Consider the following 288358-nt stretch of genomic DNA (forward strand, 5'->3'; position numbering starts at 1 on the left):
CAACATATTTCCCTGCGAAGCTCTGAAACTTCATTTCTACTATCTCTTGCCCATGCGCTACCCTGGAGCCATATTACCTTGCATTCTTCAGATATAACTGCAGCCTGGATGCTTTTTCCACTGCGTAAATGCCAGTGCAGCCAACAGAAGGCAGCTGATTTTGGCCATGGCCATTTCAGCTTTTCCAGACATGTATTCTTAACCCCCTCAAATACCTGATATTTCTGTTCTGCTCAACTTTTCTCTAACTTTAATCTTTGTCCCTCCCACAGAAAGTTACCATCGTGGACACAAAAGTATTTCCAATTCATATGCTTTCTGTGTGCATCCTTCTTTTCATAGTGATTCTAGCTGTGTGTTAACAAGAAAACCCCAAACCCAAATCAATCCAAACAAAACCCCTCAAGCCTAGCTGAAACTCAAAAGCTCCCATGCCTCTTGGAGAAAAAGACACCTCTTAAAGATGCAACTAGTCTTCTATTAATCTGTGTGGACCATAAAGTGTGTACAAATGTCCTCCCTGGAAAAAGCTTGTAAAGCGATCCGAATGGCTAGCAAGAGAGCTGCACTGGCATTTGCATAACTGTCCTCTGCTCAGCTGGAATTTGGAGGAATATCTGCAGCTACCTCTCATTGCTCTGCCTGCACTAGGGATTCACGACTGCACAAAGGCTGCCTTTGCTATTGCACTGGGATGCTTGTAAATCCATAAGGTTTTTTAATCTTTCTTCCCACTGTTATCACATTTAGTCTGGCTGATGCTAATATACTGAGGAGCTTGGGTGGACCTCACATGTATGTTTTATTAATAAAACAGTGCTGAGAGACAAAAACGGTTGTGATTAGTGTGACAAAGAAGGAGCATCTGCTTAATACTCTTGAGAATCAGTTTTTCTTTGGGTCAGAAAGAGACACATTTGTCAGAAGTAAACCTGCTGGGCTAAGGGGGAATTTTTACGAATAACAGTGGGTTATGATGTGCTGCTGGTCCGTACTTTTAATGTTTGGGAAATTATCTTTCAGAGGGAAAATGCTCAAGTAAAATATAACTACTGTCGACTAGAACAGAAATGTTTCCTGTTCGAGAATTAAGTGTACTCGGCACCGCTGGCAAAAGTACAAATTGAAGGATGCACGATGGGCCAGACGGAGAATTTGGTCTGGTTTTGCGGTTGCTGTTCTGTAAACTGATTTTAGCACTGCAGTCCCTTCTGCTCCCAGCAGATAAATGGACCTTCCACCGCCAGGCAGAACCGAAGCCAAATGCAGTTGTTCGCAAATTGTATCCAGCTCTCCCCTAAAGCCTGCGCCCCGCACCACTGCTCGGCAAGGAGATGCACAAATAGCAGAGGCGGTAACAAAGCGCAACCCGGTTAATTAGGTCAGAGCCGAGCGCTGTGCGGATGAGACCACTGCAGCCCTCCTCCTCCTGCGGAACGTGGAGCCCCGCTCCGTTCTCGGCCGGGCACGGCAGGTTTCCCGGCGCTGAAGCGGCCCCCGGGCCGAGGGGCGCCTCTCGCTGCCCGCCGCAGAAAGGCTCCCCCTGCCCGCGGGGGTTGCCCTGCCGCCGGGCCCGGGCCGGGGCTCACACCGCGGGCTCCGAGCGGGGCCAAGCGCCGCCCCTCGCCCCTCTCTCCCTCCTTCTCTGTCTCCCTCCTTATTCCCTCCCTCCGCCAGCCCTGCCCCGCCGCCTGGCACCGCCGCGCCGGCCCCGAGCGCTCCCCGCGCCGCCGCTCCGCCCGCCGGCCCGCCGCTGCTGCTGCTCGGCCCTGGCCGGGCGGGGACTTGGCAGGAACTCCCGGGGAGAGAGCGAGAGTGCCTGCCCCCGCTCTGCTGTGGCTTTTGGGTGGAGGAGGAGGAGGAAGGTCTGGGCTCGGCCGAGGAGCAGCAGCCGCCGCTGGAGAGGAAGAGACAGGAGGGAGAGAGAGACGGAGAGGCGGCCGGAGCCCCCCAAAGTGCCCCCCCATCCCTGCACTGCAGGCTACATTTCCAGCTTCATGGGCAAAGTGTGGAAACAGCAGATGTACCCCCAGTACACCACCTACTACTACCCCCAGTATCTGCAGGCGAAGGTAGGGTACAGCACGCCGGGCGGCGCGGCGGGTGCGGGGCTGGCCCCGCTCCAGGGCGGCTAGCCGGGGCCGAGCCCGGACGGGGGCTCCGCGGTGCGGGGCACGGGCCAGAGGAGGCCGTCAGGTTGCACCGGGGGACGGAGACAGGAAAGAGCCGGCAGCCCCTTCCTGCCGCCCGCCGCCGCCCCGGGAGCGCCGCCGAGCGCCCCCGGGCCGCCCGCGACCGCCTTGCTCTCCGCCGGGCTCCCACCCCTTCGCTTGCTCCCGACTGCGCCCTCTTCGACCCGTCTCCTTCCCTCTCGCCTCCCCCCTCCCGCTGGCGGGCCCTCCTCCTCCTCCCCAAGGGCTCTCGGCGTGTCTCCTCCTTCCCCACCACGTCCCCGGCCACCCCACTGCAAAGCGGAGCTCGGCCAGCCCGCGGCCCCGCTCCTGCCGCCCTCCCCGGGCGCAGCGCAGCGGCCCGAACCAGGGGCGGCGGGTCCAGGCCGAGAGCCGTGGCGGGGTAGCGCTGACATCCCGGGGTGGCAGGGCGGGCTGACTGCTGGGGGGCGGGCGGTCCTGATTCCGCTTAAATACGGACTCTGAGGAGGCTCCTGGGCTCGGATGGACACTCATTGTCTGTGGAGTTGGAGCTTTGTGAGCTGCTACCTCGCAGTTTGCAAACTGGATTAAGGGTCCAGCGCCTGGTGGCTGATGTTGTACAAGGGTAGCTGGCGTTTGCAGGCAAATTGATGTTAGTAGTTCTTGTGGTGGGGGATCGCCACCTTTTTTTCACTCCTTTCTCCTTCATGTCTGTGAGGGCAGCCAGCCCCACTGCTGTAGCAGCATCATGCTGCAAACTGGCAGATGCAGAGGTGGTTGCATCAGCTGTCTGGAACATTTAGCATAAGCCTCTCCAACCACCAGTGTCACTCCTCACAAATCAAAACAGACCCATATGAGGCTTCAATGTGTGAACTTTTTTTAGAGGTTGCAACTCTGGTGTGTGTGTGGGTTTGGTGGCTTGCCTTTTTTTTTTTTTTTTTTTCCTTTTTTTGCTATTGAAGTGTCCTGCCTGTGTGACAATGACAGGACAAGAATTCCCTTCTCTTTATCTGCACCCTCATTAGGCTCTTCTTCTATTGTGTTCTGTGCTGCTATATTGTGAAATGTCATTTATACTGCTTGGCTGAAAAATAAATTCAGTTTGACAGTCATGAGACGTTTTACAAGTCAGCAATGAGGAGGCTTTGAAATGTGCTTTCCTATACACAGAAATGGATAGAAATATGATGAAGGTCTTTAGGTGATTTGAAATGACTAATCTCTTAAATGTGTAATTGACATCAGGCTAAATAGCATAGTCTGTAGCCATCTAAAGATTATGCGGCAATCACTTCACTACTGTTTACATGTATATTTTTAATGCATTATTTTAAAGAAAGGTAGAGTGCCTGAAGGACAGCCTTTTGCATCACTTAGCTGTATGACTATATCAATATTCTCAAATGAAAAAATGTCTTTGTTTAAAAGCTTGTACCTACATGATTTTGTGTGGCATTAGTAAGTTACGAACCAACTACATAACATTGAATATATATAAAGCAATGTCACTTGGCTTTTTTGACCTGTAAATAATTGAAGAGGGATATGAACTGTAATAGCTTACTGTAGTTATTAGAGTATGATCCTAGAAATCCATGATCCTATGAGAAAGCTTGATGGACCATCCTTTGAAAATGTTTCCTGTACAGATAATTTAATGTTGATTTGTATTACAGTCAATGACATCTTCAAAACATCTTGCAGTCTTTGCTATAAAATTATACAGCCAGAAATTACATTACTGTGTTTCAGCAGAGAGCACACACAGCCATTTGACCTACACACATGAAATCAAATATCTGGGATCCAGTGAAAGTTTCCTGGTTTTAGAGAGCTTGATTTTATAAGAGAAATAAAAGAAAAAAAGGTGGCTCCTTGGTGTAGATAAAAGGAATAGTAACTGTGAGTTTCAGTATTGAAATATGCAGAATTCAATAATATAAGCAATCTTCTCACTATTGATCCTCTCAGAACATACAGAAAAATTAATTCACAGTTTTCAGCTGTTTTATTTTTTGGGCCCTAAAACAACCCGTTCTGCAGTACATGAGCTATTTCAGTAATTCTGTAGAAATCTTTGGTTTTTATTAAAGACGAATAATAGAATTGAGTAGCTGACTGTATGGTGGGTAATGGTTACACTGGGAGACGTTTTTGAAACTAGATTTTGAAACTGGAAATTTTGCTTCCCATCTTATTTAAGTAATGATGGAAAATCTGCTGACTAATAAACTGCAAATTGATAATTAGGAGATGACAGGAATTGCCTGAAGATGGATTTTTCTGTAGAGAGCCCAAAAATCCTCATTAGAAATTGCATGCATTCCTAATGGCTCTTTGGGTTAAAATGTTGATGTGGTCAACTATTTTAATTGCTACAAAATATGGTATAGACTTTAAAAACAGATTTTGCATTTTTCTATTATGATCTTCACAATCTTATTCGTGAAGTATTCAAGCTGGTTCAGTCATATATTCTGGGAGGAAATATAAACATTTGCTGTGATTCAGCACCTCCCTCCCCCTAATCTTAGGGAGCTCAGCATCAAAAGAGATTAGTGAAACCATGGACTGAAATGAAACGAACAAAATAAACATTGGAAGAAGGTGTAAGGCTTTTAATATGAAAGATCATTATAGCAATGAAAATAATAGTTTCAAATTAAAGCTTGTAAAACCTGCATTTTTGGGACTGCCACAATTTTCACTCCAGCAAATTATATGTTTGACATATCTGTTAAATGTTTGTGTCTTCTAATGAATGTATATTTTAGGACAGTTCCTGTATCGCAGCATTGTATGGTGTGTCAGAGAGCATCAAAAATATTTTCCAAGTTCAATGGATGTTTCAAAAGGTTTAGGTAATTTCTTTAATAATATTTCCATAACATTTCAACCCAGTTGTATTTAATTTCCTTCCTTAATAGTTTATTTGTAATGAAGTGATTTTGTATTTCAACATTTTAGAAGACAATGCTAGTTAAAATTGTATGTGTTTTAGTAATGCATTAAGGCATCTCTGACCAGGAGTAAAACCTGACTGTGCTAGGCAAAGTATTGTAACATTTGACAAGACAGGGTACTCATAAGCAAATACAAATGTGTATATACATCTCTAGGCCACAGTCTGTTTGCTTTGGTCAAGGAAGAAATAGAAGTGAATTTATGTTTTGGTCTCCTTTACCTAAATATCAAATGGAGTTCAGTGACATAATGCACACAGTGATTTACAAATAAATTGTGATAACTAGCTGTGTTGCTGTTTTTTCCTTTGGACAACAAGGAAATATGACTAATTTTACTGATAGGCTTTTGTATTGTAAAGGGAAGTTCTTTGTATAAGAGAGAGATAGTGGAAAATTACAACATTCCCTATAGATAACATGGTTTATTTAAAGTGCAAGCATTTAATAGTTATAGGTCATATTTATGTGATACTTGAATTCTTTTCTGTTTCTTTTGTATAATATTGGGTAACAACTCAGAAGAAATGAGATAATGTGAATCTTGCTGAATTGTCTTAGAGTGGTTTTCTAACCATATAATTTGATAACTGCAAAATTAGTGCCCTGGCAGCTATGAAAAGCACTAATATTTGTAGAAGTTTGTGTAGGTTTGTAGGCAGGACTGTAGATTGATGTAAACTTGCAGTGAGCAGGCAGGTTCTGCATGTCAAAAACTTATTTTCAGGCTGTTGACAGCAAACTTTAAATTGTGAACATTTAATTTTTATCCATACCTATTGATGGCAGTGTAAGTAGGAAATCAGTTAACAGGAAACTTACTGTAGGGTGAAACAAAGCAGATACGAAACTTTCATATTAAGAGACACAGTTCAGTGTCAGTGTATGAAGTTCACAGACTGAATGTAGAACCTTCTGGTTTAGATGCTTCTAAAGCAGAAGTAATAAGACCCTCTAATGGTTTCCTGCTAATGAAAACCTTTACTCACTGAATTCTGTGCCAAGCACAGGTCTACTACCCTTTAAAAAGTGATACTAGCTTATGACTTGATTTTAATCAGCATAAATGATTATACATTCTGATCGGTTTAGTTAGATTTATTCTGCATGCACTGTGACTGCAAAATCTGTACATAGTAAAAGACAAGTTTACAGTAACACGAAGTGTGGTGTTTATGAGATTGGATAGAAATGTCTTATTGTGGGAAGTTATATTAATTGTCCATAACTGTGATCCCTCTGGTTCTTGATTGGGATTAGAAATCCATTAAAAAAAAAAAAACCCAAACAACTCTCCCAAACAACTCTCTGCAAAATCACCACAGGTTAGCTGCAGGCAACCTTATCTCTGCACAGTTACCTGATCCTGTGATCCTGTTACCCTCCTTAGCCTCTTGAATGTATTTTCTTCCATTCTGGCCAGGTTGGGATTTTATTATGCAACTTCCAAAGAATTCCTTCAAAAAGTGTACCACACTGTGGAATTGTAAAAGAAAGCAGTGTAAAAGACCAATTTCAAGAAAAGACTGAGTGCTGGTGATGAGGTGATCCCTCTGGCTCCAGAAAACAATCTCAGGGGATGTAAAATATGGAGAAGTGAAAAGTGTTCCCTAGAAAGAGCACTTTCTCTTCTTCCAAACATCCCAATCCAAAACTGGGAGTGCCTGTTTGCATCCATCCGTCAGAGAGGCCAGTGACATACTGTCACTGGTCACAATGATTGTTCTATGTAATGTTTCCAGCTAGCTGGTTTTGTGGGGGTCATCTCTATCCTTATTCCAGTTACAGCTCCTTTAAATTTTGAAGCTTAGTTGAGGTGGCTTGCTATGAACTAGAAATATATCCTTCAGAAAGTATTTCTAGAAACTGTTGCTAGAATCATTCTTGTATATGCAAAAGTTGAAGCCTTTCTAGAAATGGATCAAGCAAAGTTCATGCAAAGTTCTGCAAATGTTCATCATCCTTGTCTTGAATTACTCCAGTTTAGAATTATTCTGGATCAGGGCCTCTCTTCAGAAGTAACGTCATATTAGCCTCATGGGCAAATATGCATTAGAAGCAGGATGTAACCAGATATGTTCTTAATAGTAATGACTTCAGGAAGGTTTAATCCTAGATATTCCACACGGGGACCACTGCATTGTTAGGTAGAGGCAGGAAGGATGTATATTAATGTGTCATGTATGTTAACGTACATCATTGTAACTATCTAAATAACTCTCATAAAGATACATGAAATGCAGAAACACTTCACAACATCATCTTTAAGACTGGCTTCATTCAAGACAACATGAGTTTTGCCTTTGATTTCAGATGAGCAACATTTTATTTACTACAAAGTCGATTCATGCTTGGGTTATGATGACCATGCTTAATTTGGGGGTGATCTGCAATGACATAATATTCATAATCTTCACTTTGGAAGAGCAAAGGTTAGGCAGTGCAACATGCAGATTGTGTGATGGGGGCTGGAATCAAGGAGAAGTAGCAATGGCATCCATAAGATTTGCCGATTTTGTTTTTTTTTTTTCCTAGGGAATGTTTTAAAAAGAGTTTTTAAGAAGCTACAACTTTCCTCCCTTAACCCACTTCCTTAGAGAACAGAATGATATATATGCACTAGAGACTAGATTTGCAAATGGCAAAGTGAAAAATATTTCTCCCACCACATTAATGGTAGAAATGGCAGGTTCTTATTAGCTTTGTAATTTCTAGAAGTTCGAGACTAAGCTCATCCCTAGAGAGCACTGTGCTTGGGGCTTAATTTGATACTGCGTGATTGGCCTCATTTAACAAATGTCAACAAAATCTTGGTCCCTCTCCTTGATTCAGTAGTAACTTTACTGCTGATGTATGAGTCAGATCCTGACTCTGATAGTCTTACGGGACTGACTTTTTCCGAAAAGTTATAAACCAATATATGACTTGAAAAAGGCTTGAAAAACTTATTTAGTGCTGTTTTCCTTTTGTGTTTGATGGTTAAGCCCCCTCTGGGCACCTGGCATGTTCTAAAACCATGTCTATGAAGTTTATATACAGTAGGTAGGCAACAGCTGTAAGAGACCAGAATGTGTGATGTGTACTGGTGTATTTTCTAGCTTTGCCTTCAACGCAGGCTCCCAAAGCAGTCATGAAAAGTGTGCAATAAGTTTGTGGGGGGAGAAGTTAATTTTCTTTGAGTAAAATAGTTCTTTAAAGTATGTTTTCTTTCTCAGCTCACCTGTTAGTCTTGGTAATGACTGTAGTTTCTTCTTATTACTTTCAAACCAGAGCTGAGCATGCTGTTTAGAATCTAACCTTATTTGTAACATGAACCCTATACTTCAAAATACTTTGCTTGTAGTTAGCATCTAAAACTTCAGGTCTCAAGGATGAAATTTCCTGAGAGTAAATTTCTGAGCTTCTGCTTAGTGTTGAAGGATCAAAGAAGAGATAGGCAAAAATATTGAAATTTTCCAACTGAGAATAACACGGGTAATAAAGCATTGTTTTCTAAGTCTACTTTTCTATAAAACAGTACCTTTCAGAAACATATCTATTTGGGATATACATCAAAACCCTGCCTGGGATACATTTTTTAAGTTGCTTGAAAGTTCAAGCAGCAGTTTGAGCTGTCAATGTTGATAGAAGATGCATCTCTCTTTACTCAGAAAGGTAATTGATGCTACTAATGCAGTGCTCCTTATGAAGGACACTTGATCATGACAGCAATAAAGAAGTTTGAACAAAGGTGTAGTAATAACCTGGAAAATACAACTTGGTACAGTTACATATTTAAGTTTCAGTCTTCCAAGTAGTCATAATCAAGAGCGAATAACAGTGGTTTAAAAAAGAAATTGTTTTTAATGAAATTATGCTTTTGGTTTAAAAAATAGTCCTTTGAAGACACGTACTCAGATTTAGCCAAAAATATGCTACAAATTATATACTCATTTTTGTTGTATTGTATAGACTTTGCTTATTGATGCAAAATGCATCTCGGAATGTTCCGTGTGACTCTTGTGCACTGAGAGGAAAGTATTGATCTTTTGTAGAGAGGTAGAGTGAACGGGCTTCACTTTGTGGATTTTACTACAGGTTAAGAACTGAATTCCCTTGCTTGTCTCTTGGCAACACAGACTGACACAATTTCTATAGCAGCTTATAGGCTGTGGTAGTATCTGTGACCTCTTCTATCCCTGAGGCCATAGCTACATAATCACTTTAATTTTACATAACTATGCACAGCAGCCAAAAAGGGCTGTCTTGTCTTTCCCCATTGCCCCCAGCAACTCATTCCTGTCCCTTGCCCTGTGCTGGCACTAGCATTCATATGATCAGTCAGTGAGCTGAATCGAGAAACCAGTCTGGCTGAAAATGAACCCCAAAACCCCAACTGTAATACATTTTTATAGTGGAACTGAGCTGCTTAAGGAGTTTGAGATGTGCAGAGCTATGGGTAAAGTTGTCTCTGAGAAAAGTACACCCTCTTGGGTCTCACTTTTGTAAGACAAAATGGTGGTGCTTAACTTTTCTAAATAAAAGGCTTTCCATGTCCTTGGCCAAGTGGGCCAAAGATCCAAGCCAAAGGAAGATACAACAGAGTTCTTAGGTTACCAAAATCTGTTGATTGCATATATACGCAGATAATTGCTAGCATAATTTTTCTGTGACTTTATTTTCTCTTTCCCTGTTTTAAGTTGTTTTAAGTGTTGGTGCACCAAGTGTTAAAAACCCAATTGAGTCTGTCTTTCAGTCTTACAACCAATGAGCATGGAAGAGAGTGTGAAGTACGTTGCTGAGAGGGCTTAAGTTAGGTATAGGCCTGGGAGGAAAGAAAGAATCTAATGTAAATGGGACTTGTAGAGGCCTTGTAGCATAGTGTTACATCTAACTTTCCATTTTCAGCACAGTGCAACATTGATATTTTATTTCATTCTGGGGAGAGAGGGGAGAAGGCTGGCACTTCAAATTAGCAGCAGCTGCAGAATTAAGACAAGGGTGTTAGTGACTCATTTGGAAAAGTACTAGCTAAAACATTCTGTCTCCTAGAAAAAACATTTAAGAAGGGGTTATGATACAAACTTTGAATTTCACGTAAAGTGCCTGTGACCTTCTGGTTTCCTCTGGGTAGCTTTTTTGATTAGTGACCACTTGTTTTTGACAATTGCTTATTAAGGTAAGAAGAATACATGGGGACATTTTGGAGGGGGAAGCATCTCTGTTAACAGGGTCAAAGACTCCAGAATGCTTCTTACTTCTTTTGACCCAGTCAGTTAGCAAAAAATTCAGATTCTTATTGTTCTAGGTAGAAGGAAAAAATGGTGATCCTTAGTTGTTTCCTTGCTATAACTGAATTATTGACAAAGAGCAGTCAAACTTAAGTTTCCCTGAACACAGGGATTTTGAATAATAGAAGCAGTTTCTTTGTTCTCAGCCCCAAATTCCTTTTCCCAATTCACTATTTTCTCTGCTTAGGCCTTTTACAGGGCTGTATCCTCAGGTTGTTCTCTACTCTTTACATATCTGTATTTTGGGTGAGTTTTTTCCCCTCCTCTGATGAATATGTATATTTCCCTGTTTTATCCTCAGGTCCTACAAATGGCTTTATTTAACTTTAAGAATAGAAGGCTAAGGGGAGATCTAATTGACATGTAAATCTATTGAATGAGAATGTGTAGACAAGGTGGAGCCAGACACTTCTTGGAGGTGCACCAACATAGGATCACAGGATAATTCCGGTTGGAAGGGACTTCAGGAGCATTCTAATCCAACTTTCTTCTCAAAGCAAGGTCATCTAGAAGATCAGACCAGGTTGCTCAGGGCCTTATCCACTCTGGTCTTGAAAGTCTCCAAGGGTGGAGACGCAGTCTCTCTGCACAACCTGTTCCAGTGCTGGCTGTCCTCATGGTGATTTTTTTCCCCTCCTTATTTCCAGTCTGAACCTCTCTTGTTTCAATTAATACTTATTGACTCATTGTCACACCATGCACCACTGTAAGAAACTGGCTCCTTCTCCCTGATACCCTCCGTAAAGGTTTTCATTCTACAAATGGAAAGCTCCTATTAAGTCCCACCAAAGCCTTCTCTTCTCCAAACTGAACAAGCCCAGTTCCTTCAGCTTTCACAGAGCATGTGATCTAGTCCCCAGCCATCTTGATGGTCCTCCACTGACCTTGCTTCAGCTTATCAATGTTTTTCTTTTCCTGGGGGCCCAAAGCCGCATGTAGTATTCTAGATGGGGTCTATCAAACAAGGGGATAGTCACTTCCCTCACCCAAATGCAGCCCAGGAGGCACACCTTACTGCCAGAGCATGCTGATGGCTTATGCTTGGCTTGCTGTCTGCCACAGCCGTCCAGGTCTGTTCCAGCAGAGCTGTTCCCAGCCAGTCAGTCCCCAGCCTGTGTCATTGCAAGAGACTCTTCCTTTCCAGGTGCTGAACTTTGTACTTCTCTGATATAAATACGTTAAACATGCCAGTCCCAAGATAGACCTTTTTAGTGCTCCACTTGGTGCTGGCTTCCAGGTAGAGTATAACCCATTACTGTGATTCTCTTGAGTGTGGCCATCCTGTTAGTTTCATTCCAATCTAGTTGTCCACTTATCTAGACTATAATAGTCGTTACCTTGGGTCCAAGAATATAGTGGGACACAATGTCAAAGTCCTTGCTAAGAGAGAAGTGAATGACATCACTGCACCCCCCTTGTCTGCAGATGTACTAGTTTTATCACAGGAAGGAATAGGCAATAGGATGCAACACAGTGGACACGAATTGTGACATGAGAAGGTTGAAATTAGGTATGCAGATTTATTAATTTTTTTTCCCATAAGGGTGGCCAAGCACCTGAACAGGTACCAAGAGAGGGCTGGAATCTCTTGGAGACAGTAAAAACTCAACTGGACAAGATCCTGAGCAACCTGATCTAGTTGAACCTGCTCTAGGAGGGAAGTTGGACTAGACCTCCAGACATCCTTTCCAAATTAGTGTGTGATTCTGTAAGGTAGGGCCTGATAACTATCATCAGCATAAGAGGCTCTGAAGTAACTGTTACTATTCCTTCTATGTTTCATCATTGTAAGCTGTGATGAGGTATTTGGAAAGGAAATGTATAGATGGAATTCCCTTTTTCTATTTAATAGACCATGCATTCTGCAAACATGCAAATGACATTTCAGTAATCTCTTCATCATGCAAATTCCCTTATTCCATTTTAGCAAATATCTTGTTTAAGCTGCTTAAAATGTAAGGCTTTAGGTTTGTCTGTTTGTTTCTCCTGGCAGAACATCATAGTGCTACAAGACTATGCTGTAAATCACGACAGACATGTATACGTTCTCATACCAAACCACTCTTTAGGCTGACATTTCTTGCTCCTGCATCAAATCTGAATTTGTTGATAAGTGTTTGTCTTGGACATGGATTAGAAATTAAATAAAACAATAATCAACCCCAAATTAAATCTTTTTTCTTTCCAAGCAGACATTTTTCAGAGGAACAGCAGAGTACTGAGGAAGACTGTTCTGACTTTTTAGTAGTAAAAATGGGAAAAATTAGCATGTTCCTGTTGCTTTTTGCTGACAGTTCTGCTTCAAGTGACTTTTATTCCAAATTACTGTGAGTTCATCAGCTGCAGAAGCTACGGATATATGAAGGGCTTCCAAACCTACCCACCCAGCTTCTTTAGCCTGCTCTGCTTTTATTAGCACTTCTTTCCAGTGTCTTTTATATACTCACTCCCACATCTTTTCTAAGGATTTTCAGTAGCAGGTATAATAATAGGAAGCTCTCATGTTCCCAAACCCTCAAGTTAATCTTAAGGATGCTGTTTCTATTAGATCTTAAAAACCCCAAAACAATAAAAAAGTGACAGCTATAGTTGTCAGCTAGATTGATGATGAAGGAAAATGTAAACCCCACCAAATGGTCAGTTCATTTTTACACTGTTAACTGCATCATGTAACCATGGCTGTTCATCAATTCTGAAAATCATGATTTTTGTTAGGTGCCAGAATATATATTTAGGGACCTAAGATAGGATTAAGTTGGCCTTACGATGGCCAGAAGGTTGCAGAGACAGCAGCATTATCACTCCAAGTCATTATGACAGAGCAGAAATTACCTAATTGAAGACTTCTTTATTTCCTTCTTTTTCTTAGAGTGTTTACCTTGATGGTGACAGCTATTTAAACATAAAGAAAAGTGAAGATTTTTACAAAAATACAGGATTTGGAAGAAATGAAGAGGTATTCGTGCACTGGGGATGTTTCTGCTCTTACCAGTTTTAAATGCTATTCTTGGAGTTTTACTTAGTTGAGGGCCTGGGACTAGGGAGGAGTGTTACCCAGCATCTGCGCTACTAGGTAGCCATGCATCTTTCTGGGAGAAATAGAAAAAAACCCCACTCCATGGTGAAAATGACAGAAGAATTACAGAAGTTTAGTTTGCCATATTGCCCCCAAAAGAGGCAGAAAAACAACTATGCATATTTTATATCTGCTACCACTTTCCATCTTCTAAAACTCCAAGTGGAATTTCATGTCAGATGAATAATTGAATAATGAACAAATGAATAATAAATACTTTTTTTTTTTTTTTTTACTCATATGATGGATCGTTTTCAATGCTCACACTCTATGCAGCTCTGTCAAGGTTAGTATAGCTGGCTCCTCTTTTACTGATGTTCATATGAAGTTTAGAAATGCCTATATGTTGGACAGCAGAACTCCTGGCATTTCCATAGCACACCTTTGTAGGAATAGGGATTTAACTGAGTGTTGTCTTCCAAAATGTGTTCCATCTTTCTCACTGATGGAAAGCGTGCTGCATCTCACCCAATTGCTTTTGTCATCCAGAGAGGATGCTGCAGATCCCTGTGCTCTGGTGGTTGTTGCTAATACTTGTATATATATACACATTTTTTAAATGTTTTGGACTTACAGTTTAGTTTAGATTGACTTGCCAATTATTACCAAATATTCACTGTTGGTTCAGTTTCCAGTTCCTTGTTATTGTTATCTTTTGATTCTTGACAGTGTGGTGTGTACTCTGCAGGAAAGCCTGTGCTTCAAGTAACCTGGATATTAGGCAATCGGGTGAAGGATGTATGTATGTGTATTATTTATAAAGTATCCTGGGTTGCTGTCTGTACAATGAAGGCATTCATGTGTAAAGTGGGCACTAGCTGTGATTTTTTTCATAAATTAAGACCTTAGTCCTTCTCTTGACACTGATATTGAGCTCCATGTGTTCTCCAATTTATATGGCCATAGAATCTAGTCTTTGCAGAAAAATCATGCACCACAATCTTACTTTTATTTTATCCCAAGAAATAATAAACATTGTAACATCAATTTTCATATTTGTTACATTACAGCTCTCAATTTTTCAGTTTCAATGAGCTGCAAAATATCCAGGCCATACCATGCTATTGTTCATGCCAGGCTATAGCTTTAAAGCAGAATTCAGGAGCCATTTGCTCTGGATCCCTTGAGGACAGCAGAAAGAAGGCTCACTGGCATCAAGGGTTCTGTACAAGTCTGAGCAAGTCTGGCTTGCCTAATGACTGGAGGATGTCAGGAGACTGAGCTGGGATTTCTGGGAGCAGAAAGCTGAGAGCCATGCCTGGGAATGACAAATATTTCACAGTTTTAGTGAGAATCTTTTGATAATTGATACTTGTAGGAATAGCATCTGGAAAAGAGGAAAGGAAAGCATGGCTCAGGATACCAATGGGATAACAACACAGAAGTAGTCTGGTCTCTGTAATTTTATATGATCTTGGCTTCACTGAAGTGATAGACACCTCTGGAAGAACTACCTGTCATTAGTCCTTACTCCCACACTGAGACCCAGAGCAGCTGTCTTGGGAGCGGTGGGTTTGCAGAGAAGGGAGGTGGTTCCACAGGGGGCATTGTCTTTGCTTTCTCTGCCCTTCCCGGCATTGAGCTTATCTGTGAAAGTGGGTTAAATAGGCTCTTAGAAGCTGGCTGTAGACTTGCCTCTTGAGCCTTGTGTTGTCATTTGAGATAGGAAGAGAGAAAAGATAAGTGAAAAATACAAAGCTGGACAGAGGGAAAATACAAGGAAAACTAATTTTGAAAATTGAAAATTGCTGTAAAAAACAGATAAGGGAGAAGAATAAGAGAGAAAAGAGCAGGGAGAGAAAAAGCATAGTTGAGTGGAGAGGCTCTGGCATGTGTGCCAGAGCATGGCACAAGGACACACCTCCAGCTGCCAGGCCATCCATGGGGAGTTGCATCTCCAACAAAAGGAGATTGAAGGCATTATTCTGCAAGAACTCAGTTCGGGGACTGCTAAAGTTCACCAAGAATTAAAGGTTATTTTTACAAAAACAAAGGAGGATTTTGGGGAACAGACAGGCAAGACCTTTGGGTAAGGCCTTGTTTTACATACATTGTGAGAGGACAAAAGGTACTTGTGGGGCAAATTTGGCAGTTGTCTTTGCCTTGTAACTGGTGCAGCCATATTGTGATCCTGGAGATGAAGTTACAGAGGTAAACTGCTCAGAATTGAAGACTTTGCAGTTTCTTTTTATTTCTGGTAGATTATATATTTGTTTTCTCATTACACTGAAAATAGAGTAAGTGCAAGGGCTTCCTGAATGCCCTCTGAAGTAACGTGGTGATGTTACTACTCTTTTTGATATTTTATATGTTCAGAAATTCTTTTATCCCAATAGATCTGGTATGAATCTGATCCAAGAAAATATACAGTATAGCAAAGACTAAATGGAGTTAGCATCCACTTGGCAGCCAGAATATCATTATTGGCAAAAGTGGCTAAACAGGTTAAAAAAACCCCAAACCAGAAGGCATCCATCTCAATAAAAAAAATTAGAAGAGTATGCATGGAAAATAGACTTCAGTTGAAATTATAGAGTGTATCAGCCAGAGTGAAACTTTGAATTCATAGCAACATGTTTTCATGTTTTTAAATTTTACACATCCAGAGGCACGCCTTCTTATATGAAAGTCTTCATCATTCATTTGTGCTGTTTGTACGATGCCAGAACACTTACGTATCCCAGCACGCTATTCTGGTCATGTGTCAGTCAACTCAGAGACTAGGGTCAATCCTAGCAGCCTGAGCAGATCCGGTGTTTGGGCTAGAAATAACATTCCAGCCTCCTTTGGTGAGCAGGGAGGTGGGCTTTCTATTTAGATTAACATCACTTGGAGAGAAAAGCAGTACCAAGAGAAGGTTTGAAGTCCTGAAGTTGCCACCAGAAAACAGCATTTTCAGTTCCTATAACTGAGATGGAATGATTTGTATATTTTAATTCATATTTTTTTGTGAAGTGGTCAGAATCACTCTCAGCTGTGCTGCAGCGTTTAGAGGTGGTGGAGATCATGATATTACAAAGGGGTAACACAGAGCTTGTATTTTTCTGTCAACAGCCTACCCCTGTGGAGCAACACAGCCCCAAAAAGGGCTTTAGTTTTGTGGAGAAAGGATCACGAATGATTAATAGTGATTTCGCACTTCAAGTCTGCTATCCTGAAGCCACATCTGACCAAAAGAAGATTTTTTTATTTTGATTAGGTTTAATGTCTCTTTGGTAGATTCTGGTTTTGTTTCCTTTTGTTGGTTTTTAATCATTGGTTCTATTGGTGATGTTACGCCTCAAAAAGTGATAAAATGCCAGAGTTTTACGGCATATAGTTTCATTCTGCATCGCTCTCATGTGCAGCAATCCTCTAAGAATGGTATTTAGCATCTAGTTCCTTTATTCTGACAGCAGGGATCTTTGAGAGGTAACTGCTGTGCAAGCACTGCAAACAGTGCTAGCACAGGGAGTGCTGGTGGAAGGCCAGGTATAAGGATTTATTGGGTATTCTGGAATAATTATCCCCAAATAATTTTACGTGAGGAGAGCTTTCTTCTTGAATAAGAGTACCATTGTCCAAAACAGCTTAATCCACTTTCAAAGCCAGCTAAACAAGGAAAATTATTATTATTCTGAAATGTGATTGCCTTCATTTATAGCATTACTTATAAATGTTGTTATATTTTAAACTGTTAATCTGATACAATTTTAATGCATACATGAGGCTTCTCTTCCTACTTCTTTCCAGGGCAAAGCCTTAAAGGTCTGATGATACTGAAGTAAACACACTGGAATGTTAGACAGTAAAAGCTATCAAAGGTGGAGAATATCGATGCTAACAAGATTTAGAGCTTTTCTACATTTAAAAATATAACGGGATTTATAATGAAATACTCTTCTGGAATTACTGAATGTTATAAATTCCCATATATATGTTCACATATCTGCACATCCAAATCTAGGGTTATTTCAGGGTAGTTCTGGTAAACTTCTAAATGTAGACAAGACTGACTTGATGTGCTAAATTCATGTTAACTCAAACTCTATTAACTGTATTGTCTGCTAATTAATAATTTTAATAGTTTTAATTATATGACTAAATCCAGTAATATCAGAAGTAAATAAATGCACAATGAATATTTATTCACTTTGCTAAGTGAGCATTTTGCCTGCATGCGGTATTCACAACTGGGCTCCAGTGCACTTGGCAGAACACAGATGATATCTCTCTGCATTCGTTTAGGTGTCTTTGTTCTTGAAAATTCTAAGTAAGTACTGAAGTTACACAGGTATCTTGAATTTAACTGTAAATGGAAAGGTTTTTAGGATATGCAGCAATGCAAAACACAAGTAATAACATGAATATGTGTATCAATTATATTAACACTTTCGTATTAAATAGTATACTACTAGTAGTAGTTTTATAAATAAAAAGTTATGTTGCACAGAAGAATGGATATGAAGTTGCTTAGCTTTATGAAAACCATGTTTACAATGATGTATAGATATACATATATTTAATTTAATTGCACTAAGTGTTGGCATGAGAGACCAACTCTGCTCAGTTCTAGCCCTCCAATTAAAATTGAAGGGGAACGGAATTAAATAAGTAACACTGAGTAGAATTTGACTCTAGATACAGAAAAAACTCAGATGCAGTCTGTAGCATATTCTACTTTTGTACAGTATGAGCCTTACAGACTTCAAAGAGAATTGTACATTTGCATCCCAGGGCAGAAATTGGCCATGTGCTTGGAAGCATGAAATCTCTCAAGGTAATACTTCATAACTATGGAATGTATCCCATGACTGATGTGTAGCTAAGAACTGAGAATCAAATTACACATTAGAAATACTTGAAATTAAATATTTTTCTAGTAAAAGAGGGCATTATGCTGGGCAAACAATATATGTTTTCTTTTTTTATGCCTTGGAATATAAATACATGAAGCATTTAAAAGTGTATGGTTTTATTTCCTTTTTTTTTTTTTTTAATTTTAGTAATATTTCTGAAAGAAATAAGATTTTTTTTCCTTGAGTTCATTTATTAGAGTTTTATGCTTGACTTTTGTAGGTATTTTTAATTTCTTTTTACATTCTTTTCTGCACTCCAATTAAGTTTGGAATTTCTGATCTTAAGCAACTAATTTCCAAACATACAGACTTGTTTCAGCAAGGAAGGAACAAACATAACATCCCTAAATTCTTATTGGCATCTGCACAGAAGCATCCACTAAGGCGTCTTTTATTAAAAAAAGAAATAAAATTAATGAAAGCAAAAAACAAATTGGTGAACTTTCTTGCCCATATTAGTGCATTTAAGAGCGACAAGAATTACCTGACTGTTCATTTTCACACTGACCCAGACCCTTGCCAGTATAGACAAGCTGTTTTGTCCTCATGTGGACATACACTGTGGCGTCAACTCCACTCACTTTTCGTGAATCCATTTGCAGTAAAACCATATACTGGTGAGGTTTAATGGGGGGCATTGAACTCCATCCATCTCGTCTTCTTCCCATGATACTCCTGCCTGCTTAGAGTGGTGTTGTGCTAGGTAGGGAAGGTGATGATCACAGTTTTGGCTAAACAGCTCTCATAGTTGGGGAGACCCTTCTCTCTTGCCTTTGATCAACATAAGGAATTGCTGAGGATCCAGCCAAACCTGCAGAGAGCAAATTCTTGTAGGAGATAGATAGAAAACAATGCTTATTTGACATAAAATACATAATAAAAGAAATGCAAATTTTCTTATGTTTGTTATTTTACCTGAGGTTTTGTTCACATGAGCCCAGGTGGTCAGGAGGATTGTCTCTGGAAGTTGGGTTTGTCACTGCACATGATAAACCTCAAGGAACTTAGTGACTGATTTAGTTTATCAGCTGTTACTCTTCATATTATTAAAACACCCTGGAAGCCCTCCACACAGGTCAGGAATCCTTTGCATGAGATGTGTGACTGCCACAGAGGCCTTTCATGTCTCAATGAAACACAGGAGGCAAAATGGATTTAGGAGCATATAAATAAACTGGGTAGTAGTAGTGTTTTGTTTGATCATCTTTGGGTTTAAGATAGACTTTTTTGTAAACTCTGTTGCATAATGTGCATTCAATACCCTGTAACTAATGGGTACCATTAGGGAAATCTCTATAGTTTATTAGGGAAATCTAGGGAGATAATATCAGACGCCTTGAACTCCTGATAAAGAACAAAGCAAAACATTAATCTCATTGTCAAAAGAACTATATATACACCTCAGTTGCAACAAAAAGTGAGACATTTTTTGCTAATATTTGCTTTATAGTAACTTTTACAACCTTCAGCCTTGTGGCAGTTCTTAAAATGCTTAATCTTGGGAACAGCATTTGGAACTATTCATGTAGTTAAGAATACTCACATGATTAAAAATTTGAAGTGCTATCTGACCTTTGCAGATCAAGTCTGAAGTATTTTGCCTGTTTTTACCATAGCTGAGAATTGTCCAGATTCAAACAAACACATTGATAAAAATGTAGGTGTGTTGAACTTTGTGTAAGATTTTAGACATATGTAGTTGGGGTTGGAGAAACCCTACACTGGCTATTCTGTTATGTTGCAAAATAAAAGCCAATTACAAAAAGCACATCTTTCCCTGAAAAGGGATTTCACATGAAGACTGTGCATTTGTATGAAATCTAATGCCCATTTGTTCAGTGAAATTTCACTGGCCTGCTAAGCACAAAATACAGACGCACTTATAAAATAGAAACTCGGAACGCTCTAAGTTATGTCCTTTGAACAATAAATGAACTCTCTCCTTATACTGAAGTTTAGGAATTTAGTCATCTTTGTCTCATAATTTTCTGCCTACACACACCCAGTCTGCACTTCTAAGAACAACTCACCACTGAAGGAGCACACGTCCTGTATTTTTGGCGACAACTGTATATTTTTGTAGTGGAAGATGTCTTTACATTAACAAAAATAACTTCATAATCATTATACATTAGAGTTAGTGGTGCTAGTTTTGCATTATGTGCATGTATACTTGTTAGAACATGAATGATATTTTCAGAGTAACCATACAGTTTGTGGAACTATTAGGTGGTTTTGGCTCCATTAAAGTATTCAACAACATGTTCGTTGAATATGCACTTTTTTTGTTCTTATTAATCTAATATTGCGATTTGTTAGGCTATGATGAATATGTTCTCCAGACAAGCTAACAAAAGATAACAGATCAGTTCTCTGTCCAGGAAAATAACAAGATGTAAACAGAATATTAGACCAGGGCTTTAGAGGACAACCCATCATTCTGTAAAAGAAAAAGGTCAGCCCAGTGTGATGCCTTTAACTGTGCTTCAGTACAGGTAAATATAAAACCATAAGAAAAGCAATTGTCATTTAAAGCCAAGTGTGAAAAGCATAAGCTTCATTATCACGGTGATCTGGATGAACCTTAAACAATGTTTACAGTAAGGTTTGGATAGTTGCCTAGCACTGGAGTATACACAATTAAACAACATAGCTGAACTTTTCTTTCATGTCGGTGTACTGCTAAAATGATCTCCATTGTACTCATATGATAGTCATTCTTGGAACTTACAACATAAACAGGAGTAGAGAACATTCACTTGTAATTCTATCCCATGGTAGCTGAGGGCATGAAGGGCCAGAACTGCATTTTCATCTGTACAGCTTAATAAGTAAATGAGCGATACAAAACAGTGGTAAGGGCATAGTAAAACATGAACTCAATTCTGACATGTGAGTGTGTACCTGAATTTGGGAGTTGCAAGTATGGACTGATAGTTACTTAACACTGCAAAACTTATTTTAGTTGGGTCTGTGCACTTCTATTTCTGTGACTAATGAGCATCTGTATACTCATCTTTGCCTTGGTGTAGTAACCCAAGAAAAGCAAACACAAATTACTGAAGGACTAAAGGAAAGCTGAAGCAACAAGCCAGTTGGTACACTTTGAAAGTGGATCATCTGAATTGGAACTGCAGTTTGGCATGTCATTAGTCTCAGAAATACTTGCGTTTCACATCGTAACAGTAGGAATTTCCAGAATCACCTACATGATTTCATATTCTAATTATTTTTAAATTTTGTTTTAAAAGAAATTATTTTGGATACCACTTTGGCATACACATACATCATTATAGTTCTTGTAGTCCTTGTAAAAAATGTTATCTCATTAACTTGCTGCACTCAGTTTCTATTAAGCTGCTTATTTTTATGTACAGACTATATCTGAATGAACATTTTTAATGAAAAACTATTAATGGCTGTATGTAAAAATGGAAGTTAATATAGGATATGAATTTAAATGTGCTGTATATGAGTTGTTTAAATCTACAGTTAACTAGGTTGGTGACACTGCAGAAAGCTGAACGCTAATTATACGCTATATATATGAGTATGAAAAATGCTCTGAACTTTTACCAGCATCCAGAAGAGAACGGTTCAAAGCTTATGAACAAATTATAAACATATATGCTTCAAATAGACAGTGTTTTCTTTCAAATACTCTTGTCCTTTCAATTGAGACCTCTTCACCTTTGCTTTTTGTAGGAATAACACTAATCCTGTGCAATTACAGATAGTCACAACACTCACTCATCAGAGATTAAACTAGGTTTTTGTAGTATTTGTAGACTTGAAATTAAAATGTTTAAACTAGACATGCTCTTCACTTTCACTGAGCAGTTTTTACTTCTCATTGACCAAAATTTATTCACACTGTTGTCTGAAATTGCAGTTTATTGCAGTTATGATAGAATAATTATATTCTACTTTGTCTGGACGGATATTCAGCTGGAGAGTGTATTATGTATGCCAGTATTATTGCTGTAAAAGTACAGAACTAGGGTATAGTGCATGGGTTCTTGTGTGAGTAGTAGATAAACAATTTTATTAGCAGTCCTGCAGCATGCTTCCTAACAGTGTTAGAAAGCGCTTTTCCAGGCAACCACAATCACAAGGTTTTTTTGTCTGTGAATGTACATCAACTTTATTAACTTTGAAATACATTTTCTCCTTTGAATTAGGCCTTTGTGCCAGAGGCAATTGACATAACATTGCCAGCTATTGCCAGTACCTTTCCGTCATATTTTTAATACAAAAAAAAGGTTCTTCCAATATCTAATGAATTCTTGCTTTTTAAATTAGATGGGGTTTTGTGTGTCCTGGGAATCCAAAGAAAGTCCCTGGATTGCAAAGTCAAATTAGTATGTTGGTGCTCTAAGTACATAAATCAATGGAAAGTAACTGTGTAGAGTGTGAGAGGAGTTCATCGTTTGCTACATGCTTGGTACACAGCTTTGTGCTTGTAGGCTGGAAACAAGCACCCTATGAGGACACTGTGGGTTTAGGTGGTGACTGGTATTTAAGTGTGCAAGAATTGTAGGCTGAGGGCAGTAAAAGAAAATACCAAACCTAAAGGCACATGGCTGGTGCGAATCAGTAAAGTCATAGCTGTGTCCACGGTAGAGGCTTGCCTGCTGGCTTAGGTGGGGAATGATTTCTGTTGATATTTAACAGGTAACTTCACCAGTATTTCCACCAATTTGAATGGGCCTAATGAATAGAGAGAGAAACTCTGAAAGCCATTACAGTTAATTTGCTTTCAATTGCAGTTATCACATTTACTGTAAGAATATTGTGCTACACTGCACCTCTGTGTAAATAGTTCTGTATTAAGATAATTTTAATGTCTGCTAATATAAATCTACCTTCTCACTGGCAGCACAGTTTTCTTCTAATAATATCTAATGGCATGCATTTGTAGCTAGTCCCTCTGTGTACTGGTGCCAGCCATCCCATGTGTAGATAAAGGATTGTCACTGCTTCTATGATAAATTTATATTAGCTAGGTTTAGAGCTAGCCTGTATTTTATTTGTTATCTTTACTCATAAACTGGAACTTCTCTCAAAATGAGTTTATAGAAAATAGTTTGTACGAAATACGTTTGATTTTTTTTTTTAATTGTAAAAGGAAGATAGCATCTTGTTTGAGCGATATTTGCTTTCAACGTTGATATAAATTGCCATTTTAAAGTGAGAGACTGTTACCTGATATTTCATAACGTCCAAATGTCTTTATGTTTTATTGATAATATGGCTGGTTGAATTTTTTAAGGCTGTCACTCAAACAGTAGTAAAATATGTGTTAAAACAATTATCAAAAGATAAAACAAACTCTATCTTCTAGTAGGTATTTTCTGGTGTATGTTTGGATTCAAATCATGTAAGGTGTAAGGTGCTACACAAAGATGAGGTCTTATTTATGTCCCAAAATAGGCCTAAAATGATACATGAGTAATGCCCAAGCATTGCGTTGGTCCCCTGTCCAGATCCATGAATGAGTTTCATGGCTGTTGTGACTGTCTCAGTAGAGTTGAAACACCCAGTTGATATACATCCATGTCAAGCTCACTTCAGCTACGCAAATCATGATTTCGCTGGAATTAACAGTCGTGTGTTTTACCTCAGAAAGTCAATGATATGTTCACTCAGGCTCATTCACTGTTCCAGTGAAAACTAAAATGCATGTGTAGACCTTTCTGTCCAACAGACCCAGATGCACAGGTTTAATTTTGTGCAAGTATTCTTTATTTGCACAGTCCACAACCACTGATGTGACTGGAATTAGATAAATGAGGAATCCAGATACAAATCATACAGTAGGTTTCCCTCCTAGTCATTGTCCCCATAAAATCTTGATGCTTAGCCTATAAATTGTTTGAATAGTTTTGTGGGGTTTTTTTTTAATAGATAAATTCTAAATATGAATTGCTAGAATGTTGCTGTCGTAAAGTCTCACTATTTAGTGAATTTACATGTCTTCATCAATTCTTCCAGAATTTGTTGTTGTTTATTTTTTCATGTCACAAAAAGCATTACAAAAAAGGCACGAGCCAGTTCAGCTTGTAGACATAAAAAAAAAATACAAACCACTGTAACCCATTAAACTAATTATGGTATTAAAAATTAACATCTCCAGAGTCCATGCTTCCTTTTTTTTTAAACTTCTGAATCAGGACAAAAATGGATTTGGCATGCATGTGAAGCAACATGAATTCCCAGCCAGAAAAAAGGACTATTAACAATAAACCTCCACAGATGCAGTCCTGAAGGACTTTCGTTCCAAATGTGTCCTGTTGTATAGCACTGGGATTACTCATAGTAGTAAGGATCTGTTCTGGGACTTTACAGGGTTGCCACCCAACCATTTTGTTGCTTACAAGATATGCAGACCTTTTATAAAACACAGGAGCTGAAGAGCAAATGGAAAGTACTTTTTTATACGTAGCCTTGCCACTTTGGAGATGCTAGGATGTTTGGGCCTTACAGTGCCATCACGTTTTAAACAGAACTCTCTGGTGCTTTCACTAGCAAGTTCTACTTGAGAATTGATGGCAAAAATATGACCCTGGTGTGGTGTGTGCTTGCAGGCTGAGCGGTGGTGGGAGGCCAGCTGTGGAATGTGGGAAAGCGGCTGAACTGCTCAAGTCATGCAGGGAATGTTAAATGTGTCTCCAGCTGGCAGGGAGCTGTGGCTTAAACACAAGCTTCAGGTCCTGGGTATTGCTGAGTGTTCCCGGCACCCTCAGCTCCTGCTGCCCTGAGCACGGCGCCAAAACATGTTGCAAATGGATCGAGCAGAAAATGAAATGCCTGTCGCCTTTTAGGGGACTTTAATAGCAAATGATGCGAGGCAGCGAAGGCTTGAACTTTATTATTATAAACTAAACTATTACAGTAGCCCTACCCAGGCAGTGAGAAGTTCGGTCCAGGAAAGTTAACTGTGCAACTCTCAGTAGAGAGAAAAAGGTCTTACATTTTTCTTTTATATTTCCTTGGGGTATGTTCCTCTTAAGAGAAAATGCAATTAATCCTTCTTTAACAACCCTCTAGTTTAGTGGGGGTGTTCTCCATCAATTTAGCTGACAAGTTCCAATTTCACAGTAAAACCAAGGAGGGAAGTGGTTGCTGCCTACCTGGCATGAAAAGGGCAGAGGGAGAATAAGTGGGAAATGTGTTGCAACCCTTCTTCTGGGTGGACAATCAGAATTTCCTCAGGCCCTCTGGCGTTCCTCGATTGGCAGAGCAGCTGCTGTGAATACCCCCTAAGGGATACCTGCAGGTATTTTTATATGATTTTTTATCATGCTGACATAAGCTCACTTTGTCTCAACCCTGAGCTAAAAGGAAACCATGTGGGGCAGTGCCTAACTTCAGCTAAAACGTCCTGCTGAGGTGTCAGCAAGGTGACTGCTGGTCCAAGGGCTCAGGCTCTGTAATCCCAGGTTTACGGGAAGAAGGCTGTGTAGACATACTCTATGTTGCCTAAAGGTATGCTGAGGAAAGAACTGGAGAGCATGACAGTAAAACTCAGAGGTGGCAACTGTGTTAGGAATAACATAAGAGTATAGAGTCCTATCTATTAAATATGATATAATCAACAGTTGCACATGATTATTACAAACTGCAGCATATAACTGCCAAACCATGTAAGGCCCTAGCAACAGTCTCCATCTGGAAATTCCTTGATGCCTTCCTAAGGTCAATTTTCATAATAAGATTACAACTTTAAATCATCAAGAGAAAGCATCGATCAACTGTTTTTCAGCTTTTGTGTAGCTAGAGGCTCCACCCAAGTAACTCTGGTCATAAGACATTTTCTTCTGTTGGAGTCATAACTCAGGATGTGTCACAAATGCCATTAACATTGAAACAGCAGTGGGCTGTTCCTCCTTATTTCTAATCCTGACCACAAACGTCTTGCCTCTGGATCAGTAATAGAATGGAGAAACACAAGAAAAATGCATTTTTAAACTTTTCCTATGCAAGCAATAATTTAAGGGGGTTTAGAGATTCTTGCTTCACAGATTTCAGATGTTACTTTCCCCAGCTGACTGCACTCAATCCCCAGCTTAGCCTCACCCTACTCACATACCTTCCCAGTGGAGGCAGCAAGGGGACATCTGCCCATGCCTCTGCTCTTGCCTTGCAGAGTTTGACACTACCAGTCAAGTTTATTTTCCTTGATCCATCATAAACAATGATTTTTGAAGCAAGGTGTCCCCCACCTTGGTAACTACAGAAGGCTACCTGGGAGCAGAGAAGAAAGTTTGCTATAGGCAGTAGGTGAAAAAGAAATACATCTGGGACTGAAATAGAGCTGCATTGAAAAAAATCTAGTTGGGAAAGGGGATGGGGATGCAGCAGCCAGGGGAATACAGAAAAGCAGAGGCAGAAAGAGTACTTTGCAAGCTCATGAAAGCTCACCTTCCAGCCTCCTCCTCAGTTTCTCCTATGGGAATAAAATGCTTCTCACAGTCAGGAGGCAGAGTGCCTGGAAAGTAACACTAATGGTGCAGGAGAGTGAGGAGATGGAGGGAAAAAGGGAGCTAAGGTACCACACGTCGTACTTGGAGCAGCTGAGGCTCAAGCATTCCCTTCTGCTTACTGCTAGTCAGGCATTTTTGGCAGAAGAGCAAAAAGGACACCTGGAGGCAGCAATACCTCAAACTACTAGAGGAAGGCTTGCAAATGCTCATCTGCCAAAGCCTAACTTGTAGTAAGAACATTCACTGCTCTCCAGTAGTCAACAAAGTCGTTGCTGTATGGTATCAATAGAAGCAGCTGGTGCAAGTGGCGGGTCTGAAGGAGATGAACGGGAGACAAACGTTAAGTGCTCGTAATTTGTGCTCCAAAGTCCGCAGCTTAATTCAGATCGGTATCCTATAATACAGAAGATGCATTGTAAAACTAAAGCTGTGTTTTCAGATGTATTCTTTCATAGCAGTACCAACTTTAAGCATCCCTCTTTGTCTCCAGCCATTCTTTCTCCCCACATTACCCCATCAACAATGCCAGCAGAGCTGTTAGTGGGGCCATACAATGAAATGGATCTGGGAACTGGTCCAGGTTAAAAATAAACAGCAAAAAAGAATACCAGGAACAAGCAGGATAAGGGGGGGAAATGTTTATGCTAGCACTGTTGCTGAAAGAAATGTAAGAAACTTTGCAGTAGTGAATTCTCCTTTACTGTTGGAGAAGATGACAACTGATGATGTGCAAAATAAAATATCAGGTCTCTGTCCTGACAGTATGAGAAGAGCACCTGTGATTATTATTTACCTTCATATCTTATAAAAATTATTATATTAATGTAAGCTAGTGTTCATTTATTACATAAATGTTACCGCCATGGAGAATGTGGCCTAGTCAGGCCGCCCTGTAATCTGTAAGTAAAAAAGGGGTTACAGAAGTTAACTATTAAAAATTGCTTCTGTGGTACAGTGGAGGACAAAGTAATTGTGAAACTCAGACTAGAATTAGGGAGCTTCTAGATAAAATCCTGTGCTATAGTATCAGAATATTTCAGTGCTAGATTTTGTAGGTTTTGGTATAAAGTAGACTAACAGTCATGATAAAAGGCTAATTGATACATATAAAGACTGGATATTTATTTTCATTGCTACAAATGAAATGAGGAACTTAATTTAATCTCAAAGTATAGAAACAGGGGGAAAATGAGCTACCTTTTCCAAGTAGAGATTAATGACTGCTGCTGTACGGCATAAAAAATAATCCAGTCAGTCAGTCTGTTTTTTCTGGTGAAATCATACCACGGGTCATGAAATAAGCTCATGAAGTGAAAATGGAATGAGAAAAGCATGCTATATTTGGGGAGAAATCAGATTTACAAAGGCTAGGGCACCCAGTCTGGTGTATTTGTAAATAGGTCTTTTGATTCATGTAAATAGGGCATGCCACATTATATTTCATATCTGCAGTTAGTTAAAAACAAACAAGAGAAACACAGCAGGGAACGACTGACTGGGTGTGTTGAGATGCCAGCGTTTCTGGGTACGCGGTGAAGCAGGGTGCCAAAGGCAGAGGTCTTTCCAGACCCAAAGAACTTTGCCAACCTCTTCTAACATACCAACACCTTGAAGAAACCTATTTTGCCTTAAAGCAGGGATTCTCTTAAATAGTTTCAAACACAGTCTTATCTGTCTGGGTTTTATGCCTTATAAAGCAGATTAGAAGACTGGATAGTTAAGGGGCATTAACATTTATCTGATAAGAACTATCTGAAGATTTTTTTTTTTGAGTTGAAGACAATACATTTATCGTCCACCTGAACTGTAACATTTGTAGAGAGTTCAGTGAAACAAGAAGTTGAGAGCGTTCTGCTTCAGGCTAAATGTTTCTTTGCCCCAATTAATTTTTAATATCTTTAAAGTTAATTTAAAATTAAGCAAAGATAATTTTGAAATTTTATATTTAATGATTTAATAAGAAAAAGGTTAGAATGATGTAAACAGGTGTACTGAAAATAACTTTTGTGAGGTTTATTGTTGTTGCTGTCATTCCTCATGCCAATGTCAAAATTAGCTCAGATTTGTTGGTGTATTGTCTCTGGACCCTCCTTGTGCATCCGTCTTCCAGATCAAACGCCTCCTTGTATATTTAGAGCTCTTGGCCTTATTTCCATGCCCTGATTTCTGGAAGATAGGGGTATATCCTTTATCTTCTTCCTGGCTAATAAAAGGGTTGATTGAACGACATTGCTATAAGATAAATAACTTTTAATCAACTTCTACCTCTGTGGCCTGCTCTTCTTTCCTTTTGCTTTGCTTTTTGCTGCTTTTGCTTTTCACAGATTTTGCAAGTAACTTCAGCAAAAATTACATGGTTTATCAGAGTTCATTTTTTACTTATTTTATATCTGGTAAATTGTCTCTTAGTTTACAATGTTTAAGATTTTAGAATGAGACTATAGTTTATAAAGTTGTGAATGATGTTGACATGGTTTTATTCCGACCACAGCTGATTCAAAAAAAGTCCTTATTTCCCCAAAACATGAAAGATTTCCAATCTGATATTATTGTCTAAAGTCACATTAGCTAGTAGGAAGTGAGCAAAGTTGTCAGCATTCAATGGCTGTTTGTTGGTAATGTGAAATGAGATGCTGGTGTCAGTCTGTGTTTGTGGTAGTTGCAGAGGCCACTGTCTCAGTTGTCATCCTTCTTCGTATACTCAGCAGAGAGTTAAAAAAGCAGCACTGCATCCTCATTTCTTTTCCAAGGCAAACCTCAAAAGCAGGACGGAAGCAAACCCATGGGGCAGGTTGGGGAATCTTGCTCTCCCGCTGCCCACGTTGTACATCCTTTTGTGGAAAATGGGATCTTGTAATTTCCAGAACTACTGAACTAGCTTTGAGTAAGATAAGGAAGGGCTTTCATGTTTAGCTTCAAGATGAATTGAAGTTTTAACTTTGAGATTAATGTCTTAATTCAAATTTAAGCAAGTCCTTAACTGAAAAAAACCCCAAAACCCCAAAACTAAACCTTTAGAGATTTAATGTGAAAATCATGCAATGCTGGCTGTGGGGCAAAAAGCGAGGGCCCAGGCCAAATGCAGAACACCTTTTCTGTGAATGTCTTGTCACCAGTCCCCAAGATTTCAAAGGCAATAAGTAGGATCATGTTCCGTGAACAGAAAATAAAAACACAGGTCATCAGGTAAGTTTTAAGGCTGTAAAGAGGCTGACAATAAGAGACTACTTCATAGAATCATAGAATACCACTGGTGCCCTGGAATGATCCACTACAGCTAACCTGGAAGCTGTTAGTTATTCCCTATTTAGTGAGGAAAGTTTAACATTTATCTGCTGGCCCTTGTCAGTGAGGTTGAACATGCCATAGATGAGCAAAAGATTTGATTGTGAAGGTGTTAAGATGCTCAGTATTCAACTTGATGCTGAGTTACTGAACAGGCTGTTAAAAACTGATGCACAAATGGGGAAAAGTCTTTAGAATCATAAAATCATAGCATGGTTTGGGTTAGAAGGGAGCTTGAGATCATCTAGTTCCAACCCCCTTGCCAGAGGCAGGGACACCCCACACTAGACCAGGTTGCTCAAGGCGCTGTCCAACCTGACCTTGAACACTGCCAGGAGCATTCACAGCTTCCTTGGGCAGCCTGTTCCAGTGCCTCACCACCCTCACAGTAAAGAACTTCTTCCTTATATCCAACCTAAATCTCCCATGTCAGTTTGAACCCATTACCCCTTGTCCTATCACTACAGTCCCTGATGAAGAGTCCCTCTCTAGCATCCTTGCAGGCCCCCTTCAGATACTGGAAGGCTGCTATGAGGTCTCCACGCAGCCCTCTCTTCTCCAGGCTGAACAGACCCAACATTCCTAGCCTGACAAAAAAAAGCTTGCTGTCTTCTGCTTACTTTTGAGGATAGTTCCCTAAGATGGTTAGAGATGTTCCAGCATCTGTTAATGAAGAGTTTAGTAACAGTAAACAACAATAACAAATATTAATAGTAATAATAGTGTTGAGAAGATTCATTATTTGTTCAGTGCTTCAAGAATGTAAAGTGTTAAGTAAATCCAATTAGTAATTAAAGTTTGTCTGAGTAATAGAAAAATATGCTCAATTAATTGGATTGGAAAATCATTAGCCAAAATTGAAATTGCCATTCCCTTTTTGGTCCATCTTTTGTGGAAAGATGAAACCCAGGATTGTTATTTTTATACACTGTGAAAACTGAGTAAAAATTAATGGGTCTCTTATAATTAAATGACAACACATCATATTCATTACAATGGAGTTACGGAACTAAAATATTCCCATATGTGACTGTAATATATTTTAATTTTTCTAAAACATTTATGTGCTGAGTGCTGCACTTCTGCGGAGCACAACTTCCGGTTGCATGGTGAGATCTGACATTTCAAATACTGAGGAAACAAATTGCCGTCAACAGGCTTGCAGAACTTTGTACTTGAAAATAATGAATTCAGGAAATACCTTGTGCCTGACTCCAGCAACAATCTCTTCCTCCCTAAGAGTGATCCCTGCTCTGTGCTCCACAGTGATGGCAAACATGCAGGCTGGGGCAGGGGGAAGTGGAAAAAGAATCTATAGCTAATTCAAATGTCTTCTTTCCGTATGGATCCATGTCACTGGTTTTGCTTACATGAGGCAACGTTCTTCTGTTTCTCTCAGGAAAGCTCTGCATTCTGCAACTGCAGGCAACATTTTCTTTTCAAAGAACAGGCAAATGCATCCTAAGCTGTCTAGGATAGCAGCCACGGTGGGATAACATTTTAAATCCAATCCGTCTCTGCTATTCAGCCACCATTTCCAATTCAGTATTGAATTATTTCCATAATTCTCCTTCTCTCTGACCCGACTTCTGCTCTTTATGACTAAGGGAGCAGGGAATCTATACATAGATCAAGAGAGTCAGCATTATTTTATGCTGTGAACTTGTCTTTGAATTGGGAAGAAAGTGGTACTGTGGAGTTGTTCATTTTATCTCTAGAATTGGTTATATCCATTTGAATACCTCTGAAAGAAAAAAAAGATACAAACGTGTTAAAAAAGCAGTATTTTGTGTTGATGAACACCCCCTCCTCCTCTCTAAGAACCAAGTATACAAGAAAACAAGGAATGTCCTTATTATTATATGATCATCATGTTTTTCCTTTGTGTTCCTAACCAGGATGGACAGGGGCTGTGATTCTTCATTGCCTCGCCTCTTATGAAAGTATTTATAGCAAAACAAAGTGGGCATAAGGTGTCTGTTATTCACAGCCTTCAAATTAATCTAAATCTAAATCAAATCTTCAGTAGTCTTCTAACATTATAATAAATGACTACTGAGAGCATGAGGAATTCATGAGTCAGATCCCAGGTCTCCCCGTTCCCAGACTACCTGTTTGTCATCAGCTTGCCAGTAATGGACAGCTTCGATAGTCTGTAAATAGCACAAAAGGTTGGTCCAAGAGTACAAGACAGTAGGAAGTCTAGCAGCAGGGACACCTCCCAGAACACTGCAATTCCTAAATCATCCCTTTATAAAACCCTTTTGTACCTTCAAAGAAATAAATCCTGACTTCTGCGTTTGTGTAGTCCTAATTTCCTTTCAAACAGGGGCCAGATTTCCTATTGCGAACTGGCCTGTCAACACAAGGTCTAGTTCTCTTGTCTAAACTAAAAATCTGTATTGGTCCACCAATATATGTATATATATTTTGTCAATCACATGCTTAAGTCAGATCTAATACTCATTATGAATGTTTGCAGGCTGCAGATGCACAACTTCCTGTCTGATGACTGCCTTCATATTTCCATTTTCTGTATTTCATATAGCCATTATCTATTTCATAGTATTTGTCGTAGCCTGCCAGATCACTTCAGCAAGGTAGATAGATAGAAAAATGCACTTTTCCTTACATGACTCTCATAGTTTCTGTTGTCTCCATTTATTTCTCCCAGTTAAAACCAGCAGCAATAAAACATGAATGAAATGACAGATCACCACCATTTTCATTTGCTCATGTATTAGCTCTATAATCTTTTAGGTTCTTCTGTTGAATCTTAGGTCATAAAATAAATTATCCCAATCCATCAGCATATAAAAGTTTGAACAGTAATCTGTGCGAAGGAAACAATAGTCTCTCCAGTTCTCAACTCCGCTCTGCAGCGCAAGGAAATTTTCACTATCCCACTTGAATGTATCTTACATAAGTCTCCCATGTTGACTACACAGGTTTTAAGACACTGCAGTAAGGAGTAGGTGACGGTATTCACTAGGAATGCTGTGCATTCTGTCACGATCACCAAAAGACTATTGTTCACCTACTTTATATTCTGTTTATACCCGGTTTATGCAGTTTTGATGTTCTTAAATGATTAAGATATCAAGACCCGATGTTGAAAAAAGAATTGAAACATCATTCTACCTAGTGGCTATCTTGACCGTGCCTAAACCAGTGGTTGTCGAACAACTATTGATTGCACATTTCAGTAGCATTTCATTTAGATGACATTTTCTTTGATAGTAAGTGATGTTTTTGAAATACTGCAAGTATTCTGCTCTCTCTTCTATGTTATGAAGAGATCAAAAGCAGTACCAGGTTGAGGAAAAGATTGAATTGGGTCTACCAAATATTGTGTAAGTCAACTACTTTAGGAAAAACATCAAGATTCCAAACAGGTAACATGAAACTTGGACAAAACTATCAGCTATTATACCGTTTGGGTCATGCTGCAAGTGTACAAGCAGAACTGCTTTAAAGTCAATATTAATAACCAATATTGGATTGAATAAAAGGTCAAAGTACATAAAATCCTATTTAAATTCCAAAAGTAAAAAAAAAATTGCTAGAAGTATATGCAATAACAGTTTTTTTTTAAATCTTCAAGTATGAATGGAAAAGTAACAGCAGATAAAGAGCAACCATAGCTGTAATATAGTAATATTAATGCCTCCTTTTTCATTGCTAGGTTCAAAATAGATTTAAATTACAATCTCAGGATTATCAGTGTCTTTTACTGCAGAGGAATGAGTTCACAGTGGAAGAATTGTGCAGTGGCAGAAGTAGAATAGAATCTACATAGCTCTCTTGTATCCTAGTGTGGTATGTTAATTGCTAGATCTCTTTACCATGAGTGTACTTTTTTGCTGACAGGCTCAAAAAGACAACCTTTAAACTATGTGTGTTGTCATCTCCCTTTTGTATTGGCTTTGGGTACTTCGATTTTTGTACTGTAGTCCTTTTGTTGAAAGTAAGTTCAACGAAAATTAGCATACAAGTTAGAATCTGAGGAGTAGTAACCTGTAATGGTGGGGTAACAGATACTTGATTAAAATGATATTCTGAGCATATCAACAATCTGTTACTAAAGTTTTAAGCAAATCTGTAATAATACAGATTTCAGTGGATGCTGAAACAAAAGCATGTATTGTCAAACTTGATGTGAATAGACTCCCATCTGTTGTCACAGAGTGCCTTTTTAATGCTCAAATGTATGTCTCAAGCTTTTGCGCAAAGTGGTTTTCTCTTTTTTTCCCTTCTTGTAGCTCCTTCCCAAGGAGCAATGTTGAACGGTAAAAGCAGAAACTTCTAGGTACTGTTAGTTCATTTGATAAAGGCGAAACACATCTCTTCTGCACAAAACCCACTTTGCGAAGGTGCTGAACAGCTGGCAATCAGATGATAAATACATCCCAGGACGGTACCCATCTCTAACAGCTTTTCTAGCTGATGGCCTGGCCCAAGAGCTGCCTCATTCCTGCAAATGATGTGAAACCCTAGAGCCTGTGGTTTGGAGAAGCGCGTAGGGACCCCTCCAGTTCACTGCATCTAGAGCTAAATCTGCTCCCACAGGATTCAGAGGTAGAATGTCCAATGATTTTAACAAAACTAGAATGTACTCCCTGTTCCACCACATCTGCCAGTGGAGCCTTGCTAGGGTTGAAGAAAACGGGTGTCTGTAATGTGCATTCCGCATGGTTGTGTGCACATGTATCTGCCTTTCAGACTAAGCATACGCACATAGGAAATATTTTAGGGAGAGTTTTGACTTCCATGCTATTTTTAAAGTGCATTATGAACTGGTGAGTTTATATAAATACTGCGTAACAGTGATAGCCTCAAAACTTCAAGGTTGCTTAATATATTGCGATGAGTCAGTGAGGCTTTTGGCAATGTAGAAGAGGCAGTTCTCTGCAGAACTGGAGGCTGCGGGTGGGTGGTGAAGTGTTCTAAATACATCATACACAAACTTTCCGAATAAGTAAAAATGCGATTTCCCTAATTGAATATACTTCTATTCTTCCTATCGCGGGGATTTATGGGCTCCCTCTAGTGGGTAATTGCAGCAGATGAGCTTTTCTGACGGGCTTGTTCTCCTCGGAGAGTTTGCAGCCGACAGACAAGATGGCTGACAGGCTGCAAGAGCTTCGGCACTTAAAACCCTCCCGTGCTTCTCGTCAGCCCGTGCCTGCCGCCGCCCTCACCGAAGTTACGGGGAAAGTTACACAGGGCGTGCGATGCGCCCGTTACCACCCGGCTTGGCGAGAGCGGAGGCCTTGGCAAGACTCATGCACAGGAGCCTGCGCTGCCTCCCCCGCGGTGGCCGTGTCTGAGGGCGGCCCGTACCGCCCTGCTGGCGGCCCTGTCCGAGCAGGGCGCGCCGCGGCGCTGCCGGCAGTTTCCCGCCGAGGCGCTGGAGGAGCCGCCCCGCTCACTCACGGCCCGGGCGCCGGGGACGTCTGCCCGCCCCGGGCCCCCGCCGTTACCCCGGCTCCCCCGGCCGCGGGGTATCCCCACGCCGCGGTAGGAAGCGCGAGGCACGACGACAAGTGAGTCGGCTTGGCCCTAGCGTAGCCGGGTGCGTGTCGTGGGCCGGGCTCTTCGCCCCGCGGTCGCCTGCCCTTTAGCGGGTGGGTTAGGCCGTCCTCTGAAACCAAATCTTAACAGTCTTAAGCCGCATTATGATGAATACCATTTATTATTAAAACTGGGAGCGTTTTAGGGAGCTCGCTTACTCTCGGTTGCTTTTAGAGAAAACATTTCATGGTAGAAAGTAATTGGTTTAGCTTTTTTTAGTCTGTTGTACTTCCTGGTTCTTGTGACAGAAAGATGGGAGTGGCTGGGGTGCAGACGCTGATGGGGAGTTCGGTTGTTGCTGTGTATTTCTTGTCTTACGTTTTTGTATGCTTGGTAGTATTTTTTTCGAGATTCAGAGGTTTGGGGATTTTTGTTGGGGGGGGAGGGAGGATACGTGTGTTTGGTTTTGTTTTGTTTTTTTAGGGGATTTTAATAGGGTTTTAATTAGGGTTTTTATTTATGCGTTTGCGGCTAATTTGACCAGATAGTGTCCTGCTAAGCTTGCATTGCACGAAGAATGTGTGCATGTCATCTGAGATACGAGTAAAACAAACTGAGTTACTTCAAGAAGTGAACGGCTGGACTCTTGAATGCTGAATCCTGTGGTTATCTTAGCTGCAAAAGTAATTAAATTTGATTATTTTTCTTCTCATTATACTGGCACAAAATAAGAGTGGGAAAATGTCACTGAAACAATTAAAACTGGCAGTGGAAAATAAGAGTTGTTTTGGGTTGGGTTTTTTTTTTCTTTCTCATACCTCCAGCATAGTTACATTTATAACTGAGTATGTGTCTCTTGTGGTCTCGATTACATCCTGTGTTTTTAGCTGGCAGCGTTTCCTCTGCAGAGGCCCTGTTCTGTATGCCACCATACATTTCTGTGTATATTAAAAGAACAGAATCAAGATGAAATAGTAAATGAAACTACACCCCCCCAGTAAGTGAGTTTTTAATATTAATGTTTAGAACAAAACAAGAAGCAGTGTATCTATCATTGTGTTTCTTTTTGTTGAACCAGCGAGTGCTAGCTATGCGTTGTCAGCGAAGACTGAACAATTCATGTAAGTCATCAAATGTGTTACACAGACCTCTCTCCCATTCTTTAAATATTTGAAGACTATTTTTTCGGTAACATTTTCTGGTAGTGGAGCTTGGCTTCTCCAAAGTGTTCAGTGTTTCAGAATCAGGATGTGAATCTTCACCTCCAGAAATGTCTCTTTATTTCAGTTTGCATGGAAGCATTTCGGGAACAGTAAACTCCTCTAACAGCTGTATCCAATCTTGAGTAAAATCACTTCCTGAAAAAAGTGAAATTAAACTTAATATACAAGCTTGCTTGGAATATAATACCATGGAATTAGGGAACTTTGTGATTATGAAACCAAATCCATTCACCCTGCTGAGGTAATTTCTTGTAAATTGTACACTATGGAAATCTTTAATCAATGTCAGTGTTTTTAAAGCTAAAATTCATACTTTTCAAATGTGCTTTTTATTTCCCCTCACCCAGAGAGTGCATTAGTTTGCTGGGGTTGGTTTTGTGTTTTGTTTTTTTTTTTTCCCAAAGAATTTTGAGCGGTGATTGTGCAAGGTGGGAGAGGAGAGGAGTTAGAGCACAAAGAATGGTGCTCTTGCCTGCTCTAAGTGTTTGGCATCATAAATCCAGTCATGAAAATCATGAGACTGATTAATAAAAGACAAGTATTTAAAAGCTGCATCTGATTTTGTAAAAAATAATAATTTAAAAATCAAGCTGTTCTTCAGTTTAGTATTGCTTATTACACAGAAGGGGTGCGAGGTATTCTGTATTTTTTTTTTATATATATATATTGAAGATGAAATGTGAGATTCTGGATGTATTTGTACTGCAGTCCAAAGGTAGAAACCAAGCTAGCCTGCATATTGGTAAGCATCGCTCTTGTGGTATAGACTAAAACCACAGAATAATGCTCAGCTCACAGCCAGACTTACGCTAGTGAAGCTAAAACCCACCTTGCGGTGACTACACTGCTCAGGGTACATGGGCTTCAAAATGCAAAACGTAACCAAAAGCATCCACGCACTGAAGCTGCGTGTTAGAATTGTTGGCGTAGGTCTGTCATTCATCTGACTTCATGATCCAGGACTTCAGAACACAACCAAAAAGACCAACACACCAACCCGAAATTGCTCAGTTGTATTTAGATTTTAAATAGAGGAATAAGATGTTTAAATCCTTGCAGGGGCTGAGGAGTTGAGTCAGTCATTGGGGTCCTGCCTTAGCTGGCACCTCATTCTGTTTCCATCTAAGGATTTAAATATATTTTGTATGTATTTCTTCATTCAGTAGGTTGGAATCAGAAAATAAGGGCAAAGATTTGAGTGTGGTTTTCTTGTATTTGGGACGATGCCATAGCCACAGGTTAGAGTCTATTCGCCTTCTTCCTTATTAGCATTTCATTATTTTACATAAAATCGTGACCACATTGGTAGCAGAAATCGAGAGAGATCCACTCCTGAACACTCAAGGCAGCAGACGCTAGGATGTGGTTAGAATGCCGACTCCAGGTTGAATGTGGGGCTCTCGTTTCCACTGTGATGTTCCAAATATGTTTTTTCTGCAGCTCCTCGCATGTATGGTTTTCTTCTGAAGCATGTGTGGTTTCTCTTCCTTTTCCCTTTGCTCATGGCATGAGGAACCTAAGGGCCTACCTTGGAGCAGGAAATTCCAGGAGGGGGAAGGCCACCTACTATGTGCTACAATAGCTAGCCAAGTGACTGACAAACTGCCATTTAACTTCCTATGCCGTCAGCTTTACAGAGAAACATTCCTTTCAGCAGGAGTTTTGCTTTAAAATCAAGTTTCGCTTCCTGATTTACCGGGAGAGAACAGAAAAAAAGTAACCTGAAATCTGTAGAATACTCTAAATTCTAAGAAAAGTTGAATTTTTTGTAAGCACTGACCTTTTGTCTGTATTTAGCTAACAAAACATATGCAGAATTTCTCTCGTGTGTCGTATTATGGATTCTGGACAGTAAAAAAGGTAAATGTTCATATGCTTATATGCCCAACATTGTCCATTTGATAAGGACAGTCTTTAGTAATGTTTGCTGTTTTTATGATTCATCAGCCTAGAGAACTTCGAGGGTAAGTTAATTACCTAGTGTGAAGTGGTGGGGTTCTCATACTGCTTTATATATCATTTTACTTTATTTTTGGATTATCTGTATTTTTCTGTGAAAAATGTAAGTGTAAATTGCAGTAATGCAACAGGCTACTCATTGCGGTGCAAATACTTCTGCACAAAAAAAGTACACATTGGTAGTTTTAATGCAAATAACAGTCATTGCTTTCACCCCACTTGAGCTGGGTTATGGCTGTTAAGAAGCAGAGTACACCTTAGGGCTTTGGCTGCTTTATGGTTGGAACACCCTGTTTTGGTTGGCTTTTTTGTAAAATGCGGATTATGTACTCATCTGTTGTATGATAAAGCCCTCTTGGGAATGAAATTAGATTCCTTCTTAGCATGATTTCATTTATTTTATCCAAATTCATATAACTAAATTTAAATTCTGCCCACCCCATCCAGTTTCTTCCTTTTTACCACCGACAAAGTAACTGAGCATTTTTTCCATTCCTTGTCCAGGTTGTTAAGATGCCCCTGAGGACCTTTGTTTACAGTGTCTTCTTATTCTTTTTTTTCCTTGACATTCTCCCCTCCCTCCAGCAGTGAGATACTAATTAAAGAGAGGACACAGTGACCCTGGGTTGTTTAGGAGTCGCAGGGGAGGGGTGGTGGCACAATGACAAAACCATCCCTGCAGGAAGTAATCAGGCTGGAGACCCAGCACAATGCTCACTTCCATCACCTGAAAAACCCTTTCAATTTGGAGAATCCAGCCCAGAAGCAGATTTATTTTCCCTTTAATAAAGTATCTTCATTACAAACAAAGCCTCAGTATCTCCTTGTGTCAGTCTGTTTGTTTAACAGGGTCATTATACAAGTTTTTTCCTTTTTGTTTTTTTCTTGAACAATTACTGAAAAATATTTCTTTTCGTAGTTTGTAAAGTAAAAGCAGTATTAATAGTAGCATGTTACCAAGTATCATCTACATTTGCCTTTACTTTCAAGGGAATGTAAATTGGTTAGCATATCATCCAGCAGGATTACGGTCTTATCTAGTATATATGAATTTCGCAATTTCATTAAGGCTATTATTACTTAATTACTAGCTCATCGGTGCTCGTAGTGCTTTACAAGCACCTAGCGACAGAGAGATTCAGGATTCATTCCAAATCAGTTTTTGTAAAGTGGCCCAAAAGTCATCACTTCAGATTTACACCTTTGAAAATAAGATTTGTCTACCCAGAAACCTCACTGCAGGGCATTTCCAGCACAAGGTAAAGGCAGGGTCCTGCAGTGTGCGCAGGGGCACCCACCTCCTGCTCCTGTGCAGCATTCCGCTGGCAAAGCCAGGGAGGCTCTGTTGATATGATAGTGCAACCAATGAGATAAGTCAGCAGGCTCTAGCCCTAGCACTCAATCTTCAGTGTTATCTGTGCAGTTTTATCTTGTACCCATCAAAGAATCCATCTGAATTCAGTAGCCATCCACTTGGGCTGGTCTGCAGAAATCAGATTGCAGTGTTCAAGTCAGCAATTTGATACCTACCATTCCTGACCAGTGTCCTCCAATCGGAAAAAAAAAATCCCACTGTCTGGAAGCTGGATCAAACTGCAGACAACATGTGCTTTAAAATGCATAATTAAGGGATTTTTTTTTTATTTTTATCTTTATGGAGTTTTTTTTAACAAGAATAAAATCAGCTAGGAGAAACGCTTAGAAGAGCCCTGTTTGAGGCAGAGGAGAGAATATCATCATGTCTGTCTTCATAGCCTGAACAAATTGTTGTCTTCTTGAAAGTAATCTCTTAACTCTGAGGTTTTGTCTGGTTTTGTTTTTCTTTAAAAAAACATAAGAATTCTTGGAGGTATGGTGCTAACTGGAAAAGTTGTAAGTTTTATTATGCCCATTTTACTGCGTGATTGATTGTTGCACAATATGTGCAACAAGGTTTACACTTAACAATAAAACATTGTCTCTTCAGCCCAATTTAAAGTCTAAGTGTAACGCAAATATGGTAGACATGGATCCATTGGATCAGACAGTTCCAGATGTCTAATATGCCTTTCAGTGTTACAGGGTGTAAAATACATAACAAACAAAGTCAGTGTATATGTATTTTCAATTATTTTGCGAAAATATTTGATTATACCACCAAAAACATCCTGATTAAATGTAAGGATTTCTGTAAGAGTAGCTATATTGTAGATAGCAGGCACTAGAATTTTGATAACATTTGTTCTGTAAACTCTTTTTCTAACTCTTTATTTTTTATTGACCTACTCCCTCAAAAGCTAAGGTGCTGTCAGTTCTGATAAGCTAAGTGACCTTGCGTCTTCAGGAAGACACTATGCCCCAGCACCCTAAACCAGCCTGAAAAACAGATGATGCTCTTCCCTGCAGTGACTTTGTGACCCTTTGCGCCTACCTAGAGCATGAGCTGGCTGTGTAACTAGAGACCTGCAAAGTTACTGCTGTCTGGGCAACAGAAAAGAGCTAATAGTGTCAAAACCTAATACTGTGGTCCCATGATCATTAATAGCAGATCTGTGCCCTGTGGGACTGCATGGCTGTGCAAATGTGGTCCAGATCAGGTGTGAGCACACACTGCTGCTGCCTAGGCGGTGTGCACAGTGCAGGGCTTATGGTTGTAGGGGTGAGCAGTACCTGCAGCCTGCCTGGAGCTCATGGCAGCCTTCCTGCACTGGTGCTGTCTTTCTCCGCTAAATGCAGCTTCTAAGCCAGGCAGGGTTTCCAGCACTGCTAAGGGAACAGCCTCGCAGTCATTGATGCAGCAGGCACTGCCCTGGGTTAAGCGGTGGTGATCAGCATCCTCCAAGGTGTTGGTTTTTGGGGAGTTTGGGTCATTTGTGGGAGGCAAAGACAGGCATGAATGCGCTGACAGTCCAAGGGAAGGAGGCTGCTTAAAATGAGAACACTGACATTTCGGGCATCAATGAGACTGTGATGTTGCAGAAAAAGGGACTAAAAAATGCCTCTGTTTGGGTAATCTTCATTTGCAGAGCAGTACAGTTGTTTGAGACTATGTTGAGGCATACATATCGCTGGACTAAAATTACCACCTTTCAAAAATTTGGGAAAAAAGTGACATACAGCTTGGTTTTAAAATAACTTTTACCCAGGGGAGCCCATTTGTGCTGAGTACTCACTGCATCGCATCACATGGCTAGTGCAGTGTCAATCCAGTACAGAGTTTCCTAGAACTTCATTTTGTATCTCAGGGAATCACAGCATAATCAATTCAGATGAAAAAGTATCAGCCAGTGTTCTTGACATCACTGTTGGTTATTGCGCTGCCCATTTGACTGGATTGTTATTGTTCAGATTCCTTTCTGGTTTTGTAATGGCTGTATTTCACATTAAAGTTCAATGCTTTAATTAAGGAAATGACTGAATAGGAAGTTACTGTAACCATGATTTCAGCTTTTAAAGAAAGAATTGCTGTACACGTGAGGAAATTTGTGAACTTAAGCTTTTTGTTAAATGTGCAACGTCTCCACTTTGTTTTTTAAACCACTGATATTCACATGGATAAATCCTCCATTTTCCTTCTTTTTGTGGAGCTTTATTAATTTGTTTCCAAGCATATAGTGTCTTCCAGTTTTCCCTAAAATATATTTTTAAACAAGGATGATTTCATTTGCAAATTTAATTGAGATCTGAAGATAAACCCAAGGACATTCTGTGTTTGCAAATGTCTCTTGAAATGAAAATATTTTATGTGCTGCTACGTAAAACCCTGAGTAGCTGCTTGCTTTCAGTTTGGAGTCTGGTCAGGGCTCTGCAGGCAGACTGCATCTCCACATTGCTGTTCCCTCAGCAGTTGGGTGGGATTTAGAAATTCCTGCCTCTGTGCCTGGATTTGGCCAAGACTGTTACATGTTAAGCTGCTCTCAATATCAGAATTGGGAAATTAACCCGTTAGGAAAAGTATATATATATATATATGTGTATCTGTAGATTTAAACTATCAGTTTGCTTTTTTACTTCATAGCACATGCACATGAACAGTTGATTCAATCCAGCTAAGGAGTGTGGTAATGTTTGCTCTGAAGGGTGCAATAAATGGCTTGAATGGATGTGGAGAGGGAGTGCTGTGGCGGGGAGAGACATCTCTTAGATCTGATACGAAAGAAGTAGCAAAGTCTCAGTGAAAAAAAAAATGACGGAGCTCACATCTACTCACTACAACAAGTACCCACTCTGCCAAATAGTATGTTTATTATTTGATCAGCTACCAAATAATTACAGTGGTACAGTAAATAGCACTAAGTACTATGTGTCATCTGAAGCCTGGAGCTTCTCAGCATGAAAAGCATGGCTTCTTTTTCTCTTTCTGTCTTTTCAGTATCTTTACTTTATAGTTTACAGTTCTTGAAAGGAGCAAGGAGCAGTTTAGTAGCCCAGCACAAAGAAAGATCCATAGGTAGGTATCGTAAAGTAATTTCCATTGCAGGGTGAGCTGCCTAGCACTGACAATCAAAAAGTAGCTAGTAGTTAATGAAAGGCAAATTGCCTGGTTGTTTCAACATTTTAACAAAGGAGTTTTAGCACAGTTTTGATTCAGTTCTTGAATTTTATCAGTGAAACATAATAGAAAATCAGTAATTAGACAATTTTAAGCATTTAAACCAACTGTAGCTGAGGAATCTAAAATACAGATTAGAAAAGGATGTATTATTTTAAATGGAAATGTTATGGTAATACATTCTAGAATTAACCTTTTAGTTAATTTAAAACTGCCTTTTGTTTTGTTAAAAAATTAAAGGTTGTCTACATTGGTGACATTTCAAAGACTTAACCTGATTTTTTTTTAATGGAAAATAAACAGATTTTTTTTCTCTATTCCACAATGACACTAGTAAAAACTACAGTAAGGAAGCTCACTCAACATGAATTACTTGTTTTGATTCTGCTCGCATGTATTTGTGATCAGATTTTATGTGTTTTGATACAAAATATGTAATTTACTGTTAAAATTTTTTTAATGAAGATTCAGATTGGACTTTATTTTGTGGTTGAAGTCATATCTCAAAGTTTTAGCTTCTATTTTTCTTTTCCGTTCTGTGACTAAGAGCAGTTTGGTCAAATCCAGTGTAGCCAATGTATAGCCCACTGAATATAGTCACCAAGGGATTAATACAGCTCTCTGACTTTTTTTCACTCTAGCCTAGTTCCTGCAAAATCATGTGCCTACATGTTTTACTCATGTGAACTGTCATATTGTATGTCATCGCTAGGAGAAAGGGTTTATTCTTTCTCAAGTTACCGAATACTGAAGTAGATAAAAAAACCCTAAAGACCTAGTAATGTCAAAGAAGTTAGTAGTTTTCACAGTTTTTTAGTGACTGGTGCCGGGAGTTGACATTAGCATTACAACATAAGGATTTTTCTTTGCTTATACCTCTTGTCAGTATGTTTGTAGTTGATTTAAGAACACTCCTTTTTCTCTAGGTAATGACACTAGATTGCACACATGCGAGCGCAGAAGCTAATGCATATTCTGAAATGGTCTGAGGCAGTGTTGGGAACAACCCTTCTGTGGAATCAAGTAGCAACTTTAGTGGAAATATAATGAACAAGGCGATTAAAATGGAAGCATTTAGGCATATTTAGGTTTTCAACTTTCTTTTTATGTCTTTTAAGTGGTGTCTGTAATTCTGATAAAAATTCTTGAGTTGTGAAGCAGTGGGCTCTGCTGAGAAAACAATCTGAAATTTTTTGGATGCAAAATGTATTTTTTAATTTTGTGCAGAATGTGATTTATGTAACATCTCAGCTGACATGATCTGACATGTTTTTATGAATTCCTTTGCAAGGCAAAAATGCCTCTAGTTGCAATTTATAGTAATGAGACTGTCTGCTGTAAAGTAACTGATTACAGTGAAGGTATAAGAAGCAAGCATGTTTGCCTTTCCAAGCCATTACCCTCTCCTAACTTCTGGAGTACATAAACCTGTGTTCTGCAGCACTATCTGTCTCCAAAATCCATCTGGTTTTCCAAACGTAATTTTGTGTGTGCTTCACTGAATATAGTTGGATGATATTTTGGACTGCAGGTCAGCCAGTTGGGTTAAATAATGTATCCAGCAGATAACTGTGGAAAATACAACAAATGCATAATTGCGTAAGTGAATGTTCATGTGAAAACTTTTCAATGATCTGTAGAATAGTGAAGGGTAAATTGTGTCTTAGGGTCAGAAGCAATATTACGATACTACCCAGTTGTCTTTCTTATGTACTTCTGGGTCATCTGTTTTCTCCTAGTAAGTAGTTCTAGAAGGTTCCCATAGCCGTTCGCTGAAGTCCTTTTGATTTTAGAGCCCCGTTCAGCAAACACTGCTTGAGAGTTTTGCTCTGCTCAGAAATCAGTGCAGCAAGTTGTGCTGCAAGCACTGAAACATTGTGAAGATCTGGTCCCTGGGGAGCTTAGTGCAAAATTCTTTTTGAAGATCCCAGAATGGAGAAAATGCTGGCTATGCAGAACCTCTGACAGAGTGTGCAATAGTGGAAGATAGGGGAAGGAGTTGCCAAGGCAGTGAAGAACTTCAAAGAATGCTGGAACTAGGGGCGAAAGTTCAACCTAATTCTTGTGTTATCCAAACTCACTCACCCAGCTCTGTTGCAGCACATTTGCACAAAATGGCTGGGGTCTGGTGCTTGCAATAACCTCACTTCTAACGTATGATTAAAAAAGTGGTTGCCAGTTAAAAATGTTATATGTAAAATTCTATGAGGAAGCCCTAGAGTGAGAGAAGCCACACAGCCAAAATGTCACCTAGATACACAGCCAGCAGCGCCTCCAGTGGAAGCCACACCTTCCCCACCTTGCCTTCTCCTAGCTTCGTGCTCCTGCCACTTAACTTGTGATGGTCTTTTTAGGCACCTCAGTGACCTAACTCAACTCCCTGTCATGGCAGAAAGAAAAACAGAAAGATTTCTGCTGGATTAGTGAGTTGAATCAGCAAGCAAAAGAAACAGAGGATCAAGCAGAGGGCTCAAAACTATGAAGCTCAGAGCAGGAAGGGGAAAAAGAGCAAAGATTTCTTCCTTTTCAGCATCCCTGAGTGGTTAAATGCACTCAGTAGATCACAAAAGCACAGTGTAAGTGCTTTCATTCTGAGTGAAATCAGGGACCCGCTGTTAAAGCTCCTATTGACCAAGCCAGGATTTCATTCCAGGTTTTATCTTTCTGTGCATTAATACTGGAGAACAGACTTGTGAAATATGGTGGTTCAGTATCTGATAGATACTTTGAATCCAAGTTGAGAGAATGCGTTGAAAACAACTTTTAAGAATCTATTTACCTAAATAAATATAAAACTTAATTATGATGCAATGAAATATTTTCCCACAATGATTTGTGCTGCTGCCAGCCCATGACACTTAGTATAGAACAATTAGTAAATAACTCCATGAATTACTCCCTGAAATAAATTGTCCTAGCCATCTTGATTAATTTACTGATTACTGAGCATAAATATTCAGATCATCTCTAAATTTAAAATTACAGGAACTGAAATGATGAACGTGAAGACACAGACTTGGGATAGCAATGAAGTTTGTGGCTGGTTTAGCTCAGAGTTGAGGTAGCAAAACCCCCATTTGCAGCCAATGGCTGTACAGTGTGTCAGAAGATGGCTTTGGTGTTCTTGTCCTGCTTTTCACCTGTCTGTGGTGTGTCAGTCCTATCTTATACCTTCAGGTATAGGATCCTATCGCCCTTCAGGGAAGGGCTGCATCAGCAGGAGCAGTGTCCTTCTTTCATCTCTGAGAGTGGACTCTGCAAATTATAGACAATCACAAGGCATGGGGATATGCACTGCAGATGCTGAGTGCTGTACTGGTGGAGGTCGTCCATTGCCACAACCACTGGCAAGATGACATTTTTGAGTGGTGAATTTAAACAGGAAGAAGAATTTTCTTATTCTGAAGTTGGATCTGTTGATCATTTTATTCTGTGTTACACTGGTGTTGTATAGGTGCTACAAATGTAACAAGTACACAATTTCAAAACTCAGAGGGGTAAAGCATGAATTTTTAGGGAAAAAACCCCAGCTTATAGCTTCTTTGGCAGACTGAAACCCATAATGCCTGTCAGAGAAGTAAGCTACACCAGGTACTTCAGGAACAATTCTATCAAGGTTTATGGGGGTACTTTTATTTTAAAGATACCAAAAATGAGATAAGATTCAGACTCATTATAGAATATTTGCTTACCTTCTGCCACATCATCCTATTTCTTCCCTTTGTACTCTAAATTAGGTCAATATAATCACATTGTGTATTATAAACAAATCTCTGTTTATATGTGATTGTAAAACAAACTTGGAGCGTAAAGGCTATAATTTTGAAACAGATAAAATTTATGTGCCCCTTTGAAATCATATGGAAATTAGTTTCTCACACTCCAGCTGAGATGATGTAAATGGACACCAGAGAGCGAGTACAGTGTACTCAGGGGAGTTTGAGCACTGTAAAGACATTTGCAGGTCAGAAGTGAGGTTAATTGACAGGGATGTGTGTGAGGACAGGAAAAATTTGCACAGTGCTTGTCAGCAGGTAGAGCTGTCACTTCTTCACTTGACCACTAGTATTTGTTGAACAAACACAACTGGACTTGGTTCCAGGGAAGGATAAAAAAAAAAAAAGGGGTAAAAAGAGTCATCTTAGGACAATAACATTGTTTGGAAAGAGTGGTGTTTTGTGGTTTTGATCCAAGATACCCACACGTGTACACCTACTGTACACAATCGCCAGCCTGGCTTTTCGCTCCTGCCAGTGTGACTGCTGTCTGCAGCAGAGGTTAGCAGAGTGGCATCTGGTCTGGTTTCTCCTCAGGTGTACTTCAAGCCCATAGCTTGAGTGGGCAAGCCTGGTTTTGCCCTAGGTGCAATAACTCCCATCTTTTTTGGCATATCATGTTTGAAGTGCCTTTTTCTGTCTTTTTCCTCTTTTTCCATAATGACCCACTTTGGATATAGCATGTGTTGCGATTCCAGCCTGCTCCTCATAGCTCTAGTACAAAATTTGTTTATAATGCAAATACTGCATAGTTCATTCAAGGCTTCAAAGTATAGGTCCTGTTTTACAGATGTGGGAGGACCAGGTAAGGGTTTGATTTTCTTAATTTATTTTCCATAACCAAGAGCACTGACATATATGAAGCTATTTCATGGATTTAGACACCAAGAAAACAACACACAAAGGAATAAAATAAGGAATAAAATTTATGTCTGGCTGATCAGACCTTCCACTCTAACCACTGCGCAGTCATTTATCTTTTCAGTGTCATTAACTGTTCTCAATCTTTAAACGTATTTTAATTGTAGGAGTCTTTTAATTTCTTTCCTTTCTTTTTTCTGTGATTCTAGTAAAATATTAACCATTCAAGCCTGCCCCACATAATGAAAAATTTCATCCAAGAAAATCCAGCACACCAAAATTGAACTGCATTAAAATGTAAATATATAAAATATATAAAAAATAAAATAGCTGCACAGAATGACTGTTTCCTAGGAAATATTTAGCAAATATTTTCACTTTCTTCTTCTACTGTTCCATAAATTTATTCTGCACAAAATGTAAAAAATACACAGTCAAGAAGCGTGTTGAAACAGTGATCTCTTCTTAGCAGTCTTTGCTTAAAACATAAATATGTTTTAATATAATGATGAGCAACTTCCTACATAGTTAATAACAAAGCAAAAAAACAATATACTTTGTCATTTCAGACAGACTTTATTATTTTGTTCTACAGTAAATCTGGCAACTGTTTACAGACTTTGACTGCTTTATAGTTTCAAACAAGTGTTTGGCAACATTATCAAGCTAATGGCAGAATTCAGATCTTTTAGAGTCATTTTAGTTAATTCCACAAATCAAAATTGGATTTTGTCCTGTGTTTTAATTACTGATTATGAACACCCTCCTTAAATTCCTGTTACATAGTAATCCTTTACAGTAATTCTATTTCATATTTGGGCTTCTCAGAATATACAGAGTATATTTAGGAAGGGGGTGTGTGTTTGGCAGTGGAAATACTTCTGTAAGAGAGTATCTTGTCGGGTTTTTCAAAGAATAAATAATGCATTCCATAATATAAAATTCTGGCATGGCATTAACAAGAGATTGTGTTGCTCTCTATGTTCATATTCTTAACACCAGTCATCAGTGAAGGAATGGCAACAATTACTTACAATTGTGCAATTTATAAAGCATCTTTCCAAGAACATTTAAGGAAGCATGGAAGAAATGAACTGCAAGCTAAAATGAATAGGAGGAGTCAAAACATACCATGGGAGGCACAAACCCAGTGGCCACAGCAGAGGCATTCTGTGTGTGCTGAAAGGAGCAGATCACTGCTCTTTGTCACAGAGATCTGTTGGATTTAAGGGAAAAAAAAATCCACAATAGAGGTGATGGGAAAATCAGAGACAGGTTGGAGGATTCCCAGAGAGAATGAGCTGATGGGTTTGACTCAAAAGAAATCTGTTTTAGTGACTGTGCATAGGTATTTTATAATGAATGATAAAATGGCATTTATTTTTTGTATTCTAATCTAGAATATAAGTAATTTGGTATCTTGGTACCAATATTTGAAAAGATGCTGCTGGAACAGATTATTTTTCTTCCCCTTTTGGGGAAGATCATCATGGACATTCCTTCTTATCGCTGAATATGTTCTTGTAATTATTTTGAAGATGGCATTCTTAAACAACAGCTTCTCCTTGTGTGTGTAATACCTCACTCTTAGTAGATCATATACTTCTGCAGAAGTCATTGTTTCTTAATAATATTCTTTTTCTAAAAAAAAAAAAAGAAATTACAGAAGTTTTTATACAGAAAGTGTTCTGCATGTTCATGGCATTACTGTGTCCCATTTCTACCTTTCCTTCTCATCCTCACTTAACAAGATACAGATTTTTTATTTTTTTTATTTCATTACCTGTGTACTGGGAATATTTAAATAATAATAAAACCAGTTAATTATGAGATTATTTATCTCTAAAGGAGCTTCCCATGTAATGAAGTTTACTTGATTCCTTTGGCTGTAATAAATACTTCTCTTGCTTTCAGTTCTGAATAGATGTACTTAAGCCTAAAATGAAAAATCTGCTTCTGTACAATACTTAGCTTCCCATACCTCATTATTACCACGTTGCAGGAAATGCTTAATATCTCTCAAAGGTAAGCCCTGCATACTGTTTCCTTGGCTTGCATAGGGTATTTCAAAGTATTTTTGCATTCTTGTGGCTCAGCCTGCTCTGGTTTGTATCTTTCCACATATGACTGGGTGTGATGGGAGGATGGATCCTTAGGGAACTGAGCATAGTGGTGGAAAGTGCTTACGTCTTTTAGGTCCCATCGAGGCACGGAAATGAAGTGCCCACAATCGCTCCTCCACTAGCGGGTCTTCAGGAGGCCCTGAAATGTCCAGGAGAGCAGGGTTGTTGAGGAAATTCAGGAGGTCCAGTCTGGACTCAGGGTTTTACAGTGGACTGAAAGCTTCCCTTTTAAAGCAGATCCTGAGACCATCTGTCCTACAGAGGCACTGAATGCCCTGAGGGGAAATAGCTACTTTGGTTGAATTTTGAGATAAATAAGGGAAGCCATGGATTTGATTTAGAACAGAAATGGTGAAGTAGCAGCCTAAAAGGGTAGAACTGTTTTTAAAATAATGGCTTAGTTTTGCCAATCTACTGCTTGTTAAGATTGATAAACATTACTGGAAAGATTCTTGAGGGCTTCTGGTTGTCTCCAGGTTTTCAAGAGAAATCTTTCTTTCTGTATTTGTGCAGTCTCTCTGCAAACCTAGATTTCTGAACTGTACTCAAAAAACTCCAAACAAAACAGAACATGTAATTACAGCATTGTAGCTCCAAAATGCACCAGATCTGCTCAGCAAGTTTTCCTTGTTCTGAATAAGCAACTCTGGGTATTTTAAAGCTCTGAATATAATTTATACAGACACTTAGATTTTCTTGGACCCTATGGTTACATTTTCCCTCAGGATCAAAATGAATTGCTCATTTATAACTGTAAGCAGCAAGATACTTGGCTATCTGCAAGTCTGTTCGCACGTGTTGTACATAGTTAATAATAAAGTTACTGAAAAGATGATTTAAATTATCACATCCGTATACATTTTATAGATTAGGTGTCTCAGGTTTGGAATTGCTACATGAGAAAGACTGAGATTGATCTTTGCAAACAAGGCATGCTTCTTGCATCCCAGAAAATATGTAGAGTAACTGTTATTGGTATCTCGAACTGATGTATCACTGTACATGTACTGAAAAGTCCAGGGAATTATCTCAAGCCTTATCAACTTAATCTGAAATACAGGGTTTTACACAGAAATCATTTTGTCTCTGTTCCGGAGTAAGAAGAAAGCAGCTTTTTCATATGAGCATAGGTTCATGTTGGAAGGGACCTCAGGGAATCTCTAGTCCAACCTCTAGCCCAAAGCGGCATCAGCAAAGAGATCAGGTCAGGTTGCTTAGGGCTGTATGCAGTCTTGAAAATGTTTGAGGATGCAGACTGCACAGCTTCTCTGGGCAATGGCTGGCTGTCCTTATGTCCAGTCAGAAACTCTCATTTCAGTTTAGGTCTGCTGTCCCTGTCCCTCCAGCCATACGCTGTTAGGAGTCTGGCTCTGTATTATCTATAACTTTGTCATAGCTGTTGGAAGGCAGCTATTTCCCCATTTGAGATAAAAATGGAGACAGATTACTCAAGCCTTTTTAAAAGAACAGAAAATATTGGTAAGTAGGTTAACACTTAGAATAAGACATCAAGGTTTTCTTCCCAGAAAATTCTGTAATGTGTTTTTCCTTAACAACAGTAAATAAGCAGCTACCATTTGATTGTGGTCTAGTAGATGTTTACAGGTTTATATTTGTTGCTGTGTATTTTCCTAATATGTTAGGAGAGAGAGTAATGGTAACTGAGGGAAATGTGTCACATACTGAATCCAAGAGAGGGAAATCCGTGTCCGAATCATGGGAAGCTGTGGGACATGTGGCAGCAGAGAGGGTGAAACAGCAGCGTTTCAGATACTGCTTTGGAATATTCTTGAGTGCCTTCCCTGGTATGACAGTGACTGAGAATAGGTCCAATCGAGCATATAGTGTTTACATCCCTCCAGCCTCTTCCCTGGGGGATGGGGCAGGAAGAGGAGAGGGAAGGAAGAGAGGGATGATTGATGGGTTTTGAAAAGCTTTTCCCCGCGAGGGGAAGGTGTGGTCGCTCTATGCATCTCTAGCTAACAAAGCCCTCCTGTAGGTGTAGCAGACCTAAGCTTTGTCACCCCTTTGGTGACTGGAACGCTGCGCAGAAAAAGATTGTTGCTAATTTCCGCTTGGGAATGCAGATTTGAGCAGAAGTAGCCTGTCACCGTTACAGTTTATACTGCTTTAAGACAGTGTTTCAGCACTGAATCCGATTGTGTCGTCTGTGACCATGGGGCTGTAATAAGTAAGACCAGAGCACAGATCACCTACTGTATGTAGTACATCTTGGGAAGGCATGAGCACACAGCTACATTTCTGTCAAATTAAGCCACAGGTATGTGAACATATTAAGCCACTATAATCTGATACTGCTGCCAAAACAAGCAGTCATATCCACCCTCTCACCCCTGCCTATTTTTGCTCCCATGCTACCTCCTCCATTACGCCGGCACAAGCAGTAGCACAGGCACACAAAGGAAATGATCTGGAAGAAAACTAACCTGATCAGAGAGAGAAAATAATAAAAAATGCTTCACCCACAATCAGCTACGGAACAGTTGCTTTTTTTTCTGATGTTGTAAAGCAAGCACAAGGCTATACCTTAACTAGGCTAGGGAATGTGAATTTATCCTAGCTGTAAGCCTCTGTGCTAACTTTATGCCAGCAGTGGGAATAAAAATGATCCGTGATTCAGCACGAAGTTAGCGTAGTACAGATCTGGCATAAAGTCGACTGGTACAAACTTACTCCATCAAACATTTTTCAGTGGCAGTGATCACCATGTGGCTGCAGTGCTTTTCATCCAGTACTAGCAGCATTTAAACTTCTGTTATCAAGTGAAGGCCAAACTGAACGACATCCATTTTAGGACCTGAAAGAGGAAAAAGGAAAAAAAAAAAAGGAAAGTTATGCAGAATGTAGTTCTGCCAATTGATGGTGCTTTCTTACTGTCAGTTCTACTCAGATGGGCTCTGACCTGTGGTGGCAATATATTAGGATGCCAAAATACTTGGTGATTATTTCTAGGGAACTAAGTGAGGATTATGGCTTTCGTAGATGCCAGTGTTGTGAGATGGCACTGTGTTACTCGGACTTTCAGTAATGAACTACCTGGCAATTTTTTGTTTCTCCCCAGCTGTTTCCCATTGTGTTTGCGTGCGTGAAATTAGGGCTGCCATATTAGCAGAAAGAGGAAGAGAAACCAAAAGGTGCCTGATGATGCATGTCCATACCACAAGGTCTTCTGCAGTGTCACCAATCAGAAACTCAGAGGCTTGACAGAGCTGTAACTCTGGACTTTGTAAAAACTAGATTACCAGCATCACTAGGTAATGTAAATATAGTAATATAAACAATGCAGAGCAGTAGTGAGTGAACCTCCTTTTCTCCCTGTGCCCCAGTCTCGTTGCCTCTGAACCACAACATTTCCTAGGCCCAAATTTTGCGAGGAAAATTAGATTTCCCCTGGCTTCCCATAGAGTGCCTCGAGGCACTGAAGAGGGCTTTGACCGGGCGTTCCTGTCCCTCTCCCCATCTCCCATCAAGACAAACTGGAGAGTGGAGCCCTGCGCTATGTGCTGCGCTCGGAGCAGTCCGCCTGCGCTTTGCGGACTCTGAAGGGGGTGTTACACTGCAGCCGGACACTTGCGAGGTGCCCGAACCCTCCCCGGGGGCCGGCACCACGCCGGGCGCACCCCGCGGGGCTATGCGCGGCACGCGCATTCCGCCGCGGGGCCGTCGTCCCCCCCCCGCCCAACCCCCGATTAGGCGCAACCATTGCGCGCTGCAGGGGTGCCCGCCCCGCTCCGCGCCTCCCCTGGCGCCGCGCCGGGCTCCGCACCGCCTCGCGCACCACGGGGGCGGGGGGCGGGCGCTGTGCCCGGTCCGCGCTTCCCCGCTGCGGCTCGGCAGGCGTTCGTTCCGTCCCTCCCTCTCTCTTTCCTTCCCTCCCTGTTTCTGGGCGGTGGTTGCGGCCGGCGGGAGGTGGGGTCGGCTGGGCTGGGCTGGGCTGGGCTGGGCCGGGCTGGGCCGGGCCGGGGAAGCCGGCGGCGGTCAATGAGAGCCCGTTGATGGCAGCCGGGGCGGCCGCGGCGGGATAGGGTCGGAGCGGAGTGGGGCGGGACGGGGCGGGGGGCCGGAGGGCGGCGGAGAGGCGCAGCCGGCGGAGAAGGCACGGAGGCGGGGAGCGCCCTGCAGCCCCGCCGCGCCGCAGTCCGGCGGCCGCCAAAGTTGCTCCCCATCCCGAGGGGGAGCCGGGGATCAGGCGGGGCGATGATCTTCCCTAGCAGCAACAGCAGCGCGGCGGGCAGCAGCCGGACCCCGTTTCGGAAGCAGGTAAGAGACAGGGGAGAAGAGGGGGTTGTGGCTCCCCCACCGTAGCTTATATCCCTCGCCCCCGGGAGGTGCTGGGGGAGGAGTGGGGAGAGGGCTGGCCACTTGCCTTGAGTTGCAGCCTGTGTGCTGCTGGAGAGCCGGCGTGTACAAAAAGAAACTATTTTTCCTTCGCCTCTCCCCCCGCACCCTCCCCCCCCCGCCCCAAAAAGCTGCGCCGTGACCTTGCCGAGTGCCCGGGCGGCCTCTGCCGGGTGACCTTACCGGGCGGCGCGGTGCGGTGCGGCCACCGAGGCCCGGGCGGCTGCCGGCCCTGCCGAGCTTGGCAACAAGTTAAAAAGGATCCGATGTTGCAGCACGGGCCGCGAAGCGAAACTTGGGGCTGGATGTTTTTTGCTCGGCGTGAGATGAGCGGCAGGACCGCGGCGCACGCTTTCTTTCTAGCAACCCTCCACAAATCCGCGGCCGCGCCTCGGACTTACCCCTTTCCCTCCCTAACTCTCCCCCTTTTCCCCCCGAAGTGCACAAGGGAAATCCTGTGTGACATTTTATGGGTAGACAGATCGCTCCGATAAGCTCGGAGCACTCGCATCTGTGAAGCTGTGCTGAAAGAGGTATTTCTTTGTTTGTTTGTTTGTTTAGTCGCTGGAAATAAACTAGTTGAAATAGCTGGGGCACAGCCTTGCCGGGCCGTTGTCTCCTCGGCTGTGCTTTTTACTTTTTCCGCCCCTCGAAACGTTGGCATTAAGGTTACATTATTTACTATAAAGCGTGTTGTTATTGGGTCTTCGACTAAAAAAAAATATACTGTGACTTTTTAAGCTCCTCGGGAAGCGGGCTCTGTGTTTGTGTGCCAGAGGCTAAATGGAGTAGAGGTCACTGACAAGCTCCTGGCTCGACAAAGTGGGCCAAAAATCCTGTGGCAGGCTTCTTCCCAGGTGAGGAAGAATCCTCGCATCTGCTGCTCTTCCTAGCTGGAAGAAGGAATTGGACGGGTTTGGTTCACAGTGCTGGAGGAGCTTTGTCCAGTTTTGCTCGGGGTCAGAATTCATGAAGGGCAGAAGTGGCAGATGGGCTGCCAAACTGTGAAGGGTTTCATAGAAATAATGGGAAAATTTGAAATGTTAAAAACCTCTCGGTGCATTGCTGGGCCGGTGTGTGATCTGCGGGGCCGACCTGCGCCACGCTGCGAGTGATACTCGTTTTCTTGAAGCTTAAACAAAAAAATTGCCATTTCCTTTCTCGCCCCCCCCGTATTTTACAGCAGTATCTTCCCGATAGGAATCGCTGGTGCGTTATCTCCGCAGCACCCTGCAGATGCTGCCCGGCAGCGCGCAGAGTTATCTCTGCATCTTGTCTTCGCCGTGTTCAAGTCCGTGCGTAATAAAACACGCTCATTGTGTGCGCGGGCTCGGGTTTAATAACTGCCCCCGGTCCGCCCACGGTGATGATCTTGTCTGGGGCTCCTGCATACTTTGTAAATGAAGCCAGTGTAGGAGATGCTGTTTTCTCACCCTACCTGAAGGGACCATGAATTAAGGAAGGCCCCGTGGGGCTGCTGTGCCCGCGGGTGGGCTGGGGAGGGGCGGGGGGGCAGCGGTTGTGCCTGCGGGAGGCAGGCAAGGAGTTCCTTCGCCGGCTGGTCTGGAGCAGGCTGATAAGATGCTCTCCTTTTCACAGTGCACTTCTTAGATTCAAAGAGCTAAAAGGGCCGACTGAATCAGAAAAACAAACAGACCCTTTTTTCACCAGTAGGCAGAGAAAGAAATGAAAGCGGGGGTATTATGTGGGCTTAAGACCCTGGGTACCAAAGGTTCCTTTTGTTAGTGTGTAGCTATTCTTCACTCAAACACTTCCTACATAAGGAGCCAGGGCCTGCCCTTTCTCCATTTAAGTCCATGGAAAACTCCTATTAACTTCATTCATGTAGACTTAGGTCGTTTAAAGATTGACTTTCTGATCTCCCTTTCACTCGGGCTTCACCTGCAGGGGTGTGCTGGTGTCAAACAGTGCTGAAGAGTGTTAGGAGCCTAATTTTTCAGCTCTTGATAATTAAGAATAGTCCAGATTAAATCTCTCCATGCTCTGTGTAACCCATATTCAGACAATTTAATTATAATTGTGCTTTAGTCCGAGACACTAGGTACTGTTAGTGTAGGAAAAGTTGTCTACCATCATCTCTAAAAGGAGAAACTAGATTTCCAGTGCTAACAGCATGTAGTATATGAAGCTGGGAAAAAAAAACCCAAACCCACCCCCTTAAAAATTAAAATCATTTGAGTAGCTTGTGTGTGTCTATTATTATTGTAACATATATGGTATCAGAGTAGTATAAGAGCATTTCAGTTTTAGTATTCTCGTGTTTAATTTTTAAGAGTCTAGGACAGATTCAGATGAAAAGATAAGTGATTTATTGGTAAAAGGCAAGGTAATACTCTCGACTTATTTTTAAGGCACTGTAAAGTGAAATTATACTTTAATTTTAAACATTGTCAAAATACGAGTTAGCTGCAGTAGGTCCAGAGCTTTACCCATACTTTCTTTTTGTTTTCCCAAAGAATTAAGTTTTTTAAAAACAAATCTGTGCTTATAGTATTAGGCTTGTTACCTGCTTTATCTTATTTCAGTGTGTAACTCAGGCATGTAGGAGCCAGTCAACATCCTCGGTTTCAGGTCAGATTCGATTGGGTGGTGCCTAATCTTTCTTTTAGAGTACTTGTAAGAACACTGAAATACGGTCTCTGAAGTTGTATTATCAAAATAATTTACTGTGTGATGGGCAGAGTGGCATATTAAAAATACTCCTACCAGGCTAAAAAGTCAGATTTTGCTTAAATGAGTGGCAGCTCATCTGAGAATTGGCTTGAAATGCAGATTCAGGTCTAGTTAAAGAAAGCTGTACAGTATCCGCAGTAATAACCTATCGCAACACTTGTGGCCATGCATCCTATCTGAAAAAGATGGTGTAAGCTAATATTCTTACTAACAAGGTTACTTTAGGTATGCAAAGAATGCAGATGTGTGCATCTGTAATGCAAAGGAAACAAAATGACATACAATATCCTGCTTAATACAAGCTTTCTTAGCTCTCGGTTTGTGTGTGCTGAGAACATGATGATTCTCGGTCCCTCCTCCCACTTTTGGTATTCTCATGCAAATCGGGAGGCGCTCCTCTGAAGTAAATATTTCTACACTCTGTAAAATTATCGTAAATGGAAAATTAGGCTTTCTCCTGCCATCTGCTCCTTGAATCTACAGAGCTAGTGCAGCTATTTGATTAGGGATTTTAAATGGCTGTGTGCAGGGATGTTTCTCTGCTCTCGGGTTTCTTGAGAGGAAGCCAGAAGCAGCTCTGGAGGCTGGGGATGGAGGCGAGCATGGGGTCCCACCTACCTCAGCCTGGGTGCTCAGGAAGCCCAGTGTTCCTGTGCCTTTTAACAGCTCTACCCAGTAACAGTGGTTCTTGTTAAGTTTTGATGAGTGTGACGTTTATCTCACCAGTGTAAGGAGATTTACATAGTTTGCTGCTTTTGAGCAGATTAACTGGGTGTAGCTGCATGTGAGGAATTTAACACTGATTTGGTGTTTGGCCTGTGTAAAAAGGCTGTACAAAGCTTTTAATTAATCTGTTAATGCAGCTCTGTTAACATTGAGTGCTATGTTGCAGGTTGGGTTTTGTTAAAAGTTGAAGATCAGGGTAGGTTTCTAATGATGGTTAAGAAAGCTTTTTGCCAATCTTAAACTAAAAATGTAGATTAGCTTTTCACTCCGTCTATAGGTTTAACATATCAAGAAGCTACACCTGTAATCCTACTTTATTATTTTCCAGTTGGTGCTGTGTGTGGTGTCTGTATGCGCGTGAGAAGGAACGTCGTTAAACTTGCAAGACCTGGGCATGGTCATAACTCAAACCGTGCAGCTCCACAGAGCAGTCTGCGACCAGACTGATATGACATTATACCACTTCTATGTATAGATGGTGCTGCGGCAGGAGGCTTAGGAGCCTAAGATTGAACATATAGGTATCTTTGGTTACCTAAATAAATGGGCTTAGTTTATTTTTGTTACTTTCTTTCCGAACTATAAGAATGATGTCATTTTGTATCATCGGCTTGCGCTGACAGAGTATGTTTCCCTTTACACTGTATACTAAGTTAAAAGGTCTTCCTGGGTTTAACAAAACTCATCTCTTACGTGAAGTACTATTTTAATTTTTTTAAGTGCATCTATCAGATTGTGATGTTCTGCTTTATTCTCAAGGGAGCAAAACTGCTCAGTCAGTGTGTTTCTATACTTGTAACACAAAGGTGAATGAAAGAAATAAAAGGAAGCATCTTATCTTGTCAGGCATGATGTTACAGATTATGAAAAGTGATAGGATTGTCTTATCTGTGTTTAGCAATGTGAACTTTTTGTTTAGTATTTCTAACAGGGTGAGCAATATATTTTTATCTCTTTGGAAGTGTTATTGTTTAAAGTATGTATCTTTGCCATGAAGCTTCACATGGAAGGGAGAATAGAAGTCTGTGTCTTGAACATCTGCTGTTTTGTTTTGGGTTCATCTTTTTTTCCTGAAACCTCCAACTGTTAAAAAAAAAAAAATAAATTGCTTGAGTTAGCACATTTCAGAAGGGTTAGATCCTTTAAACTAGGATTATTGGCAGGGAGGGGAGAGGAAGGAAGGAAGGGAGGGGAAAATCTTTTCCTGAGAGCTTGAGATGGCTCCTAAAACATCTGCACAGTGCTGCAACCAAGTAAATAAAAATAATGTTTGTTTGACATGATAGCTGTTTTAGTCTATCCTCCCCCCCACCCCCCTTTCTAAAGTCTTCATTAAAATTGATCTTTGCTTATTGCATGAGATTGTGTATAACAAAGGAAGTCAGTGGAGAATAGAAACTTTTTTTACTTGGCTTTCCCTCATGGCTCTGTTTCCAACTCCTTATGAATGTTTTTCTCTGTTTCCAGCTTCTTATCAATGTTTTTCTCTGTTTCTACCTCAGATTATTTTTAAAATAGCTTACTTAGGGGACACTGTGAAGACTTGTGAAGCTGTAGTCCTAATGAAAAGCTGCATGGAGGTGTTTCGATCTTGAATGAGGTGTGTTGGTCAGAAGTTTTCTAGAAAGCCAACAGAACCTCTGCTCTCAGAAACCTTGTTGAAGTAATTGTTAGTTATTTTGCATACGTTTCAGAGTTGCAGTGTACTGGGGTAATTATAACAGCCCTGCAGAAGCCACTATATTTGCAGCTTCCTGATGCAACAGGAAGGGGAAGGGATAAGTTACAAATAGAGGAGAATGGGGGGGGGGAGCCATGGGTTAGATAAGCATGAGCCTTCTAACTTAGGAAACATACGCACAACAGGAAAATCATGTGCTTTAGGGGCTGGTTACTGTGATTAACATAGGGTTAGCCCTGTTTTACTCAAGAGACTGCAGTTAAAGCAGTGTAGCTGCAGCTGTGTATTTACACACGAAGTAGTTTTAAATGGCAGTTGAAGGGGTAGAATGCTGGTGAGGGATCACTTTAGACAGATTCAGGATGAACTAGGTTCATGACAGTTTGAGTTAGTTTATTTGTAGTAGCTTAAACTTAGTAACATTTATTACAGTTTATGTAGATTGATTTTTAACAATAACTTTATACCAGTTTTAATGCCTAACCCTGTGCGCTTAAGATGCACTGCCTTAAAAATATCTAGCAAATGTTTTGAAATGTTGTAAGCTCTTCAAAACAGAAATATAGTTACAACACTTCAAAAATGTCTTTTTCTGAATTTATGGTGTAGTATGAAGATAGATCATCTCTATGGTATGTTGCAAAATAAAAGCTAATAATTACAGATATGTATAAATATGAGTATAAAACATAATAATACCTTTTTGTTCATTTCTTCTCATAAAAGCAGTGTTGTTCACTTAACCATAATAGTTTAAGAAATCACTGGTGTGTGTCTTATTCGTTTAAAGTATTCTGCTTTAGAAAAATGGTGTGTCAAATGGTGTGTCAAATAAAGTAGGTGTTTTGATTTTACTTACTTGGTTGGTAGAACTGTAGAACTTTGAGGTTGCAGTGGAAACAAATAACACATTGTTCTGGGGAGCCTCATTTGGGCTTCATTTTCCTTGGTTGAAGAACAGCAGAAACATTAGGGCAAGGTGAGCATCAGGCTTAGTCTAACCTGACATTTACCTGTTTGTGAAATGAAATTAATTGCTGCTTTAGAGCAATTAAATATATATAACTTCTAATTTCATCATTGATTCTGTTTCTTATTGGCAGTGGCACTTTCACATCGTGTTCTAACCTTTTTTTCTGTTTCTCCATTTAGACAAGAAGGGGATTTCTTTCTTTCCTTACCTTCCGTTGTTTTCTGTTCTTTTATATCTGAATCTCCTACACCATATGGTGCTTTGCTTCAAGAGAGTGGAAACATGACTCCTTAGGTTAACTACAGCTCATATATTCTGTCATCTGGGTACTACAGCATAACAACGTTAGAATTCAGTACTTTAGGATATCCGAGGTATGTGTGTTTGTCACTTCCATTTTTAGTGTGCTTGGGGAGTGAAAACTAGGATTCAGGTGTGAGTTTGGGTGAGTGTTACAGGGAGCTTTTCTCAGGATTGTTAGTCACTGCAGGGCACTTCTTTCATGCCTGAGGTGTTAGCAGCTCCCACGAAGGCTGCTGCAGCTCAGTGGAGGAGTATCCAGTTACCTTTGACAATCTGAAGCAACGTTTGTAGATGTTTGAATTCTCTGAGGTGATTTAGAATCCTGGTTTAGGGTATGTCTGACTCAGAGGAACATTATCGGGTTGTGCTTGTACCTGACAATCTGCAACAGTTGGAAATCACTCATAACACCAAGCAGTCAAGGGCAGAATCAAATCCAGATCCTTGTTTACAAATCCACAAACAAAAGTAGAAATCTTTTAAAACTGAGGAATGAGGGGAGAGGGGAGAATCAAAACCCACCCAAACAAAAAACCAAAAAAAAAAAAAAATAGTGGTACAGAAGCTGAAAGTTTCCTTTAATTTGTGTGTAGCCCTGTGGCAGATGACCTCCAGTCTTCCCAGGGAGACTGGTTATTGTGCAACCATGTTGCCTCAGGTTTTTTTCAGAGAAGAGTCTCTGATTGAAGGCTCTGTATTTCGTTTTATACTTAACCCATTTGGAGGGTAAGGGGTAGAGGTTTCCTTTTGTATATTTGAAGTCACTGATGCCTTTTTCACTCAGCCTTCTTTCACCAGATCATAGTTTGTTTTTTCCTGTTTTGGATGTAGTAATGTCTCTTGGGCATCACCAGGTGCGATGCTGCCTGCCCAGGCTTTGGAGTGCTCTTCAGTTAAGCACTAAAGAGGTGGTTGGTGAGTTGCAAAGAGGTTTGCATGCTGTGACGGATGAATTTCAAGTCTTGTGGTGGTTTTTCTTTCTCTTCTACCCATATGTGTAATTTGTTAATAATGCTTTAAAGAGTTGTGCAACAGATTTTTCTCTGAGCTGTTGTTGGAATGGGGAAGACCCTGTTATTCTAACCTGCTGTAGGTGACTGACTGTATAGCCTGTGTGCCCATCTTGCTGGATGGCAATGGTGACCCATTTTGAGCCATTTGTATTGCTACTTCCATGTGTTTGTTTTTCTGGTTTAGCATAGCTGTTCGCTTGGCTAAGGTTTTAAATAACCTATTATGACATGTTGCCCCGTAAGCAAAAGCAAACGAGAGGCACAAAGAGCCGTCCCGTAACTAAGGTATAATACAAAACCACTACTGCTACCACCAGTGATAATAATGATTAGTGAAATAACAAGGGGAGAGGATACAATTGCTCACCCGCCGACCGATACCCAGCCCAACCCGAGCAGTGATCTGGGCCTTCCAGGTAACTCCCCCTGGTTTATATACTCTGCACTACTCCTTAAAGTCTGTAGTGCAGAAGTAATATACAGTACAAACTGGCGTTAAGTTGGCCAGCTGCGGTGTGGGAGAGGAGGGATGGAGCGTGTGTGCCATGCATCTGTGAACACATCGCATGACCAGGATCATGCCTCCTGCAAGCCCAGGGAGGCAGCACCCGTGCCAGATAAACCTAGGCTTTGTGAGAGCTGGGCACACAGTTCCACAGATTTCTGTCCAGTATGAAAGCAAGCACCAGCAGGATGAGATCCTTTGAAGCGTTTAGTGGTCTGTCTTCTAGATGAGTTCAAGTAGAGTTCTGAAAATGTGGGTCTGAATTTTGAGACTCTTGCATATACCAGTGCATATTTACATATCCAGCGGTGCCACTGCCTGTGGTGAGACTACTGACATGAATAGGTGCTTATTGAGACAAGAGAACCAGAAGACTTGAACTTCCCCAATGACAAACCTGAGATGATTACTTGGTATGTCCTAGGGCTGGAATTAGACTGACATTCAGCAGAATCAAATGGTATTTAAATTGCTTTAATATTTCATCTAATCTACTTGGCTTAAGATCCTCATTATGACAGTACTTGTGCTTATTTAAAAATACTTTGCATAATTTGGGAAAAAACATTAGAGTTAGTAGCTAAGCAGTTGTATTTAATACCTAACCTTTGTAACATGGGCAGTTTTGGGCTTTTCTTCAGCATTCCAGGAGATGTAGCTCTGGATGCTGCTTAATGAGAAATGCTTACCAAAATTGGATTTCTAAAAAAGCATCTCTGCAGTGTTTAACAAAAAGATAAATAAATGTTCCTTTATTGTCTCAGAGCAACAGTGCTTCCACTGCACACATATACATGTAAATATTCCAGAATTAGAGACAGCTTTTGAAAGGAGAAAACCAGAAGTATTCTGCAGTACTGAGGAGCTATAGGATATGTTTGAAAGCTGGAGTAATTTTTATGACAAATAATACCACGATGTGATTCACCGTGTAGAATTTCAGTTGGTTAAAGGTGCTAGTGAAATTTAGGGCAGACCATGGCACCAGCAGAAGAATGCAGTGGCTTTTTGGTTGTCTGAAATGTCCTAGGAGCTGCCTCCATTTGCAGTTACAATATTCCATGATCCTATGGATGTTAATGCAAGATGGAAATGATTGAGGAAGTCATCAATTGTTCCAGCATTATGTTGATATTATAATTGCTATAGTGACAAAATCAGGTTAACTTTTGAACTAGATCTTGTCAGATTGCCAACAAACATACTGTTCTTAGATCTGTCAGGTGTGGAGTGTCGTGGTCTCGGGGAAGTCACTAAGGGCTGAAGACTGACTTAGTCATTAGGAAAGGCGCTTAGGCTTTTGATGTAACCACTCTTCACATATTCCAGTGACTTGCTAGGAATTCCCTTCTCTGAAGCTCCTGACCATTTTGTGCTTTCTGTTTTAATGTTTCACTTGCAACTTTGTTGTTTTAATATTGTTAATATATGGGTTTGTATTCCAATATATATGATGGTAGAATGAAACATCTAGTCTGGCTGTGTGTTTTATCCTTCTGTCAAAGGACCATTTTTTTTTGGTGTGACACTTCTCTGGTGACCCTCTTTCAAAATTACTGAATCCTCAGAGCTGGTTTCCATCTCCACCTTCTTCCTCCCCTGAAATAAGTGCTGTGTTGAGTCATTGTCTCGAGTGATAATAAAGGTCCCTGGTCAGCCACACCTATGAAGTTCATTTAAGGACAGTGTAGGAATTAAGAGGGTGACATGAAGTTCAAATTGTGCTGTCAACAATATTTTGGATAATTTTAGGTAAATTGTTTAGGTTTAGCTCTTCAAAAGGTATTTGTTAATAGTTTCCTATATCCCATAGATTCTTGTACAGGAATGTACTAACATCTGGAAGTGGGTCAGATATTACAGCATTAGGACTAAATATCTTAAATATATATACACACATGCACACATAGATATATGGGTGTATATGTTTAAGTCTGTCCTCTAAAGCTCAGGATAAAGCAGATTATTCAGAATGATAAAACTTAATGTTCAAATTCTGACTGTCATTTAATGTGTGAGTAGTTTCTTTACAGTCTGTGAGAATGTTCATGTGAATACTATTACTGATATTTCCAGATTAATAACAGTGGCAGAGTTTGTTTTGGCAAGAAGCTGGACTGGTAAAACTATCTAGAACTCTAGTTTTATAAAGGAATAGATTTTGGTTTTCTGTTAGCAATAGTTGTCTTTATTTCTAAGCAGAAGTTTAGTGTGCAGAAAGGCAGGCTTCAACCATGAAAATATTACTCAGAATAGGAGTAACTGTGAAGTTCCATGGCCTAGCTAGGTTTTGCAGAATTTTTATCTAAGATGGTTTTAGTGGTTTCATGGCCTTATCTTTCCTACTAAATTACCTCCTCTTTATTTTTTTTTTTCACCTGTCCTCTGGGAAGTCCTTATTCCAATATTTTTTGCCTTATTTCAAATCCAATTAACTTGCATAAATTCAAATATTTAGTTTATTCTTTTAGGAAATGCAATGTAGTGTTTCAAGTTCAATTTACTATGATTGTTGTAGCAAACTAATGGTGACTTGCAATATTAGTGTTAAATATTCAGTGGTTGCAGATTGATAAGCTGCAAGGGTAGGATTGCAGCTAAGAAAAGTGGAGCTGAATGTTCTTATTAAAAAATATAACTCCTTGAAAATGGCCGCAGTGTAGGACAAATCTGAAAGCAGTTGCTAGGGACTGCAGTTGTGCAGTAAGTAGAGGCAAGTGGTTAATCTATGTCAAAATGCTAGCTGCTAGCTGGGCAGATTCTCTTTTACTGCAGTGTTTTAAAGTTAATTATCAATTCCAAGTGTACTTATCATAAGTATTTTCCTTTATCTATAACTTCCTGATGTGTTCAGAGGTGTGATTCCTCAGTTGAATTCTTGTACCAGGGACAAGAACATGACTAATAAAACTGTGGATGAGTTGGGCTCTGTGCCCAGCTGAACTGGTTTATTCCTGACTAGTGTTTGACATGGTGTTCTTCATCTCTAGGCATAAATAGGATTAGACATGGTTCAAGTGGAATGTCCTGTCCCCCTCCAGAGATGAAGGCTCTCTCACGCAGGTGCTGCAGTTGTATGTGCCAGCTGTGCACACACGTGGCCTGCTGGCTGCATGGGCTTTGGAATTCATTGGTGACTGCTGTAAGCACAGCTGGTATCACTTCTGCGATTTTAGCTATAACCGTTTATATGTCTGAGTCTGTGATCTGTGCTGCCAGGACCAGTTCATCTTGGCAGTTGAATTACTCGTATATTTAAAATGTTGTATTAGTGGTATATCTGGAAGCTTTCCGAGGTGTTACCTAGTTCTTGTATTTTTTCATTTCAGAATTAACAGTGACCTGTAGCGTCTATGAAAATGATTCATTGTGCAGTCAGACACTCACCCCAGCAGCTATTTGGAGCGTTGCTTTCTTTAACTTTTAATATGCACCAAGGAATGGCATCCTGCATTTGCTGAGCATACTGTTGCTAAACATCTGTAACTTAACTTTAGAACTATGTTTCTGGATGAAGAAGGAATCATTAATTATTATGCACTGTGATTTTTAATTTTGGAATAAGTTATTGCTTTTATTGTGCTGCTTGAGTTTGACATCTGAATGATATTCTTCACCACTTAAGCCCACTTCTACCTCAGAATTAAAAATCTCTTGCAGTTAAAAGCTAGGTGCATGAGAGAAAACTGTAGTTTGCCAAAAAAAAAAAAAAAAGTTTATCTCTTGGTTCAAACCAAATAGTGAAGTTTCAAATCAGAATGCAAAATGCGAGGGGAAATTGATGAGTACTGTGGAAGTGAGTTAGAATAGCTCTTCTGGTTGCATTATTCAAATATAAATTACAGATTTCAAGAAGAACAAGGAATGATAAATAAGACATAAGCACACGTGTTTTCTTGGATGTGCGTGCACAAGGATTTTGGGAAGGCTGTCATTTGTAAAGAGAAAATAGAATGTTTTCAGCAGTCAGAAAGTATTGGATCTAATAAGTGATAAGCATCTACCAAAACACGATCCTTTAAAGAATGAGAAAAGACTGACTGACTGGGTTTGTTTCAGATGAGAAAAATCTGACCCTAAGGCCAGAGCAGCATTGCTGCATGTGGCATGTACCCAGGATTTCACCAAAGTTTAGCAGGCAGGTTTGTGCATGCTGCTTGTTGCCTTACTCGTAAGGCTTAGTTACAGATATAGGTACCATATGTATTTGCTGCAGTAGTCTTAGGTTGTGTATGAAAAACCAAAGTTGTTCTAATTCCTGATTGATTGACAGCCTAATGCTGTTTTGTTACCACTTTAAGGAGTCAGCACCGATGGTAAAGAGAAGCATTTTAAACCATCAGTCATGTCTCTACCTTGTTCCTGTCCCTTCTGCCTTCTTTCACACTTGTGGCTCCGGGGCAATCCAGATGACAGAGCTGATTGAGCTGAGACACATAGCGCAGCAATTGCCTCCATTGCACTTTGGTCTTCTCAGCCAAATCGGGGGAAGGGTTGGCTTGAAAGCTGAGCTGCCAACAGGGCCAGCAAAGTCATCTTTGTTCTTTACCAAAGCCAGTTTATCAGACCAGCAGATCTAACCACCAGTGTTAGAGCTTTTTGACTTCCTTATACCACACTTTTCCTTTTCCCTATCTGCACGTCCTAGGTCTCTCAAAGTGCAGTTTCTACTTCACAACTTTATCATGAATTGGCTTTCCATGTTAAAACACCCTGTCAGTAACAGTTGAAAGATTTCAGCTTTGAGTGCTGTTCTTACTTGACCCGATGCCATGTTCAGATCATCAAAGGTCAGCACAGGCAGATAATCCCTAACATGCAACTGATCATCTACTGGGGAGCTCCAGCAGAAGTTACCTACCCTTGGAAATCTTGCCGTGGTTCTTATGTATGAATCTTCAGTTTTAATCTTGCCTACCTTTACAACTTCAAGAATTTCATCCTACTGAAGGAATACTGGTTTCCTTATTTATAAAGAGAATCAAACTACTATTTGTAAAAGCAGGCTCATGTGCTGGATTTTGCTATGCTGATCTTAGCAAACTCCTTGCCATGTTTCATCAAGTCCCCGGATTTGATGGAACAGTTGTGTTCACAGTGTTGCAGTGAATTTAAGGCAATTCACCATATAGAAGGACTACGCCTCATCTGTACACTCTCGATCACTTGCATTTAGGAAAATATTTACATTTTAAATAACTTCACATAAAGAGGATTTGATTTACTAATTGGTTAAGTTCCCTCACTACTACTTTTAATTTAAAACGCGTTATGTTCCTATTTGTTATGGCTTAAAATTCAAGACTTCACCCACAGATTGTCTTAAATCAGTGCTCAGCAACTTTGTGCTTTAAACAGCCTTCTAAAGGCAACTTCTCTGGGCAGTGAGGGTAGACATGCTGCTCAAACTGGATTTAGTCAAACAACAACAGAACAGTTTTGCTAGAAACAGCCTGGATCTGTTGAGACTGATGCCGAGCAAATGCTAACAAGCCCTGCTGGATCCAAGTTGAATGGAATTAAATAGTATTTGTACTATACTAAACATTGTGTTCTGGAGTATCCTAGTCCTCAAATTGTGCTGGAAGAGATCTCTCTATTAAGCATGCTGGTAGTGAAACAAGTTATATGTGTATTACTGTAACATCTGAAACTATCCTTAGAGAAACAAAGTAAATGGTCTTTTTCCAATCTTGTGCATATAATTGTTTAGCTGGAGAGAGGAAAAAGGTGTTGGAGAGCATAATCACAGAGTACTGTGAGATGTAAAAGGCGTGCTGATTGGAAATGGGAGAAGAAAATGCTTCCCTCCAAGTTCTAGGAAACTAAACCAAGCTACAGTCGCAGGTTAGGAATTTGGAGACATCTAGAGATGAAAATTATTACTTCCTTGTCATCTTTTCCAGGAGAAAGTAGTCCAAATGTCAACATTTTCCTCGTACTCTTCATAGTGCATAATTTTAAGAAAGCAGGTCATAAAAGTTTGTGGAAGGAAAAAGTAGAAAGTGCGTGATAGTGACTTAGTCGTCAGTGTTCAAACAACCTGTAGTTTGATTCGAGTAGATGGGACACACAAATCTAAAAGAATGTAGAAGCTCTATGTGTGTATACTCTCACACGGAGACTTTTTAAGGGCAAAGGGGCAGGGTGGTGATAACTCAGAGAAACATTCATAGTTTCTTGGTGCATGTCAAGCTACATTTTCTGCTACTATTTCCTGATTAGTCGAGGCCATCCTAAGTTGCCTGTAGCATCTTAGCAGCATTTTCTGTAGTAATAGCAGCCACAGGATAAGTACTGCTTGGTATTTGTTTGAACAGTTCATCGACTGGATGAGCTGTTCTTGTTTCTATCTTTCCCAGGAGTTAAACATAGCTGCTTTTGTCATGCTAAACTGATTGTAATTTGTTCTGTGGTGCCTGCACATGGGTAAGTCCCCATGTGTTACATAGGGGAAAGCTGTGGAAATCGTTCTGGGCATGACAGACCAGTCCTTTTTTCCTGAAGAGCAGAAGGTATCCTGTGTGTGACTGCGTATTATGTCATACGTCTGTAGAAAATGGACCTTTTATGTATTTGTGCTGAATATGCCACAGTGAACACCTGGCCAAAAAGGCTGGATGTAGTGGGCTTTAGTGTAGCTGTGTAATAGTGCAAGATCATCTCTGAGAAATGTCAGAAGTTGACTGGTATCCATTGGCCCCAAAAACTTAGAAACAATTGTCCTTGATGCTAACTTCAGGTCTTCCTGCACACAGCTCTTTCTCAGCTCTGGCTTTAAATCATTTTTGCTGGGTATAAGGCATGCTTAAATCATTATGGTATTCATTGCCTTCCATGAGAATACAGCTAACAGCTTGTCCATTCTGGAGTCGTTAGCATGCACATAACTGCACTAATATAGTTGCATTAATGAAAATCTTTAAGTACTACTGCCATGTCTCACCCATGCTGCGAGCAGCTTGCATGGGGTTTGCAACACTCCCCTCCTGAGTGGGAAACGATGCAAGAGGCAAATGTTTTTTAAAAGCAATGAAGTTCAACTCCAGTTCTTTTCTAATGAGATTAGAGCTTCTATGTTTTATTTTAGGAAGCCATGGAGAGTCTGGAGAGTCATTTAGAAGACTTCAGGAATTTAATTTGCAGTCTCATATGCGCAACACACATTCTCATTAAAATCTGAAGAAAAATTGGTATGCGTGTTGCAGCGTGCAAACCAAGCAGAGTTTGTTCCCTGGTCTCTGTGGAAAAGCCCTATGTTTAAAAGCTTTGCCAACATTATACACTTGTGTCTTCTGGTCTGTCAGCTTTATACAATGTTGAAATGTATAAAACTCCTGGACAGATTTTCAGCTTATGTGAATGAATGCAGAACCATTGGGTGAGAGTGGAACCAGGCCGATGTGTGCAAGTGCAGAAAACTGACAACTCCTCGCATAATGAGTCTGACTTAAAGAGCTGCTACCAATCTCGTTTTTGTTTTAAAAATGGCTAGATTGCTAATTTAATAATACTTGTCTGCTTCTGTTCAGTTTGGTGGTTTTGCCATGGGGGAGAATCACATTTATGGTGGTGTGGTCACCCTGCCCTAAAGGATTGCAAGTTCAGTGTCAGACTCTGTATCTTTCTATGTATGTATAAATATATATGTATGTATATGTGTGTGTATATACATACACCACTTGCAGCAGTATAGTCTCAACCATGGGCTCCTTGAATGTCAAAGTACCATGGCAAGTTTAGCACAAGCTCTTACTTACACTCGCGCTGAAATAATTGTATAAAGTATCTTAGACTTCCCTTTTATGTGACTGCAGTGTATAGGAGGCAGTGGGGTATGAAATCCTGAAGTTGTATTTAATCTGCACTGTTAGTGTTTCTTGAATTAGGTATGTGCTTTCCTAGTTATACCTGAGACTTGTCATAATACTTTACCAGCAATGTTGTTTATGTCCTCTTCCTCTGTGTTGATTATAATTAATTGTATATCTGCTGCATTTTATCATATTGCAGAATATAAGAACCATAAGGACACTTTTTGAAATTGCAGAAGTAGCAAAAAAAAGAAAGAAACTTTCAGCCTAGCACAGATCGTGCTGACCTTACTTCTGTGGCAAATACTATAAGGGACCGTGGAAATACTTGCAATGGAGTAACTAGGAAGAGCAGTGATGCTTTGAGTATGTTTTCCCTGTTGTCCAGCTACTGGAGGAGTCATTCATTCCCATGGAAAATGATGGAAGATGCTGCCATTCTCACTGAAGTCAGTTTAACTGTAACCTGGCATAGGCACATAGCAAACTGGTGAGCAACAGAGTTGGACCTTTTTGGTATCAGTCTTGCAAGAACCTTTGTGTTGTGCAGCATATCTACACTGGTTTGTTCTTTACTGATACTTCTACGGTAGTTAGGCCTGGAGACACAGAAACGCATTATATAATTAGAAAAGGAAAAACATTTGCAAACTGAGTAGGAAGGATAAAATATCTGAACTGATCTCTACTTTAAAGCATAAATTGTGCAGCTCTAAAGAGCCTGTTCATTGGGTTATCCGGATTCAGTCTTTATGATGAAGTCTTAAAAAACTGGCTTCTTTTTCTACATTTTTTTTTCTTCTTTGTTTTCTCCTGACTTACTACCTTTCCTCCAGCTGGAGATGCTGGCTGCAGTGAAGTGGGTGTAGTCTGTCAGAGTAACATTAAGATTTAGGAATGTAGAAGAAAGGGCCAGAGCCAGCTGCCTGCACTGTCCCATCTGCATTGACAAAGAGTGCAGCAGGAGAAGCAGGAATAGGCTGGGATGTACTGTGCTAGGCTACTTATTTATTAAATACTGGTGTAATAGAAAGGTCACTTTGCCAAAAAGAATGTACATTTTGCTCTTTAAAATAGAGGGATGCACAGTAACAGTGCTGCTAGTGTGATGGGTGTAATATGATGCCCATAAGGAACCAGCAATGTAGACAAAGGGATTTTGATAGGAATTGACTCCCTCCTACATGGTCAGGCTCAAGTTCTTCAATTTATTTTTTTTAACTTGAATAAACAGAAAATGACATAGCAGATCCCGTGTCAGCCAAAAGAGCCATCTGTGGTCTAACCCTGTCAAAAACAGTATAGCAGTAATTCCAATGCCACCGACAGTGTGGAGTTTGCCAAAAAAGCAGATGCTTCTTCTGACATGCATCTTCAATGCAGTGCCGTTTCTATCCTATAATTGCTGTCTGTGGAGGGAGGGTAGATAAGATAGCCAGATGAGCAGAATGATGAAATTGTAGGTTTTTTTTGAAAAACAGGAGTTTAGAAAATAAGAAAAATTAAAAAGGAAACACTTTAAAAATATTTTTTTAAAAAGCTGAAATAAAAATCTGCAGAATTATCGTACGTTTCATGAAACCTGTGACACTTTGTAAGTAAAACAATACTTGCAAGAGCTTATCAGAAATCTTAAGTCTAATACAGGATGGAAACTTCTCTGTGGCGTTTTTAACTTTTCAAAAGAAAACATTTCCTTCTCTGTTATTTTAAAGAACTTGAGATTGACCAAACGTACTTTCTCTGAATAAGCTGAGGTGAGTATCTATGTGTCTGTACTGTGCTATTTTTAACATGATACTCAGACTCATCAGTAGCAGCTTCAAGAGCTGTATAGACCTAGCTGGACTAACCACCAAAATACAATAATGGGTGACATCCTTAACTGGTAAGAAAAGAGGATGGCCTCATGAACGTTGCATGTTTACAACTTTATGAAATTAAAACCATAATTACCTATACCATAAATATGCATTTTAACATATCACAAGTAGAAGTACTTGAAAACAGTAAGTTTTTGATCACATTGAATATTGTCTGTGGCGCCATTTGTTGGCACTGTAGGCAAAAGTTCAAAACACCTCATGACAAAACAGGTGAGCAAAATACAGTTGAGCTGGAGATGGGCATTCTTCTAATAGGAGGGTCTGTCCTCTGAGCAGAAGTGACTGCTTTGTGTGATGCAGGAAAGTCTCACTGCCAGAGCTTAGTTTTGCAGGATTCACTTAGAGAAATGGTTACCTGCTGTCTCTTATTTTCCTACAAGGGAGCCAAAAAATACCCAGATAAATCCAGGTCTCTTACTTTCCATACATTTAAGTCCCACCTGGTGGTGCTACTTTTGGTATGGTACTTCTTCCCATTACACTCTAAGTGCAGTAAGAGGATAATACATATTATTGGGATCTTGGTACACTTGCTTCCAGTTTCCATGAATGAGAAAAAAATAATTGCCATTTTTCCTTTGCATTTTTTTTATTATGGGAGATGTCTGTTTTTAATTTTTATTAAGAAAAAACCAGAGGAACTTTTCTGCTTTGAGGTATTAGTGCATCTTCTGATCTTTCAGTCCTATTTAGGATAACTTATTAAGCAGTGTTTAAAAACAAAGTGTTTCAGAAGCACTATGAATTTGAGGACTGGAGAGGAGGGGGAAACGATAGGATCAGTGATGCCTTTCAGTGTGCCTTTTGCTCTGCTTCCTCCCCTGCCATGACAGTGCATGCAGAGAAGCTAATGAGTTTATTAGCTTAAGCTCCACTGCAGTTCACACCTCACTTTTTGCTAGAGAGTGCTGTACAAAGGGAACTGCTGATCTAGGCAGTATTTCCTTATTTTGCTGATGAAAATGTCACATGGGACAGTGTCAGAAGACTCGGTCAAGATCTTTAGGTGTTTACTGCTTCTGCCTTATCCACTAAGCTGGTTGCACTGACAGTGAAGAAAATTAGATTTGTTTTGATGTGATCTGCTTTTGACACATTCTGTCTGCCGTTTGTTTGTTTGTTTGTTTGTTTTTGGTTTTGTTTTTGTTGGTTTTTTTTTGTTGTTTTGTGGGGTGGTTTTTTTTCCAATCTTCTGGATTCTCGTAATATGATTGTTCGATAATTTGTCCCAGAGTATTTCTGGGAATTGGAGTTGGGCTGACTGCTGTGAAATTCCCTGGGTCTTCCTCTTCCCCTAAAAAAAAAAAAAAAGTTGCAGGACATTGGCTGACAGAGAAGTGAAACTATTTATGGTAGTTCTGTATGTGCCAGCTGCAGTTTGGCTGGATGTCTTTTTTTCATGTTCTGGGAATTTCACGACTTTTATGAAGTAGAACAATGGCCTGAATACTTATTTTCTTTGGTTTGTCATCTGTTTTGGGATGACACCTGAAGAGTTTTTGAATGGTGGTAGTGAGTAGGAATTTTCCTGTTTAATGAATGTTTAAGCAGAATCCTAAAGGGACCACTTTGACCTTCATTTTAGGGATCTCTGAACCTCTTAATGCTGTGAGCACTGTGATAGTCATCTGTCCGAGAGGCATATGCAAATGCTTAATTTCTGCACGTTTCCCCTTAAACCTTGAAACTGCTGCCTTCTGTGCTTTAAGACATCTTTCATGTGCTTATTGCTAGCATTTCATGAACTCCACTGTAAATATGGCCCATGCCATAGGAGGCCGTCCTCCTGGCACATGACCCAGTGTTCCCCCTCGCCCATCACACAACCTGAGACATAAAAAGCTTATTGAGTCATTTTCACTTAGAGTCTGTAGGTACTGTCTTCTGGGCTGTGTGTGATTTGCCAGCTCTAATGTGATCGTTCCTGGTGTAGTCTTACCTACTACATGGCACAGGAGTTTCTAAGTTAATTGCTCTTTCAGTGGAAGCATTTCTCCTACCAATGATATCTTGGATGTTTCCTGTTGTAGAGGACATTGTAAGATTTTATACCCTGCTATTAATGTGTACCAGCAGATGTGTAATGCAAGAGAGAATTATTATTTGTATTCAGTGTCATGTGTACCTTTCAAAGGCTTGCATAAACCCATTAGTATGTGCGTTAAGCCTCTCTGAAAATGGATGTGTTTTCTTCTAATTGTAATTTGAATCCTCAGGCTGGAACAAAAAAATTTAACATAGTGTAGGGATTCAGTACCATTTTCTCTCTGGATCCTGATCAAAAGCCTTGGCTGATTTCACTGGAGGAAATAGGTCTGCGTATTTACTAGAGTCAAGAAGGAAGTTGGCAGTGAATTCTTTTGTGTCTATTGCTCAATGAAGCTAACCACAAAAACATGTACATGCCTTTTTTTTCTGGTTTTTTTTTTTTTTGGTTTTTTGGGGTTTTTGGTTTTTTGGGGTTTTTGGTTTTTTGTTTGGCCCCCCCCCCTTTTTTTTTTTGTTTGTTTGTTTGTTTGTTTGTTTTATTCCATAGATCTTAGTACCAAGCTCTCTTTCTTCAGCTACTTCAGCATCCTGACTTTCTTTTTACATTCTTTTAATGTAGACTAGCTGTTAGGTTGCTGCAGCCTGTTCAAATTTCAGAACCTAAACCTCAGATATTTTGCTTCAGGTGTCTATAATTGTGTCGTGGCTAGGGCATGGTACCAGTGTGGTTTTTTTCAGAGGATTGTCCAGGGGAGCCAGGTATAAAAGTGAAAGGGAAGAGGGATGCTGTGATTCATGATGAGCAAGTAGAAGGGAGAAGGGTTGATAGTATCTGCAGAGGAACAGAACATAGCCCGGTTCAGCACTCCTGTCTCTCCCCTTTGTGGCTAGTTTCATGTATCCTGCATAGGGAATTAAGTCAATGGAGTAGGTGAGGTCCTGGGAACTTTGAAGCTTTTTCATTATCACTGAGAGCTACCTGAAAGCATCCTCTACTGCTGTCTCCAAGTTAGAGATTTTTGTGTGTGATAATAATGAAAAAAAACCCCAACTTATCCTTGAAGAAAAAAACCTGTTCCATAGCGTCAGCATTGATTTTGTCAGATACTTGCAATGCAGCCAGGATTGTGCTCCCACTTTTTCAAGCATTTTCATAAAAAGGAAATACATAGATTTAGAGCTTTATTTCATTGCTAGCAGAAGATTGCTGTTATATTATGCTTTAATATATGTAATTTAAATAATATTGGTTCAATTTCCTGTAAAAAAAAAAAGTGGGAATGTGACATTTTGTCAACAAGCTGGAATGCATTGCTTCTGTACTTTCTGTTCTTAATCGTTGCTTTCTAGTGAGAACAAGTTTAGTCCTGCTATGTTGCTGTGAAGGGTGGCTTATCCTCTCACCATCCTGAGGAAAAGGAAGCAAAATAGCTGCCAGTGGGGAGAGAATAATCAAAATCATCTTGGGGTGAAATTCTTAGAAGCATCAGCTTGTGGCTGAGGGTTTGTTTATGCTAAACTTTGTCTTATATCACTGCTGATAGAGCCACTCTTCATGAAGATCTTTTAAAAAGGAAGCTGATAAAAGCACCTAATCACTTTTACTTTCATAGGTGAAGATGTGAAGATATCCATCTATGGTTTTGTTTCATTTACTTTTAGTATGGAGAAGACTATCATCTGTATTTAGCAAAATAGTTTTCATAGACTTGGCTATAACATCCAGGCAAGAAAAAGAGCACAGCCCTCTATTTTTAAGAAGAGTTTTGCATGATAGAACTTATGTGTTAACAAACAAAATTAAAGCTGAGGGGCTGTTTCCCCCCTCCCCCCAGTTCAGTGTGATTTCCTCCCTCCTCCCTCGCCCCCCCCCCCCCCCAGGTCTTGATTTTCAACCTGGTTATTGCAGTGCATCATTATCATAATGCCAGCTGTAGTATTTTGGGCATAGTTCTTTCATGCCAAGAAGTAGAAGGTTTAGAGAGCTTTTGGGGAGAAACCCAGTGCTGGATCTCCAGATGCTCCTGGCCTGTCTGCCATATTTCATAACAGGGAGAGTCTCTGCTTGATGCCAGCTTCCACCCACTGGGTCCTGCCTCTTCCCAACACCTAGTTGTTTCTGCTCCATGTGGCTGGAGCCAGAAAGATGGAATAGGCTTGGATCCTGGGGGTGCAAATAGCTCTGTATGATCGCAAGACACGATATCTGTGGTCTCAGCTCTGTGCAGTAAACTAGCCATTGCTGGAATACTCTTGTTGACTCTTGCAGCGTCACTGTGGTAAGATCATGTTTTTTACCCATGCGAAGAGAAGTTAAGGTTGGTGGTTTAAAGGATGAAAAGGGGGCAAGTCTCAGGGGTTTTCTCTCCTGAGGAGATTTTCAGGAGTCTGGAGGACGTAACTTCTGAGATGCTCTCTACATTTCATACTGGTATCCTGAAAGTGTTTAGAAAGCAGCTGACTTGCTTTATCTTGCTGTGGCAAGTGCTGACTGACTGAAGAACAGCAGTCGGAGAGGCTACCCTAAGGAAGGAGATGTGAATACAGCAGTGGCACATCTTTCTATTTCTACTGGTTGACTCATGTCCACTGAGAATTGGACTTGGAGAGGCCTCCAGAAATTGCTTTGCTTGCCATAACATTTCAGACATGATGATGGAAACCGTGAAATAGAATAGTGCAGGACACTCAAAATGGCATCTCCGCTAGAGTCGTTGGTTTGCAGACTTAGACTGTTCAATGTTTCCTTATTTATAGGAAAGTGATAAAGCAACTGTTTTCATCAGTGAACACTCATTTCTGTTAGACATTTGGAGTTCTTTCTGTTCAGGACATGATTTTATTCCAAACCACCTCCTGTTTCCTGAGTTGTGCACTAAGTGTGGCAGTGTCTTGCTTCACTATATGTGGCATCTTCTATTTTCCAGAGCCCTTGCTTTCATTGTACATGTAAAGGTCTGTGTTAAGTAGATTAATAAGTAAATAAAAAATCACCCGCTAATTTAATAAAGGTTTTTTTTTATTTTCAGATTAATGTAATTTAATAGTTTTTAACACTGTTGCACGCATCTACAAGAATGTATGGTTATTTTTATATCTCCCAGTTACTGAAGGTGCTGTTTCAAAATGCTGTTTAGTGAAATCAGGGAGGTTAGGCAAAGGCAGGGTAAGTAGGTATTTGAAGCTTAATCACCCGAACCAAAGCTAGGCAAACACCAATGTCAGGATTTTGAAACTGTGAGATGATCCAAGTAGCAGTTCAGGATAAATCAGATAGTTAATGTATGCTGTAATTTATGGTTTGAATTTAGAGTAGATGTGTGAGAACTAACTCTGTTGTTAAGTCACGGTACTTTTCCCATCAGGAATTTTGGCTGAGTGAAGGAACTTGTAATTAAATGCTAGTGTGTTGTATAACTTCATAGACATGCTTTTAATAATACAAAGTTAGAGACTTAAATGGAATGCTACTGTAATAATCATGCTTTGTTTTTGGGACAGTCGTTATCCAAGTTATCTTCTGCTTGTTGGAGTTTCCTTGGACTTTTGTAGTCTGAAGGCAGCAAGGATTAGTATCTCTCAGCTCCCAGGTCAAAGGAATTTGTCAGGGTTGTTCCGTTTTGGTTGGGTGTTTTTCCATGTGGCTTTTTCCTGTTGACAGCAGAGAGATTCTTCTCCTTGGCAGGCAGAATCCTGCTCTGACTCCTTTCCAGTCCTTAACTATAGAGTGGTTTATAGGAAAGACAGGAATGGTTCATGCAAAGACGGATATCTTCTCCAGTTGTTTTTCAGTACTTGTGATCTATTTGGATTTTATATTGAGAAGAAAACAGAGGCAGACAGCATTCCTTGTTTTAAGGCACTCTTCTGTCACTGAGCTTTTCCTTTTTCTAATGAGTGCCTGTGATTTTCCCACTGCTGCAGTTGGGCTGTGGAGGAGTGGAGGGCTGGAGGGAAGGTCCCTTGGAGACCAGGCAGAGGGTGTTGGGAGCTCCTCACAGCTGGCTCCAGAATGGGGTGAGGTGGTCATACGGTATATGGGATGATTATTCTGTCACTGGCCTTTTTTGCTTAGCTGTTGAAGATGACAGGAAGGAAACTGCTGAGGAGAAAGAATGATAGCTAATTACTCTTGGGAATGAAGACTAAGGAGGAAATGGCAAACCAGTGTGACAATGGTATTTCTTGTGTACAGCAATATTGTTACAAGAAATAATGGTCTGTTACTTAGATTTATTCCTCCTCTACTTGTGTTCAGTGTTTTAATTTAAGATGCAGTTGTTAAAAAGGAAAATTATTGAATGTGGTTTTATGTACATTACATTATTGCTAACTGTTGTGAAGTCCATATGATTAGACTTTAAGAACAGATTTTGATATGGATTTGCAGCAGAGACGACACTTTGCAAAACAGAACTCTTCAAAATTGATTTCAGATTTTATAAAAAGCTTTCAGTTCATGTTTGTGAAAGCTGCTTCTAAACAAACAACCCCAAACTTTGGCCAGGTCTCCGCTGCAGAATGTCTTGCCAGCGAGCACTGTATCAGCCAGGGGTGTGGAAAAAAGTCATACATCCTTGCTGACATCGATACATTGGCAAAACCCTAGGTGTGGATGCAGCTGTGCCGGCAGAAGAGAACTTTTTATCAGCTTAGTTTATGTCGTTTGGGGATGTGATGCAACTACGCCAGCAGAAAAACTCTTCTCTTGGCATGGGCTGTCAGTGTAGGAGGCTGTGCCAGCACAGCTCCAGCGGCAAGGCTCTGCACGGCCGATGAGCCTTTTGCAGCAACGGGGAAAGAAAAGCCCCTTTAAACAAAAGAGGGACCCCTCTAATTTAGTTCTTACAAGTAGTCGTCAATGAGGAACAGAGTGGAAAGAGTGATTCAGATTCTAAAATTACGTTTTAATGTGAAAAATGTGTTTAAGTTTTATGGCTTTAAGATGTCACTGGCCCTGTAATGGTTGTCTGTGTGTCGTTGGGTTGCAGGGTTTGAGAGTTGCAGTACCCAGCATCTGTGTTTTGTAAAGCCATTAAGTCTGGTAAAGGTATGAGTTTCTGTGGAAGCAGTGAAAACCTCCCATCTGTAAACTTAGGAAGACAATTGTAATCACATCTACATTCCCATCATATTTGAATGTGACCACTAGCATTAGAGCATCTTCATGTTTAAATAAAAGTTTAAATTTCTCAGAATGGAGTGTTTATGTTTTACAGGAAGGCAGAGTTAAGACTCCTGCTTTCTCGACACACACACGCACTTTTTTTTTTTATTTCCTCTCCTGCCTTTGGCCAGCTGGGGACAAGATTTTACAAAACCTCAGTTCTTCATAATGTGGAAAAAAGAAGTTTTTAAGGGAAAAACACTGTAAGAAGTAAAAGCAAAACCAAAGACACTGAAATACAGACTAGAGGCTCTTAGTCTCCAGTAGTAATTACTGTTTAAGATGAAGACTGGTACATGTACATTGACTTTTACAGCAGCTGTATGTGCACAAGGGAAGTGCGTGTCTCAAAAGCTTGAGCAGAGCGGTTGTGTATTTGATCACTGCACACATTTTGAGAACTCCATTGAAGGCTTCTTGAAGAGAATAGCAGCACCATGCCAGACTAAGTTTGTTCAGTTTGTTATGAAAATGTTTTGAAAGTAGTTGCTCTGTCATTCTGCATTGCTTGTAACCCTAAAAATAATTGCCTGGCGTTACTGGAAGCAGAACAGCCTGACAGCCTGACTTGCACTGCTATAGTTAAAGTCCGTCAATGTTTCCATTACAAATTTGGAGGGAGGGTTTAATCTTCTTCCCGTTTTAAATCACTCCTGCAAGAAATTCTAGATCAGCGCTTCAACTCCAAGTATAAATCTTTTGGAAGAGATTTTGATGTTTCTAAAAATCTTTATTAAAAACCAACCAAAGAAACCCCCCCAAAAAATAAACACCAAACCCCTCTATAGCAATGAAATACCAGTATTCATTTTTGAAATGTTAAATGATCAGGAATATATTTCGTTCTTTTTGGTAATTTTCAGTTCTATTAAATTAGGCAACAACAATGTTTCTACGTATCAGTGTCGATTTTTACAGTGAGTTTTCCAGGCTATTACTGCTGCATAATAAACTTTGCAATATGCCAAATGGGAAGATTTTGAAACCTTTTTAGGGAAACACAAAAAAGAAAGGCATAGTTATCGTGAAGTTTCTGATATAAGGCATGCCTTTGTACTTCTCTCCCACTCAAAATTTCATTTCAATTTCCCGAGATTATCTCTAAAATAGTTTCACTTTTCTTGTGTATCAAGGCTGTAGTTTCATGGGTGCTTTAAACCAAGGTAAACTGTAATTCCCTCCTCTCTGCCTACATATTCCCGTTCCCTGCCTTGTGACAGCCAAAGCTTTTGCGTAGCACAAAACCACATGTGGTGAACCAGATCAGGGAAGATAATTTTTTTGGTTCAGGCTGTGGCTACACAACTGTTTGTACTAGTCCAAAGAAGAGGGTGGCACCGGGGCGGGAACAAGTGAGTCTACAGTGACATCTCACTTTATATTCCACTTTATTTCCACACACACGTACGCCCTCCCTCTGCCTTCCCTCTGCAGTTCACAGGGTGGTTCTTTGCTATGAGCTTCTTGAGCCGTAGAAGCTCATTCAGGCTTTTGCAGGAAGGGCTGCATGCAGCCAATTCTTTTTGTCAGTGAAAACCTTGTAGTCACAAAACTTTTACTGGCAGCTTTAGTTCTCTAGTAATTTGTTAAAGTATTCCTCTCACAATACCATAGACCTGTTCCCAACGCTTTCTGTATGGTGTCCTGCTGTACTGTTACTAATACAAATAATTAAGACTGCTCTATTGCAGATTTTCTCTAGAATGTTTTTATGTTCCATTAGGGTCTGATTTCGAGAACAATAGTGTTAATACCTTGAGGACTAGATAGACGTGCTTATGTGCTTATCTACTTTTGAAACTTGATTTTTCTTTACTTGTTCCCTCCCCCTCCCGCCTCTAGTATACAGAATCTTTTTTTTGACACTCTGAAATAATCCACATGTACTGAGATCACTGGCAGGATGATAGTTCTGCCAAGGCACACAATTAATCCAAAGTCTGGTCCTTAAGCTGCCTGTGTTCTCTCTCTATCTTTAAAAAAAACCCATTACCAGTATGTATGAAGTACTAAAAGCATGAAGAGATGCAAAAAAAAAAAAAAAAAAAAAAAAAAAAGGCTTCTAATTATTTTTGTATTTATGCATAGTTTAAGGAAATAGCATATTATTCATGTCTGCCACAGTAATTCACTTATGGACATGTGAAATGCTCATAGTGATGTTAAGCATGGTTTACACTTGCTGGAACCTGGAGGAACAGTATCTCTTATTTCATGTTCACATGAGATTCCACAATCAAGAATGCTAAAATTCTATGAGTAGTATTCAGCAAAGGCTATATATAATTTGAGCCTGTGTCATGCATCGAGCGTGCTTCACATGGTGGTTGGATATACTAGAATGTGCTTGTAAATCCTGTCTGAAATGTGGTGTGAAAGCAGGTGTATTTAAAATACATGAGTAATTATGTACCGATTTAACACAGAGCTGCAAATGGTAAACAGGCTATTGTACACTGAGCTAATGTGCATACTGTGATTGCTATCTGTAGTTTACTCTAACATGCTTTTTTCTTTGCAGCAGTCCATTGTACCAGCCCACCCAATGGCTCCTCCTAGTCCCAGCACCACCAGCAGTAATAACAACAGTAGTAGCAACAGCAACTCAGGATGGGATCAATTAAGTAAAACAAACCTTTACATCAGAGCACTGCCTCCAAACACCACTGATCAGGACCTGGTAAAATTATGCCAACCGTAAGTACTATCCTTAAATATAAATTACAGTGTCATACCTTAAAAGCTTACAAAGTGAAATTGGAATGAGTGCTTGGATTATGAGGGAAGAAAAACAGATTTGTAAATAAAAATCCTCACGCTATAGTACAATGGCATGTTTCAACTTCCCTGTCAATCAACAGGAAAAGAATGTGTTTGTCACTTTGGAGAAGCAAAGAAAGTTAAATGTAGTGGTGAACACAAGCAACCCATTGGTTTAATAAGAACTATAATCACCCATACTGCTGCCTGATAGTGTTGAAATCACAGATAAATGAAAATTAACACCTGAATGTGAAACATGCTATCAAGAACCTGCAGCAGAGGGTCTCCTCTGTTCACTGCTAAGATAATCTGCTGATACAGACTCCTCAAGTAATTGTTCTGCATCACTGTATATTACAGTGTGCATCTGAATGCTTATCTTAGTTTCGGACCAATTTGTTGGCTGTACATTACTGCATAATTATGTTTATGATTAGAAATGGTTGATCTGGATTATAATCCTCTCTCATGGCTGGAGTTGTGGGTAGAGTTGGTTTAGCAGAGGGTTTTCAGGCAATGTTGTTAACATGAGATTTTTTTTGTTTGTTTGTGAGGTTTTTGGTTTTGTTAATTTTTACAGCAGCACGTGCCTTTTAGTTACTTTAAAATGTGGGTCAGAAATCAAGAAACTTGCAGTTATGTTGTTTATACACTGTTTAAAATCACCTTTCTTAAATGTGTTACTGAATTCTTAAAATCTTCAGTACTTCCGGAATTCATAGTGCACTTTCTGGGTTATTTTGGAATCAAAAATACTTAGCTAAATTTTCAGTACTACCTATAAGTAAACACCCTATGTGTCTTGAATGAATGGAGAATCATTAAGATTTGTAGGTAACACTGCTGTCTGAGATTTCTCAAAGTAATTTTATGTTCAATTTAGCAGATCAATAACTAGGACCATACAAAAATACATGCTGAAGACCACAATGCAAGTTAGTAAAATAGCTAAGAAAAACCTGTAAGTCTTGAATCTCGGCTTATATGAGGCGCCTTTGTTCTTGAATGTTGCAAAACAACCTGGTACATAAGTTATAGAGAAGATTTTTTTTTTTTCCTATTTTTTAAACAACACTTGGATTTTCGGAATAGTAGGCACGTATCAGTCATCTTAGTATTGTAATAAAACCAACTTGCTCTCAGGTCTTTAAAGAAAAAAATTTTCCATTTGGTTATTTTCCCAAGAGCAAATGAAATCCATGTGTTTTACAGAGAAGAGGACAGATTATCAATCTGAAAAGATTCATTAATAAATTAAACACTTTTACAGCTTCCCGTGTGACAGTGACCTCTTCGCTTGCATTTTAGTGGCAAATGCGTGTTTTACAGAAGTGGATTTTTCCATCCCATTTTTGTTTTTCGAACTGATGAAGAAACTTTGGCCTGTGTACTCATGTTATGCTAGGACAGAGTAGTGAGGTTATTTTGCAGTGGAGCCGCCCAGTAACTACTATTTGTGCAGTGGTTACTATAGCTCCTTAATCTCTTTCTGAAGACATTTTAGTTTGCACAGTCTTAGATGTTATTGGTGCATGAATGTTCTAGAAAAAATACGTTCGATACTTTGCTGTAACTGGTCCTTTTCCTCTTGGATAGCCACAGATCCTGATTTTTTTTGTTGATGTTCAATATATAATTGTAGTTGGACAGCATGAATTTTGCAACTAAGCGCAAGAACTGGAGCCATGGAGTTATTAAATCAGTTCTGATGTGAATTTACAGACTTGGAAGGCTGTGGCGTTCCTTCCTGTGAGATACTTCTCTCCTAAATGTCTTACCTGGGAGGAAAGGAGGCCCTGTCTCAAAATTCTCCATTTCTACTGAGGAACCAAGTGAGATGTCCAGAAATTTTAGCCTTGGAACATCTTTCAAAAATCTGGGCAATCTATTAAGAGCCTTTAGGCTTCTTTGCCAGCCCAGCATAGGCCTTTAGCAACTAACTTGATGCTGCAGTAAGGTAGAAATGACAACACTCTCTCCTTGTTCACAGAAGGTCAGTAATCCACTTTTATAAACTATGGAAAGTTTCAGATGCAAAATGTTTCCTTCCTACAAATCTGCCTAAACTTCTAGGACATAGAGGGTAAGATATTCTTGCAAGTGAACCTGCCACGTTCATTGTTGAAGCTGAGACAACACAAAATAAGTGGAGAATAAAATCTTGGACACATAGAACTCAGTGTAGAAACTGCTGTTTACTCCAAATCTGGAATATTTTCATTAGCTCTGTTCAAATGCCCAAGACTTTACAGGGAGGCCTTAGAGTAATTTTAGCTCCTTTTACCCATATGGAGTGGACCTTTCTATCCTAAGAAGGTATCCACTGGAGTGCTTGATGCTAAGAATGGATAGAAAGACTGCTCTACCTATTGTAGAAATTATCTTGCTAGCTGGCAATAACCAGTTTTCAGTGGATGTACAGAAAAAGGTTACTGTCTTTTGTTTTATCTCTTTTGGCTGTTGTCAGAAAAGGCAGAAAACCACCTGTGGATTCAGGAAATAATTTAAAAACATCATTGTCACTACAAATGCCAGAAACATCCCATCTCTTCAGATTTTCCCTCTGATTGTTGTGGTCTTGTGTCATATACACTATACTGAAAAGTTATTTTCAGTGATGGTTATTGTAGAGAAATACTGCTTTCAATATAATCCTCAGAATACAAGGTAGAAGTATCTACAGAGTTCTTGCGTGGAGGTCTGGTTATACAGTGACTTTGATTTGCTTTAGTCAGTGTGTTTCCTTTAGCTCATGCTCACAACAGTCATGCTGATTTTGGCTTTGTTTTTATTTTGATTAATTATTTTTGGTGAGTCACTAGAAAAACCTTATCAAATTATAGATGTGTTGGGCTTGCTTTCCTGTTATAGCACAGCTGTGCAGTATGTATGAACACAGTTAGCAAATGTTCACCAGTTTAGTGGAAAAGTACTTTCCCGGCAAGAGCACAATTTGCCAATGTGCGTCTCTACAGATCTGCTCTCCACCTTCATCTGCTTGGTTCTTTCTAGTTTTTCTATTAGGTGAAGCTTTCTCCTCTTTTCCAAGATGAAAAGAGTGTATTATAATTTTGTTGTGAAGGCTTACCTGGGAGTACAGCTATTTTCTGACAGTACTATTGGCTTTTGTGTGGGAAATGAAGCTGCCACCTTTTTGAATAGTTCATTCAAACACAAGCCTGCTACTCCAGTTCTCTGTTGCGAAAGCAAATTTCTTCGTATCGGTTGTGCCAGAGGCAGAAGTGTGGGGAAGAATAAGGTAGGTATTATGTTTGTCACATAATAAGGATGTCGTAACAGCCAACCCAGAATGCTTGTTGGGGGGACACTACTGTGAGTCATTCGTGGCTATAAGAGCTTTTCATCAGGTATGTAAGGGTAGGCAAAGCAGTTGATGCAATGTCCTGCTGATACTATCTCTTCTGTGGGAGGCTGGGCAGGAGTGATCAGCTAAATAGAAGGACAAGAGCAGAGGAAAGAAGAAATTAGAGTTAGGAGCCGATGAGCATGGTTTGGGGAAGCCTGCAGGAAGCTGCCTGACTCTGCTGTGCAGTTTCGTTTCCCAAACCACGTAGTGCTATTGCATGAGATCTGTACTGAGCAAACCTCTGCCATGAAGAGCTGGTTTTACAGGGTTGCTGGAACAGTGGTAGCTGCAGCCATGCCTAATTGTACTCCCTTCCCCTGGCGTGGCTATCAGTACTTTCTTGATGTGCCCCCTTCAGCTGTTGTGTTGGATTTATGAATACGTTATTTAGGCTTTAATGGTACTTTCTTATTCCATGGCTGTTAGACAGTCATTTTTTGTAGCTTATTTAATATCTGGATCTGAAGAGGCAAGATTAAATCCATGCCAGCTATTCACTGAAATTGTTGAGACTGCTTATGTGATTAGAGACTTACATGATTGGGTCTTAGGAGATTCAGCCAGGAGTTTGTAACTCGCTTTGACATGTTTTCTAGGTTCTTTCCAGACTCTCACTTAGCGCTGTGCTTTGCTGCAGATGACCTTTATGCCCAAGCCACACAGTTCCAAAGCACTGTGCTTTCCACCGTCTCACTATGATTAACTTGCTAGCCTACAGCATGGCATCTCTTAATGCTGAATTTATTCAGAGACCTCCTTTTGTGGCATTTACATCGTTAAATGAGGATGATGCAGCAGACCGTTCATTCTCTTGACAACCTCTGGTCCCAGGGTGAGATTTCAAGCTTTGAGGCTGAACCCAGGTCTCCCCCATTCAGTTCAGCATAAATCATCATGCCAGCCCGCCCTTTGGTATGCTCTTTTCCAGGCTGTTTGCTCATACTTTGCTGCTTATATCAAGCTGTTTGTAGTCTCTGATATTTTTGAAATCTGTTCTTGCTCTGGACAGTTTCACTTTGGCCTTCCCCCTTAGGTTATCGTTTTATGGTTATAATGCTGGTTTTCTATGGGATCACAATTAGGAAAGCAGCTGCCTTAAGGTATCAAATTATATAATTAGAATGACAGACCATTGTTCTGTACCAGGATGGTCAGAACACAACAGAACCTTGTAGTGACTGCCTTTGCTTATATGCGTTGGGAAATCGTGTATCTTGTTGAGAGGGTATTTTAAGGATTCCTTCCTAAATATTCAGCATTACAAAATGAATGGTGGGCTAATGGTCATTTTGAAACATTTGAGCCAGATGTGCTATACAGCTTTGTTTCCACAGCATGGGAACTTTTTTATAGTTGCATACTCTAATGTTTTCCTGTTTCATGGCAAGAGCACCCAGAAGTTGTTTCAATTCCCTGCTCTTAATAAAACACATTTTCATTAAGTCATGTGAAATCCATCAGCATATTAATGTTTCCATGTTCTTTGCTTGCTGTGTAATTGTGACCTCTCCCTGTACTGCCATTTCCCATCTCCTTCAAACACACTCAGGACTGAGAAGTGGTGAACTGGAGCTCAAATATTTACTGTAGTGGGAAGCTATCATCTTCTGCAGTCAGTTAAGAGCAAGAAATCTGCTAATTTTACTCAGCATCTCATTAGAAAAAAAGACATGTCTGGACTTTAGGAAGTAGTCTGATTGTCTTTTGCATTTAACTCTTTGGGAGAATGGTTTGGGCAGGTCACTGCTGCTTAGTTCAGTCTAAGGAAACGTCTGTAGTACATGAATACACCACCTTTAGATAGATGGTGTAGGTAAGGGAAAGTGGAATGGAAGATTTCAAACCTAACTTCTCCAATTTTTGAAAAGTATTTTCTATTAATTTCTTTCTCCATTATTCTCCATTTTCCTTGCATTTTTCTTTCATGGTTTGTCAGCTGCAGTGAAATATTGCATTCATAATTATGTGGAATATGATTTCATGTCATATAAAAGTGTGATACGTCAGTGTCTCTGAAACTGTTCCCTTTGAGATCAGTATTAATAGTTATTATATATTGAGCAAGAGCCTATCTATTGTCCTTACTTCTTTGGTCCTCTATGAATTAATTCTTTTAGAGGTTTAGGTATGCATTTAAAAAAATAGCATTATTGCATGCGTCTCTGAATAAATAACACCAGCTTTACAGAACATCCTTTAATTGTAGGAGGAGGTAGATTCTTTAGCAATTGAGCAATATGTCATTTGTAATGTTCAGCTCTATCCTGTATGGGACCAACATCATCTTTTTCTTTATTCATTCTTTAAGGACTGTGGCATGGTTTGGGTTTTCTTATAATCCAGTGTGGTATGTAAATTGGCTCTGCTAACTTCTGTCTTAGCTGATAATCTTTGAAGAGGTTACTGTCAAAATTAACTATCTCATTTCTTCTCTGCAGAGAAGAAATAGTATTTGGTTTTGTATGTCCCTTTTGACAGATGCATTGGAGCGATGTAGGCCTGACATGGAGACTGGAATGGTCCTTTTTTTAGGGCTTGATTTCCACAGTCAGTTTTGAGGCATTTGTGTGGTATGCCATGGGAATTGCGATTGGCCTTGAGACATGATGTTTGGTTTAAATAGTTATTTCCTTTATTTTTTTTAGTAACTGCTTTCAGCAGTCATGTTATGAAGTGTCAAGCCTGGCATGGTGTGAAGGAAGGCTCTCTATCTTCCCCTCAATATTTGCACTTTAATTAGACAGAAATAAAATTCAGACAGCTTTACATTCAAGATCAAATGAAATCCACACTGAAATCCTCTCTGATGAGTTCCAGGGTGTTGTGGGTTTTTGGGGGGTTTTTTTTGGGTTTGCTTTTTCTTAGCAATAATGCCTTCTTGTAGAATGTCATTAGGGACCCATATGTATTTTGGGGAAAATTTTAATTGAGAAGAAAGTTAAAAAAAAAAAAAAAAAAAAAAGTTGTCTTCTAAAGTCCTATTTTCTGGATATAGACAGTCCCTTGAGATGTCTTGAATTTAAAACAAATACAATTTGAATTTTCTCTTTTCGTTTTGTGATTAAGCAAAGATTGAAGTTTTTCAAACTTAGTATTTCATTTAGCCTGACAGTAATCTGCAGTTCCCTCTCAGCATACCCTGTTAAAAACTAGCAATCTGAATATAAATGCACTGAGGAACTCTGTGTCTGCACTGCAGTCGCAGATGCTGCAGGGACCCGGCTATTGCACAACCTCCATCTCCCCTAGGAGATGAGAGTTTTGTTGCAGTGTGGGGCCGGAGGAGAGGTGATCCCATGGAATTTCCTTTAGGAAGTGGGGGCGAGGGAGGAGAAGAGAGTGGAAGGAATGTTTCAGCTGCAGCTGCTTGTAAAAGAAGCACTAGGAAAACAGATTGGTAAAAATTACTGCCATTGAAGCTCTTTTGTTGGGAAAACAAAAAGTTATTTGGTAGTGTGGGGCCTGTAAAATCTGTGAGTGTTTGCAAGTCTGCAAGTATTTGTTGTATGGAGATGCAATCCTTGTTCCATATCACAGAGCCGCAGGAAAGAAATGTCCTGTGGCAGCTGGTGGAATGCCTTTGATCAGGCTCCTCGTCCCCAGCTTCCCCGATGGCAGGGGCCCGACTCAGATGGAAGGTGATAGCAGTGCAGTTATCCATTGAATAACCAGTAATTCAAGAGCATTTTGAAGGGGGTTGTTGGATTTTAGTGGACTACTGAAAATGTTAACAAGTAGTGATCAGGCTTTTTAGTGGGTTCCGTGGTGTCAAAACCTGTCCCTTCTGTTAGAAACTGCATAGGGCAGGCATCTCAGAAACTAATTCAGATTGAATCAGTTTAGAGCCCAAGCTGATTTCTGTCCCAGCATGCTTACATTAAGCTTGCCCTTTTCCTCAGGTTACCATTCAGTGTAGGAAGCAGGATCAGTTATTGCAAGCAGTCTTATATCTAATGTCTAGTATCTCATGTGGTTTCACATAACTCATAGAAATCTTGTGAAGTCTTAACTTTATTTGCTTAAGGTTAGTTCTACTTAGCTCTGATTTCTGTAATTTTAACTCCTTGAAACAAAAAAATGAGCCATCTGGTGTTGACACATAAGACCTTTCAACCTTTTTTCCCCATGTTGTTGCCAAGCTGCATTTAGGATTGAGAAACTAACACCCCCAAATTGTATGCAACCCAGATAATAAATATGAGTATTTTACCTGCAGAGCGAAAGCAGTAGCAAATATAGGTAAACGATTCAGATCCTGCTGCCTCCAATGAAACTTGTAATTGAGGCAATAGGGAGAAAAAAATAGTATTTATCCTTAAAAAAACTCCACAAAATGTTAAACCTTGGTTCTTAATTGTTTTCCCGCAACTGGCTAAAATTCTACCCTCCTTTGAGATTCAAAAAATATCTGCTGCCTCAGTTTAGTTGGAGCAGTGCCTTACTCAGGACTCAGACCAGCCCTGTAGAAAATTAAATTACTAAAAGGCTGCTGAGAGAAGAGTTAACATTTCTGTAATTTAAGTGTCTTAATTTTTGCAGGTAAATATGCAGTACCTGGGGCAAAAAGTAAAATAATTTGGATGTCGATAATGTTGATACATGGACACAGAGCAAAAAACACCAATAAAACCACACACACACACAAAAGACTTTGATTTGGGGTCTGTTTTAACACTTACTAGTACAAATATTCCACTTGAAATAACCTGTGTGACTTGAGTTAATCATTAACAAAATCAATTTGGGTGGAAGAAATGTGTTCTGATTTGTACTCCTAATTCCCCTTCCATTTCAATTCTTCTCGTACTTACTTTAATTTCTTATTTTCCCAAAAGAGGAGAAACTTGTAATCTGTTGGTTTTCTGCCTCAAGAGAAATCCACCAAGATAAACATTGTGTGTAACTTCACTTTTGGGTATTAATAATTACATTTAATGAATTGATCATTTTGGCTATCTTAATTGACATATATTAGCCCAAAATGTGTTTTCTTTTTAAATGTTTGTTAGTTTTACCTGTGCAGTTGTGTAATTTTACATACTACCTTTAAAAGACAAGAATATGGATCATTATTTTTGCTTAGGAGAACATTGTGGACTTAGGCCTTTCACATTATCAATATTTCAAATCCTAATGATGCTTTTTGGCCTAGATATAGTCACTAATAAGCTTTCACAAGTCTATCAAAATATTAGCAAGTATTCTGACATTAATAAGGACTTTAATGTCTGAGTGAATGCAGTAGTGAAATAAGTTAATAGAAGATCTAAAACCAGAAGGAAAGAAAGAAACCTGCTTCATGCAGAGTAATACAGATTACTGGAGAAATCTCAAATCTTTTATATGCAAACCCTAAATGTCAGAAATAGAATTATCTAAACACCTCAAAATGGAGACAAACTACTTGTTTCTGGCTTCAAGGACTCTGCTGAAAGGGTAACTGAAGAGCTTTCGGAGACCACAGACTAGCAGAGTTTTGCAGTTCAGGACTGTATTTTATTTAGCATGTATGTAAAATCACCAAGGAAATGGTCTGTTAAAAAAACCAACTGGTTTAAAACAGAAATGTGTACCTATGCCCCTAAGACAGTGGCAAGCTCAACTGCAGTTTGTTTACAGTGTGCTTGCAAAGGCCTGATCCTAGGAAGCACGGAGCACCTGCAGGACCCCACCACTTCTGTGGCTAGTATTAGCGTTTAAAACCACTTAGCACTCCACAGCGTGGATTTAGGATTTGTTTGACAGTGAAGGCTGAGCTTTTCAGCTATGTAATTACACAGTGCCAGATAAAACTCCATGGTTCTTTCCTTTGGTATTGGGTTTTTAGATGGTTTTTGTTTGTTTGTTTTTAATTCTTTTCAGTCTGTAGCTGTGCAGTAGTACCCCAAGGCAGAAATCTCCCCTAGTTAAGTCTGAATGCCCTGGCTGAGTCCTGGAGAAGCCATTCAGCAGAGAGGAGAGACTTTCCATGTAAGGTTTGAGGTTATCAGCATGGTGGGGATATCCAGTGGAGCTGGTAGCAGTATGCATTTTCTTCCCTGCACAGCTGTTTGTAGTACTGTGATCTGAAATGGAGTGTAAGTATCTGCTTTTTTTTCCTCCAGAGAGCCTGTATTAAACCCCCTGCTTTTCCCACACTTGAAGCTACTTGTTTTTATTGTGTGGTAGGCTTTGTCTTAACTTTATTGTCAAAGCTTTCTTATTTGTTGCCAAAAGTCTATTTGCTATATTTTGAAGATCTCAAGTACTGGAGGGAAAGTGTCGTTCCACATTGCTTTTTCTCAGTGGCAGTTTACAGGGCTTCCATGTGGCAGTATAGAGGTACAGTACTAGGCATGAAAGACCCTTAGGCACGATGGCTGCTGAAAAAAGTCCATCCTCATACCAAGGCCTCAGCATGAATTTACTTTTTATTATGTAAATTAGGATCAATTCTTTTTGAACATCTTCCAAATATTCAGAGCTATCACATTATAAAAACATACAGTAATCTGTCCTAGTCTTCTGTTCTTCCCTAGCGAATTGCACATTACTTTGTTCCATGAGAAATTCTGAAATTTTCCCACCCATTTTATGAATTGCTTATTCAGTTAAATATTTGTTAATTCTGTTTGAAGTCTAGGACTCTAGCTCTGAATTATGCTTTGCAAATGTCATTAAATATTTTAAAAAGAGTGGCCTTCCCAGGAAGAGGGAGCAGACCTGACTGTCACTAATCAACTGTTTCTCATCTAACACTTGAACTGAGATTGAAGTGGTAGTGTACGGAGCACAGGCTCATTGTTTTGGACATCTGAATTTGGTAGAATTGATAAGGTGCCAAAAGTAGATGGGTTTCAGTAGATCACAGAAAGGCCGAAGTTGTTAAGATGTTCTTTGGTAGATAGGGTAATAAAAGTTTTTGAGTCTGACTCCTTTTTGAAAACCAGGAAGAACTCAATTTTTTTCCTTATCAGTTTCCATTTAACCAGTAAATTGCACTTGAAGCAATGACCTGAAGCAGACCCTGTGTTGGTTTAAATCAGTATAGAACATGAGTCTTCTGCTTTGTTTATGGTGACTCTTGCAGTCTTTTCTGTTCTTTTCTGTTAAAGATATTGCCCTTTTTTAATTGTTACTCAAAATTCAATGATCAAGTGGCACTGTGTTCTCAAGATAAAGCCCTCACCTGAACTCAGTTGGGTTTGAACTCCTCACTTAATTGGAGGGTATTACGGATTTGAACTCCTTCATGGTTGTATCTGAAGACTGAGACGCACCAAGACTTTCAAAGGTAACTGATTACGGATCAAGCATCCTAGTGATATTTATATGGTGAATATAGGTTTGGGGAACACAGTTAGTTTCTTTGTCTTATGGGATAAAAAAATTAGATAATTTAATTAGAAACAGAGCAGAATAAGTCTAAATATATAGCTGTAAAGCCAGATGCTCAATTCTTTATAATTAGCTTGCTATGTTCTTTGTAATATACTAAGAAAAACCTTTCCGAAAAAGGAATTCACTGCTGTTAATATCATCACAGCAGAACTAGTTAAATTTTTGTCATGAAAAAGGTGAAATTAGTTTCTGTTTCTGTAGATGAAAATTTATGAGTTCCTGTCATAGAAGACGTTTTAGCTTTGCCCTTCTTTTTGTGGTGGTTAGAGTGTCCTTACCTTAAAGGGAGAGGAGGGAGGCAGCTTGGAAATGCAGAGGAAAGAGTAAATTTTCATAATTATATGTTGTAGTCAGGAAGGAGTATTTCTGAGGGCAGTGTTGTCTTCTGCTCATTAGTGTCCTTTCCCAACTTCTTCTTTGTTCAGTGGGACAGAATTTGCAGAAATTTTAATTGTTCCTCAGGGATTTAACTGGGTTTGTGTTTGGAACTAGGTCACTGGTGTTCTGCCTTCTCCAGGATCTTACAGTTGTCTTCTATTCATGCTTGTGCCAAAGATACTTGACAAATCTCAAGTTCAGCTTCTGCAGTGGTGGGGGAAATGAGACTGTTTCTCTCAAGTTCCTTTCCTCTAGTGGTAGAGGTCAGCATTTGGCTGTGACAGCTCTCCTTTATTTTTTTGGCAGGCAGCTCTCTGACATTCTTGTTGCTGAGATCATCCCCACTAGGGCTTTCAGAAGAACATCTGACTGGGGCTCATATTCTTCACCTTCTGCTGTTCTGATCTAGTATGCTATAGGAAAGGTCTCAGTCCTTTACCATTAATAATTAATTTGCTTCTAGATACCTTTTGTGGACTCAAAGATCTGTGAAGGTTTCTTCATTTCACCATGGTTTGGTTTCATGTTGAGGGTGTGGATTCTTTTAATCCCAAGGATAATTTAAGAGAAAAAAAGTATCATTAAATTACTGCAGTCTGAGTCATACTTGGTCTGTGAGTTTAGTTCCCTGGCCTTCCCACACAGCATTTCCGATACGCAGTGAGCTGAGGGTGTGCGGGAGACTGTAGAGTGACCTAGATACTGTTTAACTCTTTACTAGTGAGTGGCTCTCTGACATTGAATATGGCCATTCCCTCTTTTGATTCTCAGTCTTTTTCTGTGTCATAGCTGTATCCATCACATTTTCCTGCTTCTGAGTGATTTTCATAAAAATGTTTTAAGATTTCTATTTGGATTGGTTTAAACATCTTGTTTAGATAAATTGATCAAAAAAATTAGTAAATGAACTATTTTAAAATCTGAAGTATAGACATTGAGATTCATACCTAAGTAAGAGTTACAGCTTCTTTCATATAGTACTTTATCACTTCTAAGAGAAAAATTAGTTCTGTTGCCCTCTTGCAGGCAAAGAAATAGTCATTTCAGGCTCTTGATAATAAAAAAGGTCTGTAAAGCCCAGAAACACCGTGACCATGTCATACAAGCTCCCTTGTTGGCATGTGTTGTTGAATCTGTTCAAGAAAGATTGTGATACAGAACTAACTTTACTGACTTTGGGCTTGCCTATCAGATTTGCTCTCATGCAGTGGTTGGTTAATTTTTCTTGGCTCTGTATGAGATTGTGTTTTTTGAGTAGTCTCTCCTACAGCTGCTGATGCTCTCAGTTTGTGAAAACACCACAGCTGTTCCTTTTAAGAAACTTTGAATCTATGTCTTACTCTGTTTAATGTAGATGCCATCTACGCATGCAGTTGATACAGCCAGCTGGAGGATCCTAATTTTCTTGGAGCCCAGTTGACCCAGTCTTGAGTCACCCCTTTGCACAGCTGCTCAGGGGTTGGGTTTTCCCTGCTAGGCCGGGATTAAGGTCCGTTGTCTGTGTTCTTTACTGTGAAGCCCATCGATCCAAGTGCTTCCTCAGGCATACCAGCCAAAGCCCAGTCTGTGACACTGGGTTTATCCTTCCATGGTGGCACTTGACATAGTAATTAAACAAAAGTCACTGGGAAGGAGGGTCTGGGGAATCATGTTAATTTCAGCCAGCTTTGGTAAGTTCTATATGACAATCTGGTAATGCACTGCAGGTCTGTCTGCAGCTCAGGGCTCAGAGTAGGCAGTGGTTCTAGAAGACTTCAGTTGTACTTGGCTAGCCACCTGTAGTGATGGGATAAGAACAGATTAATGGTGTCTTTAAAGAAAATGGTACATTTAAGCTACCGAAAACAAATTTTCATATACGTATCTATAACATTCTCTTTGTAAGACTGCAGAAATCAGACACTGCCTCCTGCTTACTTCATTCAACATTCAAAAGACTGTCTTAAGCAGTGTGAAACTGAAGAAGTGTCACTGAATATGACCCTTACGCATCAGCCACAAAGGTCGCACTTCAGATTTTGTGTTAGCTTGTGATTGCTCATGTATCTAAAATTTGGCAACAGATGGATAGTATTTTTTTTAAAATGCATGACACTCCTCTGTCCCTATCTCAGCACTTAATACTGCTGCAGACATCTTTTCAACAGAGCCACGTGGTTCTAATCAATAATATGTGAGCTGATGTTTCTGCTCAGTAACATATATCCACTTAAATGCCCTTGTGAAGTATTTTGACCCTGGAGAGAACTACTTTAGCACAACCATTTTCCCTATTGAAATGGAGATATTTGCTATTCAGCACAGCTGGGACTTGAGACTAGAGAAGCAGATTCAAATAGGGATAAAGTCTACCTGCCATGTTATTAAAGGGGCAAGGCCTCTGGAAAGCTTAGCAATTATTTAGAATAATTTGTTCATTTAATGCTGTTCTAGTATGACTGACATTAAGTTACCAGAAATTAAAGGACATCAGACTCAAATACTAATTGTACAGTTTCTTCATTATGAGGTGTTAATTGCAGTATAGAATAGATATTGAAAGCAGGATGCTACTCTGAGTATTTCCTAAAAGAACCGCTGTTAAAATGTAGTTCAGAGAGACTGGAAGTTATTTGAATGTATTGAATTTTTTCGTATTTAGACAGAAGGGAGGCAGTCAGAACTTTCCAAAATGAGGAGTTAAATTAGTGCAAGATGCAGGTAAGAACAAATAGGTATCTTGGTGTAGGAGATATTTTAATCCAGCAGGCCAGGTCTTGGATTCATCCTGTTGACTTTATGTTGTCTTAGTATTACAAAAACAGAAGGCAAATATTCAATGCACATTTTTAAAGAGTTAACAATAACTGGCATTATTCCAGTGACCAAGCATCTTCCATACAAGATAAATGCAAGAAAAAAGCATTGTGTGTTTGTGTACATAATATATAGGTATGTATTTTTTAATATATGTGTATATATAGCTTGCACAATATGTGAGATTTTTTTGTAGTTCAGAGTTGGCAGAGGGATCAGGGCTTAGGAAATGGGATGTGGCTGAAAGTGCCCATGTACTTTGGCAATCTCCAGTTCATGGTTTGCAAGACACTGCCAGCATATTCCTCAGGGTGTTATTTGTTTAAACTGAGGGTAAAAGACTTGGTTAGCAACCTTCACTAGGAGTGAAATTAATAGGCAAGAATAAATTAAAGAGTAATCTTCTTCAAGTATACAGTCTAGTTGCATTAATAGGTGACTGTCTATCCAAATAGGAGGTAATCTCATACTAGTTAGAATTGTAGTCAGAGTAACACCTTTTGATTTATACTGTTCTGAATAAAACAAGGGAAAAAAGTATTGGGAGGTGTTGATAAATAACTTTATTTTCCCCTTGCCTTGTCCTTAATTTCCTCCTACAAGAAAAAGAAATATGATTGGAAAAGCCAAAATAAAGGACAATGCATCATATGCTGACAATGACTGAACTTGGCTTCCTTGGCTGGAGGAGGAGGAATAGAAAAATAAAAGGTCTTCAGGTAGAAAGACTAATTTATGCTCCCAAGCTGATCCTGTACTGCTTAGCACAGGGAAGAGAAAGGAGTTACGAATAACAAGAACTGCTCTCATAAGTCTTCATAGTTTTATTCTTTTAAGCTGTTAGTATAGGCTCTGCAAAATTGGTGAGGCTGAGAGATTTGCAAAGATTTATGGTTGGGTGCAGAAATATTGCCTTACTTTCAGATTAAAACAGCTAGCACTTGGTAAATCAATACATGCATGTCTGCAGACCTGCCATGAGCTTGGCTTATAAATACATATTAGCATCCATCTGGTTTAATTTCTCATCTTCCCAAATTATTGTCTTGATTAGTGGTCATTTCTCAGTATGAGAAAAAGGATAAAAGTAATTGCTAGACTGTAGAAATAATATTCCAGACTTGTAATTTGAACCTGGTTGGAACTTTTATTATCTTGCTTGCAAATGAATTATACTTTTTTTAAAAAAACCTATATCTTTCATGGCTATGTAAAACTGTGGTCACATTTTTTATTTTCTTTCTGGGAGTCACAGGAACCGTGATAATTTATTTTCAAAGACTATTGCTTCAGTTTTTGCTTCCATTGTGAGTAAAATGCAGATTCCCGCCCCCTTCCCCTCCAGTGCTTTACTCTTAACCCAAGCATAATTTGTGTCCATTCTGTAGCATTAGGGTAAGAGAACAACAGGGTGAGACCATTTACCATTTGCTTTCTTAAAATAACACAGCTTTGTTCTTCCATCTTGCAGCTTTAAGGGAACTGTAGCCCCTTCCCATATACCTGAATAGCCTTGTCAGTAGATGCGCAGGCAAATTCCTGCAGAAAATCTAGGTCCTCCTAGGTTTTCTTGGGTAAGTATGATTGTAGTACTAAGAAGTGGGTTAGCCAAGAATTCCAAATATCTTTTTAATTATCTCTTTTTGTAAAATAAGGATTCTCCAGAATTTGCTCTGCTAAGCGGGATGCTGAATGATACAGATTAGAAAGCACAGCCTGCTTTGTGAGGCAGGAATTGAGAGGCAGCTGTCTTGATTTTTTTTTTTTTTTTTTTTTTTCCCCCTAATGTTGTAGCATTTACTGGTAACTTCTTGTGTGAAGATCTTAATATATACTATGGTAGTTGATTTATGATAATTATGAGATTTATTGTTTTGACTGAATAACTGCGTAAACTATTTTCATATGAATGATCCTCAGTTCAGTGTCTTATGGTAAAACTTTCTATAAGGCTTTCAATGTAAGAGTACTTCATAGAAATTACAATATACTATATTAGAAGTAGGATAGTAGCAAATCGGTTTCTAAACCATTCAATCTAATTTATGCACATCACTTCCTATTCTATGCAAATATAAAATACTTTTCTCAAAGAACAATGCTACATAATTTATTAAAAAAACATGGAATGGTCTTTCACTAATGTTGGTCATCAAACTCAATAGAAAGTTGGCAGGAAACAGCACTTTTAATGTCAACCAGCATTTGTGTTCCTGCATACAGATGTTTGAAAATGAAACGTAATTCTGTTAGTTCATGCCTTTTAAAATGCTTCACATGTGAGTTTTCAAATGGGTAAATAGAAAAATCTCCTAAAAGTGTAGGCCAAAATAAGTTATGAAGTGTGTACATAGCACTGGTGAACTGTTGATTTCATAAATTGATTTCTGTTGATTTCAAAACTGTAAAGATGATGATAAACAATTTCCTTTTCTGAAAGAACAGACACTTTGGTTAATGCAGTGCTGCGATTTTTATTTTCTTCAGCTGAGGAGAAAGCAAGCTATGGTTACTTAGGCAATACTTGCACTTCAGAGTATGTCAGAGGCAAATCCGTTTGTGTTTCTGATAGGTTATTTATCCTGCTTAACCTATAAACTGTAAAGTAACAAGGCTACTGAACTGGTAGATAGCCTAGCAGATGGTTCAGAGATTATGCTAAATCACCTCAGCTTGACAGAAGTTAGGTTGGGTTACTGCAAGGGCAGTGGCTGTAAGAAACACTGAATTGGATCATTTTTCTCAGTTTGTTGCTTGAAATTCTATTTTTCTTCGCAGCATGTGACATCTTATGTCTTTACAGTTAAAACAGATACATAATCAACAAATTTAGGACCAGCATGTTAGTATCCTGGCTTTCATAAGAATCATTAGGATGATGAGAATCTTTAGGTGTCTATGAAATATGAAAGATGATCTCCTGTGCAGTGCAAGAGGTTGGCTCTGCCACTTTTGCTGCTCTTCCTCTCTTTTTTTCAGTGTTAAGTGTTTTAATCTCCCGTTATTTCAGTTCTGCTGCTGTTGTGTTATTCTCAAAGTAACATCAGCTGAATTCTTCTCAATGCCCACCAGGGAAGAATACAAGAGCCTTCCCCTCCATCTCCAAAAGCTCTCTGGGTGGAAAGCTTCATGCTTTATTTCTTATTTTTTTTCCCCTCCATAACTGTGTCATCATAGTACTGAAGAATAACTGCTTTTTTCACATGTTGCAACATTCTTAACCTTATAAAGTAGGACTAAATAAACATGCCATTACTTTTTTTTGTTGATTTAAGATTGACAGAGAAAACACCTCTGCAGGCAGTTGTTAGAAATCTGCTCATTTGCTACACACTAGAAAGCCACATTAGGAATGCTGGTTTAGTGTCAGCTGTAACATGTCTTAACTGTTTAAAATACTCAGAGATACTAAAAAAGGCAGTTTTCCTCAGTTGTGCTAAATGAAAGGGCATTGTACATGTACACGTGATCATGCCTTTAAGAGACTCAATTTGTTGTGCAGAAAGGAGCATACTAATTGAAAAACCTTTGCAAAATGTCATAAAAATAGCTGTAGGATGCTAACAGGACTTTGTCCCCTTGACTTTCAGTCAGCTTCTAAGGAATGGATAGATATTATTCACACCTCTGCAAAGCAAGAGGAAGCAAACATTTCCTGATTCTAAAAGCATTTCTTCCTTATCCCCACAGCTCATCCTTGGTTAAACCAGGAAATAACTACTCTTAAGAAAACCAAAATAGGTAGCTGAAAAATAATCTCCAAGATCATCTTCCTGTGTATCAGTTTGCTATTTCATATGGCTTTGAATTTCTGCTGCTTTTTAGCTAGAAGGAGTAGTTACATGTGTGTAGACCCTGTACACTATAAACCAAATACATATTCCTAAAATAATGCTTCTTATCTGTTAAATTAATACTGTCCAAGAAGCTAAGAAGGCATTTGTTCACACTTCACCAAATTGTATGTGTTCATTATGCTAAGCATCTGCTCTTCTAAGGACAGATAGCTGTAAAAGCTGATAATAGATCAGATTTTTGTCTGGTTTTGGTACTTCTGATTACTTCTCAGTGAAATCTGAAATTGTAACCCACTGAGCCTGATGAAAAGATAATTTGTAGCAAAGTAATACCAGTTTGAACCTCTCCTATGAAGACAGGCTGAGAGCGCTGGGGTGGTTCAGCATGGAGAAGAGAAGGCTCCCAGGAGACCTTATAGCAGCCTTCCAATATATAAAGGGGGCCTACGAGAAATCTGGAGAGGGACTTTTTACAAGGGCATGTAGGGATAGGGCAAGGGGGAATGGTTTTAAACTCAAAGAGAGTAGATTTAGACTAGATATAAGGAAGTTCTTTACTGTGAGGGTACTGAGGCACTGACACAGGTTGCCCAGAGAAGCTGTGGCTGCCCCATCCCTGAAGTGTTTAAGGCCAGGTTGGACAGGGCTTTGAGCAACCTGGTCTAGTGGGAGGTGTCCCTGCCCATAGCAGGGGGATTGGAACTACTAGATGGTCTTCAAAGTCCCTTCCAACCCAAACCACTCTATGATTCTATGAACTGTGCTGATGTTGGTAACTGTATCAGTAATGATGATGATACATGCTTTTATCCACTGATTCTTATTGAAAACACAAATATGCAAAACTTACATGAAGATATAGAGAGGTTGTGAAGAAAGCTTTGTTGATCTTGTGAAGAATTTACAGCCACATGTAAGACTATTGAGACTATTGAATTATCGGCAAAGTAAGGATTGGTATTTTTGGTCATGGGGGGTGTTTTGTTTTGGGTTTTGGTTGTTTTGGTGTTTTTTGGTTTTTTGGGGGGAGGTTGTTTGAGTTTTTTTGTTTGTTTTGTGAGAGTTTTTTGTTTTTAAAGTACACAGATCCTGACTCCTCAAAAATAGTTTTATATTAGTGGAAAAAATGTAACTATTCATTTTGTTAAGACAATCAAAGCAGTATTGGCTTCCATAATACTAAATTGTAATTTATTTGGCGGTATTACTTATCTTCCAATTGAAATAAAAAAAGACAATGAGAATGACTTGGATATTTTGAAAATACGATCTTTCTGTTTGAAGTACCAGAGAGTCAAAGGGACAATTAATAAGAAAGGAACTAGCTTTATGTCAAAACCACATGACCATTTAACAGCATGTAATCAAAGCAGCACTCTAACTTAGCTTCAAAAGGAAGCTCTGTTTTGTACATAGTGATCCAATGCCTGAAATGGGGCATATCTGGCTGAGTTGGTTAACCCAGTTCTTCAATTTCTGAAGCTAGAAAAGGAGATTTTGCTGAACTGAACAAATTAGCCAAAAATTTGAAAACGCAACTCGTACTAAGATAGATTATGCATAGCCATTAACTGTGCAAATAAGAAAAATACAACTGCAACTTTTTATGTTATGTATAATTATGCACCAAAAATGGTTGGTCCAGCTTTTGGTGGTAGGTACTCATAGTGTTCTGGTAGCAAATCTTTAGGTCCATGACGGCCATAAAGCAACTAAGTGATTCCAAAAAGTTTCTCAAAGAACAGTGTGTGTCTTCCAACAACAGAAAACAAAATATGGACAAAATGTTCTCAGCAATGTCTCCTTCTACACTAGGGCATAGATGTGGTGAAGAAGAATTTAAAAATGGAAACCATATGGTTTGATTCTGTTCTCCAAACTCGGTAGTCTGCTGGGTTGAATACATTTCTTTATCAAGTTTCTGTAGAAGAACATTTACATAATTAAATAGCAGGATTAGAGTAGGCTATCACAAGGACTAGCAGTATTTTATTGACAAATATTTTCTGAAATTCTCCTTATTGGGAAATGAAAAGTTTGATGCATGGAGGAACAAAAACTCCCTGTGTTTATCTAAGCTTAAAAGGGAAGAGGAGCTTAAGGTTCAGTACACCACTTTCCCAAGATGCAGCAGAGAAAGGGAGGTATGAGAGCCAGATAAAACCTTTTGTACTGCTTAGAGAATGCTCTGAACTTGGTTTTTGGATCCAGCAGGAAAGATTGCTGGGGCTGATTATGTTCCCTTGGCTGTCCTGTTGGCTTAGAAATGGCCTGAACACTGGAAGAACAGTGAGGTGTGAGAGCCAGCTGTACCAAGTCAGCTCTTGCTGACAACTCCCTTGATTCTTTTCTTCAGTTACAGGGGATTTTCTTTGCTCCTTTTGCATCAGGTGGTATAGAGGAGCTGAGAACTGCAGCATGGATGAGGCCTTCCCATGGACTGCTCAGGTTTCTCCTCTTCAGGTCTCGGTTGAGATGAATGGGTTGGGCTTCTACATACTCTACAAGTGAGACAGACTGTGGGCTTGGCTATTAAGACCATTAATTTCACATAAATGTTTTGAGTCGTACTGTTCAAAATAGAATACTCTGTGTTTGGGGAGGTAAGGATGCCATCTTAAAAGTTGCACAGGGCATTTATTTAGGGTTATACTGAAGCATAATATTCCCTTTAAAGCAGGGATTTGCTGCATTCAGAACACATGCAAGGTGCCACTGACAGTGTTGTACACTGAATAAGGCCATGTTTGACTAAGAAAGGCTTTTGTTGTTTTTTTTTCTTTAGGGTTTTTGGTTGGGGTCTTTGGGGTTTTTTTGTGGTGTTTTTTTTGTTTTGTTTTGGTTTGGTTTTTTTTGGTTTTTTTTTTAAGCTGATCTATAGACGAAGTATTTGCTTTATCCGTTTTGTTCTAGTTCTTTACCCTAGGCTAAAGTGAGGTTTATTTTGATGTGGATCCATTCAGCAACTGCAGTGTATTTTAGTATTAACTGATCTGCTCTCCCATGTGACACTTCTTGCTAGATCTGCCTGTTTGTTGTGTTCTCTCTTGTCTTTGGGTCACCTGGTGAGAACATTTGCTTTCTACTGAAAGTTTTGTGTTCTCTTTTCCTTTCACAATTATAGTGAGTTCATGTACTCAGAGCCACTTACATGTTACGAAATCCATGCCTGGTTTTACCACATGATTCTGGCTCTTAGGAATAAAGAGCATTCCATGAAGGGTAGTGATAAGATGCTAAGATGTAAAAATTAATCTAGAGTACATACAGAAGATACGCAGCGTTGTTTCTGCATAGCAGAGGAGTTCTGACAGCACCACAGTAATGCAAGGCTTATAACAGCAGGATCTCTAGGAATGCTCTTTTTACAGCTGGACTGGACTTGGGCAAAGAACGAGCGCTGTTCTTTTTCAACACCAAGTTCTGGATAGTTCAGGATGGAGGACCTAAGCAGCTCTAAAAGGCAAGGACTTCTCAGCGTAGCGGAGATCCTGACACATCCTTTTGGTGTGTTAGTATCCAAGTCAACATCAGGGAGAGAAACCCTTTGCAGCAGAAGGTGGAAGACAGTTTGAAAGTACTGCAAAGGCAAGCACTGTGAGTGAGCTTGATGGTATGAGGTATATTATGATAAGCTGTTGTGGACAAAGATTTCAACAATTCATTCCAGACAAGCCTCTCACTGCCTGTTCTTACTGTACCTCCCCTAAGGCACACACAGATAAGTTCTTTCAACACTCAAAATAGCGCTTGTGGCAGAGACTTCAAGCTACTTCGTTCTCCATTCTTTGTCATGCTCATGATGGCATCTTATCGCCCTCACATTTGCAAGTGTGTTCGTTATACTAGCAGATGTACAAAGGGAGTAAAATAAACAGTGGTTCATTTTGATCCATGTACTTAGTTTTCTAAGGACCCTTTTCTTTCAACATCATAGAGGTTGCCAAAATTAGGCTTCAGAGACATTTTAAATGTTTTATTTTATTTAAAAATAAAACAGCTATTTGTAATAAATCTGTCAGTGTGATTATTTGCACTGGGTTTGTCTGTGTTGCTGAACAATGTGATATTTAAAAAGTATAAGGTGATGCTTTGCTTCAAGTCTTTCACTTCAAAAGTATCTAAGACAAATGTATAGTGCTGTATTTTGACATTCACATTGCCTTTTTAGAGCAGCCAAGTAAGCAGGGCTTAGCCTTTCATTTTTGCCCAGAGTGTATGTAATGGGCAGTGGTAAACATTATCCTATTAAGTGGCAGTACTGTGTATCTTCCTAACTTGGCTTTTGAATAAGTTTCTTCATCTGCTATACAAATATACATTTGTATTGGTGTTTTGTACTATAATGATAGCTTGTACACTGGTACACAGACTTACTGAACATAGCCCTTTTAATCACATAACAAATGCACTCTGGCAATTGTTCACCTGCCTATTATCCTCTATTCCTTAATACCTTAGTTGACATTGGTACAAGTGTCTATGGGAAAGAGATGCAAAGCTGAAAACATCTTTCCATCTCCAAAGACAATTCAGACTAAAGAGAGAATATGTTAATAGCACTCAAAGAAAACAAAACAGAAACAAGAAAAACCCCCAACCAACCAAAAAAATACACCCCTGCCCCAAAGAAGGAACTCTCTATTGCTGCTGTTTATTTGATGGTATTTTGGGGAGAAAAATAACCTACTTAGTAAGGAATACCTAGTTGCTTGTCACCAGCCAGATTAGCAGTTATTTCTCAAGATTAGCATTTAATCTAAAAGAAAGCATATTTTTTTAAAAAATTGCTGAGAGCACAGGGAATGAGCAATTGCCAATCATTGTTGAAATGATCCTGCCAACCATAAGAGATGTGCTCTGTCTTGGGTTGCAGGTCTCACTAAGCACATGGTAAGGCTTTGGAGCAGATTAGCATTAGCAGGATGCCTAAGACAACTAGATGTGCGTGAGCTTTGAGAGGAATGATGATCTTCAGGCAAGACCTGACATCATAGACATCTTTGGAATATAAGTTTTCTCTTGCTTGTTATATTCCTTTTTGTAAGCAGGCAATACATATTAGTTTGCACCATGACTGGTGTGTTTTATAGGTCACTGATTTCTGATGGGTCTTAGCTGCAGTTGCACCTAACAAAAGAGCAGTCGAAGACAAAAGCCTGTGTTAACAGCAATATTAGGACTGCAAAATTCAGGAGGAAGTAAGTATATTTTCATGACGGTCATCATTTCAAGGAAGCACTTAGGAGGAACTGCAAGGAGTAATTTCCCTTGGTATCAGACCACAGGGTGGGAGCAAGGAGGGAATGTATCCCTCTGCCCAGGCTCAGGTGGTGAACTGCATTTCTGTGCTTCATGGCGTGAGTATTCACGCTATGGGAGGAGTATTCACAGGGAAAATCGTAAGAGAAATCCTGGTGATAGCTGCTATTGTTATACTGGTTCTCTGAATTGTTCCTAGACTCACACTGCTGAAACTTCTTGGCAGTCTTCCGTGGCAGCTAGCTCTTTGCAGGAGACATGCAATCTAGGACAGTGAATTAAATCATTAGCAGTTTTGCACATAGGAAGATGGTCCATAAAATGGCTGCAAAGAACAGACATGCAGACACCTATTTATGGGCTGGTGTACATCACCGTCATGGGCCAGTGCAGTCCATAGCCAGCCGCTCACTCCTCTGTGTGACCAAATCGTGGGAGGGTTGCAGTTACTTTGTTTACACGGATACTCAGTGCTGTAGCTTTTCACCACTAACACCACTTTCTACACTTTCAAGAACTGAAACAAGCAGAGACAAGATCATCCGTCAGGGATTTTTTGCCGTGAAAGGTTATGTAGCTCTTCAGTTTAACAACTTATGGAAGCTGATAGGACATAGAGAATGCGGGCTGTCAAATCTGACGGTGAGTGCAAGCGACTTGGGACGCAAGAGTTTAGTGGATCTTGAAGAACACTCTTCCTGAACAGCTTGCCTCTCTCATGTAGAATATGTACATTTGCTCTGCACTCAGAAAAATTCTGGAGAAGGTTTGGGAAGTTTTGACTTACAGATGATAGAGCTTTCTAAATGGAATGATATGTTTCAAAAATAAGTGGCGCTGATGAGGAAGTAGCTGTTCCAATGACGAGGCACAATCTCTATTGCTTTATTACAGCTTCCAGCATAGTAGCTTTAGGTGTGCACTAATTTTCATTGATGTTTGTGCCTTTTTTTTTTTTTAGACTACAGATGGATAGCTCTTTTATATCAGTGCTATTTTATATCAGTGTAGATGCTCATAATTTCAGATGTGATAAGGAAGCAAACACCTACTGTCCCAGGTTTACCCCTTTGCAACTATTTGAAGCCATACAATAACTCATTGAATAAACAGAAGGTGCTTGAAACTGGTCACAGAGAGTGATAATTACACTGAAACATGTATTTAAATGTTCTTTAGGGGGAAAGTGCTTTGTAGATAGGCTTCATCCTTGACTAACTATCACTTTGCAAGTGAACATTTGAGTAATCTAAGCTTAACTTTATTTATTAAGCTTCTTAAATATTTTGAAGAACTTTTTAAGACTAATACAACTACTGCAGAAATCAAGTTAGTTGTCTTTTGAAATAATATATTCTTGAAACAATACTCACTCTGTTGAAGTTACATTTAGCAGGTGAACTGGCAAAAATTAATTCTTCCCCAAATTCCACTTTCTTATGCTGATAATATTTTTTAAAATTTTCAGTTCATTCTGGGTTCTTGCACGATGATAAAGAACCTCTTAGTACACAGTACCTAGGTATACCTGTTAATGTAATATTAAGCTACATTATATTCTTATTGAGAGCAGCCCTAAGGAAAAAGACTTGGGGGTGTTTGTTGATGAGAAACTCCACATGACCCGGCAGTGTGCATTTGCAGCCCAGAAAGCCAAATGTATCCTGGGCCGCATCAAAAGGAGCATGACCAGCAGGTTGAGGGGGTGATTTTTCCCCCTCCACTCAGCACTGATGCTGCACCACCTGAAGTACTGTGTCCAGCTCTGGAGCCCCCATCATAAGACGGATGTGGACCTGTTGGAGCAAGTCCAAAGGAGGCCACAAAGATGCTTCGAGGGCTGGAGCACATCTCCTGTGAAGACAGGCTGAGAGAGTTGGGCTTGTTCAGCCTGGAGAAGAGAAGGCTCAGGGGAGACCTTGAAGCAGCTTCCAGTACCTAAATGGGGCTTACAAGGAAGCTGGAGAGGGACTGTTTAAAAGGGCATGCAGGGATAGGTTAAGGGGGGAATGGCTTTGTACTGAAAGAAGGTGGATTTAGATTAGATATAAGGAAGAAGTTCTTCACTATGAAGGTGATGAGACACTGGCACAGGTTGTCCAGAGAAGCTGTGGATGCCCCATCCCTGGCAGTGTTCAAGGCCAGGCTGGTTGGGGCTTTGAACAATCCCGTCTAGTGGGAGGTGTCCCTGCCCAGGGAGGTTGGAACTGAAGGAACTTTAAGGTCCCTTCCAACCCAAACCATTCTGTGATTCTGTGAAATCAAGTTCATGTTGCATTGTTTCTCCCTTGTATACTCCCAGCACTGTATCAAATGTAGTTCACAAGGAAACAGAGGAGACTGTAGTAAGGAACTTGGGAAACTATTGCTCCATTTCCAATTCTGCTGCTGATTCAGGCCAAGGGAGTTGCTTTTTTAAAAATGAAACTGGGATTTGACTTTCAAGGAAAATTGCAAGTTTTCCAAGCAGTGACAAATTCTACTCTAAATTTGATGAAAAACACTAATGCTGATAAACTTTGCAGAGCGCTTCAGAAACAGCAATTGCTCCTATAGCTGGATTGCTGTCTACCTGTTTCCCAAACTTTATTACTCTCTGGTGCTCACTTTTGGACTGTGTAGCAGACTGGCATCTGGGCTTGCCAGTTATTGAGAAGCTGATGAACAGGCAGTGAGAAAAAGAAAACTGCAACTTTCTTGAGGGATGTTTTGATTTTAGTTGAAATGTTTTACATCTCAGTTTTCCATTTAAAAATACAGATCGTTTACCACCTTTGCTGATCAGCTTTCATAAACCTGACTGCACGTGTCATCTTCCAAATAGGAGTATTTAATCTTTTTGTGCTTGCCGGGGGGGGAAGAGATAGCTAAATTTTTTACTGTTGGTTTATTTGTATATATACTGACAAAGTCCAAGCTTATGTCTAAAATGTGGTTTCTTTTATGTACCAGGATTTTAACTGTATTGAATTTTTTTGTATAAAGCACTTTCTCTGACTTGTTCTGTGATTCTGCTGTGCCACTGAGAAGATAGAACAGAACAAGCTCATGTTTGAAATTGTTTATCTTTTGTCACTTCCATCTATGTATGATTTTTCATCACAGAGTTATATGGTCTATATATTATTCCATTTTGTTAAAAGTAAAGCATGGTAGGATATAAAATAATGGAATTGGGTATCTGTTGTAGTAGAATGTTCTTTTTCATTTTCCTTACATATGTGTAATACATTTTAGGTATGGGAAAATTGTATCCACGAAGGCTATTTTGGATAAGACAACAAACAAATGCAAAGGTATGTATATTTGCCTTTATATTACATTCACCTGAAAGTCCTAATTGATTCTATAAAATATGCTAATGTATTTTAAGTGCTTTTAACCTTTTTTGGGGGGGGGGGGGGGGAGAGAGGTGGTGCTGCTGCTGTGTGGGTCTTTTTGTCTTTTTTTCCCTTTTTTCTTCTTCTTCTTCCCATTCTTATTCCTGAACTAGTCTTATTCAATACATTTGTTGCCAGTGGAGCTGGCAGACAGCCTGTGTCAGTGGTGCAGCCAAGCCAGAGTGGAGCTGACATGCACAATGCTGGCTGGCAGTTCGCCTCTATTTTAAAAACAAAAATGGAGTTAAAAGCAGCTTTTCCCCTTTTGCCTGGAGAAACCAGAGAATCATACAGAAGACCATTCAACTGTACTAAGCATCTGAAAAAATTACACATTTTAGAAATCAGCTCCATTGACTAATTTAAAGCAGCACTTAATTACATGTTCTAATACTCTTAATTGTGTTTTGTTATATGCTTTTGAATGTATTGGGAGCAAAGAGAGGGTTCATTTTCACTGTGGTAATTGCAGTTGGAAAAAAATTAGCACACCTTTAGATAAGCTGGATGCATCAGTTCAATGATTTTCATCACTCATTGCAATTGTAGGGAGATCATATCCCAGCAGTGTGCATGGTGGGAGAAGGTGTGGTAGCAGACACTGAAATTCAGATTTCAGACTTCCTTTTTTTACAATTAAGAGGATAATTTCTGAGCAAAGTGAAGAATTAAGTCAGCTGATTTAGCAATGTTAATAAGCGTGAAGCTCGTGAATGAGCATAAAGCTGATAGGCAGAGCAGGAGAGGAGAGTTCATCACTAATACAGAGTTTTTGTGCAGAACTTGGAAGCAGTGCAGGGGCATAGCTTCTCAGCTCCGCTCCTCATCTTATGCCATTAAAGGGATGCTGACAGATCAGAAACTGAAATTTCTATAAATTTTCTTTCCTAGTTTGTGTGCAGATGTCATCTGCATATATTGTGACTAGGAAAGAGGAGATGCCCTTTTCAATTATTTTAATTCATTAATACTTATGACAGCACTTAACTGATTTAATCTGTCCACTCCCACATTTCCTGAAGGCTTCAGTAGTTCTGTCAGTGATATAGAAATTCTCACATTAAGAGCTTAAAGCTGGCTTTTCTAATACAGATTTTAAATCTCACTGGTGAAAAGCAGTAGCTAACGGTCTGCTGAAACAATATTCGGCAAGGTAAGGCTGGAGAGAAGCTCACTGCATGTCATTAAAATTACATAAATAGGCAGAATGCAAATATCTAACTGGAATTTACCCAAAAGATTGACAGCATCTCTGTGTCTTGCCAAAAAAACATACCATGGAATTTGAACTAAGTGGAACATGATCAATTGAGTTTATATATCATCTAGAAGATGGCAAGGCTAGCTTTGATGGCATGCTTGGTATCAGTATGTAACTTCATCTGTATTGCACCCTGCAGTGTGGTGATGTTGATAACCTGGGCTGTCATGGAGTATGGAAAGCTAGTTTTGGGTGTGGAAAGTTAGTTTGCCTTGGCAGCACAAAACTTGATATGAGCTAATTTACTCTGTTTCATGTCAAGATTTAACAGTCCACAACACCACGTGTTACACAGAACAATATGCTGCTTTCTTCAGCTTCTTGGCAGGTTAAATAAGCTAGCACTGATGTACAAGGCTGCTCGAATTTTTTCACAAATTAAGGGCTTCAAAGCTGGTTTGGTTATATCTTTACACAACGTTTTTGTCCTCAGAATAGACATATTGTTGCAAGAGAATGCTATTACCCTCTGAAGAAAGAATTCAATTTTCTACTCCCCCAGAGTTTTGTGGGGTTTTTTTTTATTGTTGGGGGTTTTGTTTGTTTTCTTTTAATAACCCAACTTAGGCATTGGAGAGGGATTTCTTTAATATTTGAGGCAGTTCACTGGTGAGAAGGAAGGGGCTTGAAAAATGCAGAATGATGTTTGCAGTAACATTTAGGGGAAGTAGCTTCCAAACTCTTCCTGCCTTTTGGTCAGACTTGAGCATCCGATTACAGGTAGCATTAAAAATTGCAACCTGTAAGGTCAGTGTCTGTAAAGGCCAAGGTATATGGCTGTTCAGGTGTGCTGGATTCCATTAGCTGTATGTCGCTGTTCAGAATGAGAAAAGAAGTTACTGCAACTATATGGAAATTTACAATTAACTTTGGGTTTACTTTAACATTTAAAGACTGCATTATATGGCATAGAAAATGCCATATAAATTGATTTTAGGACAACTTTTTACATTCTGGTTTCAGTAACAACAATGGAAAAACTCATCTGCTTTCACTGAAGCTGGGTTTTCACTTTTTAAATTTAACTGTCTTTTATAAATACACAACGAAGCGATGAATTCACAAAAAATTGGGTTATGATATAGTAGATATGCATCTTTTAAACTAAATTCTTCTCCCAGTTTTGAGTAAATGACACGTAAGTTGGAGGATTGTCACTTATGTTCAACATGGACTAAGAATGTAGTTTAGGAAAATTAACAGCTTCTGCTTTACTCTGATCTCTATGAAATAAACTGATGTTGTCACATTTGCTCTCGGATGATACATACCAGCTAATACAAAGTAAAGCACCATGCTACTTGTTAGCAATTTGGACAAAATCCTGATAATGATTGGGCATGGAAATTGATTTGTTCCACTGGGGTAGCTCCCCACCAGTTCAAGGTTGAAGGACTTCAGTAGATTGGCGTTTTTTTGAGACTACATAAAGAGCTTTGGAGTTCAAATTGACACTCTTCACCAACAAGAAAGTTGTATTAAATAACCATGCTAGTAGCATATGAACTCATTATAAGTTGGTTGCTGTCTCATTAATGAAATATGCTTTATATTTCAGGTTATGGTTTTGTTGACTTTGACAGCCCAGCAGCTGCTCAGAAGGCAGTTTCTGCTTTAAAGGCTAGTGGAGTCCAAGCACAGATGGCAAAGGTGGGTTAAAATACTATTTTTCCATTGGCTTCATCAAAAGAAAGATTAGCAATAAATTTTAAGAACTACAGCTCTTACTGCAGGCTTAACGGTTTAAATACATGTTAATTCCTGAAGCAAGTCAATAGCTCAAATAGTTTACAGCATAAGGGCATAAAAGGTTTTATACATTGCCTGCTTGTTGTTACTGAGGTTATCAGCCTCGCAATTTGGGGATGAATTTTTAAGCACAGCATGGCAAAATTTAACCTTGTGACTTTGTATTCAGCCTTTCTTGTATATTTTCCCCTCATGTGAGTAAAATTTAAATCTGGCTGTTCCTGATAGGTGTCTTGAAATTCTTATCCAACTCTTTGACAATCTATTTCTGCATCAGGGCAAACCCAAGCATTATTAAAAATTAAGAAATACGATCTTTCTTCTTTTTTTTTCTCTCATTTTTACTGACCCTTGCCTCTGAATCAGCTTATTAGCCAAAAAGCGATCTTCAGAGCAGTGCTTTTTCTGCCTAAGTTTCTCAATCTATAAAATCAGGGAGATGATACATTAGTAATAATTTTGTTATGTATTCTTGTTAGGTCACATGGCCTGGTTCCAGTAGAGTGCCATAAACACCACTACAAATTTATTAAATAAAGAAAATATTACCAACATAATCTGTTCATATAATTCATGGTACCTCTTAAAGCAATTCTTCTTTTAGTTTGAAAGTCATATTCTAATTAGAAAAAATAATCAGTAATTAACTAGTAATCTTGGAGGCTTTTTTTTTAGTAGTCTGCTGCAGATCTAGCAAATCTTTCATTGTCAACTATTAGGTACAGATTTTTTTCAGATGAGAGATTTTCCACAGCTTCTCAGCTGAGGAGAACAGTTAAGCTAACAACATAAAATGTCTTTGGATGAATTCCAGGGCAACAAAATGGAAACCATATGTTTCATACTTAATGCATGTTTCATTACAGCCATGACACAAACATATATGCTTACTGGAAAACACTTGGTGTGGTGTTTTTTTCTTTTTTTCTTTCTTCCTTCTTTTTATAAGGTTTTATGTATGGTTAATAAAGACCTTTTAATCTTTAGTTTTTAGGTGATCACTTTAAAATACACACTGGATTTTTCAAAGCCTCTGTCTGCCATCTTATGGATAAGATATCTACGTGGGAGGGTAGAAAAGAAAACATGAAGTCATGTAAATTCATTTTGCTAATGAACTTTGAGGTCTAGTTTAATTGTCTTCAGTAGATGGAGAAGTTCTAATAATTCACTGTAGTAATCTGATTAATAGTTTCTTATTTTTTCCCATAGTATATTTTTCTGACTCATTTCCTCTGACAGTTGCAATATTCACAGAACCACAGAATGGTTTGGGTTGGAAAGGACCTTAAGATCATCTAATTCCAACCCCCTGCCATGGGGCAGGAATGCCTCACACCAGCCCATGTCGCCCAAGGCTTTGTCCAGCCTGGCCTTGAACACTGCCAGGGATGGAGCATTTACCACTTCTCTGGGCAACCTGTTCCAGTGCCTCACCACCCTCACAGTGAAGAGCTTCTTCCTTATATCTAACCTGAACTTCCCCTGTTTAAGTTTAAACCCATTACCCCTTGTCCTGTCACTACAGTCCCTGATGAAGAGTCTCTCTCCAGCATCTTTGTAGGCCCCCTTCAGATACTGGAAGGCTGCTATGAGATCTCCACGCAGCATTCTCTTCTCCAGGCTTAACAGCCCCAACTTTCTCAGCCTGTCTTCATACGGGAGGTGCTCCAGCTCCCTTATCATCCTCGTGGCCCTCCTCTGGACTTACTGCAACAGCTCCGTGTCCTTCTTATGTTGAGGACACCAGAACTGTACACAATACTCCAAGTGGGGTCTCATGAGAGCAGAGTAGAGGGGCAGGATCACCTCCTTTGACCTGCTGGTCATGCTGCTTTTGATGCAGCCCAGGATACAGTTGGTTTCTGGGCTGCAAGTGCACACTGCCGGCTCATGTTCAGTTTCTTATCAACAAACACCCCCAAGTCCTTCTCCGCAGGGCTGCTCTGAATCTTTTCTCTGCCCAACCTGTAGCTGTGCCTGGGATTGCACTGACCCAGGTGTAGGACCTTGCACTTGGCTATGTTGAACTTCATGAGGTTGGCATTGCCCACCTCTCAAGCGTGTCCAGGTCCCTCTGGATGGCATCCCTTCCCTCCAGCGTGTCAACTGAACCACACAGCGTAGTGTGATCGGCAAACTTGCTGAGGGCACACTCAATCCCACTGTCCCTGTCGCCAACAAAGATGCTGAACAGGCTCGGTCCCAACACCAACACCTGAGGGACACCAGTTGTTTCCTGTTTCCAGGTGGACGTTGAGTCATTGACCACAAATCTCTACGTGCAGCCATCCAGCCAATTCTTTATCCACTGGATGGTCCATCCATCAAATTTATGTCTCCAGTTTAGAGACAAGGATTGTCATGGGGGACAGTGTTGAACACTGTACATGTGTGTTGTTGCAATATTGTTAATATTTCTTTGTGTTAGCATTAATGAAAGAATATGCACCGTAATACCTGACAGTTTTGGTTGATTTTTTGACAGCGTGTCAGGCCTGGTGAGCTTTGGGAAATCTGTAACTATAAAGTTTGCATTCCAGTGAAACTTCTTGTTCTGCTTCTAAACACTGAAACTGTGTTTGAGTTAATAAAAAGAACAACCCCAAACCAACCCAATGAATAGAACCACAACAGACAGTCACAACACAAGTGACTTAAGAGCTTTTTTCTTTTCTTTTTTTTTTTTTTTTTTTAATGTCTATTTTGAGCCATTGGATTTTTTTTCTGGGCAGTGCTGCTCTGCTTTTGTCTGAAAAATCCCATCTTCACTTGGACGCTCCAAACTGGGAACTGTCAGTCACAGTTGTTTTGGCAAGATTAGCAAATCAGACTTTTCATATGCAAGGCACTACACAAACACAAGTTATTCTATATTTAATAATCTATCCTTTTACGTGTTGTCACCTGTGCCATGAGTGGTGGTCTTGCAGTGAAACTCTTCTGGCTTAAGCCCGAATATCACAGAGAAGGATTGGGAGGACAGTTTCTCGGCTGTCTGGCTGATGGATTTCCTTACTGACCACTATGACTGCTTCAGTTTCAAAGAGAAACAAATGCTTGTTGGCAGGATTTGTCTGTGGGAGGGCGTTGTTGTCATGCTGTGCCCAGGGTGTCAGCCAGCAGTACAGCTCCTCAATATTCTTGCCCTCCTCCCAGACGTGGTGATAGTCCCTGAACTGCAACAGTTGAAGGGAAAGGAAAATGTTATTGCTGAAGCCTTGTTCTGACTCTGGCTGCTGTAAAGCCCTTTTTGCAGTGTCCTGCTGTAGCTATATGTTGGTGAGTTAAAAATTATATCAGCAAGTTCATCTATAAATCCTAGTTTAGTAGAAGTGTTTCAGATTATACATATTAAAATCTTCGTTACTTCATTTGTAGAGATAACTTCAAATATTTTACTTTGTGAGCTTTTCCTATCCATGAGGTTAGATCATGCTGTGCTTGGCATTCTGCTTCCAAGTTGATCTGACTCCAGAAAAATCTATTCTCACCCACTACGTTTCTGCTATTGCTGAGCAGACCAGGAGGGGCTGGGGCCTGAGATGTGCTGTCAGGCCAAATCCTGCTAAATCTATTCCAGGGGGGTCACTGTTGGTGGAGAAAGGACACCTCTCAGGAGATGTCACGATGATGGTGTCAGTGAAAGAACACAGTGTCAGACCACTGCCACTGCTCAGGAAACATTATGTCTTCAGTTATTCTGCTTTTTCTGGGACCTGAATTGGGAGTGCTTGACTAAGACAAAGCAACTTGAAGTGTTTTGATCTGTGCTGTTTAAAAGTATCTTCCTCTACTCACTGAAATGGAAATGCCTCCAACAATTCCTGTTGGTCAGATAATGCTGCTGAGAGCTTACATAAGATGATACTGCATTGCCAGGGCATGGGAGTAGCTTTTGGACGGACATTTAAAATAGAAATAATGGGCTGTTGCCGTTCTTCTCCCTTCCAGTTGACTATTACCAGTGTTCAGTCTTGTCAGAGTGTATAAGCAGCTGTGGAGAGGGATCAGGAGGTGATGTGAGCTGTATTGGTAGCCAGCTTGCTTCAGTACCTAGTACAAAACCAATAGCCTATCTCTCATTATAGAGATGAGGTACGGAAAGAGCAGATACATGTCTTGCAAGAGTATTGTTACTTCTAAGCTATTTAGTAACTGGTGAGTGTCTAATTTTTATTTTCATTTATTTTAGTTTCTTGAAATTTCTTTAATGTAATGAAGTGCTTTGATTATATACCAATAATAATGGGTTAAAAAGCTCTTATTTTGCAGAGCTGTGCATTCTTACATAAAATTAATTATTAGTATTGAAAAGCTCTGCCCATTTTCCTCAGTAGAAAAGTTGTTACAGTTGGAAGATAGATGCACAGAGAAAATCTACTGTATATTGGCATTTTGAATGAAGATTTAAAAAAACCCGAGGATCTGTAAGGGATGTTCTGGAGATAGTGAGGTCTAAAGGGTGTAGACATGTGAGTCACTTAAATTCTTATGGATTTTTGACCTTGAACTTAACATGAGGCATTTAGTGCTCAGACATAGTTCTGTCTCATCAAATGGTATTCAGCTGAGCCCAACTGTAGTTGCTTAAGTAACTGTGTTTCAGATGATTGGAAAAGTGGCCCTTTAAAATGGAAGGTTGAATATCATTCTTGTTCTTCTGGATGTAAACTAATGTGTAAACATAAAAGGTAAAAAGAACTACTGAGTAAGAATAATTAATAAAAACCACAGTTCAGTTCAGCAAACTGAAGCCAAGAGGAGAATGATTGTATTTGCAGACCGGATAAAGTCAAATGGAGAATATCTGTATCGTACTGACAGCAATGTAGAGATACACAATACCAGCTAGAATACCAGCCTGGCTGTGGCAGCTCAGAGCTCAAGTGCTAAACTTCCTTCCTGGCGTGGCAGTGACATTTGTATAGCCATATTGTCTAGTTCATGATAGGTTAACAGATTTCTGAGATAAACAGTGAAAGGCTTGTATCTACTAAAACTGTTCTACATATGGAGTTACCATTTTTTGCAAAGAACTTGTAATGTACTTTGGGCATTACAAGAAAGATTAACGTACATTCTTGTGTTCTCACAATTGTATTTCAGCCCTGTCTTTAAAATTAGTGTAGTGTCCTCCCTTTAAAATGAGTTAACCACCCAAGTCAGCACTACTGGTAAAGACTCAATGAGCCTGACCCTCCAGACTTCGTTGTTGAAGACATTGCTCTCCTTCATGTCTCCTCTATTCTCTCTCTTTCTCTCAATGAGATTTTTAGTTCATCCATATGTAAAACTTTGCTTTAAGATTGTCAGAATCATTTATAACTTAAGCGATATTCATTCTTTTTGTGTTTTTCTAACAGAAAGCACAAACTTACCTTTAGTAAATATATGCTCCTTATAATAGAACCCATGATAGTAGTTTGTGGATGTGGAAGATTTCTGTGGTCAATGAAACTCTTTAATTTGAGCCATGGAATGCCATTCTATGTATTAATGTGTGTTTTGGGGGGAAGACTCATTGTTTGTGCATTCAAAGATTTCCCCACATCCTCACGTTTTTAGGACTTAGGGCTTCAGATTTATAATGTTACAGTTTCCTCCTCCTTAAAGTCTTCATTTCCACTGACACAATTAAGTATGCTCTTGCTTATATTGTATTAGTTCCCATGGTAACAAATCACTAACTGTTTTCAAGTATTTAAGGTTTGTGCAAAAAATTAGGGCCATCTTCAGAACTGTTTCATATTCAGATTATGTTAGAAGAATGCCTGCGATAACAGTGCAAAGTATGTTGTACCATGATTACTGACTCTTCTACTATTCTTAAGGTACAATTTCTGTTGTCGAGAGTGGTCTGTTGGCCCTGAAAGCAACAGACCAAACTCTGAAACTCATTACGTGGAGGTGGTTTTCAGTTTGTGATAAATATTAGCCCACTGCCTGAGTTCCTGTTGATCCTCCAGAACCCAGAGATGGCATGAATTTGTAATCTTTGTATTTTTTACGAATGGTTACAAATGCAGAACTGTGAAGCACTCTCCATAGGCTGGTAGCTTTATCTTTCTTTCCAATTAAGTTCAATGCAGCAGCATTCTTTTTATATTCTAAAATTACTTTAGATAAGCATATGCTTTTGCCAAGCATATTTGGAAAAGATGAACTGCCACAATATAAAGTGTGAACTGCACAGCAGGTATGGGGGCTATTTGGGAGGGAAAGGCTGCTTAGCCACTTGTCCTCATGTCTGTAACAGAAATCAAGGCTTTTCCACAGCTATTAAACATAATGCTTTAAAGGCAGTCTTCCTTTATGTCACTGATGAAGAACATGGTTTTGAGTTAGCAAAAATGAGAAACAGCTAACTTTTATGACTTTTAGTAATGTATTGTGTTTTGTACTTGTCTTCACTGTGGCAACCTTCTGGATATCAGTTTTCATTCCTACAGAGTAAAATAAGAAAATAAATTTAGGTTACCATAGTAGCTAGTGTACTTAAGCTAACTAGTGAAGGTAGGCATATTGCAATTATTTTATTCTGCATCTGGGCTTCTGAATGCCAAAGAACAGATGATAGGCAAACAGGAGCTAACTCAAGCAGATTTCCAAAGCACTTTTTAGCAATTGTCTTGTAAGAAAAGTTTTCTTTCCACCTAGTTTATAATGCTTTCTGTAGGTAGTAGAATTAAATCCTACTGTAATAGAATTTTAACTAAACGATCAATTTTCCTCCTTTTATTTGTAAAAGTTCTTAAAAGTCATTATAAAATAAATTAAAGGTAAGCCAAATTTTGCATACCTGGAGGATAAATGACCATTTCAGGAGTTGCATGTGCGTTAAATAAGACAGGTAACAACCACTTCCTTTGAGTACACAGCTCCAACTCACAAAGTCTTATCTCAGTTGCTAAGCAGTGCTGTGGCTTGTTCAGGTGAGGGTAGAGTGCCCTGTTATGAAGTGTGGTGGTGTCACTCAGCTTTTTATGGAAAACACAGGTAACAATGATCAACATGCAGAACTCCCAGGGAGCACCTCAGTGCCCTTCTAGCAAAGGGAAAACAAGAATGCCAAGAGTAAAAAGAGAATGTATGACTGCAGTTATAGCCTGATCGCAAATTTGAACACAGTGCTTATTGTAGTTAAAAATTCCTTTTCATACAGTTCTTATTCCTTTTTGTAATACAGATGTGCCTATGAAAATGAATGCAAATGTTTAGTTTATTCATCATATGGAGTGTGTATGCAGTTCTGGAGAACAAGTGAAGATTATGGTAGTGATTTTTCCCCTGAATTGTCTTGTTAACAGTCTGTGGTCAGGCAGTATTAAAACTGTGGCTAAACCAGACATATTTCAGTGAGACATAGGCCAATTGTAAATTTTGAAGTAGTTTCTGTACGAAGGCAGACAAGCATTTAATGCCTGTCAGCCAGAGGATCTTCCATGCTGTGAGCGGTGCCTCGTCACATGTTTCTGAATGGATATCTGTTCACTCTGACCTTACACAGAGCAAGAGAAAACAGATGTCCTATCGTTTTGCCAAGTTTCTTGCTTGCAGTTTAGGAACTGTTCCACACGCACAGGGAGGTTTTTGTTAATTTCTTTCAGATGATGGTAGACCATTTTGCATTATGTAAGACTCCTGATCACCTCTTTCTTCAGAAATGAATATTAGCACTTGATTATTCCTGTCCTTTTTATGAGAAATACTGTGTCTTGTAGTCATCTTATTAGTGTTGTAAGTGCTTTTTAGGAATAAGAAGTGCATTAACCTGCAAGAGCACTGTTCTGCATCTTCATATTATTATGTTCTGCTAGAGAAAACCTGGAGACACAGCTAAAGGTGATGGAAACTTAATGTTAATTGCTAAAACCAAGACTTCCTAGTTTCCTCACTAATATGGATGCTTACAGTAGCCCACAAATTCCCTGACATTGCCCATATTCTGTAAATATTGAGCACTTTCAGCATCTTTCAGGACCTGCTGAAGGTTCTGTTAACTGGAGAGACCCTGCGTGACATATGAAGACTCAAAATAAGCAATTTTCCTAAATAATGTAGAATTAAAAATAAATAAAGAACCACCAAACCCTCAATGGTTCAGTGGTCTTTATTTTAATGTTAGCTTGCTACCCTGATGTAGAAAGCTTTCCACTGACTTCAGTAATTCTTTTTGATCATTCCCTTAAAATGGTACAAATATTTTCAAGAGAGAAAAGATTTGTAAGAGGAAAGCAGTTTCTATAATTTCATAAATTTTAAGCCCAGGAAAAAAAACCTACCTTTGAAAGCACTTAAAACAATTACAGTGTATAGGTAAGGTTTGAGTTGAGTTATGTTTGCAGATATTTTTGCCAGTTTCATTTTTTGTTGAATTCCAGAATAAAAATTAGAAACTTAGATATCAAAGGAATTCTCTTCTGAAACAGTACTGTAATAACCATGTGAATTAAACTGTGGTGAGGCAAGTTTCAGTAAGGAAGGAAGTCACAGTACTTAAGGTATTAAACTGCTGTTTGCCAGAGAGATGGAGGGACAAGTTAGAGAGTTTGTCTCTCTCCTAACTTCCTGAATTTTTAACTGTTTAACCAGTTTCCATGCCAAAACCTTGTATAAAAGCAAACATCTGTTTGTATGGGGCCTTTTGTGTAAGACGGGATAAAGATGCATGGGGAGTCTTAGTTGTGGTTGCCATTTGGAATTCAACTGGAAATCTAGCATATTCTAAGGGGAAGGAAGTTATTTGCTGCTTATGATCTCCCAAAACGTACCCAGGTAGCTGTTTTAAGGTTTAGTAGTCTTGTGGTGATGACAGAAGCTGCACGGTGACATAAGTAATTAACAAGAGGAGAGGAGGTGTTTTGCACATTAATAGGTATAATTTTTCCACTGCCAAACTATGTAAAATTTCAAATGCACTCTAGTAAGAGTTCAGTCTTGCTTTAGATCTACCTAACAGTACTATTTTAGTGTTGTAAATGAGCTCTTTAGAGAACCAGTGGCAGGGTTTTTTTGTTTTGTTTCATTTGTTTGGTTTTTTCCCTGCAAAGTGAAGAAGTGGACTGTGGGTTAATTTAATCTATCTTGACCTAGTTGGAGTCAATGTTCCTTATGGGTCCCTTCCAACTTGAGATATAATATGACTCTTATGATTTCTCCTTGTAGCTGAACTGCTGCTGCTCCCCAGGATGGCTGTGGGTTTGCTCCTGCACTGCAGATACAACCCTGTTGCACTGGAATGCGTTCGCTGGCATTTCAACTACTTTGTTCTGAGAGAATTACAGATAAATGAAATTTCAACTCATATTCCAGTATTTCAGTGTGACATCCTCATCCATTGGCTGCTTTTTTGCTCCTCTTCTCCCATGTCTGCCATCTTACCAGTTCTAGCTATGGACATATGTAAAAGTATTTTCAAGCTTCTCTTTTTCCACTGTGGTCATTATGTCCTGTCGAAGGATCAGAAGCAGTAATAACTGAATCCCTGTTAGAATTCAGGCTGTAATAGACTATGACGTAGAGAAAGGGTCAGGAAAGCAAAGAAAGTCCTTTCCAGTCTTCCACTCACCCATGCACCTGACCAAAACCCAGTAGTTACTAATGCAAAATATGGATTGTTTAATGGGCCACAAGTCAAATTTTTCCATCACAAAATACTTTATGTTCAGAGAAAGCAATTTCCTTAGAAAAATTTCTGAAGAGGCACTTTTTTTTTTTTTCCCCTGTTCCTAAGGGATATGCAATGTAGGTTACTGGTAAAGTTGAAAATGATCTTTCAAAGTTGAGTATTCCCTTCTCACACAATGCTGTCACTTGATTTTTATGTCATGAAGTTTTCTTTGCTAGGTGTGTAGGTACAAGCATTAAGCTTCCCAGCATGTATGGAGGAAGATCTTCACATTTTACCATGAATTGTAGTAGGTCTTTCTGTCCCTTTTGGCAAGGAAAGCTCATGATCTTTCATCCTAAATACAATGCCTGCATAATGCAAAAGTGTGGTAACCCCCTAGGCTAGAATAGGAGCCCAAGAGAAGGGCAATGTGATCTGCCCAGTTACCTAAATAAAACAGATTGCTCTGACATTCTGCAGTTGACAGTTTCTTTCTCTATTAGGTGTTTCTGAATGTAAGCATTTATTTCTTGCATGTAAATTACATTTTTATTAGTGTGAATAAAATGGGGCCTTTTTTTTATCTTTCCCAATGTTGTTAGGCTTTTTAATGAGAACATTTTTATAATGTAATTCAGACCTTTTGTTATTATAGAATAAAAACATGAGCAAATTAGATTAAAATATGCCAGGGGTCTGATTTCCCAGCTTGTATACTGTTTTAGGTTATTTAGAGAAGTTTTAAGATATTTGTGAGCAATGCATTTTACAGCTTATAATAAAAAGTAAAAAAATTTTTTTTCCTTTCAAATGCTACTTAGAGTTTCAGAACATTATGCTATAGCTACAAATGCAATTTTATAATGCCCATGGCTGAAACGTCCTTTTAAAGCTTTTGCTAATAGTGCTCATTAAAGAAGGAAGTAAACCTGCATATCTCAAGGTGTAAAACAAAAGTGGCTACTATAGTCTAAGCAACAAACTAATTCCAAAAATGTGAAAGCTGTCTTTGTTTCAGATTCCTACCTGAGGAAATTTGAAGTGTATATAACATGGATTTTCCCTCATGGTTGAACACTCCCCAGCAATAAGTATTAATGTCAGCTGTGGCCTCACAGTGAATCCATTTTCTTGTCTTCTCTTTCTGCTGATTTTCTTAATTTGAAAAAGAAGTCAGATACTGTAACATAATTTAAGTCACAAACCTCTATGCATACTATATGGGTTCAATATTATTTTGGCATGGGGGAATATTTCCAGTAGATACCAAAAGGAAAAACATACATGGTAGTCAAGTGCCAATTGTGATGGACTGTAAAGGGACTGACGAGGACATCACTTGGCACTTGGAAAAATTCATGTTTTGTAAGGTATGTGGGATTTCAGTGTGGCTAGGTGTAGAATGCAGATCAGGAGGATGTAATGGGAGCTTATTTCCCTTTTATAGGTCCTTTGATGCTGAAATTACTTAAAAAACCTTTACAGAAAACTTAAGAACATTAGCCCTTTATAGTTAAATCTTGGGATAAAAGTGCAAATAGTTAAGGTCCATAAGCATAGAATTTGCTTCCCCATGTTGAAGTTTCATTAGTTTTTAGAACAGGATAGTTCATTTCTATGCCTAAAAGGTGCAGTCTCTCCCTCCCCGCCTAGCCCCAACTCCCCTTTTCTTTTTTTTTTCCCCTAAGGAAAACCAACCCCAACTGAGAGGAGATATCCAGGATAGCAAGTTATTAAATTATGCCGTATGCCACCAACAGTACTGAGATATTGCTAATATAAGGGCATCTTAAGAACAAATTGATGCCTAATCTGCATAAGAATTTATCACCACCTGTGCAGCTATAATCACTTTAATAAATGCTTTAATTCCAGTAGGCAAGCATTGTAGTTTTGCTTTTTGTTTTCTGGTTTGATTCGAACTTCCTTGTAAGTCAGTTAGCCCTCTTGTACAGAACGGAAATATGCTGAGGACTGTTCCAACAAAATTGTGTTTGTTTCAGATCTTATCACTCCTAATGCCAAAAAGTTCTGCATATAATGCATCCTGCAGAGACTTACATCTATACAGGGAGCCACAATGACAACATCAAGGTTTTGCACAACTATCAGGGCCGAGTCATATAGATCTGTGTAGATTAAGAATCTATTTCATCATGGAGCATGGCCAACAATTAGCAGTACGCGAGAAATGCTCCATCACCACAGCTGGAAAATCTGTAAACTAACAGTGGAAATCATAATTTTCAACAAAACTGTTGATGCATAGATCACACAATGTAGATACACTGAGGTCAGGGAAATGGCAGTCATGGCTACATTTATCTCTTCCCTAATCACTCATCTCCAGGCTGCCCTGCTCTGTCATTTTGTCTGTTTCTATAGAAAGGTTTTGGAAGACTTTTGTCTGTATGCATAATGTAAAAATTAGGTAAAAACTCAAAAACATTCATGTGTGGGAGAAAATGACAGTGTCCCACTCACTTCTGTATCAGCCTATTCTTGTGGTAATATATTGGCAATGTACATACTCGTTAGATGCATTGTTTCCAATATTTTCTCTTTTTCGTTTAGATCTGGCATTTTTCAGCTCTTTCCACCAGTCTTGTATTGCTTTGTCTGCTAATTCCTGGTTTTGCCCTTTTTTTTCCTTTCAGAAAAATCTGAAAGATGAAGTTGTAATGCAGACTATAAACTAGTCAATTATTCACCTTTATCTCCACTTATAAACTTTGTTGTCAGCAGGAGGGTAGTTTTCTCAGGAATGCTGTATAGAGTGATTGAAGATGGAGGTCACTCATTCTAGGGAAGAATGGCCTTTAGAAAGGGGCCTGAGAAGTAACAATCTGTGCCAGTAGTACTTTTATGTAATTGTTGTTATATTTTTTGTTCAAAATGTCTTTCCAGTAGCAGCAACAGTAACAGTTTGCTTTAATTCTCTTTCAGCAACAAGAACAAGACCCAACTAATTTATACATTTCCAATTTGCCGCTTTCCATGGATGAGCAGGAGCTTGAGAACATGCTGAAACCATTTGGGCAGGTTATCTCTACAAGGATACTGCGGGACTCGAGTGGGACAAGCCGTGGTGTTGGTTTTGCAAGGTACTTCAGTGGCATTAGCCATGCTGGTATCTTTCTTCCTTTTTTTTTTTGTTTTTAGTTGAAAAGACAGGAATAGGAGGACAAGGCAGAAATTACTGAAAATTATCAAGCTTTTAAAGAAAAGTGCGATCTAGATGGAGATTGCACTTACAAATAATTGACAAAATTATTACAATAATTACATATAATATAACTTACAAAAATATAACTTACAATAATTAACAAAACAAGGGTTTTGTTAATTATTCCTTTGGTAAGGCAAATACAGCTGTGTCTCATTTTGCTTAGATGGCTAAATCTGAATCTATTGCTCTTCATGGTTCATTCTTAATAAGAGTTCATTCTCTACCGCTTCCTTCTTTTCTCTGTACTTCTCCTTTCTCCTCTATCCCTGAAGCAATAAGCAAGAGTTATGCAGTGCTTTACAGAGACTTCTCCTGTGACAGTTCTGGCTTTTGAGGCTTGAATTTGAGACAGGAGACTGTAAGGAGGAACCCCTTTCCTCCCACCCCCATCTTTTTTTTTTTTCCCCCTTCACTAGTTCCTCTGAGAAAATGAACTCACCATTGCCCTTTGAATGTCAGCCCTTTGAATTTTCTGGCTCATTAACATGTTGTCATCTGGGAAAGAAAATATTTTCATTCACTTACAGTAAATCTCACCTTAAAATATTTGCCAGCTTGGTCAGATATCTCTCCCAAATCAACAAGAACAAATATTTTCTATAAATTAGTAGATACCTCCCACATATTCCATCCATGTGAGCTTACTTTTTCTCTAGTTAATTCAGTTATTTGTTCTGAGGTCTCTTGATCAAAGCCTTTTCTGTGCCTTTCAAGTATTTTTCTCTCTTTCATATAAACCTAGCATGGCAAACAAAATTTGGAGGCTTTAGATTGGAGATTTCTATCATCAAATATAGAGGCATTGAGTATTTTTCCCTAAACTTCCTTACTAACTCTGTCTTGAATCAGTGGTATTTTAGGAATGGTTTTATTCTAATATAGCCAGAAGCGTTTTAGAATTGTGTGTAAAAGTCCAAACGACTTGTGTGTATCCAAAACCTCACTTGTATTAAAGACTTTAAAAGTGATTAGGTTTAAAGTAAGTATTTTCTCAATAGGTTCTATATTATACATTGTTTTATATATATATGCATAAACTTGAAGTTATTTTTGTACACATATTTATGCACATACATATATGTAAGTTATAGAACAAGGGGTTGCTGTCATGGCTAATCAGAATTTCTCCCCTTCTGCAAGCTAAGTATTGGAACATTTTTGGATAAATATTAGTTCAAGATAAAATTGTCCCAAGAAACATGTAGTCATTAAATAAAGATTTTAATTTCTTGCCTTTGGGAGCATTTTATTAGGTTAATAAGGGGTAATATATTTTATCAAGTCCAAGCTTGAGTCTGAAGCTAAATTATATTGTTTGTTTCATGGAAGACAAAAAAAAAAAAATATTTCTTTGATGCAGATCCAGCAATCCAAAACTTCTGAAAATTCTCTAGAAGGTATTTTTGAAACCATGAGGAAAACTTCTTGATCAGTCTGGCATTTTGATGATTTTGGTTGCTGTCTATGACTGTATTTTTTTAGACAGCCTGTGCAGAAGGGCTGTCAGAATTAAAATGGTGCCAAGACTTAGTAATTTTTAGTACTGCTGCTTTGCTGCTGAAGTCATTGGCCTGATTTGTGGATCGGAATTACAAACTTAATGAACAAATAAAAAGAAATAACTGTTCAACATTATCCAAACATCATCCTGCAGACAGCTGCAAAATATATTCTTCTTTTAAAATAAATTTTGTTACACTTGCCAGTTTCAGTCATCCATTGCACTTTAGTCCAAGCTGGCAGTTAGAACTGACACATCTACATTGCAGTGCAAGGAGGTAGCTGCAGCCTACAGAGCCACTCCCAGATTAGCACTAGCTCACCAGTAGTCCACCCAGCCTCTTAAGTCTAGTCTTCACGACATAAGTGCACAAACCTGTTCAGGATGCTGGATGAATTCTCAGTAGCAGTGACAGCTATTCTGTTATTGGTTCCTGTTTTGAAGGTAACTTGGAGACAAATAAAAGACAGGTACATCATTTAGTTGGGATGATAACTATAAGGTAAAAACTGCAAAGGCAGTTTGGGTCATGCAGTCAGGCATGTTTATATTTGAGTTTATTACTTTTAAACCATACACACACTTCAGAATCCTTGGCAAAAGTGGCATTAACGTTTGTTGTATATATAAGGGACTCTTAAGGATTCAGCTATGGATGATTGTGAATCAGTCTTTGCTTCCTTCAAGACAGCATAGCTACTTTGTACTATAGCTGTCCAAGTTATGTTTTGCCTAATTTCTAAGTAAATAACGGTATTGTATTGGCAGTTTGGCACTGACTTGGGCCTCAGAGTGCATAAAATGTTAACTGAGTTTAGTTCTACCTCTCTGAAGCTGTGTGTTCTTAGAAAGCATCTTCTCTATTGCTCACACATGGGAAAGCAAGCCACAAAATGAAGCAAGAAAAAGCAAGAAATGTGCTTTAAAAAAAGTCACAAACATGGAAATCTGGATGAGTGTTTAATTTATGCAAATTATTCTTTATTTTCTTAGGATGGAGTCAACAGAAAAATGTGAAGCGGTGATTGCTCATTTTAATGGAAAATTCATAAAGACACCAGCAGGAGTTTCTGGTATGTTGCATATATTTCTAACAAGATGTATGAATGGGTTACTGCTTGTGGAGTGGAAGCCTGTTACACTGATTGTTGATCTGGCTTCTTATTCAGAAGCTGACTTATTAAAATTAAACTGTGTCTTGTTGGATGGCTATAATACTTGCTCACTTGGAACACAGTATATCACTTCTATAAACCTTTTATAGGAATCCAGTAGTGTTCTCTCATAGCAGATAGACAAGCAGCTAAGATGCCTTAAGCCAGCCATGCACAACTTTACATCCTACATAATCCCAGTTGAAGTCAAGAGACAAGTATGTGTTGTATGTGTATTGGAACAGAATTTGGCTGATGGTGCATGGACAGGTTTGTTGGGGTTTTGTTTGGTTGGTTGGGGGTTTTTTTTATTTGTTTGTTTGTTTTGTCTGTCTGTTTGGGGGTTTTTTTGGGTTTGGCTTATTTGGTTTTGGATTTTTTTTAAGAGGCAAAAAATGGACTACTTTTGCCATCTGTTGATTTTTTGAGGTAATTTTCAATAAAATATTCGATTAGAAAAACATAGATTCTGCAGCAGTGCCTTCATGCCAGGCACTTTCATTCATTGGGAAGCTGTGACTCTCAAGTCAACGCAGGCTTTGAGATTCTTCAGGAAGATTGAAGGGCAGGTCAATGAAAGATGCTACTTCTGGAAATACTGTGCAAGGCAAAATGCAGAGAAGCTACACAGTGCAATTTTTTTGTTGTTCGTTTTGTCACACTAAGTTCCTCATCAGTTTGTTTGCTTTGTTAGCACTAAGAGACAAAATGTATATTCTATAAACACTTAAAAATGAGGAAAGGAAATTCAGAGCAGCAGAGTAAAACAGAAAGAAATGAGGACGATAAAGGAGGAAAGAATACATGCCTGACATTGCAGGCAGCTTTTGGTAACCATTTTATTGAGAATCCCAAGTGGGAATTTTACAAATTACGTTGTTGATGTGGTTGCTGAAGCCGCCTTTATTCTGCTGGTGAAATGTTCTCTGCAGCCAGACCCTGACACCGAGGAGGAGAGCAGTCCTCAGCAGGCAGACAAGAATGTGGCTTGTTTAGTAAAACTACATACATGCCTCATCCCTGAAAGATTACTCCAGTTTGAGGCAGTCTGTTCTGCAGTGGGGATGGAAAGCTGCTGCAGAGCACAGGAAACCACTCCCTTCACCAACACTAATCTAATGCAGGGTTCTGACTTCCCTGTCTTGGCTTTTGCAGGCCCTTTGCATTGGTATTGATTGCTGAGATTCTTTAGTTAAAACTTTTTTATACATAGGGGCTGTAACATTTATTTTTCTATTTCATATATTTAGCAATCTGTGTTTTATGAGATGGAAAATCCCTTTAGGGGCGAGGAGATCACAGGATGATTTTCTCTGAATGCTGACTGTGCTCTGATCCACCCTCTGTGATTAGTTTTATAGTGCTGCTATGGCTTTGGACATAAATAAGAGTAAAAAGTATAGAGAAACTAAGAATTCAAATTAACATGTAGGGGTTTCTATTCAATTAGAACCGGTAAAAAAAAAATGTATCAGAACTTCCTATTAGTTTTTAGCTTGCACATTTTTATTTTCAGTTGTATTATCCTGTTCTCAATGAACAAGTCATCAAGCATGTCATTGCTAATCATGCTGTCTCTGGTGGGCCATTGCTGAAGCTGGAGTTGCACCCCTATATGATCAGGTTCAACCACATAGAAATAAAAAGTTGCTGCATGGAATTCTAAGAACAATTTCTGCAGTGTGGAGGAAACTTTACCAGAAAAGTCTGATTAATTAGGGACAATAAATTTGCACAGAACTGGTGATCGTCAGAAAATGGAAACTAAAAAGGCATCTCAAGATGTAATCCATCTCATGGACTTTAAGTTCTAGTGCTTTACTTGGCAAAGTATTCATCTAGGCTCTCTTTCTAGAATAGGTAAAGCAGCACATACCTCCAGAGACTGATGTGTCTTTGCTGTCAGCTGTCCTTGTGGTTACAAAGAGTTTCTAGATGAGTTGCTCAAAAATAGGTAACTCTAAATGTCTGAAAGTCAGTTAAGTGACACGAGTCACACCTCCATGGTGCTGAAAAGTGTGATAAACAATTAGGTGCGTACAGGTGTTTTGAGAACCTTGGTTATTAAAGACCCTCAATTCTGTTGTATAGGGTACAGCCTCAACTCTGCTTTTCCACGCTCGTGCTGTGAAGTTGAATTGCTTCTTTGAAAGGCTTTGATGGAGTTCAAATTCTTTCTGGAGTTCCATGCCACATCGCAAGCATATGTCAAATAATGCAGTCTTTTTAGAGGATGCAGCTTATGCGTAATAATATGCTGCAGTTTGCCAGAAAGTGGGGCAGTCATGGGGCATCTGTGGTCTTGGACTACCTGCAGAGAGAAAAGTGGATGTAGTGGGAAAGCTCTTGGACAAAGGTTAGGAAAATGTTTTGAAACATATTAGCATCCTTCAGGGTTGTAGAGGAGCAAGTTTAAATAAATGCAAAATAAAATCGTAGAACTGGAACTATGTTTAAATTAAAACATTCTGTCCTAGAAACTTGGCTAAGATCAGCAAAGAGAGCTGGCTATAAAAACACTGTTATCAGGTTGAGGAGGGTAGGAGAGACTGGCCTGTAATGAAATAGGTGTGGGAGGAAGAACATCTGTTCAACAAAAACATGCTTTCATAATGTAGCTTTGTTATTTTAATCAAGTTTGGGTTTAAATGGAAGAATGGGTTAAACAAAGTTATGGGAAGCATACGTGAAACCTTCTGGAGCATGAAAAGACAGAACAGAAAAACCTCAGAGAATCTGAGAGGGCCAGAGGTAGCACTGGGTGGTCACAAAAGTATTGACTGTAGAATTGAGAGTGACTGGGCACTGATGATACTGAGCAAGCTGAACCCAGATGAACAAGGTATTCAGGCTTTATTTCCCTGCTCTATATTAGCTTAATGAAGTATATTCAATATTTAATATGTCCTTCTTTGTCTTCAGTGAGGAAGAAGGAAGTTTAGCTCAGAGAGCAATTTCAAATGCACCGCAAGTTGGTATAATCCTAAAACTCCTAGGAGTGGTCTGTTAGTTTCACCATTTGTTGTAGTTGGGGTTTGTACTTCCATTATCTAAGTTATTGTAATAGTTTGTTCTGTTTTATGGACTGTGACCTTCTGTCCATTTCTCTTAGGACTTCGATTTTTTGTGTTTCATTCTCTTCTCAACTGTATGTTTATTACATGATTGCTATAATCTTGAAATAACTTGCATTTAGTTCTACTTTCCTCTTTGAAGAGTTATTGTTTTCAGTGAATAATGTGATATTTAAAGCTTTACTGTTCTGTGAAATGTGAAGCTCATGACATGAATTGAAGGAAACAGACTAGCCTACTACAAGGGACCGGGAGGCAGAAGATGAGTAGTATGGGCAGAGAAACGTTCATAGCCTCCCTCCCCTAAAGACGATACTTAAAGATGATATTAAAGATGGCACTGTCTTTTTGTCTTGCGTTGGGCCCATAATGATGGTACGAATGATCTGCTGGGCAAAATCATGAAAGGCATCTCCTCCCTATCACAGCAGCATGATAATATATGAGAATAATTATTACATAAAGCAGTTGTGCTGTAGAATACCTAAGGTATTTGTAAGTCTGAGTGTATTTGTTCCTGTTGTATTTAAAATGAAAAATACAGAAGTTTAAAAGTTTTATGCCTGTTGTACAGGCTTTATGGGTTATTTAATACTTCTTTTACTGAGAAATAACCTGAATAATTTTGTTTCAATGGGTGTAAAGTAGAGAGCATTTTTGATGAGCAGCTCATATCATTTTTGCTTCAGGAATGGTGGGTTATGGTGATGACCCAAAAAGCTTAGGTTATCTGTCACCCATCCTCCTCTTCCCACTTATGGTAAAGATATTGGTCACTCAGATATTTTTTTAGGAGGGTATATGAAGACAGGTGAGAGAGCCCTGCTTCTGCCTGTGCTCTTGAGTGGAGGCTAGGAAGAGGTCCACCAGGTATGGTGGATACTACTGTTTGAAATTATTCTGATCCTCCTGCAGGAGAGGAGTAAAATGGAGCCTTGAAGTAGTTATTTTGTGGCAATCATTTTTGAGCATTTTCTATTTGCTTACCGTTACAAAGAAAAGAACACTGCAGATCTCTATATAGTGAATTTAAGCCGCTTCACCTTAAACTCATATCTCTTAGTTATATTTCACAGATCCTTTAGAAATAATCCATGAACCACAATCTGAAAACCACTGCTAAAAGGTATCAAGAGGTTACAGTGCTGGTGTTACTCTTGATTATCACACTGAAGGCAGAGAAACCAAAATTTTACACATTAGATCAAAGACTAGAAGCTTTTACTGCTCTAATTCTCATAGTTCCTAATTGCTGCTTAGTTTTAAGAAGCAACGTTGGAATAGAAAATACTGCATAAACCCACTAAAAATATACTCCTGTGACAAATTATTAAACTTTGTGTAAATTATAAAAGAAATGTGGCCGTGAGCACTGCATTTAAGAGATGATGAGAATGGTAAAGAGTATGTATTTGGTTTCTCTTAAAACATACAAAGCTACTGAGATCTAGGGTTGCACAACTTTTTCAATTTGCACAGCTTTTGGCAAAAGGTACTAGCCGTACAGGCTTGCTCTGTCATTCAAGCAATATTTTAATGTCAGAATTCATTAGACCTATGTGCTTTGTCAGTACAAAATAAGCAATGAAAGTCACTAAAAAATGCTGTTCAATTGAAAACTGATTAAAAGAATATTATTTTAAAATTATTTTGTTGTATTTGTTTAATATCTGAAAGCAGGGTTTATTGAAAAGTTGATAAAACTGGCCATGTAAAGTTAAGGGTGTAAACATAAAGTCCAACATAAAAACATCAATTTTTTTTTTTTTTTTTCTTGTATATATGTATTATTGTCCCTGCCTGTGGCAGGGGGTTGGAACTAGATGATCTTAAGGTCCTTTCCAGCCTTAACCATCCTATGATTCTGTGATCGCGTGGTATATATTTGGGTAGACACTGAACAAAGACTGAATTCTGATCTACGTATGTGCATGTGTGTACGACAAGGAAGTATTTACTCTCTGGACTAATATTTTATTCACATCTTTCTTCTTTAAAAAAACCGTAGAGGAGGTGATTCGGGAGAGGAGGAGATGGTCAGCACTTTCCAAAGACAGGTTTTAATGCACTGACCTGCAGGAAAATGCAGGAAAACTCATGGTTACAGAACGCCTCCATAGCAGCTCAACAGACATCTACAAATCATTGAGAGTGTCTGTTGCTTTCTGTTGTCAGTAGAGTTGTCATTCTGAATGTGGTGTCTTTGCTGCTTAGGTTAGCTAGAAGTAAGTCCGCTGTAAGTTGTAGCCTTTTATATCAGCAGTCTCTTAGCTCTTAATGCAACTCTGAATATTTATACAATGCCTCTCTGTCTTGCACATACAGACAAGTCACTGAATGATTAATGATCTCTTTCATCATTGCGCCTGTACACTTCCCAACAATTAAACAATAAAAATGACTCTCCCTTCCTTCCTGGACCACAAAAAAGATTGCTTGACTGGTCTGTAGGGCTTGTTGGAGTTTTTTGTTTATGTATCAATTATATACATGTTTTCATGTGCAAGAGGGAGTATGTCACGTATTTGAAAAATAGGAGGAAAGGTAAACTGAAGAAATAAATTTCAGATGCAATTTTGAAGAGAGTAAGGGCTAAATTCATTCTTTGGTTGGAGAGAGATCAACAGATCATACTTGGCTCCCATGAATGTTTGAGGTTTGTCTCCTTCTCATGACCCTCCCTCTGATGACCATCAGTCATTGTATTCTTGAAGCAATGAACACAGTAGTATTCAGGTCACAGCTATCAAAGAGCAGCCAAAAATTGGAGTTAGTTGCAGCAGTTCCTACTGTCAGCGTTCAGATCTTGAACTGGAATCAGGGAAGGCAAATTCTATAGAGCCTTTTCACAGCAGTTGGCCGTATTAAATAGACGGTCTTCTTCGTGGGTCTTTTTGGGGTAAGGTTGGTTGGTTGTTTTTTTTAACGTGAGTTGAAGCTCTCACATTTGGTTTCATTTATGGACACAGTGAGGACCAAGAGAAGCTAGAAGATGAGAAAAACAGGGGTTCCCATGACCGGATCTGTGCTCAGTAAGATGGAACACTAACTTCAGGCAAATCACAAATGAATGCCTTTTTAAATTTTTTTGTCATTGCTGCGGGTTTTGGATAGTGAATATGCAAAATCCAGTACATGTGGATAATTCTTACTCCATTTTTATTTTCTCTTTAAATTTGTCAGGAGAGTGTCTACAAAGGACCATGGAAGATGTTTCATCATTTAAAATTTAGCTGGTTTCAGTTATCTACTCACAAAAAAAAACCATTCTGAAAATAAATTTTTATGAACATTTTATTCTGTTTGGACAAGTTTACTCTGACTTCTAAAAAAAAAAAAACCCCACAAAAACTTTGTCTTGAGACAGTGATGAGAAATGTAAGCACAAATAATGCTTTCAAGAAAAGTTTTATACAATTCACTGTGGTGATTTTTCATGAAAGCATAATGCAACTTTAAATGAAGTATTTACTACCTGTGAGTGCATAATACAGAATCACAGGGCTTAGAAACCTTTAGGTATTTTCTGACATCTTTATAAGCCATTCTCATGCCAGTTTCTTTTAACTTCATCCAGAAATTTATAGTGTGTATTTTGGAAGTCACGTATGCTTCCCACAGTACTGGTAGGTTTGAAATAATTTATAAGTAGCCAGAGATACTCAGCTTGGGGAAGACTTCATTTAAGGCAGTTAACTTCAGTATTGGATCTCAGCTCTCTCTTTCTGTCAAATGGGTTTTTTTTTCACTGTGTAAAATCAAGAGTCAAAATAATTTCAGACCAGAGCCTGACAGTTTTGCCCATATTGACTAACGTCTGAGATTATCTCCTCTTATTTTAACAGAACTGTATGTGGTTTAAAATGCTGTGTGATATGACCAAGGTTTTGGGGATCTAGCTTTTATAAAGTAATGTGAAATTATCCATTGGTGTATTCATATATTACCTTTCTCGCAGTAGAACTGGTGCTAGCGTTTTAGGTATGCCATCCAAAGCCAGGGATGACTTGGCCATTAGTGCTGGTTTTGTGCCGAAGTTGTAAAAGTCAAGCTCTTTGCCAGGTTATAAGTCTCTGAGGTTTTCAGTCATCTTTTGTAAAAGCAGACAGTGAAGAGCACATCAGCTCTTTTTGTTGCACGATACAGATATACTAAAACTTTTCGGGGGGGTTTTCTTTTGTGTGTGGCCCTCCCACTGCATGTGTTTACTCTGCATTTGGAAACTTGCATGTTTTCAGATCCAGCTGTGTCTCATGAAGGTGTTTCCAAACAGAGAATGACTGGAGGAGTGTCATGGTAAAGCTTAGACAGCTCATGCGTCAGGAATTACTGGCAGAGTAGCGCTCACATCCAAGTCATAACAGTGCTTCCACCCTGTGATTAGGGAGGGTGTGGTGTGATGTAGTAGAGCTGTGCTTCAGCCATAGGTACTCAGAAACTATTGCAGTTTAAACTAGTAACAGGGAGAGAATACTGTGCAAAGTTTTCTTTTTCTTTAATTTTGACATTGTAAATTGAAGTCATGGTCAGGCTTGTCTTATGCAAAAAAAAAAAAAAAGGTGATACCATTCAAGACAGTATGGAAAAAGCAAAAGAAAAGCCTTGAAGAATTTCTGGTTGCATTGCGTGCTCTTTATAGAGCAGAGGTAAAAAGGGAATGGACAGTTGTGGCATTTTTTCAGTGCAAGGTGGCAGAAGATAAAGGTGCCCGCTCCACCCTGCTGGTTAGACTAAGTGGAGGTACTGTGCCAGCTCATTTGGCTATTCTAGACGAGCAGAGCAATTTAAGTTTTGGGACATTACTGAAACCTCCAAGGGGTGGGGTGGGGAATACATTAAAGACCTTTGGCCAGATTTATTCTTAGATGTACCTCTTAAGAGGCAAAGCTCTGAGTTCAGATGGTAGTTCTCATTCATCCCCAGACCAACAGCCACATGCTCAGGATATATAGATCATGTTTCTTTCCAACAGGTTTTAAAGCAGTAGTTTTAAATCAAAGATATAAGGCATTCCAGATGCTCTCTTTGTGTGTGGCAGCTATCTTTGTGCTATGCAGAACAGGTGATGCTGTGGTATGAGTCCGTCTTATTTAGCTGTCATATTGGGAATATAACTTAAAAACCATACCTTATTTGAAGCACTGAATGTCTATGTGTGAACACTGCTTCAACTAATATTCCTTCTTCTCAGTTCCTGCAGAACCTTTATTGTGCAAGTTTGCCGATGGAGGACAGAAAAAGAGACAGAATCAGAATAAATATATACAGAATGGAAGAGCATGGCACAGAGAAGGCGAGGTGAGACTTGTAAGTCCTCCCTTCAAGCTTTAGTGTGGGTGTACAATAATGAATACTTATGAAAATGATAGGCATTGAGACTTCTTGGCTTGGCTCTTTGATGTATTAAAAACGTGCAAGCAATTCTTACCTGACAGCTTGCAACTTTATAAAATATCATATCTTTTCTTAAGAGGAAAAAAGGCAAAATGTGAAACACTAAATCCTACCTCATTAAAGTGAACAATAAAACCTCCTTCAGCTTGGACAGGAATATGCCTGAGATATTTCTCAAATAAAACTACCTGAGACATAGCTTTATTTACATGTAGTAAACAATCCTTTGATTTATGCAGCATTGCAATGTACATCACTTTCATAAGATTAAAATAGTATACCAGTGCAGTCCAGCATTAATTTTTTTTTTTTAGTCACAGCTCTTTTCATCTTTAATGTTCAAGATAATAGTTTCCTAGGCTTACTGTGGTTAGCAAGCCTAGACACCTCATTTATATGAGACAAAAAAATTCAAATGTGTCTTCTGAAAAACAGCACTCCCCATTCATTCTTCTAGTTAATATATTGTAGACAACACCCTAACATAATCATCTTCATGCCCTGCCTCTCAAACACACACATGTTCTCTTAGCCAGGTATTTCATAGATTGCATTTTGTTCCTCATGCTGGGAACTTGGAAACTTGTATTCATAGCCAATATTGCTGACTATCTTCACTGTATAATTACTTTTGTCTATTAACCTTTCCCTAACTTACAGTAATAAACGATTTCAATACAAACTTTCAATTAAAAAATAAAACTAAAGAGTAAGAGAAATAATTTACAATAAAAGTTAATTTTATCAACTCTTTTTTTTCCACTTTTTTTCTTTTTTTATTAAAGGCTGGAATGACACTCACATATGATCCAACCACAGCTGCTTTACAAAATGGGTATGTTAAATAATGGTACACTTAAGGAAAAAAAAAAAGTCTGCATTATGAAAGATGCACAGAACTGGCATTTAATTAATATTTCTTCATTTTCTAGATTTTATCCATCACCCTACAGTATTACAGCAAACAGAATGATCACTCAGACATCTATTACGCCATATATTGCTTCTCCGGTTTCCACATACCAGGTTTGTATTTAGAACTTAGTAGCTGAAATGGTTCATTGGAGCTTCTGTTTATTTATCAATTGCTACATCTGGTTTCATGAATTCTCCAATAATGCTTCATTTTGATGAAGGGGGTTCTTTATGCTGTACAGCATGAAAAAAATGGCCTTAAAAACTATGAGTGCGTTTGTTTCAGGAAGCACAGCAATTTAATGAGATACATGGTGTCTTGCAAAACAAAGTCACTGACTTGTGCTCATGGTCAAGATATTTGTAGCCACTTCTGCTTTTCGTGTACGATTTTTCATTTTTTCTCGGTCACGTTCTTTTAATGTCAGTAATACATCTTTAAAGTAATTATTCTTTACTTAAAACCTTCTTGATTTAGTTAAATTCTGTTTCAAAGATATTTTTCCATGCTTTTTGAACTTTTCTCCAGTTTTTTTTCAGTGCAGAGAAAGGCCCAACAATAATGTATTACGTGGTTGTACTAAGAAGGGTGTGGAAACTTGCTAGACAGTAGAGAAGGAAATCTGAAAAAGAGTTCAGAGTACAAATTACATTAGCATTCAAATTCAGTGTTTTTATACTAGGAGTAAAGCATTTAATAGCCTAGAACAGTATTTCTAACCCAAAAGTTACTTTATTTTGAACAATAATTTAAAACATGAACCATGCACATTTTTTGTTCTTGGGGATCGGTCCAAAGCTTCCTGGAAAGGAATTTTGATAGATGGCATCTTGAGTCCCTACTAGGGGATATTGACAAATAGTTCAACATGTTGGGAAATTATATGGAACGGTTTGATACAAGTCTTTTAAGAATGCTCATTTTAGGACATAATACATTTCAGTTTACAAATAAGTTGCATTTAATGCAACTAGTATGGCAATCTCAGACATATGCTCTGTAATTACTACTTGAGACATGCCAGTTATCCCAGTATAATCTAAATAATCAGCTATTTTGGCATTTTACGGTTTAACAGATGAAGTAAACATCAGTGATTCAGGTCATAAATAACCAAAACTGACTAAATTTAGAAAATTCTTACTTCTCTATGTCAGGGAAAGGACAAGAGGCTGTTTGCTTTTTAGCGAGAGAGATGTGCTAAGTTTTCTAGGTCTGGGTGAAAATTAATGTAGAAAGCTAACAGAGGCACTGTGGGCCATTTGGTCAGTATTTCCTTGCAGATATTTCCATTCCATTCCAGGTGAGAAGAGGAAGAATTGTCTAATATTAATTAGTCTGGAGGTCTAGCGTCTTCTTATGTGAACAGAGTGTTAGGTAGGAATTAAAACAGTGTACTCTGGGGTAAAGGGCAGCTGGATTAATTTTATATTAATTTCTGAGGTGACTTATGCAACACAATATTTGCTCTTGGCAGACAGTGCCAGTACTGTATTTTTCAGTATATTGAATCATTCTGCTTTGTACAGCAATACCTCAAAAATTACAGCAAGCTCTTACCCAGAAAAACATTCCAATAGAATTATCTGCTATTCTTTATTAAAATGTAAATTATTTATCAATACAAGACTCAGATATTCAGAATCCAAGTAAAGGTTGGAAGTTGGCATGGAAGCATACTTAGGAATATAGTCTCACTTTTCTGCACTTATGAGATAGGCAGACCACAATACTGTATGTTTGCAGGAATGTTGTTAGCATTATTTCAGTAGACATGGCATGGAGCTTGAATTATTGTAGATGGAGTTATTAACATCATTATGCTTAAAGTGCTGCAATAATAGGAATTGAGAATTAACTGAAGTATGCTGTACTGGGGAGGGAGGAGGTTCTTGGCCAGAAGAGTTTCACAATTTGAGTATTAGTCACATCTTCGTTACTGAACCCTTCTCACTGAAACCTGCAACATTCTGTCATCTGCAGAACAGGACGTATTGTAAGAGCATGATTTTTTTTTTTTTTTTCTTTGAGGCATGGTATAACCTGTTCCTAGTTTTATTCTTATTAAAGGTAAACAAATTTCATAAAGCTTTGGCTGTCGTTTGTTTCTGCAACTCCTGTATACCCAAATGGCAGTAATAAGCCAGGTACTATCATAGTATGAGCAGATCAGCCAAAGCTTTAGTCAGGCTGTACCAGTATTTTTGCCATTAAGCTCTTGCCTGAGGAAAGGGAGGGTTCAGGTGTTTTCCAGTTTTGAACTCCTGTTTGCTCTTTTTCTGATTGAAGAAGAAAAAATATTACTCAGATTTGAAAGTCAGTAGCAAAAGGAGGGAAGAAATATTTTCTTCTTGCAGAAAATACCTCACCTGGATTTTTTTCAAGACTGTCTACCTGTCCTGTCCCAGAACTCTGAGAATGATGAGGCATTTAAGGGCCTTTAAATGCCTGGCAGCAGTGGTGGGTTAGTTCTGCATGTGTAGTGCAGGTCAGAATCCTGCCTTATCCTACACACCTGCAGGAGATGGGGAGGAAACATTCTAATTCTTACCTTCAAATATTTCTTGGAGCACACTTTTTCAAAGAGCTGTTGCAACCAGCTGGGTTTTTTTTTTTTTTTTAACTAAGATAACCACGAAACCTATTAGTTTACCTTTTAATCTTTTTAATTTACCTTTTCATCCAAAGTTAGGCATGCTACCTCAATTTAAAGATTTGGGTAGTCAGTGGTTTTGGAGAGAAAACATGCTAGCTTCAAGAGCAGGAAAGCTCATCAGAACCTTCTCTTCCTGTTCATACTGCAATGTTTTGGAGAATAAATCTCCTAAATCTCCTTGTTCCTGGAACAAGAGTTCAGCAGAATTCCTGTCTTCTTTTTCACCTGTGAAAATCCAGTAGTTTATTAGAATGCAAATGATTCTATACCTTCTGAGGTCCCAGTTACTTTCCCCAAAGGAATTTCAAAGACGGTCCTTTTTCAACATAGCAGAATTTTCTCATGGATCTGTCTGAACCCTTTCAGTGTATTTGGTAAAGTGTTTGAGACCTGCACTAAAAACGTAGTGTGCTGTTCTGAAAGGTGCATGTGGTATATTGTCTCCAAATCTTGTTTCTGATGTACAGGTACAATAAATACAGTTTTCATAGAAATCAGTGTTGCTCCACAGAGTGACTGATTGCATTAAGAAGTGAATAAATAAGGGATGGGGCTTGTTAACGTTATTTGTTAAATTACTACTATATCTCAGTTGGGAGTATTCAGGAAAAGAATGACTAAAATGAAAAATACTGCTTTTGTTCTAGGTTCAGAGTCCTTCTTGGATGCAGCCTCAACCATATATAATGCAGCACCCAGTAAGTCTTTATGCTTCTTCATTGCTGTTTACTGTTTGTATAAATACTTCGCATACTTTAAGCAACAGGAAATAGATCAATTCCCACTCAATTACTTCCAGACAATTACATGATGACAATTACATCATGACTAAATAATGGATTCAAATAAAAAGAGAAACAAAGATAGTAACCTGAATTGGGGCTTCATTAGGAAAAAAGAAAGCTTCCTTCAGGGTATCAAAGTGATGAGGATGATTAGAGTTACCAAGTCAGCATCCTGAGGAAACTTTTTTTTATTATTAAATGAAAAGCACTTCACAAATACAAATGTTTTACGTACTGTTTACCTATCAGGAGCTGGAATCGAAGACCCAAGGTTTTAAAATGGGTCTAGAGTAGTTCAGACTGGATAATTTGTGAAAGACAGATGGATGTAGTGATATAAATGACATTATGGGCACCCACTTGAGAAAACCTGCATAGCTGGTTCTGGCTTCACCACTCATGAGTGATGCTAGTCTCCCTACACTTTTGGCTGTGGCATCTGTACCAGACTGTCGGGCATTCTAATCTATACTCTCCCATGATATTTTGCTTCTTATCTGTGTCATTTGCCAACTAAGTACCATAATATCTGAGACTTACTGGGTTCCTTGAGATGAGCATTACAAATAATAACAGGAGCTTTAATATATGCCCTCCTGTAGTTAGCAAACAAGTCTGTTTCTGAATATAGAAAGGATATTGTCTTGACTTTAATTAACCTCTCCATGCAGATTATAGAATGTAAATCTTCTTGGCAGAACATTTTATTCTTGTGCATGCAGAGAAGGTGATACTCAACCAGAACACCGTCTCACAAGCTTAATTGTTCGTGGTTTTTGATGCTAAACACGCATGCATACAACAGGTTTTAACTTTTCTATCAACACAGATTTTCTTAAAAACAAAATCTTGCACATCACGCTGTGAAAGACAAAAGTTGATATGTTATAATAAGGTGTATAATAAGGCTATAAGGTGTATTAGTTTCACAGAGGAAGTTTAGATTAGATATAAGGAAGAAGTTCTTTACAGTGAGGGTGGTGAAGCACTGGAATGGGTTGCCCAGGGAGGTTGTGGATGCTCCATCCCTGGCGGTGTTCAAGGCCAGGTTGGACAGAGCCTTGAGCCACATGGTTTAGGGCAAGGTGTCCCTGCTCATGGCAGGGGGGTTGGAACTAGATGATCTTAAGGTCCTTTCCAACCCTTACGATTCTATGATTCTATGATTCTGTAAGGTGAGATTTCACAGTTGAAAATAAAGATCTAGATTCCTGACTTAAGTTCAGTTTTGGCCTGTGCAAAGACTGGTGCTGTCTTGCTCATTTGCTTTGCAGAGAAGCCTGCAGTCTACGGACAGGAAATTCTTTTAGTGTTTGATGTGCCTGTGACTCATTTCATCTACACTGATCACATGGTTGTTTTTCCAGCTATACTCTCTACGGGTTTTTTTTCTTTTCGCCTTTTTTTTTTTTGTTTGTTTGTTTTAAAGGATTAGTTATTGAATCAGAATGTTGGCTTTCAGTATACTGCAATTATTTCTGTTAGTTTTGAGCCTCCATCAATTTTAATCAACACTTCTGCAAGCATAAGTCATACAAAGTATTTGGAAATATCTTTTTGTAGAGCATGCTTCGTAAAATGAAATTGGTTGATAATCCTCCATTTTAGGTAACTCTGAAAACCTTAAAAGTGTGCCCTCCATATTTAGCAATCTCAAGTGTTTAAAAATTTGACATATACTTTTTATGAAGTTAACAAAATGGTACAGGAGTGATAGAGATCATCCAGCCATTAAGTGGGCAGCTGTCTTGCGTGTGAACTTCGCATACGATGGGTAGAATTCTAATACAAATGTTCCTCCAAAGCCTCCATTCCTAAAGATGAGATAAAAGTTTCTTCCTAAAGCCTGAATTTGCAAAGCTTAAGCTAAATGAATCTATGTCTGGCAATATGTGTAGATTTTTGCTGTAAAGTTAGCATCTGGTTAAACTAGTATTTTACAAAGTGTTTTTAGCAGGTATCTCAAGTGCACTGTACTTCAGTTGTGTGTTCAATAGGAAGTCAATGTAGTTCTAAACCCATTCCCAAACTGTACAAAACACATCTGCTGGAGTAGAATATTCAGAATGCCTCAGACCTGCTCCCTGAGTCAGTTCTCAGTCTAAGGAGAGTTCTTGGGGTATATCAGCTCAGAAGGACTTAGACTTTCAAATGCAAAATGTAATTAAAATCCGAGTGTTGCCACAACCATTTCTTTCTTTTTCTGTTTTTTAACAGGGTGCTGTACTGACTCCCTCCATGGACCACACCATGTCACTACAGCCTGCATCGATGATAAGCCCTCTGACACAGCAGATGAGTCATCTTTCATTAGGCAGTACTGGAACAGTATGTAGCAATTGAATGCAAACCAGAACTTTCACAAGTAGAAAATACTGCATGTAGATCACAGTATGCATGTTGAGCCTGCATATAGGGAAAAGTAATCCTTTAGTCTTTCATCCAATAAAATACTACTAACTGCTTCCATTTTTAAATCGTATCCAGCTCTTTTTTGTCAGTCTGTTAACTGATCAGAAATTGGAAATGAATAAATAAAAATAGATCAAAGCAAATGAAAAGAACTTAGGAGGCAACTCCAAAGTTGTATTGGAAAAGAAAAAACAGTTGTTTTACTCTTCAGGAGAAATTATGATGATTTGGATTAACAGAGAAAGGACAGTCCTTTACACAGTATTTGAAATCTAAATTTGAGTTTTCTCAAAACAGGTATCTCACTTTTCTGAGAAGCCTGTTGATGTCAGACACAAAAGTCTTTTTCTCATTGTATATTGCTTTAGGGAAACAGTTAATATCTGTTAAACAATATCATGATAGGTATTTTGAGTACTCTTAAATTTACATTGGGCTTGAACTCAACTTAATGGACTCCCTGTCTTTTTAGTACATGCCAGCCACAACAGCTATGCAAGGAGCCTACATACCCCAATATACACATGTCCAGACAGCAGCAGTTCCTGTTGAGGTCAGTATATTTTTTAAAAGACCAGAGATAAGAGACATGAATATGATATTAGGTTTGGGGGGGTTTGTTTTGTTTTGTTCCTAGGAAAACTAGTGTTTAAAGCCTAAGATTGTAACTGTGAGTGCACTGTGAATACAATGTGTATAAAAATTATAAAATGTCATTATTCTTTACTAATATAAATAGTAGCATAACAAAGAATTACCTGTACTTGAAGCAGTGTTCTGTATGAGCATAACTCAGATGAACTTTATGGGTTTTGAAGCCTAACTTCCAGTAGGAAAAGGTCAGGGTATGTTGTAGTTTTGTTCTTTCATTTAGTTTTCCTGTGAGCAAACTTCTCTGCTAACAGACCATGATTGTAACTTTTTGGAAATCCCCATTTTTATCCTGGTACCTCAGGATACTTGTTTATTAGGATATTTGCTTAAGAAACTCCTCTGCAAGTCCAGTTGAAAAGCATAACTTAAATGGTAGACAATAGTTTGTCTACTATACCTTACACCCTTTCATAGGTCAGTACTTCTTTAACAGAGGAGCTAGGCAAGGTATACTGCAGCTCTTTTATTCAAAATGAGTGCTTAGACAGTTTCTTCAAAAGCCTGTAAGGAAAGCCATTTTATTTCAAAGTCTGTTTGTCCAAAAACTCCAGAAATTGTTTGGTTCAGTTTATTCATCTACCCATATGGGTTGGAGAAGGGCTTTTGCTAATTAGCTGGTAGCACTGTCTGCCAGAGCACTGTCAGCTGAATTAATTCCCTGGTTTCTTGGGGGTCTGTGTGCAAAGACCCAACTACAATTGTATGTGTTGCCTAGTGCCAATCACACCACAGTACTCAAAGCAATAGTGTTTGTACATGTGGTAAGTAGATCTCATTCTTCTCGCTGACCCTCAAAAGGAAAGGGGCAGAATGATCTTTGGCATTTTCAGGTAGAAAATATACTAGCAGTTATTGGCTTCCTCTGTGTATTTATTTTTATAATGTTAAAGGTTTGTGCTTTATTTTAACTATCAAGGCAGCTGAGGAAATACAAGGTTCTCATGATCATTTTATTTCTCTGTTTGCTGAAATGTAAATCAGTGCAAAATTAACACCTCCAATTTAGAATACCCCACTTGAGAAAAGTTAGAAAAACTTTAGATTTGAAGACGGTTAATTGCATCAGTCACATCAAAATACAGATTGCAGCTAATGCTGCCTGATTTTGTCTCATGACTTGTCTTCCTTTTTATTTGCAGGAAGCCAGTGGTCAACAACAGGTTACAGTAGAGACGTCCAGTGACCATTCTCCATATACGTATCAGCAAAATAAGTAACTGTGAGGTAGGGGCTCATCCTGTCACATGAAAGATGTGAATTCAAAGATACTTTATTTCATAACTTACAGTGCTCTGTATTGATTTTTTTAATTCTTTTTTTAATGTCATATAAATAACATTGATAAATCTGGGGACAGGAAGTGAGGTTAATTTGAACTTGGCCAGAGTCAGAAGCCAGGAAGGAAAGCAGAGGTTCCAGAAGTGAGTTAATGAATTATGAGTAATAGGGTTTTAATAATTTCTCTATAGCATAACTGGATTACGTTGGATTTTAATTTGTTCATCTTGGCAGCGTGCTGTATACAAGAATAACAGTGAATTAGTGCAAAACTATGAGAATCACAATGCTACAGGGAACTGTATTTATACGTAAAATATCCTCTAGTTCTGTGGTACATGTAAGAGTTGGAAGCAGCTTTGCGACTGACTTACAGACCACAGGCAGAGAGTTGGTCTGGTAGAAATCCTTGCTTGACCTTTTCTCCTGCAGACTTCCCTGCTCATCCTTTACTCTAGAAAAAAGCAGTTTGAGCCAGAATTTTGTTTTTTAATCCGCATCCTTGTTTGGCTCTAATTCCAGACTTTTACTTTCCTGCTCCAGGTTTCCTCTGGTTTTGCTTGCATGGCCTTTACTAACCAATCGTTAACTTCACACAAATTCCTTCCATGCAAATTTTTACTTTCTGTAGATTGCCAACGTGCAAGTATGGTTTGCACTAACCATTTCCGTCTCCATCCTCCATGTTTTAAAATTCTGGAATTTAATTCTTTCTTAACTCATCTTTTTGCGGGTGCTTTGTAAACCAGGCAACTTGAATACACAATTGTTTTAATCAGATTTCTAAGACCTCATAGTGAAAAATTCTGTTCAGCTGCAATAATGTGCTAGAGGCTGTTAAGAAGGGGTTTTCTACAGCTTTCACAGCATTTATTAGATACCAAAAAATGATAATCAGTTATGTGTGAAGAATTTCCAGTTGTGTGATATTCTCCCTAAAATATATAGATCTAACAGTACGCACATTTTGGCATTACCTTGGACTTTGCAGGTCAGATGTGCTGTTTGACAACACTGCTCTCATCCCTGTTTTTGGCAGAGCAATTTCTTACATGTTCTAGAATGTAAAGATAGAAACAAACCAATGGGAAAACTTCGCACATTCAACAGAAGGCACAGTCTGCATAGTGCAACACATGACCTGTGTTTATTACTGTAGTCTGGCCAAATGCTGGTATCTAGAGAAAGCCCATATCCTTGATTTGCTTCCAGGGCAGGGAGAAAGCAAAGCCACAGACTCTTCTCATTATCCATCGCCTAGTGCTAAAATCATGGCTCCTGCACATTTCCCATGCCAAGGCTGTTGGCTGGTGTTAGCTGCTTTTCAAGGAATTATTTGTTTTGCCTTAAGCCTTCCCTGTGGGCATGTAAAACCTCCTTACCAATAGAGATCTGTGGTAGATGATGAAGTGTAATCCTGCATGTCATCTCCCCTTCCTGCCTTTCTCTCCCAGCCTGTCAGTGTCTTTCCCATAGACTGGGACCAGGCAAGAGCCTCCTGAAAGAATGTGTTGCCATCTGAGACACATTTTATAATTACGACTGTGTAGAATACCGAGCTCTGTGAGCAACCCTGTGCGTTTGCTGTAAGCCAGTCCTCCACACATTTTATTCTTAAGAGAAGTACTTTTACCTGTACTTATATGCAGTAAAAGCCAGAGGAATCAATGTCAGCAGTGGCTATGGCAGTGGGCACGTGGGAAAGGTTAATATTACTCAGCTGATTTCAGCCTCAGAGTATGGCATTTGGTATTTCTGTCCCTGGAACATGTTGGTACTTGTTGTTTTTTGGACAGGTGAAGGGGAGGGAACTGACAGTTATTTCTTGCCCTAAATACATGGGACACTGCAGTCTCTTAATTGTTGTGGCTTTGTTACTGTTGTCAGACTGAAACTTCTGTCTAAATGTACATGCAGCAATTTTGGGAATGTCCTATTAAAAGTCAGTATACATATTGCCATAAATAAGGGGTAAATGACAACTAGCATATTTGCACAAGTGGATACAGTCAATCAGAAATACATAGTGTCTTTCTTTTGGCAGCTACGTTTAATCACTCTATAGCTTCTTTTCAGAAGGTTGTCATGTGAAAATAGTCAAAGGGACTTGAGAAGAAAACCGTGTTATAATTATATACACACCTATAAATCTACAAGCTTTAAAATACCAGACTTTGTTTTGCTTTGAGAAATTCAAAAATTGACTAAACTTTTTTCATTAGCTGTGTATTTTTGTTAAACCCATATGGCAATATAAGCCAATACAGTAAATTGAGAAGTTTTCCTTCAAGTTTAATAAGCCCTGAGTTGCTGTTAAGTATTAGCCATGGTGGAGGCACAGTAGCTGTCTCTGCATTAGCTGTTGTACATAGCCTCCCTGAGGCTGCACCAAAAGAAAGTTGTGTTCTTTTTCCAGACATCAAAAGCCTTGGAGATGCCACGGGAGTAAGCTCACGCACTCAAGCACTTTTGGTCAATTAAAAGGAAACAACAATAACAAAACAACAAAGAAGGGAATAGCTTTGAATGCAGTCTAAGGGTTCCCCAGTGGGAACTCCGCATGCTGAACAGGTATTGGAGATAAGAGGGGGGAAAACACAATACAGGCTGTATCCTGGCAGAGATATCCCTTCTCCTGGGAAGGGCCAAGCACCTGTATTGCCACCTGTGTTACTTCTCAAATTTATACTTGGATTCACTTAAGTCTTCTCACAGCTGTCTAAAATAGGAAATTATTTAGTTTTGTCAATAGCTACATTAGAAAAAAAGGGTGCAATTGTAACTCTGCTCTAGCTCTGACCTTTCTGTGTTACAGATGTCCAGTGTTGACCTGGCCTGGAGAAGGGTGCAAAGGCTGAAACAATCATGGATTTTACTGATCAATTGTGCTTTAGGAATTATTGACAGTTTTGCACAGGTTCTTGAAAATGTTATTTATAATGAAATCAACTAAAACTATTTTTGCTATAAGTTCTATAAGGTGCATAAGAAAAACCTTAAATTCATCTAGTAGCTGTTCCCATGAACAGGTTTATTTTAGTAAAAAAAAAAATTTTTATCAAGTGTTATGACGCAAAAAAAAAAATTAGATTTCTGGGTATGCACAGATGACCACGAAGACTTATTCATGTGCATGACAGAATTTGTGTTTTGGTTTCTTTTTATTTTGTTTGTTTCTTTTTTTCTTTCCCCTTTTTTTCTTTTTTTTTTTTTTTTTTTTTTTTTTTTTGTAATTGTATGAACTGGGTTTTTTGAAGTTTAAAATAGTAAAACATCTAAGATGATGTTCTGTGCTTGCAGTGTGTGAGTGTTGCTTTAGTGCAGTGTTGCAATTATAGTGTCTGGTCTTTTAGCTTTCTGTTTTTCTTTTAATGTAGTGTGAAGTGTCTTATCCTTTTCTATAAATTCCAATTTGCCTTAAATCTTTCAATGCTGTAGCTGTTTCAGTAAGTAGTCCAAACTAATGGTGTAGAATGCTTTGACCAAATGAGCTGGTCTATTATGCCTTGTAAAACAGCAGCATAGGGCTTTTAAAGGTAGTCAATAAAAATTGCTGAAAATTTGGCTTTTTTAATGTGTAGTAAGTGTTTTTAATGATTTTTCACATAATATGTAAGGTAGTGAAATGCAAGAGGGGAAAAAATGTTTTGTGTGAAACACATTTTCTGACTGGGGAAATTTTAATAGGATAAATTGTTTGTAAGGCCATATGCCAATAGTTCCCTCTGGTAGTTTGAATGATTTAGGAACTCTGCTGTATGATGCAATGTAAAATCTTTTTTTGCCTTTTTTCAGAAACTAACTTGATGTTCTAGTTTTAGCATAGGTAGAGTAGGGAGTTTGGGGTGGAGATATCACCGAATGTTTTTGTCCTTCCTTTATACTAATGATAGTGCTTTAGGATGAGGATTGTGCTGAGACTTAGCAAACAGAAAAGTTGCTATTACAGCAAAATGGCAAAAGCTAAAGGACTTGTTTTCAAACATACGCTGAGATGTAAGTAGAAGCATAATTGATTGGGTACTAGCTCTCTATAGTAGGTAAATAAAAATAAAAAGACTTGGCACTTTTAAAAGGTAACTTTACCAAAGAACAAAGAGCCAGTAACCAATAATTCTGATTTGTCTCAGCATTACGTCTTCTGTACTCTTTATTTTTGCCGGACCAGTTTGCGGTTAGGAGAATGTGCCTTTTTTGTACATTTGCATTTAGGTTTTATAATTTTAATTGACGTATGGACACAAAAGCATGAAGGAAGACTTGGATCCAAGCAGTGCCACACTTTACATCATCACTACAAGTGTTAAGTGTAAAGAAAACCAATTTTGAAACTATGAAATTCCTGATTCATAAATACACAGTTATTTGTACTTCACATATTAGATAATTCACTGCTACTAAAGCTCTTTATTACAATTGCATATGTTTTAAATCGAATGATAAATTAAGTTGTCTTCCAAAACTGTGTACTTCTCTGGTCAGCTGTATATGATCAGTTATCTACCTCAAAGTTTATTTCCTTTTGTATTGGGACAGGTTGCTGGCCCTCCCTGTTTCCACAGACCAAATCATCCTAGCTCGGGAGCTAGGGCTAAGCAGTTGTTTCTTTCAAGTATTTTTTAGTTTTTAAATTTTGTGTGAGTATTGGAGTATAGATGTCGGTGACATTTCATAGTTTCAAAAGTAAATTGCTGCTCTGAGAAGTGTAGATTCTAGTGAAATACATAGTCATAAGAGATGTGTTTTTGTTTTTTCTTTTTTTAAGAAGTTGTGGTATTATTGGTTCTATGCTCCCTGGAATATTACTGCTTTGTAAAAGTCCAGACTTCCTGCAGCACCTTGCCTGTATCTGGTAACTTTCCAAACCTGGATCTCTCACTACTTGATATTTTTGCGTTAATTAAAACTGCAGTATGATAGCTGTGTTAGAGGGAGGGAAGAGCTGCTGCCAGAAATGTCTGAACTAAGTGCCATACTCATTGTCTGGGTAAGATTTGGGAAATTTAACCTCTGTACATAAAGAAATAATCAGTTACTTAAACATCACATAGTAGACAGCCATTAAATTATAAAAAATTAATTTATGAAGAAAGACCTTTTGTACAGATTGAAAAAAAAAAAAGATTTTCATAGAGATATCTATATGATCAAGAGAGTTAATTTTTTATTTTTGTTTTACTAGTGCCACAAACTTGCCAGTGGTAACTTATTTGTCCGGTTCAAGATAACTCTGTAGTTTTGTTTCCTAGGACTTGTTGTTAAACGCCAAAAGACATTTTTGAACTGTAAATTTGATTAGATTGTTAGCTTTTTTCTGTTTTATTTCTTTGAAAACTTTTGAATAAAAAAGATCCAAAAAAATGAAAAGCCATCGTCTTTTTCCTTCAGCCCTTCCTTTATTGGGGGGAATACCCAACAGGTTATGGTAAAACCTTTATGATCATTTTGAAGTGCTCAGAGTTGCTTTCTGCTTTACAGTCTGGGTTTTTCCCTCCTATCTTTTGTTAAAAGCAAATTTTAACTCTTTCAAACCACATTAAAGTCACTTATTCTTTCAGACAAGACAGAAAAAGATGTAGGAAAAACATATGACGAGATACCTGATTTGAATGCAAGAACTCTGTTGCCCTCTGTGTCAGCCTGCATGGAGAGTTGGATGTAACCAGGCCTGCACACCGTAGTTGTAAATGCAAGTCATTTTTCTAGAACGGTGGAAATGGAGGGTCACCTTGGTAGTTCATAGCACTGAACTGCTGCCTGAAAGTGCTTTCATCTTCCCACGTGCAGTGGCGTTGGCTGGCATGCCCAGTACGGGAGAGCAGAGGTGATACTTTAGTGGAATTCAGAATGATCCCAAGTGTTTGCCTTCCAGCTGCAATCTTTAAGCATTTTATTTCTTTAAAGATGGTCTCTGATTTTATTACCCTTTTGGCAAGATCCCCGCTGCTGTGTCAGATAGAGGATTGCTCTGCCCAAAGTAAGGCTTGGGAAAAAAAGACAGGAAAATGTGGACTATTGCATTGCTTCAGCCAAATGCTTTACCAACTGTGTGGTCCTCAACATAGCTTTGTATCGATGAGTGTGCCAGGAGAGGGGCGTTGACCTAGTCTTGGGCACTCAAGGGTGCACCCAGTGGCAGAGAGCAATGGCTGAGTAATCCAGTGGGTTCCTGTGACTTGCCACCAGTGCTGGATAGGCAAAAAGGAGAAGGCTCGCTTGCCACAGGTTGTGCTGCCCTGGAGAAACCTCTTTCCCCCTTGGGAGACAGTCCTTTACACTATACATGTGGTTTTGACATATCCCAAGGGCTCCGCCAACCCTGCAAGAAGTCAGGCAGCCTGCTGGGTGGGCTGCCACAGCTTCTCTGAGCAGCCTGTTCCAGTGCCTCCTCACCCTCGCAGTAAAGAACTTCTTCCTAATATCTAATCTAAATCTACCCTCTTTCAGTTTAAAGTCATCCCCCCCTTCTCCTATCCCTACATGCCTTTGTAAAAAGTCCCTCTCCGGATTTCTTGTAAGGCCCCCTTTAGGTACTGGAAGACTGCTCTAAGGTCTGGAGTCTTCTCCAGGCTGAATAAACCCAACTGTCTCAGCCTGTCTTTGTAGGAAAGGTGCTCCAGCCCTCTGAAAATACATGTTTTTCCAGTGGAGCTAGTGAAAGGGTCTCACTTAGAGGTTACATTAGTTCATGCAATAAAGACATCCTTAATAATGATTTCTCTTACTATTAATGAAGAAAAAAACCCACCCCGACCAACCCACCCAACCCCTCACACTGTGTGCTACTAAACACATTTAGACTTGTAACTGAAAAAAATTTTACCATTTTGTGTTAATTTAAATAGTGGCCCACTATGTTGTCTGTACAAAATGTAGTGGTCGAGAAGATGAAGACTTCTAAAGGGTTTTGTTACGCTATTCCTGTTCACCACAAAACTGAATGAATTTCAGATCAATAAGCAGTCTTTTTGAATTAAGTGTGAATATCACCTCACAAAAGCTGTACGTAATACATTCAGAATAATGCAGGTTGTAAAGGTTTTTTGCTATCTATTTGCTTTTCTAATTAGCCTCATGGTAAACTTAGGTCTCTTACTGTAGCTCCAGATATATTTGATAAGAATGAATGCTTTCAGATTCATACCCTTTGCCTCATACAAGGTTGTATCATTTCTATCAGGCAATCTGCAATAATGCAATGTCTTTACGTAATATACTTTTGTTACATATAATAAAGCTTATATTTTCTACCAACTAGCTTGTTCAAACATTGGCTCCAACCTCTTGCACACAGCCTGTTTTGAGCCCTACTTGCAAACATGCTGTGAATGATTTTTTTGCCTATGAAAAAATACTGATAAGCATCATATTCATGTAGGATAATTTTGTACCGATACAAATGTTTTTAGCAAGATCGTGCGCAGACTCTATTGCTTGTTGGCTGTTAGTGATTAGAAAGTAGCCTTTCTTTAGACACTGAACAAAATCTTCTCTATTTTCTAAGCTAACTGCACTGGGCAGGTGCAAGACAAGTCCAAGTAATGCATTAACAGCAGTGTGGCAAAGTAGCAAAGTACTGTTGATAGCTGAGCCTTTCTAATGACTGTTCGCATATATTGGGCTAGAATATTTGTGGAGCTCTTTCCTGGTATTTTTTGTCAGTTTTTCTCGGGGGGGGGGGGGGGGAATAAAAAAGTGGTGTTTTACTCTCTCCTCCCAGCTTTAATTTACACTGTGGTACATCCACCAATCCAGACAAACCTGATGATTGACTAAAACTCTGCCACCTCACTTTCTGCAGAAACATCATATGAGAAATGCATTTTGTGTGCCAGAATATTTATATGAGTTTGTACTCCTACTCCTCCTGTGCACACTTCACTGCACTTGTTCCTTTTGCTTTGATCAACTGCTCCAAAGGTATTTGCCAACTTTCACATGCATTGGAATAAGATACTCAATCCTATCCTGTCCAGCAGCGTCTTATTGTGAAAGCCAGCGTGTTATTTGGTGGCGTTTAAGACATGTATGCTATTACCTTCCAAAACACTTGCAACATTGACGTACTCTTTCAACTGTGAAAGATCATCTGTGTCATTCCTTAGCCAACAAATTCTGGCATTGATTAACCCAAACAAATCTGAGGCTTTTGGCTTTCAGACTTGGTCCATTAATTCTATCCAGAATAGGGGTTAGGATATACAAAACCTATTCTGTTTGGCAACTTCTCCAGCTGAGAAAAGCCAAGCTGATTTCAGAACAGCAAAGATTTACAGTGCGGTGACCAGAAGGAGTGTGGAAAAGCCTGCATGTGGAATGAGTCAGTCTCTCCTTTTCAGGACAGCTCTAACTGCATCTGCCATCTGAGAAACCTGTGGGGCCCGTTTCTGTGGTAAAGAAGAAGTCGTATCACAGGAAAATATACTACTGGAGTTTTTTCCATGTCCAAGAAGAAAAGACAGCTTGTCAGCAGCCAAGCTTTAACTGTTGACGTTATCTTGCCTTTTTTAACAGTATCCCCTCACTCAGTACTTAACATCAGTGGTGTTCTGAATTCTGCTGTGTTTTCTTGGTCTTCCTGCAGCTGAATAAACTGATCTCTTTCGACAGCTTCACTGGGATAGAAAGATCTTTGGAGAACGTGAAGAATGAAGGTATGTGGCAGCCTAAAAACATCCCACAAGCACACTACACGTGTTCAGATCAACCTGCTCAGGCAGCTTTCTAAGCAGCTTTATTGTTTTAGAGCCTAGCATGCTAATGTTGCCAAGGGAAAACACATTTGGAAAATGATTTCTGCATGTACACGCTGCTGATCCTAAGTAGTCATCTGCAGTAGGAATTTTCCCTGGTATTTTCACCACCTGAAATTCATGCACAGGGCTGATGTTTTTAAGCAATATCCCTGAAGCACTTAAGGGTAATGGGATGAGGCAATGGTTTAAAAGAAGGCCAAGAGAAATTTACTAGTAAACAGGATTTTTTGGTAAATAGTTTTAGCTTTTTGCAAGCACAGATAGAAAATTACTTTTTGTTTGTGTGCTTCAGTCTTTACACTCTAGGAAATACTTTGGGGGTTTATGCCTTCCAAGGAATGTAAAAAATATGAAAATGTATTTACAGGTATTTGTCACAGCCTTGCTTTTTTATCAGTTTGTGTCATTAGCCAGTCTCAAAGATAATCTCTAAGCAGAATATACATAACTAGGTGCATAAACCAGTTACTTATCGACTAGCCCACAGCAAAGAAAGGTAGGATTTCACAAGCCATTAGGCTAAGCATGAGTACACTTACCCAGCAAGGGTCCTGCAGTGGCTTTGTTGGCCAGGCAGCCATCAGACAGGAGGGAAAGGGTCTCTCCCTGCAGCTGCCCAGGGCAGAACCATGCTTCCATCTTCTGCCAAGCTCCATCAGTGCTGTGGGCACTGATGGCTTGCCCCAACAAACAGCCCTGATGCTTCTTGACTAGCCTCACTCTTTTCTTCCTTTAGATTTTATACCTTTCTGAAGTGCTGCTTTCTCTCCTGAATGCTGGAGCTACTGGCACTCCTGTCTCAACAGCTCTACCTCTGCCTGTAATTTTACCTTTGTTATCTCTCCACAGACTTTCTCACAGCTTTGTTTCAGCAGTCTGAGGCAGGGTTCTGCAGCTGGGCTGGATCAGAGCTGGACCTTTGTGCACAGGCAGCTGCAGCCCTGGGAGAGGGGAGGAGGGGGTATGTGACACAGGCTGAGCAAGGGGGTGATGTACTCCAGGTCTTCCTCATGTCAAGAAAGCATCGTTGAAGTGCAGATGGAGGGGTGGGTATTCAGAGACCTCCAAGTGGTGCTGACCATGCCAAAACAGAATGAAAACTAGGCTTTCAGACAGCTTTAAGAGAGGCCAGTGCAGCTAGGTAGAATACAGTGCTCCCGAAGTTACCAGCTGCTTGTATCGTAAGTTCATGACCTCCTTCAGCTCTGCTCTGCTTGCTTTCCATAGTTCAACAAGTTCCAGCTGTCTGTAGGCAGAGGGTTCATATGTGAGTGGGAAGGAGGCAGCTCATCAAGCAAGGCACAGGCTTCACATAGTGAAAAGCCCATTGCCACTGTGCCATGAGCTCTTGAACCGCAGAAGTTACTGAACAAAGACAGCAGTAAGGAAGTAAGCTTATGGACAAGAGTGGGAACCCTTGGGTTTTAAGTTGTTTCCTAGTAAACTATTTAACAGAGTGGTCTAGCTCCATCTTCCATCTAGGGACTGTAGTGTCCCTAGAAATGGCAAAGCTTTACATTCCATTCTAGCATTCTAGAGTGAATTTTGTACTGAAGTGTTGAAAATCCAGATTTGAGCTATTAAAAAAACTAAAAAAAAAAAAAAAAAAGAAAAGAGAATTAAGCAGTTCCAGGAATTCCGCTCCTGAAAATATTTTGCAGATGAAACTATCCAGTCATCTCTGGGAAAACAATTCAGGACAAACCATACCATTGCGTGTATTACAGTAAGCGTATGCACAGCTCATCTATTCCAGATGGTGATCATTTGATCATCCCTGCAATGTGTGGTGCTACCCTGTCTCAAGGCTGCAATTAATTTCCTCAACAATGTTGTCCTCATCAGCAAACCCAACCTTTGGGACCCATCCTTTTTTAATCGGCCTTACACAGGTGAGGGAGTGGAGCAGAGCCCTGGGCTCAGAGGGGTTCTCTGCTGGCAAGGCTCAGGTTCTCTCTGCTGCAGCTACCTTAGCCTTTGGTGCAGTCGGGGGAACAGAATGGGGAGACCCCAGCCCCACAGCTGCCCCACTGCTGCTGTCCTTAACCAAGAGCTTAAGTAATATCTTACCTTGCAGCCACCAGAGGGCATCTTCGTTATAAGCTGAAATAAGAAAGGTGAACTCCCTTTCTTAGTATGTAATTACGGTGCATTTATAATTACCTATTATTAAAAGCAAAACCTCATCCTGCCTTTGCACAATACAGCACAAGTGCTCACATTTCTAGCAATGTGGTTTTACTCATCGTTAAGACAGCAATAGAGTTGTCTTTTTCAAATGAGAAAAAAAAGCCATCATTTTCTTTTGGTTCATGCAATGCATGAGGGTGCCTTCACTGCACAGCAGGCGGGGGGGGGAGGGGGAGTAAAAAATTAATCTAATCAAAACCACAACATCACCAAAACCACAAGTGCTCCAGGCAGGGTCAGGGAGAATTGACAAGTAGCTTGTATGTGACAGACGAACACAAGAGGAGCCAAACAGCAAGGGAATTCTGGAGAAGTCAAGCTGACTGCAAGGATGCAGCCCAGGCCAGACCAAGAAACCTTTTTCTCATTAACTGAAAGCCAGTCTATTTGCATATATTCTTGGGAGCATTCTTTTTATTATTATATCCCATAAGCATCAAGACAGTTGAAAATACATTCATTCAAAACAGTGTAAAAGAAACAAATACCTTTTCAGGAAGTAAATAAAACTCTGAAAATAAACTGGTATCTTGGGGGCTAAATGAAAAATCTATGCTACCAAACAGAACTATGCAAAGTATTTGGGGTGGTACGGAGAAGGCTGCGTGTTTTTGCAAAGTTAATTCAAGAAGAGCTTTCAGTGGTCATTAAAGATGACTTCTTACGTATTTATCCAGATTACTAATACGGATGGGGCAGGTGGGAGGAGGGGACAACAGAAATCGTTATTTTTGCTGCCTTGTCTCTATCTGTAATCCAGCTTGAATCTAATGAATAAATTAACTGTAACCCACAAAGTATGTCAGTGCTTCAAGTCTCAGAAGTTTTTTGTAGCATTCCTTTTGGCGAAGGGGAATAGGCTTGCCTACGCATTTCAGCCAGTTGTGTTCACCTCTGGTTCTGCTGGACACTCAGCCTTATACTGCTTCATCAATGCCCCAGGCAAGGCCAGTGACTGACTTACACAATCCTGCTCTTCGATGTGGACTACAAGAAGCGTTTGTTAATCTCTGCTGGGGATTTTGTTGCTCTTCAAAGTAATTAGATGAATCACATCTAGACCAAGCCAAATTGCTCTATCAGGCACAATAAAAGACCCAAACAGCAACCAGAACAAATAGGAGAGTTCATAGACAATCATGAATAAAAATACTGTAAGTCTGGAGATATAAAGTATTTCTCTGTTTTGCATACACCCTAGCCTTAGGCTAACCAGGGCACAGACACAGACTTGAATTTCTGGAAAAGGATCTGATCCAGGCGTGTGTTTGCAATTTTTGAGGATTGCTTTTTATATCAAATGAGGATTGGGGAGAAAAAGAAACATCCTATTTTTTAATTTTATTTTTAATTTCAGACCTGCAGGGTCTGTGGGGTTTTTTTATGGGGTTTTTTTTTTTCTTTGCAGTCTCGAGTACTTGTGATTATCTTTTTTTGGCACCTACCTCAATGTCAGCATGACTATGTTTGTCACAGGTTTTATGTGCTGCTGCAAGCAGGACTCAAATTAGGATTGGTGTGACCAAAGGACAATAGCTCTGCCAAGGAGACAGACTTTTTTTGATCTAACTAGCAGATGCTCTGCTAGCGTCTCTCACTTTTTTGCTTCTCTCTTGCCTAAAGGACTGAAACCAGCCTGTCAGTGTGATCGTATCCACAGGAGCTACAACTGTTTGCACAAGATCTCAATCTAGCCTAATACCTACTTTAATAAGTGCTTCCAACAGCTACTTGTGAAGGCTCCGATGGTAAATTCCATTCAATACATCACAGCTTTAAAAAGCAGAGATTTTTCCAGAAATGGCTACTTTTTTTATAGAGGCTATAAAAATATAGAGGCTATAGGTGCTTTTTTGCACCCTAGTGGTTTATTTTAGTTAGTAACAAATTGTTCCTGCATAGCCCTGGTCATCAATCCCTTGCAAGACTAATACTGCAGGGAGAGGAGGCTAGAAAGAGACCCTGCTGCCATTCAAACCTTGAATTCCTTTTTTCCTCCCCTCGCCTGTTACTTGAAAGTAGTTTTGGAAGAAGAAGAAACTACCAGACATATTAAAGACCTGGCATAAAATATTGGACCAGCTTTTCAGGTGTCACTGAGGGGCAGCAGATCTAGAGGTGTCTCTCCAGCCCAGACTTAAGAAGATCTTAACTAGCTTTAGCTTTTCAAGCAAGCCTGAAGGCTACTGACTGCCAGTCATCCTGACAAGGTGATGACTAATGGGGACAATTAGCTCCCTCCCCTAACATGCTGTCTGTCATGGCGATTTCAAAAGGAGTAAGAACACTTTTCCCTAAGGAAACAGGCTGGCAAGTGGGTTTGGGTCTGCTAAAGCTTTAGCGTATTTTCATATTAACAAAATGTCAAAAAGTTGTTCCAATGAAGAGCAGGTTCAAGCCCATATTGTCTGTTCTGTAAATTCCTGTTTGATTCATGTTCACATATTGAAAAATTCACTCTATAGCCAACCTGTAATTCCACAGGAGTAAGCTGCAGAATTTCCATTAGCTCTAAAGGGAGAAAGACACAGTTTTGTGTTGTCTGTTTCAAAAAGCAACAGCTTTTTATATTTAAAGTAGAATCTAATTAACCCATATAGGATGAGTTAAAAAGTAGCAGCTGTTAGTAATTTAACTTGCCTCTATCTCTTTTAGAATGGTATCTCCAGTTTACAGACAAAATTGAGACACATCTGACATTAGCACCATTATCTAACTGCTAATCATTAAAGCTAATGCTTACAAAAGTGCCGTGCATCTCTGACTAATTGATTTTAGCACCCCTCTCTCACAGAGCTGTATTTTCAGATCTGCTCAGGGCCCAGAGCACCAAGGTCAGTTTGTGATGCATATTCACTTCTGGATTTTAAGAAAAATTCCTTCAGTTGGGCAAGTTAAAATTTTTCCTTACTTCACACTTCTTGGTGAACGAGCTCTACTATAGCTGACTGCCTGGATCTCAGCAGAACTTGCTGAAAAGCAAGGAGAAAGACAGAGGAGTTACCACCACTGACCTAGACTACTCTTTACAGTGACCAAGAAACAATCGGACTGTAATCTACAAGCCACTGTGAAAAGCTACATGACTAATCTGTATTTTCATTGTGTGACTGGTGGGAGGAAGAAGGGTGTAGCACAATAGTCAATTTATTGGAAGAATAACGTAGTCATTCAACAGGGCATTATTCTGAACTAATTTAAATGACAGTAGAGCAGCCCTCTCTTGACTTCAGAAAACACAAGTCATTCAAATTCCATACCTAATAATGAAATTGTTCCACTGACTTATTTGTTGACATAAATTACATATAGCTAATATGTTCCTGTTGCAGACCCTGAGGACTCTTTGTTTATGCTAAATGTGAATGTATTCTAGCACATGAATTACTATCCTCCTGCTTGCTTCTTGGGCGCCTCCAGAATAAGTAATACGTTGGCATAACTTTGCCATTTGTCAGCCAGCAGTCTGGTAGCACATTTGCTCGTCAATCTAATTTTAACCTTTTCTCATACAAGCACTTGGTATTCCATGTAAATCAACCAGACAGGCTGTCATTCAATAGGATACTGTCTTCATAGTCTTCTAAGCTATGTACTCTATCATGTGTTCATTTTTAACTAGCAGAGCAAAAGTAAAACTAATATATTACTTCTGGTTTCTTAATGCCAGAATGCCAGGAATCTCCTTATTACCACAATAGAGACAAATGATACGTCTAGCAGAGGTTTTGGACAATGGGCCTGGTAATGCATTCAGCACTTTCTGAACTGAAAGGCTTGTCCTGAATGGTAAGTAGTGCAAGGCATGGTTAAAGGTGTTCATAGCATATATTCTAGGTCTGTTCCTATTATCACTGTAATTTGCAGCTAAGAATACAAAAAAATACATTCAACTGATGAATTAAACATTTATAAGTTATTACTCTCTGGTTCCAACAAGTTTCTTCAAGAAATACTGATGCTGACTGCAAAAGAGAACATAATTAATTTGAAATACAGATAAGTTTGCAAATGCTCATTTTTGTGATAATTTGTGTAAATAACATGAAAGGTTTACTGGCATATCCTTTAATTTGTAAGGCTTTTCAGAAATTGATTTGGCTATGAAAATAATATGCTTGAAGTTGAGCTGTTTTGTCAGGGTTGCTGTAACTATGCATCACCTCAATATCTTTTATTTTTTAAACATGAATGAAGGTCCATTTATGCAGCCTAAAACACATTCTGGCTTTTTCAGTTATTCTACTGCATTAAAAATGCTTTAAAAAAGCAATTCTGAAATTGTACTGCAATGATCTGTGGTGTCTGCTAAGAATTCAGTCTCACATGACACCTGTAATTGTTCACTGTGTGGTACAAGAGTTAACTGGTATAATAATTATTAAAATTATAGTTTGACTGATCTAAATTTTCCTTATTAATACTTTGAGACTATTAACACTGCATTACATTTCACTCCACTCAGGCTGACAAAATAAAGCTACATATATTTAATACTAGATTCTGTTCTGAATAGTAATTTATGACACTGTACTTGGTCTGGGGCAGACCATGAATGGTGCCTGCATGCACAGCGCTTAGTAGTCCTCTTACCAAAGAGCAGAAGTAAAGTCCATTCACTCCTGTAGCATCTCCTCAGGCCATACTCTCTTGTGCTAGTCCATACTTTCTTTTGCTGCTGTTTACTTACAGACTCCATCACTCTTTGAGTCCATCCCCACTGCCATGTCCCCTTTCTAGTGACTTCTGGGCATAGTATGCACCCCAAAATGTACCTCTCTTGCTGTGGAATTAATTAATTTGTGTTTATTTTCCGGGTATGAGTTGTATCTAATGATAGTTGTGCAATTTCTACCAGAAAGTTCTGTTTCTGATTGAGGTAGTACTGTAATAAAAATAACACATAAACTGCTTCTACCACCACCTCCAACATCTTTTGTATTTACAAATTAAGTACAGTTAATATTTGCCCATCACCATCTAAAATGACATAAGACTTAATTTAGCACTAGTTTGACTCAAAGTTTTAGCCATAGATTAAGTAAATATTTTCAGGAATTTCCAGCTATCTTGAATAAATATACACCAGAAGAATTTGTCCCATAAAATATTCAGGTACTTCTGTTGCTTAATTTTGCACGGCAAGGTTAAACATGAGTTTATCCTTCATGCTCCGATGATGTTCTCACATGGGATTTTTGGGCTTCTATATCTAGACTTTTTATGCCAAGCAGCTGCAGTTTTTATTCTCAGGGATGCATCTAGGGAATTTCAACATGGTCAGTGAGGTGGGCTGTCATAAGCAGTGATCTCACTGAGCTTGTCAAAACTAATTTTACATGTAATTTGTTCACTGCATATTAGATCCTCTGGTTTACCACCACTGTTCTTCCAGCTGCAAGCTTTACCTTGTTCAGGAAAGTGTATATTGCACATAAATATTTGCTCTGAAGAAAAGTGGTGAATTTCAGGGATGGGGTGGGGGGACCTGCATTTAATTACAAGAGAAATATTTTCTGGTCTTACTGTTTGTGCATTAAGGCACATATAGCTATGTTTAACAAGTATTCTCTTTCCCTTCAAATTTTCCATGACTCTTGATCCTTATGGTTTACTGAAGAAATAAAATCAAACAGGATTAGAAGTTACAGAATTAAATATGGGCTGAATCTAGGCTCAGATCTTCATTTCGGAAGGAAATTAATCTTTTAAGTCTGTGCCTGTACGCATTAAAAAGAAAAATTACAGTGATAAGTTACTAACACTGCAAACAGCTTGGGTAATCTTTTTCCCTGGGGTACATATCTAAGGACAAACTTGGTTGTAGTTATTAGCAGTGTATTCCTACAGAAATCAAAGGCAAAATCCAGCTATCTCTATTGGAAGGTGTGGTGGGCAAACCCAATACAGAAAAGAATACTGTCTTTCTCTTTTCATGTGGATTTTTAATGTAGTTAAACCCCAAAACCCTTAAATGTGTTCTCAGGTACTGCTACTGAGACAGCTTTAAAAATTATTTCCCCAGAGCCATTAATCACACTAATTCTGTTATTGTCCCTTTTTTAAAATCTTGGCTCAGTCCCACCAATTAGATGGCAAATCTATGTATCGAAGTCTAAATTCATCTCACCTCATTGTTTATGCAATATTTCCTCCAAAAAGGGAAAGCAGATGCCACCCGTGGGACGAATACAGCTCACAGTTACCATTTGCAGCAACCTCAGTATTAAATTGGTGCACCAAAGGTAAGTGCCACAACAATGTACTGTCAACCTGAGTTACATGTGTGTGGGCCCCATATGAAAACTGAGAAAAGAGGATATTCTGTCCTCCCCAGCATGTGCCTGGCATCCTGGCTAGTCAGAGTTTGCATACCCGTCCTTGAATCATCAGATTTAAAAAGAAAGTGAAAGAATAATATGATAAAACTTTAGCTAGAAACACTCTACTGAAAGGAAAATTTAGCAAGCTACACTTAGGAAGAGACTATAGTTATTTAAGTAAATAAAAATACTATAACCAAACAAAGAAACCTTCTCAGATCTAATAACTTACCTGGTATCTACAGGTAAGTTGATCCAGTATCTTTTGATAAATTAACAGTACTTTTATGCTAAAAAGATCATAATGGTATATTGTACTTTTCCACTGTACTGACCATGGCCCAGAAATTCAATAGAAAAGTTTTATTCCTAGTTATTATTAAAAGTCATTCTGTAGACATGTAAATTCCATTTTTAAGGGCATGTTACAGAATTCCCTAGTGTGCCACAGTCCTAGCACCACATTGATGTTAAAAGCACAGGAAAACAGTCTTTATGATTGGTATTACATAAATACATATAAATGCACATTAGCACCTGTTACATGGAGCTGGGCTGCTGGGTTTGTGAGAGGTCAGGGGAGGTTTACAGTGCTGCCAACACACTGGGTCTCACCCACTGTCCACAGGACAGCTCAGCCCCTCCTCACCTCGCGCTCCCAGGCTGTGGCGAGCAGCTTTTTGTGCCTTCGGCACATGGAAGACACTCCGCTTGGTGACACACGTCTTGCCAAGGTGATGTATGACTCACTGTACCTGACTAAGTGCAACTGACAGCCAGAAATGGGGGAGAGCAGGGAAGTGCACGCAGCTCCTGGATAGAGGAGTGTGGTGGGCTTGCTTGCTGCGTCCTTCCACATCTATGTTCTCCGGATGCTTCTGGCCTCCTAATCAACTGCCAGTGTACAACTTTAAGCCCTAATTAGCTTCCAAGGGCATATTAATGAAAAGCCATGATGTGAGTTTATAGGGGTAACAAGTGTTACTGTTCCTTCAGAGCAAAATTAGTCCTCTGCTAGTTTTTCCATCCAATTCTAAGGGACTCTTTTACAGTATAATCTCATACTCTTACTCTAACCTTACTGTCCCTCCTATCAATTCCACTTTGGGTCCGTTCCTAGCTCCCTGAAGCTCTTCTGCTTGTTGTTTGTTCCCCTTCCCTCTGAGACACCTCCGCAGCTTGGATGCTCTTGGAGGAAATCACCTTCTACCACTGTCTTTTCATGCCCCAGCACAGGCTGGGCCGAACACAGAGCCATCTCCAGCCCAAGGCAACTTTCTGTCAAAAAACAGATGCAGCTATGGGTGACGCTGACATTAAAAAAGTAACCTCCAGCAGTCCCCATGGCACACCTTCCTGGGGTCTGCTCTCCAGGCATGTCGTGACTAAGTGCCACACTGCAGCGCAGCTGGCCCCATCTGAAAGCAGCTCAGGACAGCTACAGGCTGAGCGGAGCTGGAGTGGGGCAGAGCTTTATGGGGCTGCCCTGCAGCACCCCACATCACCCACCCTCCACGGAACACTGCAGCTGTGCCACTAGCTGCTGGTGGGAGTCACCCACAGGCACAAGGCAAGTGAAGTTTGCTGACGGACCCCGTTCCTTTGGAGGCAGGGAGAGAAGAGGGCAATACCGGGTGTTTATTTTGCAGCAGCACACCCATGTGCTTGCAGCACAGGGCGAGGCAGCGCAGGGCCCCACTGCCTCCCGACCTGTGTGCATCAGTCCAAAGTGCTGTGGCCGGGCAGGGCGGGGTGGACGGGATGAGGGAGGGTGGAGCATGAGCCAGTTGTTATCTTCCTACTTGGGTCTCACAGAGAGAGGGCGGTGGTTTTATTTACTACTGTAGGTAGAGGGAAAGCAGCAGTGCTGGTGCTGAGGGTTCCCCAGTGTGGGGCTGAAGCCCCTGGGGTTTGTGTGAGGCTCCTCTGCCCCTATGGCAAGGCACCCTGGCTGTGGGGAAGGAGCCAGTGCACTGCTGACCCCATTATACCACCACAGGGTACCCCAGGCACCGCAGCTCCCAGCCCTGCCCCAAGTAATGCCTTTTTCCTTTCCCTTCCTCTTCTCAGGTTTTTCCAATCATCCACTAAGTGCATCTCATCTCATCTCATCCCATCCCATCCCATCCCTGCCTGCTTTCTCTAAGTTTCCCCTTTTCTTACAGTGCTCTCCCAGCTCCTCATCTCCTGCTCAGGCAATGTATACACTAGGATGCTTCTGCTCTTCATGCCAGCTTCCCACTTGGTGCCTTAGAAGTGAATGTTACAGCTGTTTCCTGCTCAGATTTGCAACCCAGCTGGTACTGATGCTTCCTTGCTTACTCCCTAAGGTAATTCTGCCTCCCTGCCACTTCTGGTTTTGTCTGAGGCTTGTCTGGGATTCATCTGTTTTTTATCCCAAACTAATTGTATTCTGCTACTCAGATCAAAGAGCCTAGTTCCATGTGTGTTAAGATAAACCAGCAATGCAGTTTATGGGGAAGAAACACCTTCAGAAAGTGAATGTGATCTGGGCAAAAAGCAATTGCATGAGAGGTGGAAGCGCTGCACTGCAGAAAGAGAGGATTAGGATTATAGTGAATATAAAACTTCCAAAAATCAGAATAGCTTCAACATTATTCTTAAAAATAATGGATTAATTATTCCAGTGGCATTGTGCTATGTGTCCCTGTGGAGCATTGTGCTATCTTCCCTCTGGAGTGGGGAAAGAAAGTGGTTGCTTAAATCACTATTGACATACAGCACACGAATTTCCATTTGATTTTATGAACAGCCTCTATCATCACGTCTCGTGTGGACTGCCTCATGCTCATTGTACTGTGGGGTTAGACACACTGTCACCATTCCTATAAATAGCCTGCTTGGTTATGAAGGACTATTAGTGTTTCCTCTGGGAAGAATAGGACTTTTCACTGGCATTTTAGGCCAGTTTTCTTTAAACTTTCTGGAGGAGATAGGGTTTGGAGAGTAGAAACCTGCTGAAGAGAGCCAATAATCAAGGTATTAATGCTTGAAACACAGGTGCCTAGTGAGCCTGGGTAATTTGCAGAGAAAACAGAAGCATGATAGTGGTGTGCTTTTAAAAAAGGAGGCTCGGCTTCAGGGCTGGCAAGGGACAAGGCAGCTGCCATGCGGAGAAAGAGAAGCTCCCTGTGAGCCAGTGGAAAGCTGAGCTGCCGGCGCAAGGGCAGCTGGAATGTTGGAGAGTTTGCTCCACGCCTGAAAAGTGCTCATGCGTACTGGGGAATGGCAGGTAAGGCAATGAGGTTTTCTGTGTATTTTTGGAGCAAACTAAAAGGCAATTATGTGTAAAACCCCTTGTGTTTCAGCTGTCGGCTGTTTATTTGTTAGTATGATCTTTTGTGTATGGAGAGCACCTGCAGGCAAACACTCTCAAGGTTGGTTCAGTAGGGATGGATGTTTTTAAGCTTATGGTGGGAGTGGGGATCCCTGGTTCTAAGGATATAGGCCATTTGGGCTGTGCAACCCTGTTTCTGTGAGTAAGTGCACTTGAGCACACATCCTGCTGGCCGTGCAGTGAGGGAAGTTTTATTGCATGCCATGTGAGAGGTCAAACACAGGAGAGCACTGAATGACAGGTAACAAGGTTTGGTAGGTGTCTTCTGACTATGAAAAGTAACACCACCAATATATTTAGGGGTTTTCCTTACAATTAGCAACCAATCTGGAATTCAGACCCCACCTTCCACAGCCTGGGAAGTTTCCAAGAGCACACTAAACCAACAGCAGCACCCTTTGTGCAAACAGCAAGTCTGTGCACCAGAAGATTGCCCTACAGAAAGAAAAGGAATAGATTATTACATTTAGGGATATGACTAACTACTTCTTGAACAGTGAGGAAAGCACCACACTTGCCAGTTATCTCTTCTGTGTGTTTCCTCAGTTGTGGCTGGGGCCATCTGATGAGTGTTTCCCTTTCGCTCACAGCGCAGCGCAGTCTGTCTGCTGTCAGCAGTTAATGAAGTCACTCGCAAGACGCCATTCCCTGGGGAAAAGCAGTGCTATGAATAGACCTGTTACTTGCGTCTATGGTAGCAATGCTCTCAGTGCTTCTTTTGCTGTGCCACCATCTCTGATGATTGCGCCATTTTTGAACAATGGTCTTTCACTCGAGAGCAATTGCTATTCAGGATGCCAGGTCCTCTGCCTCCTGGCAGAGCTGTAGATCTCAGTGAGTGCTTCTGTGCTGTCCCCAGTGACAGACGCAGGTTCTGAGGTACCACACAGGCTTACCAAAAATGTGCAGAAAGTGAATGAGTAATCTTACTGCACCAAGTACTTTTAATAATAGTCCGCAGTGAATGTCATCATCAGATACTTCATCAATGCACATCCTACAATAAGGAGGAAAAAATAAAGCTTTTTCTTCTGAGAACAGAGTATTTTCATGCTACTGAAATAGAAGGGGAAACTGTTAATCTGATGAGAAGTACTAGAGAGACAAAATCAGCAAAAATACAGATAAAGAATGATGAATCATGGTAACATATCATCCAAAGTATGTAAGGTCATGTAAATACCTATTACAATTTGTAAAGCATAGAGTCCTTGTTAGTGCCAGTAAAGTCAATGACTATTCAATGCAGTAAGTCACTTTAGTGACTGAGTTTGTGGTTGAGATCTAACAAAAAATAATTTTACAGTTGAATACCTTTGTAAGAAAATTTAGCTAACAATGCCAGTAAATGGTCAAAAAGAGAAGAATTGAGTCAAGTAGCATTCAATCTGAACATTATGTGTTCTCCCTTTGGGAGATGTGGGGGATAACTTCTTTTAAAACTGTGTGGGGTTGTTTTTGTTGTGTATGCAGATACTTACTTTTCTTTTTACAAGACTTGATGGTCTTAATAGCTGACCCCAAACCAAGTTGTCAGAGTTTTAGTTCTCAGAAAGCTAGCGCAAGGTCTTTTTTGCATTTTGTTCGTTTTTCTGCATTGTGATCTAAGTGTCTGAACCATTCCAACATGAACAGATTTAAAATTGTTGTCTCATATGTATCTTTGTTCAGGTGCTTCATCCTCCTGCTTGTATAAAAACAAAACAAAAGAAACCCTTGTTACTCATACTTTTCATGTTAATTATGGATGGATGAACAAGTTTAAGTGATTCATGACCTACATTAAAATTTGACATCAGCCTTTAATGTGTTCAGCCTGACACATGGTGTGTCTTATAATATTGATATATCTCATCAACATGGCAATCTGCATTAGCTTGCCATGAAAGGAAGATGATAGAGTAGACCTGATCTACTTCTCTGCTTCTGTCAAAGCTTTAATTAAAACATTCACGCTATCTGTTAAGAGTGAAGGGGCTTGGGGAAAGTCCCAAGATTCCTGTCCTGTCATTAGCAAGATTTCATTTTGAAAGTTTAGGAAGATAGGAATACCCTTCTTAAATCAGACTTCTGTGACCTGGTCAGCATCTCATTGGCATCCTATATATAAGAGAACAAAAACTAATGCATTAGATTTTCCCATACTCTTGCCCAGCACTTTTCTCCAGTAACAACTGAAGCAGCTGGGGTGGATTCAGCAGACTGGCAGAGCTGGAGCAGAGCTGCTCTTGCAACAATTCTCATCCTTTTCTTGGGGGCACAGAAGTGCAAACCTGAGGGTAGGTTTCTCCTTGAGGGTTTTTTTCCTGTTGCTGGCACCCAGACAGCCAAAGCAATACTGGTCCATCTGCAGGCTTGTCAGCTGGGAGGTAGAGCCTGATCAAAATGAGGTCTCATTTAGTGCTAGCTGCCCCTGAAATGAGACCTTGCCAGACTACCTAAGAACACCACTTGTGTGATAAAGCCTCCTGGCTCTATCTGCATCTGCAGAGGTGTCTTATTAAGGTCATATAGAGACTGGTTTTTCTTCCCTTAGAAGAACCATCTAGAGGGTAGAACTGCAAGTGCTGCTGTCTCTCTCCAGGGCAGAAAACCTACTCGTAACAATGATCTTTATCATTCCTAGAAGATGCTTCTTGCCCTCTTCAGTCCCACGATGCCATGCTAGCTGCAGTTCATCTCATCCAGTGGTAATAGATATTAAAACTACAGCAAATGCCTCAAATGGTTGTTTAAAATCAGCTTTAGCAAGCTTTGCTCCCTCTCTGACCTTTTTTCTGGCTTCCACATCTCCTGTACTTGCCTGTCCTCCACCCAGGATTTCAGGCTCAGATTTGGAAACCCTCCGTTCCTGACACGGGACTGTTATTTTTCTGGCAATATTTACCTGCTGTCTTTGTAGAATCAAATCAAGGCCTCTGCGATGCCTGTGCATTTAGAGTATTAATAGACATTATAAACAGAAAGAGATTTTAAGATTTCTCTCACAAGAGCTGCACTAAGGAATCTCTTCAGCCAGGAAGGCTTCCCAGGTGGGAGCTTGTGATGCTCTGTCTGACCCTGAGCCTTGACCAGTTCTGGTTGCAAGGGAGGAGCAATTTCTTCCAAGGAACAATCTTCCTCAAGCATCACTGCAACAGAAGAAGCACAGTATCAGGATCATAAAGAAAATTATATACTATGAAGACTGTGAGCTTAGAAGAATACAAGCAGAAGGCCAACTCTTGAAAGATTTGTTAATACGTAAATTCAGAAGCATGAGCTGAATCAAACTATCATTACTCAACACACAAGCATAGCAAATAAATCTAAGAGGGGCTTTTTGAGGCAGCAGGGTAAGAAAAAAAATTACTATAAAAATGGTAAGGGTGAATCAGATGGGAACACATGAGAACGTAACAGTTCAGGATGTAGGAAAAGTAGGCTTTATTATGCTGCATGAGCAAACTGATGATGTAGGAGACAGTAAACGTGAGTGGTTTTCTCAGTAATGTGACTGCAAGTATCGTGTGTGTCAGCACAGTCTGAATAAATAACTGCAATGCTTTTGTTTGCTTTTGTATATGTTTAGAACCATAAATACTGATCAACTTTCGCAGAATGAGACAGAAAATGATGACATCATGAGAACATGGTAAATAGGTACTTTCCACAAGACATTGTTAGCATATTTAATCCACTGCTGGCATTATTTATTAGATAATCTTGCTTGAAATTGTTACTATGATTTTGACTTGTAGGTCATGTACCCATACCCTTTGATCTTCAGGTTAACATGACATGGGTAGAAGAGGGCATTTGTGTTTTTTCTACATGCAGGAAAGTTCAAACGCTACAGAGCAAGAGAGGAACTTCCCTAGCTTCAAAGTCCAGAAAGACAATTGAAGAATTAAATGAACAAATGATATGTTGGATCGACGTTTTTCTGGCTCAGGTTTCTTCTGTGCAGCAGTAAGCACCTGATGTGCCCCCGTTAAGAACCAGTTTGCTCTTGACTCTGTCTACAGAAAACGCAGAGTGAGGCACCTCCTTTGTGTTAGCCCAAGGCCTGTGTTTGCTGCTCCCTGGAGGTTTGCTAACCACCAGGTTCATGGCTTGGCACACTCCCCCGGTGCAACCACAGCACCAGTATTTGACTTGTTTGAATTCTTCCTTGATCTCTGCTGTTGCTTTCAGACATTACTGAGCACAGCTACCGTTCTCTGGTGTAAAAGGGCATTCAGATCCCTCTACCAAGTTAATGTTAACTCATTAACCTCTTCACCCTTAGGTATATTCTTCCATACAGTTTTAAAATTTTGTAGTGACTTTATGGTAGTTAAAACACTCAAATGTCTCCCCTGATTAGGGTGGGAGGGTCTTGGTTTAATTGAGAGAGTCTCACCCACCAGATCAGTATCTCACTATAAATCAAAAGAATCACATCATAACTGACTGAAGTATAATAAAAAACTGACAGCTATGACTCAGTGTCTGCATTTCTTCCCTAATATAACACTGTGTCGTAGGCTGGCTTTGAATAGGTTTTCACATAATTTCAGGTAATGATTAACTTCCAATGACTAAAATACCTCCAGAAGAACTGATGAGACATCTCACGTAATTACTCAAGTTAGCATATTCAAGCTTTCACTTTACCTCATTCATTCAAAATTGGATTTATTTTAACTGAAGCTATTTTAAATCTACCCCATAAATGTGAAGTCAGCAGTACTATTACAGCATAATTCCAAGATGAAATGATTGTATTCCAGGCAGATGCACACACAGTATGTCCATGCAGGTTTTTTATTTATTCAATTTACAAAACAGAAGCCATTTTAGTATCTGTGGCAATACAATCGTCTCTGGGATGAAACATAACTTCGTACCAGCTCACATTGTAGGATAAAAGACTGAGGGAAGGAGCACTAAGAACACAAAGCAGGGGAAATCAGTTTGAGGAGGTTTGTCCAAAAGGAAAAGCTCCCACTGCAGCATTTCATTCCTGAAGAGGGTGTGTTAAAGCATGCAAGATAATAAAGTGTAGCAGATGTTTTAAGAATTGATGTTATGAGGAGCATTGTAAGGCATTTGAGAAGAAAGAGGATTTTTCACACGAACTAGATGAACTCCATTGGAGCAAACATGGTATTAATTTTCTGGAACCAAGATTGCTATAATTAATGTCAATATCGTATAATGTGATTACATCACGTAGCATACTACAGAATAATACATGATAACAATATATGTTTATGTATCAGTATAATCAGTAAAAGGTTTGTAAGCTAGGAATTAGGAGAGGAGGTTGGGGGACTATTGTAGGTAACTTCCATGCCTGGCTCTAAAATATCAAATGGGAGCAAAACGGATAGGAAAAATCAGTAGCGGCACTGGTGGGAATATGTTGGGAATGGCCCAAATGTCAGGAATAAAAGGGTCGTCAGCAACATAATTTAAAAAATTGCATATTATCCTAGAAGATGAGCTGAGATGTTTGTATATGAAAATTGTGTGCAGACTGAGGCTAGAACTGCAGCACTCAGGATGACCCCAAATCTTCAAAGAATAGCAAAGTCTAGTGGATGGGTAATCTATGATTGAAATGCACTTGAATCAATGTGTACGCTTTTAAGAAAACTAAATATAAAACCAGAGGTATAGAGGCATGATTTGGTAACAATGAAGTTGCCTACAGAGGTGGGCAGAATGGAATTTGTCAAACTAAAGGTCTTTTGAAGGACTGCTAAGGAACTGTTACACATAAATCTAACACAGATGACTACAAACATGAAAGATCAACTCCTGAGCATTGTCTCATTGTAGGAGGTTTTAACTGCTCAGAAATAGAGTATAAAGCAAATGTTACTGATAACAGTAGAGCCGGTTATTCCAGGATGTAATAGCTGGTAGATTTCATCATAAAGCAGTCACTGGACTACCATGATGCTATTCTAGGTGGCTTTGTTAGCTAGTGATGATATAGAGCAGCTGGTTGTAGAAAATAACCTAGCTAAAGTTATCCTAACTTAATTAAATTGAAAATAAGTGAGAGAATAAACAGAATAGGCCTGTTGGGTTTCTCAAAATTTGTCCTTTTGAAGTGTTGTACCTAAAGAAACTAGTTAGAGATGTCAAGTGGATGAAGGTTCCAAATCTGAGTATCAGAATTTATTTAATTTACATAATATTTTTAAAATTTGCACTTTGCACTGTAAGTAGAGAGTGGACGGTCCACATTCCCACTCTGCATTTAGTCATCCACCTTACTGGATGAATAAATACTTAAAGAAAAAAAAAAAAAAGGATATTAGGAGAAAGGGAAGAGAGTGAAAGTCATAGGGGAAGAAAACCCCACTGTACAAGATCACCAATGAAGATGGTATCTTAGGAACCAAGAAGCAGAGGGTGCAGTCAAATCTGTCAAGTTTACAGACTTACCATCTGTAAACAAAGTTTGAAAGATTGAAAGTTTCTTCTACCATACAAATAAAAGGAGGTCTAGGATGTGGCAAGGATAGGATAGAGACTAAAGATTGTGTAGATACTACCCAAGCTAAATAAATTACTTTTCTTCTTTTCCGTGAAGAGGATAATAGAAATCATAGATAAAAATAGGTCAAGATGGGAAGAATCTGCAGAAATAAAAGCTAGTATTTACAAACTAGAAAAGTAAATCCAGAGTATAGTAGGCCCATAGTGGAATGATATCTATTATCTATCCTAAAATGCTGAAAGAATGAGCAAAACGTTTGGGTACAGGAGCAATTTTTTCTTAAAAGACCTGCTAAAACAAATGAGAGAGAAGAGCAGAGGAAAAAAGTGACCTCACATCTACAGCTTCATTAATCTGACCTGAGTAATATGGAAATTTTGTACACATTCTTGCAAGAAAGAATAAATAAGAGTGTGGAGATAAAATGGAGAAAATAGGATGAAAGCAATACATGTTTAATACAATGTATTAAGGCTGATTAAATGATACCATCTGCTCTGGAAAGGGAATTACTGGGCTACCTAAAGTTTTGGTAGAGACTTTCATCAGAATTTAAGCTAGTCTCTCAGAGTATTAATACTTTCATTGCTGCTAAAAGTGGCACGGTCAGATGAGAAAAATATCCATACCATTATATATATACACATTGTGGGGGAACTTGAGAGCTGGAGGTGTGGGGTAGAATTTAATAGCACTAGCGCCAGCCCACACGCAAACTGAGGTAGAAATGGTTTCTGTTATAAATTGTGGCTTATCAGTTGGTCAAGAGAAAGACAACAATGTCTTGGTCAGTCATAGAAGGGTGCTGAGACAGCAGGAATGGAGTGGAGCCATGGGAAAGGCAGAAATTACTCTTCTTAGATATGATGCAGGAGACTTAAGGAGGGAGACACCATTGGAGGAGGCACTGGTCAAAGCTCTTCTGGTGTACTGTGGATAGTCTGTCACCCATAATTAGGAAAGAGCACTGAAAGAAATGCATAGAAGTAGTAGTGGACAAACCAAAGCAGGAGGGATATACGATTGCTGTCTATAAATACATCAAGTGGAGGGGAAAGAAGGGCAGGGCAAATACTAGGAAAGGAAAGAAGTTATTTAAGTTACCAGACAATGTTGTCATTAATACAAATGGATATAAATTGAAAGTCAGTCCATCCAGGCTGGAGTTGAGGAGGTTTCCAGCCATGAGAAGAGTGAAGTCTCTGAAACAGTCTTTTGGTAAGAGTGACAGAAACAAACTGCTGTAGGTGAGGCTATCACAATAAAATGGAACTTCTTTGCTTGCAAGTTGGATGATACAGAATTGACCTAGTTGTTGCATATGCCATAAAAGTGAGTAGAGCCACTTTCTATTTGTCTCTCTGCCAGAGTTAAACAATCTGAGTAGTCTTGTGATGGATTTTTTGTAAGTTTATTAACACAATTGTGTAAGATGAAAGGACACATCTTCAGTTTCTGTGAGATCGTTTGCAGTCTTGTACCTTCTGCTTTGTACTGTTGTGTATTTGAAATTTCTGTTCATTTATTGCTTTTGATAGAAAGCATGACTATGGCCTCCTGTGACATACTGACATGCTACAAAATATTAAGAATTCTTTTTTAATTAGTTTAAAATTATGGTAATTCTGTATGCTAAGCATCCAACCGAAGCACAACACTGTGGTTGCAAATGTATGAGATAAGAAGCATAAGGTATCAGTGGACCAAATATTATTGACAGTATTTACATGGTCAATCATTTTGAACTCCTGGAAAGATTTGTTAGTGAAGATCTGCCCTGCCTTACCCTTTTGGTATTAGTCATCCAAAATACTTGGAATTGATTTAGTTGATTTTATTTTTATTTAGAGATGGTTCTATTTACATGTTCTTAGTCTTGCATGGGTTTAGTTAGATATATAATATTAATAGTTCTTATCAGTTCTTTAAGAATTGTAGAAGCACTAATCGTTCTATATAAGGTTGGTTTTCCAATGTTTCTGTTTACATGTGAGTGGACACTGTTGGTTTGAATTTCCTTTCTGTTTCCATAAGAGATACGCACGTAACAGTAAGGCAAAATTTTCAAAATACAGTAATAATTTATACTGACAAAGATATTGGAAACAATTTCTGACATTTCAGAATCATGTAACTGAGCTCCTAACAAAGACACTAGAAGTAACGTTCAGTTTACTGTCAGAGATGAGACAGGAATTTGGAAAAAAGCATGCTAACAAAAAATAACTGTAATATAACATAAATGACCAAATTTTTAGCAGAGATACGAATACCTCCAAAGATTTTTACATATGTAGCAAGGCAAAATATTGCTAAAAGGTAATAGGGCTGAACGTCTTTTTTCCGTGTAAGTTTTTATCATTTCTCTACTCCAGCGTAGCAGAGTAGCCATAAGAGGGCAGCACTCTGCACAAAAGGCTCCTGAAAGCCTAAATGCTGCTCTTTTACCAGAAAACCCACAGGCAGGAGTGAGTGGCCTGAACATTTCCTGTCTGTAAATAGAAACCATGCTGGCCAAGTTCATGCTGGAAAGTTGCAGAAACGTAGCTGGTTTCAGGCAGTGCCTAAGCCCATTTTCCTTAGTTTTTAGCAGCTGTTTGGGTGCTGAGCTAAACATGCTTATCTGTTTTGCTTATGCTAGATTATCCGTGTGTTTCAGCAAAGCACTGGACTTCTCTAGGTCTAAGTACAGCAAGGTCAACTATAAGATAAACTTATTTTCTGTGTCTAAGCACAGAGAGTGGAATCACTTTTTACAAGTGATTTAATCCCAGTTTAGTAGTTCATAATTTACATATGCATGTACCAGGTTTGAACACATCATTGTTTGCACAACCCCACCAGCTTTTTCAAAAGCAAGTTCTCCCTCTGCATTGTTGCTTACCCCAGCTTGCTGCAGGACTGTGTTAAATGTTTCTTTTGGTGCTGCTGCAACCCGCCTGTCTCAGGACTCACTTTGGCCCTTCTGTAAAGGGGCAGCAGATCCAGTTTGCATTTTACACTAATTGAAACAGAGTAAGTTATGGAAAGATCCTCAGCTAAAGTGCAGGAGGTTTGAGGTGCTGTGGAGTCAGTGCTCAGCGCAGTTCTCGTCACCAGCGTGCTCAGCTTTGCACCGATACTGAACAGAGGTGCTTGCTCTGATGCCCCAGCACCAGGCTTTTATAGCGTAGGGAGAACAAGGTGGACTATATAGCTGTGAAAAGCAAACAGACACTGAGGCTAGATTTGATAGGCTGTGTGGAAATCCCCAGCAAGTTTTGAGTGCCGTGGGTGGCTGGCTGGCAGTCCTGCTTGAATGCCAGTGATTTTCCCACTGATTCCACTTGAGCAGTTCGGAAGTTTGATTATTTCACTTTGAGTGTGAGAATGTATTCAAATGTGAAAACCAAACAAATCTTTCATGGTGCTCACCTATTGAGGGAAACCAGGAACAAAGGTTTGGTCACACCCTCAGCTGAAACCAGCAAGGTCAGAGCTGTGGGCAAGGTAAATACGAGTGGAAAACACTCCAGGTGTTGCCTGCCTGTTCATTGCACAGTTGGTGAGCAATTCCTCCTTCTTCCCCCTTCTCCTCTCTGTTCAGAGGTAGGTTGTTGACTTCACTCTCTGCCCTCATCTAACAGCAGCGCACTGGTCCGGAAATGAGGAGACCAGAGCATGAATCATGGCCTGAGTCATGACTCCCAAACACCCCACTTTGCTCAGACCTGAGGAGGAAAATTCCTTTCATCTGTGTGGCTTTTCAGCTCCTGCGACCCACTGGAAGGAGCTAAGACACCCCTCCTCCTCTTCTTCTAAAGCCACTCTCTGTTGTGTGTGGCCGTGCTTGCAAACATCACCTGGAGAGGAGTGTAAGAGAGGCCTTTGCCCTTTCACATACCTACCCACATCTCGGGTGGGCTCTGTGACTTACCCCACACAGCAGTGTTTTGGTCCTAGGCCCCTATCGGGGTATGATATTAGTACACCTCAAAACATGGAAGCTGGAGTGAAGCTGTTCAGTCACTCTACATTCAGCTCTTCATTTACTGCAGGCTCCATGTTGTCTATAGGGGACCCGAATGCTTCCTCTCTAAGTGTTTTTGCCAGCTCTCCTTAAAGCATTGCCAGGACCTACGCTGGAGCAAAGTTAGGGTCAGGACAGTCCTTCCAGTGTCACGGAAGTATTTGTGTGTGGTTTCTGTCTGTGCTGGATTGGCCTGTTTGCAGGACATCCACACTGCTATGTGGCTACTCAAATCACCTCTAGCTCTTTAGAGAGGAATCTAGGTTTGAAGTCTGGAAACTTTTTTCCAGGCTTCATTGCTTAGCTAATTGACAGGCATCCTCTGAAACATCTGCCATTGCTGTTCTTTGGAACTGGGTCTGTCAGGCTGCTGAGGGATATATTTGTGGGTAGACTTTTTCTGAAGAAAATGCTTTTCATTTCTCCTGGCCCAAGAGTCTGGAAGCACTTGACCATGCAGCTACAGAACATATGTCTTCTTTGGGAGAACAGTATTTTAAATACTCGTTCTGTAGACTTTTGCATATTCTTCTGTTGTCATCTTTTAGGTTAAAAAGTTTGACCAAAACTTAGAAAGTCTTCTTTGATTCCCCATTAGAAATCCTCAGGAACTTCCTGGACAGATTTGATTTGGAAGCCAACCAGGGAGAGAATAAAGGCATCAGATGTTTCAAATTCAAAGTAACCTGCCTCTGACATAAGGAGTATAGCCCTTTTGCCTCTTGTGGATGCACTGAGGATGTGAATGTTGCTGTATATGATGGAGGGAAAGGAGACACCACCTCACTGCTTCCAGTCCCACAGAACTCTCTGATGAAAGGCAAGAAGAAAGAAACGTTTTCTGAAGTGTAGGAGACACTTTCCCCCACCTTTGTAAATATTATGAGAACCATCTCAGCACATGGGACCTTCAGGCTTTAAATTGCTCTGTGTTTTTCCAGGCTTTCAGGGTGAGAGCGTGTGAGAAGAGCATTGGGAATTAAGAGCTGGGTTGTGTGTGAGGCTGAGAGATCACTCCCAAGAATTTCTCCTCCATATGGATAGCTCTCCAGCTTCAAATTAAAAGAGATTTTCCTTGCTCTGATGAGCTTGGGGCATACTGATCTCTTATGTTGGCTGATACGCTTTCACTTGAGCTAACAAACGTCCTCTTCCAGGTTTTGTCTAGCACAAAAGGAACTAATTGCTGTTTTCTCTTGGGTGGGTCTCCCTATATGTGTATAATTATGCTACATCAGTTTATAACCTATTTGCAGGAGAGGCTTATATTTTTCCTAAAATGAAGTAATTTTTAGATTTGAGTGGACCAATGGAGAGGCATGCTTCTGTAGGCAAACACTTCCCATTCTGGAACCTTTACAGACCCATCACAAGGCTGACTTGTGGATTCAGCTCAGTGTGCCAGAAAGGATACACCACTGTTCTAGAGAAAAAACCCCCACTATTATTAATGAAGTGCAACTTGAGTCTAATGCTTTTTAGTTGATTTTTCTTCTTCCCTGTCCCAAACTTTAGCTTGCTTGCTTTCTGTACCTCAATATTCCATGTCTGTTACTTGCCAGTGAATTTGTTAAAGATTGATTGGACTCTGTCTTCCAAACCTTATAAAGAAGGGGGACTTTGCTGTCAAACCAAGCAATGCCAGGACCACAAAGGCTTTTACGTATCCTCCCCACATCAGCACTCTAAATTGCTATGCCTCTCTTCTAGCATGTGTGATAGTTAAAGTCAGTAAAGCATTAAATTAGTAGAGGAATTTCCGGGTCAACTTACCTTTAGATATAACACAAGATATTTATTTGATGACGTTTCAAAACAAGTATCACCAGCCAGCTTCCTGCCTAGGTTTTCTTGCCTTGCCCAAGATCTACTCTTGGAACGTGCTGTCTCCCTTTCTGGACCTCTCTTAACCTCCTGTGCCTCTATCAGTGAGGGGCACTCTGCCCAGTCTTGTGAGCTTCTCATTGTGTGAGTTTTTAAAAATCAGATCTGACCTTGATTTTTCTCTCTTTTTTTCTCCCTGTATGTTTCTGTCATATTTTGTTCTACTACTTTCTTTTCCTTTTCTGCTCTCTCCAGACAATCTGGGGAGGTCTGTTCTTAATAATTTGGAGAAACTTAGTTATTTTATTCAGGCAAGACTTATTGAGATAGTCTGGCCGCCATCCCGTTCAGAGGCAGGCACTTAGCCTCCAGTCATGCTGTCCTTGCCAAGACCTATATAAAATACTACCACGCAAGCAAATGAGGAAACTGATAGTATCAAACAGAATTTGTAAGTTTTATGTAGGCTGTAGTATTTATTCTCTCTACACTAAAAAGTTCGATATCATCTTGAACCTAAGGATAAGCATTTGCTGATTGCCAGCTGCTCAGCTGGCTGGTCCTTAATCTGGGACACTGCTGGTGCCTGGCACCTTTTGGTGGCTGAAGGACTGCCACCAAGTCAGTTGAGCACATGGATTGAAGCCTTGCTATCTTACCAGGGCCTAGTAACACCTGCATAGTGACCTTCTATGTTGACAGGGAAGGCACTGGGTTTTGGAGCTCTGCAAGGCTGTAGACATAGCAACAATATTAAAGGACATGTACATAAATGTAAATTAAAAACAGTGAAATAAGATGTTTTGGATAACACTTAGCAGGAGGACTTTCTTCTTAGTATGAGCAAACACTTTCAGTTGACTCCACTTCTTTTTGACCTTACGTAGTTACAGTGTCCTCACGGAGTTGCATCTTTACCAGCTGAGGGAACATAAGCTAATCGATCTTTTTTCATGCCACAGGAAATTGCTGTAGCTGAACAAGTGCCTTACAAAGGACACTCCAAGGTATAAAAAGCAATTGAAGAAGGCTTAGGAATGCTGTTGTAAACAGAAGTGTTGAGATACAGTCCCACAACAGCCTAAGCTGGGCTAAATTCAGCCTAATGTATTCCCACCTCTCCTGCCAACTCTGCCTCTTTCCTCGTCCCTCCCTTGATCTGGGCACTCACTCTGGACTGTGCAGCCACACAGTTCAAGGAACCCACCCAGGTGAAAAGCAGCCTCCCACCTTCCCCACGGAAGGTGACTAGATTTCAGTTGGATCAGTTTGAGTCATCTCGCAGTTTGTTTGGACATGAGTACTGGTAGGAGCAAAGGGGTGGGAACACAAGGGCAGAGCAAAGGTAGGCTTGACGTAATCCATGTTGAACTGCTTTGAAACTACCCACAGACTGTGTAAATACTAGTAAAATTGGATGTGCCTGGGAATATTTCCAGGCACTAGAATGAGATTGCCTCTGCTATTAAACTGTTAAAATGCTCCCTGGCATGAATTTGACCTCTTTCAATTAACACTCTCTGCAAACAATTTCTGGGCACAATTTGGTTGCTAGAATGGTCCCAATAGGTAATTTGCAAGCATAAACTCAGGTCTTTCTGTGCCAGTTGGCCTCAATGCCCAGGAATGTTTTCAGGCATGTTGAGTCTAACTAGTATAGACCTATCCCTACCTCCGTATCCAGCCCCAAGATTGCAGCTACCACCGGTCTGAAAACGGAGGTCTGAGTCTGCCAGTTCTCTTGGTCAGAGCAACCTAGACCTTGTGAGCTAACTTTGGTAGGATTTCTGACTGTAGAAAAAAAGGATACATATTTTCAGGCTAGCAACACCCACAATGAAATTAGAATTTTAAGCTGCACTGTATAGAGTCTCTTATGATACGAGAGGGCTTGTCCTGAACAAATGATTTTCAAAACAGGCAATAGCAGAGCATAAAAGATGGGAAGAGATGAAATCTACAAATAAGAAATTTTATTTCCTTTTAATAAGGTTGTAAGAAATGCATGTTTTGTCTTTATTCCAGGGGGTGTGGGGGAAAGAGAGATATCAATAACTTGTTATATTGTTGTATCTAAGCTGTAGAATATTTGGTCACTTATTACATAGAGTTAAAGCTGACATGATGTTTTTTCCAAGTCGGTTGCAGAACTGGGAATGCAATTATTCCTCCTTCTACATATTAACAAAAATCTGCAACTGCAGCATTTCCTTTTCAGCTTGCAATGTTAATAAAATAAAGGTACTCTCTCTCTATCTTGAACCACTGAAGCCAGGTCCTCAATTATAATGAGTGATTGCTTTTCAGTTGTTTTGTTTGTTGGGTTTTTTTTCACAGGTGCCTTTAGAAGTTTCGCTCCACAACAGGAAATCTGAAAAAATGGGATTTTTACATCTCTCCAGGTATACGCACTTGGCACTCATACTGCTCCATCTAGCTAGCGTGCTCCTTCAGGGAACAATAAAAGGCGTTATTTTGGAGGAACCTTTTAAGAGTTGCTGTGCATACAAAAACCTGCTGTCTTGGCTGGCTTGCTCTAGGACCCAGAGTGACTGGGATTGACAGAAATCTGCACCTGAATGAATTTCCCCTTATACCTTATAAGGAATCTAGGAAAACAAGGAAGTGATAACCATGTTCATGTTACTTTACGCACAGCTTGCCTCTTTACCTGCCCAGGTAGCCCTTGTTTTCACTTTTATTCATACTCTGTGCTGGTAGGGTTGAAGTTTCCTTGCAATCCGGTGTTGGTGACACCTGAAAACATACCCCCCAGGACTGTGATTTTTACGACATTCTACCTTTCCGCGGATGATAATTAACACGCTAATACTTTCTTGTCACGCAGCCAGCACTGAAAACGAATGGGGATTGAATTGCTTTGCCTCTGTTTCCTATTTCTGCACAGAAATAACTATGTGCAAGGTAAGGCTCAGGGGTAGAGAAATCCATTTCAAAACCAGTTTTGCATTGTTTCTTGCTTGAATTTGACACAAAATCGCTTTCTGTCTTCAATATTTAATCATTCCTTTCTGTTTAATGACTTTTTTTTGTTTGTTTGACAGACTGCTGTAGGGCTGCCCTCCAAATTCACCTAAGATTAATGTGGTCATCACGTAGCACAACATGTATGAAAGAGATGGGCATTTGAGCAATTTTGCTTATATTAATCATGGCTTGATTTGCTGAGAAACTTGATACTATATATGTGACTGAGTGTTTCACTGGTACTTGCATGATAAATTAAAATCGTATCACGTATCTACAGACCTGAGTGAAGCAATTTTAAGCATATAGAGTGAGCATAAATCTGTTCTTCTAGTATCCCTGATTATGTTGGAAATGTCTTACCTACGCCATAGCAGAAACACATGTAACACTACCAGGTGCACTGGAGAAAACAAGTAACATTTTCTCAGTGAATGCCATGCATAAAGCATGCAAAAGTAAATATGTCAATTGCCAGCAATTATGTGATTTTAATTTTAATTAGAGGATTAATCTTCTACCAATAGAAATACCTTTATGAAGAAATTTTATCAGTAATCCTAAATATGGCTAAAAGTGTGCATTTTTCACCTCTCGCATTCTCTAAAAGCCAACATTCTTTGTAAACTGAATTATTAAACACATTATTAATATTTTTATTTATCTTCTTGGATTTAAATTTAGGGACCTGTTCTCAGGAAAGCGCAGTGACTTGTGAAGATTGTTTGCTTTCCGGACCACACTGTGCTTGGTGTTCTCAAGAGGTAGAGTAAATGATACAAAAAAAATTTCAAAGTAAGAGTTGAAGTGGTTGTACTAGCTCTGAATGATGAAGTATTGACTTAATTGGGTCAGGCTGTGGTTTTGTAATGCATGCAGTGCTTAGTGAAGCCTTCCTGGGAATCAAAAGCGGAATGTGATCTAGCCTTTACGGTCTATTATTCACGGCTTTGGTGTTCTGTTTTTGTTTTGGTTTTTTTTTGTTTTTTAAAGACAGCCTTCCTCACCTAAGGCAGAAATAAAAGTGCTAGTAAGAGGGGCTCAGTTCATCAGTCTCAAGGCTGACTCACCCATGGTGCTGATGATGAGGAGCCAGACATCAAGTCAGAGACCAGACTGCATCTTATACATTACATGCCAAGCCAGACAGTGTAAACAGAGGGTGCTCCACGCAGTTTGCATATACAAATGACTAATCTGTGATTGATTTTAAGTATGATGATAGTGTCAGTTTTATAACTAGTATGATACAGTTGTAAATGTTTTGGTTAAAACGTTTGGCTTAAAAATCTGTTTTTTTCCCCCGTATATCTGTTGCATTCTGTGTAACCCCATACAAGCCACTTAACATCTTTGTTTTAAAAACTTTCACCTGTAAATAATGCTAAATAGTATCTCCCTACTTCACAGTAAATATTCTAGGACTTAGTTCATTAATGTTAGCAAGATATCAGCTATCACAATTAAAAACTTGCCAGAAATAACAGAGAAATAAAGTCTTTTTCATTATAGTTTCTCATTTACACCTTTGCTGTTAAATATATTTCTTGCTTTTTTGAATAGCAAAATGATAGCTAGAATGAGACTAACATACTGCTTCATGAAGTAGCTGACAAAGACCAAAGAGCACTTTTTAAAAAAAATAAGTTTTCTAAAAATAATATAGCCATTTGCAAAAAAAAAAAAAAAATCCCATGGAGAAAACCCCAGCCACATTAGTGTGTTTGCAGTAGTTTTTATGTTTGTACTTAACAACCAAAACTGAAATGAAATTTGATCACAGAACTTTGACTACTGCCATGGATTTTCAGAAAACAAAAATGAAACACAATGCTCAAAAAAAAAAAAAAGTGGAACTATTGAAAACTTCAGAGCAGTAAACATGATTTTTTTAATTTGTTCATAGGCTCATTCACTTATTTGCTAGAGAACAGCACATCAAGAGTGCCAAAGACGTAGGAGCTTTAGTGGAGGCACTAGTAAACAGAAGTGCCTCCAAAGAAACCACTGTTTTCTGTAGGATAAAAACACACCTTGTAATTATATTTGAAATATGAGTTTGCCTTTTCACACATGTTCTGAAAAGTTACAAAGAGTGTAACTAAAGGAAATGATATGGATCTCCCTGTGAAAGTTTTATAATGGTACATGACTTTTATGCGCATTGTGTTCAAGAAGTAGTTGGTGAGATTGAACGACTTTTCAAATCAGGTGTCTCACCATTGCTTCCCATAAAGTGAATAAGATCCCTGATAATTTTCAGGCATGAAGGGTGACATTTTTGTGGACAGAAGGGTGCCAGTTCTGGTTTTAATAGGTTCTAAGTAAATTTGTTTTGCTTTGGATGGAAAGTTTTTCAATGACTGAATTTAGGAATATTTGCAGCTTAATGGCTGAACTCTGGATTCTCACCCAAATCCAGGAGAAGAGAGCAGCCTCATGTATTGACTCATGGCCATCATCCGGCAATTGAATGTTTTGGTGCTGTTTCTGCTGGGCATTGCCCAGATTTTGGTCAAAAGGTCTTGCAGGCCAGAGCAGTGTCCAGTTCAGGAGCCAGCTGACTGATTTTGAAGATCTAAACTCTAGACATAGCTCTAGGAAATGGTAATAAGGCACAGAAGCCTCTTTGTAACCATTAACTTCACTGTGGGGGATAGTACCTACCCTGCAGCAGTGTTGTGGAAAGGAATGCATATCAAGTGCTTTCAAGTGCACTTGCATATTCACTTTGCATATCAAGTGAAATGAGTAACAAATATAAACTGAAAGCTATCTAACCAATATCGATAGGCTTGTAATTTCCTCCAGATGAGAAAAGGTCAAGTAGGATGTTGGGCCAAATGTAATCAGATAGATATGGGCATGCCAGCAGCCCTGCTGATGCTGGGGAGTGAGGGAAGGAGGCCCTGGGGCTTGTTGGGCACCAGGCAGAGTAAGAAGGACTTGCTACCTGCTTCCATGAACATGCTAAATGAGTGTTGAGGAGAATGAGTAGGTCAAAATAAAAGCAGCGGACACTGGGTACCCCACGGTTTGCAACAAAATTTGTAGGAGTCTCTTACCTCTAAGACCTCTTCTGCTATTAAATGATGCTGTTCCATCAGCAGTTCAAAACTGTTCAGGAAAGGCTGATGAATTTGCAGCATGATCCTATCATATTAAAAACAGGGACTTGCATGGGCTTTGTGTTATCATTCGTAGTACTGTAAGAAGCCAAATGCAGTGAGTGGCACAATTCCCATTCCCCAACAATAGAGCAGTTTCTCCCAGGATACCAAATCGGTGTAAGTTACATTAATTATACAGCTGTGTGACATGATCCATGAAGGGCAAATTTAGATTTCTGTGCCACCTAGATTTCTTCCTGCACTAGTTTGCACTAACTTGCACCTTTGTTTCTGTTCCCTGCATTGGATTGACCTTTCGTCAGCCAGGTGCTTGTGGCTGATCAGTAAATACATTTAACTCATCCCTTCCTTCTCCTGTTTGTTTTAGAATTACACAGACTCGGTTGGAACTCATGGGAGGTGCGATACCCCAGAAAACCTTTTGTCAAAAGGATGCCAGCTGGATTTGATTGAGTTTCCTTTTTCAGAAGTAGAAATTCACAGAAACAAGCCCCTAACTGTAGCGTCCCAGAAGAGGAATTCTGATGTTACACAGATTTCTCCTCAAAAATTAACTCTCAGGCTGCGACCAGGTAAGTTATTCAGTTCATAGATGTGGGATTTAAATTGTTATATTCTGAGGCTTATCAGACTGAACCATCTTTAAAAAAAAAGAAAAAAAAATCTTGATAGAATACAGATAAAAACCCTGTGTTGAATCCAAAATTATCTGTTGACTCATCAGATGAAACCCAGGTTTGACTGAGTTCAAAACACTTTCAGAATTGCTGGGTACCTCATAAACCTAAGGATATATTTTTTTAGTTCTTCTACTGAGGTTGCAGGGAGAGAATGGAAACCACCACATACGTCCCCAGCCCTGTGCCTCTACCCTGCAGGTCTGGCAAACAGCATAGCTCAGAGGCAGCATAGAATCTTGCTTTGAGAATTTACAAGGTACCAGTGACATTTATGGAAACACTCCAGACCTACTTTGCAGATCTTGAGACATGAATTTTTCCTGGAGAAAATTTGGAATAAAGAAATGTAGGAGACAACCAGTTAGGTCGTATCATGGTATTGGAACTGAGAGTAAAATCTGTGTGTACACTCTGGTTTTCTTTGAATATCTGAAGTCCATGTGATGTCCCATAAGTTCTACCTTTAGCTTTAAATATCTTCATAACTAATTTTCTAAAGCTGCATACTGCTGAAGTGATGTTCTCCTACTTTTTCAAACAGAGCAATCAGTTGTAAATCTATGCTTACGGCTTTACTGAAGAACAGTTTAGGAAAAGACCCACTAGAACTGCTTTTCATTTTTTAGATCCTTATTTGAGATTTTTGTTGACAGAGAATTTTTAAAGTTATTTTCTTAATTCTGCTGGTGATTTAAAATACTAGATGATTTTCACCATACATATATTTATGAAAAAATTGGCATTGCTCATAACTTCTGTATAGAAGCGCTAACATGTATCCCACTTTCTCACAACCTTAATAGGACATGAAGAAACAATACATATCAAGGTTCGGCAAACTGAAGATTATCCAATTGATCTATATTACCTCATGGATCTTTCAGCCTCCATGGATGATGATCTGAATACAATCAAAGAATTGGGCTCAACTCTTTCTAAAGAAATGTCAAAACTGACAAGCAACTTCAGACTGGGGTTTGGATCTTTTGTTGAAAAACCAGTTTCACCATTTATCAAAACTACAGCTGCAGAAATAAGCAACCCTTGCAGGTAGGCAGCAAAAATACCTGCATCTGTTCGCATGACAACATGAAGTCATAATATTAATCTTTAGGATAAAATTCAATTCAGCAGCCTCACTGGAACCTCTTCCAGCTGTAAATGAGTCAGTTTGGGAAACAAGATTTGGTTTTTATTAGTTTCACACTCTGCTCATTATTCTGAGTCTTACATTATTTGGAGAGAGGTATCTGGGAATGATCCTGCTTTTTAGCTTTTGCTGCTAGTTATAAATGTCCTTAATGGGTTAACACACAGGTATGCAGCATAATCATGTATTTTTATTTAATTTGCTAGAATATATACATATAGATAAGAATTTTATGACATTGCTATACTAAGCAGGTGCAAGCTCAAACCCAACACAGAATAGCAATTTCATTTACCCATCAATGTTGTTTTCCTGCTTTTTTTCCCCTTAAGTTCTAGCAGTATCCCCTAAACTGAGGCTGCCCTAACCCTTATTTAATTTACATGGAAGAGAAGCTGTGCTCTGCAGCCTGAAGCAGGACTGCATAGCTTGGTGGTGCTCTCTGAATGTCATTAAGGGACTAAAGATCCTAATGTGCTTCTGAGTATTAAAACAAGGCACAGCAAGGAGCATGGCAAAGACTGCATGTGTTTAACGGGCTGAATTACTCTGATCTCAGAGGCATTTCCCAGGCTTTATGCAGACCTCTTTGTATTGCCCACCACACTGGATGCTCTTTGATCTTATGTTTTTCACTAGATCTGTCTGAGACACAGAAGATACATGACCAAAACCTAACCCAGACAGGCCTGCGAAGTAGCCATTGAAGTGATTTTTCACTCTGCATTATCCATAAGCTGTCTCACTTATCTTGTAGAAGTGTACCGTACGAGTGCTTACCCACCTTTGGATACAAACATGTTTTGCCACTAACAAATGATGCTGAAAAATTCAATGAAATTGTGAAAAGACAGCGAATCTCTGCTAATATAGACACTCCAGAGGGAGGTTTTGATGCAATTATGCAGGCAGCTGTTTGCAAGGTAATTGAAACTTCTCAGGTATTTTAGTAATTATGCTGTATATTTCCACTTCTAGTATCATATGGTTGTATTTCAAAGTAGCAGGTCATTATTTTTCAGGATTTTGTTTTAATGCAGTCCAAGAGCCTCATTAGATTTGTGTGAAAATACTTTTGGCTGTATCAAGTAAAACATGCGTATTGCAATATTTAGTGTTTCTTTATAGTTGCCAGGGATTAAAAAATCAAAACAACTGTGTAATTACTGGGTCCATTTTCTTGATTGTTTTTTCTTTAAATATTTTTGATTAACTATGTTTAGAATGGTAAGCAGATTGACATGAACACGGCCAGCCCATGTTATTATACACAGGAATGGGGAGACAAAATGTTAACCAAAGACAATGGAATGAACATCATCTCTTAAGAAATGTTGTGATAATTTTGACACTCCCTTGAAAGTTATTCTCTTCATTTATTTTGAGGTGCCGTTCTCCAAATCTTTTGCTGCTTTTTTATACTGTGAGTGCAATACAGCCTGCTAAACTAATGCATTTTAAATGACAGGAAAAAATTGGATGGAGGAATGATTCTCTACATTTGCTGGTGTTTGTGAGTGATGCTGATTCCCATTTTGGGATGGACAGCAAACTGGCAGGGATTGTTATTCCTAATGATGGGAACTGTCATTTGGACCACAATAATGAATACTCCATGTCAACTGTTCTGGTAATTTACTATGAATTTTATACAACTCTCACATTCTGGAAATGAAAGGATGGACATGAGAAACTTAGAAAATTAATGAAAGTGTACCTTTACCACTGAAATGTGTTAAAGCTGGGGAATCCAGATATTGCGTGTAATCTATTTCATTTGTAATTACAGATTTCAGTAAAAAGTGTGTTTGTGTGGAGTTAGGATAGACTACAACTAGGAAAAAAGGAAGCACAAATCTTATTCCTGCTAACCTGGAAAACACATGGAACAGGACTGACTAGTATTTCCTTCTGCAGAGAAGGCAAATTTGCGTAATCTTGTTCCCTATAAGGATGTGGTTTCAGGAGTTCAGGAACTTGTAGGACACTGTGTAGGAGAATTTACCAGCTTAAGATTCAGTATTCAAAAATACTGAATATATGCACTATGGTGTTCAGTGTAGGACAAATATCCAGTTGCTCTAGTGTAGTGTTAATTCTTTGGATTATATATATATCAGAGATGCTACTGAGCCAAGTGTCAGTATTGAGGCTGACAGTGTGCTTTTCACAGAGGGGTTTCCTTAAAAACAGTGCAAGGCAATGATATACACTATCTTTTATTTTGTGTACTTGTAGTGCCTAATTATAGTTTATAGTATACAGAGAACGCAGTGTTAATCATGATTATTTGAATGTGTGTTTCATGGGAGGTAATTAGCAACTGGATGCACATGAAAAATGGGTTAATATACCTCTCTTCTGTTTATTTGCAGGAGTATCCCACAATTGGACAATTAATTGAGAAACTTGTACAAAACAATGTTCTATTAATTTTTGCTGTAACAAATGAGCAAGTTCACATATATGAGGTGAGCAAATGAAAACATTCAGTTCACCAGTACTTGTTTTAAAGTTCACCCTTTTTCACAGCTGATACAATAATTCCAGTACTAAGGACTGAATTCAGCAAGATATTTATGTAATAAAAATAGCTAGGAAGTTATATATCAGAAGACGACTCTTTTACTTAGGAAGTGCTTCTTCATGTATTGAATTTGATATTCTCAAGTAACTCTTACATTGGATTTCAAGTTGAATCACACTAATTTTTTAAGTCAAGGATTGTCAAAGTGAGCAATGCTAAACTATTCAGTGTAATCATTATGTGATTAGCCTTTTGTATTTTATAAGGCTGAAGGGCAGTTGAGCCTTTTCCTACTCTTATAAGACACAAATGCGTTCTGAAAAATACAGTTGTCTTCAAGCTCAACTCTGAGACTGTGGTGGTTTTTTTTTTTTTTCTGCTGACCTGAGAGTTTTATTCATTTTTCTTTGTTTCTGTGTCTCTTTCCAATGATACAAATAGGAAACTAGTGGCAAGATTAAAAATACCAAACATGATGGACAAAGTCCTCTTCCCTTATGTATCGTTCCTCATGTCTACTGAGAGGAAACACTTCATTACAGGAATTTTTGACATTAGGACTAGCAGAATCCTGTTCTTGAATTAATCTTCTGCTCTGTGAAGTCATGTCATAGGAAAAGGGAGCCAGGAGAGAAGGGAGAGCAGAGCAGCAGTGCTCACAGATATGCAAAAGCCTTACTTTTAATAAATTTAATATCATTCATACCTGCAGCTCCATCAGTCATCTGTGCAGTCACCCATTTTCAGCCTCTACAGATATAAAACCTTCCTGAAGACCCATGCTTCTTTTGGCCTGGTGGATATTTGAGCTGTGAGTTGAGGCAAAGCCACGAACAGCCACTTGACTGCTTTTTGCAGTGAATATGAGCAAGAGCTCTCTAAGATAAAATAAGAAGGATATTGGCAATTCTTACTTCCTTTTCTGTCCAGTCCTGCTGCTGGGAAGAAATCTTCACATGCAAAAAGAAATTTTAGATAAGAATTCAGTGAGGATAAAAAGGGGGTTTGGAGCCTAAGCTTGGCTGCCTGGCCACATGCTGCTGTGTGAAAGGGGACAAGCGAAACTGTGCCTCCAAATTTATTCAGGTTGTTTGAGAGGGAGTCAGTAAGGGTGATCGTGCTGATGCAATAAGCTTAACTTTCCAAAGGAAAGTTTACTCAACATTCCTCATTAAAGGCCAGAAGTAAAGGAATGAGAAGAAAAGTGCTCCTCTGGTGTGATAACCCCATGGAAAACACAAAAGCAAGGGGAAAAGGTCCTGTGTTACAGCAGAGAGAGCAGATGAGTCCTTGAGGTACTCACCAGTATGATCATTTTCTCTGCCTGTCCTCTCTGTAACCCAGGGAAGAACCCCAGTGCTTCTGCAACTGATTCCTGTAGAGCTGTGGAGTCACCTTGGGTAAGACTAATGCTCCAGGTGTTTGAAAAGAGTTACAAGAGCCACATCTTTGATAAACTGATTCTCAGATTACACACTTGACAAGGGAGGAAGCAATCTGCATCTTGCAGCAGTGACTGCCTAGCTTCTTTAAAGACTGTGTTGAATGCTGAGCTGAAGCACGAAAATGTAGATCATCTATGTCGAAGTCAATCACTTAAAAATGCAGTGGGATTCTATAGTCATAGCATAGATTAGATAAAATTTGCACATTAAAAAACTTTCCTAACCTCATTCTTGCTTAACAATTTCTTAATAGGGGCTCAATTAATGACAAGTGAAACAGTTTTCCTGATTTTAATAGGAGCTGCATGAATAAGGGCTGTTCTAGGAGGTAGTTTGGAACTCTCTCTTTGATTTACAGAGCCTTATTTAGTCCAAAGAAACTTTCCTCTTACTGATGACATTATATTTTCCTTTAGGAATCGGTGGCAGTCACCCTCAGAGTTGGCCAACACTGCTCTTATCAGGGAGATTTTATTTCAGTATCCCTGTGTCAGTGTTATACCAGCATCAAAGTTATCAAGTGGCACCCTTTGTTCACTGAGAACACTAAACAAAGTTTTATAGCTAACAAAAAATGCAAGCCATTGTTAACCCAACTGGGGAATGGTTTGTTCTTGTTACTTTCTCTGTTAGGAAAAGAAAGTGCAACTATCTTCTGTCTTGTAGGGTATATAGTAATCTCACTCAATATATTCTATTTGCTGCTTTCATCTTTTAATACTGCTTTCTGTTGCTTATTTGAATAGCTATCGTTGTTATGGTCTGCTTTCTGTCCTGGAGGTGATGCAGAAAATCAGTCATAGCAAGTACAAAAATCATGTATGTCTCACAGTGCAGATTTTCCACACTACAGTATACTTTCAAGGGTGTATGTGGGACCTGCAAACAGAATAATAGTGTCATGTGTTCATCTGCATGGTTCAAATTTGTAATATAAATAACAATAACCAGGTATTCATGCTTAGGAATGTAAAAAGAACAAAGCAAGACAATGAGAGTTATTCTTGTGTTATGACAACTGCTGAGGTAGCTGGGAAGAGGTGTGAGAGGACTCTAAACTGGCACTTAGGCACCACAATTAAACCACTCTTGTCTTTGTGTTTTGCATCTTTTCAAACACCTCAGTGATGGAGATTCTGCAGTCCTTCTCAGAAAACCCGCCCAGACTTAATTATCCTTTAAGGTGGGAAGCCTCTCCTCAAATATTCCAAATCTACTTGAACTCAGCATCTAATTATATCAGACCCCAAAACCTGACCACTGCTATTGATAATTCAGTTCTTAGGGACAAATGTACATTAAAATGACTGTGAAGACTTAGAAAGCACTTCTTGAAATAGACTTGATGGATTCCATTAGTCTTAAGTGCAATGTTCAGATTGTCAAATATACATTTTATATTTCTAGCCTTGTATAATCCCTAACAATTTAGCCCAAAATAAATCAGTCATTGAATATTCTTGATCCTCTTCAAATGAATTTTCAGTTTATCCACTTACATGTATGTGTATTATTATCTAATACAGAAATATTACTGATTGCACAAGCACAGAATATGTATGCTTGTAACATAGCTGGTGTTGGTTTTGATCCTTCTATGCAACCAAACAGCTACTGCACAGCAATCTAGCTGCAATTATTGTTGATATTTGTTTTCAAGCAGAATTCTTTAAAAATTTATTCAAACTTAGATAAAGGAAAAGACTCCCTCTTTAGTTCTGACTAAGCAGCACTTCTCTTGAAAGAGAAATTGCTCTTTTTTGGACAAATTATTTCTTTTTATATCGCAGGAGAGTACATCTTGAAAATTAGGTTTTCAGTCTGCTTCTCACTGCTGAAAATTGAACTAAAAATACTCCAGTCTCCACACTTGCACAGAATACAAAATATTTTTTATAAATTTGGCATGGCACTCTATTTATGATGAAAATTCTTAGATATGACCCCACTTAAATATGTAATTGCCAAAGTTCAGTAACATGAATCAGAGTATCTACAAAATGGCAGTTCACCTGGTAATGAGTATTTGTTAAATGACTAAATTCGATTACATCCTTTGGATGTTTTACAACAGTATCACTCCAAAAACATCAGTCTGCCTCTCCTTGTTAATGGTTAAACAGAAATATTTGCTAAAAGGTAAGGTTTAACCAGTGGAGATACACACTTAGACTGGGCTTGCAACGTCATCCTTGTATCACCATGCAGAAAATTTTTGTTCAAAGAAGAAAGATCAGCTGAAGTCTTCAGAACAGTATATTCCTGCTGCTTGGTTTGCATACCGCAGATTACGTGGTGCTATACTTTATATTCCAGGTTTATCATCTTTTCTTTAATTATCTTCCAAAAGGTCCACGTGTACAAAATGAAGCATTTCAATATTCTAAGAATTCTTGAGAGAGCACTAATCACAGGAGGAGCCAGGAGTATAAAGTCACCACCTGTAACATAAAATGCAGTTAAATCCCACTGATTTACATTCACACTTTAGAAATCTAATGAGTTACAAGTATTCCTTATATAATATATAAAGTTATCCCAGGGCTTTTGGAGATGTGAAGTATAAAAGAGATAATAGGGTAACAAATTACCCATGTTTATTAATAGATCTCTGGAATTTTTTTATTTAAAATAACAGTATTGATATGATAAATTGCAAAAGAAAATAAACCTTACAGTGTGTTTCTTTAATGATGAACACTTATTATTTTCCAAAGGCATGGGTACAAGCAAGAGATATTCATGTAGTTATCAGGCAACATAAATTTTAATTAAACATATTTAAAATCTAGCTGTCATGTTAGAGTCACAATGCAATTTAATACAAAAAGAAAAAATAACTTATCACTGAAATAAATCATTAAATTGGCACTACATTATTAACATAAAGTCAGCATACAATTAATCATAGCCACAGACCACTGGGATACATGTGGGGTGTGCATCAAATATAAACGCGAAACAGTTTTTAAAGGGTCTTTGTTCTAAGTTCTTTTAGCTCTTAGTTTAAACTTAACTTCTGTGCCCTCACTAATCAGAATCCAAGATTTTCAGTTGCTTGCAAAGAGAAAAAAGTGACTGCTGTTGTTGAATGGAGGGTCCAAGACTCTCGAATAGTACAGCAACAGTAGAGCAGCTGAATCTGGTTTTGGTTATTTTTATTAGAGAAAAAAAAAAAACCATAACTGTTGATAGAATATATCTTCTTTTTAAATTTGAAAAATCAGAGCTGAAAACTACTACAGTACCAAACCTCTAAGCACAGCACGGTGATTTAGCAATATATGTCCCATTAATTTTCAGTGAAATCAGAACTTCTCCATAGGACTTTTTCAAGAGGACGTGTGTTACTGAGTCTGCAAGGGTCCTTGAAAACATAAAAAACTTCACTATTGTTTATTTTAGTTGGCTTCAGTATATTTTGTTGTTTGGTTTGGTTTTATTTTTTCAGATAGTAGCTTCTTGCCACCTAGCCTTTTTTTGTGCTTTAAATTCTTTTTTGCATTTTCAGAACTATGCAAAGCTTATTCCTGGAGCTACTGTTGGACGATTACAGAAAGATTCTGGAAATATTCTCCAGCTGATCATTGCTGCATATCAGGTAAGATGGTTATAATGTGTTTTCATCCTGCATGTCTGTATTTTCAAAATTAGGTTGCAGTTTGGTAAAAACAAGTGTCTGATTCTTTCTATGCACTGATTCCAGTAACATAATTTTTTATGCTTAGGTGCTGATCTTAACAGGAAAAGTTTTGTTCACTCTGAATTTTAAGTGAACACAGGAACAAAATCCCAATAACCTTCTGTCATTCCTTACTTCTGCTGGAATGCTAAATGCACATCAGTGTCTCATCTCTCTTGCCTTCTTCATAGTCCTGTATTTCGCAACTACTTTTAAGCCTTCTTTAATATAGGTATTTAGTTCAGTATCTCTACAGAGACTTAACCCTCTTTCCATCGGCAGCTGTCAGCAGAGCAGATGTACAATTGGTCTGCAGGAATATCTGGGGGAAAAAAGCACTATCTTCTGTTCAGTGCTTTTCTCTGCTTTAGCAATTTGATGCTGCCCCTGTGAGGCTGTTCTGAGGTTTTTCAAAGGCAGAATGCAGGAGCCAAAATGGGTTTGTTTAGATAATACCAAGAAATGCTGTAAGGATGACAGGAACATAAACACAATACTGCTCTTCAGAGCTTTGTTTGTAAAATGTATCCTGGCTGCCTGGTTCTCTTCTGTCAGGGGAATGTTTTTTGACAGCTTTACACATCTTCACACAGATATTTTAATGCACATCTATGCTGATATACCATGGATCAGTGGTGACCTTGGTACAGCTCTAGAGTTGTTTTGGCCGGTCCTGGTTTCAGCTGTTCTTTGGGCAGGGTTTGGAGGGGACTCTGAGCATAATGCTTGGTCTGCTCCCATAGCAGCAGGAAGGAAGCTGCAGGAATAGTGCTCCTGCCTTTGGGCCACGAGTTGTTGTGTCCTCATTCAGGCATGTCTGGACTATGTGCCAGAGTTGCTCATAGGTTCTTAAAATCCCACATATGCATAAAGTGACAGTAGCAACATGTCGCACACAAAATTTCCTGGAGACCATTTTATTACACTTAACCTTAAAGGTTAACAGTCTTATTGTTTCATGATTGAAAATATTTCAAGCAGGAAACACTGAAAACCACTTTATTTGACATAAGACCAGACATCTGAGTTTTTGGGGACAGGGAAAGGGGAAAATGAGGGTAGACCTATGGTTAAAAATCACATGCAAAACAGAAGACATAATTCCATTTTTGTCACAGTCTTTTCATGATACTCTCAGCAATGTAATTTAGTGTCTGGTGTCTCTGTTTCTTTACCCACAAAGAAGGAATAAATAACTATTTGCCCCCCAAGAGTAGAGTTAGGCTAAGTCTTTTAACACTTTGAAAATGCTTTCAAGTCTTTGCTTGCTGTACAAAGACAAGGTTTGCTAATGCCATTCACCATGTGTTGCTATCTAAAAGCTTCAGAGGAGGAAGTAAGCAAGTTAAGAAAGTCTGAGCTGTCAAAATATTTGTAACAAGGAGTTCTTGTGTTCTTTCCAAGTATGATTCATTTTCTTCTGTAAGCGCATTTCTGCTTGCTTTGTTTAACATTGAATTCTGCATAGCTTTGTAATGCAGAGCTATGGGCTAAAATGCATTGCGACAGATATCAGGCCATTTGATTGAAGTCATTCCAGGATTTTAAAATTTCAGAAAAATTCCACTCTTTTTTTTTTTTTTTTTTCAGTGCTCGGTCCTTTCACTTACAGGAAGATAAAACCAAAGAAATATAATATGTTAAAAAAGGCCAGGTAACACATGGCCACAAATTTGTAACACTGCTTCATCTGTTGTTTCATTCAGAAAATTTTTTGAACCACAAATGTTTCTCTGCATATGGCTTAAAGCTCACTAAACTGTCCACAGTTTGTCCCCAAACTATGGCCAGGCAGTTTAGTAGATTTAAAACACCATTAGAAGTCCTCATATGTATTAGGATCTGAGAAACTGGAGTTTGTCACAGTTTATGTGTCATTTTCATGGCGTAAGGTGTGTATTTTGACCTCTCACAACAGTAAGGCATGTTCAAATGACCCAGTACAGACACCAGGATTCAAAGTATTATGACTTGGTGTTCAGGAGCATTTAATTTTCTCTCACAGTTGCTCTCTATTTGAGCCTTGTAGTTTTGCTGCTGTTAGAAGAGGGATTATTTAGTGGTATTTCCTGAAACATTAGCAAATACCAACATTCACAGTTTTATCTAGAGGTGTGCTGTATTTGGTCCTTTTGTGAGAGCCCAGCTATTGCGAACAAATTGTATGCAAGACTCTGCATTGTTGCAATAGGAACATAAGCACCTAACTCTAAAACAAATGCAAAGGGGAAATTGGACATATCCAGAGATACCAATATTACCAACCCAATGCTCAGGGCACAGTTCTACTGCTTTGGTTGTGTGCTGGAAAGAGCTCTGTGTATTGCAGGACTGTGTCTTGCCTTGGCTTGCTGATAAGGTTTTCCAAATGAAAAGATGTTAATAAAAAACCACCAAAGACAACCCTAAGACAAATTTCCAGGGAACCCAGGACATTTACAAAGAACAGGGAGTTGTCACCTATGCAGGTTTATACCTATTCTACTTTTAGTTTGTTTTACCATGCCAGACCTTTATTCCAGTGAATCATCCTGATGCCTTGACTAGAATGACTCACTGAAGTAAGGTCAGTGAGCTCTTCATGGGGGTATTTTGTAAAGCAATTAAGCTCACAAGAGCACAAAGCCAAGCCAGTGAGACTTTTTCTCAGCAATTGCTAATGTATTTTTGAAAAAATTCCACTTACTGGATCCACAGCCTAGTGAAGTCATAGGGAATTTCCCCATAGTGTGCTATAGGCTTGGATTAAGGTTAAGCTGTGTAAGCAAATTTGCTATAAAATATTTTAAAGAGTTGAATATAAAAACTTGATATGAGAGAGTTCACTTAAGAAATGAAAGTTTGATTGAACAGATCGATTTAAGAAATGAAAACATTTTTTTAATACAACTTGAAATACCACCAAGAGCTCACGGGGCAGGAATTTTTGTGAGAAGAAAGGAAGGGAGCAAGCCCCCTGGTTGTGGGAGCTTACCATGCTGCTCGACTCTGGCTCTGGCCCTGCAAACATTGGGCTAACTCATGGAGGCCCCGCACTAAGGCAAAACTGAGCTCAGAGCCTGCCCTGCCATAAAAGAGGTTGTAAGGTTTGTTTCATAGAATCATAGAATACCAGGTTGGAAGAGAAACAGTCTAGACAAGATGGCCCAGCACCCCATCCATCTGAATCTTAAAAGTATCCAACATTGGGGAATCCACCACTTCACTGGGGAGATTATTCCGATGGCTGATTGTTCTCATTGTGAAAAATTTTTCTCTTGTGTCCAACCAGAATCTCCCTGGGATTAGCCTGTACCCATTACCCCCTGTCCTTTCCATGTGACTCCTTGTAAAAAGGGAATCTTCATCTTCTTTGTAGCCACCGCTTAAATACTTGAACATGGTGATAAGGTCTCCCCTGAGCCGCCTTTTCTCCACGCTGAACAAACCCAGTTCTCACAGCCTTGCCTCACACAGAAGGCTTCCTAGTCCTCTGATCATCTTTGTGGCCCTTCTCTGGACCCTCTCAATGTATGGGTCCTGAAGAACCCTTTCTTGTAGTTTTTGTCATCTCTGGCCAGTTTCAATTAGAGCTGAGATTTTGCTTTTCTGACTGCATCTTTGCACATCCTGACAGTGCCTTTATAGTTCTCAATGGTTAATTGTCTGCTTTTCCATCTCTGGTATGCTTCTCTTTTGGTTTTGAGGAGGCTCGGAAGCTTGCAGTTAAGCCAAGGGGGTCTCTTGCTCCACCTACTTCACTTACCTTTAAAGGGGATGAACTGGTTTTGCACTATGAGAGCATTCTTGAAAATCTCCCGGCACTCACTAGCTCCTTTATACTCCACAGAAGCTTCCCATGGAATCCCTCCCAACTGAGCTCTGAATGAGCTGAAGTTTGCTCTTAGTACTAGACTTCAGCAGGCTCAGCCAGATCCCAAACTCCACAATATTTTGATCACTGCAGCCAATGTTATCACTGAGATATTACAATGCAGGTTTTCTCTGTTTGTGAGTAGCAAGTCCAGCACTGCCTCATTCCTATTGGCACATCTAACATTTGTATGAGGAAGCAGTCCTCTATGTATTCCAGGAACTTGATGGATGACATGTGAGCTGCTGTGTTGTTCTTCCAGCTAATGTTTGGGTAGCTGAAGTCACCCATAAGAACCAGTTTCTGTTGACCTGAAGCATGCTCAAGTGACCCAAATACTGCTTCAGTGGCCTTACTGTCTTGGTTTGGAGGTTGGTAGCAGATGCCTGAACGAATCTACTGAAAGATTCCCCTTGGAGACAACCTCTCTGATCTTGACCCATAGGCATTCAATAGGGCTTCCACAATCACCATAGTTGACTTTTATACAGTCAAGGTTCTTCTTAACATAGAGTGTGGCTCCTCCTCTTCTACCCTGCCTGTCTTTGCGAAACAGCCTACCAGGAAATTCTACCAGGAGAGAGGAAGAGGGAGCAATACTGACATAGGCTGGCTAATCAGGAAAAGTCCAGTTCTAGCAATGCAACTGGGGAGACAAATCCTTTCTTAAGATGAGAGCTGAAGGAAAACCTGTATCAGTCAGCAGAGCACTTAATGATGAAAGATGATTTAATAAAGCACTGAATTTATTCTCCTGCAAGGGCAGCAAATAAGCCCTGTGATAGTGGATATTAAACTGATGCCACCATTGCTTCCCACTGAAAGCCAGTTCTGTTGGCACTTGCTTTGTTTTGCTCATTCCCCATTTTTCTTGTGATAGAGAAATCTGTAAATAAAGTGCCAAACCCACTGTGATTTACTCCTGTGTAAGCCAGGATAAGTTACAGAACATCTTCCACAGACGTGGAGCAGTAGCGCTCTTGGCGGTGTTATCGCTCCATTCATCTCACACCTTTTTCCTCTAAGGAGCTGAGGTCCGAGGTGGAGCTGGAGATCTTGGGAGAGACAGAAGGACTCAACCTCTCTTTCACAGCCATCTGTAACAATGGGACCTTTTTTCCACATCAGAGGAAATGTTCTCATGTAAAAGTGGGAGACACAGTAAGTAAAGGACAAATTCTCAAAAGACATGAAGCCCAGAGAATGTAGGACACCAAGGTAGAGAGTTTGCTCTTTATTAAAAAATCTTCCTCCAAAGGAGTTACAAAAAAGTAGGTGGTATCTGTGACCCTCCTGTTCTGTCCTCTGCACGTGCTTCCACAGCACCCTGCAGAGCTACATGTGCTGCAGCTCTGAACAGACACCATCTTCTCTTCCAGGTCTCTTTCAATGTGACTGTACGTCTCTCCTCTTGTGAAAAAAACAGAAGGCATATTGTGATAAAACCAGTGGGGCTCAGTGACACACTGGAAATGGAGATTCTTCCCCAGTGCGGCTGTAACTGTCAGGCAAAGGCTGAGATGAACAGCCCAAAATGCAACAAAGGGAAAGGATCGTTCGAGTGCGGGGTGTGCGTCTGCAGCCCAGGATACATGGGGCCACACTGTGAATGCAATGAGAGCTCCCTGAGCACCAGCTCCTGCAAGGGCTCAGCAGAGCAGAGCTCCTGCAGTGGGAGAGGTGACTGCTATTGCGGTCAGTGTGTCTGCCACCCGTCCCTGTACGGAAAGGTGTACGGGCCACGCTGTGAATGCGATGACTTCTCGTGTGTGAGACATAGAGGGCTCCAGTGTGGAGGTACGGTCCCTTGATGATATTTTTAGTGTCTGCATTTTAGAGTTTTATTGTCTCGCTCTTAGCTATGAGCTTGTGAATCTGTATTCTTATGCTATCTTCACTTGTACTCAATGCTGTATAAAGTGTAATTTACTATTTCTGAGTGATCTTTAAATTTAAAACAAGAAACAATTTTTAACCCTGTTTTCAAGTTCAAAAATGAGACATCTTTAACCACTCCATAGCTAGTCTAAGTTGGCACCGCTTTACTGGACCATGTTAGCTACCATCACACTGGGTCAGACTTTTAATGGCGATAGACGATTGTACCTCCAAGAAAGTTTAGGTAAGTATATTGACATACATCCAGGGTACAATTTCACTCTGACATAATTATCAAAGCATAGCAATATTAATTGATTAATCTTAATCACTTTTAGGATAATTCTGATATTTTTAGGATTTTAACCCAGTAACCTCAATTATTCTTTGTTTGCCTTTGTGTCCTGGTTAGTCGGATACATCAGAACTTGAGAATTTGTGTTTATAATTGTCTTCCTGGGCTATACTATTATAAATTAGAAGTGATTCTACTAAAACAATGGTATAGTTAAACTGTCATGAACCAGCAACAAGACTGCTGAATAGATAGGCTGAAATTCTGCTGTTATAAATGAAAGAGGATTTACCCAATAGCTTGTGTACTGTTGGGAGATATGATCTGTGTGGAGGACTCCAGTGAAGAGAATGGAGCTGCACTTGGCTTACAGTCAGTCTAAGTGAAAATTTGATCCCCTGGCTTAAAACTGCAAATGCTATGGGAGGAAGAAGGATGTTTAAGAGAGAGTAAAATTGGAGAGAGGAAAATATCTGCTATTAAGGAGAACGATTTCAAAGGCCATCATTCAGATTCTTACTAAGAAACTGATTTGAAGTATAATAAATGTTTTTTCCAGGTAATGGTGACTGTGACTGTGGGGAATGCATGTGCCACAGTGGATGGACTGGTGAATACTGTAATTGCACAACTGACACCAGCGCCTGCATTGCTGAGGATGGGACATTGTGCAATGGGAGAGGCGAATGTGTCTGTGGGTCGTGTGCTTGCACCCATCCAGGGGCTTCAGGCCAAACTTGTGAAAAATGTCCTCTCTGCGGTGATCCTTGCAGCTCCAGGCGGTAATGTGCTGGTTTTATGTCTCTGATGTTTGTATCATCCAGGTGTCTTTTTCCTATGCTGCCTCAGCAGTGTGCTTACTGTCACTACTGTAAACTGGATTTACAGATCAGAGCCCAAGAGCTTTGTTGCCCTTTGAGAGGCATAGTCATAACTTGTACATCAACCATGTATCAGCATTACTCTTGTACAAAAGAACTTTATGGAAAACAATTTAATCCCCTTCGAGCAGCACAAGTAAAACATCACACTTCCACTGCTGTCCCTGGCTGTACAATTAACCAGACTGGTGACCTTACATGATAATATGAGACAAAACCAGATGAATCTCCTTCCAGTTCACAGTACAGATTGAAATCATCTCAGCATAGCTGATACAGCTAAGGACTCGCAGAAAAAAATGGCATTTGTATTACTGTTCTCATGCATATGAATAAGGTCATACTGCCTGCTCAAGCTTTATACCTGTGAAATTCATAGTCCAAATTCAGTTAACTTGAGTGAATCAAAGTGGCCCAACTATGATAGATTCGGTCATAGTCTGGGGATGAAATCAGTGGATAGCTGTATGTCGTATATAATTTGATGATAAATTGATTGTAAATGGTGAAGTGTCTTCTGTTCACTGAGCATACAAAATTTATGTTACTTTCCTGCTGTGATGCATGGTGTATGCTACAGTGCATGATAGGAAAAGCAACCAAAAATATGTGTGACAAAACTGACCAAAGTAAACCCATGCTTATGCTTGTATTGTGTGAGCTCTTGCAGGGCTAAAGTTAGTCCAAAATGAGTAGTCTTCGGTAGAAATTTAAGCTAGAAGTCGAATTAGGCTTCACAGAATGCATGTTATTAATGCCCCTATTTTTGCTTGCCGAGTGCCAAGTCAGTTCAAGTTGCATTAATGTTTCATGATGATGTCATGTCTACTTATTCAGAGTTAAGGTTCATTTCTCTTTCATAGCGCTCTCCACCACTGTATTTTCATGTCTGCTGTTGCAGCCAACACTATATCTGAGATGAGAAGCTATTCTATGGCATGTGATTAAATTGCCATTTATGTTAGTGCTGAATTTGCCCTACAAAAGTGAGCCTATCAGTTTGGTCAAAGCTTTAATTAAAGAGAAATTCTGCATGCAACTACTCTAAACATGAAGGACAATGCTGCTACTTTTTTCTGCCCAATTTGGCAGAGAATAAGAAATACAAAGTTACATGGTGGGCATTACATTAACCTATTTAAACATGTATATTGTATGCAGTGTTAGATCTTTTCTCTCTGTTTCAGTGTTTTTTCTTGCTGAAACGCAGGACAAGCAAAGCCAAAAGAGAGAGAACATTGGGAATACCTGGGTAGGGTAACCAAGAAAGCTGAAAGACCAGGTCAGAGGGCATGGGAATCAATGGCTAGGCAGCTGAGAAAAAGAGTGGTAGTACGAGAAACATGGCAAATACGACAAAAAACCACCAACAATGCTGAATTTGTCTCCATGAGATAGAGGCTATCCCATTACCTGCTCACTTTTACTATTCACTATCTCCAGAGTGAGTGATAAGGTCATCTGCATCCTGTGAAGATAATCTCAGCAGCCTCAGCATATTCTCATGGATATATGTAAATCAATGCAACAGGAGATGGCCAGGGGTTTTGGGGATGTTTTGTTGCAGTTCTTCCCTTTCTTTTCTTTTCTTTTCTTTAGGCAGTCAGTCCTTCAGGCTGCTTCTGAGTCGCAGCCGCTCAATCCAGCCGAAGCTCTTTGTAAAGAATCAGCAAGATACATTTTGCATCAGAAATCTTTATATATGAAAATTTCACTGTTTTCTTTTTCCATGAATAAACTCTGGATTTACTAAAATCCTCACTGAATTTATGGGAAGATTTTCAGTGATTTCTAAAGGAATTGGTTTAGATTCTGTGTTTTTAAAGAATATTTCAGTCATTTCACCATTAAATAAAGTAAATAATTTCCGAGTAAATTGCATTAGTATAATTAGGATCTAAGTAAATAATTCCTGAGACAAATAATTGCATTCAAGAGACATCTGTTGAGATACCTGAAAAGTGTTTTAATACATTATTCCACAGACTTTCAGCAAAGGAAGAATTATAATAGGTGCCCCAGCTTGATCTCTCTGAAGTCTATTTCACATATTGTTCATCCAATAAGCATTCCTTTGGCTGGTATTTAGTGTGAGCTTAGTTCAGAATATTTCTTTTTGAAAATGAATGTTATGTGTGAGTAACCCCATGTCTTTGATAGACCTACATGAATCATGTTGCCTGGGGTTCTGTCTGTAGCTAATTAGCTGGGAGAGAAAAGAGGACAAGAAAGAGCTTATCCACAATACCTTTATTCAGGTGGGGGGTTTTTTTGCTGGGTTGTGGGGTTTTTTGGTGGCAATACCTATCGTATTTCTGAGAACTACAGTATCCATAGTACAAGACCTTTTGTTTAGCTTCTTTTTAAAATGCAGATGCATACGTTCAGGCTTTTAAGTTGTTGCTTTGTGACAGGCAGAGATTGATGAGCTACTGAATTATTTTATACAGGAGCTGTGTGGAATGTCACCTGGCTTCTGATGACAAGTCACTGGGAGAATGCAGTGAAAAATGCAAACTGGTTGATGCAACTGTCAGCACCACAAAGGGTTTGTACACTCAGTCTTCCTTTTCTCTGTGTGTGTGATTAGTGATAGTTTCCACTTGCAGTAGTAGAAAGTAGCCTTGTTGTTCTGCCATGGAATTATATTAAGGCTTACGAGGCAATTGCTGCTTGTCTACAGTTCTTCTGTGGTAAGCAGGAAATACAGACCAGTATCATCTTTCCAGGTTGACTCATTGGATCATGCCTAATTTCTAAGCAGTTTATGTAAAAAACATAGGATTTAATAAATACCAGTCCCTACAAATCAGTGGCTGATGAAAGCCCCTGAGTTTATGTCATGCCTGTACCATGACTTCCAGTGTGGCTTTTTTTACCATACAAATGCAAAACCTGATTCCAGTCCTTATGCAGACTCTTGATTACAGCTGGCAAGTAGACACAGCCCTTTAGCCCGTGGCAAAGATGCTTCTAGTATTCTAGAGACTAAGCACATCTTTCAGTTGTTTGCTTTAATTCAAAACTGCCTTCCATCAATGGGAATTTGTGCAATAAGAATTAACCTTGAATAAAATATTGCTCTCAGAGAAAGCGGAAGAAAAAAAGTAAAAGAAAAAAACACAACCAAAAAACCACCAGACTTTAAACGAAATAGTGCATCTTTTTCTTTCCTGTAGCAGAAGGGACTTGCCTGTTTAATAGGCAGTCTGTATTTATTCTAATGGCAATTCTAGTCCCAGTCATGTGGTAAAATGCAATTGTTAGGTGAGGCAGGACATAGGTACAATCTATCCACATCACAGATGTACCATAAGCATTAAATAAGACAAATGTAACAATTAGGATGACGATGCAGACTGCTGTATGTACATCCAAGGCTTGTGCCTACAAACTGTTGGAAGCCCATCCAAAGCTGCATGCATGCAGAAATTTCGCTGATGTACAACAAAGATCTATCTTTCGGTTTGGATGTCATTACTCCATAATACAGAGCTCAAAAGTTGCAAATGTTGCCCTAAGGAAAACTAATTCTAATTTTGTATTTTAATTAAAATTATTACCATGCTTTGCCTTTCTAGACATCAGTATTTGTTTATAAACATAGAATTGTCTTTACAAGCTTCAAAAGCATATAAGCACTATTTAGTAAAGTTTTCAGGTTGTTGTTGCCACATGGCATATATTTGTAGCTAGGAATATATAATACTTTCTACTTTCAAATATAATGAATAATAATCAAGAGCAGAAACAGTCACTTACGTGGCTCTGTTCACATACACAGAGGTCACAGGAATATGAGCGTGACAACATCATCTCCTGTTCCTGCTTATTTCCTTTTTTTCGTGTCCTGTGCTTCGCTGATTGGAACTGTCAGTTACTACTTTAGATTTAAAATTTACTTGCAGCAGTTACAGCAACTGCTGTAGGGAAGGCTGGGTAACTGTTCCCATTCTAACCCCTCAAAAAAACCCCAAAAAAACAAAAAAAGAAGCTGTTGTGAACTCTAATTCATCTTAAATGCTTGTGTAATAGCTCAAAGGGTTTGGCAGAAAGGTCACCTCATTGAGAAGTCCTGAAAGGAAAAAAATAATTTTCAAAATAATAGTAAAACAATTATCCTGAAATCAAAACTGTGTTGCCTAAACAAAAAAGGATTTTGAAAGTGGTATAACTAGACCAGCACATAACATTTCAGACAGATTATTGAGCAACTTCACGCAGTAGCATACTGCTTCTTTCTGGTTTATATTTCAGTTTCTGTAATGCTTCAAGGCTTTTTGGAAACTAGAAATAGCTCTAGGTTAAATAAAATATTAGCCCTTTAAAGATTTACTTTCTCTTTTGCATGTGTATGTCGCAACTCAATGACTGGAACTGTGGAGCAATAAAAAAAGCATAGGCTTTACATTTTTCTGTTTCCTGGGAATGCCTGTTTCAGCCTCTGAGCTTGCCTGCGGATCCAGCAGGACACAGGGTGGCACAGCAGCTCCAGAGGTGCTGATGGTTTTACATTTATTGGGCTTATCTCTACAGCAGGCATCACTTTCAAGTATTTTCATCCATTTTTAAGATTTGAATATTAACTAGGGCTAATCCTCCTCTGCCAGATGGGTGTAAGAGGAGCCCTTGTTGCTCTACTTGCTACCCGGGAGAATCTGCCATTCCTAAGTGGCTCCTGCCACCGTCCCAGCCACAGGGCACCAGGCTGCTCCTGTCACAAGCCCAATAGGGACTCTTACACTTTCCTCAGAGAAACTGAGTTTTTCCTGCCCCAGAGTATTGACACCACGCAAATTCCCTGTGCAGCCACAAACTGAATGCTGGAGCCTGAACCCCTGTGTCAGCGCTGCTCTGTTGTTCTGATGCAAAGTGACATGAAGATGTTCAAAAAGAGCATTTTGTTGAGCAAATGACAAACAAGAAAGGCCATAATGACATTTAAATTCACAGTCAATTTTTTGTTGTTGTTGAATCTTTTATCTTAGTATGTGTTAAGAAACAGTCTTGTGCACCTTGAAGCTCCAGTTTACCACTCTTCTCTAATTATTCTTCCAGTGATTTCAAATACCATTGAAATTAATGGAATTAGGCTGCAGGCAGAAGTGGGAGAAGTATGATGATTCACTGCAGAATGCAGAAAATTACACAGGTGTAAATTACAGTAGTTTACCTACCTAGGCAAATTTTTGTGCTGATGAACTGAAAATTGTGTATGCAATAGTCTCTCTTAGTGATCCCTCATCCTAAAAATAACATCAGAGAAATGAAAATACTAAGCGCAAGCAGCATTCTGAATAGCTTGAACTGGCATCTTTGCTTTCATTTCTTCATCCTTGCACACAATCAGATTTTTGCTCCCCTTGGTCTCAAATTAAAAGCTACAATTTAAATATAACTAATATATTTGCAGTTACTGCCTTCTGGATGGTATTTGTAATACGCCTGCAAGTTTGTCTCTGCCTTCAGGACAACAACTACCCTTTTCCTTTTTTTTATTTTTAAGCAAGCTAGTATTCGCTGGATCTACTTCTTAAAAGAGTTGGGAAACAACCAATATTGCAAAACTTGTGACAGCATTACTGGAATTGTGACCTGGTAATGAGTGCCATTAATTCAGCACACTCAGTCTACAGTCTGTGGCTCTTCTAACAAAACCAAATCTTGTTAAATCAGCAAGTCTTGTCTGTCTGTTGCCTTGATAGATAACACATTGCTATGCCACTAAGGACAGGCAATAGGTTAAATACGAGAGTATCACAAATCATGAGCATGTTTCCATTAAAATCTACCGAGATGTGATCATCTTTTTATAACAAGCAGAGAAAAAGACATTAGGGCAGTCCACTATTTATACTTTCATATTTTCTACGGTGTTTAGCAGTGTTTTCTGTAAGACCAAACCCTATGACAATGAGCAATATAAAAAATAAGCCAAAAAAACCCAAAACAAAAACCAAACAAAACAACAACAAAAACCAGGAAAAAAAGTGAGCATTTTTTTCTTTATGTACCATAGGTTTCTTTAAAATCCATATCCTGTCTGATTCCTACTTTGTATTTCATTACTAAGTTTGAGGACTTGAGATTTTTAGCACAGTTGCTTATGAAATTTTAGTAAGAGTTTTAAATGGGTAAGAAATAATGGAAAGTGACAATTTTTTTTAAAGAAATGTTTGAGAAGTTTACTGTTTTTTCTTACCTCTAGAAATAAAACCTAAGAAGTTTTTCTAAAAATGTATTGAAAAGCATACCTTAATTTCCAGTGCTGTTAAAATACTGGGTTATATGGAAATATAGTAAGTTTTCAGCCCCAAAGGTATTGTGAGGTCAGATGTCCTGCTCTATAAAAATATTATGTAATGGTTACGCTCCAAATTACGGTATTTCTGGCTCTGGACCTATAGTCTCAACTTTCAATTGTTTGCATTATATTGTCTCTTTGAGCCAGCTTCCTCCTGTCTCTCTGTTTCCTGTGAATGAACTCTTCTCAGCAGAAAAGGCTTCCTCGTTAGAAATCATCTGGAAGAAAAAAATTGATTAAGAAGTTTTTGTGCAGATCTGCAAATGTAGAGACAAATAAATGGGGGCAGACTGTCATCTCATATCACTTTTTTATCTGCTTCCCCTAGAATCACGTTACAAAGATCCCAGAATCGCAGTTTCTGTTGTTAATCTACATTTACCATTGTGACAGTTCTGGACACACTAATCTTTGAGAGGTCTATCGTGGAAGAAATAAATGCAGCCCTTTTAACATTATCCATTGCTGTACATATATCTACTTCTGAAACATAATCTAGACATGGTAGGAATAGCTGTAAACCAAAGAGAACATACTGTTTACTTTGTCCTGTAACTGGGGACTATTACATTTCCTAGACAGCTGGTGGTAAAGCATCTTGGAAGCACTTCCAATTCATTGAAATTCACAGTACACTAGATGGTCAGTGCAGATTGACAACACCTGAATCAGTTCTTTGAAAATAGAAGTGAAAAACTGGAAACAAAACAAAGCTTGGGTTAGAAGAAAGGTTGTTAAATTTAGTAGAAATTCTGAGGGTATTTCTGCTTTCATCCTTCACTCTTTACCATCCACACATGAGGCTGTGACAAATATGATGCCAGCAGTCTCTCTGGTTATTACATGTTAAATTTCATTTGATTCGATGAATGACTTTTTCTTCCTCCCTCTGCAGATTATTCAGAGGATAAATCCATTCCCTGCTCTTCGCAGGGGGAAAATGAATGTATAACCACATTTCTACTGGCTATGGATGAACAGGGAAGGACAGTCATTCACAGCATAGAACAGAAAGGTAAGCAGTGAATATTGCTTTTTCTACGTAAAATCCAATTTAAAAATGCAGGCAGGGTGAGCTATCTAGAAGCTGAGCATTTTTGAGCAGCACAGAACTTCCTCATGTTTGTAGCTCTCCTCCGCCCAGCCAGAAGAGCACCTCCTCAGGTGCTTATTTAATGCAGTAGTAAAATAAATACTTGGCCTTTAATGAAAGATGATCAGAATGATCCCTGGGCTGCAAGAGTTAAGTTAATCCTTGTGTAATTCAAAGATGATGATACCAAACGTCTTTTGCATTATATGAGAAAACTATAATTCACCTTGAAATGACATATATTTCAAAGATGGACAAATATCCAAAAGACAATCTAATTGGGTATACCTGATGAAATTCTAAAATACATTTATAATTACCTTTATTGTTGCAGTATCAAGTTTTGAATATTTTGCAAAACTGATATTCAACAGATCTCTTTATATCCTTTCATTTAACATTACTACTTTATGTACTGCTGTTTCACTACTGATTTTTCGTTAGAGCTTCTTATCATGTAGGACAGGAAAGAACACAGACACCGCTTTTCATCTGCCAAACACTTGAGTTTCCAGGCAATAAAAATACTCTTGTTTGCTTGTTTGTTTTGACACACCCAGTGTCCCAGGGTTAAACGTTTTTTAGTTTTAGAGAAAGCAGATTTGTAGCCTTGTTCTGTCAGCACAAATGGCACTTATTTTTTTAACTCTTTCTGTAGCCTTTGTCTAGCATACATGTGAGAATAAAAGTGATTTCACTGCACAAATAAAAGCATCTTCTACCATAGGAACAGTAGTCTGCTGTAATAGTAACCTATACAAAACCAAAGATAGTTGTAACAAAGCTAGTATTAAAGAAGCACATCCCTTTGTAAACTACACCCCTAAGACTCAAGAATTTAAGGGTAAGATTTTTCTCTTTATAAAATACATTTAACCATGCATTTTATGTAGATCGGGGGGGGAAAGAAAAAAAAAAAGTGAAATAAATATCTTAAGGAAAACTCAGTTCATTAAACCCTGCATAGTGGCCCTCCCATGACTCTACAATAACCAGCTGTGCTGTCATCTGCTGTTCTGCTGCGGGGCCTTGAAACTACCGTGCTGTGGTGGTTGCAATGTATGCAAATGTGAACTGAGATAAGGCCTCCAGAAAAGCTCTATCCAGCAGCTGTTAACTGACACAGTAAACTACCACTGGAAGAAGTTAGCAATTAATTTTTTTAACATTTTAATGCAATATTTTTCAGTCGGTCTCACAAACCATTTAGCAGCTAGCAGGAGAAAAATAACATGGACTTGAAGTAAAAGGCATACACAGCTCTCAGCAAATGAGAAGCCTAGCATGCCTCTTGGCTGGTTTTAATTGCCTAGAATTTATTGATTGGATATCCACAGTCATAATTGTTTTTGTTTCCACAGACTGCCCACAGCTTCCAAATATTCCAATGATAATGGTGGGTGTCATCCTTGCTATCCTTCTCATTGGCATTGTTTTACTTTGTATATGGAAACTCCTGGTGTCAGTTCAGGACCGAAAAGAGGTGGCCAAGTTTGAAGTGGAAAAATCAAAAGTTAAATGGCAAACGGTATGTTATGAATTGATTTTATATGAGATTCTTTAATTTGGTTGCATGGTACACAACAGCCTTTAAAATTCTGCATCTTGGTTTTGTTCTTTTAAATTGATAGATTTTACTGGTAGCTTTTCACTACATTTAGTATTCTATAAAGTGTAATTACGATTTTTTTAAGTATGAATATAGCTAGAATTTTATCTCCTGGTTTAATTCCTTACACATGTCAAAGCATGTAGATAACATTTTTTATTAGTTCTTTTTTTAATTAGTACTTTACCTTTGAGTAATCTTAGCAAAGTTATTCACTGCCTATGCGATTGTCAGAGGCGTACCCCTCTTCCCAGAAAGAGAGCCCATTTTAGAAAAGAGACATTATTGATGGCCTCTGTAATGATGTGAGCTCACTTACACAGAGAAGCAATGAATGTAGGCTGTCCAAAATGCAGGTAAAAGGACAGAAAAATTCACGCCTTATTTCCTATCTATAGCTTGCGGGTGCTTAATGCAAGCTTATACCACATGTTCCCTTTTCTTCTTTCCTTTCTGCCCTTGGCTTTTTTGCACGTTGCAAAATCTTTAAGACTTCTGAGGCTCTTTGGGAAAAAGCATGTTGAGTAAGCATTTTTGGTGGGTGTCAGAAAGACAGGCGATATGCTGACTTTCTCATACTAGCAAGGTGAGATACCAAGCTCCAACTAAGTCAAAAGACATTATAACACAATACATGCTTAGGGCATTTGTTTCCAAAGATATTCTGGATGATAAAAGTTTGAATGGATTCAAAATGTCTACAGACAAATCCATAGGAGGAGAGTCCCTCTGACCCAGGAGGTTTGTGAAACGTGTCAGCTTTTCCTCGGGCAGCCTGAATCATCCACAGTTGGGAACACATTGCTGGGCCAGGCAGACCTCTGGCCTGAGTTTCTCACAAAGTAAAATACAAATCATTTTCTTCTGCACATTGGGAAGCAGAGTGATACTATGTGGTGCGTGTACAACCTGTATTGTAATGCTGGGTCAGGAATCATGGGCCAAAATGATCCTTTTACTGAAGGGGGACGCTCAAGGCAGCGGTGTGCAGCTACTTCTGCTTGCAGCTGAAGCTATGACAAAATGAGTTAAACATTGGATGACTCCCTTTTCTTCTGTTTGTGTTTGCTTTCTTTTTTAGGAAACAAATCCACTGTACAGAGGCTCAACAACCACTTTTAAAAACGTAACTTACAAGAATCAAGAAAAGCAAAAAGGGGCCATGGCTGCAGATTTCTGTTAGCACCTCCAACACTACAAACTTAGTTTTACTGGCAGGGAATCTAAAACTACTTGTTTCTTCTCAGCTGATTATGTGATATTTGTTTACACATCACAGTGGTATAATCATTCAGCTAGAGAAAATATATCTTGTGTTGGGAAAACTATAGATAACATATTAGTGGTAAAAGTTAGTAGAAATATTTAAAAAACCCCACCAACACTAATATTAAAGCCCGCAATCTTAAAAAAAAAAAAAAAAAAAAAAAAAAGGCGCATCACAAATATTTTAAATTTTTTCATTAATATTGAGGATTTAAAATTATCATATATAAGCCTGTTTTGTGAAATTAGGTATATACAATGAGCTGTATACTAAACTCCAATCCCACATATTTTTGTTTGGGAATGTATCTGTACCAGTCTATTTGGTGCACTGGATTAAATTTTAAAAAGATAATTTTTTATGAATGCAGCTTAAACTACTGAGGTTAGAAGTTTCTCACAGCACTTGTGTGACTGAGTAGTCTTTCATCAGAAAGAAGCAGTGTTATTGTCCATCTTCTGTGTATCTAAGGTATACAGAAACATCTCCTCTCTAATTCTTCTTTCTTGTCATGTTTCCCTCTTTGCTTGTCCTTGTTGCTGTTTGATGTTCTTTAAGAACCTAGTCCTTGGGGTTGTATCAGGGAAAGTTAAAGCCTTATTCACTTGCAGAGTTGTTTTCTGTTCCAGGCATAAACTGCCTTTTCTTATTTTTTTTTTTTTTTTTTTTTTTAACTTCCTTCCTTTCCTGCCTTCCTTTTCTTTTTTTTTAAACTTCTCCCTCCCTTCCTCCTTTTTCCTTCCTTTCCTTCCTTTCCTTCCTTTCCTTCCTTTCCTTCCTTCCTTTCCTTCCTTCCTTCCTTCCTTCCTTCCTTCCTTCCTTTCCTTCCTTTCCTTCCTTTCCTTCCTTTCCTTCCTTTCCTTCCTTTCCTTCCTTTCCTTCCTTTCCTTCCTTTCCTTCCTTCCTTTCCTTCCTTTCCTTCCTTCCTTTCCTTCCTTTCCTTCCTTTCCTTTCCTTCCTTTCCTTCCTTTCCTTTCCTTCCTTTCCTTCCTTTCCTTTCCTTCCTTTCCTTCCTTTCCTTCCTTTCCTTCCTTTCCTTCCTTTCCTTCCTTTCCTTCCTTTCCTTCCTTTCCTTCCTTTCCTTCCTTTCCTTCCTTTCCTTCCTTTCCTTTCCTTCCTTTCCTTCCTTTCCTTCCTTTCCTTCCTTTCCTTCCTTTCCTTCCTTTCCTTCCTTTCCTTCCTTTCCTTCCTTTCCTTCCTTCCTTCTTCTTTCTCCCTCTTTCTCTCTCTTTCTTTCTTTCTCTCTCTTTCTCTCTCTCTTTCTCTCTCTTTTTCTTTTAAATTCTAGTAGAGAGGATCCAGAGCAAAAAAGAAACAATTGTAAATTAGACACCCTGGCAGAGAAACTTTAAACCAGAGGATTACCAGAACTCCTTTTCACCATTTACGTACTGTTTAGGCACTCAAAATAAACCTTGCATGCTGGACCATTACATGAACCGTTGCAGAAGCCCTTTAGATGCAGGAAAAGATCACACACAAAGACTCAGTATCACACACAAAAACAGTACTCTTTTGTTGAGATATCCAAAATTGTGAGGTTCTTTCAACGCCCAGCACTCTAACCATTTATTCATGTGTGAAATAATGTATTCAGCTCTTTTGGGCCTTCCCCCCCCCCCCCCCCCCCCACCCCAAGTAACAAATGGATCTATGGATTCCACTTCATATTCATTTCCATGACAATAATGAGGATTTTTAATTCTCAGTTGTAGCTAGTTACTACTGACTTGCCATAAATTCTTAAATTGCAATGCTGTTATCATGCATAGCACTAGGGAAAAAAAAAAGCGCCCAACAAAATCAGCAAACATGCTGGCATGAAAAATTACAGTATTGGGCTATTTTAAGCTAACAATATGTACTTTACTTTTTAATACCGCTTTTCCTCTGCATTTTTAGTACTCTGGAACAGATGGTCAAAATGTATATATGAATGTACTTACAAAAGAAGACTTAGACATCAAAGGTACATCGACACAGTCACAGAAAAACTTATGTACATTCCCTATAGTAAATCATATATTTGAACTAAAAAAGTTTATGTCCATTTTGTAATAAATATTTACAAAGTCTGTGCAACTTCAGTCTCTATATCCTCTACAGTTCCCGGATGTGAGACTGATATATTAGCTAGCTCTGACCCATGCCTGTTTTAGGGCCTGATCCAAAGCCTACTGAATCAATGGCTACGGATGAGGATCTAGTTTCAGTGAAACTATTAGTTTTGGTTTACAAAGATTGTTTTGTTTAAATAAACTGGTTAATACTGTCTATTAGTGGATTAGAGCCTATAGTATATATTTCTGTGCAAAGATAAACAAACAGTATCAGATGCCTTTGGAAAGAAGGTGATACTATAACCACATATTAAATACAAAATTATTGCAGTGTGAAGGAAATGATGGCTGTCATTAAAGTGGAATGGATTAATTACAGGTTCACATCTGTACTCTTCAGTATTTCTGTGTATCTCATAGTGGAAATTGTGCACAGACAAAGGCTTGCATCTGCGGCCCTTGCAACCACTAAATTCCCACAGATGTCAGTGCAAGTTACATGTGGGACCAAATCCTGTTTTCCTGGCACATGGATAAACTGACAGGAGGCAAAGGTGGCCCCTGGATTTTGTCTTGGATTCCAATTGGGTCAAGATTGCCTAAGGGACTAGGGAAATCTGGATTTAGTTCATGTAAATTATCTGTTACTCTCTTGTTTTTCAAGTAGAAGTTTTCAAACAACAAACTTTCTCTGAAAGAAATTAAAATATTTTTATTACTTTTAAAGTAATAAAAAGCTATACTCTTTATTAAATACCTTTTAAGTTCTGTTTCTGAGAAGGCTGATTCTGGTGCTCAATATTAGGGTTGAAAGTCCTTCTTCTTTAGGTCACTTATTTCAATATTGAAATGCATTTCAGTATTCAAATATTATTAACAAATTGGTGCCCACATTTCATATCAAACACTTGCTGGTCTACATTCCCTGTTCCTACAGGAGATTTCATTTCACAAAGCTACCCACTCTCTTCCCATCACTTGCATCTTCTAATCATGAGCAAAGTTCCAATTTGGTATGTAGACAATGTTTACAGTTCAATTACTCCTCCTAGCAGTCACTCTCCAAAATATCAAAGATGTACAGAAATCAGGCAGTATGTTTTGCGATTTCCCTGCTGTGACTGACTGTACTATAAATGGTCTGTGCGCCTTCAGAAGAATTCATCAGAAGAGAGAGGGCTTGGTGAGGAAGGTCTCTATTACTGAAGGACATCAAAGAACTACGCTCATTCATATGAACCATCCTTTTAACAGCAATAATTTAGATAGATAATAAATTTTTACTGAACTCCCAGATTTCAAGAACTTTCAAGACCTTACTTGGCATTCACCCTAAAAACAAGAGTGGTGTTCATTTTTCTTTTTATTAACTATATTCTTTTTATCTTGTAGCATTTGTACAAAAGTTCACCTTTTTCTTTTTTTTTCCCTCCACCAAATGATGAGTGGGTTTGTGTGTGGTGAGTGGGTCTACTGTTTTCATGAATATTGTTTTGACCTGAGGCTGGACCTTGAGAGTGGCCAAAACATTTTTTAATGGTAATACTTCTATTCACTGAAGAGTTAAACTGAATAAAAGAATAATCATTAGCAATTTCGTGGTATTTGTGTATCTTTTACACCCTTTAGAATGGTAATTTCAGTAATACGTGTTAAATGGATGATTTTTCATTTGATTTATAAAAGTTGCATGTTAACCTGTATTGTTATTGTATATGTGTCCAGACTGCATTTAACTTTGTTTTATAATATAATTAGTGGGTAAGGAGCCTGGGATACAAGACTCAGATGTCAAGTGCAATACTCTCCATTTCTTGTCTGCCTTTATACAGGAGTTCAAGTTTGTTTTGCAGTGGGCAAATGAGTTATTGCCCCATAAAATTTATCACGCAAAATCTAAAAGTAAAAAAAGAGAAAATTTATATCATAGTCTATTTGAAAGAAACAGGTACATGCTCCAACTTGTTTCTGTAAAAAAGGAGCTACTTAACCTTGAATAAAGATTGGAAAGTCAAATGCATTTTTAAATGTATTTTATTGTTCTTTCTTCATTTTTCATTTTGGCATGTGTCTTTATCATTGTTTTCACATGATGTGATGAATCTTAGCAAATTTATCATGCTTTGGCATACCTTAGAGTTTATTTTATAACTCCTCCCCCTGCTTTTTTAAGACAGCACATGAGATTTCATGTCTTGGATTTTCTTTTGGTTTTGATCTTTTTACTCTTCAAGGAAATGAGTTAATGGATGAATGCTGTAAGCAACCTATTTCTGGAACTCTGATTGATTACATATGGCATTCTTTTATAGAGCGATCCCTAAATTGCGTAACTTGCTTAAAGCTAAAGATCCATCCATTCCTCAAGTTTAACAGCAGTAATATATTTTTGGAACTACATGGCAAAGTGCATATTTTCTCTTTAATCTCTTCAATTCTTTTTTTCTTCTAATGAAAAGTCATGTATTTTGATGTCTGCTAATTTCCTCTGAGGAAGAGAACATTCCTCTGCACTCCTGACAGAACTGTACTTGAAGTTCATTGTATTCTCCAAGCGAACAGTAAAATCATGTTCTCTTGCATTTCAGAGTGGATTATGAAAACTGAAACTGATACACTTGCATAATGTATAGTCACAGCATGTAATTTAGAATGTACTCTACCCTCAAAAGTCTGTACTTTTTTGGTAGATTTTGTTTGGTTTCAGGAATGGGTCATGCTTAGAAACTTCTGTGTTTTCACTGACATACATATCAGCTAATATTGACAGATAGCTACAAAACCACAATAATGACAGGTACTGTAGATGAATATAAAGGCTTTGGCTTTTCAAAGATTTTGGTAGATGACAACTTTGTTTCTTGAAGCTGGCTCAGTCTCTCTCTTCTACCAATCATCATGCAAAAGCAAGAGAACCAAAATCTGATTTTCATTGCAAGCGCTCCCTTCCTCATGCTATTTACGCTACAGTTTAGTTTTATTTTTAATCAAAATAGACAATTTAAAACAGTTTCAAGACATTTCTGTATTCAGACGGGTGAGTTCTCAAGGCGTGATGTATTTTTTTAAAATGCCATTTCTCCACAGGGAACTTTTCTCAACACTGAGTTTTTTCATTACTGTTTCCACATTTAGAATAGGTAGGAGTGTAAATAAAACCAAGGTCTTTATGTATGAAGAAACAGGAAATTTCTACTTACTGTTCAGCAGTTGAATGTTACCTGTGTTTGGAAAAGTGTGTACCACCGACGTCAGGCTACTAAGTTAATCACTCTAGTTCAAAGGCAAATTGTATTTCCTGTTGATCCTCTTAGGTGAGAGGTTAAAACTTGCTTTCTCTAAAATTCTCAGCTGGGTTGAAAAATCAGACCTATAGTTATAATATAATTACTGTGTAATAAACTCCCAGTTGTTTCTATTTTAGGTTATGGTAGATTTGAAGAAGGACAGGTTAAAGCAGAAGAAAAGAAAACAAAACAACAAAACCAAAACAAAACCTGGGAATTTTACTGCCCTTATCTATATACCTGGCCTGAACGGTTTAGTAGCATTGGTGGCAAGTCATTCCCACTGGTTAGAAAATATTTTTGCTTTTCCTATTGTCTTACCAGCATAAAATTCAGAGAAGAGAGCAGAAATTTTAACAAGTGGTTCCCTGGTGCCATACATACCCATATGTATGAGTGTGGATATCATATAAAAATATAAGTAATGAAGACACATTCTACCACCACGTGAAGGCAATGGGAGCTCTGGCTTCCAGACTTTCTTAAATCCCAGCTCTTAAATCCTCAGATATGAGACTGACTGTATATCTGATCTACCACAAAACAAAAAGATAACAAAAAAATAAATGTCTATACCTTACTTTGTATTCAATAAAATGTATCTAATGCAAAAATTATTCCACCTGGGAAGAAATTGTTAAAGGAAAGAGCAAAGTAAAATTGCTTTGGGTTTTTCTGTGTGCGTATTCTCTAATGAGCACAGTAAATGTTTCCATTACCTGCAGGGTTTCTAAATGTAAACACACAGCTGGAAAAAAAGATTGGCTCTTCTGAGAAGGAGTGCACAAGGTGCAAAGGCACACCTACTCCCAACTTGTAAAGTCATGTCAGCACCGGGTACACGTATATCCTTGTTCTGAATCTTACATCCAGCCAAGTTTGTTTTGTTTTGTTTTTCCCAACTAGATTGATGGTATGTTGTTAAGAGGTTGTCTATCCTGCCTAAATTGTGGTTCTTGGTCTTTTAGTAAATGACAGAGCTTAAGGTCATTGAGCTTATGCTCCAGCCCCACTTGTGCTCATTCCAGTTTACACCGGCTCACAGACATGCTCCTGTTTCAGTGAATCACAATCAATGTCCACCCCCATTTTTTATAGTGGAACCTGCTTATTCCCTACTACCCTGATTTATGAAGCTTCATTCTGACAAAATGAAGAGGGGTTGTGCTTAAGGAATTGGATATCACAGGGTAGAAGACACATCTGGCCAAACAAATCAGGAATGGTTTTGCCTACAAACCTATTTGCATGTGATTGAGAAACAGAGAAAACTATCAGTCTCTCAGGCAAATTTAAATCATGAAACAGAAGTTGTGAAAGGTTTACAGGTTTTATATTCTAAAATGTTTGCTAAGCAATTAAATGATGGCTTTAATGGTTTAAAACACATAACATTTGTTGATCAAAGTATGTGTAATTTCTGGTATTGAGTAAAATGCATCACTGGTTTATTTAGTAAACAAGTTTACAGTCGAATATTAATAGCTTTTCTTGGGAACACACTAAGTACTCTTTTGCAGCAAATCTTTGCAAAAGTTGTCTTATTCTACTACCAATTTCACTATAATAGTACTAACAGTGGAAGGCTCTCTTGATGGCAGACATGTATATTTTAAGCATGCTGACTCTAGGTTAGCAAAGTACTTACATGTTTCAGTTACCTTATAGATGTAGGTGGGCATATACGAAAGCTTTAAGTCATTATGGGCACATTAATGCTTTAAATGTAAGCAACAAATTATCTTCTTTGCCAGAGTTCAAAATGTAAGCTAGTGACATGGTTTAGCGGTGGACTTGGCAGTCCTGGGGTAATGGTTGGACTTGATGATCTTAAAGGTCTTTTCCAACCTAGATGATTCTGTGATTCTATAGTAACAGTAAAATTTCTACCCAATACTAAAGCATCTATATTATAACAAAGTATTCTAGATTTGTGTGGAGTGCACATTTACTGGCAGAGGAGGGATGAAGGGCTTGGAAAGGTGAGGATTCACTGGGAAGTGGGTGGCTCGTGCGGCACAGTAACAGCCACATAGGTTGTTACTCTCTCCACCTCACGCCCATGCAGGAATATCAGATATCTAGAAGGGTTTTAGAAGCACAAAGTGTATTCATGCTCTTGGTGTCATCTTTATAAGCTAGTTTTTCACTTTAGAAAAAACAAATTTTCTAGCCTAAAGCTATGAGCAACTAACAAACAAAATTAGAGTTACATTTAGGAAAAAAACCAAACACATTCTGAGTAGTGAACTGGCAGTTTGTAACTAGGGATTTCAGTTAACCTGAATCTTGGCATTATAAGCTCTCCCATAGGGCCATTGTATCTGATGCGGGCTGATGTGGACTGAAACTGCAGAGCCTGGCAGCCACAGCAATCACCTGAGAGCACGGAAGGAGGGAATAGTATAACAGAAACACACAGGCAGAGCTGACAAAAGGAAAAGGGGCATCGCTGGGACATGCCAGAGGCGGTAGGGAAGGTGGAAGAAGTGCCTGTAGAGCCTATAGCCAGGTGTAACTGGAGTGGCAGAGCTGATAAAGAGAGCAGTTCTGTGTCTGGGGTAAACAACAAAACTTTTAAGTGAAAAGGAAGAACACTGCAAACCTGGCAGTTGACCTAAGATGCTGGAGAAACACCGTTTTTCAGCGCTTAACAGATCTAGGATGATGCCTCTGAAAAAGATGGAACTGTTGCTTGCTGGACACAGCTAAAGCAAGCAGTTTTGGTCCTGCTTTTTCTTCCTAGCTATTCTCTGGTTTGGTATTCCCATTCTGGTTGGTAGCGGGGGGAAAAAAAGAGACCTGCTCTCAGACTTTAGATTATGAACACAAATTACTCCATGAGGAGATGCTGAGCACATGACATACTGGATCTGTGTGTGCCCTGGAAAAGCAATGGCTTTTAGAGAATATGGAATTAGTGTGAATTTGACAAGGGCTTATATTTGTGGATGAAGGCTATGAACATGCACTGGATTCGTATCTGCATATAGGTCTCATAAGGCTGAGTTAATGTCTAAGCAAAGACAGGGGAAGGTGTTGAATGTCGTGTAGAGTACCTAAATAGCAAAGACAGATCAGCTCAGACAAGTGCAGATATATATGTATAGGTCCAAGTATACACAAAGAGAAAGAGAACAGATCATTGACAGAGAAATGAAGAGAAAAAATATTTACAAAAAGTGGGTTCCAGACAGAAAATTAAATAAAGGAGCCAAATCACCACAGCAAATGCTTTGAAGGAAGACAGGTAAAACAAATAAATACAATTGGAAAGTTAGACAATTTAATGTGCAAGCTAATATAAACTATGTCACCAAGTTTACTTCAGAAAACGTCGCCGTGTTGGTTTTACAAGCCACTATGCCAGCAAAGATGTCTTATTATGGTAATTAAGTAGGGATAGCTTAGCTATAAATACCCAGGCCAGTATTAACTGCAGCTAGAAGGATTTACTCGTTTAGAAAGACTAGAACAGATTCAAGACACTAAAAACCTGTTTAGTCAAAGAGGTTGATCTGAATATTAAAGAAAAAAAAGGAAAACTGCTCAAAATTAATAAGTGCTAATTTGCATTTAGTAAAATAGTTACAAAAACGTTGAGATGTTCATTATTAGGAATCTGTAATTAGAACGTGCTTACTTTGATCTTACTGAATTAAGCAGAAAAACCCACAGTCAGGCTCGTTCCCTGGGAGCAGCCTCAGTTTTGGTCACTGGCACCTCTATTTTTAAAGGTGGGATTACAAACACAGTGTGATCTCTCAGTGTGACCCAGGAGGGGGCTCTGGAGCAACAGAGCTCTTTGCTGGAGCTCATGAATACACCTGAAGAGCTGTAGACAGTTCCGAGCGGCCATATTTTCATAAATGGCTCATTAACAAGCTTCTCTCTCAGAACCTGAAATTCTCCGAAAGCTGCAGCTTTCCTGAGAGGAACACTGCAGTTCCTGTAGAGTTGCAACCCTTCTGTCTTGCAGTCAGGTCACTGCTAGAACAGCTTGTTCAGCAGTGTTTCCTGCTGTTTGTTTTCTTGCCAGGCATTTTTATCATCTGTTAAACTGTTTGGAGAAACCCTTCCAGTTATCTGCTTCTTTCCAAGTGTTTGGCTTCACTTGCTTCTCAGTTCCCCCTTCTACCAAACTACCAGTGAGAAACGCAAGCCCAGAGGTTTCTGTTTTCATCCCTGTATTATGATTGAGGTGGACATGGGGGAACAGAGGCTCGGTTCAAATATGCTCCTACACTGTACATTTTTATACATTTATGAATACAATTGTACACTTGCCTGCTATAAAGAACAATGCAGAAACATGCTTATGCAGATTAAAACTGAACTGTCCTGCTTATTCCAGTAAAACTGCTCTATCTTTAACTAAAGGTTCTGCTTTCAAGTTTCCCTCGGCTATTCATAGCTTGCATAAGACTGAAACTCAACCCAAGTGGGGCAGCTCCTTTGAATATTCTACTGAAGAGCCTAACAAACTGGAAGAAGGCAGTAATTTTTCCCCATTCCAAAATGTAAAATGACTTCGAGTTGACAAGCTGACCTAGCTAAAAACCCAAGTCTCTGAGTGGGGTGTTTAGAAGTGGGGATGCTCAGGGACAGAGCAGCAAACCTGCAAACATGGACGGTGCTATTGATGATCTCCCACCTCCAGTGTCTCTGGGTATTTTCTGGTTCCTTTTTAGGATAAAAGTACCTGGACTGCAGGCATGATAAAGTGTTTTCGGATGGAAAATAAAATTCATACGAAGCTTTTTGTCCGCTTGAATCCACAACCCTGACCTGGGCAAACGGCCCGAGCTGCATGAGCGGCGTTTCCAACTCCGGCCGACGGGTCTCCGCCGGCGTTCCCCCTTCCGGGGACAAGGGACGCGGGGCAGGCGGCACCGGCGCCACTGCCACGACCTCCCTGCCGTCCCTCCCGCGGCCGCACGGGGGGAGCCCGCGGGCCTCCCCCCGGGGCCGGGCCGGGCCGCCCCTCCTCCCCGCCCCGGGGCGCCGCAGGGTGGGATCGCTCCTCTGCCCTCCCCGGGGCAGGGCTCGGCGGGTCCGGTGCCGTGGAGCGGAGCGGGAGCTCGTGGTCGCAGTGCCGCGGCGATGCTGGGCGTGCGGCTGCGGCTCCTGGCGTGCTGCCTGCTGTTCGGCGGCCCGGCGCGGGGCTCCGCCGCCCTCCGCCGGGACGAGGTGCCCTCCCTTCGGAGTGAGTGACGGCTCCGGGGCCGGCCCGGGGAAGGGGGGCGGCGCGGAACGCGCACCGGGCGGGCCCCGCGGCGGGTCGGGGGGCGTCATCGGTCGTGCAGCGGCGCCGGGCTGAGCCTTTCGCCCCCGGGACGCCTCTCAGTCCCGTCCGTCCATGCCGGGCTTGCAGCCGTGGGTAGCCAGCGGGCCTGAGCGCAGTGGGCGGCAGGAGGCGTCAAGGCTGGGGGAGACTCCTGCTGGGGTCCGGCCGACCCCGGCCAGGAGGGCTTGGGCAGGGTGAAGGTGTCACCCCGCACTGGGTGAAGTGGTCTGGAAGCGTGAGGGGCCGAGGGGTGGCCCTGACCCTGCGTAGACCCGGTCCCGTTTCCATCGTCCTTGCTTGCTACACTGCCCATTGCTTTCTTTGCACTTGGAGGCAATACAGATTACTTTTTTCTCATTTCCGATAAATTCCAGTTATTTTCTCTATTGCCACATAAGCAATCCTCACTGATGTTTGAGGGGGAAGGAAGTGGGAGGTGAGGAGGAAGGAAATGAACATATCTTGTTCTCCTAGTTTTGCTAGAGCCATTTATTCAGTGTGTTGAACCTAAGTAAACAGGAACTTGGAGGTACTGGTCTGCTGTTAGCTCTTTGTCTGTGGCTTTGCATCAGCTTGATGCCTCAGTTCTGCAGTTTTGTTTCTTGTCACCTTGTCGGTTTATGGAGGGACCTGGGTGTAGGAGAAGCTGGCTGTTTCCAACTGACAGTGTTTCTCCCCCCTGTCAATTTCTAAAGTATAAACTTTTTTTTTTCTCCTTGGGTCCTCAGGGGCTTGCAAGTTTATAAAGCCTCTAGCAGCTCTTCATGTGCAAGACTTTGGGCACAGGACCCTCCCAGACCCAGGGGCTTTGTAACAAAACCCTTTAGTGAGAGTACCTGTAAAACGGGTGGCATAGCTTCACAAGCTGAAAGAAGGGAAGCTTTGAAGATGTACTGGAGGCTGGGAGCTGCTCCAGTTGTCTCACTGCCCCACTTGAGACGGCTGAGCTGGGGCCCATGGAGCTGCCACTGAACCTGCCATCTCTCACGTCTTACTTCTCCCTTGAGCTGGCAGTTACCTGGCAGTCCTCGGGCCAGGATGGTTCTCTTGCTAATTGCATCTTCTAGTTGGGGAGCAGAAACCACATCTGAAAGGGGACTGTGTGGCTCAAGAGTTAAGGTCTGGCCATTCTTGGCTTAAACTGCTGTAGAGTGAAGAAGGGAAGCATGTGTTATTCACAGAGATCATCCAGTGGAGTTATTTGTGTAGAGTGTGTAAGACCCTTATCTTTTCTCAGCAGTCCCTGCAACTCTTAAGAGCCTTACAGATAAAGGCATTCAGAGGTTGAGAATCCTTCATCTTTGGGATGATGGTGTTGCTCCCTCCACCCCCAGGAAGCTGCTGCATGGGAGTTGCTGTGTGCTGTTGAGGCGGAGGTAGATTGGGAGTTTGCATAAGAAGTTTGTTAGTGAATCCCAGTGACATGGTGAATTAACCTCAGTAATCAGTGTTTACTGGTGCTAACAACATCACAGCTTCCACTTATCTACCAAATGAACAGTGTATTTTCTTGGCTAACCAAGATAAGACCGCTGTGAGAAAGACATTCCTAGCATGAGAGACAGAAACCCTTTCTGGACATGTAGATGGAGACGCCTGTGTCGCCCATGGCGGGTTGGGTTGGATAAGAAGGATGAAACGAGCATAAACTGCACAACTTCACAGAAAACTCAAAGGCAAAGGGCCAGACAGGCAAAGTGTATCTGGCACAGAGTGTAGTCTGATGGTTTTTCAGTGAGCTTAGACACCTCATAGAAATACAGTGATTAAAAGAACCTTGCTCAGCCCCAAAGGATTAAGGACTTAATGTAAGACAGCTGCAATTACATATAACACTTTGGTTCTCACCTGCTGCAAGTCAGAAAGGCTTGCCCCTCCTTCCTACATCATTGCAAGCTACCAGTGTCTATAGCCATGTGGAAAGCAGCCCCTGCTACTAGTGATACCATATGCAGTTTGACTGTCCTCTTTGTAAATCAGACTTCTTGATGTGCTTTGTGCAGAATCTGTAAGCAAAAACCTCTATAATTTGTATCCTCTTTGTTCTGCTTGTTGTGTGTGCATCTTATAGGTGAGCTATCTCCTGTCTGTCTGTTACAGCATTGTCCCACTGCTGCTTGAAAAAAATCCTTCTTTTCTAGAGCTGCACCTAAACTGTATGTACTAAACCCAGAGATAGCATCTGGGTGGACCTCTGCATCTTATATTTTAGGTGTGGGCTGTGTAAATTTTAGAGGGTTTGGGGTTTTTTTAATTATAGTTACTGCTTCAGAATGTTAGGTATAGTGAATTACAGTAGCTAGAAAGCACACATGGCAGAAATCAGCACTGTGAAATTTCAAGGTAAAATGGAAGTGCTGCTCAGGTTTTCAGCACATAATCTCCTGAGGCATAAAATACATATCTCACATATAATGTGAGAGGAACTGCATGGGTTAATTACCATTGGATTTCAGAGTGAATAAAATAGATTAGCTGTTGCAGGTTTATATTTTGCTGATTTCCAGTTCCTCAGCTGCCCTCGTTTTTTTCAGTCTATATGCTCAGTTAAACATTTGCCTCCAAGACATTAAACAGTTGGCTTTTTTTCACATACTTATAATGTGATGTCACATAATTCATTGAATTTCTGCATGATTCCAAGAAAGCTGGGATGTCAGGCTTACCCCACAACATCTGCTGTGGTCCATGGTAGTCATGTATGGTTGACCAATATGCATCTTGTAGGGAGGGGATGCTCTAACCCTTAGCCACCAGCTCTTGTTTTATAGATAAATCCTGCCCTTTCTGTATACTCTTTACAATGTAAAATATTTTCTTTCTGCTCTTCAGTTGCAGAGGGCGAAGAATGAATATGGCAATATCAGCCTTAAACTTTTTAGCTTTCACTTTAATTGCACTGTCTAATCCCCCTCCTTGAGAATTATTTTACAATATACAGTATGACTTCTTGTAACACATAAACCTGTACTCCATTACTGGGTGTTTCTTAGTGACCAGCGTTCTGGTTTTCTTTCTTTGAATAGGACTGATGTTTCTGGGCACCCTCTTTTTTTGGCTATCCAACTTGAGAAATACTACCTAGCCTTATTTTTGTGATCTTGCAAGTGGTCCACATGTTAAAACCTCAGCTGGCAGTGTATTTAGACCAGTACTCTTATTTTGTGGAGTGCCAGTTATTCTCATGGATATTTTTGGTTTTCTTCCTAAATAGCTCCAATTGAAATGTTTGTCTTTTGATACTATTTGATCAATTGCAGTGTTCTATAGACCTAAACATATTTTATTTTCTTTATTTCCTACAGATAAAGGGATATTTATTATCCAAAGTGAAGATTCCAACTTATGTGTTAAAGTGGACAGCCTTGGCCTCGTTCTGGAAGACTGCGATCAACTCTCAAAAGACATGTTATGGAAATGGGTATCCAATCGCCGTCTTTTCAACATAGGCAGAAGTACCTGTCTAGGACTGAATGTCAGTAGGCCAGAACAGCCATTAAGTATGCTTGAATGTGATTCAACTCAATACTCATTGTGGTGGAATTGTGATGGAAAAGCATTAGTTGGTGTATCAGAGTACAAATTAGCTGTTGAAAACAACAAACGTGTTGTGGCCAAAAAAAAATCTGCTTATCAGTGGAAACAGTATATGTCCTATGATGAAGACCTCTGTGAACACCCATTTCAAGGTAAAAGTAAAATCTTGTCATAGAAATGTAGATGGGTATAGTTTTCAAAAGTTCTTTTGAAGCAATGTCGGGTGCTTGTGATCTCTGTTGTGGTTTGGGACTAGAAGTTTGGGGATTTTATATGCAATGGTTGAGGTGAGCATACCACCACTTATCTATTACATGAACCAAAAAAAATCACTGGTATCCTTGCAAACCAAGAAATGCTCATTTCAAATCCTTCATAAAATAAAAAGGGGAACTAAGGATTTGCAGTTGCCTGTCCTGCAGATTTCTTTATCAGAGAAACCCAGAGAGAGATAACAAAATATTTGGAATTCCCATCACTGAAAATCAGTCTGTGATCACAGTGTGCTTGAACCGAATGTTTGCAATGTTCAGCACCTGGACTCTGAACGTGCCAAACTTTGGAGCAGAGATCAGGCTTTTGATTAATCCTGCTGTACAGCTAGCAAAGGCCTAGGAATGTATGTCAAGATCCAGGTCTGCAGACCTGAGCAGTTTTCCAGGTATAAGGACTAAGATAAACCCATTGACTACAAACAGCAGCAGACTGTTCCTTGACCCCTTCATCGGCATTTCTGTAGAGGGAAAGACCTAATATTTGCACAGTGTGTCTCAGACTGGAGCTGTTTATTCTCCCCATTTAAACTAGGTGTTTGGGTTGCAGATCTGTCTCAGTGGTTTGCTCTGGAGGTGTAGCTGGGCTTGGCCTCTGCTTTCAGCAAAGCCCTTCCTTTGGGACCTGTGATACTTGGTAAAGCACTGTAGCATCCAAACTCTTCTTTAAAACCTGGTAGAATTTATATTGAGACCAGACAGAAAATATTTAAACCCACAAAAAGTCTTACACATTTGCTGTGTACACGCAGGGAGATGAATGTAGACCTACTTTAGCCCTAGTACTGCAACATCTGGGAGAAGAAGATCAGCCTTAGACGGGTGCTTCTAGCCTAGTTTCAGGATCAAAGTAATTGATTGCATTGGCAAAATCTCTTTCAAGTCTAACTTCTGTTTTCCTCCTCCTACCTTAGTTTATGCACATACCTTAGTAAATGCAAGCCAGGCTGTTAGACCACGAGGCTGGGGGGAGCATCTTTAAAGAAAAAAAAGTATATAAATGAGGTGAGAGGTTTATAACTGATGAATTTGGTTTCTTGCCAGGACTAAGATAATCCCTTGCACCTCTGTATCTAGCAGCATGGTAGCGGGTAGATAGAGAATCCTGATTTATTATTTATTTATTTTTTTATATACGCATGTTCTTTGTAGCATCTGTTCATATTAGAAGGCTTTAAAGAGGATTTACAGTGTGTAAACTGCTTTTTTATATGTGCTCATCCAGTCATTAACTCTGGAAACCTCTAAGAACCTGGCAGTATGTACTGATTCCGTAGTTGAAGGACTTTGATCTTTAAGCTATCAACATGGGATCTTTGACAAACAGACAAACAGTTTCATTCTAAGTGTGATTGTGGTTCTTTGACCTTTTGTAGAAGCTCTGAGGTTAAGGAGACACTCACTGAGGTAAAGCTTTTACAGCTTTCAGTTGCACTGAATTGTCTCCATGTTTTGGTACTCAAAGTACAATAGGAAAATATTGAAAATATTTTGTAAGGCATTAATTGATTGTGACAACAATGTGTATAACATCAGTTCTTTAGCTAGGTATTATTCCCCATGGTATTAAAAACTTTAAAAAAAAAAAAAGTTTGTTTAATATTCCTTTGTCTTTCACATTTCCTTTCCAATAGAATGACAAAGAGAATGGCAAAAACATTAGAAATCCACTTTATATAGAGTGGGAGGAGCAGGGGAAATAATGCTTAATTGCTCGTCTATCATAGACTAATAAGTGAAAAAAAAAAAGACAAGTAAAAAAAGAGGTAGAGTTTTCATCTGAATGTGTACTGATTCTGCTAACTATTGTTTTGTGTAGTTCTGAAATTTAAGTGCAGATTTTAGAGGTTAATTGTTCAGGTTTTGGCTTTGGTTGTTTGGTTTTGGGTTTTTTGTGGTGGTGGTGGTTTTGTTGTGAGGTTTTTTGTTTTGGGGTTTTTTTTCAGTTAGACTGGTATGAGAATGAGAATGTGCCTTGATCCATGGTGACAAATTTCATAAACCTGTCATTTCCAAATTCTGTTTACTGAAGTTATGCAGCTCATACTTGTAATGCTGTGTTATCAATTATAAATTGAAATTAGAATATAACTTTAGACAATTTACTTTTATCATTGCTGCTAAAAATGGAAATAATGAAATATGGGGGTGAAGAAATTTCTGTGGTCAGCATTCTTTTAATCTCTGCATTTTGTTTATTCCAGAAACATACACCTTGCTGGGAAACTCCTTTGGTTTGCCATGCATTTTTCCATTTAAATATAACAACAAGTGGTATTACGAGTGTACGAAGGATGGAAAGGAATTTGACTGGTGTGCCACAACAACTGACTATGAACAAGATGAAAAATGGGGGTTTTGCCCAAGTGCTGGTAAGGTGGTGTTTGTCTTCTGTCTCTCCCCACCTCCCAAGAGTATCTTTGCTCTTTATTAGTAGTTCTAAGACACACACTATTTTGGATTAATTCCTTTCTGTTAGAGGGGAATGTTTTTTAAAGATGCAAAAGAAGACTTTAGCAAATTGCATCATTATTTATCATGTTTGGCCTTTGGAGACCCAAGTTCTTATCCCAAAAGCAAAACTATGCGGGGGTAGGAGGAGGGGAGGGAGGGTGATCAAAAGGATGGTATTCCATGCAGCCTACTGACTTTACCCTGCAGCTAAAGCTCTCTCTCCTCTGTCCCAGTGATATATAGAGAGCATCTCTGAAGCATGTGAAGTAAGGGTTGCCCTTGCAATGTCACGTTTTGCTTTTGACTGCATTACATCTTGCACATTCCTTTTCTTCTCTGCATACTTGGACACATCTTAGGCCTAAAACACATGGAAGCAATAGCCTTAAAAATACAGAAGTATTTTGGATGTATAATCTCCATGGATATTCCAGCTTCTTGCATAAATAAGCAAAATAGTATCTTCTGTCAGCAGGAGTGGTTTGAAAAAGCCCTCTCTGCTCAAGCTATGTTTCAGTTCTTTGTTCCAATGCATCTTAAAACCAGCTGGGCAACCATTATAGATATTTTCAGCCTTGCTTATACTTTGTAATTACAGTAAGTTTATTGTCTTGAGTACAAGATAAAAAGAGATCCAGTGACTGCTTCTCTACAAGTTGGGTGAGGTGTTCATAGTTTGAATATTTTAACATTCAGCTTTAGGATCAGCTGGCACAAATTAAAATGTAGCTCTGTTGGCTTCACGAGAGCTGTGAAAGTCACCACCACCTGCAGGTCAACTCCTGAGTATTTTATCAGCTGTATTAAATGTGGAGCAACATTTTATTCTGCTGGTGCCCTATTTCCATATGTTCTTTAACAAGGAACATGAAAGGAGTTCATAATCGTGGCCACTGTCATTAATTGAATTGTTCAAGTTACTGTATTTCTGATTAGTTTGTAGTCTTGGGCTCTTGGTGATGAGTCTGTTTTTGAGCAGAGAGTGGCTGTGACATATTTTGGAAGAAGAACCCTGACACGCACCTTTGCTACCAGTTCAACCTTGCGTCTGTGCTGACCTGGCGTGAGGCAAGAGCTGCCTGTCAGCTGCAAGGAGGAGACCTGCTGAGTGTCACCAACACCGAAGAGCAGAACTACATAAGTAACTTAAGCAGTGAGTAGACGTTTCTCTGCGGACCTTGTAGTAACCAGAGATGTAGTTAGATTTCCTCTTTACCTGTGAAAAAGGGGTAAGCATTGGAGCTTAATACTCTCTGTGTTATCTCTCCCATTGCTGCTTGTGAGGCTTCGTCACGTAATGCACCTCAGTAGAGCTGTTTGAAAAAGCAAGGGTGAAGGTAAGTTACTGTCTTAGCAACCTAGGTGCAGAAGTGGTGGTATATGTTGCATGAGGGTGTAATTGTCTTAATCCTCCCTCCCTACAGAGACTCCCAGTCATTCTTGCAGCTGTGGTTATAGAGTGTTTGTTTTCTTTGGAGAATTATACAAGTATTTACCTTCTCCATAATGGACCGTGGTGTCCCTTTCTCCTGTTAAGCTTTCTTTGCGAGAAAATAAATTATCTTGCAAATGTGAATGACAAGAACATTTTGCAGGCTTAAAGTACATGTCCTGTATGGGGAAAAATGGCAACTCTGTTTTCATAAATGGATGGTATTCCTTCTCTGATAAGCCTTTTGCTTTCCCTGTACATCAAGCATCTCAGACAAATTTTGTGGAGCCTTCTGACAGCATGGCTTCTGTGGGTATTTTAGCGTGCATGGAGAGGACCAAATGGAGGAATGGGTGGGAGAGATGTGATGCAAAAGGCTGCCTCAGGTTTCTTTCCCACTGCTTCCCATTATTGCTGATTTTCAATTGCAGGATATAGCCAACAGGAAGTTTTCACAATTATTTCATCAGCTGTTTGATATGCCTCTAGGCTGTAAAGGAACATGGTTTATGGAAAGCTGGAACAGGCTAGCGTTTATGTAGCTGCTTGTTCTAGATTAACTTCTAGGGTTGGCAACAACTTCTGCAGGAAGGGTCTGCAGGATGAGTAGCTTTCGAAGGATGCAGACTTCTGAGTTTATTCCTTTTCATCTGTGTTGATCAACAAACTAATAGACGTTTTCTAAGGACAGAGAAAACAGCCTGAACTTTCTGGAGACTGTTTTGAAGTTTTGTTTTATTCCCATTGTAGTAAGTCAGGACAGCAGATCTATACTTGTAGATACTTTAAAACATGGGGAAACTGTGAAGTATTACTTTATTTTTTCTGTTTCAGGGCAGTTAAATGCCACAGACATGATGCTGTGGACAGGCCTGAATTGCCTGGAGGAAGATGCTGGCTGGCAGTGGTCAGATGGAGCACCGCTAGTGTTTGTGAACTGGAGAGCAAGTACTTGATGTTCCTTTTGGATATGTTATAGCAGTGTAATTATTTGCTGTCTGTAACTGCTGCTTGATACAATACTGCTGTTCCTATAGTTGTGGTTGAAAAGTGAATCAAATGAACAAGTGTACTTCCTTTTTTTGGTGGAAATGTTTATTCATATTCATGAACTAAAAGCTTCTTCTACAGATGGAGCATCAATTGAAATGACCTGTTCAAAGTATTAAACATCTAGCCCTTTTGTCATTTACCTTTAAAGGCATTTTTAAGATTCCAGTTGCATATTTAAAAGCTATGATCTAGCTAGTTTAATGGAAAAAAGGAGTTTGAATTTGTTTACGTTAACATCCTGTTAAAGCACATTAACATGAGCTTTGTAGCTTGGTCTGCTACAAAGACTACATTTTGAGTTTGCCTACCAACAGATACAAGTAGACACTAGAGCTTATTTCAGCCTCTCATCTGATAGCAGCAGCCAAGGAGGAACTGCTACACATGTATAACTCAGGGTCAGTGTTCAGCTGTTCAGAGTATTGGTGTTTGGGTATGCAGAGATGCTTATACATTCATTCAGTAAGATGGAGAGCCACCTTACAACACCATTTTGCAAGAACTGATTTTTTGTAATTTTGTGCTTCTCAAAAATGTGTTTGCAGATGTCTCTGATAACCGGTTTAGAGAAAATCATTGTGCAGTGATTAATGCAAAATTGAAGTATGGCTGGCAAAGTTATTTATGTGAATCTGGATTGCCTTTTGTATGCAAAAAATACTTAAATAAGACAGAGCATGAAACATTGGGTAAGTCTTTCAGTATTACTCTATCCTGTTTGTGGGTGTGGAAGGAGAACAAGGGAAATCCACATGATTATAAAGTCAGCAGAACAGAGTCTTAGCTGGACTAGATGTATAGGTTTGCAAGTTTTAAGTTGAATGCAGTTTACTTCAAGTGATGTAATAACAGTTCTGTTTAAATGCAGTCCTGGAAAACATGTTGAGAGTCTTAAAGCTAACAAGTAATTTTAATATAAATAGCATTTAATTGGTTCCTTATATGATCAGAGGCTTACACCATACTCATCCTCTTTATATTACAATAAAGCCACACTTTTGAGTTTAAAACCAGGTTTTCAGCTTTGAATGGAACCATTGGCCCACAGTGAATAAAGTTGTATAAATGCAGCACAAAATTTGCAACTATTTTCATGGCATGCTCTACTTCTGATGTACAAAAAGCACTGTACATATATGTTTTTTAAAGTGTTAATATAGTGAATATAGGCTAGATAGTACATAGAATGCTTCAGACTCATATTCTGTGGGAAAGTTAAACATAGAATTGAGTTTATTCAAAGATTAATTTTTGTTTTGATAAGAACAGCCTACATAGGTTCAATGTTTTCGTGATAACTTCGAAAAAAGTTTCCCTACTCGTTTCAGATAAAAGACTTACCCAAACTTTTTGTAGGTAATGCATCTGAAAAAGCTTTAGCTGGCTTTGAATCAGGTTCAGAGGTAATAAGGGAGATACAACCTGTTCTAAATTTAATGACAGATTCATTAGTGTGTTTGCACTAGTCCAGTGGCCAAAACGGTTGAATCGTAAAATTAAGTGGGAGTAATTTTAGTTTGTTTGGTATGTGATGTTCCATAGAGCATTCGTTTTGGCCACCTTAAGTCATCTTGGTCAACTCTCTTTTCAGTATATGAAGATAAAGAAAGTAGCTCTGAATGTGTTACAAATATAGTATAACCTTAGTAATTCTATCTTAATATACGCAAGCTTTGTATGCTTAATTAAAAGATACATGGAAGTATTATGGCACTCGTTGTGATGCTGGCTGGTACCCACACAATCGCAACTGCTACAGACTTCATGAAGAGGAGAAGAGCTGGAATGATGCTTCTATCTCATGCCAGAGTGACAATAGTGGGCTTATTAGTATATCTTCCATGGCAGATGCAGAGCTGCTCCTTAACTTGCTTGAAAGTGGTGAGTTTTGGGAGTTAGTTTAAAGCGTGCAATGTTTCTTGATATGTTTTGTGATGCTCTTTTGTGCAGCCCTGTAACATTGTTAGCCACTTAAGCACTATATTACATGGCTCACTAAAATGATGTTTCTCAGAAAAAAAGGAAAGCATGATTACTACTTCTTCCAGGAGTCTTAAAAATACATAGCACCACCTTCTCTAATAACCATACTTAAAATGAAGAAACCAACTACAGTGAGGCTACTGTAAACAAGCTAGCTTTTGTTCTTTCCTGTTCTTGGCTGGTTCTTTGCAAAACTGTTGCAAAATATTGTGATCATCCTTATGTAAGAATTCTGCTTAGAAGCTACAAGCAATTCATAGTATCTTTTGCTTTCATGCTGGCCTTGTCCACGCTGCAAAGTTGCTGCTGCTGGTATGTTGGCAGAATCCCTTTTGATGGCAGCAGGGTGTATCAAAGGAGTCCTGCTAGTCCACATTGTCCTAAGAGGCAGCACAATTAAACAAGGAACTTAATGAACAAAAGCTCTTTGCGGCAGTGCCAAGACCTTTGTTGTCATAACAGCAGCAAAGAAAAGTAAGTACTTTGTACCTGCAGCTGACATCAGTGTGCTGGCAGAGCTGCACAGTTTGGCCATGAGTTTAAGCTTCTTGGAGCTGGGGCACAGTGACATGTTCTATCACTTTGTCCCATCAGCTATGGTTGAAGGATGGTGTGTTACCCTGGGTTTACTGGACATCATCTTCCATTATCACCCCTGCCGCCTCCTATCCTCTTTGCTGCCCTGTCTGTTTTAGGAGATTAACCACTGCATCATCTTCTTCATTTGTATTAATACCCTCCACAGATACCAAATGCCATCATTTCCAGAGATGCTGTAGTGGATAGATGTAATTGTTCTCAGCTTGTATTCAGCTTCAAAGTTTGCTGCTTCTATTTTAGCCCTGCTTTAGACTTCTCTTCAGGAGAAGGGCTTACATGCCTGAAAATCTGTCTGCTTTTTCTGGCTGTAGTAGCTGGTCAAGTAAGACATTAGATCAAACCACAAGCCCTGCCTTTCCTGTTTGCCAACCACTGTGGCTACAACTGTGCTGTCACTGGAGCTTACAAACACCACTCGGAGAAACTTAAAGCTGAGTATGCCATGAAAGATTATAAGAAATCTTTCCCATCCATGTCAGGCTTTCTGCCCCATGCACTTCAAAAAAGTGCATGTGCTCTTGATCTGTATTTTTCAGGATTTCAAAGGATATTATCATGTATGTTAATTTATTTTTGCAACAATTTAGTCTTCAAGGGCAGTAGACCATTATCTCAGCAGTAAGTTTTCTTAAGGTTTATACAGCATTTCCCCGGTGAAAGAAGGTAATTCTTATGAGAATTCCATTAATAATTTTTAATGGTGATGTTGATGTTACAGGAGCAAAAGGCATTATTTCTTCATCGTTAAAATCTGAACTCACTTAATCTTTTACAGAAAATGTAACTGAAACATGGATTGGGTTATACAGTAAGAATGCTTCTGCTGTTTTTGAGTGGTCAGATAGCACCCCAGTAAAATTCTCTAACTGGCACAGCCAAGAACCTAACACCTTTCAAAGAACAGGACAACTCTGTGTTTCAGCACAAGGACCTGTAAGTTTTCTTTTCTTTTTGAAAGAATGAGACAAACACTTTTATTTTAGCTTATGAAAATTTATTTTCTCACTGTGCATATTTTTTTAAACCATGACCCGTAGTATGACTGGTTTTTGAGTCCTAATATGTTTATGTTGTGATAAATGCAATGTAGCCTTTAGAAACTAATACGGTGTGCAGTGCTGATGCACAGAAAATTAGTCATAGATTTTGAGCTTATGTTCAATAAAAATGTTACATATGTAAAGCCAACTGGAAGAGAACAAATACGAGTAGGTATTTTAATAAAGACAAAGTAATTTAAAATCCAGGTAGTGTATATCATAATTTATGATGCATCAGTTCTTGCCTTGAAAGCTTCAAATTCATGTTTTGAATAACTGTCAACTGTGTCCATTTTATCTTCCTGTCAATAAATTTTACGTAGCATCTTTCAAAAACAGATAGTAGCCTAAACCTACATAAAATTACAGAAGTTGACAGCAGTAAGACTGACCCCAAATCAGTCAGGTGTCGTAAAAGTAGGAGTAACGTTCAGATGACACTATGTCCTGTCTTATCAGTATTCATGGCCCTCTTGGGGTGTTTTTTTTTTTTTAGTAATTTGGTCATAAATTTAATTTTACAATTACAGTACTTAAATTCACTAATACATGACTTATGTAAGTAGCACTATAATCCTTTATTCTTTTTTTAAAGTACGTTTTGTGTAAGTGTGAAAACTGTATCAAAAAGAGTTTCTGTTATTTGTCTAGTAGTGGGTTCATATTGCAATCTTAAACTCATGAGAAAGCCAAGACAATTACACTGACCTGGAAAAGTGGGTTCCCATTGGAAGCAGTAAAATTGTGGGGTTTAGATACACAAAACTATATTTGACTCAGATTGCAAGTATAAACAAATGAAAATGTAAAATACAAAGGAAAAGGAAGTTTGAGATAAAATTCTTCAAACATTTTTGATACGTAGGCACTGTGTATACATATTTGAAAATTATACAAACTTTGTAATATTTTGCATAAGAGCTGTTCACATATAAAGATTAGTCTTACAAAGAACTAAGACAGGAAGAAAGTTCCTGTCTATTCTGAAAAATGCATAGGAAGAAAGTTCCTCTCTATTCTGAAAAATGCTCTGGCATGGCCATAGTGTTAGTTAATTAAGATGAATTACATCCCAAATAGTTATTCAAAGAGACATGATTGATTTGCAAAGTCCTGCTGACAGTGTTGGTAGAAATAAATGATCCAACTAAGGATAAATAAATGGAGTGAGAAAAATTATTTGGTTTTAATGAAAAGTTAAAATAGGAGGAGGAAGTGTAATCTAATGTGTGTATAGATATGCATGACAGTATGAGTATGTACAGAATATATTTCTTTTTATTCCCTAGGAGGGACGTTGGAAGATTAAAAAATGTGAAGACAGATCTTTCTACATTTGCAAAAAATCAGGGGAATTTAATAATGTCTCTCCTGAGCTAGAATCAAGTTGTCCAGAGGTAAGGGGTTTTGTGGATTTTGTTTGTTTTAAAGCCTTACTAATAAAATAGAATTCTATAGGAAGCCTCTAAATGTAGCTACCAAACATATGGATGTAAATAGGTAGATATTTTAGTTTTTCATACTAAAGACATGCATGTTTTGCTAGGAAAAATCTCACTGTTTGCCTTAAAAGTATGTAAACTAAATTTTAATGTAAGATTAAAAGCTTTCTCAAGATGCCTTTCATGGCTTGTTGCATTGTCAGCAGTTGTGACCCAAGTTCCTATTTCTTTCTAGATCAAAAGTGAAAACCCTTTGGTCCACCATCTGTGCAAATAATAGCTGTTATATGATGCCTTAGCCCACACATGGTTTTCATACATCGAAACGGAATGTCAGGGTGAAAAACAATCACTTTCATTGACACGGAGAGTGAACTTTTCCACTCGTACGTTAGCATTCCTTTTTCCTTCAAATGCAAATAGGAACGAGCACAGCTCTCTAAATAGGACATTGCAGCAGGTTTTCAGGCTTTTAGGCTCTTCATTCTGGTAGTAAAAGGTAACGTGCTGAAGTATGATTTTGTTTGCCATCAGTTCCTTTTCACGTTGTGAAAAGAGCAAACTTGGAGACTTCGTATTTTATTCAAAACTCTGGAGGAGTTATGTGAACCTCCTGTCAACAAAAATCTCTCTAACTTGCTTTACTCTCTAGCTCAGTGCCTTCCTTTTTTAATTTCCTGTTCTTTTTCTTGAGAAATCAAGAAACCCAAGCAGTTCAATTGAATTGTAAGAAGGTTGAAGCAGAACTGTTTGAAGTCGGGTGCAGTCTTTCTCCAGATGTATAGTGATCAGATCCAGTGTCTGGTCATGCTGTTATGGAGGCAGAAGTTACTGCTTGGTTCTAACTTAACATGTCCAAGAGTTTAGTGTAACTGCCTTCTATTCATTTGGACCGATGTATTCCCTCACTCATGAATGCTGTGTGTTATTAGTGTAAAAAAGTTTTGTCGCAGTCCTGACCATGTGAAAAATGTGCAGAGTATCAAGACTTCCAGTTGTAGTCAGGAGCTTAACAACACTTGAACTTCTGGTACCTCACAGGATTGAGACTCAAGAGTTTGAGTCATAGGTAATTTGGTCTGCTCTGGCAAACCTACTCAGGATAAATGTCTGCTTGTTGATGTTTCACACCCTGTAAAAATATTTGCTGAATCCTCTTATAGTCCCTTGGTTTTGATAGATCCTTTTCTTTCTAATGTGAAAAGTTATATTCATTTAATCAAAAGAAGTCAGTACTAAGCTTATTCAAAGCTACATTTGATTTCAGACATTTTGTCTTCACTCACTTTCTTTTACCATTCAGTGTATCTGTTGTTGTTAGTTATTGGTCTAATTTTCCCAGCCTAAGTCTTTATTTTATCCAGATTTACCTCTTTTTCCCCCATTTTTTTGTGGCTGCCTTACCCTAAATGTACATAGTATCTATTTTCTCACATTTGATCTTTTGCTTTGTTAACCTCGTGCTGTCATTCATGTTGGATTGCTAGTAGATTCTCAGGGAGCTTTGGCCTCCAGCACAGTTGTTTGCTTTTCTAAAGCTTTATAGTCTTATGTGTTATTACTGAGCTTTCATCTCATGTTGGTTTTATGACTTGTGCATCAGATGAACTAGTCTTTAACGTTTTCTGTGGTTCTGCTGATTGCAGTTTTTGCAGAATGCCCATATCAAGTTACCAGAAACCTGAGCCTTCTTTTTTTTTTTTCCCTACTCTTCTGTCATCCTAAGACATAAAAAGTGCTTAGCACTTTCTTCCCTTAGCAGGTCAACTATTCTTTCTAGTGAGCAGGCTATTACTGAGAATAAATATTTTATTGCAAAGGTCAGGTTCTCTGGGCGGTTTTCCCCAACACTGAAATAACAGCTTTAAGCATTTTCTTTCAACCAGCATTTGAAACAGGTTGTGGAGCTGTTAGCTACTTGATAATCAAGTTGGAGGTTTCTGTGCGTAGAACTTGACTGTGTTTGTAATGGTGATTTTCTCCAGTCCTCTACACTTTCATTAGTCCATCAAAAGATAACAGTATAGGACTAAATCAAGCATGTGTCTTTATGGCTGTTGTAATGGGAGAGAATTGTACTTCTAAGAAGAGAATTGCTATTAAGGCTACAAAGCCTTGTAAAGAGCAGAAGGGCAGCTGCTCAAAATAAGGGTCCATTTGGCCTCATGGTCTGCCTCCCACAGGTGGCTGCAAGTGATGTTTGGGGAAGAGCAGGACAGGACAAATACAGGTAATACTTCCCCCAGTTTTATCTTGATACCCAACCATTCAAGGGATTTCCTGAGCCTTTTAAGATTTGTGTATCTAATGGCCCACATTGGGTATCTCCTGCAAGCACTTGTCAAGTTTCACCTTGAATTCATGCTAACTCTTTGCATTCACAACATTACTTAGTGAAGAACATCTATAAATCTACCACTCTTTGAATGAAAAAATGCCACCTTCTTTCCATGTTGAACCTTCCTCCTGCTAGCTTAGCTTTGTTTGATGTCCCGCACGTCTTGTACTGAAGTAGTTGCCCACCTTCGTGGCACTCACCATTTTGTAGACCTGTGTCTAGTCTACCCTCCCTAAGGCATCTCCTTTTCTCAGGCTGAAAAGTCTCAGCGGGTGCAGTTACTATTTATATGGAAGCAGCTCCATGCATTTCATCATCCTTGATGCCCATCTTTTCTAATATCCTTCTCTGAGATGGGGGTTCAGACTGCAAAGTTGGCAAAAAGTGACAGAGTAACCTTCTCTGTTCTTTCTCTCCTCACAATTCTTGAGGTTCAATTTGACTTTTTGACTAAGGTGATGTTTCATGGAACTTAACCATCATAACTGCCAAATCTCGTTCCTGCATGGTGGGAGTGAGATAGCTGTCCCTCTCTTCATACATTAAATGATTTGGGAGTGCAGGGGTAGTCCCCATGTGCAGCACTACATATTCATCTGGACAGAAGGCCATCTGCTGTTTCATTGACCAGTTACTCAGCCTTTTAAGTTTGGAATTTCTCAATCTCTGCTAGCCCTTAATACAAGTTTACTGGCCTTCAATTACTGCACAATTTTGTTAGTATTTTTAAACTAAAGATTAGTGTCAAATTACTTTCCTCTAGTCTCTAGGCACCAAGAAAACTGTAAGAGGAAGGTTATGCAGTGCCATTTGCACCAGATGAAGATTTCTTATAGGTTAGGATTATTGTGTTTGCCTGTTTGAACCAGTGCATTTATCACTCAAGAGTTCCAGTTGAAGGAAACCAGACATTTGCTGTTTCTTACCTGTGTCACCACAGAGGGTATTTTAGTCAATACTTAGCTTTCTTCCAGCCCCCACTCCCTAAGTTTAGGTGCATGTCAAAGTGAAAGCAGAGCTGCTGTCCCTGCCATCATGGGAGGGCCGAGAGCCCACTGGGTCTCAAGGGTGCATAGCCCTTGGCACCTGCCAGCACATTTTTCTCACGGGGAGGTCCCAGCTCATTGGTACAGATAGGGAAGAGCTTCCACCTGGTTGTTTATTTCTGTTTGTAAAGCCAACGTCTGAGCAATGCAAACGTGTTGCTCAGGTGAAACCACGGTTCATTTTGGTTTTGTGCCCAGCCGTCTTCCAAGCACTGAAGGAGAATAATAGTAAAAGGCAGCAGAGCTGTCAGCTACCCTGACAGCAAACACACTCCTATCTAGAAGCTGAAATTTGCCTCTCCAGATTCAGCAGGGCTGAAGGATGTGCATCATGTTTGATTGCTGCCCTGAAAATGTCTGCAGCATCCTCTTGTGCATTTTATTGTACCTAAGGATGGATAGCAAAAAAAGAGGCTGTCTGTTTCCCCTTTTTATTCCTTTTGCTGTTAATGTTACCAGCAAGCAGTGCTTGATGGTATCCATCTGGGTGCTGTGCTTGCTCCCTGTTGTGCTGCTTGCCCCTACAAAGAGGGAGCAGTACCTCCCTCTCTGAAGAGGCAAAGTGGGATTGTCGGGCTCTCCTGTCTGTGTGTGGCTTCAAGATAGATTGGACAGACATGGTTTCTTATCTGTTTGTTGTCTTGATTATTTAAAACATTCAAGCAGGAAGATGAGGCAGATATGCTGCATGAACTCACACAGGCCGAACTCACACCAGTCCTGGTAGCATCTTCTGGACACAGATGAATAATAAGAAATAAAAGATTAATAATAAGAAGAAATGAAGCAGGCTGACCACTGACTCCAGTGTTCTGGCTCATCTGATAATCCATGAAAATGTGTCATTTTAATTCTGCATTATTGAAGTAGGATGATTGTAAATTATGTAATTTTCTAAGTTCTTTTTGAAAATGAGAAATGGAGCTGAGTAAAGGTAAATAACTAGTGTGCCTTGCTGTATGAAAGACAGCAATTTCTAGAATAAATATTTCTGGTTTACAGTTGAAGACAAAAGGCACCTGTATTCCTTCTGTAAAAAAACTTAATCTGATATGGCAGTGTTTACCCTGCACTTCAGGTATTAGATATCAGCAAGGAGTTACCACAAGTGGAAACCAACAAGTGCTCCTACACGCTTCATGCAAAGAGATGGTGTGCTGGCGGACCTGGTGTATCTCCCCAAAATCAGTCAGTAAAACAAAGTATAAAATGGAAACAAAAGCGGTATATGGGGGAGTGCCTTAACTGTTGCCCACATTTTTGTCATACCCTTTAAAGATGTTATCACACGTGTGTTAAGCCAGTTTCTGCACAGTATAAGGATTTAAAATTCAGTAGCTTTTTCATACTGCCATCTTTTCTCCTTCATACAGGGAGTTTCTTGTTTTTATTTGTGCATCATTAATATAGTCTTTCTTTACCCACGTTTTCAGTGACCTTGAGGGTAACTGCTCTTGAACCACAGCAGAAAGGAAAAGGGCCATAAGGATGTCAGTGACGATCAGACAGAAACTACAAAAGGGGATCAAGCTTTTAACAACTATATAATAATTAATAATCTATAAAATAATGTTCATTTCTTTTAAGGGATGGGAAAGACATGGTGGATATTGTTACAAAATCGACAGTACCCCTCGAAGTTTTGAACATGCTTCCAGTGGTTATTTCTGCCCATCTGCACTTGTATCAGTAACAAACAGGTAGTTAATCCTGATTGACAGAAGATACCTCTAACAAGAGCTACTCTAACTTTATAAAGTATTGCATGGCAAAAGATATTACCGGTATGAAATAATACTTGTGTGAGAGGCAAGCATAATTACTAACTTTGGCTAAAATCAAAGCTGCGCTTTGCTTTATTGTTTAATTGAAAATAAATTTAGTAAAAAGCAACTGTTAGGCTAATAAACATTTGTAACAATATGCGCACGTGAGCTTGCAGGAATCTAAGCATAATGCTTTCTACAGAGATATGTAACATCTTTAAGAAACTTTATCATTGCACTTGGAAAATATACTGAAAAATGAAAATATATTTGATTTTTATAACCAAAATACATAAAATTTTAATCTAAATTAATGTTTTATACATGTTTCTATTGGTGTGTGCATTTTATGCAGAAACTAGGGGGAGAGAGTAAATATTTGAAAGCATCTGAGGTCTGTCCTCCCTTGCTTTGTTCCTATTTGTGTGTATTCTAGCTTCAGCAAAGGCTTTCTCCTTTGCAGATGTCCAGATGCTTGTGTTTCCTCTGCTCTCTTTGTGATTTACCCTGTATGTTGGATTCCCATTAAAATTTAGGACATAGTGATAGATATATTACATACATGCTTTAACATCCACATAAAAAAGGAGGAGGAAATCTCCCCTGTTTAGGATGTGGGAAGTATGTAACCACCAGCAATCAGGTGAATGATACCTAGAAATTTCAAGCAAACACAGGCTACCCCACAGAAGGATTTACATTAGGAATTGGGCCTGCCAAGTGATTTCAGGATTGTGCACAATGCAGACAGCGCTGTACTGTGGTACAACAATAATAGGATAAAAAGGACAAAGGACAGATTCTCACAGCTGGCATTTGCAGCTCAGATGTCACAGGGAGCTGAGGGCACGCTCCACATCACTGGAAGCACATCTTTTGTCTTTTTCTGCTTATTTCTTTTTACTTGATTTTTTCTGTGTGTAGCCATCACTGTTTATGATGTTAGTTCCCAGTTCCAACGTTGGAGTGGCATAGGAAGGTAGTTGTTAGTTTAGCTTTCTTTTTTTAATTAATGCTGAGGTTTGTTCTCTGTTGTGTAAAATGCAAAAACTTTTCTGTGTATGCATCCATCGATCCTAAAATATTCACTAAAAAGTAGGTTGCAGAGGAAGGAGAGTTGATACAAAAAAAAGAACACAGAGGAAATACAAATAATAAAAGTTTTCAGTCACTCTCAGTGTTACACATACATTCAGGTTTTTACATTACTGGCATCCTTATGGTATTTAGCCATTCTTTTCACGATGTGTGAAATCAAAAGTTTGTATACTCTTTATCAAACTGGGAATTTACTTTATGTATTTTCATAGGAAACAGATTAAATGTGCTCATAAGGTAAAACATTTTTGTATAATGCTATACCAATTATATATGAATAAATTACGTTTAAGTGACAAATGGGTTACTAAATGCAACAATTACTACTGGCAAAAAGGTGTAAATCTCTCACATAATTTTAATGAAGAAATTAAAGAATGAAAAAGTGATTCTTTCCATAGTCAGATCAGCTCGTGCTTTGAGTCCTTCAGCTCTGGTTTCTTAGTGCTGGTTTGTGTGTCCGGGTCCAATAGGATACTTCTGTGCAGAGCTTTTTCTTTTCTTTCTTCTGTAGCTTTTTCAGACTCTGCCATCTTTTCTCCTTCATACAGGGAGTTTCTTGTTTTTATTTGTGCATCATTAATATAGTCTTTCTTTACGTCTTGTAGTTCAAGCAGTGAGGTTATAGTATCTTAATCTACTGTTTCTTTTATGTGCCCAAATGCTGGGAAAAAAAAATCAGGAAAAATTGTGATTGATGCTGCAGACTTGTTCCTGAAGTTCCCCACAGCATCCTATAAAGAAAATTAAGTACCTCTTACATTTTTTCTTTTCTCACATAATTTATATCATTTCTTGAGAGCTGTTCACTGAAATACCAACTGATCCATTTTATTCTAATAAACTTTTTGTCTTGATTATTTTATTAAGGTTTGAACAAGCTTTTATCAACAGCATGATCCAGAGCATTGCAAAATCTGAGAGAACTTATTTTTGGACAGGCTTGCAAGACCTTAACAACACAGGGGAGTATTTTTGGCTGAGTACAGCAGGAAGGAATCGCTCCATGAGCTACACAAACTGGAACAAGTACCAGCCACGTGAGTAACATGCCAATAATAAAAGAAATGGCTCGGAGGGGTGCAGTGGGCTCCCTTTCCCCTGACACCAGTGGCTTACATTTTGTGAGCAGAACTCTTCATCATGGTTCATTTACAAACTCGTCAGTCAAGACAGGCTTATAAACATGTTGCTGATGAAACCATTTGCTACTTTTCTAAGTAAGTTCATTGAGGATTTATGCAGAACCTGATGTGAATAAAACAGTTACTTCACCAAAAATTCACAAAATTCAAATGCTTTATTCTGAGACTCAGCACTTATTCCCATGTCTAGGCCATTCTGGAGGATGCGTGGCTATGCGAGGGCAGCAGCCCATTGGTTATTGGGAGGTGAAAAGCTGTGAGAACTTCAAAGCAATGTCATTGTGCAAGCAAAAAATCAATTCTTATGAAGAGCCTGAACTTACTTTTCAAAAACATTTGAGTTCCTGCTATTTTGGATGGGAGTCGGAAGCTCATCTGCTCAGCTGTTACAAGGTACGTGACAAAGTTGCTTTGAATTTTTCTGATTCTACATATCAGCTTAGGGATACGCTGTTCCTAAAACATTTTTTGTAAAGCTGTATTTCTTCCAGTCAGCAAACAAAAATTGTTACCATCCTTCACTGCTTTTTAAAGTGAATGAAAGTCCTGAGAATCAGAACTATAATTGGAATTTATATGGCTTTGGTGTAGGGAAAAACTGCAAATAATGTTTGATTTTTGTGTGTTTCTGAAACAACTGCTCTCGAAAATCAACTACATTTATGGCAGTGTTGATTTTATTGCAGATATTTCACAATGAAAAAGTTCTGATGAGAAGAACATGGGAAGAAGCAGAAGCATTATGCCAAGATTTTGGAGCACATCTTGCTAGTTTTAGCAGTATCTATGAAGAGATATTTTTAAACAATTTATTATATACAATTTTTGATAGGTAAATATAACTTTTTAACACCAACAAGATTTGTCTTAATCATATTAATATGTAAAAATAATCCACAACTTTGATTCTTCCATCCTCTTTACCAGTGGCTGAAGAAGTCTTGTCTCTAACATGAACTTGGAAATGGGTGAAAAGTGTATTAGCAATACTGTAGTGTGATTCTCTTTGAAAATGATCCTTGTAGTAGATGTTGACCAACTGTAAATGTCAAGGTGATATTCTTGTGAGCTAACATTCCCCGTCGAAATGGAGGTTTGGCAATTTTAATCCTGTTTTAAATGTTTTCATCTTTAAAAATATAATTCAACATTTTAGTAGGAAAACCAGAGTTTACTTCAGGGATACTAAAATGTTAAAAAATGTATTGCAGAATGATATATTGAATTCAAGAAGAAATGACTATGGGTATTTGCACTATTTAAAAAATAATTTCAGATATAGCTAAGGAGAAAGTGCATGAGAAATGATATTTTTCTTTGTTTCCATCATAGGACAGAAGAAAGACAGTTCTGGATTGGATTTAATAAGAGAAACCTGCTTTCTGGAGGGACATGGCAGTGGTCTGACAGAACACCTGTAACTATCTGCATACTGTATATTTCAGTAACCTTTCAAGTCATATCTGAGCATAAGGTTCACAAAAATAAGCCTTGTGAATAAATGCTGGCAAGGAAAACTGTTTTTTGTTTTCATGTCCACCTAGTCCAAGTAATTGTTACAATAGGATTAACAGTACACAACTATGAAAACAGCAGCCTGTGCAAAAGGGCTGTGCAACTGTGAAAGGAATTTGGTAGGACTGTGAAGTTCTGCAGATGTGTGCTTTCCAGAAAATCACATTGCATTTGGCCCAGGACCAGGCATATGCAGAGTGAACACGTGTGTGCATATACATACATATATTTACGTATATAGACATGCACACACACTGGAAAGCCTTAGAGCTGTGCTTATATGCTTTATTTGTTCTATGACTGTTAGGTTGATGCCTGCATTCAGAGCTAAGACTTTCCTTTTTCAATAACACTTTTTGATTTTGCGTCCTTGAACACTAATGGTTAGTACCTGGGATTAAACATCGAACAACTGAAGGTCAGTGTTTAAGCTGTAATTGGATTTCAGCCTTAAAGAGCAGTGCCAGCTCTATCATTGTTACTTCAGTCATTTCAAAATGCGAGTGTAAAGTTCAATCATGCAACATGTTGAACCAAAGCAAAGGCTGTTAGATGTGGGCAACTATTGCTAATCATGTCAAAAATTTGTTAGGTTTTATAGCTATCCAGTTATTTTTACAAAGATGAAGTCTGGTATAAGATAAGAAAGTTGAAGAGGTCATTCATAGAATATGATTGTTGATCCTAGTTCTTGGATTTTACCACCGTAATTGAGGTGGACCTCTAGTTGTTGCTTATGATTTTCTTACCATAGACTCATCTCTAAATGCTTCCTTTTTCTCTGTATTGAGATTTTGAAATGCTTCGTCTTGGATTGTTGGCAAAAGATAATGAATGTGCTATTTTCAGGTTGTATCTTCATTTTTGGAGAGCAAGTATGTTGAAGATGACTCTAGAAACTGTGGTGTGTTCAAAGTAAACAGAACGGTCTTTCCAGCACACTGCAATGAAAAGCGTGAATGGATATGCAAAATATCAAAAGGTGAAATGTTAATTAACATATATTGTCTGTTATACCAGTTACTTGAAATTGAGGAGAGTCAAGGAAAAAAAGTACCAAAAAGCCTGCTTTTTAGCCACAGCTGGAGTTCTCCTCATTGGTCTTCCGCATGAAATCATAGCAAAGCTATATGTGAACAATAGAGTTTCTTGGCCACTTAGCATGTCTAACGTGCAGTCATTTTAAAACTGAATAGCAATGATCAGCAGTTAGTTATCAGGAGTTAATCAAATTTCTTATTTATAAAGGTTTAAAAATGTTGTCTAGTAAATGTGGCATTTATTTTATGGTATTCCATGTTAAGCTCCTTTTTTTGTCCCTGAACAAAAATAGCAATATTAATGATTTTTATTGAATCCTTACCATGCAGAGAAAGCAATTTCCGTAAAATGCCTTTTTACATTCTTAATCAGCAATGTTTTAATATATCTATGTATTTTTGCAGGTGTTAAACCAAAGAATCCAGATTGGTACATAGCTGGTATGAAAACATTTTCACATCTTGAAACGTTATAACTTGGAAATACAATTTAAGTCATTGGTAAAAATAACTAAAATGTTCTGAGTTAAAAATTTACATTAAAGAACTCTGTAGAAACTTGTTGCTACTGATCAAAATCTGCCACTCTTTTGCTTAGGAATGTTGAAGCATCAGATACTGCTTCGATTAGGTAAAGGAATGTTGCCAGTAATGAGATAGGAGTTTGATAACCTCTCCATCACATTAAAATTGCCTTTTTGCAATGGTTGGGCAACTCTCTTAATATTACTGCACTACCACAGGATAGAATATTTTTAAAAGATTTACTCAGTGCATTTTTAGTGTTTCCCCCCTTCTCCCCAAATTTATATGTTAAATATGGTTCTGCTGTTAATTGTGGCATATTTGTCCTCTGACACGTGGCGAAAGGCAGGCCACGGTGGTTGCAAAGAATAAGACCTGAAATGAGTTTTTACCTCTGCGCGCCACTGACACTTTCACTTGTTTCCTAGAACTGCCATGGTCATATTATCAAGGAGCAGAATATCTCTTCCATGTCAGTCATACCGACTGGGAAACGTATGAGTTTGTCTGTGGCTGGCTTCGCAGTGGAATGGCAACAATAAATAATTCTGGTGAACAAGCCTTTATTCAAAATAAAATCAAGAAGGTAACAAAAACTACCCCTTTGAAAAAATAAACCCTCAGGCAGTAACTGGCTATTTTCTGCTGCATCTTTTGGAATGTCTGGCTGCTGGTTGCTCCAGATAGAATCCCAAACACATTTTACTTTACAAATACTTCTTTTGCTGTCTTCATTTCCCACATCCCTTCCTGAAACCCTATTTAGCTAAAGAAGTCAGTAACGTTTCAGAATCATCTCTGCTAATGTGCAGATGGGTGAGTCCACCTCAAAAGACCGTAGAAGTTTTTAGCATGGAATTTGAAATCACATTTTTTACTATTTCTTCAAAAACTGTCATGTGTGGGCTGAGTGTTGTGATTAGAAAACTAAACTCAGAGGCCAGGCAGTACCAAATTGGGCAACATTCCTGCATCTCTTCTTTGTTAGAAATGTCTAATTCCTTCATTCAGTACTGCTCTATAAGCTGTAGGCTGTCGAAATCCTAACTGTAGCTCCTAGGACAGTGTGGGTTCCACAACACAGGCTGCACTTCAGTTCTTTCTGGAAAAAAATACATGCTTTTCAGGGTGGCTTTTCCAGTATCCTGCACAGTCAGAACTTTGTTGTTGTTGTTGTTAGCTCTTTTCCAAAGACCCCAAAACTGTGACTGTTGAGTGGCTAACCCTGAAAGTGAAGCCTGTTCATAGCTTAAGGCAGAATCAAGTTGGCACAGTGGGTGTTTGAATTACATTATTTCTGTGACTTTTCCATAATACTTTGCCTTTTAGGAGTGGAGGTCTAGAGCCTTTCATGAGAACAACAATCAGTCTGGAAAAGATCTCTAGGAATCTCTTGTATGAGATATACAAACTAAGTAAACATTCATAGCAAATGTCTTGGAAACATTAACAACCAGCAGTATGTTAATGCTAAAAGGAAATATTTGCTATTGTTTTGGTTTTTTTTTTAGGAATTGGGGAAAAACACATTCTGGTCTAAGTCTGCAATCCTTTTCAAGCCAAATAGGCTGCAAATTCCTAGAATTGTCAATTTCTACTTTACAGAAGATACATCAGCAATCCAATGGAAATGGGGCTAAATCATGCTCTATTTACATGAATAACCTTACTGAAGTGACATAAATTAACATGCGCAGGATTTAGCACCTATTCTTCCCATTGGAACCAAACAGAGATGCTATTAGTCTGAATACAGAGTCTGAATTTAGAGTTTGTTAATGCTTTGATAAGAAGGCAGTAACAGCTAAACATATGGCACAATATTTTTTTTTATAGCTATCAAACAGTGATGTTCACTGGTGGATTGGATTGCACGCCGAAAACTTCAGTGATGAATTTCGGTAAGAATACCTACACTTCAGCTGTGGTCAGTTGCATTTGGCGTGTCCTGCTTGCAGGCTGCCATTCAGTCTGATGCACTGAAACGCTTTGATGACTGAGTGGGATATCCAAGAGACAACTTCGGTTCTCATGTAACTATCATTCAGAATGTTACACTTAATTTATCTCCGTGTGACAGTATTCCTTCTGAAAGGGTTATAAAAGAGATAAGACAAATACATTAATATCAACCTTGTTGTTGTTGGTTGTCTGTTTTTTTAATGCTTAGTTAATAAAGTGGCGCTTTCTACCTTGTATCTCCTTACAAACGCTTGTAATGGAGGGTATATTTTTAGGTAAGGATAGGAGAAAGTGTAACTTCACTCTTAACATTTCTGTGCAGCTGGAGAGATGAATCACCAGTAACATACCAGAACTGGAATGAAGGGAGGGAAAGAGATCAGCAGAAACCAGGGAAAAGATGTGGCTTCATTTCATCACAAACAGGTTTATTTTATATTTCCTTTTGCTTCTAAGTTGAGACTTGATTCCGTTGTTGGTCAAAGGGGTTATATATATTTTTTAATTGCCCCCAAGAAATGCAGTCCATATTCACATGCTGTCACATGAATATTTATATATGTTTATTACATATATTTATATTTATGTAATTTGCATAACTGCTTTTATGGTTATGAAAATAATAGTGAAATATCATTAATATGCCTAGAGACTAGTTTGTAGGATTTAAAAGTATATTAATAGTTCCAGTTCTCTAATATCAAAATACAAAGATTGCAGCCATACTGATACTTTAGTTTTACTTAAGAATCTGTTATGTGGCACAGCAAAAATGTTAATGCATTGCTAGTTTTCACAGTTAGTTTGCACATAACCAAACGAGCCAGATGGGCTGAGCAACAATTTTTCCTACATTTATAAACTGTTTTTATATCAGCATACAACTTCAAATACTCAGGTTTCTAGCGTATTTCTGATCCCACACCCAATCTGAAGGATTTTTGGGGTACTGTGGTCTTGGTGCTAGCCTTTACGTCACCACATAGCTCTGTGTTTTACTACAGTAATTAAAAAATAAGATACAGTGCTATTGATTCCAGTGATTTCTGTCATCTCACAGTCTCTGTTTTCTGAAGATCTGCAAGTCATATGACAAAGTAAACGTGTCAGGTTCCATGGGAAGAAAAAATACCCAGCTTTGTATTTGTGAGAAAAGTTGGAAAAAAATTCCAGTTGCTCCCTTGTAATCTCAGCCTCAAAAGCGAAAACTAAAAAAATTTAAAACTTTCTTTTTTTCCCCCACACATAATCTTGGGGTTTTGATTCATGACTTTCAAATTCTTCAGTTTGGCGTTACTAAAGCTAGTATCAGACAAAAGGAAGACATGCCCACCTTCACCCCTCAGCTGGCCAGCAGGTGGGAGCTGGTCAACAGCTTGTTCAGTGCGCTGAAAAATGTATTTTCCTCCTAAGCAGGTCAGCATTTTATGTCAGTACCTGGATTTTGCAAAAGATTTTCAATATTAAGGCAGTCAAACTATTTTATTTGAAAGGCATAATTTCTATACCTTTTTAAAAATAAAAAAAAAAATGCATGACAGTACATGCATATGTTACGTGACTCAGTGTAGAGGAATTGGTTTAACTTAATAAAATGAAACTGGGGATAAAAGTATGAGCCCCATGGACCATCAAATCCACTGTAATGTGATTTGTCCAAATGTGTTTGATGTCGAATGTCGTTTTACTCAACCACTAAAGGATACCTTTCTTAACAATGTTTAAGCTAGCTAAGAAAAAAAACCTTTCCACTTCTTAAACCAGTATTGAACTGTGATTTTTCTTTTTACACAGGACTCTGGGGTGATGAAAACTGTACTGTCTCTCTTCCCTGTATTTGCAAACGTAAATTTGCATGGAAAATAGAGAAGGAGATCCCAAAAGACCAGAACCAACAAGGAGTATGTCCCAAAGGCTGGCTGCACTTTGGATTAAAAGTATAACATTTTTTCTCCTGTTTGATTATTCCAAATGCTTTCCATATTTATGGCAGAAATGGGACACTTAGAGATTATTCAATGTTTGAAGATTTTCTCCCTTTTTGAAAGCAGGGCCCTTAGGTTTTTAACTAGACACAGTGATACAGAGGTTTACAGTGATTAAGTAGCTTTGCACAGAGAATAAGGTGTCTTAATAAAGTGTCAAAAATTCTACTTTAGTTCAAGGAAATGAATACTCAGATATGCAAAAGTTATCAAAGTGTATTTGTGCATTTGGCATAAAAAACCTCCTTCATCCTCTCCTTTCCACTTATGACAATTTGAAGAGTCTTTTACGCTCTCAAAACAGATCTCTGACCCCTTGTTGTACTAAATGGATCCCTGACTGCTGCCATCCTCAGAATGATGTTGTTTCAAGTAGAGTTCATCAAAGATAATTATAAACCAAAATCTATTTGCAATTGAACTTTGAAAGGCAATTATTTCATCAGGCTTCTCTTAAATACATACGTTCCTCAATAGCAACATGCATGGAGGTGGCCAGATTTATCCCAGTGCTGAACTGCAGTGACCACAAGGATAAACTTAACCCAGATTGTGTTTGCCTTTAAACAGCTGATTTGAATCCAGGCCTGATCACAGCTGAAAACTGATACCAAGCATGTTGGAGAGGTCCATTGCAGGACAGAAACTAATGAAATATTTAAGTGAAATGTTTTAGTGATTACTCTTGGTGATTGATAAGTAGTTTTTAAAACAAGCCCCTCTTTTTTTGTTGTGTTTTGAACAGTGCTTTTTGATACAAATTCCGAAGGATCCAGAGCACTTAAGGAACTGGTACTCTGCACAAGTGTTCTGCAGTAGCTATGATGGGTCACTCGCTTCCCTTGAAGATGAACTGGAACAAGGTTGAGTACTGAAAATATTGTTAAATAAATAAAATTTCTTCTTTGTTAGGATGCTGTGATAAAGTTTCATCTTGGATAGAGATTTAGGAAAAAAAGATTGTTTAGATCCTACTCATGATTCCACTGCTTTAAACAAATTAGTGTTTCTCTTTCCCAATTTCCCAAAATATAAAGGTTCAAATATTCACTGAGCTATATGACAGGTACATTTTGAGGAGTAGTTATAAGTTCTTTTGTGCTTACTACCATGCATTAAAATGCAAAAATATAATGGAATGCCCATTTAAGAATTTGATATGTAAATTTCTACATTATGAATGCAACATCATACTGTTACAAAAGCAACCTCATTTTTTTCCTTTAATAGTGCTTAAAACCTGGTCTGTAATATAGCACATAAGCATAGTGCTAGGCTGGAACTGTCAGAACTAAGTGCCAGTACTTTGGGAAGTATTTACAATCCGTATTTATAAAAATGTGGGATTGAATTCCATACATTTGTAAAACCACTTATTTGGAGGTGGGAGGAATCTCACTGGCTATCTTTAGTAGAGAAATCGTACTTTCAGCTAAAACTGAGAAAAGCTTTTCCAATGGAAGAGTACCCTGTACTAATACATAAGTTTTTCAAGCTGCTGTGAACATTTCTGGAAGACTTCTTAGTTAATGGACTAGACCCTAACCCAACAGAAGTTAAGCAACTTAACTGAATTTATAGTTAGATAACACTGAAATACTGATCATGTTCTTACTTTCTAGTATCTATGTAGTGCCATCAATTAGTAATGAATTTTTTCAGCGCTTTAGTGTGTTGGAAGAGACTTCATCTATCCATAAGTGGTTACCAGTTAATTATATTTTATTCCTGTTTCATTTTCCAGCTTTCATAACAATGAATCTATTTGGACAGAAAACTAATGTTTGGATAGGTTTCCAGAGTGATGATTATGAGAAGTGGCTGAATGAAAATCTTCCAGTGTATTCCAACTGGTCTCCAGTTGAAGTAGTGCGTGTGAGTATTTCCAGGGGCTTTAAGGAGAGTGTGAAGTTGTTTTATCCATCAAAATGTCACAAAGACAAGGCCTAACTTGTTAGAGCAACTTAGTCTTCTCTTAATTTTTTCAACTTCAGATGACTGTGGACACAGATTTACGGTCATAACTACAGGTAGCAAAAAAGACACTATAGAGACAGTTATGTAGGCAATTTGTGGCTATAGTCATACTCTCTTGCAATTGCTTTTAAGCACCAAAGTTTGAGTTATATGGTTAGTATCATACGCCGGCTCTGAGCAAAATTTAGGGGTAAGATTATGAAATTCATATTTTAGTTTATTGTTTAACACCATGTTAATCCATACTTGTCTTAGCATTTGAATGTGTTCAGTGAAAGTAAGTTTATTGTTTCAAATTCTGTTTATTTGTATGTGTGTATTGTATGTATTTATGTTCATTGTTCTAAATATTTGTAATAGTGACTTTCAGATAATTATTCTTCCAACTTTACTGTAATAATTATCTATTGTTTTTACATAGTGTCTTTTTTAATATAAGGTTCTGTATTGATTGCAGAGACAGCGCTATAACAGTGCAGACGTTGAAGAACAACTTCCACTATGTACAGTGGTATCAAATAACCCTAATTTTTATTTTACGGGAAAATGGTACTTAGAAAACTGTCAGAAAAATTTTGGGTTTGTCTGCCAAAAGGATCAGGGTAAGGTTTGGTTTTGCTTTGCTTCTGTTCTCTTTTCTTACTATACTGAATTCATTGTACTTTATTTTCATCTAGAAGCAACTTGTTGTAAGTATCTGTAAAACCAAGAACATAAAAGATTTCTAAGATTGCTTGATATTTAGACAGGCAAGCTCTACACTATTTAATGAATCAATAGCTGTGATGTAGAATTAATTTCTAAAAAAAAAAAAAAGTTGTTTTCTTTCTAACTTTGAGCTTTTTTGTTGCATATCTTAGAATCAGGAATAGAGATGAAATTTCATGTTTTCTGTCATGGCAGCAGAGTTACTGCATGAAATCACAAAGGGCAAAACAGGGTAATTTTTATGAAAATATGATTATTGGGGGAGGATTTGCAATGTTAGATTAGAATAGACTCTAGAAAATATGTATCTATGAACAGTGCAGATGGGCTGGTCAATTAAATAGAGTGGCTTTTCTTTTCACACTTGTCTAATTTTATTACCAGAAAGTTCCCTTGTTAGAAGCACGAACCTTTTGCACGGACCATGCATTGTTTGGTTTCCTCCAGTCACATTCTTCTGTTGTCTCTGGGACGCGGAGCTGCTGGCTTCCCCAGGGCGCTGGCACAGCTTTGGAGCCCTGTCCCAGGGGCAGCTGCAGACCTGCCAGCGGGGAGCTGTCAGGGCATGTTACCAGAAGAGATCAGTAGCAAACTATTAACCCTAAAGGAAAGGGAGGGCTGTAATCTGAGCCTGTACAGAGTGTTCTTCGGTGCTGTATGTACTGCAGAGGTGGTTTAATATGCCTCAACTTCATATATCACCTCTTAGTTAAGCCCTGAGTCTAAAGAGACGATCTCTCCTGCTGGCTGCCTAGGAGGTGCAGGAGAGTGAGTCGAAAAGTAGAATAAACAAATACAAACTTTGGGCAGTGCTCATGTGCGGTTGTAGCAAATCATAGCCATCATTTATTATGAACTGCAGTTGCAGGGAGTGCTGGAGTAATCCTGCACATAATGTAGAAAAAATAAATAAATACGTTTTCCTGCGTGTTTGTTTCATTTACCTCCCGATCACTTGTATTTTAACCCCTTGCTGCTATTTTGAGCAGATGGAAAAGGCATTAGAAGGCAAGAAGGAAAACTGTTGCCACAGGGCAGCCAGGCTTCAGGGTACTGGGGAGGAATGGGGCTGCAGTGGGTGCTCAGGACGCTCCCCATGTTTTCCTGGCTGGGTGAATGTAAGATGTGAATGTATCAGTTACTGGAAAGAGGATCTGGTGCTTTGCTTTTGCCATCCTGTCCGCATCCCGTTTCCCCTTCTTAGAATTATTTTCTGTAGGAAACTAAAATGAAATAAACCAGCAGCTGATCTGAACTGGGTTCTGATCTCTTAGTGATGCTTGCCTTAGGATTGTGTCAGCGTTTTACTGCATTTCCTGCTTTTTCAGTTTTTTTTAAGCAGTGACATGCAATGTGAAAGCTGGAACAAAATAGAGTGCTTCAGTTAGCTCAAGGGCAGAACTTTCTCTTGCTTAGTAATTTCTCATTTTAAATTATTTGTGAATGACAAATAATTAATTTACTATTTTAAGACAAATGACTCTTAAGGGGAATCAAGTCTAAAAAGCGCTCCACCTCATAGTATCCCACTTCAGTTTGTAATCACAGAGAAGTTTTATAGGCAGAAGTAATTAATCCAAGCTGACAAACGGGATTAAAACTGAGGCATTTCTTTATTTTAATAGTCTTGCTTAAAGTATACCATGGGCATTCATCACATTAGCAAAGGTATTTGCCTCCTGTAGAAAAGCAAGCACAGCAGCATCACAGACAGGGCTGGGGTAGAGATGGTCTCTTTCTCCTGATTTTTTTTCTCAAGGGAGACTCACTCTTTATTTCTTAAATCTAAAAAGTCCACTGCTGCTCTGCATTGTTTTTTTGGTTTTGTTGGGGTTTTTTTTGACATTGTTGTGTTAGTTTATCGTCAAAAGGAGATTTAAGTCTGTATGCACAAAGGATTTCTCTTCAAGTGCCAGTACTGTGGTCTTCTCTACGTTTGCTCATGGATAGTAAAGATGAGCTCAAGAAGCTCCCAAGCACTTGTACCACAAGCCACAGTTTGTCATCCTCTCATTGTGCCAGTACAATCATTTGTGAGGCCAGGCTTTGTGCTGTAAACTAATCTTGGAAATTACTAAAACTAATGGGTCAAAAAAGAAGTAATCTAAATTACATGCAAGGTATCTGGGATAAGAGAACTCTGCAGCCCACTGCTACTGGACATCTGGGTTATGCCCAGATCCCAGATGATTTCTTACTGGCCTTCAAAGACCCACTCGGTGGAACTGTCTTCATCCAGGGTTTTGGTTTTTGGGGTTTTTTGTTTGTTAGTTTTTGGGTTTTTGTTTGTTTTGTTGTTGTTGGTTTTGGGTTATTTTTTGGGGTTGAGTTTTGGTTTTGGGAGAGGTTTTTTATACATTAAACTCATTCACTCCTGTGATGAGTTTTGTGCTGTGACAGAATTTCAGATACTGTTCACAGTAGTCATCATCTTTAAGTTCACAGTGCCTTCCTGAAACCAAGGAGTTTTCAATTTTTAGATTTGTTTTTAAGCATAGTTCCGATTTTTTAGGAGCTGTCCCGCTATGTTCAAGCTGCTTGTTTTAAAAAATAAATCCTTTCTTTTTGTTTATAACAGACACATCCAGACATGTCATCAATGCATCTGAAATGTACCCTGTGCCAGATACCTTACAATATGGAAACAGAACATATCAACTCTTACGTGGGAATTTTACATGGTCTTCGGCTTTAAAAACCTGCATGGCAAATGGCGCGGAGTTGGTCAGCATCACAAACCAGTATCACCAAGCTTTCCTCACAGTCATTGTGAATCGCCTGGGATACAACCACTGGATCGGGCTGTTCACTTCAGATGTACGTAGTGGACTCCCTGGCTATGAATTTGTTTCTGCAAAGGAGTGTTTCCAGAAACAAGCTAATGAACTGTGTCACTCATTTGAAGTCACAGAAAGTTTGCATCTGGAAACAAAACCCTGGAAAATTTGAGCCCTAACCAGGTTTTTTGCAACGTAATATATAAATATAATGAGAACCAGTTTGGTGCAGTGAATACTGAAAACTAGAAGCCATAGAAAACATTTAAAACACACCAAAAAATCCCTTATAGTGTCAACAATGAGATTATGTTGCTTCGTTTGTAGTTGCTCAACGGCCCAAATAACCAGTAGCTGAAAACAGCAGGTTAGATGTAGTTTGTGGCCTCCCAGAAGTAAGTTGTGAGGATCCTTGGATCTCCCTTTTGTAGGTTCTTCTAGATCTACCCAGGCTTTGGAAAACTAAAAGACATCGTGTAATAGTTGGAGAGGGTGCCACCAGAAGATGAACTTTTATGGTGCTAAAGCATATCAGAAAGATAATCTGAAGTTTGTTTTGGCAGAATGGGCTTAACTTTGAATGGTCGGATGGGACAAGGTCTTTGTTTACCTTCTGGGAAGATGACGAGTCGCAGGCCTTTGGCAGCTGTGTTTACATCGATACTTGGGGGCACTGGAAAAGTGCTAACTGTGAACGACTTCTGCAAGGAGCAGTTTGCCATGTGCCACCTAGTAAGTCCAAGTTAAGTTTTGTATTAAATCTTTGTAGCTGCAAATGTGTGCATTTGACAGTGGACGTATATGAAAAGAAACTAATTAGTTAGAGATTAAGCAGTGATGATAGTATTATTCAAAACTGAAATATATTTCTGGCATTTCCTTGCTGCATCTCCTATTTGTGAAACCATTTTTTCCCCATGAAATGTTGGCCATAAGGTCTGGTCCATAGGGGAATGAAAAGAGAACTTTCATAATAGAAAAAGACACAGGAGAATTACTTACTCTGTCTCTTCGGTGAACACTATATTATCTGTGAAAAATGATGATTGCTAATAACCTAGCTTGAAGGGAAATAAATTCAGTTTGCTGCAATTAACTATGGGATGGGGGAAAGGAAGCATTTAGAGCAAAGTGAAAAATTAGAGTCACATCTTCACTGATTGCATGTAAAAGGTTTTGCAACTTTTCTGTAAAGATAAGAATATTTTCCTGTGTCCTAAAACATGTGTTTCCTGCAATGCTCTGTCAATTACCTGGGCTTCATTTGAATCCAGAATTCTGGTCTGGAACTCCATTCAGTCTGGGACTACAGAGTCTTTGGCAGCATCCAGTTCCCAAAATAGTTCTTGTTCGGTGGTATTTATAACCAAGGGTTTGCCTACAGCTTTTTATAGCTTAGGATCTGTTGAGAAGAAAGCGGTTTTGGAAACCTTCAAGACAAACATTATTCTTTAGCATGTTTTTTGTAACTAAACTGGCTAATTTTCTGATTTGTTTATGTCAAGTTATGTAACCATATACAGCCTAAGGTTTATTTAATTTTTTTTCAAATGCATTTTGTGGCAAAATAGGAGGCATTGAGAAACCATAGGTAACACTGCCAAATCTACAGCACTGCCAAAAAGCGATGCTGGAGTAAGCTTGTAGAGTTGCCCTGAGTCAGAGGGACTCTGCTGCAGCATGTTGCCTGCCAGAGAGGCTGCCTGCTGCTTACTGGTGGGAAGCCCTCCTCTGTGCCATGGCGTTTGGCATCAGTTATCTGTGCAATGCAGTCCTCGGAAATCCCCAGCCCTCTGGGAGATGCTGGGCGCAGCCTGGAGTACTCAGATATGCCTGTAGTTTCCTCATAACTCCCTCTGCACATCAGTACCAGTTAGATTGTCTTGTTGCTGCTGTTGCAATCCAGCAAGGTTTTTGATCAGAAATGGAGCCAGCCTTAAAATTCTAATACAAATGTATGTAACCACTAGATTTTCACTTTGAAAAATAGTGGCATAATGCAATAACATGCTTATTAGCACTACTCCAAAACAGAATGTGGAATGTTATATTAATGTGTATGTTGTTGTGCCAATAAAGCTGTGCTGTTATTTCTATCACAGAAAAGAAACTCACTGCCTATAAGGGCTTATGTTCAGAAAAAAATGTTCCCTGGATCAAATTCAAAAACAGTTGCTACAGCTTTTCCACAGTTCTGCAGGGCACAAGTTTGGATACTGCATATGAAGTCTGCAAAAATCAAGGTAAGTAATTATTTTGTAGCTACAAAATGTCATCTTGATATCTTAAAAAAAAATAATACATACTGTCTGAAAGAACTAAAATCATGGCATGAGTTTTCTCTAGTTCAAGATAATGATAATAAAGTTATTAATAAAAAAATAATGATCATAAGCCAACTATAAAATTGGATGTAACATATAAAAAAGGAAAAAAGTTTCTTTCCATCCAAAATATTAATTTATGGAATAACACATAAAATGAATTTTTTCCTTCAAACCTTTTTAAAATCATGTGAGAACAGTTTTGTATCAGCCTGAGCATTTTCACATTAATAGCAAATTTAAGAATTTATAATGTATAACCAAACTTTTCAAGCTTTTCAATTAAGGACTGTAATATTAACATTTTGAAATGCAATATTACACTTTAATGGCATGGATTGTTTGAAAATGTGTTCTGTGTTTAATTTGTAGGATCAAATCTTCTAACTATTCAAGATGAAGATGAAAATGCCTTCATTTTGGAAGAATTGCACAGGTTTGGTTACTCTGTGCAAATGGTTTGGTTGAACATCCTGCTCGCTACAGACAGTAAGTTTCGAATCTGTTTTGGGGTTTGGTTATTTTAATGCTACCATCTTCCAAAACACTGTTATCCTTTGAGATTTTTTTGATGCTGATTACTTGTTTATGGTGCAGTAAAACCAGCCAAGCTTTCTTGTAATCATTACTACTTCGTATACTGAATACTTGGCATGAATGCGTGCATGTGAATGCCTTTGTTTTCTTCTTAAAGATGCACTACAGGCTGTCTTGTGTCAAATACATAGGATGTTTTTAAATCCTTCAAGTAAATAAATAATAAAAGTAGTATAGTGGCCAAACAGACAAAATCCTGGCATTCCATAGTACAGTTGTCTTTTACGTGAGGGTAAGTCCAGCTGAAACAGAGATATTTATCAAAATGCTATGATATTTTATAATGATTTATGACTTCTGCCCTTAGATGAGACAGTCTCCTGGTTTGATGGTTCTCCCTTAAATTACTCCAACTGGGGCATCAGGGAGCCTGAATTTGAAAATCTCAAAGGGAATTTCTGCATCAGCATGAGGACCACAGATGGTGTCTGGCAATTATCTTCGTGCAGAGAAAAAAAGGGATTTGTATGTAAAATGGATGCAGGTATGTGCTTCCATAGAAGAAGGCAGTTGTGTCCTTGTAACCATTGTTCTACATGTTCCTTGTTGCTTGCTTATTTGCTCTTAGTTTTCATCCCTTGGTATTATTAAAAGTAGAAAAAAGCTCAACTGGGGTAACCTCCTTTTGAGGAACCTGGGCAGCCGTTGTGTTATTGCTGACTGCAGTAGACTTGCTGTTGTATGAGTGAGCCATGTGCAGAGCATCAGGCTGACCTCCCCAGGCCCCGTAGGATGGGAATGCCACACAGATACTGCGTCAGTAGGAATGCGGGTCTGTGAGAGCTGAAGTGTTTCCAGAGCCCACCTGAAATGCCTGAGTTGCTGTCAGACCTAGTAGCTACTGCTGCAGGCTTCTGCTCATGCATTTATACTTTAAAAAGTGGATAAATACTGCTGCTCATCCTTGTACAAGTGTCAATTAATATATCCTGCCAAATTTAAGGCATTTTAGGTAACAGATTAGATCATGTTTAACTTGGCCATTTGGAATCCTATTGACATGAGTCAAATTAAACAAAGAACAGTCTGCTCTTGTATAGTTTTGGATTGTCTTCTCAGTATCAGTTTTACAGTGAGTATGTATAGTATCTTCTGTTATCTCTGTGGATAATTTTATGACTGTTCTGGATTCTATTTCAGATATTGATGCAACAGAACCTTCTGAAAAAGGTAAGTTACTTTTGTACTTTCTCTTTTTTTTATAAAGAGTAATAAAATATTTTGAGCTCATATTTTGTGAGGTAGGATTTTTCGCTGTTAAACCTGTAATTTGAAATGTGTGACATATGGGGAGTAATAATATGTTTTCCATAAAACATCTATGTGTTTATATTTAGAATTATCTATAATTGTAGCTATATTTTCTTTATAGCAATTTCTGTCCTCCCTTTCAGCATCAGACCATGGACTTGTCGCTCTGGCTGTTCTTGTGACGTTGGTGATGCTGGCTGCCATTTCCCTTTTTCTGTGGTGCCTGTACAAGCAGAATAACCAACTCTTCCGCAGGATACTGTGGGTCAGAAACGCCTATTTGCCACAGATTAATGCTGATGTTCCTGCTTTGGAAGAAAGCATCCTCATTTCTGATTTTGAGAGAAGTGACAACAATTAATTGTTCGGAATTAGCAAGCAGTCATATCTTCCATGTGAAACTCTATGATCTGCAGTGGTTTTGTCCTTCTTGGGAGTTCCCCCAGGGCACCCACATCCAGAGAAACCCTCACAGCCATTGGTATGAATGCCATAGGGGCTCCTACCTTGGAGAGCTTTTGCTTTGTGGCAGGATGAAGTGAGGATGCAAGGCAGAACCACGGCTTTTTTGCTCCTTTGGGGCAAGCCAGGAACTGAAAATACTCTTACACCATAAACTTCCAGCTGCTCACGTGGAGTAGTCATGTCCGAGGCCTCAGAGCAGCAGGCATTCTCATGAAACTTTTTCCTTTGGGAACGCTTGGGCTTTTGTTTTGTTTTTACATGTTGCAGAATCCACTCATGAGCCAGCATTAAAATCTGGCCTTGAATTTAGTAACTCTGAAACATACCCCAAGGATTATGGAATAGATCTTATTTTTTTAATAGCCTTTCGTTCTGCAGAATGAACAGTTATTTTTCAGACAGTGGATTCTTGCCAGGTGGATTTCCAAGCTTGCAGAGAGATGAAGTCACTTTTGACTCAAGGCTGCCAGAGTTTTGGTAGTTTGGCCCGTGATACCTATTTCATGTTATAAAACAAGTTAGTCTAGGGATATAATGGCATATGGGCTTTGTGATCCCAAAGTTAATATATTCATTTGAGATGCGTCCAGTGTCCTGTTAAAATTTAACTAGGTGATATCTCGCCTAGGTTATTTCAGAAACGGAATCCTATCAAGCTTTTTTAAAGACACTTTGGGCAATATCCGAAGAAAAAGAACTATAAATCTTGCTGAAGTTATGGTAATAAATTGCTTTACTGCTCACCTACAGTATTTCTGCAAGCAGTATTGATGTGTGCTCTTCTGAGACCCTGCTCTCAAAAGCTAAGGATGATATGTGGGGAAGCCACACTGCTGTTCGCAAAGGGTGCTCTAGTCCTATAAGCTGATGTAGCAGACCCTCAGAAGGGCACTTTTCACTTTCAGTGTTCGTACTAAGGTGCTTACAAAGGAGATAAATCTAGCTGACCAGTTGGTCTGCAGGCTGTTGGTTGTGAAGGGCCCAGCTCAGGTCTCAGCACTACCTCAGTTACAGCAGCCCAAGACGGCAGCGCTTACTCTCCATGGGACCACCCTCACCAGCCCTTCACCTGTATCTCTGGAAATTCCTGCAGGTTTTCAGGGATGTTAGTTTTATTGGAGTGTGGAAAAACAAACAGTTGGTCAGGACGAGCCACTTCAGAGTGGATTTACTGTGCCTTCAGTGGCCTCTGAGAACTGCCGCGCAGGGCTGCATCTGTTGTGGGGTTTGTTGGTTTGCTTGTTCTATGATGACTCATTCTAACAATTTAGCAAGAGCCCTAACATGGAGGTGCATTCCTCCAAATTAAGCAAGCAGCTAAGGCCAACTGAAATGTTCTTACACACTGTTAGTGCACATGCACAAGAATGTATGACTGCCTTTCAGTTAGATTTCACATGGCCAATTCTAGAAACAAAAATTGCCTGTTCATGTCATGATTATGTATAGGGCTATTTTTAAAAAACTATTTAGTACATAGAATATTTCTGTGCTGGTTTACAGAACTGTTCAAAAATGTTGTCAAAGAAGCTGCAGATGGTTTTGATCCCAATATAATTTTCAACTTACTGTTTTCTGTAACTTTTATGGGTGTAGCTATCACAAGTTCTTAATCTGAGATTTTTCCATCATATAAATAGCTTTTCTGTGTATATTTCGGCTAATGGCTTGACCCCATACATTAGTATTCAGTAATGTTTTAAAAGTGGGTTTAGTCATCTAGATTTATCTATGGGGCTGTTTTTATATGAAGTCTGTTATTAAGAGTCTGTGGACTGAAACTTGTGAGTACAGTTGCCAGATTATCTGCAGTTTATATATATGAACTGTGATAGCTTCTTTACCACCAAGAGAAGAAAAAAGGTTGTGACCATTTCCTCCTTCCCCATGAGAATTTCACCCATTAAACTACTTAAACCAACAAATCCCGTTCTTCACATTCACTGACTAGCATGTAAATGCTGCCTTCTTACAGTACAGCAAGCAGAGTGGCTTGCAGGATGGGTTTTGTTTGCCAGAGTAAGCAGTGTTTTCTCCAAGGATGTGTATTCATCAGGCTACAGTGTTGTTACTAGTTATGCAGGCTCTTGCCAGATTTTGATGTAGTTAATGAAGGTGTATATGTTTTTCACAAAACTTGACATAGGCATTTTATCAATTTTCGTTGAGGAATGTTGTAATCATTTGAATATGAATGTTTGAAGGGCAGTGGTATAATAAATACCCCTAACCTCAAACTAGTGATCGTTGATTAACATCGACTCTGATGTAGATGACCTTTCATTAAGGGAAAAATAGTTCAAGCAGTATTGTCTTGCTACTTTGAAATGGTTTTGAAGGAACAGACCCTTAAATATTTATTTTTAAATCTTCCATCATTAAACTTTTATAATTGCAGGTATTACTCGCTCAAGAATGTAATTATTGATTGCTTCCTAGTGTTTGTTCTGGGTTTTGTTACCCATAGCTTTCTTCTGTTTTTCCCTTAATCAGAGGTCTCCTGTACTGTTCTTGATGAGAGTATGTGGTGACTACAGTTTTACTGCTGACCTTGATGATACTAGCAGTGAGGTTCACTGTATTATTTCAACTGGAAAATTAAAGTGTCAATAATAATTTTGTGTGCTGTAATTTTCTTGAATCTTTCCCCAGCTTCAATTAGCTGCAGGCTTTAGTGTCTCATAGCAGCAGTCCCCAGGCTTCACACGGGGTCATCCTGGTAGAAGAGGAACAGCTTGCACCAGCCTCCTTTCTGGCTACATGGCCGAACATGGATCTGGGCAATGAAGATGGTCTCCACACATATGGTGGCCTCAGTGTTTCCCAGGGCATGGGCAAGGATGTCCCAGAATGTGTGTGCAGGAGGTGCTGGGAGGAGGAAGGAGCCACAGCACCATCAATAAGGATGAAAGATTAGAAGCATGGTGCTGCCACACAGATGTTCTCCCAGCCTACTGCCTGTTCCCTGCAGCTCTGGGAGCTGGGGCCACTAGGGACAAGTGATGGGCTGGAAGAATTTTCCTGCTGGACTATAGAGGCTGTGTTGTGCGGGAGCCTATTGGTTTCTGCCACAAACAAGGTAGAAATACATGGACTGCAGTGCAGTAGCTTCCGTGGGTAGCACTGAAATGCTTCCCATGTCGAAGAACTGAGTTCACCAGAGCCTCGGCAATTAAATAAATGTTGCATTTTCTCGTGCCGTGCCATGCCAGCTTCTTTGACAGTGTTTACTGAAAGGGAAGTGTTAAATATTTTCACAACAGTCCCTTGCTTGGAGGATGGAAGGGTATCTCCACCAGAGATAGATATATTCAGGTCAACATATGACAAACTTTGTCTACCAGATGTTAGGGTCTGCAAAAGAAATCCATGTGCTTATTTTTGCAGACTCCATTCCAGGAGAAAATTTACCTCCTGGTCCCTTTAGCGATACTTGCAGCATGTCTTGGGGGAAAAGAGATGCCTGATGTAGCTGTCACATTCCAGCCGGATGGGAGCCTGGAATGGGAACGTATATACCCTGGAGATGTCCAGCATAATTGGGCAGAGCAAAGGGCTGTGGCATAAGGCTGTAAGTGGGCAACATGACTCGTAGGCAAAGCCCTTTCCAGCTGTGCCTCTCCTGAGTGCAGTGCTGCCGTTTGTGCTGGGTTCCTCTTCCCTTCTGCTCTCCTTCTCCCTTCTTTTATGTTCACACACACTTCTGTGGCTGGGTCATGACAAGAGAGAAGCCATGGGGCTGCTTGAAATCTGTGCAATGCAGTCTGGAGGGAGTGTAGGGAAAAGGTGAGGTTTTGCATGCTCTGTGAAACTTCATCAGCTCTGGTTCCCAGGGCACCATCGCGCAAATTCCTGTTTAATTTAGCCCCCTACTTTTTTCTTTCATCATGTTGCCCCTCCGTTAGTGTAGTAACAGTCATCCTCAGTCTCTTGTAATGAAATCCGTGGCATGCTTTTCCTCCAGAGCATTTATATATAAGCAGAATGTTTTGGTTAAAAGCTAAACTGCATACATTCAGCAATGGGGCTTACAAATCCTCAGCCTAAAAAAAAAATAAATAAAAAAAGCACCTCTTCTTGAGCTATAATAATATTATAATATTTCCGTTGGTAATAAGTGGAATGTCGGTTTTAAATTCCCCCAGGACAGTGCTGATCTATTGCAATCTGATGCAGCTCTCGTGCAAATGATTCTCAGGAGCAAATTCACGGACGTTACTATGTTCTGAGATGGTATGAATCAAAGTTGATCTTGGGGTTTGGAAACACAGTCTCTATTTGGCCAGTAGATGGCAGTGGAACACACAGAGCTGACAAAATGCGCTGTGCAAGAGGAAAAATCAGGGATCTGCTCCGGATCCTTTGGAATTTTTAATTAAATAAGCAGCGAAACTCCCAAGTTACGGGACTGCAAATAATATCAGTGTCAGTTCTTAGCCCTAGCTGGAACATTACAAAGCTGTGTTAAAACAGCTTTCCAAGTCTCTGGGTTCATTCTCAGTAACTTTAAGGGGATGCATTGAAATGGTTGGATCAGGATAATGCAGGTCTTTATGTTGATCTGTGGGTTTTTCGTTTGTTTGGTGAGTGATGGGAAAACACACTTGCGTTCCTGAGTATTAAATAAATAAGTATATCTTTGAGGTATGTTTTCGTTCTGATCCCTTTGCTGGAAAGGTAATTCACAGAAAATGTTACAGCCAGGTCTCTTTACTATAAATGGATTTGGTTTAATGTTTACTTCTTGACTGTAGTAATGCAGGTATTTAAATACTAATTTACCTGGGAAAAAGAAAACAAAGACATAGAAATTAAAATTATTAGACATTTTAGACATCCATTGTGTAAGTAAACATTCCACAGCGCTGTTGAAAGCAGATTCATTTTCTCCTTCTCTCAATTTATTCTGGAAGGTGCTCAGAGTGTAAGAGTTTCTGATCCCTTTCTATATCCATTATCTTTATGCAGGATGACCATCATTTTGATTCTGATAATAGAAATTTAACCATAAAAAAGGGGGTTGAGAATCATTTTGGAATAAAGCTTCGCTTCAAGGTCTTAGTTTTTATAATCTTATTTCCTTTCACTGCAGCTCTTCTAGACTTCCCCGATCCTCCTGTGATGAAACAAATGCAGTTGTCAAAGGAACCGTACCAGACCCAGCCTGCCACAGTGCTTGCAAGCAACACCATGGTAATTTGTAACCACTGAAGTGATTCTCAACTGCAATCATTTCCAAAAGTGCACAGCTAGATAATAGCAAAACCACTTCTACTACCATTTCTTTTATTTTTGATGCTTATTTTTGTTCTTTGGCTTGTTGATGTTGTAACAAATCCTAATGTTTTCTTAACCTCAGCCTACAGACTAAATCTCTACCATGGTTCTCAGAAATAAATGCTTCAAAACATAGTTTTAGTGGCAACAGCAAAGATTGTGGATACAAGGTTAATCTTGAAATGTGTAGTGCGCTAAAAGTTTTACACTCCTCTTCATGCTAGTAGAGGAAGACTCTTTCTCCGAATCACTCACATAAAGGCCTAACAACCTGTGTTCCACAGAGGCAGCCAGCCTGCAGCCAGTGGTGGCAGTCACTGAGTGCTTGAAGGCCATCTACCACTACCAGGTTGACTGGTAGAATGCAATACTACTTTTCTTTTATGAAACTATTTGTTCAGGTCATTTATTCTAAAGCATGATCTTAGGCCATTGACCCAGCCATAACCTGATTAAACCTGCTTTGCTGCTTCTTTCTGCCCTAAACTTTGTGCATGTTGTAGTGAGAAGGCCCTGGAAAGCCCTTGCTGGAAACCGAAAGCAAGCTTGCATGGTGCTGATAAAAGGCAGACTCTACCTCACCAGCAGCTTTGGACTGCATGGCTTCACCAGTGCTGGATTTGGGACTCCATCCCAGAGCTTGGTGCTTCCAGGTTCATTCAGGTATGCAAGCAGAACCTCTAACATTGAACAGTGCCAATAAGCTGGAGAACATAAACTTTGAATATAAAGTAAAAGAATATTCTAAGTCATAAAAGACTTCATTTGGAATGGTCCTAGCACAGGTTACCCATAATTCTGCTTTATCTATATTAGTTTCTTTTGGGACGTTTCTCCTGATGCTAACAGGTTTACCTATTATATATCTGAAATCTATCAACTACCTAAATGCTTGCATGACCTAGGCATTATATATTATGCTATTTAATATTCAAGGATATCAGAAGGATTTTTTCTGAAAAGGTAAGAAGGTATTGTTTCTGCTGCCATATATCATGTCCTGCTAGTCCTGTGGGATGACTGTTGAGAGGCAAATTAATTGCTGTAACTATAGTTTCAAAAACAAAAATTGAAGATGGAGTTGTACATATGCGACACATTGTGACTATGAAAAATGTAAGGTACTCGTCAGCTAAATGCGGAAATGCATCAGAACAGCTTCAGCAGGCTTTCCATCTGGAAGGAACAGATTAATAGAATACCTACAGAAACAGCAGCTACTTTACCCTTTAAAGTAGTTGTAGTATAAATAGCAGAGTGGCTCCTCCCCATACACCATACCCAGAAATGCAGCTGACATTGGTTTTACCACTGCAGGCTTCTGGAGCGCCTTGCCCTACTGAACATGGCACCTCTGGAGTGTATGTACCGTGTGTCTGGGCATTCTGGTGTAGTTAAATTATGGAAGAGGGAAGGAAAGCCAATGTAGTCTCCTTTCTTCAACTTGTCCTTGACCATCCATCCTCCCTGACCTTCCAGAATCTAATCTGGGTTGATGATTTGGATTTTAACTATTGTTATTTACATATAAATTTGCTTCATTCTTGCCTGATTGCATCTAAAATGAAGTTGGGTGAGGCTCAGCCACTCTTATAGGTTGCTTGACCACTTGCTCTGATGTAGTACAAAGCAAACCCTTATGAAAGGAAAGATCTGAAAAGAAAAGCTGATAACTGGTGAAAGCAAAAGTATAGAGAGAACATTTATTTCTACTAGTTGGGAAGACTAGGAAAAGAAGTAACTGTCTGAAGCCACAGCAGGAAATATGTGATAGATAACCATGGGAATAGCTGGGCTGAACAATAAGCAGCCAACATAAGTGTTAGGGTGCACTGTTACATTGGATAATTGTGATTTCGACCACCACTGAGGCTGGGCGGTAAGTTCACAACACCACTTTTCAGCTCAGTTGGGGTAAAGAAGAGTAAGCCTGACCTGAAAATGCTGGTGTTTATGCGTTTGTGGGACTGCTGATGCATTATCCCACTGCCTCCTAGCCCAAACCTAGCTTCTAGACTTCTGACCCAAACAAGTGTTCAACAGCCAGAATTTAGGATCTCTGTGGACACAAATTCCATGCAACTGGGATATGAGAAACAGCTCCAGTTAAATTCGTGGTCTTGAAAGAGTTCCAAAATGAGTAAAGCTGAATCATCCAATTCATCTACTACAGCAGCCAGGGGGACACAGGCACTCAGCCTGTCCTGGGTACCTAAAATCTACATCTACAGAAAAGGAAGTGAAGGTGCAGAATCACTACAGGAAGAGGACAAAATTAAAAGGGTACATGCAAAGAAGAAACTCTCTTTGTTTGGTTTTTTTTTTGTTTTCCCCCACAGAAGTCACAGACCCAGGTGATGGGATGCCTGATGATCTCTTTGCTTGGGTTGTACTTTGAAGATGTCTTTGTGATGTACTTTGGAGTGGTCCAATTGCCTCAGCAGGTCTGGAGCTGGACCCCAGCTGGGGATAACTGCCTGGGAGAAGCAGCAGCCCTTGCTTCTGCGCAGGAGAGAGCAATGTCTCGGCTCCTCTTTCTTCCTCTTTTGTAACATGTTTGTGGAAACAGCAACTTCCTGCACAGCAACTGCCCTATTCAAAGCTCTGAGGTATGACTGACTTACAGGGCAGCTTTTGGCAGACTTGCAAATAGCCATTCCTAGCTCTGTGTGGGTCTGCTGGAATGTATCTGTGGCCAAATCTGGTTCAAGAGCTGCTGGATAGACTGTAAGGACCATGACGTTCAAAGCAAAGCCATAAGCTATGAGAAAGGGCAGGAATGCATAATGACTTCAGCTCTACCAGGATCATAAAATCATTAAAAATTTCCTTCCTGAAGTTGGATGCATTTAATCCATTTGGATAACAACAAAAAGAAGAAAATTAATTCTGACATGGACATTATTCAATGTTTATGGAAATGGTATTTAAAGAGAGCTCTAATACAGCTAGGAGGCCTTTGTGTCTCCCTCTAGAGACAGAGGAGCATTCATGGGATGCTGAAAAAATCTGGAGCCCCAGAGAGCTCACATTGGAGCATATTACCAAATACAAGGACACCCAAAACAGATGCAAGACTTAATCTAAGGTGCACAGTGCTATATCAGTGCTAGTGTTTATTGGTTTTATGATTGCATTTTAAAGCAGTCATTCTTTTGATCCACACTAACTGCTGGGAAAGAAAAATAAAGCTTACTTAGAAAATAATAAAATTTTCTGGCTGGAGGCCAAAACTTCACAAGAGAATACTGAGGCATAATATGTTTTGTTTGATGTCTTTGTTTCTGATAGATGTTGACTGAGTTCAGGAGGATGATGGCACTTTGAACAAAACCAGCTGGGGAAGTCAGTTTGCTAATTATTAACCCTCTAGGGAAGAGATTGAATTGGAAATGTGCATACAAAACATTCTGGGAAAATATAAAAGATAATGTGGATCTCTTTGGAAAATAAACACCTGTACTGTGGCTTGTATGTTTAGCAGAAAGGGAGGAGATTATTTGTGAGGTATAGCTGAATTCAAGATGGATAACAATTCAGTCTTGGACTCATTTTCTCCTTGTAGTATGATTCGGCAGTCCTGAAGCTGAAATAAGTCAAACACTAAGGAATCACAAGAAGTTGTACATTTATTGTGATATAAATCATGGGGGGGGAAAAACTGTTGTTAGCCTCTTGACCACTTTGCAGTAAGGAAAAGGGGATTTTCAAAGCTCTGAAGAGAGAGGAGAGAGGAGCATCAGACTGCAGACTGTGCCTTAGAAAATATTATTCAAAAGCTGCTGTGATAAATATTCAGATCCCTAATGTAAAAATATAAATCACAAAAAGGAGAAAAAAAAAATAGTCTTTGAACAGTAGACTCTGCTGTGATATATTTACATTCCACTCTACCTGGATGCTCTAATCCTTACACTTCAACCTGGCCAGAGAGGTGACTATATAGTCTGTACAGGTATTTTCTCTCCATCTTAAGTGTTTTAGGGATAGAAGAAAGGAAGAGTTAGATATGGCCACTACACTGAATTCTAGTGCAGTTCAGTGTTTAACTTGTGGCCAGTCTTAGCTATAATTATAGCATGAAATGGAAACAGAAAAAAATGGATTAAAGGAAAAAAAATTCCTGGTTAAAAAAAAAGGCGGGGGAGGGGGAACCCTCAAAAAAAAAAAAAAAACCCCAACCCCAAACAAACAATAAAACAGACGAAAGATAGGAGAGGAAAAGAAATTTAGGAACAACTTTTACCATTTGCTTGACATTGGAATTCCTTTCCTGGTTGATACATTGGTTGCAGCACAGAGACATCTGGTGTTAGCAAGTAAGTGCCAAGATAGACGTAGCAGAATGCATTATTGTGTAAAACAAACAGATCATGTGGGATGCCGAACTGATTTTTGTTTTCTTCCCCATAATTCAGTGTGTTGTCATTTTAGGTGTCAGACTGTTAGAGAAAAATATTATTGTTAGGCTTTTTAAAGTTGAATTGCTTGACAATTAATTTCCTATCAGAGATGTGGCAGAGAGATTGGAACTAGATGATCTTTAAAGATCCCTTCCAACCCAAACCATTTTATGATTCTATGTGCATATTTTTGCCTTTGTAATGCTGTAGGTGGTATTACAAGCTCAGCTCAAGTCCTACCAAGTAGGTGATACAGAAGCTAGCAAAGTACCTTCTGAACTTGTCCATTCCTTGATTATTTGCAGCTCTCTTTAGTTACTTTGATGTAACTCGTGTGTGTGTACTGTGTGTACAGCTATTACAAATTATGAACTGGAGTAATTACAAACTGTGCCATTTCCAGAATGCTGCAATAGTCCCCTGTCCCTCCCAGGACTGATTTAAATTGCAACTAGTTATGTAAAGTGAACATTTACAGTACTTGTGACCAAAAATATTAAACTCAAGCATCCCACAGTGACCATGAATGACAGTATGTTACCAAGCACTTCAAGATCACAGGGAAAATCCACACGTTTGCACAGGAATTAATGCAAAAGGGACCCAGCCCTGACTCCTGCTGGTGAAATGCTGGTTGTGTGAAATGCTTCAATTGTGGGTCTTGCTGGTTTCACCCTGCCCTTGTGAGAAAAAAACAAACTTCCAACCAAGCAAACAAATCTAACAGGTGGAATATTCAAGATGTGGGGGCATGCATCACTGTTTCTGTGCTTAGGCAATTACAATACTAATAACAAACATGACATCAGAGCAATAGTCAGTCATTGAGTCCATGAATCAACCAGTCTTCTCTATCTTGGAGAAAAACTGGGCAAAAAGAAAAGCAAAGCTGTGCATTTTACTGTTGTGCTGCTTGGTGGCAGGTACAGGCAAAAGCCTGTTTCCTGGCTTTACTACTGTCACTATTTCGTCTTGGCCAACTCACGTGTTTTTGCTTTGAGTATTCCACCTATGAAATGGGGGGATAAAAAACATTCTTTGGTGGTCTTCTAGGGAGAAATGATTGCCAAGTACCATGCAAGTTGCAAAAACAACACCTTGTTACTAAGGGGAACCCCTCTTGCAGGAACAGTGTGAAGTACCTTATTCCATCACTGTTTTCAGGCTGCTTCTGGGTCCAGACAGATACATGTTATGCCAGAAAACTATTGGTAAAATTTAATTTCCAAAGTTCTTTTTTTCCAATTAAACTTGAAATAACTTTTGTTCTCAGTTCAGGCTAATAGTAGTAACAAGAAGGAGCTAAAATGACAATGTAATTAAATGGATAAACCAAATCTATTTTCAGTTATGTACTGGGTTAAAAATGTGAGATTATCATCCCAAGCTTGTTTCATTACAGCATTGTTATGGTGTTATATTAGAGTATTAGCAGTCTTTCAAAATCCATGGTATTGTTTATAAACAAGTAAACTAATTCAAGGCAACTTCTGTTTAAAGGGATCTCTAGCACTGTGTTTGTGTTTTCTCATGCTTTCTTTTTATGTCCAGCGTTTGTGTTTTGTTAAATGCGTAACATATGCTCAGACTTGGAGTCTCTACTAACTTTTGCTTTTAAAGTCAAGACTCTTGGCTTCCCTTTTGCTTATTCCTACTTCGCCTGTCTGTCATGTCCTCTCTGGCAAGGCTTGTGGCTATAAAAGTGTGTGGAAGTAAAGGTTAAATATAAATGCTAGGTTAAACAAATATGGTTATTGTTGCCATAAGGATTCACTTCTAAAGTTAGTGGTTGGATCACTAAGTTAAAGTTAAAATCAATATACTTTTAGCACTTTGTCTTTCTAAAGAGTACAGATTGTCAAGTCAAGGGCTAGATTCTTAAGAGGAACGTAGTCTAACTGTAGATTCTATACTAATAAGTAAACATTCAACAAGTAACAATGAGAATATGAGAGAGACTCTGCTGATGTTTCCAAAGTTTATGCATGCCCATGGGACCTAAATATGGGCCACAGGTTCCTACTGGGGCATTTAAATATTGTCTACGATAGATCCAGCCCCCAGTTATTCTGCATGGCCAAACTATTTCAGCACCATGAAATACAAACAAACCTGAAGAAACTTAGGGACTTCATAGAATGAAGTGCTGCTGCTTAATAGAATATGTGTAACAATTGATGTTTTAGTACTATGGGTATATAATTGCCCCGGGGGGGGGGGGGAAGAGAAAGAAATTTAGATGTATTTTAGAGAAATAGGGCTACTTAATTAATCATGAATTAAATAGATGACTAACTAGAACTCTACAGGTAGTTGCATTTTCTTCATTACTATAACCTTTTCTTCATTTTTTTTTTTTGATTTAGAAGTTTGTGATTTATTTAGGTGTATTAAGAACAAAGACATATACAAATCAAAAGTATAACAATACTGTTTAGTTATTTTACTGATTATATAGTATTACTTTTTCTTTTTTTCTTTTTCTTTTACTTTTTTTTCTTTCATTTAAAAGTAAAACTAGAGGTACTCATTCAGTGCCTTCTGTAAGATACCATAAAAAGCAGGTTTAGATCTTGACAGCCTCAGCAAAGGAAAGAGAGGAAAGAGAATGGGCTCAGAATTAAAGCCAGGAACAGATTCAGCTTGAACAAAACTGATGATCTCTACAATGTGAGTACATCATTCACAGAGGTGAACTCTGAAGTGACCAAATCCTGAAGGCTTTTTAGCTTGAAGTCTACTCTGAAGTTTTGTCTAGAAGCTTATTAATGGTTAGTGCATGTGCAGAGCACTGCAGATCTCAGTCATAAGGGATCTGTGCTGTTAAGCACTATCTTCATCTTCTTCATTCTCCCTCATATATTCTGCATCAAGCACATGAAACCAGCTCACCAGCAGTACTTGTGCAGTGATGAAAAGCTGATAGCAGTACTCTTATAGACTGTCCCTGATTTACCCTTGCTGTCAAGCACAGAAAGAAGTTCTATAAACTCATTTGTATGCACTGTCCACCCACAAACCTTATCTTGAGTTGTGCAAGTGTTGAGTCACAGACAGGTAGTTCTTGTTCAAGTACCAGCTTCATGTGCGTAATAACAAAAGCTATTTCAGTCTCACTCTCAGAATAATAAAGTACAAATAATTGCTTTACAACAAAGCCCGCTCACTTCAGTATTAAAATGTGAACAGCAAGTTCCAGTTAGGAGTGCTTGCTGATTTGTTTACCCAGTAGGAGATTTTCTCCTGATCAAGAAATTACATAGTGGACCATATCAGCCAGATCACTCTCATCTGCATGCTTGCTGACCTCATTAAAAAACTGTCTAGAGGCTGAGATGGTAAATACTACATTTAGAGAAGATGTGTTAGCACTGCCCAGATAGATTATACTTATCCAGATGCACACTAACTCTATCCTTTATCACAGTTCTATTGCTTTGCCTGGCACTGATGTTAGGCTTGCCAGCCTTTAGTATTGTCCATCCTGTCCCCTCATTTCCCCCCTGGAATCTTTTTTATAGATTGGTGTCACGTTGCCACCCTCCAGCCTCCCAGCACAGAGAGAGCTTGAAGAGAAAGGTAGGTATATAAGTAGATCTATTTCTTACCCATACTGCCTTAGAAAGCTCAGGTGCCTGGGGATTTGCTACTCTCTATGCTTTGGATTACAGCCTTTTGCAGTTAGCACACTTTCAGTCTCTGCAGACTCTCTCAGAAAGAAGGATTCAGTATGTGGTTTATCTGCTTATTCCAGTGACCATATGCAAATACGTCTTCTAGCTTCTCTGGAAATGTTTTGGCCTCTCCTCTTTTTCACTCTGGACTTGTCATTTGAGCCATTGGACTCCAGTGGGCTTCTTGGTCTTGATGTGTCTAAGGAAAGATTTAATATTAGCCTGGATTCCTTTTGCCAGCTGCTGCTCACACTTTTTCATTGTTCTTTCACTGTGCTTTCTTTTAACGTGTCGGTTTATGATCATTTCTGTGTTTTTCATTTAGAGATGACTTAAACTTCTTGTTTCTAATAATCTATCCTGTGGTGAGATTATCTGTGCTCGTTTCCTTTTACCAGTTCTTTAGTAGATGGCATAAACTGATGCTGTGCTGTGCATCCCTCAGCAAATTCAGCTGCACCTTTAAGAATTTACTGTTTCTAGTTCTTCTTTCTGTTTCCTCTTCACAAGCTTCCCCTTTATGACTCTTCCTTTTGAAACTAGATGTAACTGCTGTGAATGCTTGGCCTTTGTCAAGCCTGTGGGATTTTTAAATATAAATACAGGAACAGCAACTGTGAGCTCAGGATGTAGGACATGATTTTCCACATTAATGAGGACCAAATGGAGGGCTGCGTCTCTTCAGTGGCCTCCCTCTCCCACTGCTCCATGAAGCAGTATTGATGGAGTCAAATGTAGTCTGTATTACATTCCAATGTTGCAGTGTCCTGACAACATCAGAGTTACCTGAAGTACAGTTTTGGTTGTATTTCCCACCCTCTTTGCCCATCTCTCTTTCAGCATACCTGCTGAGTGGTCCTTGTGGTCAGGTAGGATGTCTGCAAACTCAGTACTATAGATGCTGAAAGATGGCATTTTGGTCTATGTGGATTCTGTGTCAACTGCTGGTTCCCTACTTTGTTAATTTGATTTGATTGTAAGATCTCCCTAATAAATTTCACTACCCCAACACCAGTAGAGGTGACTCTTACCTTTTCTGTACATTTTATGTTCTGAAACAGGATGTCATTGTCTTTGTGTAAGACTAGGCACTTGATTTCTCTCAATTTATTAGTTGGATTTTAAGCACTTCTGTAGAAGCATGCGTGTTGCAATGTTTGTTTCCTTCTTCATCGCCCATTTGAAAGGCACTCTGGTTTCCATTCCTTATTTCTGCTCTCTGGCCTCTCCTGCACCTAAAAAGGCACAATTTCCAAGCCTTTGCTGATCACATAAGGAACAGTGTGTTCCCTACACCTGCTGCTCTTCAGTTCATAGCTTAATCAATCACAACCTTTAAATGCCAGCAGTTTAACCCCCAATGAGTCCCCCCTTTTCACACATGCTCTTTTTATCTCAGAAGCGCCCCCAAGACCAGATCAGTCTGAAATTTTGCTCTTTGTTAACATCCTCTAATCTGCACATTGAAAGTTTGTCCCTTTCTGGTCACACAAAAGGCAGTTGGAGCATTTTGGAGAGTGCCATTGGAGAAGGTCTTATCTTCATCTTCCCTTCAACAAGCCGAATTTTGCCTCCAGAACATCATGTGAGGCTCAAACCCACAGGCTCTTCTCCAGCACTTTTACTGAAACTGTTCTGCTTTGCGTGTTTAAAGAAGGAAAAAAAAAAACCAAAACCAACCCTTTTCATTTAAATATAAAAACGCTTCCACCTGAATGAATTTTTATTTGCTTAAAAACATTTCCCAAATTATAACTGATGTTCTTTTAAGCCATTTGTCCAAACTATGTTGCAGGAGTGGCTTAAAAGATATTTGCAACAAATAAAAATTAAAAAAAAAAAAAAAAAAAATTGCAACAAATGCAATGTGGTACAAAATATCGTGTGAGTTCTAGCCAGCTCCTACAATCGTAATTTGAGTAATAATCCTATACTGGTACAGTGACAACAGAAAACGGCTTTTGAGGGTATTGAGCATATAAACACTGCCAGTAGAACTGCTACACCAAGGCACAATTTCCATTAAAATTGCACAGTACAGGTATCAGAGGCCCTTTTTTAAAGTGCTACAAAACAGTATTATTTATCATTTACTTTATGATTTTAAGCAGTTCTCTGAAAGTTAAAGTACTGCTTGTATTATTTTTGTTGTTGCAGGAGCGTGCAGAGATCCCAGCAGGAGTCAAAGCCAAACCAACACCCAAAGACATGCCCTGCTATCAACAGACAAAGACGCTGATGGGATGTGGCAGCTGGCCCTGGCAGTTTCTCCAAAACTCTTGTTGACCAAGTGCAGCATGTCTGTGCAGAGACTTGTACTGAAGTCAAGGGGGTCAAGTGGACGTGTTCACTGAGGTGTGTGAGCCAAATATGCAACTCTGATACGTACAGGCAGCAAAGGGCTTGCTGAAGAACTTTCTTCACCTGCAGTACCCAAACAGGTCTGGTTTCAGTGAACACTGGGCTTTGCAGTTCACTGAATTTGAAAGAAAAGAAATCCCTTAAAACCTACAATTTGGCTTGCAGTTTTGGAATGAGTTGGGTGTTGTTTTCTAAAATCTTTCTGCTAAAGAAAAACAGAAAGTCTGCCATATGGAATATGTTGCATTTGAAACAAATTTTGTCAGCTAAACTTCAGAGTCTGGCTGTTGTCAAACAAACTGAAAAAAAATAAAATAATTGTTAAGAAGTCAAGCTCTCTCCCTATGGAAATAGCAGTTCCTCATTCCTGTCTACGTTGGCCATATTTTAGTAGTACAGGAGTGTTTAAAAAGGCTGACACTTGTGTCATTTTCTACTCTGATGTTTGGATGTTGTGAAGTTCTTCCACAGTGAATGAGTGCTGTGAACCAGGACCTGGGAAGAGGCCGAAAGGTTCTGTGAAGCACTTGGAGGCCATGTGCCTAGTTTTTGTCACTCAGAAGAAATCAAGGGGCTTCATTCTATCCTGGGAAAAATAATCAGGTAACAAACTAGCCATGTGTTGAAATTTTTATTTTAGTCATGTTGTGCAGTAGATGGCAAAAGCTGCTGCTGACTTCAAATGGCAAGTATGACCTAGTGTGTGGCGACTGTGTTTCCCACAGTAAAAACAGCTAGATAGGGCATTTGAGCTGCTGGTCGTGTCACTGCCTTCATGGAAAAAATGTCAAGGGGAGTACAGCTTGGGTAAATGTTTCACATTGCTAGAGGCAGTGCAGAAAAAGAGAGATTTGCTTTGAGCATCTTCCACTACATGAATTTAAGTCTGTGTTAAGTGTTTCATTCTTTACATTGAATTTTGGCACAACTAGATGATAGTTATTCCTATTCTTTACTGATACATTCTGTAGAGATGAGTTATTACTTCAGTTTTTCAGATAGGTCTCATCTTTATTCATGAAATGCTTCCTGACGACACTGGGTGCTGTCTTTTGAAAATGTGAATAATGTAGTGTCCAGCAATCTGGTTGGCACAGATCCCATTTGGCATAACTGCAATTACACTATATGGGCGTTAGATGGGTGTGTTGAGGTTTCTGGTATCAACAAATTAAATGCTACATAATTTATGATTCTAAGGCTCTATTTTTAATCAAAGAAACTGTCACTGCAAAGCTTTATTAGGCATCGGTGTGATGTCAGATCCTTGTCTAATACGGTGGTTTTTTTGATTGGCAACATGGTTTTTCAGAACTTTTGCCAGCTTAAACTCGAATGCTGCCAGTCATATGATTAAATTTTTTCATCAACAAACTAAATTGGGATTATTTCAGAAGCTGCCAACGTACAACACAGTGATTAAATTCTAAAACTTGATGACTGAAAAGATGCCGCCTTGCAAACCCAGTGAACTGTTTTTAGAAGCGCACAAGTCATGAAAATTACTCAATGTTTATGTTAATAAGAGACAAAACCAAACTTGTATGCTCTCTATATAGATGGTTTAACTTGCGATTCCTTTGGTATAGTGACTAAAGTCCCTGAAATAAAAATCAGTGCAAAATTATTTTTACCTATATATCTTCTTATACTGTTTCGCAATTACAGATTTTTGTGTTAGTATACCTAATCTACTATGAAGCATGAATAGGGAACTTATTTTATTTTCCTACAAGTGTTTCCAACTACTTTTCAGCTTGCAGATATTCTGAGGTATTAATTATAGTTAATGGTTATTTTTTGTTAGGAGTTTGAAGGTGGAGAATTTTTCTGTGTTTCCAGAAAGTCAGCTGACACACAGTGATACTGTAGTTCCCCTATTTCAGAAAACTTGAACTTAGCCTGCAAGAATGACTTCAGTATATTCTACCAGAACTTAAATAAAGGGCAATACATTATGCTCAGTAGAAACTGACTTTGCAATCAGTGTTGCAGTAACTGCATGTGTCAAATATAATCCAAACCACAATATTTTAATCCAGGTTAACCCCTTTTCAAGCACTATAGAACTTCCTGAACAGAAATACTACATATTTGATATTGCCTGAAGTAGTTTAAATAATGTTTGTTTGTTTAGATAACATAACCAAGTGATGCTTTTAAATTACTCAGAAGTGGTGATTACATAAAGTATTTTGGAGACCAAGAGCCAAGGGTAACTTGTCTGAAAATAAGCTCATTTGAGAAAGGAGAGAAGAAACCAAGTGAATTATTTCACCAAGAACAAATAAATTGGGTAGCTGGGAGAAATCATCCTAAAATAGTGATAGTGTGATTAGCTGCTGGAGTGCACTGGCATGCAGTTTGTCGATGTTCCTTGCATTTACTCAGTGCAACCTCTGACCTAAATTATTTATTCAGTGCACCCATTTCATTTGGGGAAGGAGCCACACCTTGCCTTTTTTGGTTTCAGGTTTTTCACCCTTGCACAGTTCTCTGGTGACTCATTGAGAGCTGTTTGTTTTTAAATGTTAGCAAAAGTCAGTTTGGTTCACCAGGGAAAGGGCAACTTGCCTAGTCCATTCTGTTCTTTACTCGGATTCCACCTTAGAGGCAAATAAGAGCTAGAATTGCTCCAGACAAGTCAGGCGGTTGCCGTTGGAAAGGAAAATAAGATTTGCCTGCCTGGAACAAACAGGAGATAACCTCTTTTCACTCTGAGGGACATGATACAGGCAGAACAGATCCGGGTCAGTTACTTCTATTCTTTTAGGATTGTTTTGGTGAGCATTCTGCAACTTATAGCTGGCAGTGATGCTGGACACAATGAGAGTAACAGCTTGGATTGGTTAGAAATAACATTTCAGTGAGGACACCTTACTGGAAAGAAATCAGTTGCCTTTTATATGCTGCTGTAATTGTTCTGAATCCAGAAAGCCCCACTAATGCTCGAGTTTGCAAGAGAAAAAAGATCTTTACGCGCTGGCCAAAACAGCAATAAAGCTGAGATACTCTTTTCTTCTGCTAAAGAACAGGTGATTAGCAGGATAGGGGTTCAGCTAGTGGCAGTAGCCTATTGCAGGGGGTCAAATGGGCTTCATATATACTTTAGGCCAGCACTGCCTAGGATTAAATGGTGCCTTAAATTGCACTATTAGGGAGTTGGCCTGGAAGTCTACATGTTACCTCGTGTCAAGAACTGAGTTGAACTACAAGCGACAGTAACTTCACTTAGGCTCTTAATCTTGTGTTGGAGCTGACATAAGGGGCAGGAAAAAACCCACCTTTTTGTATTTCAGCAGTTAGAATATGACAGTAGAAAAATGGTTCATTTTTCACTTCACACTGACTACTCACTTCACACTAATATAAACTGTATTTATCCACTCCTGTACAACATTGACTTTTACAAAGTTTTAGTTCAATATGAGAGAAAAGCCACTGGTATTCTACAGGGATTGCTGGAGATTTAGGGTCTTCCATTGTTAATTAGCACGGAGTTCATTGTAAAGCACAATTTGCACCCATTTTTTAGGTTAATACTCAGCAACATCTAGGTTTTAGAGGCAGTTCCAGGAATGTAGCTCAAAGAATACTATGGCACTGATAAATCCATTTTTCCTATCAGTACATAGGATGGATTTTAAATGTTTTGCAATGAGGAGACACACACCTGATGTACAGCAAATTCCTTGCTGCAAGATTAGTTGCAATAGAGTCTCAATTCAGAATTGTCTTAAATAGTTGGTGTAATTCTTTTCTGTGATGAGATGATAGTATAATTTCAGAGGGTTATCAAAAGGCTCTAGTCAACCTTTAAAGTGCTGTCGAAGATAGTATAGCAGTTACTGAATGGTCATGTCTGAACAGTTCCAAAAGAAGCAAAAAATATACATTCATGTGTAAAAGCTGAGTCAGCTGAAAACGTTGTTATGTTTGCAGGCCAGTAATTGTAAATTGGGAGAGAAGCTAGATAAATTCTTGACCTGACACACTTTATTATTATTATTGTTGTTGTTGTTGTGATTGCTACAGAAAAGCCAAATACCAGTTGAAAGACTTTTTGAAAAACTGCTCTAGTTCCTCAGGTAATTACTGCAGATCCTTCTGAAATGGATGTCTCAGATTTTCTTTTTAGTAGATATTCCTCTGTGATGATCAATTGCTTAAACTACACTTAGCCTGTAGGTGATGATTTGGAGGGGAGGGTTAAGCAATATCTGATTCATAATTGGAAAGAACAATCACAGAAAAATAAAATCCTAAAGGCAGATTGGCAAAAGCCACTTAGCTGCTTGACAGCTGTGAATGTTTGGCTCACAGTTTTCCCTCTGGAGTGATATGGGGCATTTAGGTTCTTTAAAGGCTCCTTAGTGATATCATTAAAAGCTGAAAGACTATTCAGTATGATAAGATCACACTGGTGTGATCACACTCTCATAGTAACGTCAGAAAATTAATACCGGAGTTGAGAAAAAACCGAGATTTGTGGTGGCTGATGCTTTTCTTCCTAATGGAATCCTATAAAATGAAATGTTGTTGCCCTTCTTGGTTTTCATGTACTTAGGCCACGTACTCTGGGCTAAGATGTTGTTTGTTGGTGCTGCACTGTCAGCCATTTCAGGCTCAGTATAGCATCTTCATGGTGATACATGTGGAAAGGTAGTGGCACAGTCTTGCCAAAGAATTTCTTAACATTGCACTGTCATTTCATAACATTGCTTACGCAGGTGAGCCGGGGTCTGAGTCCATCCCTCCATGGAATAACGTTATTTTCATAAACTTTCCAAGTTCTGTCTTAAAATCACTTTAAATTTGTCGGCACTACTTTCTTGTGAGCCTTTTCCAATCTCTGACCTCTGGTGGTCAGACATCTCTTTCCACTTTTGAGCCTAGATTTATTTCTGAGTTGTGGTTCCTTCAGAAACAATGTCCTTTTTGCTCAAATAGCTTTTGGGGGTTTAGTCTTCTAATGTATGGTAAAGAATAATTATATCCTTTCTCTCTCTGTCTTTGTCAAGGCTAGGCAAGAAAATCCTTATTCCTTGTTAATAGCCTAAACTCTAATTTCCTCACATATTCTGTATTCCTTCTCTGTATTTGGTACAATATGAATTTATGGAATAGTACTCCTGATACAGTTTTACAAGAGCCCTGTATTATGGCATCAATACTTTGCTATCACTGTCAGACCAGTTTTGTCAGAGTGCCTTTTCCTCAGGTCTATTACAATAGGTTTTCACGTAGTCTGTGATTTCATAGAAAACTCATGATCTGCTGCTTCCAGCTGACACCATCATTCAGAAAAGTGTCTATTGCCTTTCTTGAGCAAGCGGATTATCGTAAACTTCATTACATAGTGCAAAAGTGATACTTTGAGAAGTAGAGGTTGTAGTACAAAACTAACCTTGCAGTTTTACTAGCACATATTTCATAGTGTTGTAATATATATAACACAATGTATAGTATCATAAGTAATAGTAAAGAGTACGGTAAAGGCTGTTACTGCAGATTTAAGCATTTCCATTATAAACCCATTTTTGTGGGCAACTTTGTATCTTGGAGCATAGCTGAAATTTAAGCATCCTCTGCTTATGAAAAATGAAGAAGTAAAATCGAGGAAAAAATACAGTTCTGATTGTAATCCTGTAAAATGGGATAAAATATCTATTGCCATTCTTTTATGCAGGCATTGGAGTCAGTGGTGTTATGTGCTCATTTATGTCTATGCTTCTTTTATGAAGGTACATAATTGAAATGTGTGATCATGCTTGGTTTGTTTATATCAGCGACAAATTTAAGGGAAATACAAAGCCAGTTATTTTGTATGAGTAGAAGTTTTTGTGTGGTTTAAGGGAGAGTATATTTGAGTGATGGTGTAGAGAGAGATGTCAAGAGAAAGAAGCAAGCCAAATATACACTGTGTGTGCAATTCTGGAAGTGTAGGAAAGAAATCTTTATATCAAGTGACAACCAATGAAGTGGTGATGCAGCAAACAAAGGGATTACCCAATTTATTTTACTCTGTGCTCAGGGAAAGACAACCTATAGATGTTCTTAAAGAAAAACACAGAAGAAGTCCTAGACGTTAATGCCCATTTTTTCTTTGAACTGCTGCAACTTGCAGTAGTAAGACTTTAGTTTTGCTGCTTGATCCTAAGTAGTGCTGTGGCATAGGTCAGTCTTTCTATTAAATGAGCTGAAGCATATACTTGGCTTAAGATTTTCTTGTTTATTTACAGCAATGACAGATGGGTATGGATTGGAATTAATAAGAGGGGTCCAGATTCTCTGGGAACCTGGCAATGGAGTGATGATAAACCCGTAAGTTAACTTTTAACCAGGAAATGTCATGTCCTGATTTGTTTCAGCTTGGACTGTATTGAAAGTAAATTGATAAAAATTTTAATTAAAATATGGCATGTCCTTCAACAGATGAATAATTCAAAAGAAGATTGTTCATTTAAGAGCTGCCATCCAGGCAGATTTCCAATTAAAAAAAAATATTTTTAATAAGGTTGACCTGATTTCTGTCTCTATTGCCTTAAAATATTTTAACAGAAATATAGTAGAATCATAGAAACACTAGATTGGAAAAGACCTTTAAGATCATCAAGTCCAACCTTTACCCCAGGACTGTCAAGACCACCACTAAACCATGTCACTGAGGGCCTCATCTACACAGTTTGTCAACACTTCCAGGGACAGTGATTTCACCACTTCCCTGGGCAGCCCATTCCAATGCCTGACCACCTGGTCGGTGAAGAAGTTTTTCTAATATCCAGTCTAAACTTCCCCTGGCACAGCTTGAGGCTATTTCCTCTTGTCCTGTCACTTGTTACTTGGGAGAAGAGGCTGACCCCCACCCACCTCACTACAACCTTCTTTCAGGTAGTTGTAGAGAGAAACCTCTCTAGTAGTAGGAAACATCTAAGAGCTGGTGGAGAGAACAAGATGTCTTCAGTTTATCAGTTCATCTCCTTGATATGTCAGACTGCTCCAAAATTATCTTCCTCACTGTAATTGATCTATTTGCCTCAAATTGTGAGTTCTCCACCCCACTCCACCCAGCAACAGGTACTCAGACTCAAAACTGATCCAGTAACTGTCAGTTAACAAGCGGAGAGCAATTTGAAGGGGACACTGTGTATATAGTAACCTCCCTCACCTACCTGTTGAGTATAGACATTTTATTTCACTAAATGATAAAAAATTCTCCTTACTGGAGAGGTCACCAAGAATGAAGTCAGATTTTAAGCTTGATTGTAAGAAATAATCTTAAATAGGAAAGATTATTTCTCTGCCAGTTCAGATGGTTTCTTCTTTTGAGCAGACATGAGAATAATTTTGGGCAACAAATTGCAAAAGATATTTCAATAATAAGCATTGGTGTGATCCTGTGTGCTACAAAAGAAGCCAAAGAAACAACATTGCAAGAAGAGACTTTTCTGCGTAGACTGACCTTAAGCCCTTTACCTAATAGCCTCACAAGCATGGCTAGCATGGAGGCTTATAGTTGAAGTGTTACAGTTGTATTTGCTAATTTTTTGCAAAATAAGTTTTTGCAAGAACTTTGGTGTGGTGTGGGATTACCACCACCATGTAAGCATCCCATTGTCTGCAAACACTTAACTAACAATTGTGTGTGTAGTTTTATGCATGGGACAGCACATCATTTTTCATTTGATGAGAGGATTTAATTAGAAATGCATGAAGGTCTGATAGCCTTTACTGAAAGGGTTTGTAGTGTTCATAGCATGAAAGTACATTCTTCTAAGCAATTCTGTTGCCACCTTTCTTCAGCGCTACTGTTTATGAAAAAATGCTTTGTGAAGTTAGCAGCCTGCAAGCTTGTTTTATGAAATTACTCCCAACAAGAAGTTGTCTGGAAGGAAAAAATCCAAGGCAGGAGAAAACAGGGATTTGACCTGCTACACCTCTAGCCTTTTCATGAACTATTTGTTGTTAGGATATCTGCTGGAAGAACAGGATTATTCTGAGGAAGGACGGAAGGAAGGAAGGAAGGTCCTGTGGAACCACATCAGCTTTAGGCAGCTTGCAGCTATGTCCTGGTTGTCTGGTAGAGTTCCTGCTAAGAATTTTGTGGGAATGATGTATCTAGCACATGCTTAAGAGTGCTGCAAGATTTCCTGGAGCTTTATGCAGCATAGTGGAAAATATGGGCTGCTTCTTCTAGCAGGTGCAGGGGTCCATCTACTTGGCATATCTGTCTCAAGCTGTATCCTTTCCTATTGCTGAAGAATAGTAATTCCTGCACATTTTAGAAACATTTTAAATTAAAACTAATTTTGTCATTGATTTATCCTTGATAGAGACTGGAGCTCTTTTCTAATGGGTTGTAAAATACTGGAGTTTTTGTTCTTTGTTTCCACAGTTATCAAACAGCAAACAGAAGTGGTGGCTGAAGTTTATTGATTATGGCTACAGTTATCATTCATTTTCTGAAAAAAACAACCAAACAAAAACAACAGTTGTGCAAAACACTGAAGAATATGTCCACCTTCTTCATTCTCAAAGAGGCTAAGAGATTTCCCCACCCTTAACACAAAAAATCTTCTTGATTTCAGTGCCAAATACTTCTGAAATTTCAAGTGTCCAGATTAGAAGTTGGGATGGAAGAGATGTGGTCATAAAAATTCAAAAAGGGAATATTTTTATTAATAGGAGGTTGACAATATATATATGTGTAGATCAATATATTATTAGTCTAGGCTGACTAAAATACTAAACACTTCTTCCTTGCTACAGCTGTAGAAGGTGTAATGACAAACGTTTTTGGACTGCCAGAGAGTGTGTCCTGGTATGGTTTGGTCTTATATCATTGTTGTATTAGGGATCTAAGTATAATTCATATTGGAAGGGACTTCAGCAGGTTGCAGGGACAGCTGTGAGAGAGTCCAGGTTGCACTGGGCTTTATCGTAGGGAAAAAGATGATTCACGTTCCTTGGAAATCTTGGCATGATTGTGATTTGCACAACTTCTTGAGATATGAATCATTGGCAATTACTTCTTTCAGAAATAGACACTTCCATCACTACTTTTTTTCCAGTTTGGTACCCTATGATGTGTGATGGCACCCTTAGTTCCATGGTTCTTTTTTGTAGCTGCTTACCAAGTGAAAACATTTGGCAGCAAGACACAAACCTGTTTCAGCCTTGTCACTTTTCTGATCTATTGAAAGCTGTAAATATCAAATTAATACTATGTTTCTGTCTTCCTATATTTTGGAAAATGGCCCTGTCAGTCAAGCAATCATTTATACCCTGTTATTTATAGCGTGATTGTGCCCCTCCCCATAAATATTTTTCTGCTTAAAATATGTTTTAAAATGTTTTTAAACATCAGGGCATTTCTCCCTTTTAGAGAGCCAATTTATTTTTGGTTTAGTATAATTTTCTTTGGAGTTACCAGGTTTGCATGCTTTAATTTGCGATCCATGGGAATGTTTGCGTCTTTTGTTAACTGCAGTTGCTATGCATCACTGAGCCATATGCCTCCAAGTATGATGCTGATAACTGTGATAACGCTCGGTGCTTAGAGTATAAATAGTGAATTATACCCCTCCCTATAGAAGGTGGATTTTCTGCAATTAGTTTTGCCTCCACATTCTGCAATGTGGAGGCAAAATCAAGTTCTACTGTACTCATGGATGGCAGCAAGGAATTCCGGGACTGTGCTGTGCTAAGATCTGCATAGACAAGTTTCATAGCTCATTAGATTCGCATAAGCATAAATCCACAGGCTCCACAGAGAGGAATCAAGTTTCGCTGTTGCTGTATTGCAGCAGAGAGCAGTTGCTCTCTCTCATTCATGTGTTTAATTAAAATTATAGAATATGTTTTTAATTCAATAAATAGAATTCTTAACATTATTTAGCAGTTAGTTAAAAATAGCAAATATAAAAAGATATGAGCCTAAACTGAGAAATACATGAAAAATACATTGGCTGAAAATAATCCTTATTAATTTTTTCTTTTATATGTTTTTCTATCTAAGGTGTCAAAGATAGCAACTTCTAACTATAATTATTAGCATTCCTCCCTGTCTGCTCAAGAGAGCAGAGAGATAAGCTTACATTTTCTGTTGACTCTGTAATTTCCTACCGTGGATTGAGTTAGGGGAGTTGTAGAGAGGCCAGAGCTTTCTCCACCCTTTCCATCTGCGCGCTGTTACTGTGGGCTTCCAGGCTGTGGCAGGCTGCTGGATGTAACTCTTCCCATCCTCTGTTGTGGCTGCGGGAAAATTAATAGCCACGCTGTCCTTGCAGGCACAGCTAAGCCCTGAAATTCTTCTTTTTCTGTTAGATGTTTCATATTTGTGGCCTTTTCAAGGAGGCCATCAGGGCTTCCTGAGACTCTGGCAGAAGGTCCCAGAGAAGTCATGAATTTTATTCAGTAGCAGTCACAGCTTTCAGTTTGCATTTTATATGCAAAAAGAAGGCAGAGATTGCCTTCGATACGTTTCTGTCAGTAAGAAGCTGACATTCTGTCAGAAGCTGCTGCTTCTTCTTCCCCTTTAGTTTGCTGATAGTTGTTTTGCTTTTTGCATGAGAAACTGAAAAGTCCCTGATTTAGAGTAAGCCCTACTTAGGAACAACTGTTGTATTATCAACATTATTCTCTGACTAAATCCAGAACTCAGCATTGTACCAGATAGATAGTAGAAAGAAAATGAACTCTATCCCAGCTGAAGCCAGGACAGTTTGTTTGATTTTGTGTGTTTTATAGTAATCCAAAGGAAAACATACCAAGAATACAAAAAAATAAAAAAGTTAAGTAGTTCAACCTTTGAAATATAAATTTCTTAGCAGTACCTAAGAATAGAAGCATCATAATAAAGACACTCCATTTCACTAATTGCTTCTCATTTTTGGACTCATCATTTATTGCTTTACTACCACAGTTTGCAAAAGTACTATTTGAAATTACATTTCATCTCCTACATTTTGTGAGCAGAACCCTTCATCATCGTTCATTTACAAATTCATCAGCAAAGATAGTCTTATAAACTGGTTGCTGATGAAACCATTTGCTACTTTTCTAAGTAAGTTCATTGAGGATTTATGCAGAACCTGATGTGAATAAAACAGTTACTTCACAAAAAATTCACAAAATTCAAATGCTTTATTCTGAGACTCAGCACTTATTCCCATGTCTAGGCCATTCAGGAGGACGTGTGGCTATATAAAGGCAGCAGCCCATTGGTTATTGGGAGGTGAAAAGCTGTGAGAACTTCAAAGCAATGTCATTGTGCAAGCAAAAAATCAATTCTTCTGAAGAGCCTGAACTTACTTTTCAAAAACATTTGAGTTCCTGCTACTTTGGATGGGAGTCGGAAGCTCATCTGCTCAGCTGTTACAAGGTACGTGACAAAGTTACTTTGAATTTTTCTGATTCTACATATCAGCTTAGGGATACACTGTTCCTAAAACATTTTTTGTAAAGCTGTATTTCTTTCAGTCAGCAAACAAAAATTAATTGTTACCATCCTTCACTGCTTTTTAAAGTGAATGAAAGTCCTAAGAGTCAGAGCTATACTTGGAATTTATATGGCTTTGGTGTAGGGAAAAACTGCAAATAATGTTTGATTTTTGTGGGTTTCTGAAACAACTGCTCTCGAAAATCAACTACATTTATGGCAGTATTGATTTTATTGCAGATATTTCACAATGAAAAAGTTCTGATGAGAAGAACATGGGAAGAAGCAGAAGCATTATGCCAAGATTTTGGAGCACATCTTGCTAGTTTTAGCAATATCTATGAAGAGATGTTTTTAAACAATTTATGATATTCAATTTTTGATAGGTAAATACGTTTTTTTAACACCAACAAAATTTATGTTAATCATTAGTATGTAAAAATAATCCACAACTTTGATTCTTCCATCCTCTTTACCAGTGGCTGAAGAAGTCTCGTCTCTAACATGAACTTGGAAATGGGTGAAAAGTGTATTAGCAATACCGTAGTGTGATTCTCTTTGAAAATGATCTTTGTAGTAGATGTTGAGCAACTGTAAATGTCAAGCTGATATTCTTGTGAGCTAACATTCCCCATTGAAATGGAGGTTTGGCAATTTTAATCCTGTTTTAAATGTTTTCATCTTTAAAAATATAATTCAACATTTTAGTAGGAAAACCAGAGTTTACTTCAAGGATACTAAAATGTTAAAAAATGTATTGCAGAATGATATATTGAATTCAAGAAGAAATGACTATGGGTATTTGCACTATTTAAAAAATAATTTCAGATATAGCTAAGGAGAAAGTGCATGAGAAATGATATTTTTCTTTGTTTCCATCATAGGACAGAAGAAAGACAGTTCTGGATTGGATTTAATAAGAGAAACCTGCTTCCTGGAGGGACATGGCAGTGGTCTGACAGAACACCTGTAACTATCTGCATACTGTATATTTCAGTAACCTTTCAAGTCATATCTGAGCATAAGGTTCACAAAAATAAGCCTTGGCAAGGAAAACTGTTTTTCGTTTTCATGTCCACATAGTCCAAGTAATTGTTACAATAGGATTAACAGTACACAACTATGAAAATAGCAGCCTGTGCAAAAGGGCTGTGCAACTGTGAAAGGAATTTGGTAGGATTATAAAGTTCTGCAGATGTGTGCTTTCCTGCAAAGCATATTGTGTTTAGCCCAAGACATATGCAGAGTGAACACGTGTGTGTATATACATACATATATTTACATATATAGACATGCACACACATTGGAAAGCCTCAGATCTGTGCTTACGTGCTTTATTTGTTCTATGACTGTTAGGTTGATGCCTGCATTCAGAGCTAAGTCTTTCCTTTTTTAATATCATTTTTGTTCTACAACTGAGGAATAAGAAATTTGGAGATGCTCAAGACAAGCTTATATGGTTCAAAAATATTCCTTGTAACCTTACCTGTGACCTTTCTAACAGGCTAGCCACAGTATTTTCATGAGCAGACACTAGCAGAGCTGCTTGAAGACACAGTAGTGCAGGTTTCTTCCTTATAGCTTAGCAGATACCTCTCAGTATAATTTCTCATCTCATGCTACTTGCTGCCACAGGCCTTATTTGAGATATGCCACAAGCACTGTAGGCCTCATCTGCAACACCCTCTCTTTCTGCAGGTCAAGTCTTGTGTCAGCATAGGATTCAGAAAAGATCAGGAGGGGCTGAGATCCATCAAACTGCTTTGGCTTTGCTTCTAAACATAGCTTTAAACCAAGCATATTAGACATGAAATGCAGGATCCCCAGCCTCCTCATTCTTTTCCTTGCTCTGATGTTTAATATTCATTCTCCAATCAGACCTAATATTTATCTCCTGCCCATTACATTATCAGAAATGATGGGCCAAATACAGTTATGCCACTCACTTAGGTCCTGACATCTAACATTCAACAGTGTTTGGTCATCACTCCTTGGCTTGCATTAGTGTCTCCTAGAAATCTGGAGTGGGACCACGGAACTACTAACCACATGCAACCTCCTTACAGGATAAGGCCAGACCTCTCTTTATTTCCCAGTGGCAAAATGAATTTCCTGAGCCACTCAGGCTCTGAGAGCAGTTACTTTTAGGGGCCTGAGGAAAAGGGAAACTGGAGTAAAATTCAGACTTTCTGAGGTTATTTCTTCACTGCAGAAATGTCTTGAGCACCCTTTCTCTGGTCCACACAACCCCTATTCACACCTGAGTTTGGTAATGCTTTCAGCCTGGGCTAGCTTGTCTGTCTAAGGCTACTGGCTAAAACTACTAGCCAGTTAGAGACAACGCTCCATGAGGAGACTAGAGATGAAGCTTTTCCTTCCCACAGCTTTTCTAGAAAAACAGAAGACCCCTCTTTACATGTTTGTGAAGAATCACAGAGGTTCAGCTTGCTACAGCACACAGGATTTTTTTCTATAAATGCTGGCTATGCAATGCAGCACAGGATGAGTGAGAAAGCAATTGCCCAAGTTAGGTTTTGTAGCATGGC

The 288358-nt window shown here is 39.1% G+C and overlaps 3 protein-coding genes and 3 long non-coding RNA genes across 16 annotated transcripts; 4 read left to right on the plus strand and 2 right to left on the minus strand.

Annotated features, from left to right (window-relative positions):
• The first annotated feature begins 1687 nt into the window (after positions 1-1687).
• On the plus strand, positions 1688-148654 carry RBMS1 (RNA binding motif single stranded interacting protein 1). Of its 8 annotated transcripts, none has more exons than XM_030486434.2 (14): positions 1688-2072; positions 81693-81868; positions 108152-108210; positions 111114-111205; positions 123864-124021; positions 126641-126720; positions 135067-135173; positions 136055-136104; positions 136202-136295; positions 139489-139539; positions 141844-141954; positions 142511-142591; positions 143832-143916; positions 146786-147674. In XM_030486434.2, exons 1-13 carry the CDS (start codon positions 1998-2000, stop codon positions 143907-143909), a joined length of 1212 nt encoding a protein of 403 aa, XP_030342294.1. In that variant the 5' UTR covers positions 1688-1997; the 3' UTR covers positions 143910-143916; positions 146786-147674. The 8 variants fall into 8 exon arrangements, with proteins under 8 accessions (XP_030342294.1, XP_030342292.1, XP_030342293.1 ...); XM_030486432.1 differs by having other exon boundaries at positions 1693-2072; positions 135067-135182; positions 144962-148654; XM_030486433.1 differs by having other exon boundaries at positions 1693-2072; positions 135067-135182; positions 146387-148654.
• Positions 52756-54688, minus strand: LOC115608149. The gene is made up of 2 exons (XR_003991447.1): positions 54604-54688; positions 52756-52879 (listed from the first exon to the last, which is right to left on the minus strand). It is a non-coding gene; the product is annotated as an uncharacterized LOC115608149 (long non-coding RNA).
• A 28338-nt stretch (positions 148655-176992) lies between the features above and the next one.
• LOC115608880 lies at positions 176993-196402 on the minus strand. Its single transcript, XR_003991677.1, has 3 exons — positions 196285-196402; positions 188299-188301; positions 176993-177004 (listed from the first exon to the last, which is right to left on the minus strand). It is a non-coding gene; the product is annotated as an uncharacterized LOC115608880 (long non-coding RNA).
• ITGB6 (integrin subunit beta 6) lies at positions 180587-213771 on the plus strand. 2 transcript variants are annotated; one of them, XM_030488361.1, is made up of 15 exons: positions 180587-180660; positions 183395-183599; positions 184511-184757; positions 185615-185780; positions 186326-186487; positions 187233-187328; positions 192341-192430; positions 197391-197525; positions 197744-198161; positions 199097-199319; positions 201869-201966; positions 206618-206737; positions 208177-208343; positions 209506-210162; positions 211594-213771. In XM_030488361.1, the coding sequence occupies exons 3-14, from the start codon at positions 184579-184581 to the stop codon at positions 209605-209607; spliced, it is 1956 nt and encodes a 651-aa protein (XP_030344221.1). In that variant the 5' UTR covers positions 180587-180660; positions 183395-183599; positions 184511-184578; the 3' UTR covers positions 209608-210162; positions 211594-213771. The 2 variants fall into 2 exon arrangements, with proteins under 2 accessions (XP_030344221.1, XP_030344222.1); XM_030488362.1 differs by lacking the exons at positions 180587-180660; positions 183395-183599; positions 211594-213771 and having other exon boundaries at positions 184708-184757; positions 185497-185780; positions 209506-209797.
• A 6314-nt stretch (positions 213772-220085) lies between these two features.
• On the plus strand, positions 220086-261273 carry PLA2R1 (phospholipase A2 receptor 1). 3 transcript variants are annotated; one of them, XM_030488133.1, is made up of 30 exons: positions 220086-220244; positions 223631-224014; positions 226339-226506; positions 227568-227741; positions 228855-228968; positions 229619-229762; positions 230766-230954; positions 232432-232589; positions 233986-234093; positions 239110-239222; positions 241257-241426; positions 241722-241924; positions 242218-242363; positions 242864-242948; positions 243896-244028; positions 244492-244527; positions 245040-245197; positions 246448-246512; positions 246896-246999; positions 248368-248510; positions 249304-249421; positions 250303-250433; positions 250993-251137; positions 253822-254060; positions 254584-254752; positions 256123-256263; positions 256717-256833; positions 257249-257425; positions 258082-258111; positions 258336-258633. In XM_030488133.1, the coding sequence occupies exons 1-30, from the start codon at positions 220142-220144 to the stop codon at positions 258551-258553; spliced, it is 4383 nt and encodes a 1460-aa protein (XP_030343993.1). In that variant the 5' UTR covers positions 220086-220141; the 3' UTR covers positions 258554-258633. The 3 variants fall into 3 exon arrangements, with proteins under 3 accessions (XP_030343993.1, XP_030343992.1, XP_030343994.1); XM_030488132.1 differs by having other exon boundaries at positions 220128-220244; positions 227565-227741; positions 258336-261273; XM_030488134.1 differs by lacking the exons at positions 220086-220244; positions 223631-224014; positions 226339-226506 and adding an exon at positions 227873-227925 and having other exon boundaries at positions 227732-227741; positions 258336-261273.
• A 24441-nt stretch (positions 261274-285714) lies between these two features.
• Positions 285715-286153, plus strand: LOC115609129. The gene is made up of 2 exons (XR_003991758.1): positions 285715-285755; positions 286053-286153. It is a non-coding gene; the product is annotated as an uncharacterized LOC115609129 (long non-coding RNA).
• Positions 286154-288358: the final 2205 nt, after the last annotated feature.

This window comes from Strigops habroptila, chromosome 5 (genome assembly GCF_004027225.2).
Source record: "Strigops habroptila isolate Jane chromosome 5, bStrHab1.2.pri, whole genome shotgun sequence".
NCBI classification, from domain to species: Eukaryota; Metazoa; Chordata; class Aves; order Psittaciformes; family Psittacidae; genus Strigops; species Strigops habroptila.

What these genes read in the sequence shown, in the direction of transcription:
- ITGB6 (XM_030488361.1), top strand. Translation starts at nt 184,579, where the DNA reads ATGGATCTTTCAGCCTCCATGGATGATGATCTGAATACAATCAAAGAA. An exon ending in AACTGTCAGCACCACAAAGG is followed by an intron (nt 201,967 to 206,617) that starts GTTTGTACACTC and finishes CTCCCTCTGCAG; the next exon opens with ATTATTCAGAGGATAAATCC. An exon ending in CAAAAGTTAAATGGCAAACG is followed by an intron (nt 208,344 to 209,505) that starts GTATGTTATGAA and finishes TTTCTTTTTTAG; the next exon opens with GAAACAAATCCACTGTACAG.
- PLA2R1 (XM_030488132.1), top strand. Translation starts at nt 220,142, where the DNA reads ATGCTGGGCGTGCGGCTGCGGCTCCTGGCGTGCTGCCTGCTGTTCGGC. An exon ending in CGAGGTGCCCTCCCTTCGGA is followed by an intron (nt 220,245 to 223,630) that starts GTGAGTGACGGC and finishes TATTTCCTACAG; the next exon opens with ATAAAGGGATATTTATTATC. An exon ending in CTCCAGTTGAAGTAGTGCGT is followed by an intron (nt 250,434 to 250,992) that starts GTGAGTATTTCC and finishes TATTGATTGCAG; the next exon opens with AGACAGCGCTATAACAGTGC.
- RBMS1 (XM_030486432.1), top strand. Translation starts at nt 1,998, where the DNA reads ATGGGCAAAGTGTGGAAACAGCAGATGTACCCCCAGTACACCACCTAC. An exon ending in GACAACAAACAAATGCAAAG is followed by an intron (nt 108,211 to 111,113) that starts GTATGTATATTT and finishes TTTATATTTCAG; the next exon opens with GTTATGGTTTTGTTGACTTT. An exon ending in CATTAGGCAGTACTGGAACA is followed by an intron (nt 141,955 to 142,510) that starts GTATGTAGCAAT and finishes CTGTCTTTTTAG; the next exon opens with TACATGCCAGCCACAACAGC.